This window comes from Amblyomma mixtum, chromosome 1 (assembly GCF_055824585.1).
Source record: "Amblyomma mixtum isolate Tamu chromosome 1, ASM5582458v1, whole genome shotgun sequence".
Taxonomy (NCBI): Eukaryota; Metazoa; Arthropoda; class Arachnida; order Ixodida; family Ixodidae; genus Amblyomma; species Amblyomma mixtum.
In genome coordinates this window covers 313,446,934-313,735,291 of record NC_143012.1, presented here as the reverse complement: position 1 = coordinate 313,735,291, position 288,358 = coordinate 313,446,934, and the positions used below count along the sequence as shown (strand labels likewise).

Here is a 288,358-nt window from a genome sequence, read left to right as displayed (position 1 = left end):
GTACGATGTTAGTGCATGTTAAAGAACCCCTGGTGGTCGAAATTATCTACAGTCCTCCAGTGCGGCGTCTCTGATAGCCTGAGTAGCTTTGGGACATCAATCCTATAAACCAAACATTTGACCCTTTCCTCAAAGTAGACCGGAGTGTCATGTACAGTTTTGATTATATTGTTTCTACTCCACCTGCTCTGTCACACTGTCGCATACTGGGCATACCCCGTCGAAATACCGCGTCATGACGCCACCGATTCAAGAATGATCTAGCTGGAAACAGCGTGTGTCACTGCACTTGAAGATTTCAGTGCTTTGCAAGTTGCTGGAGCCTATCCAGCCGCTCATGGCTGCGCAGCTGTTACACGGGCGTGCTGAAGCACGTCATGCATTTTACATCCGACTTTCCACTACGACGTTTACCGCACACAAAATTGCGACACGTGACTTGCCGCCACCCTGGCTGATCATTTGTGTGCGTTTTTCCCTCTCAGGCTCTTCAGGAAAAGCTGTGCACTGAAGCATAACATCAGAAGCTATAGGCAAGGAGTGCGGCAGTTATGATCGTCGAACATCGCCTCCTCAGCTCACAATTTGACAGGCGCAGTACAAGCTGTTAGAACTTCCTAAGTCGTCAAGACACCCATGCACTAGACAGCCCGTGTAGAGCAAAGCACCTTTTCTCCAAGCTGTCAACAACACTGCGATAAAACAGCAAGCGAAGTGACTGCCGCTGCTGTTCAGCTGAGCCTGAAAAAGGTCACGGTGACGACATCTGCACCCAGCAACACAAGTTCGTCAAGTTATCCCAGGCCACAGGGTCATTTCCAGTAGTTTATTATGCACTTCAAACACTAGTGAAGCGCCAGGATTCCCAGAGGTGAGAATAATACTTCTCCTATGCCCCTTACAACAATTTTCAAATTCGGGGCGTCTTAAATGCCACACTGTAGGGCTCAATAACAGGCTTTGTGGTCTGAGAACTTTTGACGCAGCCTGTACGTGCATCACCTCTCTAACCGCAAACAAATGCGTTCATTCATTTGTAGTGGGGCGTCCGTCAGAGCGACAGGCCTCAGCGTGCCGTACCAGGTCGTCGAAGAAAGGCGCCAAGGCCGAGCCGAGCCGGCCCAGGGTGTAGCAGAAGCCCATGGCGACCGAGCGCACGACGGTGGGGTACGTCTCGCTCAGCTGGACACGCAGCACGGCGCCGTTGACCGACGTGCCCACCTTGCCAAACATCAGCAGGCCGAGCCGCACCCATGAGTACTCTGCAAACCGGTGCGAATTCCTCTATATCCCTTGATGAAAGCAAACGAGCACCTCACCATTTTACAAAAAAGTGGTAAAACCGGAGCGGTGGATGAGCGGATAGAGCATCCACCTCGCATTTCAGATGTGCTTGGTTCGACCCCCAGTGCCGCCAGGCAGCCACAGGTTCTCTAATGGATACATTCGTTCACACACCGGTTTAGAGAGCTCGAATGACGCAGCGGAGAGTACACTTGTGTCATTTATGAGTGCCCCACAGCTCGAAAGAACACCTTATCATGCATGTACAGTCTTCGCCAAAAGTAACCGGGCACAGGTGGTTTGTTTCTTAGCCGCGTAGCGAAGCACTTCTGTGAATTATGGTGGGCCCTTTTCCTCACGTTTTGACACATTTTAGTCTTTAGGGATGCCGTAATGACTCCGTTATGCGGTTCAGAAGCGAAAACCTGTTGCTTGGTTACTTTTGGCAAAGGGGTTACATTCCCATGGATTGTGTTACACTCCTCATGTGTTTAAAAGTTATATTGGGTCAGACACGCAGACGCGAATGTCATAAATGCACAACTGAGTGCGCCGTTCGAGCGCTCTAGACAGGTGTGCGAACGACTGTACAATATTTCTCGGTTCTTCTGGAGTGTAATGCTAGGGATGAAGGTCTGTATATTTTACCCCGCAATACAACCTTTATTGTTGTTTTCTGCATTGAGGTAATGCAACTTGTGGGCGTGGGACAATGCCGAGCACTTATTATTTATCAGCATTGATAAATAATAATTATATATCAATTATTATTTATTCATTTTATTTATTTGGAACATACTGCAAGCATATTTCGAGGCTGTTGCAGGATTTGTTTATAGTATGGAGGTTTCAGACAAGTAAAAAAAAAGCCACGGTGAGCTCACGGGCTAGTTGGTTATTCATAATAATTTTTTCAACAGCGCATGCTACACAAGGACACAAGACGAGGAAAGACACACACGAGCGCTGAACTGCAACTTTATTTGAGAAAAGGCGCCAACCTCTACATATATACCCTCAAAGAACCGCCCACTAGGGTAAAACCTAAAATCACTGCACGTGTCAAGCCACAAGCAAGAAAAAATATTCAAGAGTTAAGCATACAATAGACAGGTGACCAAGACCGCAAAAAGAAGAAAGATTACAAGAAGCAGCGACAAGAAATTCTTTCACTTGCCCTTTTTTTCTGCGTAACAAACATTGGGCAGAAATCGTTTTTAAAAGGGGTAAAAGCACAAATCGCGGTAACTAAGCATGATGATGACCGAGGCGAAAAACATCTGAAGTGCATGAGAGCCAACAACTAACACGGCTAAAAAAGTGGTGGCAAATGAGATGTAAAAAGTGCTAACACAAAGAAAAAAAGAGATAAAACAGAGGTACAAAAAGGAGAGTAAAAGCAAAAGTAAAAATGAAGGAAGAACTACCGGAAAAAACCAGGTCAAAATCACATAAAACCAGACAGGAACGCTATCTCTTTGTTTGAAAGTGAAACAGAAGGTGTACTAACGCATTCACTCTTGAGGTTACAAATCTTGGCTGCTTCTATTATTTCGCGAGTCAGCTGGTAGGGGCATTTCTTCAGGATGGTTGTTCTTTTGAACATAGGGGTTCATTGTTCATTAGAACCTAGTTTGTTAAGTTTGCAATTTTTACAGTGCACTGGAAAGTTCCTGAGTGATGAACCAGATAGGTCCCTACGATGTTCCATTAATCTTTCATTAATACATCGGCCTGTTTGGCCGATGTACGCCTTCCTAGGGAAGCCGCCTTCCGCTAGGGAAGCTGACTCGAGCAATAGAGAATAACAAAATTACCTGTCTAGAAATGTTCTTTACGGTAAAAACGCATAAGGTTGGATACCCTCTGCGCGTTATAGTTTCAGAAAAAAAGACCTGGCAAAAAGACGTTGCAATATTCTTAAAAGATAAGCTGAACCTGCTTCCCTTAAATGACCCTTTTCAAGTGAAAAATGCAGAAGAAGTCGTTGATTTTCTGAACGAGAACCATAGCAAGGCCTTTCAAGGGTTCTCCATTGACGTCAAGGATTTATTTTATTCAATTCCTAAGGATAACCTTCTGAAATGTGTACGCGAGGCTATTGATTACTACGGCGCTGTACCTTTCCAAAATCAGTCTGGCGTATCTGTTGACGGTTTTTTGGAGCTACTTTCGGTGTACCTAAGTTCAACAATCGCAGAGTGGAACGGGTCTCGGTTCTTTCAAAAGAACGGGATCTGCATTGGATCTTGCATTGCTCCAGTTCTCAGTGACCTTTACCTTGCCATGCACGACCGAGCTCTGAGAGGCAACCTTCAACATACGTGCATTATTAAGGTTTTCCGATATGTAGACGACTTTTTAGTTCTTTTGGACTGCGACAGTGAATCTTTTCCACTTGAAGTGACTCATGTCCTCAGTGTGTTGCAAACGACATTGACCCCTCTCGAACTAACGCATGAAATACTGGACAACAGTACCATTAGATTCCTAGAAATAAGAATTTTTTTCACGCCGGTTCACGTATTCTAGGCCTTTGAGCCAAGGGGCAAAAAACCCATCCTGGCATATGATTCCGCCCACTCAAAGTTAGTGAAAAGAGATATTGTACAGTCTACTCTGAACAACGCCTTAACAAAAACATGCGAGCATAAGCTAGAAGAAAGCTTTTCAGCTCAGGTGTGCAGGCTGACGAACTCAGGTTATCCACAAGAAGTAATCACTTCTGTGGCGAAAAAGATGTTCCGAAGCATTCAGCGCACGAATACTGACGCTTCAGCCGACGTGCGGCAGCGAAATAAAAAGGTAGCCGTTGTTCCATATATGCACACAATATCGCATAACCTTAAAAAAATAGGAAAAAAGGCAGGTGTTGATGTCGTTTTTACGGCCCCCCAGCGCCTTTCCAGACTGTGCCGGAGAATCAATGCAAAGACAAAAATGAACTCCGGTTGTACCACGCGGCACAGAGATCCCTTGGTCCCGTGTGCTGAAGGTGTAATCTACTCGATCCCTCTTTCTTGTGGGAAGGCGTACATCGGCCAAACAGTATTCATGAAAGATTAATGGAAAATCGTAGGCATCTATCTGGTTAATCACTCAGGAACTTGCCAGTGCACTGTAAAAATTGCAAACTTAACAAACTAGGTTCTAATGAACAATGCACCCCTATGTTCAAAAGAACAACCATCCTGAAGAAATGCCCCTACCAGCTGACTCGCGAAATAATAGAAGCAGCCAAGATTTGTAACCTCAAGAGTGAATGCGTTAGTACACCTTCTGTTTCACTTTCAAACAAAGAGATAGCGTTCCTGTCTGGTTTTATGTGATTTTGACCTGGTTTTTTCCGGTAGTTCTTCCTTCGTTTTTACTTTTGCTTTTACTCTCCTTTTTGTACCTCTGTTTTATCTCTTTTAGTCTTCGTGTTAGCACTTTTTACATCTCGTTTGCCACCACTTTTTTAGCCGTGTTAGTTGTTGGCTCTCATGCACTTCAGATGTTTTTCGCCTCGGTCATCATCATGCTTAGTTACCGCGATTTGTGCTTTTACCCCTTTTAAAAACGATTTCTGCCCAATGTTTGTTACCGACGATTACGTTACTTCCTAATGCGAAATTTGAGCGCAGCAAATAAGCTGTTTCACCTTTTCGATAGATTGAGGCAAAGAAATCGAGCAACGCATGTATGCGCTATCACAGAATTTTTTTTTTTAGCAGACGGAGGACTTCCATCGGTCGTCTCGCTCATGGCTCAAAAAGAACTGGCAGATAATTTCACAGTGGCGAACGGCAGCGGCAATTTCGGCTCGGGCGGTGCACATATACAGATCCGCCGCCACCGATCTGGCTCTCTGATTGCCACCGCACAGGGCGAACGGCAGCGGCAATTTCGGCTCGGGCGGTGCACATATACAGATCCGCCGCCACCGATCTGGCTCTCTGATTGCCACCGCACAGGGGTTGCATTGGAGGAGGAGCGAAGAAAGGAATTAAGTTCGAGCCGGCGCTTTGACAACCGGAGACTCGCAGGAAGAGGGGGGAGGGGGGCGGCGTGTACACCCAGCGGCAAACGATGGGGGCAGAAGCGCGCGCAGCAAGCGGACAACACGATAAAGGGAGGAGGGAAGAGATAGCAGCGACTGACTGATGCCGCTGACGCCGATAGTGAGTCAACCCCAGCTGCGGATGAAAGGGGGGCGGAGCTGGTTACGAGGCCGACGACAACGCCGACGACGACGCGAAACCCAGGAACGGACGCCAAAGAGCTGCGCTCTAAAATCGCAAGTGAAAGAATTTCTTGTCGCTGCTTCTTGTAATCTTTCTTCTTTTTGCGGTCTTGGTCACCTGTCTACTGTATGCTTAACTCTTGAATATTTTTTCTTGCTTGTGGCTTGACACGTGCAGTGATTTTAGGTTTTACCGTAGTGGGCGGTTCTTTGAGGGTATATATGTAGAGGTTGGCGCCTTTTCTCAAATAAAGTTGCAGTTCAGCGCTCGTGTGTGTCTTTCCTCGTCTTGTGTCCTTGTGTAGCATGCGCTGTTGAAAAAATTATTATTAAAAAAAAAAGCCGTCCGCAAAAAGGAAGTTCACAGAACAAAATACGAGCACACAGGAAGATCAGCAGTCCCCTGCGGAAAAACACATGGTGTAACATTATATCGTACAATATGTGTTGTGGAATTATGGGGGACAGTCGTCCACCACCGCACTCCCACTCTGCGGAGAGGGGAAACAGGTTTTCCACAGTGTACAGTTAGGAAACTACGATTTCTTATCGAGTATGTGGTACATGCAGTGCCAGAATATAATGGTTCAAATAAACAGTCATGACAGGTTAGAAATGAAACGTACCTCCGCGTCATTTATGTTGGTGCAACGGTTAAAAAATCCATGAACAGAGCGCCAGCTATTCTTGCGATCACGTTCAGGTGAGCGGCATGTAGCACGCGCAAGTGCATGGGCCCACATGAACCCCAGTTGGGACTGGCAATCGCGTGCACAGTACCAATGCCGCCTCGGAAACGTACTTTCTGGTACTCGGATGCGGGAGCGATATAGCGATACAATCTGACGCATTTGCTTCAGCATTTCGTCAGGCTACTCCTCTGAATGCTAAATCCACTGGAACAACAGTAGCCTGATGAAGTATACAGAGCCAAATGGGCCTGACATCAAGGTGTAAGGTTGTTGCTTTTTTTTCTTGTGACGATGCTTTTGGCTGGAAGGGACAGCTGTTAGCGCATTGTGTGCTTACAGCACCGTAAGCGCTGATCTCTTACATTGCGAGCGACCAGCCACCAATGCAGTAGTGACTGAGTAGCACGAGGTTCACCTCTTACCTGGTGGCACGAGCCACAGGGCGACCATGACGAGTGCCGAGAAGCACATGGTGCCGCAGATGGTGCGGCGCCGGCGGCAGTACTTGATGAGTACCACGTTGATGAGCTTCACGGGGTACTCGGAAGAGGCGCCGATGGTGAAGTTCACGTAGGGGTCTCCGCCCACTCCGGCCGTGGACACGGTCATGTGGTACCACACCAGTCTGGAGACCACCCTGCCGCGAGACACGCTACAGTCACTACAAACCTGCAGCTGCCGCAGCGTTCGTTCCCTACGGGGTGTCGACTCGAAAGCGGCCCGGAAATTGCAGCCAGATTTTGCAACAGTCCCTTTGAGTGCAACGCCTCGCCGAAGCACGGCATCCGACCTAACAATCTCAAATCCGTACCATCCGACAAACTGAGCGTGCGCGGTAGGACTAAAAAAATTGCAGAACGATTATGAATTGATAATGCGAATGACTCAGCGTTAGCTGGCTTGTGATTCGAAGAAATGGAGACACATTAGAGTTGATGTATTAGAGTGGGTGCTCTAATCCCCAGGTCACCGCATAGGTTGCCTATTAGTAGATGTATCCGCCTCGTTTGCGGGAGGTGCTTGTTGGGAGGTACTGGACTCTTTATGCGGGAGAAGCATTCTTAACGGTGGGTGCCTGCCGGCGGTCTTGCGGACGCGGACGGCGCACAATGAACGTAAGAGCTGAGAGCAGCTAACCAATAGCTGCCTCGCATGTCAGGGGTGAATGCTGGGGTAATGGGGGCAGGGGTTGGGGGGGATACATTTTTTGTGGTGAGTACCAGACGGTGGGCTTGCGACATCTGCGCAGAACTGCGGAAAGAGCTGCTAACGCCGTAAAGAAAAAAAATTACCGACGATTACGTTACTTCCTAATGCGAAATTTGAGCGCAGCAAATAAGCTGTTTCACCTTTTCGATAGATTGAGGCAAAGAAATCGAGCAACACATGTATGCGCTATCACAGAATTTTTTTTTTATTTTTCACACGTATTCCTTTAATAACCAGGTCTAGCCGTGGGAAGGTGGTCACGTATTCGTCGACGTGCCGGGGCCTACGTGAAATAACCGGCGCGTCGTCAACTGAAGAGCACCCTATCCGCCACACAAGAACAGGGGGGGGGGGGGGACCCTTTCCTCCTCTTTCTGCATGGCGGCGACGGTGTTCTATGCAGTCACGTTATCTTGACTCTCTAGCGGCGTCAGCGGCATCCAGCGGTATCAGTCGGTCGCTGCTATCTTTCTGCATGGCGGCGACGGTGTTATCTTGACGTTATCTTGACTCTCTAGCGGCGTCAGCGGCATCCAGCGGTATCAGTCGGTCGCTGCTAGCGCTGGGGGGATGAAAGGGGGGCGGAGCTGGTTACGAGGCCGACGACGACGTGAAACCCAGGAACGGACGCCAAAGAGCTGCGCTCTAAAATAAGAGTAAAGGCTCCACAAACAAGAATGCGTTCACTTTCTCTCCTGCGGCCGCAGCGTTCTCTCTTGTTGTTTATCTGTGCTGCGTACATGACCTTGTGACTGCTCTCAGCAAGAAAAGATACGCTCTCGCTTCTTCTTTCACGCCGCCGACGCCGCGGCAAGTGTGATGGCTCTGCCGTGTTTGTCGCCGGAGAGCAAGGCACGTCACTTCGTCAGTTTTCGTCGAATACACCTGGTCCACGCAAGGTTCGCACGCCGCCCAGGGGCGTCCAGCGGCGAGCGGGAAGCGTTTTGAGCCGAACACGAGAAGTGACATGGCAACACGAGAACAAAGATGGACGCGGGACCCGAACTACCACTCACTGAATACAGCGCGTATCCGACTAACTCGTACATGGTGACCTCGAGTTCCGCGAGTTACACGGTTCATAAGGCGGCCCTCGTAATCACCGATTAATGCAAAACAATGCCTCAACAATTTCTGAGTGAAGCAGTTTTTATGGCAGCATCCTCCACAGTCACCTTTCAGTGCGATATCTCAAATTCTCCTCTGCAAACCACCTCTCAAAAAATTGGGGAGGGGGGGCACTCAAGTTCCGCCAAGGGTATGAAGCGACAGTTGGGGTTCTCTTTGCGTGGCGCTTTGCGGACACGGGCACTGTTCTTTCTTTCACCATCACAACCAACCCTTAAGAGTACACTGCGGTAGCATTTGAGATCCCTCCCGCACAAGAACTCCGCTGTGGCCGATAGGTTCTGCGTATATATGCTCATATATATGCGGAGTTGGTCATTCTCTACTTTAGATTCATATATCGCTAGGAATCCTTATACCTATCTTTCCGGTGCAGTGGTGCAGCGGTTAAGCGATGCGCCACTGCCTCAGCAGGTAGCTGTTTCAAACAGAGCCATCGGTGGGGCTTATGACACCCAAGTTGCTCTCCCCGAGCAACCTATCGCGATCAACGATTAATTTAAATACCACCTGCCACGGTGGGCAGTTTGCACACAATCTGATGGAAAGGTTGTCACCTATCACGTTGGGCATGCTCTGATGACGTCATAACGTCAAGTGACCTAGGTGGCACGTGGACCAACTGCTTTTCCACCCTCAACGTTGTCTACGAGGCCGTACTTTAAAGTGATAACTTCAAGGGTCCCTATTATGCAGGAAAGCAAGCGTCATTGCGCAAGCCGTGAGCGAAAAAGTTATCAAATCCCGAATTGGTCGGCTAGCGTGGCAGCTTAGCGTAGCTGATCGTTTTAATGCAGCCGTCATGCGGCGGCCGCCAGAACTTAGACGTACCGCGAAGCGCCGCTATAACAGCGCCGTCGCCGGCGGCAACGCAGTGGAAGACGAGGCAGAGCCGCTGCTCGGCGCTGTCCGTCGAGAGCGCGCTGCGACATTGACTGAACGAGTCAGTTTTCTCTCCTGGCAGCATCGCAGTCAGTCACGGCCTCTGTTCGCCTCGCACTCTTCTATAACTTCATGCTAGATCTGCGTTTTACTCGCGATCACGTAATCGTGATGCCCGCTACATCTACAAAGCTACGCGTCATACCCGCAAGGTGGAGCTTAAGTGCCCCCGGAATTTTTTGCAGAACGGGCGCCTAAGCACAACTAAATTGCTCCTGTCTATGTCAGACCATATGTCAGGGCGCAGCTGCCGCTGTCATTCGCAATACACTAAGCGTGATCGTCGCGTAAACTTTCTAATGCGACATCATTAGGACGGCCGCGAAGGCGAAAACTGTCCGGCGTAGGCGCGTGTGTGACGCCTACCCCCTGCCAACCGTGCCAGATGACAGGTGGTGTTTGAGGGATTTGCCTCTGTGCACCTGCCAACTGTTCCCCTCTTCCCTCCCTCTCACCGCTTGAAACGGAGAGAAGGAAAACGCCGAACTAAGAATGACGCAGCAAAATGGAGACTAAGAATGACTTGACACAGATGAATAAAAGAAGCGTTTGCAAATAGAAGTGATAAAAAGAATAGAATCAGGACAGAGTCAGAAATGGAATCGATTGGCGAGTAAAATAAAAAATGCTACCGCATTTCCTCCACATCAATCCATTAGATATCCCCTAATTTTGTTTCTTTCCTCCGAAGCTCTCACTGCATCAATGTGCTTCTTTTTATTTTTTGAGGGGCGGGGGGTTTGTGGCCTGTAGATACAAGTAGGTGGTTACATAAAATCCAAAATTTTCCCAAGAGGGGGAATCGGCACCGCAGGTGCAAAACGATCTTCACCACGACTGCTATTAGAGCTTTCCACATCACCCGACTATCTCCATGGGCGCTTTTGGGGGTAAAACCCGCTGTCGACATCCACTCTCTAAACAAGTCAAATTACTCTGATACCACATTTCTTCTCAGTTTTCTTTAGCGAATTTCCCACGCTACGTACCCTCGTGACATTTAAGAAAAACCTTGAAGGAAGACTTCTTGTCTGGCCACAGAGCACTTCTGTACGTCATCTTGACATCCCAAACTGCAAGAACGACGCGAACTGCTGGGAGATGTAAACGCAGTGGCTTCCCAACAAATATCCTTGTGCAAGTCGAAGTTTCTTGGGCATCACTTTTAATTGTGAAGCAACTGCAGATGATTGCAAGATACTGTTATGAACACACTGATTGGAATTTTCTACATCATCCGATGCGTGCCAGTATCTTGCTTTTAAAGTTTATCCTGCACTCGCACTACCATAGAAAGTCAAAGGCGTGTGTTTTTGACAAAAAATAACAGAAAACTACAAACGTTTCGAGGTGGGATCTGAAGATATATTGATCGTTCTGGTGCAATTTTGTGATATGCTAGAAGATTGAGTTAATATAAACTTCCCGTTAAAAAGTGCACTTGCACAGAATTTCTGGGTATGCGTGAAGGGCGAACTCACAGCTGGAAGCTGAACAGTGCCGTTGTTGTGGCCCAGACTTTCGTTGAGAACAGATCAGCGATACTTGCTCTTCCCACGTCGCGGGCCTGGGAAAGAGGGAGAAGCAAAGCACTGAAATTTCGCACTTAAATCTCTCCTTTTGCGCCCAACGAGTTTCATGAGGCTAGTTTGGGTTGTGGGGTTCAACACCCCAAAACGACTAGGGCTATGAGGGACGCCACAGTGGAGGGCTCCGGATAATTTCGACCAAATGGGCTTCTTTAACGTCTACTGACATCACACAGTATACGGGCCGCTAGCATTTCGCCTCCATCGAAATGTGACAACCGCGGCAAGGATCAAACTCGCGTCTTTCGGATCAGCAGCCCAGCACCATAACTACTGAGGCATTGCTGCGGCAGCAACCCGACTAAGTGCCACGCCAGAGCTCTAGCCACATGCCGTTCCTTCCTTTGGCCTTGCCTCCATAGATCGGTATGGGACCAGTGAGGCTGCCCTGGCTAATAAAATATGCTGCTTTTGTCCCACACTGAAAAAAAAAACGGAAGTGTTGCAAAGCCCAAGTGGTGTTCGAACCCACGGACGTGCTCTAGGGGCTTCACAGCAATAGACCTTTCCAACGTGGGCGTCGCAATATAGCTCGCTAGACTGCTTTTGCGCGTAGCAGCCTAGTGAACAATAAGGTGACGCCTAGGGAGCGATTAGTAGCACCAGGTGCAAAAAAGCAGTGCAGCGGCCATTATGACTGAGCCCAAGTTGAAAAGTTATACCCAATCCCCTTTTTCACTCAGCCGCTCCACGCATGCACGCCTGCGTTCCTCTGCCGTCTTCTGAGCTCCACTGGCTGAAAACAAACCAGCATGTTCTTTAGTCGGACACAATTCAAGAACGAAGCAACAAATACCGATCAGGCCCTCTAGCCAATGGCGTCAACCGACTGTAATGACATCCCGGTTAATCCGTGGTTAGTCCCCAAGTTCCAGTAGCTTATTTACTGTCACGCACAGGTACAACCATGCCACAATTGGCATATCTCGTAGTTTCAGAACGAGACACATCGAAATGGCATGAGCATTTTTTTCTTTTAAAATAAATCGATTTCACTGGAAGCTTCGCTACACAGCTGTCGCGGAGAATAGCGGTAGTTGCAGTCTTTAGCTGAGCTGGCTAGCAACCATTCATGAAAGAGGAATTTGTGGAGACCGCGGAAAGGCACAGTAGCACGCGCAGTTATACCCACGGTAGTCGTATACCCTTGAAGTTGCACGGCGCGACATGTTTCCGACCTTGGAAGCAGCGGGTCGATGAGGATAACAAGCATCCTGGCCTGCCCACAAGCTGCGCACATGTGCACTACTGAGCGTGGCGAGATACGCCTACATCAATTATTGACGTCAGCCTCATTATTGAGTGCACTCACCGCGGCCTTCTTGCGCTTGGCCTCCTCGATGATTTCGTCCACCAGGTGCGCCGGGGTCTCGCCGTGCTTGGCAAACTTGGCGACCACTTGCTTTGCCGCCGGAAACCGGCCGGTGGCCATCAGCCACCTGGGAGACTCTGGCAAAAAACTGGGCTGGAGGGTTAAAACCTACTGCCCGCCGCACTCGCTGTCTTCCCTACCTCGCACTGAGCGACTGCGAACTGCATCCACAGCGGTGCCACGACGCACGACTTTAGACAAAAAGCCGTGTTGTATCTGCTGCTTTGCGCAGTCTATAAACAGCCTGTAATATGCTATATATGATCTCTAACACAACCTAGGCGCAGGGTTTAAGAAAAAGACTGGTGGTCGTCTGCGGAATATAGTACCGGAGTAGTACTGTTGGCAGTCAAATAGAGCCAAAAATATTTTTTCCATGACGTGACACTAATTTCTTCAATAACCGGCTCTTCAACTGCCAAAAAAGCACAAAAAGACTGAGCTTAAAAATTGTAGACCACAACCAAGTACAGAAAATGGACCAAGTACCGAAAATGGACCAATTATCATACAACACAAAAATGGTTGCATATGGTTTCATGCAGTTCCGCATGTTTTTAAATAAACTTGCGAAACCTGAAACGAACGTCACATCGCAGACGCTAATAGTGACAGCACTATAGCATGGCTCCATAAATGTGTTAACAGTAATGTAGCGCTGCCAGGGCATCGTACCGCTTAGAACTGCAGAAGAAAGCGCGAGAAGTACCTCACTTCATTCTGCGCACCGCTTTCTCCTCCTAGCCCAGAAGTCTCTCCTTCGTCGAGATACAAGCGTCAACTCTAACCTCTGCCAACGGCGTGCTCCGCAACCTCTCTAAAAACCCTAGAAAACCTGAACCGGGCGGAGAACTGCTGCTAACCCTTTAACCATTTCGGAACATTCTCATCCCTCGGCTTCGGCGGATATTCGGCATTGCAGCGGCTGGGCCATATGCACTTGGTTGTGGTCTGCAAACTGTGCAAGTTAGATCTAAGGCAACCGCAACAGACAGGTCTTCTTTATCTCCAGGGTGGCTTACGGCAGATCAGTGAATCCTGCAATTCATCGCCTACATGATAAAAAGGTGAAAAATGCGAATTATTTTCATTTCTGCCCGCAGAGCTGCACGACATACTAACTTATATTAGCAAAAGCGACCTTTTCCCCACATTTATCAAAGCAAAGCCAAAGTGTAAGCTGCCAGAGATCCAGAGTGCCCGCCGAAGGATGAATTCACGCAAAAGCTAACCCTAACGGCAAAACAGCCTTAAATTTCTGTGGTCGTAATGCTCCTCTGACAGGTGATGACATAGTCCTGAATTTTTCTCTTGAATTACAGCATGCACTTCCGTATTTGCATGAAGCTTTTTCTTTCTTAGACATCCAGAAGTTATCAGAATCAGCTAAAAATATTCACCATACAATTGTGTTTTTTCTAATGAATCCTCATTTATCTACATTTCTGCTGTGACAGAACCATTAGCGATGAAACCCTAAATGCACTCTAAACAGAGAGGAGTGAAAAGGGAGTAAGCTCTCCCCCAGAGCCCACCCTCTTATCAAAGGGAGTGCTCTAGAGGACAGCTCCCTTTTTACTCCCATATAGGCGTATTCCTGTTTAGAGTGCGTTTATATTTATCCTACTTTTTCAGTGCCTGGGCAAAGGGTAACCTAGCAAAAGGTCTCCAGACAGCCACATGACAGGTGCTACGTGTCCTGTGGTACTTACTAGCTGAGCGCCAGCAACGGAACCAGTGGTAGCGCCGCGTAGAGCTGTGTCGCCCGCCACTGGCCGGACAGATAGTGAAGCCACGGCAGCAGCAGCATGCCCGTCGTCCAGCCGTTGCCCATCGTCATCGTCGGCATGTACCGGTACCGGGACGACACCGTCTCCATTACTGTGACCAGAGAGAACGCCATTCGCTCGTTTCCGTACCTTTGGCTTTTGTCTTCGACGGAGCTTTGGGAAGAGTCACGCGATAAGCGCATAAGGCGGCACGGCAGGCAACGCAAGTGCACCCGCGTGGCTTATGACTTACAAAACCGCCTGCTCTCGAATAGCGTTGGGGTTTCGCGAAGCTCCGCTTTGATGCGAGTACAAATTCAGTCAGCTGCTCTCACAAAGCCCTTGGCTAAAAGGCACTGATTTGTAAGACTATGTGACAAGTGTCGATGGTATCCAATGCACGTGGCGAGATACTTTTCCGACGGACGTAACAACTTTTTCATCTTCCTCGTTAAACTATAGCTGCGGAGGTATCCACGCAAGACGAAATGAAAGGCCCACCATGCAAGAAAATAGGGAGTGCTGTTCTCGGCCGATGTCTTGTAGCAATTTTCCCTTTCATTTGTTAAATCGCCCTGGCATTTCTCGCCTTTGGTACCGAAGCCTCTGAGCGACGCTGTTTACTAACGGTCGGTACTTATAAGTTGGCGGCTGAACGGCAGAGGAACAAAAGAATTAATAGGGAAAAGAAGCGCCTGAAAATACAATTCCTAGTCGCGCCGCCGCGTTCGTCGCAATACTGGACAGGCGAATTCAAACACTTCCTCCGCGCCCCGCTTTCTCTCTGGCATGCACTGCGTTCCTCGGAAGAACGACTGAGAGGCAGCAGACAAGGCAAAAGCCAGGAGACAGACAAGCACAAAACAGAGTTCGTGTGTGTCTCTCCTTTACTTTGTTATAATGCGTAAGCATATAGTCCTCTTCTGACCCTTAAACTCTTCTTGTGCCCTACGCATCCCCTCAGCCCTATTTTTCCTAAATCAGCCAGGTTTTTCAGGCTTTTCAGCAGCGGACATGGCCGCTTTCCTTCATCATCGTCCGCCTCAGCAAATGCTTTTTAATGCCATATACCGCACGAAGCCGCGAAAACGCGAGCGGTGGAGCGCTGGTTGCTCTCTTTCGCCCAGAGCAGTGTCTCGCTCTATTTGCGCATCTACTAAGTGAGTTCGGCCGGCGATATGCGCGGAGATCTACTCACTGAGTGTGTAGATGACGTCAGCGTATCCGGATATGCCGAGAGCCATGACGAACCGCGATGCGTAGTACATGGTGGCTGAGGTCGAGAAGGCGGTCATGGCACTCGCGCCGGCCGACAGCAGCAGGCCGCCAATGATCGTCCACTTGCGCCCAAACCTGCGCGCAAAAGAAACTCCAGCTGCTCGGGAAAGGGGCCCTCGGAATACGATGAGGCAAAATGCTGATTCCAGTCGGATTGTTTCAGTAACTCTACCCAGTAGAACATCAAACATTGTGCGGAAGTTAAGAGATTTTTCCACTGCACATTTGACATCACCAGCTATTGTCTTGTCTACCGAGAATGCACGTATCTACAAAACCAAAATTAACAACCAGTCCCTGTTCATAACATGCAGTGCAGATGTTCCAGCTGGACATGTACGATAATTATGGATATCGAGCACGGTGGTTACACAAGCAGTGTACGTGGTCTAGGCGTTTATGCTTTGAAATAAATGCGGCTGAATCTACATAATAGCAAAAGATCAAACCAAAATTCCATACAGTTGGATACTCTTCCCATTGTGCCTGTGAAAATTACGCACAAGTTCATGAAACCGAATAGTTTGGACGTATTCCCGGTTCATTTGCATTGGTGTTAGAATACAGAATCATCCATTAGCACACTATCATACAGTACACCGTAATACCATACAACAACCAGAACACGCATCTCTCCACTCACCTGATTCGAAAAGACTACCTTCGCTCATGCTTATACCGTTCAACAACGGTATCTAGGTTTGTAGAAAACTGCTGTTTAGCAAAGTCATTGATGTTGTGTCTTTTTATCCATCGTGTTTGCAGCATAGTGCAGCGGGCTCAGGTACGGTGTTCCTTTAGTTGACACCTGATTATAGCCAAAACACTGAATGAATTCTAAGTACCAGCTGTAAACTCGTTTGCATAGCCCTCTCACTCTAACATTTGCCGCTATGCTATGCATCCATGCGATTTACAGTGGTGACAAAAGTTTACGGGATGCCAGTTTGCTGAAAAAATATATTTCTGTGCGCTCAGGCGAAGCAGGTCAATGAAAAACATAGAAGCGCGAGGTAACTTGAGTGCTCCATCTTCTGCAAAAATACCATTGACTTGCTAGAGAGGCAGCACGGAAATCATTTTTCGCCGCGAATCCGTATCCCGCTTACTTTTGTCTTTGACTGTACCTTAGACTCAGTGGAGAAGAAACGGCCACTGTGTACAACCGGGAGCAGCATTCTAAAGCCAAGCGGAGCTTCAAAGCAACTGCGTCCAGCTGAAGAAATCTCAGTGGCGTCTAACAACCAATTGATACTATTCAATTTTGCTTGAGTTCCAACTCCAAATGGTTGTTTTTTTTCTCTGGCATGTTAGGCAAGATCGCACGAAAAAAGCTAAAAGCAGAGGCAAGTGTGATCGACACTTCGTTTCTTTAAGGGGGTTTAACGTACCAAAGCGACTCAGGCCACTATTTAGTTTATAAGTCATTTCCCATGCATAGCGTGTGGCCAAAAATATGATTGAAGAAAAATGCGTAGGTGCGCAGCAAGCCTCACTTTCCATACGTATGTAAGACTAATGTAGGTAAGCGTCGCAAGTATGTCTTTAGTTCTTTCCTCAAGAAGGGTTGACAAGTGGGATGCTTAAGAATGTTACTTGTGGATACAGACGTTTCAACTTGAATGGCGCGCCACAGAGATGCTCGTGATTTTTAGAGTAGGTACTGCTGTAGGATATCTGCTGCGTTTATGCCGCTGTACTGGCCTTAACTTCGCTTACCAGAGGTTTCACTTGTGCAGCGATACGCCCTCCAGTGAGTTTCACGTGCATGAAGATTATTTACGCTTCTATTTTTTATCGCGTTTGTACTTCAGACTCAGCGCGCGGCTCAAATTACGCTTACGTTCATATAATGAAAAACTGTTGCCTTTTGCAGCTGAAATTTTGTGGCAAGTTTGAATCCTATGGGACGCGCAGTAGGCCAACATGAGCTGGTGGCTCGTTGAGAATCGTTAAAAATGCTGGGCCAAATCACCAGTGCGTTTCAAACTGAAGAGCATACTTACTGCCCAGACCAAAGATGCGATGCGAGACCTTACTGACATGTAAAGCTTGTACATCCTCAGAAAGCCCGAAAGTTGCGAAATCCACCAAAGCAATGCTCTGAGACCCGACAGTGATTATAAACATTGGCACTAAATACTCACCAGTCCGAAATATGAGACGCGGCAACTGTTCCGACGACCATGCCAGCCAGATAGATGCTTTGAACGAAAGAAGTCATCCACCTATTGCTGCGTCCCACTGCGAAAAATAGAAACGGCAAACATTCGCTAGATTTTTTTTCAACTTCCTTCAAAAGGGAAGGTCATACGTTCTCCCCATTTCCAGCCCTATACCTATATACAACATGGTGTTTGGAACAAAGTTATGTCAGATACAGCGTCAAACAGGCTATGAAGAGGTAACCTTGAAGGTGCCGACGAGTGAGCCACCTTTCCAGCAGTGGTTGGAGCACTCCTCAAGTTATGTCGTAATGAGTGACAACAAGCTCATTTCCTTGCGTACTATAGCGGTCCAAACAATAAACGCATTTTCGACCCCGCGGACTCGCCCTGATTCGGTCGCCTCCCCGCGATGTCGCGTTCCTCTATTGTTACCCTATCAAGCGAGGACGTCTGCACCGCAGCAGAACTATCGGTATTTTCTAGGCTATGGATGGCAGCACGCGCCACGGACGGTGAGGGTAAAGTAGCGTGACGGTTGCGGCTGCTATAGGAGAATAGGCGTCTCCTTCTTCGGCCTATAGGGAACTCGCCGTCATTGGATATGGCGACTCAGTTATGCTCTCCGCCAACGAGGAGAAGACTACCTTAGCTTGGGCCTCGTAATCGTGTTGACGAGTAAGATATCCTTGATTCCTAAGCATATTTTGTTGCTAGCCGGACTTCCGGGTCAGCACGTGTTTTTGCACCTTGTTTTTGCGCTCGGTAGAGATCTCGATCACGGGGCTGGTTGTGCAGCTTGGACTGTGAGTCGCGACTAAGCTGAGAAAAAGTATTTATCCCCTTCGAAAAACCCAAAAATGTGACCGCGCGACGTCAGCTTCGTCGAAAACACGTCTTCAGCAGGCGGCATTCCAACAACTATAATACTCTGGGAAAATTTAGGTTGTGGTGACCTGCACGTAAATTTAAACCTGGCGCGTTCGTCAAACGAAAGAAATAGTCCGTCAAGGCAATAAAACATTTGAGAAAAAGCTATGAAATACGCGTCTATTCTAGGGATACGCTCTTCGAGCACCTCTATTTCCTCCTCCTGCAAAGAATATCTGTAGTTTCGAGGTCATTATGTCGTAAGAAGGTTAGGTGAGGCGAAGTGTCCGCATACACTAATTCTAAGACCTGACCTTCCACGAGAAAAACGCTTACCTCTTCGGTCACTGTTTTCCCGTACACGCTGCGGTCGTATACCCAAGACGTGCACGTTTCAGAATCGCCGACGCTTTCAGAAGGGCGCAAGCATTGCTCCGTGTCATTGCCAGCTGTGCTGAAGCTGGAGTTGGCCCACCAGAGTTGGCTGTTGGCAGGCACTGAAGTCCAGTTGGCAGCCGCTTCCGGATCTTCGGCGCAACGGAAGAGGACGGCCGACGGCGCCACAAACACCGGCATCATCAGATTCCAGGTGACGGGCAGGCCTCGCATGAAGGCGAACACAAAAATTACGGCGTGGGTGCGGGACAGCTTGTCCAGCACGGCGTCTACCGTGGCGGGAGCCATGTTGGGGCCAAAGCGAGAAGTTGCTGTGGCCTCACCTGCCGAGAGAAGAGGACTGTGCTTAACGCTGCAACGGGAAATGAACGTTCCCGCGGGTGCCACAGGTCGCCATAGTTTCAGAGTGGAGGCCAGTGTTCATTCTTGTTGTCAACAAGGCAATTCTTCGTCAAACCGTTCACAGTTCAACAGCGTAGCCATCCCGCTCTGTAGCCCTTGTTATAAACATTATCATTATTGTTGCGTTTGTAAGCTCAGAGTGTGGCCGAATTTCATGGGCCAACTTTATTCCCATTATCTCATTAACTTTGTCATTTTACCCCAAACCGAAAACTCCGAATCGTTAGTACACAGTTCTAGAATATATGGACTCTATAGGGTAGGGGAACAGCACCCCTTCAGTGCGCATGAGCAGAACAACGTATCTCGAGTTTTTGTTCTACGCATGCGCAATGCCGGGGCACTATTCCCTATCCTCTAACCGATAAGGTTCATCTATTCTAAACCTCCCTAGTGCCTTTTATCGCGACAGTGTTAAAGGCCCCGTTTAGTGGAGAACTTCGCGTATAGTCTGTCGGCGTTGCGTCGAGAGACTCTAAACCGGTCAAAAATTGTGGTTACGTCAAGCGTGGAGTGGCGGAATTGAAAATTGATTAAAACATTAGAAAGCTGTTGATTAGAAGGTCGCAACGTGACTAAACGTAATTAGGACATGAAACCGTCTAAAGTAAATGAATTTGGCTGAAAAGAAAATTGGGCTAATTAGTGGAGAGCCGAGCCCTTGATAATTGAGTTGTGAGTCAGACGCACTATCCCTAGGCCTCCAGGCACGTTCGAACGGCTGGATAAAAGCGGGGCTTTGTATGTATGTCGCGTGGTCGTTCACATAACGACTGTGATTATGAGAGGAAAAAGTGTGCTTGTCTGTTTGGGCAAGAGGAGCCGCTACCGCGTCATTCCCTTAAAGGCGGAGCTTCAACCTGCAAACGCAGTAAAGACACTGGATGCACGTTCACACGAAGCTTTCACCGTCTTGAAGCCTTTAACAGTGCTCTAATTTCTGTCTATTTATAAAATGACCTCTGTCCAGTGCTCTCTTTCTTTTTTTTTTTTGTACGTTATGCTTGCGTTTATAATTACCGCTTTGGCGATATCTGCTAGTGGTATCCAGGGAGCTGCGAGCTCTACGAGAAAACATGCAATGGAATCGGACTTTTAAAAGTGCGTACAGAGTCGGTTTCCTTTTCACGTGACGCGACGGTAGAAGGCAACGTAATGCTGTTTCATCCGCGGCTCGAGTTCGGTTGAAAAGTGGTAAAAGAAGCAAAAGGACGTCGCAATCTGTGTCACCAGCTGCGCCAGAATATGGCTCCGAGGCGCAAGAGAGCTGCGCGTTCCACAACGCTGGCGTAATCAGCGTCCGGGTAAGTCGAGCCATTTTATGCCCCCAATATCTCTTCAGACGCCACACAAGAGTTGCAACCCCCGAGCGACTTCCGTCAAATCCTGCGCTGTGAGATCCAGTCACAGAACTTTCCCTGAGATTTCTTTCAAGAAGTCATCTGTCTATATTCCTCGCTTTCCTCACGCCTCATCGAGCGGTTCTGTGCCCGTTTATGACGCTAATATCCAGCCGGCTAATTTTATCGCCGTAAGTGGGGTTCACTTTTTTCTGCGTAAAGAATGAAATGAGAAGGAAAGAAGGCGAAAATGGGGACACGCTTTAGATTAACTTAAAACCCGCGCTCTAAAGAAATATGGTCTATTCTAGTGCACGGTTCTACTTAATTCATACCAGAACAACAATCAGCGAAATAACGGCTAAACTGTGCGCTTCATTTTTAGACCTTGTTCGTGTGTGCGAACTTCAGCTTGCTCCTTCGTAGATTTATGGAAAATAAAAATACAGCTTTAGCTTCTGCTCACTTATTATTTTTCTCCGCACATCTGATACCTCTGAAAAGGACAGCACCTTAAATTCAAGGCAGCTGCTGAGCACACACGCAGAAATAGCACAGACAAAAAAGTGTCGTACGCCGACTATGAGAGTATGCAACCGAAGAGGTTGAATAAGAAATACTAATGCTCATGCTATAACCGCAAACAGCGCTCATGAATGTGTAACCTAACCTTGACCCACGATAGAAAGAGAGCATGGCATACGGAACTCTTCTGACAGCACAAAAAAAAAAGAGGGGGGGGGGGTCTGTCTATTGTCGAACGTTTCCAATAAGCGCACTGAGGTTTCCCTCCTCTTGTTGCTTGTTCATTTTGTGCCAAACTCCTACAGGGCGTGAAAAAAAAAATGGCCTGGCTTAGCTTATGGTTAAGCCTAGGATGCGAAGCATACCGCCGGCGGAGGCTGCGCGTCCGCAAGCGAGCGCACGAGTTGAGCCCCAGCTTTCACAACTGTTGTGACGTCATATCACGTGGTGCGCCGATGTAGGTCAAGTGGTAGCTACGCGGCCGCGCGCGGCGCAGCAAGGAAGAGCTCGGTTGTGCGGCTAGTATGCTTCGCATAAAAAATGCCTCTACTTTGAGCCTTCCAAACCGAAGGTTTAAGTCAGCGCGAAAATTCTCTCTAAATCAGCACAAGTATTGGTAACAAGGCTGTTTCCACTGCGTCAGAGCAGCGGCCCACTCACCGTGCGTGTCCCCTCTCGTCTCGAAGTGACGTTGGAACGGCCGAGCCTCACGAAGCTTTGTAAACCATGCAGCGGTGGAGCCGCGGGCGCTGATAGTCAGCCCACTTACGATTGCGCTTGTGTCAACATGGCAGGGGTCCTTGAACGAAGGAAGCCGCCTGCTCTCTCACTCGCCTACTCATTTGTTGCCACTTTCTCTGTCGCCTGCCTCTGCCTGCTGCGGCACTTAAGTGGACTCTGGGGACAACTTCAGATTTTTTTTAACTTTATTGACTCTTTGTGTCTATGTTGATGTTTGTTCGGCACACTGTTCGTCACCACAGCCAAAAGGTAAACATTCCGTATGGCTTTTAAGAGAATTTTATTGGACACGAAGATGCAGAGCGGCGGCTATTGTCGCTCGACACACAAAGAAACAGAGCCGCGTATTGCAACACCGTCAGCTATTCGTATACATTTTTTCACTGAATTAGCAAACATTGGAACAACTTGCCCGTTTCATTTACGAGCATAATTTGCGCCGATAACTTAAAAACTGCATGTCAGAATTTTATTTTATAACTTTTTGTTACGACTGACAGTATGTGTTCTGTGTGATAACTGTTTCCTTATGCATTGTACTTTTATTTTGTATTTGAAGACCAATCTGGCGCCTTCGGAATATTATTGTTTTACATGCATTAATTCTTGTGTGTCTGCCTTTGACCTTTGCTTGGAAAGTTATTGTTTATTTGTGTTCCACATTTTGTATCTGTAGTTGAAGTTTGTGCAATTTGCTTTTGTTTCTGCCCCTCTTCTCTACAGACAGAACTGAGGACATGAATAATAAATAAATAAATATATATATAAATAAATATGTCTGATTAATGGGAGATTTCTCTGTTGTTGTTTTTTCAATGCTTCAGCTGGCTGCCTTTGGCCAACAACTTCACTGTTTTGGCTCCCAAAGGCGTAGTGACAACAGCGAAGTTGGTTCAATTACACTGTGTACAAGTTTGACCCACTGAATTTAATGGGGGAAAATAAATAGAAAAAAAAGACTATTAAACGGCCTCAGGCAGGCGCGGATAAAAGAGGAAGGCGGATAGGGAGAGCGACGAGCCCCTCTCTTACTCAGCGGGAAATTTTTCAGGGGAGGCCCGTGAAAAACCCTAATTTTTCGACGAAAATGATTCAAGAAATGCTTTGGGTGGCGAATACGTTGCAGACGTACCCATTTCATTCTCCTTGCGTTGCACATCAATGCGCCTCTGCCTCAACGACACGTACTCTCAGACGAAGTGCACTTGAGCGTAGGCAATAAAAGTTAATTGCAGCCTCCTTGCAATAAACGTGTCCCGCATGCAAGAATTTTCTAGCGGAGCTGCCATTAATCTCTAAAATAGCTTTGTTTTATGTAAAGATAGCTCTTGCGACGTAACGGCAAACGCAAGAAAACGATTAAATCGATATATCTATATACAAGCCGCCGCGGTGGCTCAGCGGTTATGGTGCTCGGCTGCTGACCCGAAAGACGCGGGTTCGATCCCGGCCGCGGCGGCTGGAATTTCTTTGGAGGAGAAATTCTAGAGGCCAGTGTACTGTGCGATGTCAGTGAACGTTAAAGAACCCCAGGTGGTCGAAATTTCCGGAGCCCTCCACTACGGCGTCTCTCATAGCCTCAGTCGCTTTGGGACGTTAAACCCCATAAACCAAACCAAACCATATCTATATAGAACCTCGTCGGTACTGTGCAGCAGCCGGCGCGTTAATCGAAAACCGCGCGGCTGGGAAGTGCGCACAACCGCTCTCACAACAAATCCCAACCGAAAAAAAAAAAAAACGACAGAACAGTGGCCAGAATGCGACAGAATATTTTGCCTTTTTGTCTTAACGACAGATATTTCTGTAGTACTGTAATACCTTTCTGTAGAACTGCAGTATTTTTCAGCAGTAATTTTCAGTAGTTCTGTCGCTACGGTAAGGGACAGGATTCAGAAAACTGTGGTTTTACTACAAATTTTCGGTTGTTACGTATACGACGCGTAGCAAAAGCCAATGTTTTAGCTGTAATATCGAAACAGTAACTATTGTCATTAGCACCACAAGTGGCTGCTAAAGCCGCCGCGGTGGCTCAGTGGTTATTGCACTCGGCTTCTGACCAGAAAGACGCGGGTTCGATCCCGGCTGCGGCGGTCGAATTTCGATGGAGGCGAAATTCTAGAGGCCCGTGCGCTGTGCGATGTCAGTGCAAGAACCCCAGGGGGTCGAAATTTCCGGAGCCCTTGACTACGGCGTCCCTCATAGCCTGAGTCGCTTTGGGACGTTAAAACCCAATAAACCAATAAACCACAAGTGGCTGGTAGCTTATTCCAGGGTAATCATTGCTAGGTCATTGACGTGGAGTATAGCCCTGGTTCCCCGAGACAACACGGACCGCATGGCGTCCTTAGAGAACGCATCTTGTAATGTTCAGAGCTCAATTTCTTGCGCCTTTTAGGGTTTTGTTTACAAATACTGCTGTCTCATACAAGAGACATATAACAGAAGCGAGTACAGGCTGCAGTACAAAAGAACAAAAATAGGTGTAAGGAACCAGAAAATATTAACAGATCTACAAGCAACATTGGAGAGTGTGCTCTACAGAGAGAGTATGCAAGGGATGATGCACACAAGCTACAGTACGCTGTACTCAGACCACGGCAGCCGTCATTTTGGCGTATACATATATGTGTGGCTGGGACTGTGAACGAGGTCACACGGCCGAGCCAGGCTTGAAACGAGGACACAGATTTAATAAGATATATATACAAACGCAAGACACTTCACAGACGCCTCCCGCGGGCTACCGCGTGACGCCCACTGGAAAAAAAGCTTCTCTGCTTGTCAGCAGCTCTCGGATTGCAGGCTTTTTGGTGGGAAAAACCCTAAGGCGAGATGCACGAGAGTTGCCAGCTAATATGATGTTGGCAAAACCTACAAATGAGCGGCTGCGAGGTGCTGCTGTCTTTACCAGGACCCGTATCCCAACCGTTTCGTCACATTCGAAAACGTTCCTTTAGTCCAGTCAGGTGTTGCCAAAAGGGACGTTTTCGAATGGAACCCAAGTTAGGATACGGGTCCAAGAGAACAGGGAGGTGGGTCACACGTGGAGTACGGCCAAAGGCGCGGCATGTCTAGTCGGCACATCGCCGCCTGCTCCTGATTGCACGCTGAAGCTGCACGCCAAAATCGCGCCCATCATGTCACCCAAATACTCCTTCTATCACCCCACCACACATCAGCTCTCTACGGACCGTACGCGCACCCAGCCTTGGCCAGGCTGCGACACGTATGCGGGGACGCCAAATATGCCATTGTCCAAATATTGGTAGCACCGTTAGTCCGGCGCGCCCTCAACGTCAATGACATCTCGGACGACAGCGGATCGGTTCCGCACGCCCTCCTTCAATTACTGCCTCATGATAGTGCGCGAAACACGCCAACGTTACGCTTGCTGAACGTGAACAGCCCTTCGCTCGACCGCCAAACCAACTTCAGCTCGCTCTTAGCATAGATAGGCGCAAGTCCGCAGGATACAAGGCGTCATCGGCAATTTCAGCGCGCCGCACCCACGTGGAACTACGGTACCCAAAAGGCCGCAAGCTACTCGAATCCATAGCTGAGCAAGGATAATGCGCTGACTGGATACGGGCGACTCCCTGTGAGGCACCAGCTCAAGCGTCATGCGGGACACTACACCGGATCTAACCTTTATCGGGGGCCAATTCCGCGGATCATGGTGCAACACCTTAGACTTGGAGGAATTGGACAGCGAGCACTGCATCCTGCACACTGAACTGGAGCAAGGGCGCTACCGGCTACTGGAAAGGACTGGATCACCATGCGCAAAGATCTTGATGCTGCCGAACGGGAAGAGAACGAGCCTCTCGGCGACTGGACACGGATAGTGCAGCTAGAAACCACACACCACACTACAAAAACTCCACTCACAGCCAAGACCCCAAAATCTCCTAACACTATGGGAACGCCTCCGTGGACTCACCCGCTGGTGGAGACGCCAACGACTAAACGGGTGATCCGTAAACGAATTGTTGCCCTCACGACTGAAGCAAATCGCTACGCTGACCAGCTCATCCAGTCAAACTGGTATCGCATCTTTGACAAGCTAAGGTACCGCAAGGACATGGGCGCACCTCACCATGGGCCTAAATGATAACGCTCCTGTAACCTGCAGCCCACGCTCATGACATGTGCCCCCTTCCCCCTTCATTGATGGTATACGTGTTGATGCACTGGGGCGTCAATACACTCCCGCTCCTTAAAGGGAGCTTGTGAGAGGCTAAGGATGTCACGCAGAGAGCAGCTGCATGATAACGCTCCTGTAACCTGCAGCCCACGCTCATGACATGTGCCCCCTTCCCCCTTCATTGATGGTGTACGTGTTGATGCACTGGGGCGTCAATACACTCCCGCTCCTTAAAGGGAGCTTGTGAGAGGCTAAGGATGTCACGCAGAGAGCAGCTGCATGATAACGCTCCTGTAACCTGCAGCCCACGCTCATGACATGTGCCCCCTTCCCCCTTCATTGACGGTATACGTGTTGATACACTGGGGCGTCAATACACTCCCGCTCCGTAAAGGGAGCTTGTGAGAGGCTAAGGATGTCACGCAGAGAGCAGCTGCATTGTAAAAAAGTCACTTTGGCCCCAACTTTTTGTGCTTCCAACGTCACCTATTAGGGAGATGAAAACGTTCAAAAAATGACGGCAGCGTTTTGGGCGTAGACGCGCTGTTTTAATGCAGCAGCATTAGGAGGGCCATGAAGACAAAAACTATCCGACGCGGCGTCTCTGTGATGCCTCCATCTACCAACCATGGCAGATGACAGGTGGTGTTTGGGACTCTTCCCGTTACGGAACGAAGGAAGGTGGGAGTAAAGGAAGAAAGAGAGAAAAAGGTGCCGCAGTGAAGGGCGAAAACTGGTTTTTCAGGAATGGAAATGGCGCAGTACTTGTCTCGCATCTCGATGGACACACGAACCGCGCTGTAAGGGAAGGGAGGAAAGTGGGAGTGAAAGAAGAAAGAGAGAATCAGGTGTCGTAGTGGAGGGCTCCGGAATAATTTCGGCCACCTGGGGGTCTTTAACGTGCACTGACAACTCAAAAACCAATTTTCAATTTTCTGATTGGCTCATCGGTTGCAAAGACTTTTACAATTCAGAAACACTGCTGAGTGCACTTTTGTAAGTACTTATCACTGTATTTAGTATTGTTGTATTTTAATTTAATCCTTCGTTATATACTAGTTTTAGTAATAGTCGGACGTGCACGTTAAGACCGATCATCATCAGCCTGATTACGCCCACTGCAGGACAAAGGCCTCTCCCATGTCTCTCCAATTATAGTGAACTAGAATACATATATCTCCAATTAACCCTGTCCTATGCCAGCTTCGGCCACCGTAACCCCGCAAACTTCTTAATCTCATCCACCCGCCTAGCTTTCTGCCGCCCCCTGTTACGCTTGCCTTTTCTTGGAATCCACTCCGTTACACTGGAAATTGCATAGGTTTTAGAAATCAACGAGCTTAAGAGGGTCGAATGTGTTAAACTTGCAGGTAAAGCATGCGAACTCTTTTGGGCTAGCACTTGATAAAGTGAAGTGTTTGTCTTAGAGCTTTTTTTTCTATATACGATATGTGCTCGTTCCATCGAAGGTCTGAGGCTATCTGAATTCCTAAGTATTTAAAAGCGTCGACAACTAAGAGGGGCTCATTGGCTATAGGGTATGAAGTATTCTTTTTGCGTGTCACTGTCATTGCTAATGTCTTGTTGGAATTCAAAAGTCATTTGCCACGTGGAGCACCATTTTTCTACTGCAGAAAGTGAATCGCTTAAAAGGAGTTGATCTTCAGGGCTAGAAATTTCTTGATAAATTATGTTATTGAACGCTTTGCGGCGGGATTTATACCTGACAGGAAGAACATTCTCTGTCTCCTCAGAAGATCCAGATTTCGGTAATGGGCACCGCTTCGCAGCTACATCTTCACGGCGTTGCTCTTCATTTGGGCATTCGACGGGCTGGAGAACCCACCGCAGGCTTTCGGGCTTTTCCGTGATGCACCTACTCACGCCACCGTATTCCACTGCACAACACGGACTAGGCGATGTCGCAGCATGCCCAACTCAACTCCTGAGGAACTCAAGGGCCTTTTCAGCACTGACGCATGTAACGTAACCGACGTTTCCGCTGCTGGGGAATCCGCGGTAAGCGAGGCCACAGGAGGCAGATGCCCTTCTGGAGAAAGCTGAGATGCAGCAAGTACGTCTGCAGCAGGCGTACTTGCTGAAACTGGGTCTTCATCGTGCGTCGAGGCAATATTAACAGTTCCGATAGGTGCTGCTTAAGCCATAGCTCATACCCTCGTTCCGCCCATCAACTGAGATTTGGCTCTTGTTCGCTGTCGTCATCAGTAGCATTAGGTCATTTGCCTAGGCGTATGACATTACGGCCTTAGACTTAATATACGAAATTCATGTCGTGTGATCCCTAGCAGCGATCATCTTTGCGCCTTTTGACAGCCACAGCTTTAATAAACTCCATGGGTTATAGCCGCCGCTATAGCGCTGCCCTGTTTCAAATGAATATTCGTTTTGCAAGAATATTCGAACAAGCAGCGGATACTATTCCCACAAATATTTGATTAGTATTCGAGTCGGTTTCTAAAGTGCACTACTCGCAAACCCCTACTTAACGTAGATCTTGTACACGTCGTGTCAACGGTACCACAAAGTTTATAATTATCAGGTGTTCTGATCATGAGGACGAATCGACGTTTGACAATGCTCTATGTGTGGAGTTTTTGTGAACGTACGCCACAGCTGCTATGGTCTCGAACAGTGTTTTTCTATAATTCCGTAATAGCGTCGCACAGGAAGTGGCATTGCCCTCGTCGAGCAAATGTAACTCGAAATAGTGCTGCCGACGGAAGAAGGCCGTTTACAGTTATAGCACAGCATGGCAGCAAACAGCCCAGAGCGCGCAGAACATAGTCTGCGGTAATCTAATAAAAAGGTACTTCCTGCAGAACCGGACGTTTTCCGGCATCAAAGGCACATCACTGCCAAAGAGACATATAGCCTCTTATTTCTTATGTTGTGCCGAGAAGTTCATTACATGACGTGAAAGTCAGTGTTTGCAGCTTTCGAAATCGTTACAGGCGTTCAGGAATAAGTGTATTTTTTACAGCTTTAATTTTATACGCATAATTGACGTCACACCTTAAGGTCATTGTGGTCAGGACTCTGACGCTAAGCATAAATAGGTAGTCGTGTCTAAGCCTGAACAGAGCACGTCGACTGCCCGTCTCTTGAAGCAACAGTGCTCATCGCAGAGTGTTGGTGAGTATCTACAGGGAGAAAACTATTCTTGATCGTGAGCGGACTGGAATATCTTTTTTACCTGAGCTTTTAATTTTTAAATCTAGCGGTCATCATACCCTGTTACACTTTTATGATCTCTGCGTGCCTTTGCTCATTTTGTGAACGGAATCTGTGGCAGCTAGCCTGGCCCGCGAGCGGACCCTACAATGGAAATGTGGTCAAGTTTATGTGAACTATACGCGTGAGGCAGACCTAATTTGATGTAGCTGGATTGCAGCTTATTGCTGATATGCTATTCACCACTCCATCTAGCCACACCTATTGTTCACAAGAGCCATTTGCTCTCAATAAAAACGGTCGGTATGTATGCGATTTACCCATAGACAACTTTGGCTAAGAAAGCAAATCTTATCTTTGTATAGTCCTTATCACCAAAAATTATACACCTTTACCTCACATTGCACAATGTAGCACACCATTAAACACTCGAGCCGGTGTTGAGTGCTGTGTCCCATCTTCCCCAACTTGTTAACACCGTCATTCTTTGAAGCACAGTGTGTTGTATAAAAGGCGTCTGAGATAACTTCAACTAAAGGTTTAGCACAAAAACTGGCTCACTTCGTAAGTAGTCAGCCAAAGCATTATTACTACGCACGTTCTGAGTTACACGGAGTATTTTTATTCTTCCAAATACTAATAATACCACTTGCTTGTAAGGAAGTGAAGGAGGCCGTAACTTTCTGGCTGATGGTGGACAGCTGAATCGCGCTATGAATAAAACGATCAAAGAGCTCCGCGGGGGGCGCTCGTGAGGGAGTGTCACGTGCGGAAGCACCGGGAATGCGCAAATTATCAGTACGGTTACTTATCTCTTGCTATCTCCCGTGTATGCAGGTGGCGTCTTGCCTTGCCTGGACTATCTTCAAAAGTGAATATGGCCCGTGTCCGCACCACTGTAATGCTCCTGGCTCTGGTAGCTCTAGGTGAGACTGGAAACAATGCGTTTGTCTTACTCTTTATATACACTCTAAACACAAAAAAGCAAAAAAAATCATAAATTGTCCTGTAGCGCACTCCATTTTATAAAAGGCAGTGCGGTAGAGGACGGCATACTTCCTTTTTACTCCCATACAGGTGTATTCATGTTTCAGTGTAGGCGCGATGCTGCAGCACGGTTGACGCAGTGCGTGGCCGGAAGACATCGTAAGCGCCTGAAACATGGACGGCGCTCATTTAGACTTTAATTGCGCATTTGAAGAAAAATCGTAGAAACAGAGAATGACGTCGCTGGGTAGTATTACATTCTCCGCTTATAATCGGGTGTGCAGTCCTGTCTGTATCTGCGAGGGACAAGTGCTTCTTGCGTCAATGCTACGATAACTACAGGAAGGTCGAATCGATTTTTAGCTTACACGCGTATCATTCAACATTTGAATGGGGAATTTCTAGAAGAGCTGAGACTTACTGAAATGTCTGACCAGCTCGCAGCAGCTTTCGCCCGGCAGCATGCGCTTCGTATCAGCCTACAGTGGCGTCTGAAGCTGTTTATTGATGCTTGTTGCTAGGCTGGCTGATTTCATGGCTTCTAGCAACAGCAAAACGAGCAAACAAACAAAATAAAACTTATGCATAAGAGACGAGGCTAACGAGACGAGCGCAAAGTTTAGTCTGAATTAACTGACTTCGATGTAACAGATGTATAAGGAAGTGAGAAAAAAAATGCCCCGAAAGGAGGGGTAGCAAGTAAAGCCTCTGCGGATGAACCATATAAGGAGAACTCCAGATGCTTGTGGCTGTGAAATATGTTTCATTGTATAATCTGAAATTGAAATTAGATATGTATCGTTCGCATTGACATACGCCGAAGCTTGACTTGCAACCCCTCTTTTTGGGACGATTTTTTATCAGTGCCTGTATTAGCCTCCGCCGCGGTGGCTCAGTGCTTATGGCGCTCGGCTGCTGACCCGAAAGACGAGGGTTCGATCCCGGCCGCGATGGTCTAATTTCGATGGAGGCGAAATTCTAGAGGCCCGTGGTCTGTGCGATGTCAGTGCGCGTTAAAGAACCTCAGGTGGTCGAAATTTCTGGAGCCCTTCACTACGGCGTCCCTCATAGCCTGAGTCGCTTTCTGACGCTAAACCTCATAAACCATAAGCCAAACCTGTATAAGCTGTTACTCTGAACTCAATAAAATGAGCTGCGTATCAGCGCTCGTCCCGTCAATCTTGTGTCATGTGTATATATTTTGCTTGCGAATTTTGTTATTAGAAATTATGATGCTATAAAGAGACATTTACAAAGCCTCTTGATAATATAAGTTTTTTTCGTACGCTATGGCAGACAGACATTGTCGTGGCGTTGTGTGTTAAAAGGTATCTAGTGCAGCAGAATTTTCCAAAGTCGGGCATCAGAAGTGAGGGAATTCTTCTTGAACGAAAAATTCTTAGTAAATGCGTTGATTAAGTCCCTGCCTTTTGTACACACCGCACGTTGCTACTACTGAAGAAATGATTTAGTGAAGTCTACAGACCGATGTCCGGCGCAGCCTTTCGGTTGCACCGGTCTTTTGGACACACGACCAAACTTCATTATTTAGAGGAAACAAAAGTCGTAACAAGAGGGAGTTGATCACCGCCGAAAGTAGGTGTCACAGTGCCATGTAATCGCGTGATACAATAAGTTTCGTAGTTATTTGTTTTGATTTGTTTTCTTTTGCAATTCTCCGATTTCCCGCAGCCGCCCAGTACGCGGTTCCTGCCCTTTGCCAGCCAACTGCAGCTCGTGTGGCTGGTAAGTTGTTCGTCTGAGCAGTGCAGTGTATTCCATAATCGTCGCCGGGTTGGGAGTTACTTTCGGGTCGCAGGTTAGTGAACCAGATTTTTCGGTCACCTGGAAAATGATTCGTCCTTCTGAGAAAACAAAGCCAGGCACGATGCGCGTTCGTTTATTGTGTTATCAACAGCTTAATGTTTAGTATGAATTAACTGACTTCGATGTAACAGGTGTATATAGGAAGTGAGAAAAAGAAATTCCCCAAAAAGAGGGGTAGCAAGTCAAGCCTCTGCGGATGAACCATATAAGGCGGGCATTCTTCATGACGCCCAAGCAAACAAAGGAATGTTGGTAGTATATAGGGCCCCATGGCCTTCGAATTTGCATATATGATACTATATATAAGTTTCTATGGCTGGGCGTACCAAGTCATACACATATCTAGTTGCTGTCGCGCCACATTGCTAGGTTATTTTATAACAAGGAAGTAATTGCTTACTGAATCCTCCTAAGCGCAGCCGTACGGCTACAAAGGAAAGCTATAGAGCTTCAGCGGAAACTTCTTGCTTGAATAAAAATTTTTCCTAGCCCTGAATTCGAACCCGAGACCACCGCCTCAACGGAGCAGTCGTTCCACCTTACTACAAATCTGCTCCACCCTGTGGGGATGGTGTTTGTCCGATGTTAACATTGGACCAACACCGTTCCCACATCGAGTTGTTGATTCATTCGCTTTCGTCTTACCATATGCTAGTCTTCCTGCTTAGCTCAGTTGGTAGAGGGTCTGCTTCGGTGAGGCGCAGGTCCTGGGTTCGAACCCCTGCGCAAGGCGAATTTTTTTCAACTACGAAGTGTCTGTGGAAGCTGTATAATTTACATTTGCAGGCGTATAGCTGCGCTTGGCTGGATGTCAATTACTAATTACTCTCGTATTATAATTATAACCGTCCTGTGGGATTCCCGTAAACATTGGACTAACTACTAGGATTTATAGAAAGCAACTTGCCTTGAAATCATTTTTAAAGTTGGAATCGGCCACTGACTAGTTATATTTGCTTGCATAACTCGTGGAAGGGGGACACAATGCAGTGGAAGTGCAGCGGAAGGATATGCTTAGTTTCAGCGGGTGGTTAGCTCGGGCTTTCCGCTCTTACTGCATCCTTGAAAACGATACATCGGTGTCATAGAAACCTCTGATGCTGTGTCGGTTTCCTGCGCATGCTACAGGCTATCTTGCTTATTTCTGGTACCCCCGCTAGATATTCGCTATCACAACTCTCTCGAAAACAACGTCATGCGGCCAAACGCCAAGAGGTGTCAGAAACATATTCCCTACAAGTGAGCCCGTTTTCATCCGGATGCCCTGAATCTAACCCTCACAGTTTGGGACTTTCCGGGAACGGCACCTGGTCTCCACTGTAAAAAGAGCTGGCCTATCTATATGCTGTTAAGATTTCCCAGCACACAACCTAAGGCCCACTGCTACACATCTTAGAAAAGAAAAAAAGAAAGGAAACACCACTTGTACTCTAAAGATATAAGCCGCTGGCTGCAGCCAAGTCGCATTTCCAATACAAGGCTTTTCCCTGACCTCGTGAACAGGCATGTCATCCTTCACAGGCATCCATATGGCATCACTGCCGCGTGCAGTTCTACCTCGAGTCATGACTTTGTGTCTGCTTTCTCTGCAGATGCCGAACAGGCCCGGAGGGGTACTGTCGCTAAAGACATCGCAAATGGCCTCCGTAAGGTCCAAGCGGCCGGCAGATCCAATCCCACATCCTAGGACCGCCATGTAGGACTGCACGTTGATAAGCAATAAAAATTTTGATTTTCAGAGCTCGTAAAACGACTGTTCTTCGCTCTCTGGGTGTGTGTAAGTCACCTCCAATGTGGCGTTAAGGTTATCGGTGTCTCTGCAGCCGACCGTGACCAACAAATTTTCTTTAAGAAAGAGTTAAATGCTCAAAATAAAAAAAAAACAATTTGAAGGAAAAAGCAGGGCAAATAAATGCTCTTTCAAAAAGCATGCAGGCAGAGCAACGTTTCCAGTGCACGTAACTAATCAAACAAGCAAGAATTGGACTAGCCAGAGCGCCAAGGGTAATCACGTTTTCTAAATTTTAAAAACTGTTGCGGCTATTACTGACTATCGGTAACAAATCTCTACTTGAAACGCTAGGCGCCTAACTTTGATAGTTAAAAAGTTAATCATCAACAATTAGTTAACCAGCTTACTACTTTAATACTATGCTGAAAAAGCCATATTTTTAACTAAAAAAAAACTATTTCTGAGAATTACTTAAAGCCTCCCCTGAACCACCTGGTATAAGCTGTTACTTTGAAGGCAGTAAATTCAGTTGAAAGTTTGTGCTCGTCCCGTCAACCTTATCTCCTGTTTATGGCTTTTTTGTTTCCTCATTTTGATCTTATTAGAAGTCATGAAAGCAATTCGCCTACCAACAAGTACTGATAAACAGCTTCAGAAGCCACTGTAGACATTATATTGAGAGTATGCACCGGACGAAAGCTGCTGCGCGCTGGTCAGACATATCAGTATGTAGTTATAGAGCTTCTAGAAATTCTTTTCTCGTTAAATTTTTTTCAGCTCTCAAAAGCTGAATTATACACGGTTCAGTCAAAAATCGATTCGAGTTAACAGGAGATTTCTTAAATTGACTCGAAAAGCACTTGGTACTCGCCTAAACAGACCGTACGGCCCAGCTACGAGCGTTGAAGGTAACACTACTCAGTGGCGTCATTCTCAGTTAATACGATTTACTTTCAATGACACAAACTAATTGAGTGCCATCCATGTTTCTGTCGCGTACGGTTTCTTCCGGCCAAGCCCGGCGTCAACTTACCTGCAACTAACATGCTTATAGAAGCCGTAAGAAAAACCGAGAGCTACCAGAGACAATAGCATTACAGTGGTTGTTGCTACTGAAGGAAGGATGAAAAGGAAAGTGCACGAGCCTGCCCACTGGCTTGAGCTGAGCCCCAATCTCTGCCTCGTGCAGACAGAAGAGAGTTGAAAGATGTGAGAGGAAAGATTGAAAGAACAGACGCGCGTCGCAACCACCGCGTCCGCCGGAGCGACGATGCCGTTGTAACAGATACCCCAATCCCCTGCCTATATCCCTCTTTACAGTGGTGCGGACATTCGCTTTTAAGCATAGTCCAAGCTTGTAAAGAAGCCACCTGTATACAGGAAAAATAGGAATAGATAACAAATTGCGCTGATGGGGTTCGCATTCATGGAGCTCCCGCGCCTTGCAGTTCCCTCACGGATATCTTTCATCGCTTTCCTCACGGCGCAGTTCGGATGTCCACCATCACCGAGAGAGTTGCTGGGCCGTTCCTTTAACGGAGCAGTCTACAGACGCAAAACACGTCTTTTCAGCAGTGGGAGGGGTTGTAACTCAGCGATAACTTGGAGGACCAACGGGCCCTCATCCAACAGGCCTGCAGGGCAGTTCACGCCAGTGGAGCCCTGGAATGAGGACCCAATCCATAAGCTCGAATAACTCCCCTTCTGCTTAATAAATGTTTTCCTCCTCCTCCTCCTTCGCCTCATAAGCACGTAGTTTTGTTAGTATTCGGAAGAATTAAAAATACCTTGCGTAACTCAAAACGACCGTAGCAATGTTGCTTTGATTGGACACTTCCGAATCGAACTAGTTTTTTGCTAACCCATTAGCTGAAGATAGCTGAGACACCTAGTTTACGGCACATTCTACATGAAAAAAATGACAATGTTAACAAGACTGGGATGGACACTTGAAGAAAAATGCGCCGCAGTGCTTGCCACCAGCTTAAGTGTTTAATGGCGTGCAGTGTCGTGCAATTACATCATCATCACCAGCCCAACTACGCCCACTGCAGGGAAAAGGCCTCTCCCATGTCTCTCCAATTAACCCTGTCCTTTGAAAGCTGCGGCCACCGTACCCCCGCTAGCTTCTTAATCTCATCCGCCCACCTAACTTTCTGCCGCCCCCTGCTACGTTTGCCTTCTCCTGGAATCCACTCCATTACCCTTCGCATTACATGACCTGCCCAAGCCCATTTCTTCCTCTTGATTTCGACTAGGATTTCATTAACCCGCGTCTGTTCCCCTCACCAACTCTGCCCGCTTCCGGTCTTTTAAGGTTACACCTATCATTTTTCTTTCCATAGCTCGGTGCGTTGTCCTTACCTTAAGCTAAATATTGTGACGAAGACGAAGCTGGCAGTGGCGCGGGACGGAGCGCCCGCGCTAGGCCAGCGGCCATTAAATCATCTCGTCTCCATCGTTCACCTCGCCTCATTCTTCGGCTGGCCGCCACGTTACATTTGGTGTGAGGTGCTGGAGTCCCTTCATCGCCATCCTGGTCACGGAGCTTCGGCGTCCTGGGCCTGCCGTGGACGTCGGCCGTGAGTAATTGGTCAGCGCCGCACGGCCGTGCCCCAGCCCGCCGGACCTGAACCGATCTCGCCGCTCACCCCCGCCCCGTCCCCCGTCCGGACCACAAGACACGACGACACAAGACCCCACCGACCCGAGACCCGACCGCCCCAAGACCCAAGACCCACACGTGAAGACACCGCCCCCCTGCCCCTGCCGTCCGGTGCGTCCACGGACCTCGGCCGTCAGCTCCTGGCACCCTCCGGCCCGGATGCTTCGTGGACCGGGACTCATTCTCTCATCGTTCTCATCGTGGCGGCCAGCACTGCACCATCTTCTACATCCTGTTCAACCCCCCATTCAAGACCATCGCCATTTCGCCGTCTGTTCGTCACCGATCGGGACGATCGCTCGGAGGCCCCGGGTAGTGTGACGAAGACGAAGCTGGCAGTGGCGCGGGACGGAGCGCCCGCGCTAGGCCAGCGGCCATTAAATCATCTCGTCTCCATCGTTCACCTCGCCTCATTCTTCGGCTGGCCGCCACGTTACAATATTTTCGTTAGCCTCCACGTTTCTGCCCCATAGGTGAGTGCCGTTAAGATACAGCTGTTGAATTCTTTCTCTTGAATGATGTCGGCAAACTGCCATTCATGATCCGAGAGAACCTGCCGTATGCGCTCCACCCCGTTCTTATTCTTTTAGTTATTTCCCTCTCATGATCCGGATCAGCGGTCGATACCTGTATTATTTTTTGTCAAGGATCCTACAAAAGATATTTTTGATCTCTTCTCCAAATCCGTCGATGGGGCAATCGCCCACACGTCCACATTTTTCATTGCGAGCAAATGCTTACAGAATTTCTCGCACCGCTTTCGAATTATTCTTGTGAGCAATACGCGGGGCCCGATGGAGTGGTAAATGGCATATAAGGTATAAGCTCTAATTCAGCTAGATAAGATCAGACCTGTACTGCCTTACTGCATAAAGTCCATAGATACTTGGCCACTTTTACATGAAAGGGCTCCCGTCTGCAAAGTATAGAAAGGCATTCACAGATCCTTGAAGCGTTGAAAAGTAATAGGACAGCTAATGTTAAAAGAACAAAAGAACTTAAAACTTAAAAGGTCAGACAAGAAAAAAATCACAGTCCCCTCACGGCCAAGAATACTTTTCTCCCTGTGTACATATCAACAGGGTGCGATGCTCTTGCTTCAAGCCACGAGTAGTCGACGTGATTTTTACGGGCTGAGACACGATGACCTGTTTATGCTCAGCGGCCTGAACACCACGACGTTAAGGCGTGACGTCTATTCTAGCCGTAACATGGAACCCTGACAAAAGAACACCCATTCCTGGACGCCGGTTACGATTGTAGAAACAGTAAACGCTGAGTTCGTCGTCGTGCAAGTGCAACGAACTTCATGGCGCAACACAGAAAATAAGAAGTAATATGTATATTCTAGGCACTGTACTATATGTGTCGTTCACAGTGTTGTGGCTGTTATTCCGCAAGATGTCCGGTTCCGCCGGAAATGCCTTTGTATGGATTAACAACGGACTTTTCTCTTTGCGCCTGTAGTCTGTTTACAGGCACTGCTGTGCAATAATTGCCAATGACAATCTTTCGCTGGCCGCAGTATTTCGATTTATATCTGCCCTACGAGGGCAATGCCACGTTCTGTACGCTACTACGGAACCATAGTAAAGCATTGTTTTAGACCATGGTACGCGTGGCGTATGTTGACCCAACCTTTAAATAGAGAGCAGTATCAAACGTTGCTCTATTCCCAGGACGTGATACTGATGACCGGATAATCATAAGGTGCTTCCGATTATTAACATCGATAATCATAAACTTTGAGGTTCCGTTGACACGATGTCGACAAGGTTTATGTTTAGTAGGAGTGTGCGAATAGTACTTTTCGAAACTGAATCGAACACGAATAGTGTTGTAAAAGACCGAATCGAATACGAATCGAACAATGAAACAACTGAATCGCATAGAAGCCCAATATTTCTGTGGATTTTCGTTATTTGTGCGAATATTCGTATGAAACGAATATTCATGCGAAGCAGTGCAGCATTAGAGCGGTGGCATAACTCATGGAACTAAAGCTGTAGCTTTAAAAACACGCAACGCTGATCTCTACTTGGAAGGGGCAGGGGGCTGCACACGACACGAAGTTAGTATGCCAAGTCTGTGACCGTTATGTCATGCACACAAGAAAACGACGTTAATGACGACAGCGTCAAATCTCAGTTGGTGAGCGAGACGAGAGTTTGATCCACGGCCCCCGACATCAGAAATGGCTAAGCCCTGTAGCATCGCTCAATTTCGTAGGCCATATCTATCACGGCAGGACTGGAGCGTCGCAGCTCGAGTCAGGCTATGTATGTAGTAAGACTGGACACATTGCTTTACGAATCGACAGCGGCGCAGCGCTCAGCCGTCCTTGCCGCATAAAGTCACTGGAACGGGAAAAAGTTGAGAGACCGGCGGCAGGGCGCTGGAGTAGTGTGACGCTGATTTTAAAAGGAATAACGCGTATTGAACGTCAATGCTGTATGGCAGTAAATGAAGCATGCCGCTGCTGTATCAATAACTAGGTAACAGTGCGCTGCAGTTATTTTTTTAAGTTGCGGATTTGATCTCGGCAGTGGGTCGATGGGGGAGTAATGCAGAACTGTGCGTTTGTCGCAATTTAGAGGGCGCATTTTCGACTGTAAAAAATTTACTTTTTGTAACATGCATGTGGCATAAAAGATATAGACGTTGTATTTAAGCAGTGCTAAGACAGGGACCAGTTGGTTTTGTATTTCTGGTTAGTGTGCTACTAAGACACATACGACAAACGAGACAAAAGGCACTCGCAAGAAAAAAAAATGCGCTGTGTGTGCAGTTTTTGTTTTGCCTTGTGTGTCGTGTGAGTCCGAGTAGCGTGCAGTAATCAGAGCTGAAATCAAGGTACCTGTGAAGGAATGAATTTTAACCCTTTTTTTGCGAATGATTACCTCGAGAAAAATTCGTCTCACAGTTGATATGACAAAAGTGTCGGCAATTCGGGAAAGAAAGTGTGATCTTCGTGAGCTGTCCCTGGCTGTAACAGGTATAGCAATGCAGCGACAACTCTGCATTGTGAGGTTCTCTTCCCGCAGAGAACGCACACACGGCCACAACACCCGTCACGCCATGGATCGTCTCCTCGTCTACTTGGAGGTGACGGGACTGGACATCTACCTGTAGTCGTCCAGGCACCACCAGCACAAGGTCCTTCCCCTGGCCACCTTGCGCATGAGGCCCTCTTGTCCCCCAGACCATCATGGAGGGCAGGGGCACAGACTCTTCAGCCAATGGGCGTCGCGGCGGGGAAGAGAAAAAGAACACGCTCATTTTCATGCTCCAGTGGCTTTATTTGCCGCACAGACCGACGGCGCTAGCCTGCTGTGCGATTTGAGAGTGAGCTCTGTTTTTAAAGTAGTTGTCGAAAAATATGCGGTGTGCCTTATTCAAGCTTCGAGCGCCAATTAGTCGACATCTTGAGGAAAGAGACGATTCGTTTCGAATAATTTTAAAAATGCACTGTTTGATTCGTCCACTGAATCGTATAGCAGTATATTCGATTCGATATTTGAAAATTTCGGATATTCGCACAACCCTGATGTTCACAGCATGGACGATGCTGTAGCGCGAGAGCGAGGTGTCATTGTTCTCATCGAGGAAGTATTACTTGATGCGGTGCTTTCCGTGAGCACCCTAATAGTGCGAGGTAAAACTGTGCACCTGAACCATAAACAAGCACTTCCTGCACAACCGGACACTTTGTAAAATAATAGCGCATGACGCACGAGATACATACCAGCTTGTTTATTATGCTGCGCAATTAGGTTCACTGCTTGCCGATGAACTCATCGTTCACTCGTTAGCTGTTTTCTATCGTCTCCTGCGTTCGAGAAATGAGTATGATTTTATTTTTAAAGCTTCCTATGTGAGCGGCAACGATGACGTTGCTCATTCCGGTCACGATGGTGACCACTTCGACGCTGTGAATAAATACGGCGACGAGCCGGACTCCATCTCAGACCACGTCGAAGGCCCATCCTCGAACCGAGAGCATCACAGCCTGTTGGTGAGTACATGCCACTGATATTCTTGTTCGTGGGCGAGTTCTCATTTTGTTAATATATCCCTTTTATCTGCCCATATCCGCACGTAGCGATATGCCGTACTTTCTATGGCATCTCCGAGCTTCCGAGAAAGACGGAAGCCGTCATAGACAGGCGTTTCACATAAAAGTGTGGTTGCCCGAACTAAGCAGCATGGCGAGAAAGGAGCCATTTGAAGTAGTCAGCTCTCACCCAATAGGCCGACTGCGACCAGAGGGGTTGCTTCCAACATTACGCTTTTATGCGGCAGTTCCATTATTTGGGCCAGCCAAGGAGGAGGAGGATAAACTTTATTTCCGCCGACAAATGTATCAGACGGTGTAGGGTTGTAACCCCATCAAGTGGCCATGAGCCCGAGGCGTTCGGCGACTTCTAGGGCTCTTGTCACAACCCGGATCTGTGTGTCCTAGTCGGAACTGAGCAATGCGGCCTCCCACTGGTCTGGATTCCAGAGCTGCAAACCTCGAGGAGGGGAGTCCCGAGGGCAAGCCCAGAGTATGTGGGAGAGAGTGGCATGTTGGCCACATAGTTGACAGGAAGGGTAGTAGACCACAGGGTATATGCGGGCATATATCGCGGGGTTGGGGAAGGTTTTCGTTTGGAGTTGCCTCCACACAACCTCCTGGGGCTTTGTGAGAGAACTATGTGCAGGGGAGATATAAAAGTCTACCTAAGCGGTAGTGCAACGCAGAACCACAGTGCCCTAGAGCATGCAGCGTCATTAGAAGGTATACGCATTCCGGTTGCCTGCCATTTCTATAGAAACACTGCTGTTGTAGCCAACTCCTTGGCGCATTGACAACAATTTACAATAACTTTGACAAAACTTGACGAGGAATTCTAGAGACATTTGCAACTATATGAAAACTGTTATCATGAGTGTGAGTGCCATATCGATAATTGTGGCGAACAAAGTGTTAACTTCGCAGTTCCCTATTTGGACGAGAGAAACGAGGTGGAAAGGCGGGGTGGATAAGCAGGAGAAGAAACCGGTTTGCTTTCCTGGAATGGGAGAAAGGGATGGGGGAGATATAAACTGGAAAGCCTGAGTTAAATAGGAAAAGTGCATGACTAAGTCGTACAGTCTATCGAGCAGGCATGATGCATCCTCAACAACGAACCAGGGCCTTGCAGGCCTTCACAGCTGGCCATAGCGGCTGCTACTGATACTATATAGGATAAGAAAGGTTATGCCTTACACCTCTGTATTTTGTGTATCCATATTCATGTAATATGCACGAAATAAAAAATTTGCGGCTATAGTCCTCACTTCTTCGCTGGCTCCCGGTCTTGTTAACAGTTATTCTGGGGAGAAAATTGCGTCACATATATTTCTTTGAAATACACTGATAGAAGAAAATGCAATGAATTACTCTGCTATTTTTTGTAACCTAGATAGAACTCTATCTCATCCCGTAGAAACAAAGTGCCACCTTTCCACAAGAGCTTACAGGCTATTGCAGCAATGCCTGTTTTTCACTCATTGCCTGTGGACATGGGCATAGTTTCTTGAGCTAGCTGTGATCTTCAGAATGCTGCGCGTTGTAGAAACTTTTAGACTACTTTTCTTTTTTTCCATCGTTGTATTGCATTGCACCTGTCGATTAACGAATATCTTTGCCGAAAGAAGTACGACGTAGCGGGCAAATTTTCAGTGTTTGTGGAATCTTCGTGAATATTACCCTCTTTAATGTTATTGTAATCTATTTGATGTTACTGTTTCCGCGCAGGTGAAATCCGCTGCTTGTCGATCATTCTATACAGTGAAAATGAACTCCGTTCGATCCACTGCCATGTTTCTGCTCCTGGTTGCTCTTGGTGAGACTCTGAAAGCCTTGCATCTTTATTACTAGCCATGTAGACATGTGGGCGCGATATTTTAGAGCGTTGCCTCCAATAGTCGCGTTACTGAAAGTTGCGTTAATGTAAAACACAAGGTATCAAGTAGGACGAGTGGGTGGTACCACTGGTACTCAGATTGTGAACCACATAATTGGCGTATAATGTTCGGAGTGGTATCAAACATTTCAGCGCGTTACGGAGCTTAAGATAACTAGTCGAATAAAAGCGTAGCATAACATAGGGATTCGCACCGACTACCTTTGGCTACCCGACGCGTGACCTCTTGAAACTTCAAACGTCCATTACGGCCAAAGTAATTGACGTAGGGCATTCGAAGTGGTGTCGAACGATCTGTCTTCTTGTGCTGTATACGCTGGAAACAAAAAAGTAGATATCAGGATAAAACCAAAAACTTGTAACGGATATAAAGAAGATGGCTAATGACGCAATATTCGTTCGGTATTGCTAACGCTCAATACTCATACGCTGCCTAAGCGTTTTGCTCTCTCTTCTCTTTGCTAAATGTCAGGGCATGCCGCTGGAACGGAGCAGCAATATAAAACAAAGATCAAACAATGATCACAAGATATAAACGTAAGAAACGTGAATGGCTTCCACGCAGGCCTCCACTTCCTGAACTTCCAGAATCGTTGAACTGTGCGTCGCGTCCTCTTAACATTGGCGCGAAATTTTGCTAACTATTGCGTGACCGCGACAGAAAATCATGTAGCCTAAAAGGGCATGTTGAGAAAGTTGCCAGATGTTCATCGATCTTACTAAATTTCAGTCAAGCATTTAAACGCAGTCGTATGTAACCTCAGAAGCACGCTTGAAAAAATGGTTGTGATAGTTGCAAGGCCTTTTAGTTGGCTGATTCCCTGACTCGCGGTAATTTTATACATACCCGACAGTACGGCCTTAACGCTCGAGCAGGCCAGCAGTCACGTCGGCAATTGTAAAGAATAACGTTTAATGCACGTTGGTTCACCTTGAACTCTATGGTACGCTTCCATCTTTACAGCACTGAAAAACATCGCCCAGCACATAGGAAGTTGAACACTGGGCAACAGAAGAGATAATACATGAGCTAGCATGAAAACATCTGTCAGAACCGGTGAAAGCCACAATGAATGTTTCTGGTTAGCGCGTCATTCGCCAAAAGAACAGTTAATACAATCATTTGATTTCATTAATTTTTTTGTTTTAAGCTCAAGGCTTACAAAGGCATTATAGAGGGAACGGGCAAGAATACACAATGTACACTGAATTTTCATTTTAAAAAATGTCCTTTTGTACTTCACCTACTCACTGCAGTCACCATGGCCGCGGTTCCTGCCCTCTGCCGCCCAGACGCCGCGCGCCGGTTTGGTGAGTATCTCGTCTGAATGCCGCGCCGCGACTGAATAATGTTGTGGTGGCTGTACTCTAGGCGGCAGTGCAGCGAACGAGGCTTCTGGATCGCCTCGAGACCGAGCGTTGTTGTCCAGGAAAAATAAACGGAGCACAACATTCACTTAATCATTTGAGACAAGGCATGGCGTGCACAACGCAACAGTAGACGGAATCAACAGCGACGGAATCAAATGCTATGTGCAGGTGTGTGCGGAATAACTGGAAATTTCTGCGCTGACTGTGAGTGGTGAGCTCCAGTGAGTGCCACGGTACCGAGTTCAAGTGGGGTGAACCCATGCACTCGCTAGACGGCACGCGGTCTGCTCCTGCACTTCTTCCTCCCTTCCGTTTTCACCCTCTCTTCTCTTCCCTTCCCTCACAGAGCAGTTAGCTGCCCCCCCCCCCCCCCCCCCCCACAAGAATGGCGCTTATCGCACTCCTCCTTTCGTCAGTTTTCCCATATCCTCTCCTTGTTGTACGCTCAGTGCTCTACTCTCATGGACAGGTAGAATGGGCGTGGCGTACGCAGCATGCTTCCTTAACGTTACTCGCCGCGGTGGCTCAGTGGTTAGAGCGCTCGGCTACTGAGCCGGAGAACCCGGTTTCCTTCGGCCGCCATTGTATCGTTCTGTTTATTTTGGCCTCATCGGTCATGCCGTGTTAGCGCGAGTGTGCAAAATGCCGATTCTTCCTTGCACCACAACGTTTTTGTATAAATTACACACCAAAGCTCTACCTTTTAACACGAGGGTCCACAGGATATTTCTGCACCTTATATTAAATGTCGTCTGTGCAACGTGCACTTTTTTTTATTACATACGACACTAAGGTAAGACTTTGTTTTAAATTCCTACAGTGTACGTTACCTTGTGGCCATTCAACCTGATTACGAACCAAGTGACATGTTTTTTCCTCACTGGACTTCATAGCCTGTGGAAAATGCGCATGTTGGATCCAACTCAGGGACATTTATGATGAAAGAGACTTTCTACCGGACTGGTTTCCGTTGTTGACAGGGCGTATATCGTTGCCAAGCTAGGGCAGTGCAGCCACTAGGTGAACCTTTGTAAACGATCTGCCTATAGCCCTTTCTGTAAATACTATGTTGGAAAAAAAATTGCGGCCATAGCATAGTGCACTTGTACGGTGACCAGCGGCAGTCACGGAAATATTTATTTTATTTATGCAGGTACCTGAGAGGCTTCAGACAAATATAACCTTTTTCAGGACTGCTAGTGAAGTAGTTCTTTCTCACCAAAAACTGTCGATTACGATGGGTTCTCCTGGCATGCATGCCAACATACTTCTGAAGGAACCAGCGCACAAAACACAACGGACAAGAAAAAGGCGGTACACGACGGACAGGAGCACTATGTATTACCAACTAGCCCAACAACAAGTGTTGCGCATGCCAACAGTTGGTTCTTCGTACTAATCCATCTGGTACCGTCGCCGCAAGCAGCTCTACGTCGAGCCAAGATCCTGTGTTCATTTTATGCGCAGATTCCGAGCAAGCCCGGGCGGGCCCCTTCGCCAATACCGTAGGCAATGCCTTCGGAGACGCTGGAGCAGCAATCGACAAGTTCTTCCACGGCGCTTATTACAACCACTGTACATTGAGAAGGAATAAATGTCCTGATTTCCAGCGCTTAGCACGTCTACCGCCCCTTTTCTCTCTCTCGACGAGTACCACAGAAAGAACAAGCTTCCAGACAAGTGAAGAAAGTACTAAAAAAAATTCCCCCTGCATTGCACATCACCAGTGTAAACCACCAGCTTGTAAACCACCATGGACCCGTGCCAGAGGGCGCGCTAAAAGAACACGTCATCCTGTGTAAACGTGTCACACGCAAGCGCCAGTCCGTGCGTAGTATGTGCCGTCTTTGACAGAAGTAACCAGAACGCTTTTACCATTTGTAAGGCTGTAAACGTATCAACTAACCGTAATCCGCTATCCCGATGCGTTCCTGCAAGGAGCCATCACCACATGCGTGCTTGCGAACGCCTGCTACTGGGCAGGCACAGCTCAGTCCTCACGCAAGCGGATCATGGTGACGCTACACAGCACCATGCTCTGCTAAATCACGCTATTGCCATCCGGAGGAATATAGCGACATAGCAGGTCTAGGTCCCTCAGGTTACCCTCGCAGCCCTACAACGGCCGCCAGCCCAATTTTCTGCGGTTACAACTACATGGTTACATTTACTCGCACAGACGGTAGCTGCACTTCTCTTGCCTACCGCTCTGCAAACCTTTTTTTTTTAAGGCGAAAGCCTTTAATGGCTCATTCTCCCTTCCGTCCGTTCGGCGTTACACCCAGCGCCTGGGGTGACTCATCGACGAGAGCAGCTGCCAAAAGGTGACGTCATCTTCGTCGACAGGTGGAGCTGTCGATCGCTGCTAGTGGAGGGGGATGGCTCCCAAGCGGTGCAGTGATTCCGCGCCAGGTGGTAAGACTCAGCAGAGGAAGGGCGACGTCCCAGTCGTAACAAACATAGGCAGTCATTGGCAGTTGAAGTAGCGCGACAAAGGCTTTCGCCTAGAGCACTTTAGGCTGCCAAAGTGCCCCCATAGTTTTTCTAGAGCGAAAAGCTTTCCTCCTACCATGTTGAGTCTGTAGGTCATCTGGCTCTTAGATATGACCTCTAACGGGGGGTGCGGCGTCTGTGCAAGATCGCGCATGGCAGGAGCCTCGATCATCTCTTCACCTTCGTCGCCACAGCTGTGAGCTTGGCAGCCACGCCCGCTGCTGCGCTGGCTGCTGCTCGGCCACTCCTTCTCGCCAGTTAGAGCATGTGATGTGTGACGTGATTCGCTTTGATGAGCTAAGCCTCAGCAATTTTTTTTTTTTGTGCTCGCGTGTTTTCTTCGTTCAAAGGATGCGAAAGACATTATTATACATGTCACCCCATGGGATTCGCCTACAGGAAATAAATAATGTATGTTTGAATTTCTTCTTGACGCTCTTTCGGTTTCATCAACTAATGATGGCTGTGACGTTTAGTTGAATTTATTTCACGTGAGGCGCGAAAAAAACAGGAATATAACTGCTGATACGTAGTTCGTTGTAATTCTAGATCTTGATGGTTTGGTTTGTGGGGTTTAACGTCCCAAAGCGACTAAGGCTATGAGAGACGCCGTAGTGGAGGGCTCCGGAAATTTCGACCACCTGGGGTTCTTTAACGTGCACTGACATCGCACAGTACACGGGTCTCTAGAATTTCTCCTCCAAAGAAATTCCGGCCGCCGCGGCCGGGATCGAACCCGCGTCTTTTGGGTCAGCAGCCGAGCACCATAACCGCTGAGCCACCGCGGCGGCAATTCTAGATCTTGAAGCAGACTGATTTAAGTGCTATAATGAGTCAAAACAACTAATCACTGTTTGTATTACAGTTTTTCCGTGCCTCACGTCACCTAATGTTCAACTACACGTCACAACCTTCATCTGGTTGATGAAACCGAAGCAGCATGGGAGAAAAAATTATTTTCTAAATTATTTAGCCGCAGTACGCGAATACCACATGGTGAATCCATGTATTCTACTATCTAGGGCGATGACTATCCTTTCAGAAGGGAGAGAAAACATTGTCAGTCTTTCTTGGTTCAGTGCAACTCCGCAGAGGCAGCCCTAACGGGCGACAAGTGGGCAGTGCACAGGTCAGCGTTAACTCCTGAAAGCTCTTCAGATAAACAGCTGGTTTGGTTTGGTTTATGGGGTTTAACGTCCCAAAGCGACTGAGGCTATGAGAGACGCCGTAGTGAAGGGCTCCGGAAATTTCGACCACCCGGGGTTCTTTAACGTGCACTGACATCGCACAGTACACGGGCCTCTAGAATTTCTCCTCCAAAGAAATTCCAGCCGCCGCGGCCGGGATCGAACCCGCGTCTTTCGGGTCAGCAGCCGAGCACCATAACCGCTGAGCCACCGCGGCGGCTTGATAAACAGCTGGATCTAAGGCGAGCAACCCACGTTCAGGACATCTGCACAGTAATTTGCATTCGCCCATTTTTGAGACTGCTTCCTTCAAGCACCATTCACATAAGGCGGAGCTGGACCACTCCCCTTCCAGAGACAGGCTATGCTTAGCTGAACACAACCGCAGCATCTTACACACTCTCAGACACATCTTATCACATTTCTACAGATTCCTAGAGCCTTTCTGCAAAGTCAGGCCTTGGGCAGATTTAAGGATATAGGTTGGGGGGCCCCCATTTTTTTTTGACAAAGAAATATCAAGAAATGCCTTGTACCAAGGAGGCCCCCCACTGCCTCCATCTCACTCCCTCTAAGAGCTGCTGATAAAGCCACCCCTGTGTTAAGCTCAGTCTTGCTTTCCTTATGCTGCAGTTCAAACATGTTCATTCACCTTTACAAGCCAAGGCTCAGAACCAGTTCCAGACACTCCCTGAACTCAGACCTGAGCTTATCTAAAATTGCTTCAGCAGCAACTGGTGCAGCGAGAGATGACACGTACAGACAAGCACAGTCTTCTGCTATGTGCCGTTTCCCGTTGCACCAGCTGTCACTGCAGCATGTCTGAGCAAATTGCCCAAACGTTCACGCTTCTTAATCACGTCTAAGATTGGTTGGTTGGTTTATGGGGTTTAACGTCCCAAAGCGACTAAGGCTATGAGAGACGCCGTAGTGAAGGGCTCCGGAAATTTCGACCACCCGGGGTTCTTTAACGTGCACTGACATCGCACAGTACACGGGCCTCGAATTTCTCCTCCAAAGAAATTCAACCGCCGCGGCCGGGATCGAACCCGCGTCTTTCGGGACAGCAGCCGAGCACCATAGCCACTGAGCCACCGCGGCGGCCGTCTAAGATTGCTTTCCAAGCAAGATAACCTTTGAAGAAGCTCTGTGGAAAGGCTCTAGCTTGCGCAGTGCTCTAAATCATGCCTCTTAGAAGCCACACATAAATGAAATTGTGTGATGTTAAAGAATTAACACACAGGCTTTAAATCTAGCTCTTTAGAGAAAAAAGCTAGCCTGAACAGTTCTTTGGCTGGCATGAATATATAGGTCTTGAAAATGGAACCATAGGCACTTCAAAGTGCTTAAATTGCAGTAAACAAAAAGTAACAATGCTTCTAGAAAAACACTCACGGCAATAATTTATTTCACATTTTTGCACAACCGTGACATCAATCAACTTGGTCATGACAGTGAGTGGTTCGATGTTTGGTCAAAGAAGCATACATTTCGTCCAATAAACTTGCAATGCAATCCAAACCATTCTGTGCTGCATGTGAACAAACAAGAAAAAATAAAACCATGCCAACACACACAACCCACAAGTCTATTCAAAGTAAACCCAACAAAAAGCTATGATGTTAGAAGACATCAGCAGCAAGCCAGACAACCTTCATCGGCTTCCAAGGAATTAATTCGTTCCAAGAAAATCTTGTATGGCATTCCATAACAACTCAAGCATAGGCAAGGCATATATATATATATATTGCTTATTAATTCTTACATGAAGTAATTAGGGAAAATATGAAATGAGAACGTCAACTAGATGCTTTAGAGAAGAGTACAAAATAAACAGCTATAACGTGAAATTTTTTAACAAGATATGCTCTCGCTATGTACACCAGGCTCTGTGAGTGCGATTTTGGCAACCACACTTGCAAGTTGTGCACAGTTTAAAAAACGGTGAAATCTGTGCTGCGTTATGTACAGAAGAACAGCTGCTGTACAAACACAGGATGAGGGAAGGGAACGGCGGGGGTAAAACCTATCATTTGGCATGTTCGACGTCGAGACGAACTTCACAGAGTATCTATATATGCAGGGCACTCTAGATCAACGATAAAAACACTCTTCAACGACATAAAAAGCAAAGTGTGCCCTATTGCACTGGACATTCGGCATGCGCGTCGTCTTACCCCTGCAAATTGGCTAGCAGCAGAGAGCTCTTCTGGAGAAAAACAAAAACACTTTGAGATGAAGCAGAGTAACAAGCACTACTGGCACAACAAGCATTTGTACACATACAGTGGACACGGACACCATGCACAGCAAAAAATAATAATAAAAAAGACTTCCCTTCCAAAACTACATCACTGCCATTTGGGCTAAACTATGGAGCAAACAAGTGCACTTCCATTCAGGAAGAAAAAACAAAAATTCACGGTCACAAAGCCGCACTTCCATTTGCCACCGCTGTAGTCAACGTGCAGGCAAAGTTCTCAAGCAAGCATGGAGTCCAGTTATTGTTTTGAGCGTCTGAGCAACTTGGTGTCTTGGCATATGAAAGAGGAAGCACTGCTATCACTGTGCTTCAGGTCATGCAAAAGTCACTTCTTTTCTTCCTGGGTGATAAAACTATGCCACAGCTGAGTGAAGATGATGCGCTGAATCACTGTCAAGCACTGTCCTTCAGGTGAGCCAGACTCCTTGTATCACAACCAATGGACTCGGTTTTAACACAGCCTGGCTCGTTCATGGCAGGAATTCCACGTAGTTCTCGGGTACAAGACCGCACCGTCCATTCAGGTAACCTTCCAACCAGCCCCTTTCTCGAGACGGTCGAACTGCAAATGCAAAGGTACAAGTTTTAACCACTACTAAACTTTTCTACTTATGAGAGTCATCGAATTTGAGAAGGCAAAAGGAAATTAAAAATGTCTGCCAGAAACCTAGCTCTGTTCACGGCTTCATGCTAATGAACATTGCATGTTTAACACTCTGCTTCACTATCACCGTAATGCTCAATGTGCTGCTATGCATTAAAGTAGTACAAGTTTCACCTGAAGCTTTCTTTTTTGCTCTAAAAATTTGCCATGCAGCACAGTACACTAGCCAGGATATTAATAACAAGGTAATTCTGGGGATTTCATTAGCATTTTGAGCCATTATTCATATTAAATTCTTTGAAATCTACTTTCTTCACTACAAAAAAAAAAAATCATTCAAAATAAAATTTTTACCACCAAAAGCAGCAAGCCTAGATCAAAACTTGACTCTGTGGCCAGAGGAAGTTCTTTGCATGGTTCAAATTATAACTGCGAATAACAACTCTGTTTATGAAATGCCTGAAATGACCGAATACAAGCATAGCAATTTTCATTCACAGAGCAAGGGAGTGGTCACCAACATGCAGGCAACGGTTGTGATGTCACACACCCAACACTGTCTGTAAAAGTCAGCTGATCCAAGGCCACAAAAAGGCAAAATTTAGAAGTGATTTGTGCAGAAGCAAAACATTCCATGCCTGTGTAATTTGACAGAAACAATAAGGATGGAACATACAGTAGAAGTTTCGTTCGAATATGGTAACCCTGAAAAACGCCTTTGAAGCTTGAGTTAACAAGTACTCAAAAGAAAGAGAAAAGGAGGGTAGGCAGTCAAGTTCTCGAATATTGCGCTGAAAAGCAAAGGGGCTTACCATTATCAATTATCTGGTTGGGCTCAAATGAAAGTTCGGAGTTGTTTTCTCCAACGCACGCATACAAGGTTCTCACTTTCCTGCAGAGGCAAGACAACACCACAATAATTTCATACATTCTTAAAGGTGCACTGAAGAGGAATCTGAACTCGTCTTTTCGCCGCGGGAACTCGATCTACACGTTCTGAGCATTCTTAGAAACTTCGATTTATGGCCCTGTGTGGCCGATTTCCCTAATTAAATCGAATTAACGTCCGGCTCCCACCTTTTTTTTTTAATTCTCCCCCGTACGGTGGGCGGAGTCGACCAACGCGTGGAGTGCCTTTCAGCCAGCTCCGTGGAGGCTTTGCTTTCGCTTTATTTTGTTTTTTAGGTTTCCGTGAATAAATAGTTTCATTCACAGATAATATAGCCGCAAAATAAGCTCGCAGATATAAAAATACGCGCGGACTATTTGCTTCTACGGACTACTATGTATTACTCCGCCGATGGCAGAGCGGCAAGCCGCCACGGGACTGGGTGAAAGGCACTCCGCGCGTTGTTCGACTCCGCCCACCGTACGGGGGAGAATTAAAAAAAAAAGGCGGGAGCCGGACGTTAATTCGATTTAATTAGGGAAATCGGCCACACAGGGCAATAAATCGAAGTTTCTAAGAATGCTCGGAACGTGCAGATTGAGTTCCCGCGGCAAAAAGAAGAGTTCAGATTCCTCTTCACTGCACCTTTAAGGGAGACACGCAACACAAAATCAAGCAACTCTTAGAACAGGTCAAACTTACCTGCCGCCAACACTGGGATGAGTTGGAGTGGACAACTGACTAGACCTAGACAAAGAAAGAATGAATTCCTTTCATATAAACTGTGGCAGTAACTCAGTCTGAATGAAGGAACGGTACGCTCTTATCATCTCCCACATATTTAAATGCATTGAATTTGTAGGGGGCTCGTAATATTGTTCCCTCCTCAAGCCACTGCTAGATGAGCACTTAGATCCTGATTAAAGTCCGATTAAAGTTTTGAGCATGCTGGACATGCAACGCGGAATCTGACCCACAAATTGACCTGCTAAATGACAAGTGGTGCAGGCACCCAAACTTGTCCAAGTTTTAGCAGACAAATTTGTAGGCAAGAAAAAGTAAACAAAACCTTTTCTAACTGCATGACTTCTTCCTCATTTCCAAATTATACACAACCAAGCAATTTAGCTGCTTAGTGCAATTACTGGCTAGTGAAACATATTTTCTCCCCTAAAATGTATAAAAATTCTGGTGGTGCATTAATTATGCCGAGCGAAATAGGAGCAAATGTTTATGATTTACAAAAATAACGCATGCATCAATATGCGAGTGTTCCTAATATATGGGTAAACGCTATGCTAGCTTGCATTGCATTTGGACGTTTCCTGAGCACGAGGTCAGCAGCGGCAGCTTTTTCAATCCAGACTGATCAATCACATCTTTGGAACTGGCGTGATGCCGAGCACGAATGAACTCGGTCCCGACTGAAATTGCTTGTGTAGCAATGCCAACTCTCTCTTCAGATCTGCATTCAGTGACCCTTATTCACTGAAGCAGCGCTGAAAAGTGCCAGTGTGATCACTGTATCATTCACCACACTGTACTGCTCACTGGAGCCTGCGTGCACCTTTCGTGCGTAATTAACAGCTAATCGTTTCTGCTGCTCTTTCTGTAGCTTGACAGTGATTAGCTTTGTCGGACTAAACAGTGTTTCATTCCAAGCTCTTATTCCTCAGTGAGGGACTTATTTCTTCTTCGGCGGATCATCTGCGGCAACAACACAAAGCTCACAAACAAGATGAGCATGCGATAATTATGCTGTAGATACAAAGATACTGAAATTATAACATTTACACATATCATGAGCATTTTATTTATTCAGTGCAATTCCCATGAAATTCGCTCCCCGTTCGCCATGTCTCTTCACTTGAATTTTTTGAGTGGCTTTTCTCTCTTCAGCTCTTTGAAGTCATGCCTCTTCTGTTTTCTCCACTATGGCTTTTTGGCCCTTCTGCAAAGGCTTAATTCTTCTATCCTGCTGAGCTACACCCGAGAAGAATGCCAGAACAGTGCGGCTGGCTCGACAAATGTACATTTTAAAGCACTGTGCACGTGGAAACAATTTTACTTACTTTGAGGCATCTAGGATGCGAGATGATGAGTGATATTCTTTTGTAGCTGCAACAAGAATAAAAAAAAGTAAAAGGTGGAGGCTGAAACATACTTGATGATATCTGAATGGGACAACAAACTTCTGATACCGACTAGCAAAATGAGCCCCAGGCAATTACGCTTTGAACATGCATGGGATGATTACCCACCTCATAAAATGCAAAAACTGCATCGTACTCCAGCAGATGCAAATGCAAGCTGTACATTTATAACTAGAGTATACCTTCGTTAATTCGAACTTGCTAATTGGGAAATTTGAATAATTCGGCCTGCCACCGGAGTCCCACCAAACACCCATGTAAGTCTACGGCATTGGAAGCTCGTTTATTAAGACATTTAGCGGCTGGCTTCAGTTAATTCAGACGGGCTCCCCAAGTGGCGCAGTGTCGAGGTATGACAGGCACAGCAAGCGATCGTCTAGATATTGTCATGAGGCCTGATCTGCATATTACATTGTTTACCGTGCCAGCAGGCATGCTGACAACTGGCAGGCCACTGTTGATAGGCAGAGCCTGGTTGCACAGTTTTATTTTCAGGGCTTTGCCACCAGCCAGCTGAGCCTATTAGATGCATGCCGTTTAGAAAAATGACTGCCTTGTTGCTGATCTTTTGTTTTGTTTTTTGAAGGCATCTTGCCGCTCTGGCGCCGATGTGTGCTTCCCTCACTTCCATACATGTGGCATTTCTGTTCTGCAGCACGTTGAAACTCCGTGCTCATCACAAGCTGTTCGCCTTTGTGTGGTGAAGACTACTCAAGTGACATGAGCGATGTCATAAGTGACAAAGCTCCGGTGCTACTGCGTTGTGTCGCACACTGAAAGAAGCCGTGGAGACGCTTGCCGTTATGAAGCAGTTCTGCATCCGACAATCCTGACAGCATGCACCAATTAAAGCATCTGATGGGACTGTGAGAAATTGATGTTGTCAGGCAGTTTTAATTTCAGAAAGAGAAGATGATTACCCGGGCTTTCAGTAAATAAATTTTACTTTCACGTGAGCAGTTTTTTGGCAAATTTTCTTTTTTTTGGGGGGTGGGGGGGGGGGGGGGGGGGCATTACATAATTTGACATTCTAATAATATGGACATTTTCCCCACCCCCTTGAAGTTCAAACTAACAAGGTTTTGCTGCACTGGAGCAGCTGCTATAGTTCCACAAATAATCATAACACAGAGTAGCAACCTACTGTTTAATGAGCAGCTTAAAGGGCAAACTAATAGTAGCTGCAAAAGCAAATAAACACACACACACATACATGCACGCATGCACACACGCGCATGCAAGGCTAGACAAAAACTTTTGCCATATTTGTTGCTGCAGTAGGGAAACACACAAATATGTGCTTTATGGCTACGAAGCATTTTGCCATGCCATGCTGCACTGTATAGTAAATGCCAGCATATATGTATATATGGAAAAAAAAAAAAAGTGCGCTCTATCTTGTTGAAAGTACAAAATGGTTGGTAACTTGTCGCCAAGTGTTGCGCCACACCTGCTGCTGCTGTACTGCTTACAATTCAAGAATAGACCATTCATCACAAGTGACCTTTTACTTTACAGGCCACCAGCTTAAGCTTGGAACATTCTTCGGTGCGGTTCTGGTGATCCTAAAAGGGCACCAAGAATTTTTCTTTCACAGGACTTGCGAGAATTTCGAAAAACAGAGTGAGAAAACGAGGATGGTGTGATGAGAAAGGCACAAGCACATAGCGCAGACACGCAGTGTTCTCATCCATTTGTGCAGTTTTCTGAAATTACTGACATGCATCAACTAAGCCTGCCACATATTAGTACTATATTTCCGAGAACTGACTCTTGCTTTGTAAATGTGTTTCTCTGAAGCTCTGGAAAGTCAAGTCCGAGTTTCATGCTAAAAAGAAAAAAAAAGAAAAAGTCGAGCAAAGGAGGGGCTCCAAACGCAATGTGAGTGCGTGTTTGTTGTCTGTGTGTGGAACTCACCGGGCACTGGTGAGTGGTGGCTGAAGGAAGCATTTGAACGCGAGCTCAGGGACTCTGTGCTGCTGCTGTTGGAGTTCACGTTGTGACTATTGTCCCTGGGCCCATAGCCTCTGGTGGGAGCTGCAGCACAGCGGGGAGACGAACAGAGAGAGAGAGAGAAACAGAGAAAGACCCTCGACTCTCCGACAGAACAAGCTCCAACATCTAGCTCAACTCTGTAGCCAGCTTTATTCACGGTTCAAAAAGTGCTACTACCAAGTCATACCTCAAGTTTAAATTCCATGCGTTTTATGTTTGTGCAGATTTTGCGCTGCAAAACTAACAATTCGGAAATAGGATACCTGTCTAAAACAACAGTCTAAACTACATATTTCCCAAGAACAATATCAAAGATGTTCACTTTCATTCAAATTCATCTTTCTTTCCACTTGATATTAGGTAGTTCATAGTGCCATGTATAAATCCAGCCCCCAAACTCCTGGCTGAAAAGTCCATTTTAGTTATACAAGTTGAAGCACCCCACCCTCCCTGCAGCTCTAGCTAATTAAAAAAAAATGGATAGTACATTCTTAGTGTGTGCTCTTCGATATGTAGTTTCTCATGATTCGATCCTTGCTCACACTTTCTTCATGTACCGTATTTATTCGAATCTAGGCCAATAGTTTTTTCAGAAAAACGAGATGTAGAACTCTTATGTCGGCTTAGATTCGAGGATTTCGTTTCGAGGTTTCGTATTCGTAAAATACGAATAAATGTAGCACGCAGGTGGCACCCCCACAAAACGCCAACGAAAGACAGCACTGTAGCCGCTGCTATCCGTAGCCGATACTGATCAAAGCACACATGAGCACTGGCTGCCATTTTGGCCTTGTTCTGTTCTCGTGCGGTGGCGTGAGCACATTCGCAGCAGTGAAGTTTTCGTGCATGGTTTTTATCACCAACACCATGGCACCAAACAGGCAGTGCCATTATAGTGCCGCCTTCAAGCGGAAAGTTATACTCGCTGCAGAGCAGTCGTCAAATCTTCAAGCCGGGCGGGACTTCGGCGGCTGATCCCGGGCTGGCGTTGCATATGTCTCCTCGCCCAAACGCCAGCCCAGGATCAGCCTGAGCGGGTTCCTGGCAATAAATGTCGTTTGCGTGCTGTACCTCTTGTTCGCAGTTGTTTTTTCGGCCTGCCTACAATCGAGGTAAGTTTTTTTTTTTTTCTGTGGCCTTCAACTTTCGGGTCTCGGCTTAGAATCGTGGCCGGCCTAGATTCGAGTAAATACGGTACTTCTCGAACAGTCGCAAACTTTTCTCGAGTGCTTTGGCAGCTCAAAGCAATAGATCAGCAATGACACGGTTGCAAGGGCAGCAGTTGGAGGCAAGTGGAGATCACAGGCGACAGAATAGTGTGGCTTCCATGCCTTCCACACTCTCGTGCAGCCCAGATGACTAGCTTGTTAAGCAGCAAACCGAAAGCTGACAATAGTCATGTAGTTTCGGAGTTCAGTGTGACGCATGCTCTGAAAATTAGCGGAAGTTTGCTCATGTGCTACTTGCCCGTTTGTCAGGGAGAGTGACCACCAGGAGCCCAGTACATAGCACACAGCTCGAATTTTAATTTGTGGATTCGATTTGCATCATATGAATTGACAATCTTTTTTGTTTGCTACATGGAGCTCAATGCATTACGATGGCAACGGGCACTAGCATGGGGCGTGTGCTACCCAGCTTGGCTGAATCTACCTCAAACTCTGCAAACAGGTCAATTCTACATATAGGTCGATCCTACCAGTTTTGAATTGTCATTTCTGCGCAAAGAAAAAAAACATTGGAGCAGACACTTAAGCTCTGCCTTAAGGGTATGATGCGACAGCGCAATGGGTTGATTCCCATATACGCAGAAGGTCATTTTCTACTTTACATTCATAGATCCCAGGGAATCGTCATACCACTCCTGGTACAGTGGTTAAGCTATGTGCCACTGCCTTGCAATGGCAGGTGTTCCCAGCAGTGAGCCTTGTGTTGCCCAGGTCGTTCTTCCCGAGCGACCAATCATTAATTTAATTGCCACCTGCCACGGTGGGCAGTCTGCTCACAGTCCCGTGAACAGGTTGTTATGAGTGATATAAGATCGGCTATTCAGTGATATTCAATATGGGCGTGGATTATGGACATCCCAAAGTGCCGTTGCCCGCACTTCCATACAGCGTGGTATTTTCAACACTCTGGATGGTTTGCACAGCGACTACCCAGGGGCATAGCAATTGAAAAACGTCCCTTTCGAATAGAGCAGTGCTGATTACAGTGAACAAATGTGGATCGTAGTGCAAGTACAAATGCTTTCCTGCAGTTTTCCAAGTCACATTTTATGTTGATGCGGCGTTTGCTCGTTATGCTGTCACAAGATTGCACACTGCATTAAATTCAGGTCTGTGCATTACGTGGACTTTTACTGAGCGAAAAGCTTGGGTATGTAGACAGAAATGCATAAAACCATAAAATGCCTGCTGTAATCACCAATACTGCAGTTCTTCAACAAAAAAAAAAGTGAAAAAAGAAAGTGGTAACACGCAGTAGCTTTGAGATGTCTACAGCCAGCCATGCCCACAGTCAGCAATGCCTACAAGCCAATGAAAGCAAGCTAGCTGCAGAAAATAATGAAATGCCTAAAAAAAAAGTTGTATGCACAAAAGCAATGCTGCTGGAGCTCTAGCCAAGTAAACAAATCTCATTTTTGTGTTGCTTCATTCACTTCACGGACTGCAAGTTAGAGAAGGAAAAAAAAGACCCTACTAGAAGTTTTGGGCACATTACATAAACAAGGTAAGAGCGCACAAAGACCGGCACTGATCATATTACCTAGCCATATATTACATATATTACAGTTGAACCTCGATATAACGAAGTCCTACTTGCAGCCGAAAATTTCGTTACATCGCGAATTTCGTTACGTCGAGGTTCCCATGTTTCAGCTGTCAAAATAAAGTATAACTGGTTCAGGAACACTGCTTGTTGATGGGAACTTGTAAATCACTTATTGAGGAAATACACAAGAAAATCGAGTAATAGTATCGCTAACAAGGGCACCGGATGTTTTTTTCTACATCAGGAGCATAATGAGTGATAGCAAACACCGCGACAGCATCATTTTTCTCCGCGTGCGCATAGCAAAAGAACGAGCGCAGCGCCTAGTACTGAAAGCAGCCACAAGATGTCGCTACTGGTATCATCATCATCAGCATTGAACATTTGCAGCTGGGGACGCATCAGAGAAAAATAAAGAAAAATGTTCGCATCGCTCACGCCGGCGCGGTGGGATTGTGCTCGCGGCGCGGTTATACTCCGACGTAGCGCGAGCGCGCGTGCGCGCGCGGCACGGCGACGTCACGTTCGCGAAACAGCGGCGCCCGATCGCCAGCGTGTTCGGCGGCTACCGGCTGCATTTCGCGCGGGCCGCGCCGAGAGCGCGCCGAAGCCGCCCACCCAGAATGCACCGCGTGCGCCTCCCACGCCACGCCTCCCCTCTACCCCCTTCGCCTCTCGCCTCCTCTGCCAGGGCACGTTTTTTTTTTTTTCGCCGCTCACCCGTTTTAAAGGTACGACCACACTATACTCCGTTTCATACATAGCTGTCAACGCAGCCAAGGCTACGGCGCCTGTTCGCGCTCCTCGTCCGCATCGTAATGTAGTGCGTCAAAAGTGAAAAGAGTAAAGAACTCAAAATTAAAGTTATTATTGGTTAATATTGCAGTATAATGATAATGGTGTTTTATTTTGCAGAAAGATTGCTTTTTCTTTAATGTTCTTCAAAACAGAGTGCCTTAGTTTTCTGGGTTTTTTTCGGCTCCTCCTGTATCAGGTTTTCGCAGCTAGGCCGGCCGGCGATGTCGTCTGCTTTCGTCTTTCGGTTTCCGAGAATGCGAAAATGGCACCGCTATCTCCTACTCGCTTGTTTTCTTCGCCCACTGCGGCTTTAAAAACATCTCCTGCTCGCATATTCTCCAAGCTGAAGCCTCCGAAAATTTCGAAAGACTGCAAGCAGGTGATCGTCAACGTTTACTGTAGCGTAAGGAAGCGCTTCCCGGAGAAGACTGCGCGTGATGTTCTCGAAACTGTGGGCGAGGTGACCGGGGTGAGCCCTCGGACAGTTGCGAGGTTCAAGAAAGAAGGTCTCTCTGCTGGAATAAGATCACCTTGTGTGCCGCATGCTAAAAAGTCGCTCATTGCCCGAGAAAAGCACTTCGCAATCACGTCCGTCGCCAATACAATACAGTGCCTTTTCCCTTCGAAGCAAGTAAAGAGCGCTGTGTTTTTCAAGGTAGGCATTAGAGTTTGACAGTTTCGACTTTCTACCTAATGATTATTTTAATAAAAATAAAAAAAAAAAGTGAAAAAAAAACAGCAAAAGCCGGGAGTCGAACCTTGGCATCTTGTAAAATGAACACACAGGCGCGCGCTTCGTACCACTCAGCCCCGACGCGAGGCGGACGGATACATTTTGCTTCTTTTTTGCAGAGGACTACTTTCGTACCTTTGGCAGCGTTGACAGCTATGTATGAAACGGAGTATAGCTCCACGAGTTTGTCAACACTGAAGACTTTTTTTTGTTGTTGTCTACGAGGACATCGCACGCAAAAAAAAAAAAAAAAACGAACGGACGCTGCAAGAAAATTCCAGTTTGCGCTTTCACGTTCAGAGTCTACAGCTCGCCAGTGGCGTCATGGCGCGGCGCGTCTTGAAACTTCCATGCCGCGGGCTTTGTATGCGCACGACAGATGGCGCGGCGGTACGTTCTCGCACACTGCCGGCAAAATTGGCGCGTAAAAGGGCAAATACAAACTGCGTTTCGTCTCGGCTAAACTTTTAGCTCTCATTCGATTGTCAAGGTAGCTCCTGGCACATGCATGCGATGCGCAAGGACTTCGTTACATCGAAAGTGCGGAGCAAAATTACTTCGTTAAATCGCGAAAAAAAATACATGGTTTTCAATGGGGAAGTGATTGGGAAATGAAAAAAATGCGTTACATCGCGAATTTCGTTACATTGAGGTTCGTTACATCGAGGTTCGACTGTAGTAAGAACGATCACCCACACATCAACCTAATATACTCGAAGTTGGGCATAGTAGACTAGAAGACTTTTGAAGACATTACATGACAAAGAAATGGAAGCTGGACAAGCTGGTCTACTTTTGTTTTGTTGCAATATTTGCTCTTTACGCAACAGAGGTGTGACAGACGAAGCAGCACTCCAAGAAAGCAATCAAGCATCCTTGGCCAATTGCAGCTGCCTGTCCTTGCATATCACATCACAATGACCTGGCATCAAATTGCACAGTCATGTCGCTGCCTGTGTTTCATTTATCCATCACTTCCAACATTGCCGTTTTAGGTAAAAATGAGACATTGGTCCAAACACTAACCAAATGATCACCAGACTGATCATTTCTTCCCTTTCATGCCTAATAAAGAAAACACTGCCCACAGCTGCAAAAAAAAACCCAGTGGGAGCTGGTGATGCCGTGACGCACCTGGCCGGGAAGAGTTGTAACCAGTGACGGTGGCCGGATGGGACGGAAGAGTCGGCATCTGGCTGGCACGGATCGCTTGGCAGGCAGCGGCGACCGAACCATACCGCTTGGCCTCCACGTGCGACTGGGTGTAGGGCCTCCCCGTGTAAGCACGTTGCTGAAAGTGATAGCCCATTAGAGCAAGGTTGAAAGGGGGAAAATTATCAGACCATCTATAATTTAGCCTAGACAAAAAAGGGAAGGAATTCTGCATTTAGCGTGATATGGAATAACCCCCCCCCCCCCCCTTCACTTCCCAAAGAAGAAAATAAAAATGCACCTTTGAAAATGTCAACGACAAAACATTTACTTCAGCTAAAAAATAAAATAAAAGGAGGATGAATCAGAGAGTGCCTTCGAATTGGGGATGGTTTTCAAGCATGGCAGTTGAATGCAGATCAGTTACATTTGTGACCAAGACGGGCAATGCAGCCCGTTTGTGGGCATGCAATGGACACTGCTAATCTTTTATCCCAGAAACACACAAAGAGAGCAGCAAAATGCACAGACATGCAGTCTATAGCCAAGTAAATGTAGCAGTGATTAAAAACAAAGCTAAGAGCTTGCTATGAAATTCATTAATAATACATTAAATAACAACAAATGATAAAACATTTCTGATGGCCGCTCTTATTCTTGGCATTCTTGATGAAGTTTGCTGAGTGCAGCCTGCCTGGTGGCATGTTGGCACAGTTTCGTTAATTTGCTGCTGGCTGTTTCACATTTATGCAGGTATGCTACTTTACTGAGCCTGCAAACCATCTGAATTTATTTTTGCTTAAGGGTTTTAGCAAATTTAGCAAAAAGTCCGTGCTAGCAAGCAATCTTGTTTGAAATACGTGAAGCACATGTTGATCAGGGCAGAGGAACCAGTGTTCAAAGACGTGCAGTTGTGACTAGACTTGAGTACGGTTTGGTTTGGTTTTTGGGGGGTCTTAAAGAGACTCAGGCTATGAGGGACGCCATAGTGGAGGGCTCCAGAAATTTCGACCACCTGGAGTTCTTTAACTTGCACTGACATCACACAGTACACGGGCCTCTAGAATTTCGACCGCCGCGGCAGGGATCAGACATGAGTATCTTTGAAACAAAAGGCTAACAGGTATTGAACCTCCATGATACTCAAACTAAACTACACATAATGAAAAAAAATACCGGGTGCACACCAATTATGCAAAACAGCATTTAAGGTTTTTTTTTTTTTTGCATGACACATGAGCTATTACAGCTTCAACACAAGTCAGCAGTGAACCAATCTAAATCAACCCTGGGTTCTCAAACATCAGCTTTGTCTTTTAAAAAAAACAACAGAAGTAGTACACCCCATATAAGTAGAATTGAGAGGAGTGTGACGAACAGCAGTTTCCCTTTCCGTAATTCCTTTCCCCCCATAGCTAAAAACCACCCTAAATTGATTTCCTGGGGAGTCAGAAGTGTCATGAATAAAATTAAAATTTCAAGCCTCGTAGAAGTGAAACCCACTAACCCACAGCTGCTCAAAAACAGCAAGGATTAAAAGAATGCTTAACCCTCCTCCGCAATACTGCACATACTCCACTGGCCTTCGCTCCGACCACACAGCCAAAGCGATAAGGCCATTGAGCTTTTAACAGCCTCACCAGTTTACTCACCAGCTCAGAGACGGACGGGGTGTAGCCCGGACCATCTGCACTGAGCGCAGGTGAGAAAAGGTGCGTCACAGGCGGCCGCTCCCTCAGCGTCACCTCTGAAGACTGTGTTCCCTGCACGGCATCTAGTGACCGAGACCCTCCGGTTGCCGCTTTCACCTCTTCTTTTTGTGGGAAGGCTTTGAAAATCTGCACCATCGAACAATATTCCACGAGTAAACACAAAGGAGAGGAAAAGAAGGATTCTATCATGCTGTAGACAGGCACCAAGTACTAGCTAAAATGAATGCAAGCAGTAAATCCAATCAAGGAATGTCCCAGTATTCTGCACGCAAAAAATAATCGATCAAGCCATCCTGTTGCCCAGTATGGGTGCCACCAGATCTGAGGATAGTCAGCTAACAGCCATTCAATACGTACTGACAGACCCCTGTACATCAACGCTGCACAAAAGCTTTCAATACCCTCACTAATTTTGACTCAGTTATCGCACGCATCACATAAGTGCTGCTTCTACACAAAGTAACTCAAAGCTCACAGTGACAGTAACCCCTAATACTTGTGGTAGTACTTCATGTATCCAGAACAGTATGTCATAGTTTGCAAATGTGCCTCTGGCTAAAAGAAAAGCGATGTATAAAGCTTAAGTTGAGGAAAACGCAGCGAGCGATGGAAACAAAAATGGTAGGCGTAACGTAGGGAGATCGGAAGTGGGCAGAGTGGGTGAGGGAACAAACGCGGGTTAATGGCATCCTAGTCGAAATCAGGGAGAATGGGCTTGGGCAGGGCACGTAATGCGAAAGCAAGATAACCACTGGTCCTTAAATTTCACAAGTTTCTAGTGGTTAGCATATCATGCACGCAAGAAACACACAATGTTCTAGTGAACTGAATCTGAAGCTTTAGGTAAAATTTACACAGCTTTTTTTTTTGTAATATTTACCTTATCACAGTTCTCTATCAGGATCTCGACAACCACATTGCAGAATTTTATGTCCATGATGGCTGCCATGGTTTCCTCTTCTGGGCGAAGCAACGTCGGACCAAAGCAAACGCCCAAATTAGACACGGTCATCAGGTTCGATGATGCATAATTGGAGACCCTGAAAACACATTGGTGCATCAACGTTTGCACAACATGAAGGTAATAATGTCTGATATCATTTGTTTCCTACACAGTCATAGACAACATAAGAACAAGTTGTCTATGAATCGGCTTGAAAGTTACCATGCAGGGGCTCGCATTAATTACGCTGAACATAAGTTATGCCATTATCACCTTTCTGATGCATCAACGTGCAACCTACATCAAGCTCTCTTATTATTCTTACATTCTTGTGTTCTAATTGTGTCAGCCCCTAGTTTGTATTCCCAAGGTGGACAAAGTGTCAAAAGCAAAGTGGAAACTGAAAGAACCATTAAGGCTTACTTCTGCAAGTGCCGTATCAACAGGGCGGCCATACGCTGGTTATCAGTGGGAAGCTGACTGATGAGCTCTTCAATGGCTGCTGTCCGCTTGACCTTGTTCTCTTGCTCTGAAACCCCACGATTAAATGAATGACATGTCATGGGTGACACCTCCAAGCAGAACACGGTCTATATTATACCAGAGATCATTCAACAATGTACTCCGATTTATAATGCTCGTTGTTCCCATAACAGACACCAATGAATTCGTACACAGTGGTTCCTGCCCTTATGCTCATTATGTCAAACCACTAAATGTGTTATATACCGTATTTACCCAATTCCAACGCGCACCTTTTTTCGGGGAAAATACGTCTCAAAATCGCATGCGCGTTGGATTCGAGTGAAAACCGAAACTGCCCCATAGCTGCCCATCGTCATCGCCATTATACGATGTGGGAGCTCACTAACTGCTGGAAACATGGGAGCACGTTTGCTCGTCGTTTTCTGCGTCGCAGGAGCCGTTTTCAACCGGTGTGGCGCTTGTCATTGGTCGCGTGCTCAGCGACCACAGACCGCGTTCACGGCGACGGTATCCCGTGCACTGCCGCGGTATCCCGTGCACTGCCGCGGGCGGACGCCTCATCACTGCCGTTGCACGATCAAGATACGCGGATCGAAGAATATGTTGATGAAACAACGGTTATCGGAAACGCGTCATTTCGGCGGTAAAGTTCCAAAAACGATGAGACTCCTTTCTGTTTTGCGGCCGACTCTCTGACAGAGATTACATCGTCCGCAGGCGGGGCACGCCGCGCCGCTGACGAGGTCGTGCATCATGCCGATCTCACAGATAACAGCGCTCCCGCGCCCGTTTTTACAGTCGAAGATCTTTATCTTTCGCTCAGACGCACTGACGAAGTCATCGATGCTCCGCAAGAAGCATCGCCGTTGCCGCAGTTACGCCTAGCAGCAGACGAACCTCCCATAACCGGAGCTCTCCGCTTGCGCTTGGGGCGTCTTCCTTTATACTGATGCTTTGTCAGGAAATTGCGTGAGCGAAAATCTCGTTTCTCAGTCACATCCATAGCGGAGATAGGAGAAAAACCCGGGCAGAAGCGTTGGTTCACGTCTCGGTGGCGGCAGAACGAAGAAAGAGCGTCTGCGCCCGACCGTGCGGTGGAATGCTCGTAGCCAATGGAACGGCTCCGATCGTACCACGTGATTTGAAGGGCCAGTCGCGACGCTCGACTCGGGCGGGAAACGATCTTTTTTTTCGTATTTTTATCAAGAATGCGCCGCTGCCGAAGTGGCTTCTCGTAGACGATGGGTAGGCCTACTTCCCCGCGAATATTCAAGAGCGGGCGACGCCGTGGAGCGAAATGCCGCGTTCCCGAAATTCGGTCAAATTCGCACTTTCGCGAGCCACCGCGAGTGCTTTAATTGTATTTTTTACTAACTTCCCATTGATTATCGGCTTTGATTTTTTTACACATAAAAGAAGAGGCTTGGGGGAATACAAAACGCAAGAAAATACAAAATCGACTTTATCGAAAAAAATCGCGGTTTTTTCACCCGCATCTCCCCTTAAAATATAAAAACGGTTGCAAATTATTTTCATTCGTGGAAGTCACATGCACGTTAGAAGCGGGGCTTGTAGTTTTTTTTTTTTATTACCAATATTGGGCGCGCGTTAGAATCGGGGCTTGAAAAATTTTTTTTTTTTTTGGTGCCGTAAATTGGGTGCGCGTTGGAATCGGGGGCGCGTTGGAATTGGGTAAATACGGTACTTTCATAAGCTTGCAGCTATGATTGAAAAGGCCTTCTTTTAGCACAGCTAATCGGCTCCCTCATGCATGGGCACAAACTGTTTATAATGCAATCCCAAGACTTAATGTCTGCTGAACACATGCACCAACAAGGATGTGTTTGACAAAACCCAGAGCGCTGAAAGCACTGCTTTCAAAGCTACCCCACCCCCTAATTTTTGACAAAGGCTTTTCTTTCGAACAAGATGAGAAACAATGAAATCTTTCAGATGTAAAACAGTGCTAATCACATTACCATCATAATTAACTCACACCTGAAATCTCTGACACAGTATTAAGCTATCCTGCATATGTGATTACAGAGAATATATTGCCTTGTAATTCTGGAGGAGTGCCTTCATAGATACTCCCTGAGCTCCCTGTCTTCCTATTCACAATGTGCCTCCTAGTGATGCGACAGAAATAAAGAAGTTACTCCATAGGTTGTGTTCATGGGCCAGTCAGTGGTCTACTGAGTTCTCGATTAAGGTGCATGGGTTCGATCTCAGACACAACCATGTTTTTCTTAATGACATGCTATAAAGGGACTGTGGGTACAGCATATGTACGCTTGTTTAGCATTTTTTATGGTCCAGTGCGCTAGCATAAAATACTACTAATCACTATCTGACAATGCCCCTTCGGGCCATAGAATGAATTCTTCATGCACAAAGGTCAGAATGTTTACCTGCTGCTATATTTCATAGCAATTAAAGGCATCGGCAAACATTAATTTCTAAATGTTAAGTAATGGTCAGCAATACAATGAATTCTTCATGCACGAGAAGTCTTATTGTTTACTTTCTGGGATACTATTTTGATAACTAATTTCTAAATATTAGGTAACAGTAAGGAGCACCTGCTTCGTTCTTATTTTAAAATGCTATAAACACACCTACAACAGCGGTTATACCAATTATGTGCCTTAATTCCAAATAACCTTCCGCGACAATCTGTGCACAAATAGCCGGAACCAGAAATGCATGAATTCACGTCATCTACTGAAAATTCTCTCTTATAACCTTCAGTTGTTCTCTGCCCTCAAAATTTGCACAAAGGTTGTGTTTTGAGGACTGTTTCATATATCACTGCATTAGGTATTACTACACGCCCAGTTCATGTGGTAGAAATAGAAAGGTGTCATTAGCTGAGGACAGACAGGTGGACTGACACCTCCATCTGCCAGGAGGATAAAATAAGCAAACCTGACATTGGTTTCTGCGAGTTCTGTCCTATCCCAGCAGATGACAGCATCAGTCCACTTAGCTCACAGGCTCGGTAAAGCTTACTTTTGTGAGCACCAAGCTTGCCAACGATGGTGTTTTCCTCCCATTTCTAATGCACACCATAGGAAAATTTTGAAAACGAATGCATTAATAAACAAAGCAGTATTGTGACTGGTGTTTAGATGAGTGAGCAAGTTGCTGCAAATGACAGAAAATGTATCAGAACAAAATTAACTGTATATTTTGAATTATTGTCCAACAGCCAGTACTATAAGCAATTTCAAGCCGCCTGCAAACAGCATGCGAACCAGCCTTTACATAGCCAAGACTTACAGTTTGAAGCATTAACATGTGTCATGCAAAACAAACCAGATGTCAGCCCAGTGGTAAAAGCAGGAAAAGCTATACAAAATGCAACTGAGGCACTCTCAAAAAACACCTCCAATTGGGCACGATTGAATTCAAGGAGGGCAAAATCACAACTCAGAGGCTGCCAAGATCAGAGCTTCATTACAAAGGCCACATTCTCAAACAACCACATTTAACGCCCCTCTGTCTTTAGGTGCCTACTGACACGTGTAGGAAAACTGCCTATGTCAATTCAACGGCAGATAACTTCATATCAATAGCTAACATGCATTGCAAAATCGATCAGTTTATCACAAATTCCTCTGAAAACATGCCTTCTGGCCTAACAGCTCAGAGGTAAAACTTCTTACGCCTGTCACTAAGAATGAGTCTCAGGCCCCTGAAGTGAATTTGGAAAAGCTGGAGTGTGCTATTGCAGGTTTGGAGGCCAGATGTGGATTTGGCAGATGCATTCAAAGGTGCTGGGCACACTTGATGTCCCAACACAGATGTGGTAACACGTGCAGACTTTTACTGTGGCAAGGCACCATGCCAAATGCTGTGTCAGGCAAAAGCAAATGCACTGGCCATTCGAGAATGTGTACCCATAGCAACACATGAGTGTCGAGCTCCTTAAGAGGTTATGCTCCTTAGTGCAACAGCCCACTTCGTGGGACATTATGTGAGCCGCGCAGCCAATGGCAGGATTGTTAATGCAGGGCAGGGGAACTTACTCGCTGCACTAATAAAGGCAGTGTGCAAACGAAACGTCATCAGTGGTTCAGGCAGGTTTCTGAAAGGAGGCAGAGGAATTACTCGCTGCATGGGTATTCACACGATGCTTAAGTTGAGCACAATCGCAGCAATAAAAAATAATGCACTGCTTTGGGCTACAAATGCAATTTACGGGGAACAAAGAGAACAAGCCCACTAAGCAGTTGCTCACAGCAAGGCATTAAGCCAAAGGAAAGCATGACAAAATAGAGCAACGTACTGACAAGCGATGGTGAAAAAACAAACAAAACATTAGAATAAATATGTATTAGGCCATAGAAGCAGCTCACTAAGAGTTCTCCTGAAGTTGTAAAAATGTTTATGGCTGCCTTCAAATTGCGTGTCCGTGACGAATGTGGATACTGTAAAGTCTCCACAGCATATGATGGACACAGAAAGGGATGTCACCCTTAAGTTTGCTTTTCAGAAATGCAGCTCTAGTCTGTCTTGAAGTACATCATTATTGGAGTAAGCAATCACAGTGATGTGAAATTTAGCATGGTTCAATTAATTATCTGGACTTTGATAAGAGAGGATCTGGCACATTTGAAGAGTTTCTTTAATGGGGCAATCCATGTCGAGTGACAAAACCAGTGCATGTTGAACAGTTCTGACCTCAAGTAGAGTACTAGGAAGCTACTTTTAAGATCTCATGCAAACTATCTCAGTCAGTTATGCACACAACAGTAGTATAGAATCAGAGAGATGGTCTGAGCTAGCCTTGTAAATATTTCTTAGCATTAAGTGTCAAAAGATGGATACTTCTACTGGTGGAATAAGAAAATGAGACAGAAAATACCTGCAACAATAAAGCACCACTTTTGAAGGCATTGCATGCTAAGAATTACAATTATGTGAATGACAAATGAGCTGAAGCTTGCAAGTGGGAGCTGTTTTTTGGCAGCAACACTCAAATGAAAACTGTCATGACAGAATAAACAATGCTAGAGAGCACAGATCAGCAAAAACTTAAGCTACATGACCAAGAGATGACTAGTCAAGTGACCCACAATTTCGCAAAGCATGCTTTATACACTGGTAATAAATACTGTCACATATAGACACAGAGCACTCATCTGTTCTGGTCAGGCAATGCCTGTGAAGGTCACGAAAAAAACATACAAGTAGCCATGTGCACATCAAGAATGAAGAATGTGCACGACAGATGCTGCATGCTCTCCTACCTGAAATAGTTCTTCAGGGCACTTGTTATTGTCTTGACTTCCCACTCCTCACTCATAAAGTCAATGTTCTCTGTTCGTTTTGGGTCTGCGAAAGAATAAATTCACACAAACAAAAGATGACACTGGACGAGTCAAGTCACTGACAATTTTGGCACAAGTACCACGTTTCACAATCAACTTTAATATCAAAACAATTTTTGAAAGTTACCGAAAATGACATAGTATCAACCTGCAATCTTATGTCCCTCATCACCATCAAACCTCTATATGCCTTTTATTTTCCCACCACTCAGGTAATACTGTTTCCTTGGGCAAAGAAGAAATTTGTTAAATGCACATTATATGTCCAATAAAGTGACCTTCAAAAACTAATAAAATTCGGTAAAATCTGCACAATCTGTGAGCCCTCACCTTCTAAAAGCTGGTCAACTATTAACTGCGCAGGTCATGCGAGTGTACTAAGCAGCACATGGGCCAGCAACACAGGCTCCCTTATGACAAGCACTATCTCCACAGTCAAACTACTCAAATGTGTGTTGCAACACAGCATAACGTCAGGCTTGTTCACGACTTGACCATTTGCTATTGCAGAAGGTTCGGTTCCCGACTGTAGATGTCAAGTTGGTGCAGAGACAGAGCTACAGTGCTGACAGAATGGCAGCAGAGTATGTAATAAAGAAACGAAGAACTTACCAAATGCCACCTGAGTGAGTTTGGCAACCTTGGAACTGACACCCACAATTCTGTAGAGGCCCTGATCTTCCAAGCCCCTTTCTTCAATAGCTTCAATGCAGCTACGCACAAAGGCAAAGCCAGTTTCATCGAGCAAGCCTGCAAGCAACATCCAGAACAACGTTTGGCTTTCTCTACAGCCCAGGTGGGGCTGCCATGCAAGACAAATCCAGGAAAATAGGGGAGGAAAAAAACAACAATTACACGAACGGCAAAACTTTGACAGAATGACCATGCAGAGAGGATCATCATCCCCAGCCTAACTACGCCCACTAAAGGACAAAGGCCTCCCCCATATCCTTCCAATTAACCCTGTCCTGTGCCAGGCTGTGGCCACCTTAACCCCGCAAAGTTTCTAACCTCATCTCACCTGACTCTCTTACGCCCACCGAACTAAACAAAGAATCTGTGGTAAAAGAAAGGAAAAGTTACAACTACATAGAGCTTTTAGCCAGCTCAAGCCATGTGGATTTTTTTTCTTACATATTCACCATCACTTGGTTCAGATGCACACTTTAAATTTATTACTTCTGAAAGTGGTCGAGTTTGTAACCGTAAGGCTACACCTTGCGATTCTGCAACAAATAGCCATGTTGACCATATCATCACCTTGACTAAACACTGGGATATAATCTCATGGCCAATCCTATAATTCGCACCCAGAGGAATGTGCCAAATGAAGCTAAATACTGAGCTCATGACCTCTTAACACTTAGCTGCAAAATGCCTTACCCACTAAGCTAGAACTAGGGTAGAAAAAGGCCTTCAGAGTCAAGAACCTAATATGTGGGTTCATTAAGAACCAAGGTTGCGAAAAGCCTGTCATTTGTCTTGATCAGAACTGATAGCAAGTTCAATAAATAGATAATTCAGGGTCTTTATGGGGGTATAGGCTGCCAACTAAAACCCACCACCTTCAAAATGTTCTCATAGGCAACCGCAGCATTTTTGCCGCATTTTTCCCCCCACAAAACAAAGAAAAAAGCCTTACATCCTTCCTGCCTTGTGGCTCTTCCTGGTGGTGCTGTTGTCTGCAAGTATACAGAACCAGGTTTTCTCTATAGTCGGTGGACAACAAATGCAGTCGAGTGCAAAACACTTTGCCTAAAATTCAGTAACAGCCTTTAGAAGACGAATGTTTTGAAAATTATGCTCTGAAAGACGTCACCCACCCTCTCAAACCCAGTAAGCTCAGCCATGCTCGTAGAGTTCATGTGCAATGAAGCACATAACTGCGAAAAGAGTTACTTTGCCAAGATTTATATTCAAGCTTTAAGGCTTGAACACAACTTGAACACAAACTTGAACAACACATCTAGACAGGCAGGTGTATATACTGCATTTAAGAGCGTACATTCAGGGGCCAGTTGGTGCCACTTTAATAATTTCGGTACAGAACAAATATTTTTCAGCTTAAATAATAAACCAATTTATTAGTTTCCTACAAAAAAATACCAATTTTTTTACCCAAATGTACAAAATGTCTCACAAACTTCAATATAGTCAGAAACTGTAATATTAAAATTCCAGGATTTTTGAAATTAACACCTTAAGGATAATGGCATAATTTACTTTTTAGAGATGCACATGATGCCAGAAATTCAAAACTGATATTAGTACTGGTGTAAAAATCTATCTGCAAGGAAATAGCTGAGGATGAGCTTCCGTTGTGCGGACAATTCCCTTCAGTTGTGGCGAAGCTTGTGTTGGCCAGACTGGACGTTACCTAAACGATTATCTACACGAGTACGAGGCACCCATGATCTGTGCTTGTGGTTTGAGTCTGGCTGTACACAGCCTCAAGCACGGGTAGTACCCGCTGCTTGAAAGAACATGCACGCTTGGATGTGCCGAAGACAGCTAGAAAGACAGGCATCTGAAGCGGCGCAGACCGTAAGATTTTGTAGTGATGTGTGTTAGTGTGCCCTCGGTGCACTTTTACAAAAAGAGCAAAGGTTTCAACGGTGTAGCCCAATTTAGCGTTTGTTCTTGACTTTATTCTGTGCTCCGCGGCATAAAGTGTGTGCTTGTCATTGTTCATGAAAAAGTTGCTTTCAATAAAGGTCAGCTGCAAGTCTGCACTGGTCCTACCCTCACTCTTCCTCCGTCCTGTCCTGTAGCAGTTTCCTGTCACGAGGTATATACTGTGCCCTAATCTATACATGGGCGGGAGTTTAGCTTGCAGTTTTGTACAGTCGAGTGAAGCAAGGGGTAAGCAACTCACAGGTTCCCTGCCGTCCATGGCATTGAGCCACTGCCTACAGTCGTCTTCGCTCAGTGCCTGGAATGTGTACGTCGTAGTAGGACGGTCCAATGCTGACAGGTCAAAGCAGAACCGCTTGTCTATGCTGTCATTCGTTCGCCTAGGAAAGAAAAAAGATACAAAAGATAAGGGGACCACACCCAGCTTTGTGAATAACTGCCACAAGGTATTACCAACTCTTTTTGCAAAAGTTTATGCTCAGCTGTCTACATGCCAAGTGCATTATTAAAGGTGCACTGAAGAGGATTCTGAACTTGTCTTTTTGCCGCGGGAACTCGATCCACACGTTCGTAGCATTCTTAGAAACTGCAACTTATTGCCCTGTATGGCCGATTTCCCTAATTAAATCGAATTAACATCCGGCTCCCGCCCTTTTTTTTAAATTCTGCCTCGTACGATGGGCGGAGTCGACCAACGCGTGAAGTTCCTTTCAGCCAGCTCCGTGGAGGCTTTGCTTTCACTTTCGTTTGTTTTTTAGGTTTCCATGAATAAATAGTTTCATTCACAGATAATATAGCCGCAAAATAAGCCCGCATAAATAAAAATACGCGCGGACTATTTGCTACGACGGACTACTACGTATTACTCCGCCGATGACAGTGGCAAGCCGCCACCGGACTGGGTGAAAGGCACTCCACGCGTTGCTCGACTCCACCCACCGTACGAGGCAGAATTAAAAAAAAGGGCGGGAGCCGGCCGTTAATTCGATTTAATTTGGGAAATCGGCCATACAGGGCAATAAGTCGCAGTTTCTAAGAATGCTAGGAACGTGTAGATCGAGTTCCCGCGGCAAAAAGACAAGTTCAGATTCCTCTTCAGTGCACCTTTAAGTTATTAAGTTCTGTTGTGTGGCGTGTGCAAAATACTGGACTTTATGCTACATCCCTCATCACCAACTGCAAAAGGTCAGCTGTGAGCTTTCAAATGAAGGTGACTTCACTCAAGGTGGACAAAGCTGTAATACGCTGACAAGTATGTTTATTAAAGGGACACTGAGGAGAAATTGAAGTTGGCTTGTATCGACAGAATACCAGCTCCTGATTACAAAAACGCCACTCAAACTGACAACAAAGCTCTTGTAACGTAGAAAAGAGCAAGAACCAAAATACAGGTATCGCCGCCACAGGCCAAACTCGCAAGTACAAGCGTGATGAGATCATAGAACAAAACAGTGTTGCTAGAACGAATGGTTCTAGCAACACCAGGAACCGAGAAACCATGCATCACTGAGGCGCAGCCAATGCATGCGCAAATCTCCTTGATGTCGCCAGATGGCGCCACGTGCCCGGCTGCTACGTGCGCTCCTGAAGCATCGGGACAAATCAGCGCCTGTTTTCCGGCGGTAGGCGGGCTCCCGGTATTCCGCTAGCGGTAACAAGGTACACGGTATGCTAAAGGTGTCTATTTGCGAGAACTTCGTTGACGACTTCGAGAACGAGATCCATCGTAACGCTGGCAAAACGCCAGTGCAAACGTAATCGAAGCGACTGTAGCGACGGCTGCAATAGCCGATAGATGCCTTCAACGTGCGGCCGGCGGTAGCTTTCTTTTCGGCTGCTGCTAGGCCGCACTGCTGGCAGCCAGAAATCACGGAGTCTGCGTTACGTCATGTGCACGTCATGTTTCACGTCTCTTAGTCCTCTGTCGTCATAGACGAATCCCAAGTTTGAATCAGAGCGGCGGGAAAAACTTTTTCAACTTCGAATCCAAATTTCTTAGAAATAAATGCATCGTTCGCTGCCGGCCAAGTGGCAACAAAGCCATGACATGCCGAACTATCGGATTTTACTATAAAAAAAATATTAATAGTGCTCTCCTCAGTGTCCCTTTAAAACCAACCATATTTTGACCACTTTCATCAAGTTTCACTATTTTAAGCATGAATGAGGCTGCCGGCACGTTCTGGGATGACCGTCTCTGTGTGCAACCATGACGACAAAGCGGGTTGCTCATAAGGTTTTCGTACAAACTATGAAGAATATGCCGAAGAAAATTAGCAACCAAACAACAAAAACGAGCTGTCGACACTTAGTACAAGCTTGTCACGAGCAATTTTCTACATCACACTCCTGAAGCAACTGGTTAGCAGCAGAGCACGCAGTGCTGAACACTTGTCTGTATAAGCAACCTAAGATCCACAGTTACCGCTTCAGAATTAAACGATTTGCATTGCTGATACGTTTTATTCAACACAAACTTTTGTTAGACCTTTATTTTAATCTCAGAAGCTGACTTACTACGAAGTCTCAAATGAATTGGGTTTCTTATAGACGATGTCAGTTGTATGCCACTGATAGCCACGAAACAGCTTGCTTGCATAGAATTGAAGTGGGAGACCAAAGGTGCGTGGGAACATGCCTCTTTCCATATCCTTTAGAGTTTGTTTCCCCATGATGTCCTTTCTAGTTACTTTAACTAACAAGGAAGGGCGCCGGCGTTGCAGCGACATGAGCGGCATGCACCGCTGCACGTCACATGAGGGACAGCTCTCTCTCTCTTTAGCTGGGGAACCAGTCGTGTACAGATGTTTCGATGCGCTACTCCGCTCTCCGCCAGTGAGGCGAGGCCTAGTGAAAACATTTTCCCTCTAGCTAGTCTCATCCAGCCTTGGAGCTGCTCCCCTGCCCTAACGTGGGCGAACATTTGCTTGTAACCTTGCTGGTGAGTCAGACGACCTCGATTCCTTAGTGTATTTTGCTGCTAGATGGCGTTATTGTTGATGTTGCAGCAATAAATGCATTGTTTGTGTCAGCCAGAGTGTCGTTCCTTTGTTCCCCCTCACAGCAAGGCCTGCCATGGTTGGCGTGAGCTCAGTAGCAAGTGCGATCACGGGGGGAGAATGTATTTACCCCCTATTACAACCCCATAGATGAGAGCATGCGCCACATTGTCGTAGCAATTGAGATAAGAGAAACTCTGCTACAAATTAATGGCGCCTCACAAAAACTAGGTTAGGCATCCACACATACCAAGTGAAACGTAACAATGCTTGCAAAGAGGATTTAGCTAGATAGTCACTGGCCCCAATACAGTTTTCAACACAAAAACCGGTGAAGTCAATTTATGTGCTTTGTTTTCTTTACGGCTTGTTAGGCATGCTAGGCTTGTTTAAACTTATTGTGCACTTCCCCTGCTAGCGAAAGTAGGTACCTGTATAAATAAATAACTAAACAAACAAAAATGCCTCATGATGTTATAAATCAATCAATATTGGCATTGCTGACATTCTTCAAAAATGCGGTCATTAAATCATTATAAAAGTACTTGCAGCTGAATTTTTGATGTTCTTTAAGTTCCAATGACTTCTAACAATACTACATGATCCTATGCCAGCTACTATAGATACATGCTATACACCAAAAATGGTAAAAACAAGGCAAAATTGAATAAAATTATTACATGATTTTCTTTAAATAAAGTAGTGGACAATTATCATGGAAGAAGTAGGAATGAGCAATTCTGAAATTTCACCCTTCAACCTTTCATATAAGAAATGCTGCCATTACCTCGAATGGGGAAATTTAAAGACAACCATGATGAATACCGTATATAGTTGTGTAAGAGCCGCACTTGTTTCATGATTTTGACGGGGTGTGGCCTTTACAGCAGACTATCTTTTCGGTAAAATTTTCTGACTACAGCGGTGCCCCTATCATGCATCCATGCTTTATGCTGTGACATGCATTCTTATGACTAATTAGTGTAGCCCTGGTAAATCCTTCAGATATATAATGCATGGAAAGTATGGATGATATACATGAGCAGAGTACAACAGACTGCTAGATCACTTTACTGGCAAACGTCACGGGATTCTAAGTTATTAAGAACCTCCGACGTTCCAGCACTTGATGTTTTGGCCGAAGTTTCGGAGTGGCGCACGAGCGACCCGACCCGCATTTGTAAGCCTTTCAACACGCCTGTTTCTCCGCGCACTTCACTGTTGAATGCCTTGCAGAAATCAATTACACATTCATTTTAATGTGTTGGCTATGTGATGGTAAACTGGTAACAAGGTTAGCCTTTTTATGATGAACTGTGGCTATATTCAAAGCATTTTCGAAGCAGTTTCGACGTGAAGCATGCCAGGCCTAGAGATACAGGGCAGGGCGAATGAAGCGCTACTACAATGCACATTTCACCAGTGTTTGTTCTTTCTGCTGGGAACGGCTATCGCAAAAGACGATTTAGTAACGCTGCGGCACCATGTGTTCATGGTTTCAGGTGGAGTCTGGAACATGGGACAATGCGGGCAAAATAACATGTGCACGAAACAATTCTTTCGCTGAATTTTTGTTTTTCAAAATTACTGGCTGCCAAGTTGGAGGTGTGGCCCGTACATGGGAGCGGCTGTTACATGAGTGTATACGGTACGAATTTTTTGCAAAGAAAACTCAGCTGTGACGAGCTTGCTGCAACTGCAACTAAAGTAGAATTCATATTATAGAAGCCACGTTTGTGAAAGAGAATGCAATACGTTACCTGACACATTCTTTGAGGCTGAAGGTGTCTGTTGTACTCTGAAAAAGCACAAAAAAGTGATACAGTGCACCAAAAATACTGCCACACATCAACTCAAATTAGATGCTGTTATGTGGTCAACTGCCTTAGCGTAAAATGAACAAAAAAGAACAATGTGGCACATTGGCACAGAAATGAAAGCCAAATACGTATTACTCACAATTTTGCCCACCGTCTGCGAGTATGGGATCATGGTAAACTTGCGGTTTTCCTTTTGATACTGGCAGTAATGCTTGTTCCATATCGTTGTGAGGTGTTCTACAGTAAGAACATATCAAAGTGTGAAAGAAAAGTGAAAGCCCTTCAAGCTACAAGAAAGTGTTCACAAATGAAAAACAGGTTAATAATTACTTTACCATCATTTACCCTTGCTTTTCCATTGCTGTCTTATCAGCAACCATACGTTACTTTTCTGGGCCGTGCTCAACATTCTCAACAGCTGCAGCAAGCCTCATTGCAGAAAATACCAATTTCTTTTATATTATTCACACAAGCCTAGAGGCACGGGTACATAGAATGACATGTAAAATGTGCACCACAAGAAACCTGAAATTAGCAACCCTATAAGAGAGAGGGTCCTACAACAGACCAATTTGCTGCAGGCTTGAATAAAAAGCATACATTTGGAAAAAAAAAACGTTGTTTTAATGTGTTTCAGAGCATTAGCTGCTTAAGGGAATTTTTGTGCAGTAACCAACATCGCCACTGTAGTTGTTTGTAGTAACCAAAACTAACCACATTCACCTGATATGCTCACAGTCAACTAACCCTCCCACTTCACAGTGGGGAAGCACAAAAAGTTTGGGAGATTAAATTATTAATCATCCTCACATCATCATCACCATCTTCATCATCAGCCTGACTACATCCACTGCAGAGCAAAGGCCTCTCCCATGTCTCTCCAATTAATCCTGTCCTTTGCCAGCTGCGGCCACTCTATCCCCGCAAATTTCTTAATCTCATTCACCCACCTAACTTTCTGCCGCCCCCTGCTATGCTTGCCTTCTCTTGGAATCCACTCTGTTAGTATTAAGGACAAGCGGTTATCTTAGCTTCGTATTACATGCCCTGCCCAAGCCCATTTCTTCCTCTTGATTTCGGCTAGGATGTCATTAACCTGCGTTTGTTCCCTCACCCACTCCGCCGCTTACGATCTCTTAACGCTACACCTATCAATTCTGCACTGTCCTTAACTTAGGACAAACCCTTTTCGTTACCCTCCATGTTTCTGCCCCATATGTGAGTACTGGTAAGATACAGCAGTTATACACTAGTATACACTTTTCTCTTGAGGGTTACTGGTAAACTGCCATTCATGATGTGAGAGAACCCGCCACATGTGCTCCACCCCATTTTTATTCTTCTAGTTATTTCCCTCTCATGATCCGGATTGTAGACATATTCCCTTACCACTTCCAGCACCTGGCTACCAATTGCAAACTGCTGTTCTCTTGCGAGACTGTTGAACATTACTTTGGTTTTCTGCATGTTAATTTTAGGACCTACCGTTCTGCTTTGCCTGCAACTCACTGATCATGTTTTGTAGCTCATCTCCTGAGTGACTCAGCAAAACAATGCCATCAGCGAATCGCAAATTACTAAAGTATTCTCCAATAACTTATCCCAAACTGTTCCGAATCCAGGCCTCGGAACACCTGTTACCCACATAGTTCAATGTACATGTTTTTCCTCTTACAAATGCAGGGGGCACTGTACATGGCTTGTTCATCCCAACACCAGTCTACATGCAAGTCCTTGAAAGCACAGATCCTTTGTGTGACCAGAAGCGTCAACCAATAAAAACCTTCACATTCTTTAAGGTTTCCTTCTCGATAGCTATAGCAAAATACATGCCAAAAAGACGTAACACACAGCTGCTGACCGAAGCTTGTTAAGAATCCTCAGTGGCTTCCTAGGTATGAATGTCAAAGCCACATATTCTGCGTTCATCAAGCACTTGTGATTATTTACATTCGGCACCTTATTGCTGCAAAAGCAATTTCTACCCTCCACAGGCATTGTACAAGAAAGCATAAAGCATCAAATAAATGGGCAATACCACTCAAATCATGCAAACTTGAAACACACTAGATATTGCAAACAAGCAACAGTTTCGAAATATCAATATCACAAATTTCCCATGCCAGCCGCAGCCTGCCTATCAGGACGCCGAGGACAAACTGCAGTTAGCCTATAGTGATTGAGAACCATTTCCTAATTATACAAAGAAGCTGCCTTTGTAGAAAACAGCACTTTTATAAGCTAGGAAAAGTAAAAAACTGAGACACAAATATTGCCGTCTATACCTGCTTTCACAAGCAAACTGCGATGACATCAACTTTTCTTTTTATGCAAGCAGATCTCTGAAGCTAAAATACACTGCTATGCACTTCCTTCCAGTGATAATGGAGTCCACAATTCTTTCGACATCCTCATCACAGCCATGAGTTTGAATAGAATAGCAAGGAAGAAAGATAATCAATCCATTTTTTGCTAACCAAGAACATCAAGAGAGCTACAAAAGGACAAACTATCAAATTTCATTACATAAAAATAACCGGATGGAGTTGTTTTTTGAAGACGCACTGAGTACAACTCCATCCAGACATTGTTATCAGTAAAAAATGGTTCTCTGGCTCTTGACTCTCTGGCAGCATCAGTAAACTGATTATCATCAGTAAAACTGATTCTCTGGCAGAAAACAAAAGCATTTAGCAATGAGAATATTGGGTTTAAAAACTTCCCACCAGCCGATTCAAACTTTTGGTGTCCTTATCAAAATGGATTACCACCGTTCTGAAGTGAGTTGGTAGCATAACGGAGCTTCCTCGATCCATGCCCAAAAATAGGTGTTGACATATGCATTTTACTTGCGAAATCAGCCGGCAATGGCGCAACCTGTATTTCATTTTTTGGTCTTTCCTAGATTATAAAAGCTCCGTTTTTGGGGAGAGTGCTATATTTTTGAGCACAGCGTGGTATGCTATCCAAACAGGCCAACTTAAATTTGTCCCCAATGTCCCTCCAAGGTGCATTTTGAGCGACAAGGTGTACACACATGCTCTGCAATCTCTGTACAGGCACATCTGTGCGGCCAGTGGCCAGGCATTTTTTCACGAAGTATCAAAACGTGAAACCAACATATGTGACACGGCTGTACATATTGGTCATCGTCGCTTAACTTCATGTAGTTTGCCAGAGAGGATAACACACTCACTTTTCTCCATGAGGAAGAGGTAACCTTGTCTAGTGTACATTTTGTTTAAACAACCAGAGTCCTGCGGCTTCTGAGGTGGGGAGGCAGATGGGTTCCACACAGCAGGCCAAGCATGTGAGCCAAAAGAAAAATAAAAAGAGAACACATGCACACACATAAACACACGCCTAGGTACAAGCACACCGAACACCTCGAGCAAACACCACGGCGCATGCTCACAAGCATTCAGGTGGGGTGTTCACACAGGAGGTAGAAACACAACAGGGCTACTTGCACCACGGTTAAAACATACGTCCAGGATTTCAAAGAGCCAGAAGCGCCAAGTATATTTTAAGCTGATTACAACAATGGGGGAGCGGTGACAAATGCAGCCCTGATGCATGCGATGACTACTCGTGCCTGAAACGAGCAGGTGGGAATGCAAGAGCCACATAAAGCCAATTTTTGAACTGATATTGTGAATGCTGAAAGTAAGCCTACAAGTTTCCTTGCTGCCTTAACAGAGTGCGATGAAAAGCTTCGAACATGCTTCTTTGCAGTACCGATGAGAAGAAAAGAAAACTGGAAGTAAAGGGAGGTCTACGCTGATCCCTTTGCATGTTGCCTAGATATTGATATTTTTCTCCAGGTAAATTTCCTTCTACTTACGAACCCCCATGTGCAGCGGGCACTGACTTAGATTCCTGACACTGATAATAAATTCCACAAATTGTGTCCATAGTAGGAGCACTGTTTCTCGAGACAAAGAAATTTGTTAATTTAATTGACTTTTAAGTCCCCAATTTCTGAACTTGGGATGATGATGAATTTTAAAGGTGCAAGGGCCAGAGAGTTCCACGGCAAAAGGTGTTTTCGTTGCACAAGGCGGGGGGGCAAAGACCCGTTTGCAAGTTTATCACCCCCGGAGACGCCGAGTAGCAGTGCAGGGGAAAACTCGTATCCACTGGAAACCAGTGGGTACCCAGTGGCGCTGGGGATTGAACCCCACACCTCCCACATACGAGGCGGAATTTCCGTTGTGCTGCGAGCTTGTGCTTTTGCTGAATGTGAATTTTATCTGAGGAAATGCAAGCTAATGGTGAAAAGAAGTCTAGCAGATCATCAAAAAGAATGAGCACCATATGTCCCGGACACATTTTGTGATGAAGTTTTGATATTTGAGTAATGGCCATGCCATGAAAAAATTTTGACAACATAACAGTAAAAAATAAATACACATAAAGCCGTTAGTATCAGGAGTGTTCAAATTATCTGAACATTTACGTTCCCTGGGTTAAATGGACAAAAGAAGCATCTAAAAAGAAGTCAAATATTCAGCAATTCACATTAAGTGGAAAAAACACCAGTTTTGAGAAGAACCATGATCATTTTGTAAGTGAGCAGAGTGAACAGTGATAACCTAGAAATGTGGGGTGAGTTCTTTAATGCTTGCATAAAAACTGATGTTTATATTAAGTTGCATAATGTGTTAAACTCAGCAAGAACTGTGCTGCATGCGCATGACGTGTAGAGTTTCTTTGTGACTGACTTGTCTTCTTGCCTCACGTGTTGTTTATCAAACAGTATCTTTAACAAGCTACATACCACTTTTACAGAGTGATGTCATGAGGCCTACATATCACCTACTACTCATGCACAATTTTATACCATTAGTAAACAAGAAAAAAAAATGGCTATAGTTAGAGTACCCAGCAGACAGCTCCAAGGATCACAACGAAAATTAGTTTTCTGCCAATAATTCGACCATGAACAATACAAAACTCAGTCATGCGCAGTTTTTTTTTTCACACAAGCCATTGCTTCATTTTAGTGTAGCCATGCCATATTAGAAAGAGTTTTGTGAATACGTAATTAGGAGCACATTTCCAGGACATGTGACTGTTTCTTAACTAGTTCTCATCAGCAGTGATTCCTCTATCATCAGTCAACATGCCCTAAATTAACACCTGCAAATGAAGGTTAAGCAAGAAGCAAGAAATCTTGGATATTGCGCACTAAAAAAGCCGGACATGCTGTCAAATTGCAAATGAGCATGCAAAAGCAACCAAAATGTCAAGAAATGCAAACCGAACAAAGATTTGAACTATTCAACATGATCAGCTGCAAAAAAACCTAGCAGACACAATTCGATGAGGGAGAAGAGTTAAGAGTGTTTTGCCTTCAATTAAGCTGTAAATACACATACCTTTATGCATCCACAGAGCTAGACCTCTCAACGTTTCTTCCGTTATATTTCCAAAATCAATTTCTAGTCCTGATGAATATATCTGTTAGTGGAACAGCTCTAGATGCTCTGTCCAAACCTCCGAGATTGACGTTAAAAGCTTACACTGTACATAAGAATCTCGTAGCAAGAGGACGGTAAAGAATTTCTGCAAGTCCACAGTTTTCTTTTCTGAACATAAAAAGTGTTAAAACTCCCATTCAGTTTCAAAAATGAACAAGGTGTCTTACTGTCTTACCATAAAACAAAATCTGGAAAATGAGAACAGCCATTAGCTTTAAGTTCTCATTAAAAAACAAAACAAAAAAAATCAAGAAACTACTGCAATACAGTTCAGAGTTCAATGCTTGCTTCTGATTTTGCACACAAAGTACCCACAACCAGCCATGTGCTTGGGACTGTGAACAGAGTTAATGGCCAGAAAGTTGAGCATGCACAGCCAAGCAAAAAAATATAAACTTTGTTAAGAAAAAAGAGCAGCGATGATTCAGAACTCACGCTTGGTCAAGACAAACCCCACGGTTGCACACCTTAGTCATATGCATAAGATGGGATGAGGAAGCGGTGAGTATTACCGTTGTACGCACCTCCAACATTTTCTTCATCAAGTGTTCCGCCTCACTGTGTGTGGCTTCGAAGTTCTCCCTTGTCTGTGGTTACATGCAAGACAGAACCAGTCATGTCAATGCCACTGATCAGTACACGTTGATGCACAACACATAAGGACAAACAAATAACCAAGCACTAAGGTATTTGTTTGGGCTAGTCGGTACATTGTTAAAACTGAAGGCACAGCGCACGAAAGACAGGACACTAAGGTAGGGACGAACAAAAGGTGTTTGTCCCTACCTTAGTCCTGTCTTTCGTGCGCTGTGCCTTCAGTTTTAACAAATAAAAGGGCCTCAGGTTTTCTGGATGTCAACCACTAAAAAAAACAAGAAGATCTGCATTGCCAACAAAGGTGCCATAAGCACTTAATGCAAATGCCTTACAGTGTGCTGTGTGTTCATTTCCAGCATGTTTCATTACTTAACATCCGTCACAAGATCCATAAGTATGCTCTATAGCAAACCGATGAAAATATTCATGAGCAACAACAATGTGCATCCGTGATGACAAGCAGTCAACAGTTTCCAGCATTTCAACTGCTGCAGCGTAGTAAAATGAAGTTTGCCTGATGAACGTTCATGCTACTTACACAATGCTAAACTTCCACAAAGCTGCGACTTTTGGCATGAAAAATGAGCTTAACCCTTGACATCCCAGGAAGATGGGAAGAATAACGACTTTTCTTGGCGCTCACCTTCTGTAGCCGCACCTGCAGGTCTGTGTTGAAGCTGTTGAACTCTTTGGCTACCTCATGGCCTAGAGGGATAATTAAGCAACTGAATAAATACATTAGGCCTCTAGAAGACATTCATATACATCTAGCAGAATTTACAAACACTGTACTAGTACTAGGATAGTAGCAAAAGGAGTGGGATGACACTCATGCAAGATGTAGTTCGCACAGAAATAATGCCTTTTATTGTGAACTTTAAAGTGAGCTTCTGCAAGTCTTCCTGGATTATGAATATTTAATTCGTCCAGGTTATCTGCCACCTTTTAATCTCTGGACCCACAGGAAAAATCATAAAAAAAATGCTTACAGCTAACTACACAGTTTCACAAGCCTGCAAAAGCAAGCCTGACAGTGCTGTTTACGGTACAAAAAGAGTCGGGGAGTGACCGCCATGCTAAATAACGTCGACTTCGAAATCTGGCTTCAATATTCCTTTTCCTTTTTTTTTGCTAGGTCTACAATGACTCTCATATAGCAATTCTGGGAGTTTCCATACACACAGCTGTTAAGACAACACAATACAGACCTTGGTGATAGAATGTCAGCCAGCCATACATAAACCTCAGTATCTGCCAATTCAAGAAAAGAGAACGTCATCAGTCACTGCCTGAATGTTTACAAAGCCAAAATGCAAGCGGTGCACGTAAGAAGTGACGAACTGACCGTTTCAACAAACTCTGTCTTCTTGCGCTCTTGAACTTTTTGCAGGAGAAGTACATACTCTAGTGATGCCTTGAAGAAGTGAATCTTCTCCATTTCAAGCACAGCAAACGCCTGTAAGAATGGATAAACAATACTGAATGAGTTGCTAACAGAGGAACTGCGGTCAGGATAACATGTTACTGGTGCCACGATTGATTGCTAAATAATAAACGAGAGTTCGGTGCTAAAACACGCAGTGTTAGCGCCTTTTCTAAGTCTGAAACGTTCATACATGAAAAGACCACGGAATTATTCAGCAGACGCGGAGTCCGTAAAGCGCCAAGAATAGACACGCGGATGCGTTCGCACTTTACTGGCTTCAAAACGACCATGACCCGACCGCGGATCAAAGCGGCGACGTCAGGACGCGCGCTTAAAGCCGCGACCGACGACGTTTACGCAGAGATTTCGCGACAGCCAGGCACTAGAAGGTAGACTTCACTGCCGGAGCTCGACGTCAGTTAAAGCGTTCGAAAAAGAGAGAAAGCGAGTCGCCTTCGAACTCTAGATGTCAAGGCCACAGAAAAATGTGTGGGGGCGGGGGGAATTCCCTGGCCGACAAGTCGAATCCGCTATACTTTCTCACAACTAGCGCGAAGTGGAATGCGACGCCAGTCCACGCAACCTCGAGAAAAAAAAAAAAAAGGCCAAAGCACCGATGGAGAAGGGACGACACGCTTTCGCGCGGTCGCCCCTGCAAAGCGGAGCGAGGCGCGCTAAAGGGCGACGGTCCAAAAATGGAAGCTACGCAGGTCCTCAGCTCCGCTCATATCTGGAACGGCAGGCGAGCGCCGGTCGCTAACGCCGCTGACGTTGCTAAACACAGTGGCCGACCCACCTGCGTCGAGCAGTCGTCGAAGCCGACGCCGTGCGACGTCCGGACATCGTGGGGCGCCAAGCCATCGCGAGCAGGCAGCGCGTGGGGGAGGATTTTTTTTTTCTTTCCGCCCCGCCGAAGCTCACCTCCCCGCATGAACCGGGAGCGATGCGGGGAAGACGGCCTTCATCCTTCGATCCTCGCTCGACGCGCTTCGCTTATATTTTTTTTTCTTTCGTTCGCCGACGCCGCCGCCGCGCTACGATAAGCAGCCGCTACGCGGGGCAGCGGTCGACAGCGTTCCGACGCTACTCTCGAACGCCGAACGGCGGCGCCGGGCAAAATCGAAACTGCCGATCCGAAGAACGTCGGCGCCTCTGACGCCAGCTTCTTTTCCACTGTCTTCTACTGCTAAGTCAACGATACTCGAGCAAGGGATTGCTCAAAATTCGAATTCCACATTTCTGAATGAAAGAAAAAACAACAACAAATGTCTATTATATGTACGGCGGTCGCTAGCTGGTCGTCTCATGCGGAACTATTTTCAAGCCTTCGTTTGTCTACAAGGAAACGTGCAACAGTACGCCTCACAAGTGTGTTCCCCGCCTGCGCCTTTTATCGGAGGGCGGTAAGAAACGGGTTGGATCAAACACCTCTCGTTGGGGCAGCCGCGCGCACTCTACGCGGCGGCGTACGTCCGAAATAAAGCGGAGGCATATGCCGCGACCGATCGACCGGAAGCAAATCACTGCGCTTCTTACTTCCGTCTCCGAGCGAGTCGCACGTGGTGGGCTGCCCATGTTTACTACGACCGACAAAGGGATGCACAGCACCGACACTCGTCGAGGGAAACATCCTCTGCCGCTGGCTGGGCCACCTTTTCAAATGCACGGACATTGCAGCTGCGCGAGCAATGCGCGCCCCACTCGTCCAGTTGACGACCTTCGCGCTCCCCAAAAGCTGCGGGAAAATCTCTCCCGACAGCAGCCTTCTCTCCTGGCTGCGTTCAAGCAGTGGCTACGTCGTCAGTTACAAAAAGAAAAAAAAAAGAGAGAAGAGAACCTCTACCATTATGCTTTTTTATTAACGCGTTCGATCAGCGCAGCTACTTCGGCTTTTGCGATTAAGTGTGAAGAGAGCCACCAATTCGAAACAACTCTGGCTCAGTTTTATGTCCAAAGTTTTTAAATAAATAAACAGACTTAAGGGCTTCTTGACCCCATTCTTAAAGGATAAAATGCTACAGCATTTAGGTTACCTGATAGCAGAGGGATTTCAGCTTGGGGTATCTATCTGTTAAAGTCGGCGTCGTCGCTTCGGGGGTTGGTTGCGACGCGCGTCTTTTCTTTCAATCTTTCAACCCTCTTCTGTCTGCACGTGGCAGCGAGTGCGGTCCAGCCCCAGCCAGTGGGCAGGCCCGTGCACTTTCCCTCTCATCCTTCCTACAGTCGCAACAACAACCTGATGGGGTGTCTACAATGAGTGTCTAATGTTCTTGCGATTGAATTCCCGCCAAAACTATAACTGGAAACGGTTTCATAGCCTCTATATGTTATGCATGAGTCATGGCCTTCTAGAATGTCCCTGTACCTTCCACTGGATTATCATGTCAGATTATACTAATCCGACCAAAGACGCGTACACATAGCAGGGGGCACGCGTTCAGAATCTCCTCCGCACCGTGCAAAGCGATAGTACCCACTGCAACACCCTGCGAAATGCCCGGCGACGCACCCACAGCCGCGCAGCAATGGAGTAGTACTCACCTCTTTCTGCTGGGCGTCGCCCTTCTTGGTGGAGAGGCTCAGGTACCGGTCCAGCGACTGGCAGTAGCGGGCCGTCTCCTTGTCGAACTTCTTCTTGCGCTCCTGCGGGCGCCGTCACCACACACAGAGAAGAACGGTGGACGAACCTTCAGCACGTATATTGTGCGCAGCACGGGGCGTTTTTACGATTTCCGCCGCGGTAATTTTTACCGCAAATACCTTTTTTCTTTTTACAACATCGCTCATTTCCGCTTTCAAGTGCCGTAATAAAACACGCGATGAAACACGCTGACGGGCTAATTGGTGGCTGCATTGCTTATAGAATAGGAATTCAGCGCTACCTATTAATAAGTAGCGCTGAATTACTTTTATAAAAATAGTCAACCCCGTAATGACCAGGCAATAAAGATGAAAGATAAAATTTCCGAACTTCCAGTACTTCGCCATTACTGGCTTCAACATAGCAGAAACGCAAAAATGCACCGGTAGATTTACAGAGACGTACATTATCGCTGCTTAATAAAAGGCTAACTCTCGAGCGTGGAAAGTAATTTTTTAGACGATCAGAAATTTTTCTAAACAACATTTTGGACGCTCAGGACGTCAAAAAAAAAAAATGTTTGGCCCGTCGACTAGGGCCCACAAAATAAACCAACACCATCGTGCAGAACCCCCCCCCCCCCCCCCCCCCCCTTCCACTAAACATGGACGTAGTAAGGTGCCCCAAGATATTTTTTTTCTCCCCCTAAGAGGATCAGCTTTCCTAGTGTGTGACCTCAGAGCATGCATTCTGCACTTCTAGCATCTGATATTTTGCCTCCTCTTGAAGAAACACGTTGGAAATGCGGTTTTCGTAACACTGCGACGATCTGATGTTCTTTTAAGGGCACGAACGAGAACCATATATACGTGCAGTCTGCATCATTAGAGAGCCATAGGCATTTGCGAGGGAGGAATGTACAGAAAGGGCCCTTCATATTCTACGTGCGCTGCGAGAAATCTGAGGCGAGAAACACCTGGAAGGGTTTTAGCCACTTCGACAGCGGCGCCATACTGTCCAAGTCCCCGTCGATCGCATTTTCGTACGCACGCAGGCGTGCGCTGTTCGATGAGGTTTATACACCTCCTTCGGCGCGTGTTTATACTTTAGCAGTTTTTTCTTTGACAAGTCACGTGATTCTCTTACGGTCAGAAAAGCAGGGCCACGGTGGCGCGTCTCTGTCCTGGAACCGAGCCTTCGCGCCAGGCACTTCATATTGGAGGCTATGGAAAACCGTAACCTATATAGGCTATCAGGAGACCTCTCCAGTCGTCCCAGCTCTGAAGAGAGCGGCGTCATTGCCTCCCTTTCTTACTCTTTCTTTTCTCCAAGTCACATGCAAGCTTCCTCTACACAGCTGCTGCCGCTAGCCCCATGCAGTATTCCCACAGCCGGACTGCATTTCATAACAGAGAGCAGTTTTGTCTAAACGGCGATTTAATTTTGCGTTGCCTGTTTTATTTTTTGAAATGGCGCATATGGCAGTTCTAAACATGGACCAGCGTGAAATGCGCTTGCGAATGGTAAACTATACGGCACGGGGCACGGAGTCCTTAGGCATTGTGAGCGGCGGGAGAAGACGGCTGCGAAGGTCCAGGGCGTCAGACGACCGCAACCTCCACCAAATGAAAGGGGGTTCGCGTACTAGTGACCTCAGCTATACAGTTCACCAAACAGCTGAGCGGACGGCAGCAAAATCACAGTCAGTCTACACAGCCAGAGAGCTGGAGCCGCGCGCGCCGGCACACTTCGTCGTCAACTTCTTCGTCTGCCATCGAGGCAACCTGAGGCGCATTCATAATAGTTCAGGCGCGTTAATTGTAATTCACTACAATATAATCAAATATCTTCCTCAATGGAGAGTTTCCGCAGAAGAACGATAGCTATAACGTCACAAGTGAATTGCAGGTCACGTGAGCAAGAAAAACTACAATAGCCGTTTGCTCCCTCGCTGTCGTTCCGACCTCTGGGGGCGAATTTCAACGAAAGTAACGACTACTTTGTAGTTTTCGACGTCTCGCGTGATGATGACCCTACACTTGTGGTACCGCGGCCACCGTTCACCTGCTGAAACCGAAACTGCATGGATGGGGGTATTTATCTATTCAATGGTCGTAGGCAGATTCCAAGTGGCGATCTTTGTATACTAAAGCCTTGCGCATATCATTAAAGAAAAAAAAAATTGGCGTCTACACCACTTCAAACGTGTACAGGCATACCAAGCACGATTTCGAAGTCAAGTTATCCGCGTCGTTGAAACCTTGCCTGCACACATATGGTTTCACTGAAGCATTAACAGCCAGAGCAGCTTAAACTATTAAATTTAATTATCGAGATTGTGCTGGCGGCCAACTTGAGGAACCAGCACTTCGGCAACACAGATATACGTGACGAAACGCTCGAACATACGTCGACGTCAAAACGCGCTAAGCGCACTTCCCTTACAGACTTTTTTTTACACAGTCTATAGACTGACCAGAGACTTTCTATAGACAAATTGTAGAGAACAGTCTATAGGCAATACAAATGCTATAGATAGTCTATAGACAATCTACAGATGCATGACCATACACTTTTAGTAGACTTTTGTCTATAGACACTCTACAGACTATGAATAGACAGAAAGAAATATCTATGGGAAGGCAATAGAATAAAAAAAAAGTCTACAGACTGTAGATAGATGATTATTATAAGGGTTCACGGCTCAAACCGAAGCTGATCGCGACATTTGCATGCAGGGACGCGGAGCACGTTTCGACATCGACCGTTGCCTGCTAATGCCTGCCGAGGGCATCGACACAAGACAGCGCACAGTGCGGCGCCAAATTTCACACGACCATGAACCTGAGAAAGGCAAAGCAGCATAGGAGTTGTATAGGAGTCCCGATACTGGCGACAGGAATGCTTTCCCTCGCCCGTATAACGCGCACCCACCGTGACCGAGCCCTGAACCCAGCTGGATATTAATACGGCAGCAATGGCAACCACGGCAGTGCAACAGCGGATGTCCTGTGCCTGGTTCAGGGAGCGCGTATTGCGTAACGTGCTCGCGGCATGCACAGCTGGCGCGCTTGCACGCGACGGGCACCCACCTTGGCCTCGCCGATGTGTTCCTTTCGGAACCGCTCGATGGGCTCGATGAACGTCTTGTGGGCATTCTCCAGCTGCGAAGAGGAAAAAAGAGGGCAACACACGGGTGTGAGCTTCGCAGGTGGGCGACTCAGAATAGAGCCAACTATAATCAACTAATGAACCCCGAAACACCTTTCGTAACAGTTCCAAAATATGTTTTCTATGAAGGGCCACCATTGCAGGACTCCTTCAATGGCGACCAGACGCATGGACCGCGCCGTGAGGGAAGGAATGAAGGCGGGCACTAAAGGAGGCAGGGAGAGAGAGAGGCGCCGTGCTGGATGTTTCCGGATATAATTCGGCGTACTGCGATTCTTTAACACGAACTGACATCGCAAGGCATACATACTTTTCCGCATTTCGTCTATGCTGTCACCGCGATGCGATACCGCGATTACATTCTCAGCAGCCGAACGCCCAACTCCATACTCTAAACATGAATACGCCTTTACGGAAGTAAAGAGAAAGTAAGATGTCGTCTAGCGCACCCTCCTTTATAAAAGGGAGAGGACAGCTCACTCCGTGTTTACTCCTTTCTGTTTAAAGTGCAGAGAACCACAGTGATCAAGGATTGTACCTCCGCGCTTCAAAAGTTTTTTCCCCTCTACCCTTTGCTCCCACTGCGTTGAAAGGGAGGGGGGTCGTGCGACGCTCCGCCCAGTAAATGCGCCTGGTACGTTTCAAGACCGTTAGCTCTAATTCACGCATTAGTCAAGGTCGCGCTAGTATCAAATAAAAGGCCACTCAAGTGGGACCAAATGGTGGTACCATTGGTACACAGATAGTGGACCACCTTATTTGCACAGAATGTTCGGAGTGGTATCAAACGATTCAGTGCGTTAAGAAGCATAGGATTACTAGTCGAATCAAAGCGTAGCATATCATAGGGATTCGCATCGACCACTTATGGTTCCTCAAACCTTGACTTCTTGGAACTTGATAGTCCATTACGGTCAAACTAGTCGACGTAGGACATTCGAAGTGGAGTAAAACGATCTGTTTTCTTGCGCTGTATATACGTTGGCATCGAAAAGTAGATGTCCGGATATGATGAAAAATTTGTACCGGATATAGCAAAGATGGATAACGACGCTGTATTTATTGAATACTGCTAACGCTCGATACCCATACGCTGCCTCAGCGTTCTGATCTTTTTTTGTACACGGGCGTCGAATTCAATTAAAGCCTCGGCTAAGGCTCGCAACTAGCCGAATTCGCCGCGCTTGCTTTCTCTGCCACTCTGCTCCCATAGGAGGCAACGACTGCCGTTCATGACGTTGAAGGACATCGGCTAATTGCATCCACCAGTTCGCGCTAGCGTGATAGCAGAAGTGACATGGCAGCAAGACTCGAAAAAAAAAAAAAAGTGAGATTTTAAAAGCCGCAAGAAAAACGTACATGATTTTTGGAACAAGATCCTACGGTTTCTGCTGTGGGCACAACAGCTATTGAAAGTGAACTAAATGTTCTAGTTCACTTTTGCTGTATTCAGCTATATTTAGCTACGACGTCCATCAGCCCGTTATCTCACTGGGCGAGTTTATTCACCGTGTTCGAAACTTCCTTCAGGGTCCCTTTACAAGCGGAGGTTGGGCCAACGAAAGCTTCTTACGACATATCATTTCGAAACGCAGAGACGACAGAAAATTAAGAGGGCAGCGGCCAAGCGGACAAGTAGCACTTATTAAAAAGAAAAAAAAAAAACAGTTTTCTGGGGAAATAAAAGTAACAGTAATTGTCTCACAACTGTCTCACTTCTCGGTGGACGCACCAACCGCGCCGTCAGGGAAGGGAGGAAGGTGGGAGCGAACGAAGAAAGAGAAGACGGAGAGAGAGCGCGCAGATAATATAATGCAGAAGATCTCGTTGTTGGCGTTCACACTCGCCCTGAATCCACGCTCGCATGTTTATTTATGACCCTGCATGGGCGGAATGAGGCCATAAGAGCGCGCTGCACGCGGTTCGCGGTGAAATTGCCGGCAAAGAGCATCACCACCCGCGAGCGGTTTATGGAAACACGCGACACGGGGTTGGCTCCAGCTTAGCTGGCTGAGCTTAAGCCAACTCAGACGGAGATAGCCAGCGATCGCCGTCTACGTATCCGGCAATTCTTTAGCAACACTTCTTGCTGGCCGCGGTCGTGGCGAATATTGTCGCTCTTGAACGGAACTGGGCGCAGAAATTACACACACGTGAAAGAAGACTTTCGTGCCACAAAGGGGCCGGACAAGCAGCACCACCACCAAACACTACGACACGGCCGGAGAGAACCACGCCGTCTATTCAACTGCAGGCTCCAGATTCCCGCGTTGGCACCTACGGGCGCGCACGTATTCCTGGTGAAGTCGAACTCCGAATACACGCAGCTGTCGCTACCCCGAAATGGGGGTTCCATCCAGGGGACCAGTTACATCAACGATAACTGAATAAAGTTTATTACCACGACTCGCGCGTTGCAAGTTATGCTCAACGCGACCGTATACGTATATATATGTCACTGCACCGGGGAAACATCCCGCGGGCGAAACTGTCTCCGAAACGCCGAAAGCTGCAGCGCAGAGGTGATTTATTTTCAGAAGAACGCCACCACACACAGCTGCACGATGCGCGCAGCAACACACCCTTCCTTTCTGACTGAGCGTGGAACCGGATTCGCAACAGAGAGAGCGGCAGCAGAATAAAATGAGGCGTGAATAAGGGACTACGAAGCTTCGCGAGCTTTTCCAAGCCTACGCGCTGAAGAAGGCGGACGAAAGGAAAAGGCAAACAAAGCCACATGCATCTAACAATTTACTCCTCGTCTCCTTAATGTAGAAGCCGACGTTTCCGACACAAGATATCTCCCCCTGGAATCTTAGCTGGTCTGCACCACCTGCCTGCACCACCTAAGCCAACCATGCCAGAACGACGCCCACGCGGTTACAGTCAAGCGTGGGGCGTAGCCCGTCCTTCCACCTACGCACCCGTGTATGCAGCGTACTACATTCGTTGTCACGTATACGGTGTGCGCTTTAAAGACGTGGCTCACATTTAGTGCTATCCAGATGAGACTGGACTCTGCGGTGCGGACGCGAAAGTATTGCCCCGAAAATGTACTGTCGGGTGAGAAAAGTAACTGACCGTCCCCTCCAAGTTCCGAACCGTGCCGCACTGCACGCAACCTGACAATACAGTGCTGGTGTCGAGAACGGCACAGTGCGGGATGCATCGTCAAGTGGCGTGCAGTGCGGCACGGCACGGAACTTGGTGGTGGCGGTCAGTTACTTTTCTCACCTGATAATACTATGCAAGCAGGCATTAAACAACAACAAAAAAGGAAGGCTTGTACTCTGTAGCAGTCCAACTGTTTATCTATATGAATTCTGCTTATGCGCGCGCACGCATGCACGCACGACTTGGGCTCCAGCGGATGGCCTCGCCAAGTGCAAGACCGCGGCCAGGAAAAAGAAAGACACGTCAACTCGCTCGTCCCGACCGCGCGCTCGCCAACGGGTCCTTTGATCGCCCCTGTCAGTGGCCCGGCCGGGCGCTTAGCGCGCTCGTAAACGGACAATTTACTACTGCCGAGCCCGTGGCGACGCGATCCGCACACAACACAGGACATACACACGTGCCAAGGCGCGGCGGATTTGCACACGAGCTACACAACGGCTTTCGCCGTCCCTGTATACGCAGATGCGAGCGTGTGAAGGGCACGAGTATAGATAGATGCCTTTGCTACTTCTATACATACTATATAAGAAGGTACAGGAAAGCTAAGCGTCTTGTTTGTCTGCCTCCCTTCCAATATGCGGTTCATCTAAGCCAGGGGTGTCAAACACGCGGCCCGTTCAGCCTGCTGCTCACTATGTCATGCTTTTAAGTCAGGGGCTAGGCATACTTTGGGCGGAAATCGGGGCAATAATCGCTGCCTACCTTCGCACTTTCCAAACGGTCGTATACACGCAGGGTGTCGAACCGGCATTTTTTCGGGTTCGGTTCGGGTTCGGGTTCACGCCTTTCGGGTTCAGTTCCGGGTTCGGCTCCAAAGGGCCATTCCGTTTCGGTTCGAACCGGTTCGGACAGTTCCGAACCGGTTCAAACGGGTTCAAACGGGTTCAGGACAAAAAACATAGAACGCAGATGAGTTTCAGCCAACCCTGCTTGCGTTTTCATTTTTCTGGCACATCGGTATACAAAATAAAAAATGCAGATTTGTTTACGAGAACATAAAACTGATAGTTGGTAAGAGTTCATGCTTAAGCAGCGCAGTAAACAGGACAAAAGGAAGAGTGGAGGCGACGCAGACGCTGACTAACAACTGGTTATTACATTCTCGGAAAAGTGTATGAAGGCGCAGGACACAGTGAACAATCCAGAAAACAGAAGAATAAAGATTAAAACTAAAAACCGCACTGCGCATACACATCATAGTCGAGTCATGACATCTTTTTCAACGAAATATGAAGACTATATTCCATAGTAGACAGCACTCCGCTATCTCCTGGACCTCACGCAGTTGCCAGGAAAGCCTGACTCCTTCTCTACCAAATTGATGGATGGTGAAGCAGCACGCTCATCTGCTTTCTTCCTGATCATAAAGGCCTCCACCATCTCCCTACAAATTCGGTCTGGGTGAATAAACAGGAGACTTGTCTTTCTAAGTGGGGAAGCAATGAGCATTTGTTCGAACATCTCAGATGGGTGAAGAAAGTAGCGGTGTCGTACAACTTGGCTTAGCCCTGCAGCGAGTGCAACGATTGCTTCCCCCAGTAGATAAGACAAGTGTCGTGTTTCATAACCATTTTTGCATATGTAGGGAGTTGGTCGAGGCCTATGTGATCAGGAAGGAAGCAGATGAGTGTGTTGCTTTACCATCTATCAATTTGGCAGACAAGGAGTAAGGCTTTCTTGGCAGTTGTGTGAGGTCCAGGAGATAGGGGAGTGCCGTCTACTATGGAAGGTAGTCTTCGAATTTCGTTGAAAAAGACGTCATGACTCGACTGTGATGTGCATGCGTAGTATGGTTTTTAAATTTTAACCTTTGTTCTTCTGTTTTTGGGGCTGTTCCCTGAGTCCAGCGCCTTTATATACTTTTCCTAGAATAAAATAACCAGCTATTAGTCAGCGCTCCTGTCATCTGCCGTCTTCCTTTTGTCGTGTTTACTGCGTGACTTAAGCATGAAAAAATTGTTTAATGCGAGGTGTTCTCACTTTACCCATTTTACTTAATGTCCGCAGCAAAGACGAATTTGCGGCAAGAGCCGCAAAATGAAATGAACTCGAAATTAATGAAAATCAGCTATGTGTACGCTGTAATCCACCTTATGGGGTGTAAGGCGAAAAGCCGGTGGATTTTGCATCTACAAGACCCTCCTGACTGAGCAGTTCGGGAGACCCCGTCGCGCGATTAATAGGCCTCCCTTGAAGCTGGGATCAGTTCGGACTTTCTCGTACACAGTGTACTTACGGGGCCCCAAGACTGCCGCCGCACGCGCCCTCTACGTTCCCGCGCACCACTGAGAAACGAAACTGCCATGTATCGGTACCTACCTACAGACGGACACCTTTCCGTAGCCTCAAAGCCGACTTGCCAGTCCCCCCTCCTTTACTAAATGGTAAGAAAATGTGCGAGAATCCCTCCACCGCCCTTCTGCCGCCCAACGAGAGCCTCGTGGGGGCACAGGTTCTCCCTAACATCCAGAACTTACGAAACATATTTTATTTAAATCACCTATTCGACATCGCCTTTGTGACTCCCGTTATGTATCCCGGACCCCTATAGCTCATTATCTTCAAAAACACAGCTAATCGTGGCTTCTGACTACAGTACAGTAAGAAATTACGATATTGTCTTATTATGATGACGTCAACCTCCTCTCTTCTGATAAAAATAGTATCATAAAAAATACGCGCTTGGATGGGTTGAGAACGCTTCGTTTTTGCACGGACACGAATTGTCAACAGCCCCGACGCGGTGGCTCAGTGGTTACGGCGCTCGGCTGCTGACCCGAAAGACGTGGGTTCGATCCCAGCCGCGGCGAACGAATTTCGATGAAGGCGAAATTCTAGAGGCTTGTGTACTGTGCGATGTCAGTGCTCGTTAAAGGACCCCACGTGGTCGAAAATTCCGCAGCCCTTCACTACGGCGTCTCTCATCGCCTGAGTCGCTTTGGGACGTTAAAATCCAATAAACCATAACAAACATACCAAATTGGCAAATGCGACTTTTCCTGGGGCGCTATCAAGGGGAACCTTTGAGTTAACAAAATTTTTTGCGCCCTTGATAGAGTGGTAAAGTGTGGTTAATCTGGCGTGCGCGATTTGTCCACCAACTTGTTTCAGGCATTTATTTTCAAAACTACAAGCGGCCTCTTTCTGGCATCTATGCTTAATAGGCGGCTAAGTGCTCGCCTGTCTTTTCTGGACATGCTCGCGAGGAAAACCGCGTCGATGGCCTACGAGAGCAATCATTGCCTACGCGTTCGCCGGCTCGGCAAGGCATCCCGAATGGAAGAAGCGCGGTGCGCGTGAGACGGGGGCATCGTCGAGAGCGAAGCTACTGACCATGGTCGAAGATCAACTAACAGCAGCGATTTGATAATTTTGAAATCCTTGCTGACCATGCCGGTCACGTGGTATGCATAGCCTGCCCAGTCGTCTCCATCTTTTGCGCCGCTACCATATGCACGCATTGTCATACAGCGGACAGTGCAACGGATGCATTCTGCGCCACAAGTGCTGCGCTACTTCGTCGCTGCATCAGCCCAGGAACGACAGAAGAAGCTCGAAACACACGTATGCAGATTTCTGGCAACGCTTCGTTGATCCATAGCCGACCAGATGTTTCCTCGGATAACTACATTCCTGCGAACCACAAAATCGCAGAAGCGCCTGCTCTGACGGAGACGTTGAACACCAAGTGCGAGCTCTCCCTACTGCCAGGAATCATTCATGTGGCCGACCTGCCACCAGTTGCTATGCACACTTCATCCATGATTAGTTATACCCGTCCCTAAATTTGATAGTTGGCACCAAGGTCTCGACGACGATTAAATGACCGCCCTAGATAGCCTGGAAAGAGCAGCGACAGGCTCTGCTTTGCACTAGTAGGCACGCATAACGCAGTTTTATAATAAACAACACTTTTAGCGGCCTTAGTATTTTTGGCTGTTGTACGAAGAATCCACTTGCTACGAACATCAGATATAACGAACGGAAGCCGCGTGACCGTCAGGTTCGTTATAAGTGGGCTCGACTGTAGTTTCAATCGGTCACAAAAACCTTTTCTAAGCTTCAGACATGGACCCTGAATGTTAGGATGAACCTTCGCGCCAAAGGGAAGTTTGTGCCGTGGTCAGTGCATTTCTTCCTGTGCGAGCAACGAGAGATAATTTGAGAAATAAAATGATATTTTTGTCGCAATGCTATCTTGTTTTGGGACATACTTAAGCAGTCTCTTAAAAAACCCATTGACATCATACATTTCTTTAAAACATTTACATCTGCGATGAGAAACTCCGGAACTCCTTATGTAATGCCCTTATGTAATGCCTTCGGGCCTTTAAGGGACAAATAAATGAAATGAAATGAAATGAACTCCATGCGAACTCTTCGTGTTGATAGGACCGCTTAGCGTGTGGAAAACACGCATGATGGATGAACACGCAGAACCGCCGCGTTCAACGAGGTTCCTGTTCAGACAACAGTGCACTTTAGCGCAGGAGGAATACGCTGCGCAAGTTCGACCTCCTGACTGGTTCCCCTTTCTTGACGTGTGCACCGTCTGGAATTTTCATGTGCGGGCGGAGAAAGGGAGTTATAGTGGCATGAGGCCTTATGCCGAGATCGCTGAATTCGACGCTGTCAAGTAACGCATGAGGAGGATCAGAGAGGTTCCAAATATTCCATCCATGCAACAACCATAAAAATAAGCCCCGAAGACAGCCGAGTAGCCTAAGGCATCTGTAAAGAGAGTTTTCTGTTGCGCCGCCATGGGTACAAATCGCACTCGGAGTCAGAGAATAGAGTATGAGTACTCTTATAGTTGTTCTTTTTTACTGCGTTAATAGTATAGCTTGCTTTCCCAAAAATAACCGCACTATGTGTGTGTGTGCGGGGGGGGGGGGGGGGGGGGGGGAGTGCGTACGTGCAGCCTCCATCCTTGATGCACACTCCGGTGGGCGCACATCCGGGCATTCACTGGTAAAAATGCACCTTAAAAAACTTTCACCCATCTCCCCACCCCCCCATCACCCACCTGTACGCGATATAGCCGAGGCAGATTGTTGTCAAGGCTCAAAGTATTGAGTCGCCCAAGCGTTGTACGCGAAAAAAACGCCAAGAATCATAAGCCTGTCGTGTCAGACACTAAGAACCGGAAGTACGACAGCAAGAAGTAGATATGAGTCTCCAGACAGAGAACTCAAGGCCGAGCACTGCGATAACAGCGGATGGAGCCGCGCGCTGGCGACTGGCAGCAATTTTTTCTCAGAAGCAGAACGATTTCAGTGAATGGGCGTAATGAAATCACTTCATCGCCGTTACATTTCATCGCAGTAGCATCTTTATGGGCGTAATCACTATCGCATGCCAGCGAGCGCATATATTTCCTCATTACCCTTTTGATTATCCGGTATTTAATTTTTTGCTTATTAGATCATCTACACCATTGCCAAAAACCCGCCTTTCGTTCCTTATTTCCGTCACGTGCAATCAAGAATGTTCTAAAAAAAAAAGAAGCTGCACCAATGTATACATCCTTCCTTTGGTAATACTAGTAGTAATATCGCGGGTTTAACGTGTCGAGTAGACATTGAGGCTATAAGATATACGGTGTAGTGGAGGGCTCGAGATTAACTGAGATCAGCTGAGGATTTGGGGCATGCGACAGAGCACACTGGTTTTTGTATTTTTGAAATCAGCAGCAGAGCTTCACAACCATTGAGCTATTTTTTTCTTTGTTGCCCTACATCGTGAGGGGTTTTATTTAGAACCTGCTGTCTGAGGCAATGAGCGCCTACAAAAGTAAATGTTGCACTAAGTCTATGCGCTAGATCATCTGGTTGGTTGGTTTATGGGGTTTAACGTCCCAAAGCGACTCAGGCTATGAGAGACGCCGTAGTGCAGGGCTCCGGAAATTTCGACCACCTGGGGTTCTTTAACGTGCACTGACATCGCACAGTACACGGGCCTCGAATTTCTCCTCCAAAGAAATTCAACCGCCGCGGCCGGGATCGAACCCGCGTCTTTCGGGCCAGCAGCCGAGCACCATAGCCACTGAGCCACCGCGGCGGCGCTAGATCATCTCATTTTGTCCGGAAACAAGAAGTATGCCGAAATGCAAAAAAAAAAAAAAAAAGTGGGGCTGAACCGGCTCCCGAACCGGTTCGGAGCGGTTCCTTTGAATCGTTCCGGTTCGGGTTCAGTTCCAAGATGGCGAAAAAATTATGGGTTCGGTTCGGTTCCGGTTCCGGGCGAAAATTCGGGTTCGGTTCCGGTTTCGGGTTCGGTTCCGGTTCGACACCCTGTATACACGGCACGAAGGACGTGCTGCCCTCTACGCTTTCCCTTTTCTGGCTATTTATACATTTATTTATACAAAATACCTACAGCGCCCCCCCCCCCCCCCCAATTGGGGCATTGTTGTAGGGGGGGGGGGGGGCATCATAAAAGCAACAGATGAAATACAGTAATTGAGGCAAATGATGCAATGTACTGTGAGAAAACCCATGGACTATAGGAGGAGGAAAGGCAAAAATAAAAAGAAAGTCGCAGAAAGAAAAACGCCCGCGACAGACGCGGAGAAAATGACGTTCAAAATACAGCACTGCTTTAGCAACACAAAACTAGAACCCAATGCACCAGGATAAGAGCTATTGCTACAGTGATATTATCAGTGATACTAACAGTCATTCTAACTTAATACAATTATATTAACAGGTGATTTTGCAAAGCGATGTAAAAAGGTCTACTAGTATAGGTCCTACTAGTAGGTTCGTGAAAGATAAGGGTTTACCAACGCGGCACGCGCAGCGAGATGAGTTTGAGACCCTTGATTCTAAGGGGTTCTGATCTCCGCACTTTTGAAATATTGCTATTTACAAAAGAAGCTGCAGCCAAACGTAGGAAGCCAGCCAGCCTTACTTATCTAGGTTCCGTGCATCTTCCACTAGGCATTCACTGCCGTGTTAACACACGCATCGACGCCACACAGACAGGCTCAGCAGCCATGCCGGATCGGCTGCATCGCAGCGGCTTCATTTCGACGAAGACGATATGCAGGAAAGCCCGAGCATACAAGAACTACACTGTGCATTAAACCAGCCTAGGTCGAAATTAACGAGTAGCCCTCCATTAAACAGCACTGTTGATGGGCTGCCCAGAGCAATCGGCAGCAAGTAATCAACTGGTAATAATTAGCCATTAAACGCTGCAGGTACTCAAACGGCTTCAACTAGGAAGTTGCAGTGCAACAACGGAAGCGCAGAACTGAGAAACTTATGGGCAGACAGCTTCACTCTGAACGCGTTTTTACTTTTTCTTTTATACCCACTTCTGATGACAGCCCGCGAAAGAACGTGGTGTTTAACTTTTTAAAGCTGCAAGTGAGCCATGAGGCTGTGAAGAGCTCCGGATAATATCAAACTAACGCGCGCTGACATCGCATAGTACACTGCATGCCGTCTTTTGAATTTCGCCCTCACTGAAATGCAGCCGCCGAGACGGGGTGGTGGTGGTGGTGATGATGATGATGGGTGGAACAAAGGGACTCAGCGCGCAGCCCACTCTCGCGCACTGATGAACTGTGGGTGCTCGAAATCGGACGTGCCACGCCCACGGCCAGTAGGAGGGCGTTTCCATAGGCACGGGAACTTTACAACACGTGCTGCTGCCGCGACGCATGCGTTTCCGCTCTCGCACGACTCGTTACAGGCGCGAAAACACTTCCGCAGCGATTATTTCGCGGCCCGACAACGTGATCACTTAAATATTTCGCTGACCTCCAGCGGTATAAATGCTGATCAATGCATTTAAATGATCGAGTAAAAAAAGTGAGAGTCAAAAAAAAAAAAAAATCCTGCTCGCTCTGGGTGACGCCTGACAAAAAAAGTGTTTCTTTACGACAAGTTGTGCCGGACATTTTTTTTTTTTATTTTTCAACCAGGACTGACGTCGCCTATCCGGAACACCACCCCTCACGCATGCTCAGTATGCCGAAGTCAGAAAATGGCACGCGGCGGTCACAAGCAGGATGCTCGACTTACGAGAAATTGAAAAGCAAAATAATGTCCGGAAGAAAGAGAAAAGAAAGAAAGAAGAGCGAAAACAAAGAAGGAAAGGAAGAGGACGGCCAGGGTTGGATAATACGCAAGAACGTGCACGCGGCTCACTGTAATTCTCCTTCCCTTTGCCTGCTCCCAAATTCGGCCAACGAGGCATTGGGGGAAGGGGGGGGGGGGGGGGGGGGGAGCGGAAAAGCGACACAGCCTCAAGCTATAGGTGTCGCGTAAAAAAAATACCACTACCGTCGCCCGCGTGAGCACAGGCGCCGGAAAAGGTGCGTCGACGCGCAGGCCACGCCGATAAGCGATGTATACCACACACTGCCGTAGGGGCCGCCGCCGTCGCCTCGTCCGCTATTACCCGCTCCATCTTTGGATTTCCGCGTGGTCGCAGAACAGAGGGTCACGCCTTCAATTCGCGGGGAAGAAGAAAACGATGGAAAAGAAAACAACGGATGAGGGAGGTCCAATTCTGACAGCGCGCTCCAGTCGCCCGGTTTTACCTGGTTTCACCGCGCCTGCATTGACTGCGGTGCACCAGACGCAGTCACGGAAATATTCCTCAGAACGGACCTTGCCCAACACTACCAGGGGCGAATATCGGCGGGAATATGCAACGCAGCAACAAAATAGTGTTTTCGCGGTGCGCTACGCAAATCGAGTTTCACGACGCCGCGACGAAGGTGGCGGCGGCGCCGTCTAAATGCTGGACCACGCGTAAACGCGCCTCTGCGTGCCACTGCTGCTCCAGTTACGCACACCCACCATGAAGGCGCGAAGGACACACGACTCGCTGAAATCTCATTCCGGCGAATCGAAAGCGATGACTCCCCGTCGTCCACGACGCTCATTCCGATCCGAATCGGTCGTGTCTCGCGTTTCACGCGCGTGGGAGAGCCGGCCCGCGCGCGTTCTCGCGTCGGCGTACGGCCGTGTGCGGCTCGCAGCATTCGGCTGCGCGCGCGTTCGCCGTTGCATGCAACTCGCGCAGCCAGACACGAGGGGAAAGGGGGGGGGGGGGGGGGGGGCGACGAAGGGGAGGGTGAGGGACAGCCGACGGTGCCCTTGCCGTCGTCTCTCGGCGATCTTTTTCTTTTTTTCTCCACAACACCCAGCATCCGTCGCGGATGAAAAATAAAAGTGCAGGAAGCGGCGCGGCGTTATATGCAAAGAGAGAGAAGAGACAGACGCGGCCACGATTTCCAACACAAGAGTCGAAAACTCAGTCGCAGTTTGCCAGGGGGAGTCTGCGGTCTCGACAGGCTATATACCGTCGTTGTGCCGCGATTTCAACGGATCGCAGCAAAGACCACAGGTCCACAACCCACAGCCGCAGAGCCCCCTTGAAGAGCCTCCCGTGCGGCAACAGGGCCCTTCGGCAATGTTTTGTGTGCGTCATCGGCCGCCTACGCGAGCGAACAGCGGAGAAAACGGAGTCTCGGCGTCGAACACGCGGGACCTTTGTTTATATACTGCACCCGCGAAGTGCGCTCTTCTGTTTACTCCGCGCCGGGGCCAGAACCAGGACTCCGGGGTCCTTTCCCCAGCGACTCGGCTTGGGCCGCGGAGTTAATACAGCGTTCTTCTTCGACGAAGGAATGCGACCGGCGGAGCGGTCTGCCCTTTACTGTAGAGGCCTGGATGCCACCAACTCCAGCAAGCGCAACTCACACTGTCTGAGAAGCAACACCCGGCAAGGTTCCCTGGTACCCAGGGCGGGCGTATACGGAAAGATGCGACGAATCTGGGGAGAATTGAGGGTGCTTGGGGAACATATTCTCTATTTAAACACAGCATCCCGACGTGCAGAGGCTCGTGCGTCTGGTCCTGAATTTGCGAAATGGAAACTGAGCATAAAGCTTTTCCCCTTACGCGCAAATTCGCACCTGCGCTTTCCTCGAGCCCAAGCTCGAAACGTCGGTGGACACACTACACCCCACCCAGTACCAAATGCGTAATAAAAAAATCCCCCATTCCACGCCGGTTCTGATCCACACCACGGCGCAATACAGAAGGCGACCGCTGACGCCAGTTTCATCCCGGTCACCCGACATTTACTTACGCTAGATCGGTCCAAGGTTAGGCTAGAGTTTGGCTGAGAACTTATTTCTTGAAACGGGAGCTAAAAGTACGGTCGGTTGTGCGATTTTACTTCCTCTCAGAAAAATTTGACGAGGTCAAGAAGAAAATTAAGCACTCCCAAAGTTCTTCGCGGGCATGTAAACGTCGGGGGGTATATACGGAGTCAGTCTCCTACCTGTATAGTCGCGTCCTTGGCGTATCTGCCTCCGCCCACGGCCTCATCATATCGCCAATGACAAGTGTCGTACGTCGACCGCTCTTGACCGCCCGACAAACAAACCTTGGCGCTATTTCCGAGGGATCACCCTTCGCAATACGGTTGTACAAACATAGGGCAAAGACCAGGATGCCATAGCAAATGCTCTATCGTATTAAGTCGCGTTCAGGTCGGCTTCTTTTTAAAGCGTTAGTTCTAATACTCGCATCACTCAAGGCTGCGTTAATATGAACCACGAGGTCATTCAAGTGGGACTAGTGTGGGTGGTACCATTGGTACAGATTGCGGGCTATCTAATTGACGCACAATGTTCAGAGTGCTATCAAACGATTCAGCGCGTTATGGAGCAAAAGATTACAAGTCGAATCAAGCGTAGCGCATCACAGGGATTCGCCCCGACGTCCTTTGCTTCCCCAAACCGTGACTTACTGAAACTTCAAGTGTCCATACAGCCAAACTAATTGACGTAGGTCATTCGAAGTGGTGTCAAACGATTCGTCTTCTTGCACTGTATTCGTTGACATCAAAAAGTAGATATCCGGATATAACGAAACAAACATTTGTACCGGATATAGCGAAGATGACTTATGACAATATTTGTTCGGTACTGCTAACGCTCGAACTCATACGCTGCCTCAGCGCTTTCCTCTCTTTTTTTTTCACAATCGCGCTCTGCAAACTCCGGAAATAGGCAAAAACCACGGCCAGGGGGAGGCGCCAACCCGGCGACAAAAGCTGCAAAGGCAGGGAGAAAACGGACACCACGGTGTAAAGTCCTATGTTCTGGACGCTTTTGAGAATTCACAGCAAACTGATACCGCCGTAACAGCGCAAAGGCTTCACGCGCCCCTTCGTTTACACGAGTGCCGCGTAAACGGTTCTCAGACATGCTCCGAGATAGGGTCGATACGAAGATAATAACGAAGGTCACCGCACCGACCGAGCGCTTTAGAGGCCTCGCCGTGAAAACGAAACCTCCCGGTCCTCCCGAATGTTGGCCACCGTTCCGGACAGCATCTAAGCGAGTCCAGCGGTGCAAGAAAAAACATATTCTTACACCGTGGTGCGCCCTCTTACGCAGGGAGGCATCGAAAAATCGGGTGGCAGCACGCGAGTATTATGCCGCCTAAAAGTACGGCAAATACAGGGCAAAAGCAGCGAGAGCGCCCTTACGCGTGCAGTAATATAACGCCAAAGTATTTGCGCATCTGTGGATGATACTGCCATTAGACACCTCTAGCACACCGTATACCATATTACCATGAGGTTCCATAGCGCACAACAAGGAAGGGACAAAACACGAGCGCTAAACTTTCACTAAACGATTTTATTCAGTTTAATGGAAATTCAGCATTCGTGATATGTCCCATCCTTGTTGTGAGCTATGGAACATCATGTCGACTACCCACCAGCCCGAATCCTAACCCTTCTAAACCCTATCAAAGTTACCGGAGTATACGGGAAGCCCGCGCCCATCAATTCGCATGCGCAGAACATCTTGCGGGCGCCCGATGGAGCCATGTTACCGGCAGCTGCGCTCCCACCTGGGCCATCGGGACCAATCAGCGCGCGCGAACTGGCGATGGGCGGTAACGGGTACGTTAACACGGTATCCCAGAAGTGCCTATTAACGTAAGACATCCGTGAAGCTGCAGATGTTAAGGTTTTCTGCCCAACTTTAACGGAACGAATGCGTTTACGTCTTGCACCCCGTCTCGCGTGCTGTAAAGCGTCTTCACGCTTCGTTCCGGCGCAGAGCGCATGTCCCCGGTGATGAGTTTCTCACGGAACCGCCGTAGCCCCGACGTGTGGTGCGCCGTGCCGCTCGCCTCAATCGCATGTTGGCAGCTCAAGAGCTTCTGTGGGCCGACCTGTACGACATTCCAACCATTTTTTTTTTCTTTTATCTTCCCGAAGTCAGGGTGCCGACTTACATATACGTAGTATCGGCTAATAGTAGGCGAGTACACATACGACAATTCACCAGTGAAAAATCGTCCTTTCAGCCTACGGCCGGATTTAGGCGAAACCTAGGGGGGCTACAGAATGAAAACACGCGGCTTCATCAAAGCTTGCGGCCGCCGCCCATCTTCATAGGCCGAGGCGAGTTGTCCACCGCAAAAAGGGGGGAAGGCGACAAACTGGCGCAGCATTAAGAACCGGCCGGAAGGCACAAGACAGGAGTGAACGAGCGTGTCGAGACCACCTCGAACCTGTATCTGGCGGACAAAGAGGCCGCCATTCCTCAAGAGGCGATAAGCTGCAGCTTTTGCCGGCGCGGAAGCTATCCGAGTCTCTCGCAGAGTGACGGCCGTTAGAAGGTGGCGTCCAGACGTGCCCGAAGGCAGGAAGTTACAACCTCGCCCCTACCGCTCCCTCTCTCTCTCTACGGCACCGTTAATCGGCCCTGTTCGTACACCAAGGGTAAAGGCCGTTCGAAGTCCATTCAAGGAACGCGAGCACGAATTACAAGGGGCTCTGGAAACTTGGGCGCTGGCTGCGCCAAGATATGCAAAGCGCGTGCTCAAGATACAGGAAACGAGCGAAAACGTCGTGTCGTCTCCTCGAGAGAGACCGTCTCGCTGCAGTTTAGCTACCACGGGAAACTAAAGGGGAACTGCAGCGAACTCTATACAATTATTGTTATAAGCAAAATTTCATGACTCTTTCCGGGTATACGGTGACGTTTGTTTGGGACCGAAAAGACGCATTTAATGGAGAGAAAAGTAAACTTAGAAATTTTCCCGCCCCTAGATTCGAACTCGTGACGTCTACACAGAAAAGGACTCCGAGGCCACTGTTTTTTGAACAGAATGATAGCGTAGAAGAAAGGGGGGGGGGGGGGGGGGGGTACTGGGCCCTCTCAAGAGTGGCTGACTGATTTTCCATTAAAGTTTTTCCTCCTTCGCCTCAGGGAATCCGCGCCAAAAATTCTGTGTCAAAGCATCGCAGTTTACTAGCGAAATCATCCGCTGATGGCGCAGCGCACTGTATTTCGTTTTTTTTTTTAATTTCATAGCTTATATAACGGCTCCGCTTTCGGCGAGAGTGGTCCCTCTGTGAACAGAATGTGCCGATACAGGTGAACTTCAATTCGACCTCAGCGTCCCTCCAAAAGGCTGCCGCGCAGTAGGAGACGCAAAGTAAATTTAACGTGAACACGCGCAGGATGCGTCGTTTCGCCGCTGACTTCGTACGTACTCTCACGTGGGGCGCCTCAGTGCACGCGCGCATCGAGGTACAGCACGGTCCACTGTTAAAGGGAACATGCGACAGCGTGGCCACGACGCTTTGGGACGCGCTGCCGCCGGTGCAGGCGCGGAAAGAGCAGCCGCCGGTGCATACTGCGCATGCGCTGCCGGCTATCGCTGAAGCGCTAAGCGAAGTGCGGAAGCCCACACCATCTCGTGTTCCCTTTAACAGTGGACCACACTGTATGTACTACGTTATTGGTACGCAGCGTGGCCCCAGAGCGCATACCCAGTCGGCGAGCTGCGTTGAACGCCCAGATGCGCACAAACCTTTGCCCCACCCCATATTGACTCACGCTCACTTCACAACGCCGATTACGCAGAGATAGCCACAACCGCCTCTGTTACACACGTGTGCCCCGCCAATTTCCATCTGTGGTTTTCGTGTGCACTGCTCACAGCGTATTCCGGTTTTTAAGAACACTGCGCGGTTATAACAAGGCATGAGCGCCAGGACGCAAGAAAAAAAAAAGCAAAAAAACGAAGCAGGTATGACCATGAAAGCCGGCCGATCTCGTGCTATTGTAGCCTCCACAGTTTTGTTTCCGGGGTTCTTGGCGTGGCTAAGACTTCGGCTCTTGCATCGATGACAACGTGAAGTCGACTATCTGCATTAGCCTCAGTGCGGGTAAAGAAACAGCCGAAAGTAGCTCTCTGCGGTGTTCCTACTAGTCTACGGCCATGTCTGCCAGAGCTGTAACGCACCCTGAAGCACAGAGCAAGCATCAGGGGTCGCGCATTTTGTAACGATTACTTTGGCGATTCGTTCTTTTATTTCCTTGTCAATAGTCAACCCCGCCCTCGATACAAGTGTTGGCGAATGACGCTTGCCTAGACCTCAGACTCAAGACGTCACAAATTGCAACTACCTGTGACAGAAGGGCACAAAAAAAAAAATGAAAAGAATGAATCGAAAAAAAAAAAAGGATCGCTACAAAACGTGGCCCCTCAGGTCAGTGCCTTCGTTGCAGCGACCGCAGGCGAATCAATAGCCAGAAAATTCGGCTATCTCGCGTAATACTCCGCGCGGGAGTTTTTCCAAACGAGAACGCGAGGAGGTCTACATCTGTTCCTTTCACTTGCGCGGAAGTCGCAGCGCGCTGCTGGCCGCCAAGTTCCATCTCGTTTACTCTCTTTATTGGCGCTATTTCGCTACTGACATACGTACGCGGTCTTATCACTGTTTCGTCAAACGGGACGAGCTATCTAGAGTGCACATACACTCATGTCTGCGGTATGCAACGATTCTTTCGGCGAAAGATCCCGATCATGGAGTCAGAACACCACCAACAACGCAATCAGGTTATCTGAAAACTTCCCGCTCAAGTACTGCGCGGCCTGCAGTCACTGCATACGGTATTGAACCCCCCCCCCCCCCCCCCCCTTTTTTTTGTAAAGATGTGAGCAGGCTTGTCTAGTGCGGTGTGCTGTGAGACAAATGAAGTGAAATCTCAACGCAGCTGCTTTTTTTTTTTTTTTGCGGGTGCGGCGCTCGTGCCTTTGTCGTTCATGACGCTACGCTGCGGCGATTGGGGGCAAGCACTTTCTGCGGAAACCACTACCAACTTCGAAATTTCTCACCTTTCAATCGGCAGAGCACGGCTCGAGACAAACCTTCTCACCGAAGCTGTCTAAGTAATTAAACAGCTTGCTTTAGAAGTCGCCGTCCGCCTGGCTTCCTGGCGTGCCCGTCGTCGCTACCACTTGACACTATCAGCGTGTTTAGCCACAAATGTTAATTCCGCCCTCTTACTGTGTCCCCCAGCACTGATTTCGGTTCCCGTTTCCCGCGGTGGTCGTCAAGAAACATGCATTTTTTTTTCTGCGACCTTTTTCGACAACTTAAACGGCTGATGATTAATAAAAAAAAAGATGAAGAAATACGCACCATTCGGTCCCTCTCATCTTCGATGGCCCCCAGCAGCCGACCGAATTCCTTCAGCGAGCCGGCTGAAACACACAAGCAAAAAGAGCGCACGTGTCACACGCAATTACGTGCACTCGGTTCACCCGCGGACACGGGCTCCGACGACCAGCAGCAGTTTCTCACAGAACACTCGCCACAGGTGACGCCGGAAACACGACTGCGCGTCTCATCAGGCAGCGACAAAGGCAGGCAATAATTTCGCGCACCTTCAGTCACCGTCGCGAACGCTTGTCTCTCGCACGTGAGCTGGACCGCTGTCTGCTCGCCAGCTGTTTGCGAAAAGCAATGGCACGACCCCAGAATGGAAACACAGCCGCCAGGCAGACATCAAAGGAGAGAGACTCCGTAAATCTCGCGCTCCTTTCTGGCGCAGCTCACACGGAGCCTAAAGACCACGCGGTCCTCGCGAACGGTCCAGATGCTGACAGCGGAGCACGCACGTGGAATCGCAGACACAGCTCGTCGCTGCCGCAGTGACAGTCATGCAGCAGTCGGTTTCATTTGCAGGTTATTTGGTGCGATAAGTAATACTATGGCTTGGCCTATCGCTCGTTCATCACTGGAGAGAACATGGCTCAGCAAGAGACGATCGGGCATAGAAAGGCAACAGATACTGGCGCCACTCCCGAGTTCTCGACTGAGTGCGCAAGCGCCGCGAATACTGCTTTAAACTCACCGCGAAACCGTAGAAAACCCGCGGCTCTTACCTCAGTATTTTCGTGTGAACAGAGCTTCTTCCGCACAGCAGCTAAAAGCGACTAAGATCAAGCTTTTCGCTTTGCAGCGAAAACCTCGTTTTGTGGTATGCGATCACGAAAAAAATAAAAGCAAGCAAGCAAAAAAATCCCGAGAGCGGAGCGTAGCACGGGTTGCTAACGGGTTCAACGACTCGCTTCGACCGCTGTTCGGGGCCTGCCGTTCCGTCACTTCGCATGTGCGAGCTCCAGGTGTTCAACTGTCGCCGCGCCGCTGCGGTTCGAGAACGACACGGCACGCCCGCTACACAGCAGTGCGGAAGGCAACCGAAAAAAACAAGTGCGCCAAGACCCGTCGTGCACAGCCTGGCTTAGCTGCGACCAGGCAGCTGAACTTCGCACCGAATCGCTTAATTTTTTAATTCCCTGTACCTGTCTGCCACGCCAAAGGATGAATCTAGCCACGTTGCCGGGTCCTGCGCACTTTGGACACGAATCGCTCGGTCAGTGCGCAGCCGATCACCGAGCGGAACGGTGCCGGCCGACCCGCTAAAAAATGAAAAGAAAAAAAAAAAGTCTGGACACACCTATCGGGACAAGACCATTTTTCTAAATGTGCCTGCGACTTATTAAACTTTAATGCGCCCAAACTTCTCAATTACAAGTAAGGCGCATGCTAAGCTTATTTTACCAACACAGCCCGCGTTCTGGGCCAGACGTTCATCTCCTCAATGGCACACGTCGCAAGACTAGACAAATTCTCCTCCGAGACTCAACTACCAGTGGCATCACGAAGACATAGAGGGCTAAAAAAAGTCTTGCATCGATTAAATGTAGGGTGAAAAGATACATTACGGACTCTTCATGCTTCGTTACTATCACTGCCTCCTTTCGACCACCAATCTCTCAAAATGCATTGTCTCAAGGCGTTTTGTCAGCCTGTGGGTGGGAGGAGACTGGCCCTGGAGACAGTAGGCATGTTCCTTGTAACCAGCTATTGTGGCGAGTAACTCACTGCACCGTTGCGAAAATTGAAAGTGCGGGCGAAAATCAGCGGGAAATGCGTGACAAAGTGCTAATGAAGTACTATAAGCAGCACCAAAAGGTTTTCTAGCCAACAATGGCCTCTGTACACTTGGGGCCTGTTTTGGAAGTTTAATGTGTCAATAGGAGCCACAACTCACATTTGCTCCCCTTGCTGCAGAGTGATTGCACTGCACTTAAAGTGGGATGTGGTTACTGCCTGACATATTACTGCAGTAACACATGGACTGCAATGCTTTCCATGCAGTTATAAAAATTACTGCACGTGCTAGCAAAACAAAACGTGATGAAAAAGCAACAGCCAGCAGCTACTCTTCAAGAAAAAGAATTATACCCTAATGCACATGTGACAAGTGTCATATTCACAACCTCGGTGGACATCGTACCATGCTGCCATTAGATTTGGTGAAGTGTATCCCTACTGCACTGCTTAAATTAATAGTTATTTCTTGACACAACAAACACTAAATTCTAACAAGCCAATGCCTCACAGCAGCTTTGGTTTGTCATGCACAGACCTTTAACACGAAAGTGGTGTTAAGTGTCTCAGATGAACCAGTGCAAAAAGGACAACAGACAAGAATGAAGGACAATGGCACCAACAGAAGCGCAAGAAACAGAGACATTGCTTGGTGATAGATAGTAAATGTACTATGGGATTTCTTTGTCTATGGACACTCGCTGCAGATTGGTACTTGCAATAAAAAAAAATGCCCTACACTGCCCTTAAAACAAAAACCATCTTTGCAAGAAGGCTCTGGACAGAGTTTTTTTATATAACACCAGGAAACAACGAGAATGTTCCAGGTGTGCACCACAATGTTGCAGTTTAACGTTCTCAAGCAACACAAGGGCTATGGTGGACGCTGTAGTGGATGGCTCCGGATTCATTTTGACCCCCTGAGGATCTTCAATGTGCACCGACATCGCACAGCACATGGGCGCCAATTGCAGGTGTATAGAGATGCAGCAAGAGAGGCATAAAAGAATAAAAATGCTTACCAATCACGATTTCATCATCAGTCTGGCTGTTTCCAATGCATTCCAGTCTAAAATTCGAGAAACTGGTGGCAAGATTTCGTTGTGCTCTTGAGAGGTCTGCAAAAAAATAGGTATCATGCAGTTAATATACGCCTGAAGAAGTGCATTGTTCCTGTTCTTAAAAGAGGGAATATGGAGGCAAGAACCACAGGAGCATTCATTTTAGGTTTCGTGCTCTGAAAAGTTAAAACCGATTCGTTTACTCAATGCAACAGTTTGTAAGACATCAGATTCTGTCCAAAAAAAAAGTGCTGCAACATAATCTAAGTAATGCAATTTACCCTCTGTGCTGACAGGTCCCTGCCAACTACAAGAAGAAAGACAACTAAAACCAGAGAAACACGAAGCACTGTTACTGATGAGACATTCAAAACTTTTGCCAGTCATATGAGATTTCAAGTGAGCGCTACAATGAAGGTGCAGGGTAGTTCCAGAAATGTTATGTCAGTGTTCCAGGGCAGCTCACAAAAGTGTTTCAGTTTCATGGATGCATGTCAGAAGGTCAGATGTCATCACCAGCTAGTTTCAGTTCACGGTGGAACTAAAGCTCCTCGCGTTAGTCTCCTATCAACTTTGTACTCTGTGAACAGAAGCCATCTAATCCTACCAAATCTGGTAATTCTGCCTTCCTGCTTGATTCTCTGCTGCCTATGCTGCACTTTCCTACATTAGGTATCTGCTCCATTACCGTAACAGACTACCGGTCATATGTCCCACAGATTCTCAGTCCTGTCAAGTCCATATCTTCCACCTAAGGTTAGGCTAAGACATCACTATTTACATGATTATCTCTAATCCATGCTGTTGTTTTACATCTTTTAAGTTGCTCCTATTTTTCTTTTTCTTTAGCCTCCAAGATATGGCGCAAAGGTGAGTACTCGTAGGATACCACATAAGAATGGCAGAGTACAACATAAACAGATGTTGAATAAAGTTATCTTTATTAGTAGCATCAAATGAAATGCAAACAAGACAACTGAAATTCAAGACAGCAAAATGGGAACACCTAAGTGGAGGGAGACAGAATTCTAGCATCCTTGAATTTCAGTTCGAAGATGTGAAGGACACTCTAAGGAAGTGCTGTTAGACTCTGCTAGTATCCACACTCAAGAAGCTAATATTTTCGTGCTTTTGTGTTTGCATTTCACTCAACACTGACAGTACACTGCTGCATGCATTCGTTTCGAAGGATACTGGTAAGTTGCTTTTTACTTCTTGAGAGTGCCTGCCAAATGCATTTCAACCAATGCTTTTTATTCTCCTGCTAATTCTTTCCTTAAGATCTCAATCTGCTGCTGCCGCTTGGCCTCGACGTATTCTGTTTTACTAATTACAATACCTCACAGCCTATTGTACACACTGCTGCCCTTATGCCAGGCTGCTGGACATTAATCAAGTCTTCGAACCCCAAATTTTCATGACTATGATAGTATTGAACCAGTTTAGGTCCCCACAATCATGTACGATAATTCATCCCCTTGGTTACCTAAACTGAAATGTAATCTGCAAATAAAAAGTTGTGGAGGTGTTCTCTATTAACACATCTACCTATATATCAATACAATGGTATGAATATTTCTCGTAGACATGTGGTGAATAACAGGTGGAGAGGCTGTCTCCCTACCCAACACTGTCCTTGAAAAGCATATTTTTCACTGTCTGTATGCAGGACTGTGGTCCCTGCAAACTTCAGCCATTTACAGAATTACACCTCAGTTCCCATTTGCGCTTGTGACAGCAGCATTGTTCGAAAAATATCGGCCCGACAAAATAATGACAGGATTACGGACTTCCACGTGAACGCTTGCGGTGATAACATTTACCAATCTTTCGTTGTCAACCGTGTCCTAAGGCGCCACGACGAACAAATCAAGATAACGCGAGCCGAAATCGTACCGGCCGTTATGCCACGATTAAGCCACAAAAGAATGTGGGTTCGCCGTTCCAAATCATAGAGTTTCTTACTATTACCTAGAGGGAAAGCTGGCAAGCCGTCTATGGGAGTTTGCATGGAGACCCCACGTGACCACCTCAGCCACCATGGGCGCTCAAAGCATCATGGGGCGGTGAGCTACTTGTTGCGGAACTGTAACTTTTGGCCAAAAAATAATAAAAAAATAAAGCTGTTTGATAGCTACAAACGTCCTAACATTCAATATCTTGTCTAATGATTGCAACAAACGAGCAGAAAAGCATTTAAGTGCAAAGTTTGCCTAAAATAAGACATGACTAGCTTTCCTATTGGCCAAGTGATGAACACTAAAAAAACTAATATTTCGTAATTAACAGGCGCACTTTTAAAAGTAAATATGTTTTCAGAAAAAATGTTGTTGTTTAGATACTTTAAGAGGTTTTTTTAATGGCATTTCGGAAGAGTAAAACCTTTTATTGGCGTCGTGTGTCGCCGCGTCTTCACTACTATGGCTTTTGCACACTGCGTTCGCGCGAAAGTCGTCTGCGCACAGACGAACTACGTTTTCGGAATGAAACGCCTTAGTACTGCCACTCTGTGTTCCCGAAAAACTACGACTGTGCCGCAACAAGTAGCTCACCGCCCCATGATGCTTTGAGCGTCCATGTTGGCTGAAGTGCAGCGCCGCCAGCTTTCCCTCTAGGTAGTAGTAAGAAACTCTATGTTCCAAATCATTTGCAATGCGCGGCTTTCGTTAATGGGAACAAACTCCCGCGCGCGCGCACGCTCGACTTTTCCGGCTTGCCGAAAGGCGCACACCAGTATCCTCAGCGCCGCTCGTACCGACGCTGCTTGACGCGCCTGCCGTAAATGGTATTTGTTTATTACATTAGGAGAGGACGTGCCACCACACCGTACAGAAACCCGATCCAAGAGCGACACGCACCTGAAGCGACGCTACGTGCGAGCATCGGCACCAACAAGCGTTAGGTGTCGATGTGGGTGGGACTCCCGACGCGGCTTCAAGAAGTTCATCGACACACACTCATCGCTCGCACTGTCTAAAGACGGCCAACACAAAATTACAAACAATTCTTGCATTGCATTGCGCGCTCTTCAGACATGCAGCAGAAGGGAAGGGCGGCGCAAAACTTCCGAGAAAAACTCACTTCTAGCAGCGTTCAGCAGATCCTTGACCTCCTTGATGATTCCTTTGATTGCCTGGCTCGTCCGGTCCAGCTCGTTTTCGTGCGCATGGAGATTCTCGCGGAAATACGGGCTGTCAGTGAGGCAGTCTGTGAACTCGAGCGGTAACAGACCCATGGTCGTGGTTAACGGTGTCGTGATGCTAACATAGCACAGCTCCTGTTTACTGCTCCATCGCAATCCACACGAACGAAGTTCGCACTTGCATTGTTGCTAAACGAGCAACGTCTGTGACCTGTTAAAGCTCAGGAATGCGACACCTAGACTCAATTATAAAAAGTTAAAAATTGTTAGGTATTTATAGTACTTTTTTTTTACATATAAACGCTATTGTGAGAAGTTATGAAAAAAATGTTTTCATGCGCGAGCTATACTAAAAAACTTGCGCAACTATCAGCATCATCAGCAGCAATGGCGGCGCACTGACCGGTCGCAGTTTCCAAGTGTGGTTGAGGTGGCTGCGGCCACCGTTCGGTGGTACTCACAATACTTAAGGCTGTATTTTAATTTCCCTTGCGTCATTTACTGACTCAGTTGACCTGTGACTGCGGAAAAAGGGTGAGTTATCTTTGGTGATCGCGACGCAAAATGCCAACACCGTTGTCGCAGTGTGCGACCTCCGATCTTGCTGCACACCCTACGCACTGGAACACTGGTGTTTGAAACTGCATCACTTGGAATTTTTCTGTCCAGATCATGCCGAAGAAGAAAACGGGCCAAAGGAAAAAGGCGGAGAAGCAGAAGCTTCGGCAGAAAGCCATTCGGGGAAATGCGGCCCGGGTTAACCTGGGTGAACATCCGTGTAACGCCGTAATGGTATGCGTGCAGTGTTTCACGTCTGTTTTTTAGGTGTATCTGTGTGACGAGAAATAATGAGCATGTTTTTTATACATTTTTACAGGAATGTGACAAGTGCGCCAGGTAACCAGCCTTTTTTTTTTTTATTTTGATGTGATGCTGCTTCAGAACTCTCGAAAGGACGTTGACGAGTGCAGCCGGCTATCTTGTTTATGTATCCGAATGATTGGTCAGGATACTGTGCATTTGACAGCACAGCAGAATAGCTGATGTGTTATCAGTTGAAAGTGCCTGTGCTTAATTGTCGATGTGGGGAACAGTCAGCCTTCTTGGGTTGTGGATGTGTCAAGGCAAGCGTTAATGTATCTGCTGTAAAGCTGCCTGCTACAGTTGATACTAAAGGTAGAACAAAGACATCTGGTACGTATTGCAAGTACCAAATATGGTGTTGCCGATTTGTATGGAAATCAGTATCCCAGTGCCATAAATGGCAGGCCTCAGTTATGTTGAAGGATGGAAGTAACATGAGTCTGGTGTTATCCCCCAGCCTCTTTCAAAGGAGGTGGTCAGAACATTTGTTTTTCCACTCGCAGGAAACAGAAAAACCGGGCTTTCTGCTACTTCTGTTCTGCTGTTCAACGGCTGCCAGTGTGTGCTAAATGTGGTGAGGTTATTTACATTGTTTGGCATTTTCATTGTGGATTACTGATGAAATCAGTGTGCAGTTTATTGGCACTGCACACTGTGCCCTGCAGTGACAATTTATTTCACTTATGTGAAACTTGGTAGGAGCTGGTATTGCATGGCTGAAGAGGTCCTTTTGTTCTTTTTTGTTCTAGGAAAAATGAAGTGCATGATGAAGACTGGCGACTGTGTTGTGAAACATTCAGGCCAATTCACAACAGGACTTGGCATGGTTGTAAGTTGCAATCTCTCATGGAATTAAGTCTTAAACATTAACTTAACAGTGTTTATTGTGATCCATGTAAGTTATGATATTCTACTTTTTTTCGTATGTCTGTGGTCAGAATATGGGTACAAGGTCAGTCCTATTAGTTAAGACTCCATTATTGCATGCACTTTGCATGTCATCCTCTGAGTAATTATCTCAAAGAGCGCAGCTTTCAAAAATTTGCTGATGTGAGGGGTGCCTTTACATGGTTTTAGAGAATGAAACCAAGGTTAGAATGTATAGTCTACTTCTGTTTTTTTTTTTTTTTGATAAAACATTCTTGTTCTGTGTACCCCATTTTGTCTCCCTTAATTCTTAGTATAGCATACTAATTCCATCAAAAATGTACAACCAGCTAGCCCCCGTTACTGCCTTGCTTCTCCTAGGTGTAATATGGAGATTTGTGCATTGCTTACTTTTCTTGAAGGGCACGGAAACAAACATTGGGGTGACTTTATCCTCACTGATATCATTCTCTTTTGCCTTCTGCTCCGCCGCCGCGGTGGCTCAGTGGTTATGGTGCTCGGCTGCTGACCCGAAAGACGCGGGTTCGATCCCGGCCGCGGCGGTTGAATTTCTTTGGACGAGAAATTCTAGAGGCCCGTGTACTGTGCGATGTCAGTGCGCGTTAAAGAACCCCAGGTGGTCGAAATTTCCGGAGCCCTCCACTACGGCATCTCTCATAGCCTTAGTCGCTTTGGGACGTTAAACCCCATAAACCATAAACCAAACCTTCTGCTCCGTAATCATTATCATCAGTGGCCATTAGTGTAGAATAGCATTTGGTGCTTTAAGTGGGTGATTTATATTGTGCGGTCAAGCTTGTTGGTAGCTTTTGGTTGGTCTAGACATGCACATATGCTGCTAACAGTGGCTCTACTGTGGCTACACTTTCAGTAAACATCAAACAAAACCTGTCTCCATTCACAGCACACCTTTTTATCATAAAGGTGGGTTTTTGCCAGTTATATAAGCCCCTAGAGATATTTCTAGATGTGACCATCGCCACTTGTGGTCCATCTCTTTATCATGAAGATATCTGAGAAGGAGTCGGGAAACATATCTGTAGAGCACCGAGTTCTCTTGCGGTAAAACAATGTCTTCTGTAAAGACGTGCCTCCACTATCTTCCTCAGAGGTATGAACAGGGCTTACCTCTATGTGTTTTGGAAGCATACAATATATAATGGGTAGATTGCCGTAAAGTCCTCACGAAGAATAGAGCGATTGCAATGCCAGGTCTGTTTTTACCATCCATGCTGATAAAAAATCTTTTTTTGATAAAGCTCCCCTCTTGGTAGGAGTTACCTTCCCACTGTGTACAGTTGCGGGTAAAAAAGATTAGCACACATGACGGAACACCAGAGCGCCGGAATGACAATGCGTGGCGCTGCGGGTGGCGAAGAGGCTGATAACGAGAGTGCGGGGCCGTTCCCATTCTACAGTATTAGGGGGGTTCAGCGGATTGCCACGGATAGCAAAATTACTGGCTAAAAGCAGCGCTATCATCTATTGTTCCCGCGAGTTCCTTTTGATAGACCATCGCGGACATAAAAAAAGACAGTAATAAAAAAGAAGCCATCTTTGCTCATGATGACCGAGCCAAAATAAATGCCGCAGCACAGTCACGTAGGGTCGGCACTTCAACGCTCGGGCGTTGCACGCTTGATAAAGCTTACTTCCTGCCGTCCCCCCCTAGGCTGCAAACATGGAAACGGCCCGTTAGGCAGGTCTGCGTACTGCAGCGCCGCTTGGTGAGATATAAGAATTCTGATCGCCAGTGATCTGTGCTAATATTTTTTGCTCGCGACTGTACACCTGTGTGTATCTCATTGCTTTCTGCCCTTTGAGTGCTGTGCCTGAGGCCACAGGTAGGAGATACGATTAATTAACTTGTATTTCTTGCAAAGTAAATGCAAAAGTGCTTAACTTCAGTCCACAATGTACAGCTTCATGTCTCCCATTTTGGTGCCTCAGAATTCACAACTTTCTTAATATAAATCATGCACATATGTGGACACACTTTATGGGGTTTTAACGTCCCAACGCGACTCAGGCTATGAGGAATGCCATAGTGAAGGGCTCCAAAAATTTCAACCGACCGGGATTCTTTAACGTGCACTGATATCGCACAATACACAGTCCTCTAGAATTTTGCCGCCATCGAAATTCGGCCGTGGCGTCCGGGATCGAACCATGCGTGAGAGTGTTGGTTTAATGAGAATTTGTATTTTCATTTGTGGCTTCAGCTGTGAATTGGGATTGAACCCACACGAAAGTGTTGGTTTAATGAGAATTTGCACTTTTGGCTTGAGCTGTAAATTATTTTTCAGGGAGCCATATGCGACTACTGTGAAGCCTGGGTTTGTCATGGAAGGCAGTGTCTGACCAGCCACGCTTGCACATGTCCTCTGCAGGATGCTACCTGCATAGAGTGTGAACGTTATGTATGGGAACATGGTAAGGGCACAAGAGGCTAGATGACTCTGGGCAAATAACTGCAGATGCTCTGCCGTCTCCTGCTACCATCTCCTTACGCCGTGGTCCTTCTTTCCCAGGTGGACGCATCTTTAAGTGTTCTTTCTGCAACAGCTTTCTCTGTGAGGACGACCAGTTTGAACACCAGGCCAGTTGTCAAATCTTGGAGGCTGAGACGCTCAAATGTGAGTCATATTACTGTGGTTCTGTGTTGCTGTGAAAAATCACCATTTCATTTCTTCATTGGTGTTCAGTGTGTACCGGATAGACTTTCGCAATGAGGGCTCCCTGTGCATTGCAGTCTTTTTCACTGGGCTGTCATGTGCGCCTCGTGCTAGCACGGTGAAAGCGGCAGTGGAACTGGTTTCCGGCAGCTTAGAGAGGAGCCATTTCAACAACTCCCTTGCCCAGTCAAAAGGTCTCTATACTCCGTCTCACAAGATGTTTGCAGCACTACGAAAGGTACGAGCTCTCAAAGTCCAATCAGGATGGCGCGCACTACATTAGTGTGTTCCTACGTGCCTCTCGCACTGCCAGTCATTGACAGGTGGCTCCATCATGGTGAAAGAAGGCGTACTAGTAGTTAGCTTCTTTTTACCTCCAGCAGGTGGCGCTTGATGTCTTTTTATTCTTTCATCTGTTTGTTTTTGGACAGGCGGACGCTCGTTCCAATGGGACTGGCCCCACTTTTTCTTTTTTGTCGCCACTTGTTCGTATCAGTTCCTCTGTAGTGACGTTACAGTTATTTTCAGTCTTCCTGTCATGTGTATATGAATTTATTTATTCCAACATGGTGACTACACTATTAAGCTGGGTCGAATGCAGGCCGGGGCAGCCAAATGTCGATGGTGGAGAAATGCAAAACAACCACATGCGCTGCGCGAAAGTCAACGCACACGCGGTCAATATTAATCCGGAGCCGTCCACAACAGCCATTGCCATATCTCATGAGAGACGATTTACTTTCACTGCGACAGTACTGAATGGTGCCGACTTTTGCGCGCACGTTAGCAGGTTAATGGGGCTCATCTCATCGTCATCATAACTCCATCCAGCTCTGCTGGTTGTGTCAGAGCTGGTTGTGTCGTCCTCCAGGTTGACAACAATAGCCGGTCCTTGGTAAACAACATCGTCGATGAAGTGGTCCAGTTTCCTCATCACATCTTCCTCACTAATAACATGTTGCACGTAATTCTTCCATTTCTCAGCAGTCACTTGCATGATGCTTTGCCAAACCAGAGGCTCCACGTCTTGGAGATTAAACGTCTTGGTTCGACTGGGAACGAAACCCTTGACATCGCTCCAAACAAGCTCTATCGGGTTCACTTGGCAGTGGTAGGGTGGCAAGCGCGCAACGAGACGGCCAGCAGCTTCGGTGATGCAGTCCACACGGTATCGGTCCACACCTGTGTTCACGTTGTTGACAAGCTTCATGAGCTTGGCCTTCACCATGTCGCTACTCCACGCGACACCTTTTCTGGACGGCCAAGTCTCTATGTCCTTTTTTGAGGCCATCCGCCGCACTTTATCCTGCTTCACAGAACGATATGGAGCGTTCTCCATCACTGTAACGCTGCCGGCTTCTTCGGGGACAACATTCGGCCCGCCTTCAACGTCTGCGTTGTCCACTGGTAAAGTGTTCGCTCGCTCACCTGGGTGAGTTTTGCCGTCCTCTTGATGAGCGCATTTGTACTTGAACTGCCCCCGTTCTCGACGCGAAGCACTTCAAGAAGCCAACTGCGATCGCCTGCTTGGAAAAACGGCGCACTGTCGGTGTAGGGCACACAAACGACACAACCGACTCGGCCGGCGCCATGTTGGAAAATGGCAACGCATCACTACCTCGCAGCAAGCCTCCGCAGAGCTGTGTTCGTACGGGCTTTGTCTGTAAATTTCACAAGTGATTGATGCAATCTATACCATCTAAATCTACCAGTCCAAAGTATGTTTTCAATTGCTGTGCTTATTGTTTGATTAATAGTCCTACACTGCTCAAATATTCGAGGGACTATTTTTTGTGTTCCTGCAGCCCTGATTGGACGAGAGAGCTCTGCCTTCCGTAGTGCTGCAAACATCTTGTGAGACGAAGTATAGACCATGTCATGCTTATATTTCGACCAGGCTAAGCTTTTCATCTGCCTGCCTTTTTATTCTTTGCAAGCTGAGAAAATGGTTCAAGAGCATTTGGGAGTAAAAAAGAGTGCTAGCTGCAAAATATGTGCTGTTCATACATTGCGGGAGAGTTAACAAAAATTTAGGTTTATGGAGGTTTAACGTCCCAATGCGACTCAGGACATGAAGGACGCGGCAGTGAAGGGCTCCGGAAATTTCGACCACCTGGGGTCTTTAACGTGCGCTGGCATCGCACAGTACACGGGCCTCTAGAATTTCGCCTCCATCAAAATTCGACCGCTGCGGCCAGGATTAAATCTGCGTCTTTTGAGTCAGCAGCCGAGTGGTGCCATAACCACTGTGCCACCGCTGCAGGCTAGTTAGCAAAAATTGTCACGTGGCTCAGGATCATGCTGCAATAAATTACTTTATCTTTTTTTTTTTCCAGGTATGTCCTGCAACCGGCTTGGCAATCACTCTTGTTTGCGCTGCAAGGTAAGAAGCGTTCCAGTTTTGTAACAAAGTAACTTCTATGAAGTAAAACACGCTCTGAAGCAATTTGGTGCATAGCCAGTATAGACGAAGCCCAAAAGACAGCTCATATTGACCTGCGATTCACCAATATACTGGATTTTGTCTTTTCTTGCTTTGTCTACACTGGCTTGTATGAAGCTTCTCTCTCCAGTCTCACAAATGAAAATGTTCACCGTGAAGTGCTCTTGTGTGTCGCATCCGTAATGCAGTCTGTGTAAACCTTACCGAGCATTGACCCTATTACCATCTATGCGGCTAGATGTCATAAAAAAAAAAATGGTGCGGTGGGCCATTATTGTCATGCAACAATATTCCTTAAAGTAGAAGTTGTGCTTAATTTTCTTGGCCTCCTTTTTTATCTTTTGTGCAGACGTGCTATTGTGATGAACATGTCAAGCGGAAAGGATTCAAGTATGAGCGAAACCAGCCCATGCCTTGTCCCAAGTGTGGCTTTGAGACTCAGCAGACAAAGGACCTCAGCATGTCAAGTAAGCCTTGAGAAGCCTTAATTAACATGACCTCACAGACCTTTTGTTGTCGGTTCATTCTCTGAAACTTGTTGCTGAAAAGAATGTTCTGACATTGGTGACAAATGTTTGTATGTGCTCTGTGAGAGTGGTCTTATCTCATTTTTGAAGAAAAGTTCTATATGGCCCAGATACTGTACGTGAGCTATGCTCAGGTGTATATTAACTGTTACTGTGTCTCTGCTAGGGGAATAAGAACCCATTCAGCCATCAAGATTTTGTTTAAATATTCTGGACAAACTACCCACCTTCTTTGATTTGTTGATTGCTTCGGCATCACGGAGACGTCTGCCAACTATTCTTGTCAGATCAGCTGGTAAAACAACTGTTATAGTTTGGCAGTGGTCCTTGATTTGATCCGCAAACCGAGGTGGATTTTTTAGCTGAAAACCTTTTGTGTTGGTTGTTTTTCTATTTTAGCTGTACTGCTTCATTTCTGAAGCAGTACAGCTTCGCACAGTTCCAGAGGCTTGCTTCTAAGTCGTGTTTTGCTTTTTAGCTCGCCACCACAGTTATGGAAGACAGCAAGCAGGACGGGATGACGATGATGACGAAGGATATGGTGCTGGCAGCAGCTATGGGGAGTGTGGCTACAGCTATTATGGTTCAGGTAAGTAACACCGTTGTCAAGTTTTTTGCAATGTTGGTATCCGCAAGTTACACCTCTATTATGGAGACTAGTTTGCAATACAGCTTCCATGGCATGACATGAAATCAGTGCAGATTTTTTACATGGGGAGTAAACCTGTGCTTTCTGTCTTGTATGTCAGTAGTCAGTGATGTTATTAAACAAACGAAGGAGTTGTTAGTTTGTTTATTCTTTCCCTACCGCTTTTCTGGTGTTTAAATTTTCATAAATTAGAAATGTTTGATAGAGTGATCATAGTACTGTACGATAGGTGAACGGTTTTTAATAGCACTGTTGATTGTTAATTGTGTCTTTGTGTTACTAGTCAGGCTATCAATGTTGGATCAACTTGTCACCTTTCTACAAATTTGTAATTCCATGGGCTTCCAGAATGATGAACTTTCATTGTAGTGGTGATGGTCGCTCATTTTTTTACTTTTTACCTGCATTTGTTTTGACTTTTTGACTGAATTCCAAGCACTGCATAATGCAGCAAGATTTTTTTGTTGCCAAAATATCTGGTGTAGGTGGTGGAGCAGGTGATGTGGATGATGATGATGAAGATGACGAAGATGAGGATGATGATGAAGATGACTCTGAGGAAGAAGAGAGTGAGGAAGAGGATGAAAAAGAAGACACCACAGGGGCTAAGGAATAAAACATTTTTTTTCTTCAGCATGAAACAGGATTTTCACTATTTGAAGACGTGTTATTTGATTACAGCAGGATTTGTCAACAACATAAGAATGAGAGAGAAGCCTTAGTCTTGGGAAACAGTATTCGAACTGATTACAATTTAAAAGTCGTGAAGACAATGTTGACTCTCTTGAGAGAGTTGTCACCACTGGAGTTACCTACAGTTGTTGTTCTTTATTTTCCAGCTTGTGCTGGAAGTTAAGTGCTATTCTTCGCTGGTAGCTCATGTAGTAACAATGGCTGGGAAATAGGCACTTGTTTCAAGCACTGTATACCTCGTGCAGCAGGTACCCTTTGAGACCTGCTGCAGCAAGCAATGCATTAGCCCCCATAGAGAGTACTGCAATGAAAAACTGCTCATGAACTGAACAGTAGCTTTCAACGTGCGCTGGAATCATGTTTGGGTATTGTTACATTTATACTTGCCTGTAAGTGACTGCCACTGCCATGAGATAATGTGAAGTAGCAGGGTGCCTGTACCTCTACAAATGAGATGTCATGTGATGATGAAGCAAACAGGGTGTCCTTGCATCATGAAGTTCATACCTAGCCTTTCATTGAATACTTTGGCATTTCATTTTCCTGACGTTGAGGCTTACTCTCCCAGTAATTGGTAAGATTAAAAGTTGCAGTTTGTGTCCGCTACTAAACTGGAAGCTTCAGTACATTCCAAAGAGATAACGTACCCTAACTTATCTACATTCTTGTACAAACAGTAAACCTCTGTGTAGACAATGAGCAGTGTGTACATGCTGACCAAATATATGTGGTATCGGTAAATATGGTATATATATACAGAGCTCCACGTGTAAAGAGTCGAATTCACTTCGACTGTTGACTTGCGTATGATACATAGCTCATGAGTGAGAACAGTTGTTCAACTGCTGCTGGGTGCAGCAAAAATGTAACAAAATATCGAACAAACTTTTACACGCTGCTTGTAACAACGTGCAAGAGACACTGAATTGAGTGTGCACCTTGCATGAGAGAAACTTGGAAATTTTAAGTGGTACCAAGCCAGAAGCAAATGCTTTTTTCTAGAATTGTACATCATGTACAGAACAATGGTCTACAAGCTGGCCAACGCTGCTATTTCTGTTGTCAGTTTTTAATAGTGTGCAAAATTGAAACAGGACAATTATTAATATGCAAGATCTCACTGTGCAAAATTACTTGCCATTTGTAACATTTGGCGTGCTTCATCTTCAGAGAAAAACTTAGACTTTGAGATTGTACACTGTGCCACCGCACGCTTTCCGAACTCGATCAGTCTGACTGCAGGTAACAGGCACAACATGTATCGTGGGATGCCTTTAGGCAAATTGCCAAACACACTTGTCTGCCAGCAAGTTCTTGTGCTACGGACTCTGAGGCCAGAAAATGTGTGTCACCCTGCATTTCGGGGTTGAGACTAGCACCGCAGGTTTGATGGCCTGCCTTCATTGGCTTTCCCAAACCTCCTTACTCCTTTTTGTTGCTGGATGACTTCTGCAGTGTCTCCACAACAGATAGCGAGGCCCTGCGCACCTCAAAGTTTTCCAGGTACTTGTTCGATATGGACGGCCAGTCAACGACGTTTGTCAGTTTGTTCATTCCTTGCATCATCTCCTCTGAAAAATGGATGGCAGAGAAGGTTATGGATGTGAGAATTTAAAGCTTTACTTGATTTAACACGTGCATTCTAAGCACGAATGCTTATACTTGCAAGAAGTACATCGTGGAGGTGTGTACACACAAGTGATATAGCATTGTGCATGACATCTCTGTATTTATCACAAAAGATTTAAGGGTGGGCGCAGCTTTGAAATCTCATGAAATGATAAAATTTTTTTTTTTTTTAAGTTGTATCCACTTGTATGGTTCGTCTTTTTATGCTGTTCCAATGTTTTTTGCTGAAAGTTACCAGGAAGTGCTCTAAAAGAACTGTTTCGTGAACCGTGGTGGCTCTGCAACTGCAGAGAAACGCTTGAACAGTCTCCGTTACAGTTTTCTGCCTAGATACCCGCCTTGCGGAGCAGATTCTTTATTACTGCTTTATCTGTATTAATCTCATTTGCTTTTTGCGCTCTAAGGATCATATTGCGGGCCTAGACATTATTTTTCGAATGTCTTAATTTTAAATTTCGTGTATGAAATTTTCTTCTCACTCTAGGTATGTCAACAGATACTGCATCGCAAATAATTCAAAACCAAAATTTCTGCCTTGTGAAAAAGAAGTTCTAAGAGTATCTTGACCTGTAGCACTCCAATAGGAACGCAATGAATGCTGAACCAGCTATCTGCCACATTTACTTAACTCTGCAGCCTTTTCACACAATTCGGAGGAAAAATATGTATTAGAAAATAATTTTCTGGATATGTAACAGTGAAATTTTGTGAGAGTAGTCATAAAATTACTTCAAATATGCTCAAAAAATTTTATGCAAATGCATCAAGAAATGAAAAAAGTTGCTGAAAGCTGCATCCCCCCTAAAAGGTGTTTGGGACACTAAAGAGAAATTTTGTTGAAAAGCACGAATGAATGACTTGTTTCTTGAGCTCTATGTGCTATAAATCTTGTACTATCCCTTATTCCACTTGCGTTCTAAGAGAATTGGCATATGAATGGGGTGAAACAAAACAAGGTTTGTGTCAGCTACATTTCTTTCTGTCGCGGAAGCTCTAGCTGTGGCAGCACCACAGTTCATGCCCTTGGCATCTTTTGTCTATCTTCTCGTGTGCGATGCACAGGCAGGGAAAGTGAAAGAGTTAGAAAATGCAGTTTACAGTACAGATTTTCTCGTGTCGATTTTGCCCTTGGTGACAGAAATGGTTGATTACTTACGAGTGGTGATTACGGCCAGTTGATGATTTCTATGTTTAACCATACAATGTCATCTCACCTAATGGCATAATCCTCCTGTTGCCACGTGGTCCAGTGGCAGAGTTGGCCCTGCTTTGTGTCTGTCCAGAGCCCATGTCCTTTAGCATGGAGAGCGTGCTGCCTCCTTTTACTGCGTGGCAGAGGAAGAGAGAAACGCAAGGAATGAACAAATGAGAAAAATGCGCTGTGTCAAAAAAACCAGCAATAAAAATTAGTTTTTGACTGTGTCTCAGCGGAATGGTGAGAAATCCGATTCCCACTCGAGGTGCTGAGCTGGTTATGAAGCATGAAGTCGTTTCGTTTTGCGGCGCTTGCATCCTCTGCAGAATCCGTGGCGTTTGTGTCAACGCTCCGGCATAATCAGTTACCACCAGTCTGTACTTGAATACAGGCGGTCAAGGACTTGTGCACACTATTAGTCAGATACAAGTCAAGTCTGCAGTGAAGGCCCGTCGACATTCAGGGCCGCTACACAGATTCATCCGTGACAAAAAGTAGTGCATTGCTAAAGGTTTTCTTCTCACTTAAACAAGAAGCAAATCACTGGCCAAAATTACAAGGTCATGAATTTTGATGCCTGTGGCTTGTTAGATGTCAAACACAAGTGAGCCGATTTCGTTTACTGTTGCAGTTGGTCAGCGGAGCAATGCAGGACTCAGTGGGCGATGGCTCATTGTTACCAGCTGCTGCTGCCAACTGTGATTCAATTGTGAAATAGTTCGATACATCGAACTGACCTAACAGAATAGTCTCATTAAAATTAAGGTACAGTTGGTATTGCGCCAATCCTTCGGTGGTGGTGGTGGAAAACATTTATTTACACATGCACTACTGGAGGTATTGCATGAGATGACCCAGAGGGGGCCAGCCCTTACAAGTACTAGGTGGAGGTCCCTAGTTCGGGACCCCAGTGGCGTCGGCCGCCGCCCGGGCTCGCGCGACCAAGGCCCGTTGGGCCTGCAGGTCAGAGCAGCCGAGCAGGGTCGCCTCCCAGTCCTCCCGGGTTGGGTTGGGGTGAGGGGGGATAGCAGGGTTGGAGGGGCAGGCCCACACCATGTGGTAAATGTCCGAAGACTTCTCCGCACAGTGCGGACAGCTGCCCGAGAAAGAAGGGTCGAAGTGTTTGAGAGCTGCCGGGCACAGCAAAGTATTGGTATACAGGCGAAGCAAAAGCCGCTCCTCCGCCTTTGAGAGACCTTTACACGGGCGGGGATAAAGACCATGGCCAGATTGATAATGTAAAACAATGTCTTTAAAGGAGTAAGCGGGAGTGAATTCGAGTTCCTGATCGTCGGGGTCGGAGGGGAATGTCCGGTGAGAGAGAGCGCGGGCGGCGGCGTCAGCTGCCTCATTTCCCTCAAGGCCCATGTGAGCAGGAGCCCAAACGATACGCCGGTGCGCGGGGTCCCCGGTGTAGACGCTGTTTTGGAGAATGCGGTAGGCTAGATATGGTACCCAGCCCTGCTCGACGTTCCGACATGCCCCTCGCGGTCGGAAATAATTGTCTTTGAATTGGAATCAGATGCAGCCAACGCAATGGCGACCTCCTCCGCGTGTGTTATGTCACGGGCTCGGAAAGTAAGGCCGTTCACTGTTTTGGATTGGTGGATGACTGCGGCCGTGTACCATCCCCCGTGGTGGGGGCCGGAGGCATCCACGTAGAATACGCCGGGTTTCGATCCATAGTGGCGGGCCAGGGCTTCCGCCCGCGCCAGGCGCCGGCCATTATGGTCTTCACGGTTCATGTTCGCGGGAAGAGGGCGCACGTGGAGGGCGCATCTCCACTGGGATGGAATACGTACGCGCTCTTCCATAAGAGTGGTGTGTTGGATGTGCAGTCGGGCAAGCAGGCGGCGACCCGACGATGTCTTTGAGAGACGTGTGTATTGGTTGGTCAAGTGGGCTTCCCGGAGCTCCCGAAATGTGTTCACCATGCCCAGCCCCAGGAGGCGCTTGTTGGAGGTGTTCACGGGGAGGCCAAGAGCTCGCTTAATAATTTTGCGGAGGATGACTTCGAGTGAATCCTCGTCTTGCTTCCGCAGGTGGAGGTATGGAGTCGAATATAGAATTCGACTGGTTACAAATGCATGCGCCAGCCGCAAGGCGTCCTTACATCGTAACCCCCCGCGCTTGTTAGAAACCCGGCGGACCAAGCGGCCCACCTGGTCCCCCACCTGACGGAGTTTGGCCAATGTTGTTTCTGACCGTCTGTTTTGATGTATGAAGAGCCCCAGTACCCGGACTTCGATATTTTCAGGAATTGGACCTGTCTCAAGAGACAATGAAATTTTGGCTGTGCACTTTGGTGAGGGGCGTATGTGCACAAATTCAGACTTTTGGGTGGAGCATTGGAGGCCGCAGCGGCGAGCATAACGGTCCACTATGGTCGCCGCCTCCTGCAGGTTGGCCTCAATGTCTCCAAGGGAACCCTGTGTAGCCCACAGGGTGATGTCATCGGCGTACAGCGCATGCTGCACACCGGCGACAGCGCCCAGCTGGGCCGGTAGGCGCATCATAGCCAAATTGAACAACAGGGGAGACAGCACCGCGCCCTGGGGTGTACCCCTGGTTCCTAAATGAAAAGGGCCATGTTCTTTATCCTGGACTCGAATGTAAGATTGTCTGTCGGTTAAAAATTGCCGAATGTATTGAAAGGCGTTTTTGCCGCAGTTAGTTTGAGAGAGGTGGGTGAGAATGATCTCGTGGGTAACGTTGTCGAATGCACCCTTCAAATCCAAGGCGAGTACGACCTTGTCATTGTGAGGGCATTCGACGGGGTCGAGGACATCCCGATTTAGTTGTAGCAGGACATCCTGTGCAGATCTTTGTGGGCGAAACCCGAACATGGTGTCTGCGAAAAGGTGTTTGGATTCCATGAACTCGGACAACCTGTCACGTACCATCGTCTCCATGAGTTTGCCCACACAGGAAGTCAGAGAGATGGGGCGGAGGTTGTCCGTGTTGATGGCCTTGCCAGCTTTAGGAATGAAGGTGACCAGGGCGGTCTTCCACTCGATGGGGAGTGGCACTTCCCCAAGCCAGATTGAGTTAATGTAATTCAATAAAGACAGGTATGCCAGGTCGGGGAGGTTGGCTAACAATTTGACTGTAATTTTGTCCCGACCCGGAGCGGTGCCGCGTTTCATTTTTGCCAGGGCCGCCCTCAGGTCGTGGAGCTGGAACGGTTGATCCAGCTCAACGTTCTCAGAACCTGCATAAGAGTACGCCGGCCCGTGGGGGTCCTGTGTGGTGCACAAGTACTGGTCCCGGAGCTTGTGCGCCAATTGAGTTGTGTTGCCCTGAAAGCTGTGTATTGCTCTTTGGAGGTGTTTTTGAGTTTCCATGCGTGTTTGCGTTGGGTCAATTAGGGCGCGAAAGAGCCGCCACGTGTTCCGGCTGGACATTTGCCGCGCGGCCGTATTGCATCGGGCCACCCAGTTGGAGTCGGCGAGTTGGGCCGCATACTCAGCCGCTCGTTGAGTGAGCTCGGCGATGCGAGCTTTAAGTTTTCGGTTGTGCTTTTGCCGGCGCCACCGACGGACGAGGCAATGCCGGGCCTCCCAGAGGTGGAGCAGGTGGTTGTCCACATCCGAGACCGCCTCTGAGAGTTGAATTTGAGTTTCGGAGGAGCGAAGGCAAGAGACCAAATGTTGTGACCAAGACTGGTAGCCTTGCTCATGTATGGGTGTGGTAGTGTTATAATTTTGCCTGAACTTGGTCCAATCTGGGAGTCGGGCTTGCGTTGTTGGTCGTGCGAAAGGATGGGTCCTAATCATTGTGTTCAGGAGGCAGTGGTCGCTGCCGAGGGTTTCCTCGGTGTTGACCCAGTCTGCATACTGAATGTTGCGGGTGAAGGTCAAGTCCGGACAGGTATCCCTAGTCACGGAGTTGCCGATACGAGTTGGGTGGACTGGGTCAGTGTGAAGAGTGAGGCCCAGCGTTGACGCAAGCTCCGCCAACTTGCGTCCCCGCTTCTCTTCACGACAGTAACCCCACATCCGAGCGGGAGCGTTGAAATCGCCCACAATCAGGAGGGGGTTCCGACCCGCAACTCTCAGCGCGCGGCTAAAGAGGTCCGCGAATGATACATTCGGCAATTTCGGATTGCAGTATACATTGAGTATGTGTAGCGGTGCATCCTGCTTGCGCAGTGGGAGGAGGGTCACCATTACATAGGAGTATTCAAGTTGTATATCTAAGTCGACCTGGTTGGCTGTATAATTTTCGGCAGCGCAGCGAGTGAAGCAGGCCAGGCGAGAGCCACTGGTAGGCTTCAGCTAGGCCGGCTTCACCGCATGACAAGTGGCGTACTGAGCGCTGGCTTCCCGCACAACGGCGGCGTCGCGTGGTATATGGGTACGCCAGACCGAAGACTACTCCGAATGACTCTTCACGTTCGCCTCCTCAGGCGCTTTTTCGGCGTCTTCGCGTGGCTAGCGCTGCCAGCGGGTGTCCAAGGCCATGCAGCTGGCCTGGATCCACGCGCGAAAACATTGCGGGAGCGCCGTTGGAATAGGGAGTTTTGGGTGACCCTGTCGATCATGGGGATAGGGGAATAGGGGATATTCAAAAATCCGCAAGTGTGCTTTCCCGCATAACAATGTTGCCCCCAACAAGATGGCGGACCATGCGTTTCCAGCTGAAACAAAGCAAGAAAGACTGGTTTCTTGTTTGATTCTTCCAAAATACGTTTCTTACATTCTATCCACACCTTTAGCGCCTGTCCTGAAGCCCATGTAGTTCCTTTATAGCGAAGTCGGCCATCTTGTTAGGGGCAACATTGTTATGCGGGAAAGCGCTGGACAGTAGCGATAGGGTAGAGGGACCCTAACCGAAAGAGCCTCTCTATTCTAAAGCTTCCTAATATGTCTAGGGCCCTTCGTTTCCGAGTTTCCTTTTTTTTCCGGAATTCTAGGGGCAGTAATCGGACGATATTTCTTGGGCTCTAATTCGAGTACAAGTAGGGTTATTCAGCAAAAAAAAAAGAAAAAAACTCCACAGTTGGCGGTTCTTCGAGTGATTTATTATTTTTTTTTCAGCAAAAGACAGTTCACCCGTTTTTGTGCGCGACATAAAATGCAATATTTTTCTCATTATTTTTTCATGATAAATATGCAAGTGAGGGGTTGCACTAAAGTAATTTTTAATTAAGAATTTTTAAAATTTATTGCAATTATTTCGGCACGAGTATTACCATCTCCTGCGCAACACCTCCATCCGTGAAAGACCTGCTCGCCTTTCCACACCGTGAGAACATTCATTAAACATGATAGCGACCATTTTAAATGCACAGAAGTCTTAGAGTAGGTACCGCATGTGCAACAATGCCGCTAAGTCAAATGCCGCTAAGTCATCCGGCCAGCATCCATGTTTTGGCCTCTTCCTTATAAAACGCACATTAATAACAAGAGTTAAAAAGTGATTTAAAATATTTAGATAGCTGAAACCACCTCTTGTGAAATATGCTCAAGATATCCACTAATTTTCGTACGGTGTCGTAAGCTTTGTGCAGAGGAAAATGCTGTTCTCTAGAAGGCGCATTTTCGTGCAGAAGTCGGGTTTAACACGACGGCACGTTGCACTTACAGCATACACTTGCAGTGCCCGCTTGCAAAGGTCGCATGCAGGGCAGGAAAGCTTTCAGCACTAATTCCTGGGTTTCTCTATGTACAGGGTGTTTCACCTAAAATTTTACACAGTTTTTAAAAATAGGATTTTTTAGTTAGAAGAGCGCTTTTTTCAGCATAGCATTGTCAGCGGTGTAGTACTTCAGAGTGTAGCTAAGACATGCTAACTGTTAGACTGGTTAACTAATATTGCATCGTTAAATTTTTAACTATTACTGTTAGGCTCCTGAATTATTAAAAGGCGTGTAGCCCACCGTTATTAATATCCATGTCAGTTCTTAGAATTTTGAAAATGCTGTTTCCCTCTGCGCTGTGGCCCACGAAGTTTTGGCTACATGCGCTTTCGGGAAACTTGCAGGAAAAGCAACCTCTCCAGTGCACGTAACTCATCGAAATAGCCAAAATTTGTAGGGCCATAGAGCCTAGCGTAAACGCATTTTCACAATTCTAAGAACTGATATGGGTATTAATTACGGTGGGCGACACGCTTGTCAGTAATTAAGGAACCTAACGGTAATAGTTAAAAATTTGACTATGCAGTATTAGTTAACCAGTCTGATAGTTAGCACGTCTTAGCCGTATTCTGATGTAGTACACCGCTGACATGCTACGCCGAAAAAAGCGCTCTGCTAACTCAAAAAGGCGATTTATAAACATTGTGTAAAGTCTTATAGGTAAAACACCCTGGATGTGTCAAGTACCTGGAAATGAAAACTATAGGAGGCAATTAAGCTCCGCCTGAAGGGAAATAGACTATAAACGTTAATGGGTCCCTTCAGCGGCATGTAGCCTCTTTGCCTGTCACTTCGCAGACACAGATACTGGTCTTTCTTTACACGTCTTTAAGAGTACAGAGCAGACAAGGTAAGGGAATAGAGGGGCTCTTCTTGACATACATGACGGAAGTCAACAGTCACCGAAGCCAAATACTAATAGGGGATGCGTTCTTCTTGTTTTTAATTTGTGCTGTTTATCAGTAGGAGAATAATAGTGTAATTATTTTTAAACAGTTGATTAGAAAGCAGAAAAAACAACCGCCAGTGGGATCCGAACCCACGACCTTCGAATTTCCCGTCCGGTGCAATGCGATAGAGATCCCTCCCGTGCAAGTACTCCTTCTCTGTCACCGACATTCTGCCTACACTCCCATATGCCGAGTGTTCAGCAAACAGTTTCAAAAATTTTCAAAGATAGGCTTTTTGGGATAAAAATATGGCTTTTGCGGCATAGTATAAACAGTGTTGGCAGACATTAGAAAAAAACCGGCGAATCGTCTTAAATAGTAAGCTGGTTAACTAATTTTTAATAATTAACTTTTTAACTAGTTCAGTTAGGCACCTAGTTGCAATTAGAGATTTGTAGCGGGTCGTTGGTAATAGGCATATCAGTTTTTAGAATTTCGAAAGCGCGATTACCCTTGGCGCTGTGGCTCGACAAAATTTGGCTTTTTCGACTAGTTACGTGCACTGGAGGGGTTGCTTTGCCTGCATGTTTTCGAAAGTGCGTATATATTTCCGCACAATGCTCCCAAATTTATTATAGCACTATTAACGCTGTTGCGTTAATAGAGCTATACTTTTGCATGTGATTTTCTAGGGGATGTTTAAACTGTTCGATGTAAACAATATTTCGGCATATCCGGGACAGTGTAATGCGATGCCTATTTCGCGCTAACCAATGTAGCCGTCTACTTTTGCATGCCTAAATAATATATCAAGCGATTTTCGAGTTTAGGATAGATTACTTGGAACTACTTTGACTATATACTTCGAGACTAGCTTGGTATTAGTTGCAGCAAGGACAAACAACGCAAATAAGACAGTCCACGAAAAAAAAAAAAAAAACCCCGCTCTGAATTTCGTTGTTATACGCATGTTTGCGTGCGTATTTATAACAAAAAGGAACAACACCACATGGGTGTTCAGCAGCACTGAAATATGTCAGTTCAGGCTGGAGGGCCGTGCTATGCAACCACAAGCTTTGCTGGCATCTTTCGCACACTGTGGTATAATGCATAATCGTGGAATAAATGCGCTACGCGTAATATGCTATGGTCTCCTACGGGCTCAATGAAGGAGCCCAAGATGTAGCTTCCATAGTGCACGTCAGAGCAGATGGCGGCGAGTGTTTTAGAAAAAAGCGCAGGTTTCCGCCGTGCTTCTGGTGTCAAACATGGCTCACTTAAAGGTGTACTGAAGAGGAATCTGAACTCGTCTTTTTGCCGCGGGAACTCAATCTGCACGTTCCGAGCATTCTTAGAAACTGCGATTTATTGTCCTGTGTGGCTGATTTTTCTAATTAAATCGAATTAACGTCCGGCTCCCGCCTTTTTTTTTTTTTAATTCTCCCTAGTACGGTAGGCGGAGTCGACCAACGCGTGGAGTGCCTTTCAGCCAGTCCCGCGGCGGCTTGCCGCTCTGCCATCGGCGGAGTAATACGTAGTAGTCCGTAGAAGAAAATAGTCCGCACGTATTTTTATTTCTGCGGGCTTATTTTGCGGCTATATTATCTGCGAATGAAACTATTTATTCACGGAAACCTAAAAAACAAAATAAAGCGAAAGCAAAGCCTACACGGAGCTGGCTGCAAGGCACTCCACGCGTTGGTCGACTCCGCCTACCGTACGAGGGAGAATTCAAAAAAAAAAAAAGGCGGGAGCCGGACGTTAATTCGATTTAATTAGGAAAATCAGCCACACAGGGCAATAAATCAGAAGTTTCTAAGAATGCTCAGAACGTGCAGATCGAGTTCCCGCGGCAAAAAGACGAGTTAAGATTCCTCTTCAGTGCACCTTTAAGTTTCCTTCGCTTTTAGAAACGATTAGAATCGGACGAAGTTTTGCGATCGTTCCAACCAAACACGTATACGTAGCATAGACAGACTTCGATTTCAGCATAGGCTGCCCGTTGTCGCCTGAAAGTTTCCTCACCGCACCGCTTTTCGTTCTGATTCAGCCAACTTACAGCCTGCACGACTCACCGTTGGATGTTGGTTGTTTCCCTGAGATGAAAGTAAAAAAGCGCGCTGAAAGGCATGCGCTTCGTGACCGACAAAAAGGTCACCAATGTGGTTCGCCTTTCACGTCAACAGGCGCGCTCATTACGACGGCATTCACATACTGTTGAACCGGTGGGGGAGATGTTTCGAAATTGATGCGCTTTTGGGAACGAGGACGGTCCGAACACTCATTCGAATGTAACATGTATATCGACTGCATCACTCGATAAAAAAATCATGGCTCAGGAAGCGGAACTAACTGAATATCCCTCGTAATGCCACGAGCAGAAAGTGACAAAAGCTGGCCGCAGAAGGGGCCAATTGAGAGTCACCTTGGTTGTAACGGCGGGCGAGGGAGGGACGTGAACTTTTCTCTTCCACCCGTTCTGCCCTTAGCGATACTTGCGGCCTGCCATTAGCGCCGGCCTTACGTCGCATGCGACGCATGCGACATACTTTCTTTGCTCCGGGACAGAGATGACTATAAGCAAGAGTGGGGTTACCTTTCTTAAAAGAGCACTTGTTCATGATCAGCTCCGGAATGAAGGTGAGGCAGTTGAGGGGCGCTGGAGCGGGCGAGGCGCGCTTCATGTTGCGAATGAGCTTTGCGCGGCCAAACTTCCACTCGGTGTCCGACTGGGCCTGGATGCGCTGGTAGGTGTCCGACATCATAGCGATGAGCAGGTTGATGAGCACCACCACGGTCACCATCATGTACACGCCGAAGACCACCTTGACGATGATCTTGGCGAACGGCGGGCTCAGGTGCAGCGGCGGCATGTAGTCCGGCTCGACGAGCCCGAAGAGCGAGAAAAAGAGCATCTCGAACGTGTTGATCGGCGACTGGAACTCCTGGCCGAAAATGGGCAGGGTTATGTTGTCCCCGCGCGGAGGCACGAACACGGGCTGGTACACGGCGCACATGTTCAGCGAGAATCCCACCAGAAAGATGAGCAGTATCGCCAAGAACCGCATCAGGTCCTTGATGAGGTCCCTGATGATGACGGCCCACGGGCCGAACAGGTGGTGGAACGTTAGGAAGTTGAGGAACTCGAGGAAACCCAAGAGCAGCGCGACGGCGAACAACTGGTTCCGGATGTAGAGGCATATGAGCCGGTAGTACTCCTCGCGGAAGAACAGCGCCACGAGGTGAGTCGTAATGGCGAACGCGCTGACGAACAGCACCACTGTCTTGATGTAGCCCAGCCCTTCCCGGTCCGACGGGTTCGTGATCTCGGTGATGAACATGCCCAGGAGCCAGAACAGGAGCAGCCACTCGTTCCAGTGAGGCACCAGGTGAGTGGACGTGTACAGCGGCTGCCACGGGTTGATTATGGTTATGCTGAGGACGATCACGAAGAAGATGTGCGAGACCAGGTAGGACATGAACTTGACGATGGGGATGTTGGAAAAGCGATTCCCGCATAGAATCGCCGAGGCGACCCACAGTATGGGGCAGAGGAGGAAGCCGAGGAACAGCATGACGATCTTGAAGGTGGTCCAGTGGTAGCTACCCATCCAGAGCTCGGTGAGGTACTTCTGCGCCGCCGGGTGAGCGACGACCGTCTTGCGCTGCAGCTCTATCAGTACGTCCAGGAAGGGCGTGTTCCGGGCGTCCAGCGCCCGGAGCAGCGCGGCTGTGTTGTTGTTGGAGGCGGCGATGGAGAGGAGTTCGTTGGCTAGGTTGTCGCAGAAACCCGCCATCTCCTCGAGTTCCATGGCACGCTCTTTTTCCTTGAGCGACAGCAGCTCGTAGCTGCGGGCCATTTTGACGGCTGTGTCGATGGGTGCCTTCGAGGCGAGGATAAAGTCCACCATGGGCCGGTTTTGATGCACTTTTCCGGACACCATCAGGTCGATCAGGAACTGCGAGGGAAAATGAACTATTCAATATCGATCTCAGGCATAATTTGTCTGAATTATTATTTTTTAAATGGCGGCTACAGGTACTGCCTAATGGCACAGAAGGAAAAAGGTTAGAGTAAAGCCTCAGTGTAAAAAACTGAGCGAGTCCGGACAGTGATACTTTTGGTGTTCCTTTATAGCTGCTTTATACACATGCATGCACGGAACCGAAAGTTCCAAAAGGCTGCTATAAGGGGCTTCACGTATACAGGGCGTCCCAGCTAAAGGCGACGAAGGTTTTAAAATAGGCCTGTCTTAGGCGAGTAAAACCAACTGAGTGCTGTTGAGAGTCCCGTGGCCTAGTGTGCGGTATTTTACTGTTCTCCAAAGTTAACGAATAAGTAAAGACTAATCAGCTAATTTTCAAACACTGGCTTCTGCAATGAAGTGTCTGTACTGAAGCTGTAGATCTTGAAAAACAGCAGGCTAAAATGTTTGCACCAAGTTATCATTTACGTAACTTTATTTTCCGGCCTCAAAAGAAAGCCTGTGAAATAAAAAGCCACCACGTGACAGCTGCTGTCCATTATCTTGCACGCTGTGCACACGCAAAACCCCATCAGGGACAGTGCTGTGGAGAAAAGCGGATTTTTTTTCTGGGAGACGCGCCTTGGGCCGCTGAAGTAGCAAAGTAGCATCACTGTAACGTGGTAGGGTTTGTATTTTGCGGACTTTCGAAAAGCTACATAAATGGTACCTTTGTGCAAACGTTTTAGCCGGCTGTTTTTCAAGGCTATCTACAACTTCTGCATTGACGCTTTGGTCCTGATACCAATATTTTAAAGGTTAGCTAATTAGTCGTTACTAATGAAGTTTCTACAGCTAAAAAATACTGCTGAATAGGCCATGCGACTCTCAACTCAGTTGGTTCACTCCACTAGGACACCTAGATTTTTAAAAAATATCGGTTACTTTTAGCGGAGATTCCTGGTACATATATCTGTTCTGCGGACCCGGCTCGTTTTGCTTAGGCACGAGATTTTGCTTTATCATTGAGTTCACTATGCTGGACATGTCTCCAGCGGTACTCACATGCTTGTCGTCCATAAGGTCGGTTGTATCGTGGTCCTTCTTTAGCAGGTAGCTGATGATATCGTAGTGACCTTCTGCCGCTGCCAGACATAGCGGTACTTTCCCGTCCTGCATGGTTGTGAGCCCGTTTCACGCACACGTTAGGAGACATGGGCAATGCAAGTCAGATCGAATAAATAATAAGTAAATAATTAGAGAGCGTGATTCTTCTAACAGCTGTGTCCCTTGTGTACGTACCTTGGTCACTGCTTTTGCATACGCGCCGTTCTCCACCAGTATCTTCACGACGCCGAGGTATCCATTACGCGCCGCGAAGTGCAGAGCAGTCCACCCCATCTACAAAAGGAAAAGAAAAGTCACAAACGAACAATAAGATTCATGTGACCGAGTTTGCATTTTAATCGACACCTTAAGCATTACCATTACCGGAGTATATGGGAGCCCGCCCACTACCAGTGCGCACGCGCTGATTGGCCCCGACGAGGCAGGTGTCCGCGCAGCTGCCTAGGGTGCCTCGATGCCAGCGCCGCCGTACAGGGTGGAGACAACATCGCGGGCGCCGCCATATTGAATCACACGGGATCAGCTGCGCTAGCGTGTGTAACGGCGCCACTCTTACTTTCTTCGGGCGTGAGAGTGCTTTTGACTGGAACTGTCTTTTTCATCAACATTGCACTGCGTATATTTTCACTCATAATAGCCATTTTAACATCCGAGGGTCGAAGACGTAATTGCATGACTTAATTTTACAGCCCCAAGTGGTCGAGGTTGAACATTTACTGTTCCGTCTGTTGGTTTGAGAAACGCGCTAATATTTTAAAGATCTGTTTCCGGGCAGGTGCTGCTGCTCCATGCGGATAGAAGAAATTGCTGCCTCTTTTTTTTTCACGATATTTTGGATTTTAATTCCCACGTTCTGTTAACGCCCGCGTGTCGTCAGCCGCTCGATCGCTGCGGCTAGTTTCGCTATCGTCGCGCGGGCTGTTTCCGCTTCTTCTGCTAGCAAAAACTGGTGTCTGTTTGCTTTCTAATCTTTCAAAGGGTAACTGGGAGTTGTTCGCCCGTTTATTGCTCACAAGGGCGCAATTACATCTGCTTATGGGGCGGGCGCTGGTATATACAAATGATGCCGCCGTACACCGACGTTGCCACTGCTCCTGCGTTTTCTTTCTCGGGGCCAAAGAAAACGAATCGCCCCTCGTTGGCGATAGCATAAAGGATTACTGGAAGTTTCTCACTCGTTTCATTTTTATGAGGGGCGCACAACCACCGAATGTTCTTGCGTGCGCACGCATGCACACTTCGCTTGCGCCCTGGACATACACACCGGTTGCTCTCCTGCGATTCCTTAGTTTGTGAAACACAATTCTACATATATTTTTTAATATTTATTTTATTCAAGCCAATCGGTATTCATTAATAAACCATGCATGTAAACCTGCCCAAAAAAGATTCGATTTTAGTCATCAAAAAACTGCAGTAATTCTGAAAATTTTAAATTCGAAATCGAGTTAATCGACATTGAAAAGTCACGCTTTTCGAAAAAGATTGACCATAGAGGGTTTTGTTAAAAAAAAAAAACGCGGTTTTTAACGTTGGCTATCCGTGTATTTCCTATTCTGTCTACAAAATTGTGTGCTGATGGGTTAGGCTGTTCGAAAAATAACTCCTACCTAAAAGTTTATCTTTATTACTGAGGAAGACAAATATTTAACATAGCTTTTCAGCCTACCCTCTTACAGAGAGTACAGAGTACAAAACAAAAGATAATGCAAATTATTCATTTAATGCCTACTGTAATTGAAGGTGATGAAAAAAACACGAACTACAATATAAGCAAGCAAGACATTGGGACAGAAAAGTGGGGCATGTACCGTGGGGTGTAACCTTAAAGGAAAACATAAAAGCAAAGCATGAAAAAAAGGTTCAAACCACGAAATAAGTCAACAAGATTTAGGGGGAAAATGTTGTAATGCACAGTGCGGTGCAACCTTCGCCGCAAACATGAAAACAAAGTATGAAAAAAAAAGATGCAAACCACGAAATAGCAGAACGAGACAGAGTGGTAAAAAAGCACAGTGAGGTGTAACATTTAAAGTAATATACTCTAGAGCTGATCCCGCTTTACTTGAGCTTCCCATTTTTTCCTTCGCTCAGAGTCTCGGGGGAAGCGAAAACAGCGTAGGCCTTAACGCGTTGACCCGGCGCACATTGGCACACAACAACCCGTCATGCTGCCTCGGCGGACTTGACAAGCTCCTCAGTCATGCGGTAGAGCACTGTCAAACAAATAAAGCCACCAGCGATCGGCCGCAGCCACTGGGCCTCGGAAAACGGAAGCTCAGCTGCTTGCGCCAAGCAACTGAGACCAGCCCGACCATGAGCCCGACCGACCGCTGTGATTCAAAATGGCGCCGCAGGGAGAGAGAGGCGGCGTTGGAGCGGTCAAAGGATGGCACCACCCTGAACGGCGGCGCTGGCATCGAGGCACCCTACAGCTGCCGGGTACCTCGCGCCATCTGGCGCCCTCAAAGCGATCTGCGCATGCGCACCGATCGGCCAGGCGCTTCCGGCACTTCGGTAACGGTAACACGTACTATGCTAAATGTGTCTAGTGTTTCTCTTTGACGGTAGTGGGTGGCGTGGCCGAATCCATCAATGCGTCCCTTCTCTATTCGCCCGATGCAATCCAGCAATCAGTGTGTCGCATTGTACCCGTCGCCATTTTCCCCACCCTTCGATTCTGAATTGCGACCGCGGTTTCCTTCTCGCCACCTGTTGCCTCCCACCGGCTCTACCTCTCTGCCTTTTCCTGCGTCCTCTCCTTTCTTTCTACCCTCTCTCTCTTTCACTCTGTCCATTTTGCCTCCTATCCCCAGAGGCTTCACAGGCCGTCGCCAACGCCGGACACTTTTTGTGCTACGGGGGCGCTAACGCGTTGAAAAACAACTGCAGTTTGGCATGATAGCGACGACGTTTGCAATGTTTTTGCGAGAGACGCAAAAAAATCATAAGACGACCACATTTAGCCGCAGAATAGAACTAAAACGGCGCGAAATCAAAGGTAATCTTGGAGTTTCTTCGCGGTTCAATGATGCACGGCTGTTATCACTCTCAATCAAGAGGTCTTGTTCTGCTTACGTTTTGAACCCGCTGCCAATAGCTAGATGAAGATAATATACTTAGATGACAGGCCGCTGACAATGATCGCTGTGGATGGTCGCAGTACAAACCGCAGTTTTAGGTGCAGGCGGGGTTAACCTTGCATTTTAGTGATTCCGCAACTGCTCCGCCTGTGCCTCATAGTCTCAAAGATATTCACCACCTACCCAAAAAAGTTCAAAAGTGCACTTACTGCCGTGCACCTCTCAGTTCGTGGACCGACAAGGAATGCAACACGGCCGACGTCGCATACTACGCAGCGATTATTCAGGATTCCTCGATGTTCAGCTCACCGTACATAGGGTGATGAATTACATCATTTTCTGCCACTGAGGCTCCCTACGATGGTATGCCATGCGTCGCCGTGCCCAAACCTGGAGCGGAGCTCGTCGTTTCTCATTTTCCTTTGATTCATGTTGAACTCTTTTTTCTCATCACACCGTAACATTGTGGTCGATCTCCAGAGATGCCGTGAGCGAGTGAAGTATAGAAATGAACCAATGTTAAGTCCCGATCGTAAAAAGCGAACTTGGCAGCTTTTGGAGAGAACAATATTTAGTTCAATGCTAATTTATTTTCCTTTTAAGGAAAAGAAAAAGGGGGGACAGAAGGGCACTGCTAAACGCGGGTCCAGGTCGTGACGACGAAGTGCACGCCACTGAGCGCGTCCTCACGTTGTCGGCGGCGTTGATCTCGGCCCCCTGGCTGTGCAGCAGGCCGACCATCTCCCGCTTGCCGGCGGCGGCAGCCACGTGCAGCGGCGTGCGGCCCAGCTTGTCGACGCACTGCAGCTGCGACTCGGCGCGGCTCAGCAGGATGCTGGCCACGGCCAGGTGGCCGCCTTGGGCGGCGAAGTGCAGAGGGTACATGCCCTGCGGGGAGGGGAAGGTGGTTGCAGTGGAGGGCGAACTTATACGGTGCCTAGTGCGCCTCACGGTATTTCATTGCGTCCTCCAAGTTTAACCAAGTAGACGGGTAGGGACTTCATGCTGAGACAGAGCGCGAGAAACGAGGGCAGAATGGATAGACCGGGAAAGGTAGTGGTACTCTGTCTCTGAGTGATGTGTCGTGTCATAAAGTAGCCAAGAGGCTACTACTTTGTCTCTTTACTAAGTTCTCTCCACACTGTGCCTGTCTCCTGCAATGGACTCGCTGTTTTTGGCAGCCGCGTGAAGCAAGGGCTTCTTTGAGACGAATCAGGAGGGATTACTACCTCACACGCGTCAATATGAACCACTCATAAAATTTATTGCCTTTATCTGGTCTTCTGCAACAAGACCGACGTAGCCGTGGGCTGGGCGAACTTTCATTCTTCAAGGATGATTGGGTTATTGAACATTTCGTACACTGCACTTCGACGTAGTGTTGTGAAAGAGTAAAAGAAAGCACGTATATATCGGTGTTTTTTTAACTGTTTACAGATAGCCATTTTAAACCCTGTACAGCAGGGCGAACATTATGTACGTAACAGAACTCAGTGATTCAACGACTAACTAAAATTAACTAAACAACTTTCTTACTTTTAATTTTAGGGGCCAACATTATATTAAGAAATTGAAGGCTGTCAATATAGAAGCTGAGTTCAGTTTTTTTTTTAAATTTTCTTTGCCGGTAATGCATTTCGAAATATTTAAAGCCAAAAACATGCATGTTTAGGTCATAAAGTTGGCTTCCCGCAATGCACATTTTTAAAATGGCGTCGCTCGTATTTATAATACAGCAAATACGAAAGCCGTTTGTCTGTTTTATGCTGTAGAAGCAGTTGACGTGATTTTGACGACAATACTACGCCCAGCAATGCCATTTAAAAATTGTGCATTGCGGGAAGCCAACTTTACGAGCTAAAAATGCGTATTTTCGACGTTAAATATTTCGAAACGCATTGCCGATAAAGAAAATTTATAAACTGTAGTCAGCATCTATGTCCACAGCCTTTAATTTCTTAATATGACGCTGACCCCTGAAACCAAAAGTAGAAAAAGTTGACTTAACTTTAGTTAACTATTTCATCATTGAGCTCTATCACGTACATAACGCCCGCCTTGCTGTACAATTCACCTGTACAGACCGCCCCGATGTATCTCTCGCTGGGTTTAAAATAACGATCTGTGAACAGTTAAAAAGAAACCCAGTATATACATACGCTTGGATGTTCAGGGCTACGTGCTTGATTGTCGTCACCAAATGCAGCTGGTGCGTGCGCCACGCAGAGAAGGAGCGACTCACCTCTTGAAAGGTCGGCGCATCGGCTTGAATTCCGGAGCTGTTGAGCAGCATCCGCACGACACCCTCGTGGCCCGCAGCCGCCGCCATATGCAAAGCTGTCATTCCGTACTGAAACGAGCAGAGAGGCAGGACTATAGAATGCGCACCATAGGTTGAGCCACGATGTGGACCATGTAGTGGTCCACACAGCAAAAACAAGCACAAAAAATCTACTCATCAGCGACTAGACCGCGCGGTAGAAGTGCGCGTATGCCACACACTGATGTATATATTCACTGCTGACCAATGGTATAAACTTACTGCTTTGCATGTATGGTTATTTGAAAAAGTCGTCATGTGAGCCACTCTACACGCTAAGCGCAGTGAAATTCAGGAAAACCATTTGTTTTGAGAGAGCTTAGGGAGACCGTGAGTTACTGAATTAACATGCACTGCGTGACAAGCGAGCATGATGGTGATTGACAGATAATTCCTGTCTTGAACAGTGCTTACTCTACCGCCTGCGTCGGTTATTAAATGAGCGTGCATGTAAACCTGCGAGTGCAAATAAACGGGTGAGCCCGATGGTTCCTTACGTCTCCTCCGTCCGGAAGTGGTTCGCTGGCAAGAGCCGCTTGAACCTCCGTCAGCATCTCCCTAACGAAGTCCATCTGACCGTTCTTGGCTGCCACGTGCAACGCTGTCAGCCCCGTCTGTGTGTGGGGGTAAGAAGAAGAAAGGAGCGTGACACGTGAGCATATAAGACGTAACCTTCGAGAAGTTGCGATGATCGTAAAAGGGTGAGTAATCTCATGCCCACCTTCTTGCTCGTTGTTGACCAGGGCACGATGGTGCTCAGTACCCTGGCAACGGCCACGTGACCATTCTTAGCGGCCAAGTGCAGCGCAGTGTCCCCGTCCTGGAGGGCCATGGAGGGAGTGAAGCAGGGACACGCGAGAGAATCATTGCATTAGTCATGCGATTAGGTACGGATCATGAATAGGTGCGAGACACAGAAAAAATTCTCACGTATTTGGAGGCAAAGAACAAAAAAAAAGAAAAAGGATGATGAGTTTGCATAGCCATTACTTACAGACGGTGGACACAATGTTTCCGTATAAACCGTGATGTTGACGCTTCGCTTATGCTTTCGTTCTACACTTATATTTAGTGAGGACAACGCAGCGAGCTATCGAAAGAAAAATGATAGGTATAACGTTAGGAGACCGGAAGCGGGCTGAGTGGGTGAGGGAACGAACGCGGGTAATGACATCCTAGTCAATTAAGTGAAGAAATGGGCACGGGCAGGGCGTGTAAGGCGAAGACAATATAATCGATGGTCTTGACGGTAACGGAGTATATTACAAGAGAAGGCACGCGTAGCAGGGGGTGGCAGAAAGTTAGGTGGGCGGAGGAGATTAAGAATTTAGCGGGGATACGGTGGCCACAACTGGCACAGGACAGGGTCAGTGGAGAGACATGGGAGAGGCCTTTGCTCTGCAGTGGGCGTAGTCGGGCTGCTGCTGATGATGGATCACAGTTTTGAATGTATGATGTCCAGAGCCAGTTGAAACAGGGTCATCATGTAGAAATTCCATAAACTGAACAGAAATAAAGGAAGCTGTATAGCAGCATAAGGTAAAGTAGTAAAAGTGGTTATTACTGGGCAACGCAAACACCTATTACAGTAGCTGCTGACCAGACAGCAAATAAAAAAAATCACTCATTGAAAAAAGAGAGACACAAGCAAGACATCACTCACAGCATTCTCTTCTTTGGCATCGGCTCCTGCTTGGAGTAACATTTTGACTACGTTCGCGTACCCTCCGGCGGAGGCCAAGTGAAGTGGTGTGGAGTCGGTCGTCTGCGAAAGCCATGGACACGTGTCACCTTTTTAGAGGCCCTTGATGCCACTTACACACCGACGAAGTGCGCGTCCAAGACTCACCCGGTTTCTGGAACTGGTCACAATGGATTTATTGAACTTCATCAGTTCTTTGATGACTGCCGTGCTGCCTTTCATTGCGGCAATGTGGGCGCACGTGAACCCTTTCTGGATACAAAAAATAAAATAAAAAAAAAGACGTTGGAAAGTGCAGAGTGAAACGATACTGTTCAGTTACTTTGAACAGCTGTGAAAGCATGGACTCACAGCGTTCGACATCATGGCCAGGTCCGGCTTGACTCTGAGGAATAGTTTTACGACCTCGGAGTGGTCATTCTCGATGGCCAGCATCATAGGAGTCTGTCCTTGCTGTTATTAGGGGGATAAAAATTATGCGTAAACAAATTGGGAAGTGCCACTCTCACTCACTCACTCACTCACTCACTCACTCACTCACTCACTCACTCACTCACTCACTCACTCACTCACTCACTCACTCACTCACTCACTCACTCACTCACTCACTCACTCACTCACTCACTCACTCACTCACTCACTCACTCACTCACTCACTCACTCACTCACTCACTCACTCACTCACTCACTCACTCTCACTCTCTCACTCACTCTCTCTCTACCTCACTCTCACTCACTCTCACTCACTCACACTCACTCACACTCACTCACTCACTCACTCACTCACTCACTCACTCACTCACTCACTCACTCACTCACTCACTCACTCACTCACTCACTCACTCACTCACTCACTCACTCACTCACTCACTCACTCACTCACTCACTCACTCACTCACTCACTCACTCACTCACTCACTCACTCACAATTAGGTCTATTTAAAAATGTCGCACGAAAGTCTACACTTACATCGTCCAGAGCGTTTGTATCTGCCTTGAGCTCTAGCAATATTTTGCACACGTCGAGTCTTCCCTCTGCTGCCGCCAGATGGAGCGGGGTCTTCTTATTCTGCGGAACGCAAAGAAAGGCGCATGTCAGCAAAACAGCGCTGTAGTAAAGTACTAACCAATGATCAGGAGTGAAATGCGTGCTACATTCTCTACGCCTGTACCACGGTATAAGAATATTCTTACGTCGCGGCCTGTGTACATAGCATCAAAAGGAGCAACTGCGCGAAACAACGGGGCGCGGACTCATCAGAACGCTTCTGCAGTCGTGTCTGCCGCTCTCAGCACCAGCAATAAAAAAAAAAAACACGTTAGATGGAAAACAGACTTGAGGTAGGGTGTCACGTAAATTGGATTACTTATTGAGAAAATAATCAGGGTTACGGGATAGCAAGGAAAAGTTTAGGATAACCGCGGCAACTGAGGGTAGATTCTTACTACGCGCCAACCCCGAAAGATAGTCAGTACATCCATTTTTGCATCAATAGTCAGCGCGCCTTTGATGTGCGATGGAGCTCGACACTTTCATTTGTGTATTCACCGCGCATTATTCTTAAAAATCAGAAATTGCACTGGGAAAGAAAAAGTTATTCTTTCCAATAATGTTTCAGGAAATGCTCCTGGAACCTGGCTTCGGTGATTATGACGTTTTAGGAAAATGTTCGACATAGAAATGTTGTAGTGGTCTTGTAGCATTAGGCTATGTTCCCGCACAGTTCCCAGCTGCACAGGTGCTCGTACGCCACCGTCTGTCTGCGTACGCACGCGTTCGTGGACTCACCAGGCTGAGTGCGTCCAGAATGGCCCCGTGCTCGGCGACCAGCTTTCGGACCAGCCCCGCGTAGCCCTTCTCTGCGGCCAGGTGCAGCGGCGTGAGGCCCCGCTGGGAGCGCACGTTGACGAACGCCTTGGCGCTCAGCAGGATGTCGGCGAGCTCCTCGTGGCCCTTCTCGGCGGCGAGATGCAACGCCGCCTTGCCCGTCTGCGAATGCCACGCGCACGCTACGCCTTTCCGCCGCCATTTCGATACCAAGAACATCTGCCCTACTGGCTCCAATAAATCGGGTTTAAGGAACAGCGTCAGATTGGTCATAGTAAACACAACATATTTAGAAAGAAGTCCTGTTGCTACAGCACGACGTGGTGTCTCGCCATCATTAGTGCGTTGGACTCACTTTACCCAGTGTTCTGTACGAAGCTGCATTTGAACGCTTCACAAGCAGCTAATCCGACCTGGTTACATTTAAAGCCGCCGCGGTGGCTTAGTGGTTATGGTGCTCGGCTGCTGACCCGAAAGACGCGGGTTCGATCCCGGCCGCGGCGGTTGCATTTCTTTGGAGGAGAAATTCTTGAGACCCGTGTACTGTGCGATGTCAGTGCACGTTAAAGAACCCCAGGTGGTCGAAATTTCCGGAGCCCTCCACTACGGCATCGCTCATAGCCTGAGTTGCTTTGGGACGTTAAACCCCATTAACCAACCAACCAACCTGATTATATTTACAGAGTCGGTCTCAAAGAAGTCTATTTTTAAGCACTTTAGTACTGATACCGAAGCTGTTTGTGTCCGATATCACATGATTCTAGCGAAGCACTATCATGATTCTTATGTCATTTGCGATAATGGCCCTGCCGACTGGTTTGCTCGCCGACGGCATTTATTTATTTATTTATTTATTTACCCTAAAGACCCAGAAGAGGGCATTACATAGAGGGGGAATGATTAAAAGAAAGCACACATAACAAATCAACTCATAACAAATGATGGTAAATATACAGAAGGCAGAGTTTGGGTAACATTTGGTTAAGTGCAGTATAACACATTGAAACCGCAAAATTCAACACGTTCAAACAAGTGAGTAATAATTAGGGCAAAATAAGTAACTAAAGATACAATGGCACACAAAAGAGGCTCCGGAGCTGTTCAGCACACAAGAAATGGCAAAGCAAACAAAGGACCGCCAAAAAGTCACGGACACGGTAAATCATCTAGCACTCTATGACGCATTTTCCGTGTTCAAAAAAGTTAGTAAAGCTGTTTGAAAAGATGATAATTCAGTATGGCCAACAATGCTGGATGGCAATGAGTTCCATTCATTTACTGACAAAACCAGCGGTGAATTCTGATATTTTAGTGTGCGAGCGAAAATCGGACGTACCTTATGCGCATGATCCAGGCGAGCTGAACAATGAGGTGCAGGAAAGATATGATTTCGGGAGAATGGCGTTTCGCTATAGTATAAGGTGTGAAATAATGACAACCGGGCGAACTTTCTACGTGTAGCAAGAGGTTGAAGATTCATGGCTTGCTTCATTGCTGATACGCTTTGATGACGTGAGTAGGATGACAGTATGAATCTGACGGCTTTATTTTGTACTGCTTCTAAAGCATATGTAAGAATCGCGTGGGAGGGGTTCTGGAACTTGCGATTCGGGGAGAACAGATGGTTGATAGCTTCAGGTTTTGTTTTATTTCGTTCATTAAAAGCGCTGAAGGAGTAATATGAGCTTTCTGACTCAACCTCACATGCAAGTTCGTTTTCAGTGGCCTGCGTCTTTGTGGTGCCCGGAATGACAAAAGTTTAGAAAGAAACGATGACTGTGGGCCGTGTTACGGCCATATAAAGGCATTTGATTCCAAGGGCTCAGAAAACAAAAAAGAGTAGGCGTCACTTTCACACGGCGCTCGCACATTGCGAGCGACGGGTGAAAGTGATATCCATGCACTGCAGTATGTTTCGGTACTTTTTTGATGTCTCTGTGTGCTTTCCGCGAAGTATACGAGGGGGTACCCAAAAGAAACCGGACTAAATTTTTTGGTCGGCAAAGCTTCTGTGGTACCGCAATTTGCCACTAGGAGCGCATAGAACGAACATTCCAGAGTCAGTAAGCCGAGTGCCGTCGTTGAAGGAGGTCAGACTAGTTTAGGCAGAGTTTTAGAGTGACGACTGTTTTGTGTGAATGTCGTTTTTGCAAAGGCTGATTTTCGTGAACAGCGTGCGCCGGTGAAATTCTGATTTTTGCTCGGAAAAAGTTGAATGGAAACTCTTGAAATATTAAGAAAGACGTACAAGGACGATGCTATGGGGACAACTCAAGTGTTCCTGAATCGAATCCTGAATCAAAGCAAGAATCATGCCAATGGAAAACTTCAAATTCACCTCGCCTGCAAGAAAGCTCGTCAGGTGAAACCAAACCTCAAAACAACGCTGATTTGTTTTTTCGACGTGAGAGGAGCCGTCCATTGAGAATTTGTTCCGCAGGGTCAGACAGTTAGCCAGGCTTTCTACTTGGATGTTTTGAAAAGATTGTGCAACAGTGTGCGGTGGAAGCGGCCAGATTTGTGGCGGTCGGGTGACTGGGTTTTCCATCATGGCAGCGCCCCTGCTCACACAGCGCTGTCTCACCGACAATTTTGGACCAAAAATGACATGACCCTATTCCTCAACCCTCATACTCTCCCAACCTTGCCCCGTGCTACTTTATTTGTTTCCTAGAATGAAAAAATAGGCGAATGGAAAGCGTTTCGCTGATGTTGCTGAGGTGAAGAAAAAAACGACGGAGGCACTGTCAAGCATCACAAAAGATGAATTTAAACAATGTTTTGAAAAATTGGAATGAAAGATTCGACAAGCGTATCATTGCAAGTGGGGAATACTTTGAAGGAGATTGAAGGTCTGTGCTTAAAATGTGAACAAATAAGTTCAAACAACAATAAGTGCGGTTTCTTTTGGGTACCCCCTCGTATATGCCACACAGACCAAATGGCGACGTTGAAGACCATCTGGTGCCACGATATTAAATATTGATGCTAAATATTGAACGCCAAACATAAACACATGTGACGCACTTCGGAAGATAGGTAACACAATGTTGGGATCCGTTTTCCCACAATTCTATCGAAAAAAAAAAATGGATATGGAGTTTGCAACTGAACATGGACAGTATCATACATACACGGCGACAAATGCCTCACTAGCTCTCTTTTAGTGTCGTCTCACCTGAGTTATTTTTTACCGTAGCTTAACAAACGAGGTGGAGGTCAATGTGTAGTATTAATCAAAACTTCTTTTGGGGCTGCTAGATGCATTTCGAACCTAAATAATAGCAGCTCTAAAGCATGCAACAGCGCTTGTGTCCTGTTCTTCTGTGGTTGAATGCTTTAGCGCTGCTATTTTCTTTGGTTTAGTATTAAGTGCCGTCAGATTTATCTTGTGTGAGTCGCAAAACGTCAATACGTACGCTCGCAGTTCGAAAGATAAAGATCTAGGCTGCTTCCAATAGACCACGAGCGAAAATGTTCAATGAACTCTTCTAACTGGTGACAACAAAAAAAGGTAGAGAGTGTAAGAGGGAAGGCAGGGAGGTTAATCGGAAGGGTGTTCCGGCTGGCTATTCTGCATGGGGGAAAGGAAAGGGGGCATTATAAGAGTGGCCGCATAATTTACTGATAAGAGTAAATATAGTGGCGAGATAAGTTAATTAAGCAAATGAATCCAAATACTCACAGTTCAATTAAAACAAGTACTCGAGTTCATTAACTGAACTGTGGTTTCCACGCCGACTCTTCAGGCGGCTGCAGTGATAGCTGCTTTCCCGCTTTTGGGGAAAAACAGTCACCGTCGAGAGTTAAAGCCTCGCGTGGCGATGATCTGTGCGCCCTTTCAAGCGATCTGGTATGGGTTCCCAGGGCAAGGCGGCGGGCGTGCCTACCTCGTCGAACGTGTCCACCCTGGCCCCGTTCTGGATGAGCAGGCTGGCTGCCCTCGGATGACCGGCGTCGCAGGCATACAGCAACGGGGCCCAGCCGTTCTGCGCGGCAGAAGCAAAGTTCACGCCATTTAAAAGCAGCTCGCAAAAAATCGACAAGTTCAGTTCATACGTATGGCTGCTTTTATCAAATGCACCCCCTTCTCCGCTCAGCACAAGCTTGTTTCGAGCATGCAGGTTCAGAATGAATAAAAAAAAACCAACGTACATCACTCCCCACCCTCCTCCCCCTTACTACTTGGTTCAAGGTTAAAACTGACTAGAAAGAAGCAAGATTGAATTACATCAGAGCAGGTTTGCTATCACAATGCAGAACGGACGCTGTGGACGTTGTTCATCCCAATCTCTGCTTGCCTTTTCCTTTTGTATTTTTGTTTTTCTTCGTCGCTCCTATACCATCCACAGTGGACGCGAAGGATCCACATTGATGGCTCACTAAAGACATCAGTCATGGTACTTAATTAGCTGATTGATTGAATTTGTTCCGAATTCCGCTTTGTCGGTTATGTGAACGTCCATTTTTTCACTCTTTCCTGCGGTCTAGGTACCGCCACATTGGGACAATCGTCTGTTAAAGATATCCGCGAATTCGTCCTCAGAGTATCTCTACATTTCGGTTGTTTAACCTTCGTTGAAGCATAGTCCTTCGATGGAAGGACTCGTGTTGAAGGTTTGTCGAAAACATACCCTGGCTTGTTGGTTGCACGAAATCATGACGGCAGCCGGAGGCATGGTGTCGATGATCTCCTGAAGTATTGCCACGTTTCCCGTTCTCGAACAGTGGTGAATGGGTGTCTCCATCGTCTGGTTTGGGAGGGAGACCGAGACAAAACAGCATTCAAGGATACAATACCATTTACCTGTCAGGGCGCTCCGGTTCCCTGGATTTTTACGCATTTGTAGCAAAATCGTTTCTCTTTTACTCTAGCTCAGTTGTGCTTCTCATTTTAGCCCGTCTTCCTTTATTGGAAGGCCGTGCTATACTTTCTTCATCATCATCATCAGTCTGACTACGCCCACTGCAGGGCAAAGGCCTCTCCCCTGTCTCTCCAATTAACCCTGTCCTTCTCCAGTTGCGACCACCGTATTCCCGCATATTTCTTAATCTCATCCGCCCACCTAACTTTCTGCCGCCCCCTGCTACGTTTGCCTTCTCTTAGAATCCTCTCCGTTGCCCTTAAGACCACCGGTTATCTTGCCTTTGCATTATATGCCCTGCCAAGCCCATTTCTTCCTCTTGATTTCGGCTAAGATGCCATTAACCTGCGTTTGTTCCTTCACCCACTCTGCCCTCTGCCCGCTTCCGATCTCTTAACGTTACACCTATCATTTTTCTTTCCATAGCTCACTGCGTTGTCCTTAACTTAAGCTGAACCCTCTTTGTTAGCCTCCACGTTTAGAGCTGTGCACGGGCCGCAAATTTCAGCCCGCGTCCGGCCCGAGCCCTACATTACTGACGGAGGCCCAGCCCGGCCCGACACTGAAGAAACCTAAGCCCGCCCGGGCTCGGCCCGAGTTAAGGCCCGGCCCGGGCCCGGCCCGACCTGCAAAACTGAAATTGAAGTGACGATGAAAGAGAACGAGGTAATTTAAGGAAAATAAGTTTATTTCAATGTTTTTAAAATGCTCGGCTCTCATGGCCTAGATGAAAATTAGTATATGCAAACACGGCGCATGTAGAGAGTTATCACTCCAAGTTATTATGTAAAAACAACAAATCGTCCATTGATGACGGCTTGAGGCAAGTGCGGTGCTCCTGCAGATTAGTTTCGAACCTTGCAACAGTAGGGCAGCTGGAGCCACGCAGGAGCAATCGCGATCGCGAAGCCCGGCCGGCCCGTCCGAGACAAATATACCGTGGCCCGAGCCCGGCCCGGGCCCGGGTGAATAGACTTCCGAAAGGCCCGAGCCCGGCCCGCGGGCCGGGCCGGGTACGGGCTATCGGGCCGACCCGAGCCCGTGCACAGCTCTACTCCACGTTTCTGTCCCATAGGTGAGTACCGGTAAGATACAGCTGTTGTATACTTTTCTCTTGAGGGATATTGGTAAACTGCCACTCATGATCTGAGAGAACCTGCCATATTCGCTCCAACCACTTCTTATTCTAGTTATTTCCCTCTCATGATCCGGATCAGCTGTCACTACGTGCCCTAAATAGACATATTCTCTTACTACTTCCAGCACCTCGCCACCAATTGCGAACGGCTGTTCCCTTGCTAGACTGTTGAGTGAGTGAGTGAGTGAAAAACATTTATTGTCCAACAGAATGAGACTACCTCACCCAGACCTCCCCTGTCCCATACCCTCAGTTGAGGGAGGAGGATCAGGAGAGATCCGGCCGCATGGGGTAGTCGCGTCAGATGCTGGCCGGGATCTCTTGTATCCCGGCGGCCTCTTCAGCCAGTCGGACGGCGGTGAGCTGGAGCTCAGGGTCCGAGCTCCGGAGCAAGGTCTCCCAGGCGTCTCTACTATTAATGTTCTTCGCCCTGCCTGGGGATTGGCTACACTCCCATATTATGTGGTCGAGGGACCCTCTCGCTCCGCACTTCTTGCACTTATCGTCTTCTATTTGAGGAATTATATGTTTGCATAGAATTGGGTGTGGGTAGACATCTGTTTGTAGACGCCTCCACGCCACCGCCTGTTGATTGTTGAGTGTTATGCTAGGCGGGGGAAAGTACCTGCGATGTTGTCTATAATATTCTGTAACTTCCTGACAGGAAATTAGTCGCCCTTCTCTCCCGTGATCTACGAGCGGTGGACCGTCGTGTGCAGCTCGGTGGTAGAGATCTCGAGCCACCTCGTGGGCCGCCTCGTTGCCACGGACAGATTCGTGCGCGGGGGTCCAGATTATATTGATTGTTCTATTCAATGTCGCTTGTCTTAAAATTTTGGCAGCGAGGGGAGAGACTCTCCCTCTACTAAAATTTTGGACTGCAGCTTTGCTGTCGCTTATGACGTATTTAGCTTTGGAACCGACGCAAGCTAGTGCTATTGCGACCTCCTCCGCCGTCTCAGTGTTTGTCCCTAAGACGGTTGCGGCCGTAATGAGGCTACCCGCTCCGTTCACTACCGCGACGGTCGTGTACTGACTATGTATATCACCCGCTGCGTCTACGTAGGCGACCTCCTCCTCAGGCTTGTCACCGTAGATGCGGTCTATCACCTGTGCCCGTTTTTGTCTTCTTTCCTTGTTTATTTCTGGGTGCATGTTCTTGGGTAAGGGGGGAATCCTGAGATTGCTCCTAATCTCCATGTCGATATCCTCGGGCCTGTTGAACATTATTTTGGTTTTCTGCATGTTAATTTATATGGTCGAGTCATTGTAGTCAAGGTTACAGAAGGTCTGCAGCCCGCGTGAACGCAGACTTATCTTCATTAACTTAAATGAAAACTGAGAAGACTACTAAGGTGCCTGAGGCGCAGTGCAGGTGGTTCTGCCTGAGTTGAGCACTGGGTCTACCCTCTATGACACTCTCGAAGACGGCAAAAAATGCGGTGCATCAGTGTCCTCACCGTCCTTGTCTCAGCGTTCACGTCGCCTCCATGCTTGAGCAGGATGCGCATGATGTCGCGGTCTTCTGTAGCATAGTGCTTCTGCTTCTCGGTTATCGTGGCAGCGTAGTGTAGCGAGTTTTCGCCTTCCTGCAAACGCCGTTGCCCACCGCCAGTCATGTGAGTGCCGCCGTCAAATACAGCAAAAAAAAAAAAAAAAAAATAAGCGCGTGCACAGCAATCCGAGCTAGGTCGTCGAACCTGCGGCCGTAGCTTACCAGGTTCTTCTGATTGGCCAGCTTCTTCTTCTCTTCGGGATCTGTGTTCTTTTTCTCCCAGTCTTCGAGGAGGGCTTGCACCACTTCGAAGTGGCAGTTCTTGACAGCCACATGGAGAGGACTCTCGCCATCCTGACACATAAGCGAAAGATAGAGAGTGAATGAATTAATGAATCACCAAGTTTAAATATAAAGCCAGAGGGTGTGCGCCCGAAGTTAGCTATGGGAAGCCACATCGGGTAGTTTCGTTTTGGTCGAATACTTTTTCAGTGTTCTATAAAACTGTAACCATTTGAAAGAAAAAGGGGGGGGGGGGGAAGGGAGGTATGCTGCAGGAGGAAGAGGAGAAGAGAAAGGAAGTTGAGATGCTTAAATGTGTAGAATTCTGCTGGCGCCTTGCACTGCCAGGAGAGTTTGACATGCACAAACGTTGTAGTTCGATAACGCAACGAAATCGATCAAATGTAAGATGTCTCTATAAGATATAGGCGTTTAGGCAAATATGAGATAAGAACATTAGAAGACTCGTGTAAAACCGCTGTACTTCGCATCATTCCCATGATGGCCGATTGCAGGAAAGTCAGAAAATTCACCTTGTTGAGCAGATCGGATATGCTGTTGTCTTCAAGGAGTAGCTTGGTGGTCCTTAGATGACCTTCTCTCGCTGCAAAATGCAGAGGTATCTCTCCGTTCTGAAGAAAAAAAACAGAAAGAAAATATACGACAGCTTTCGCAAGCTGGCGTTTAGCGGAGAGCGCAGTAAGCTTATGCAAGGTGGTTAGGAGGATGAGATAGCAAAGACGTAATGCTATAGGCCCGAACTGAACAGCGCTGGCTCCATTTTAAAATGGTGCCAGTAAAACCTGGCGGTGGCGAAATAACTGCCTGATAATTGCACAGATGCAACGAATGGCTAATCATTATGATAAGACTGTCAACATTTACGCGGCTACGAAAAATAAAAAAACAAACAACAAACAAAGGAACAAACAAACAAAAAAGATGAAGACGGACCGCTGTAGCGAAATAATAGACCCTATATGTTTTTTTGTTAGATTCAGGAATGGCTTGCAGCTGGGAACCTCATGGGGTGGAACAACTAAGGAATAGTGGAACATCAGCGGAGAGTAGTACAGACAGTTTGAATAGGTGAAAGGAACAGAAGGAAAGTAATAACGTAAAATTAACATAGATAGCTTCCTTTCCCACAAAGTGCACCAGTTGGCGACTGCACAAACAGCCCCTTCTCATGAGAGCGCTGTGGAGGGAGCAGCGGTCAGCATATAAACTTTCGTGATGCAAACGAGGACCCCCGGGAAGTATGTGTCTAATGAGGTATTTGAGGTACACAGTATAAACATCGTAACTGACTCCTTGCTGTCTGTTCCGATTTGTGGCAGGAATAGATACTAAATTCCAATGTGCTCAGGATACTTTCCTGACTGTGCGCAATAAGTACCCAGCTCATTTGAGAGAGAGAAGTAGAAAATAAATAAAAAAAAACAAATATGCGCGTCAGAAGGAAGAGACGGTACCAAGTAGCCGTGCCAAAGAAAGCACAAATGGAACAGTGCTAAAAACACAGCGCCCGTAATTGTCGCAACTGGCTGGCTGAAAACGCACGTACTCGCGTAAGCACCCACGTGGACAAATAGTAGCGATCGTAACTGTGTCATATACCGATAAAAAACAGTTCATGGGAACTTCCACGAGCGACATGGGGCATAGTAAGATGCAAGTTGGAAGCAGCATCGCCTGGCCAATATGGGTCTTGACCAGCATTGCTCTGGGTTAATCCGGAAGCGAAATACTGAAGTTAAGAAAAATAAAAATAGAGGCATTGTTTCCGCACTTTCAACTAGTCTGGTAACTTACAACATCGCAAAAGCTACATTTATGGCATACGCATGTATTCTTAAGTTGTAACTCAGTATAGCTTTGAGATAAGAACCCATTTCTAAAGGTAGTCGTCATTGAGGCCAGCTCAGAGGTGCATTGCTCACTAAAGCGAGACGTTGCCTCCAGGAGCATCGAGTTACCCTCTACCAGCTCGCCAGTTGGTGGCGGCAAGTGCAACTCACCGCATCCTTCTCGTTCACGTCGGCTCCGCTCTTGATGAGCAGCTCGGCGCAGTCGTCGGCGTTCTTCACGCGGGCGGCTATGTGTAGCGGCGTCTCGTTGTTCTGCAACGACACGAGAGATAACACAAACGCACTTAAGCGCAGCTTAACCGCGAAAGTTTGCCACAGTAAACAGACATGCAACGAGCTGTTAAACTTGTCGGAAGCATTGCAGCTTTCCACGAACTCTCTACTGGCGTAAGTGCGTAGACTGGGGCAGAATGCTTCTGAGGACACCAGCGGCCTCAGAACAACTATATGTTGTACGGTACCTAGACGGTAGCCCCTTTACAAATAAGTGGGCACGAAGGCTGTATATTGCAAAACGGCGGCCATTCAATCTTCTTTCATTTGCTGCTTTCTCTCTTTACAAAATCTACGCAAACCACCTCACTCAGCAATGGCATAGCTCCATGATCTTCGCTGAGTGTGCTGAACGTTCACTGCAATAAAAAAAAAAAATCTTGTTCCTTTGTGGAAATGCGTGGTATATGGAAGTCAAGAGGAATCACTGGACCTGGGGGATCTTACACCTTAAAGTAACGGAGTATGTTTCAAGGAAAGGATGACGTAGCCGAATATGGCAGAGAATGAAGTGGAGAGCTGAGATCAGGAAGTTTGCCGGGATCGGGTGAACGCGGATAACGCAAGACACTGGTAATGACGTAGCCGAATATGGCAGAGAATGAAGTGGAGAGCTGAGATCAGGAAGTTTGCCGGGATCGGGTGAACGCGGCGGATAACGCAAGACACTGGTAATCGGAGAGCATTAGGAGCGGTGTCTGTCCTCTAGGGGACGTAATCCAGTTGTTGATGATGATGCCGGTAACGACAACTGGACAAACTGCCCTCCCACACCCCATCATCAAAATAAGCAGGAGCAGCTGCTACTCACAGGTCCGGCCTTGAACTGCACCTGGGCGCCGTGTCCCAGCAGCGTCTCGACGACCAGCGCCTGACCTGCGGACACGGCCACGTGCAGGGCCGTGTGGCCATCCTGCGTAGCAAACGTCACTCGGTTCGTCGCTTGAGTATATCAGTGTCGACATTATTGGTTTGTGCGTGCTGTTTTCTGTCAGTACTGTTCACGACCTCATTGTTGATAGTCTGTGCTTTAATTTTTAAGAATGCCTCGCAAAAGGCTTAATCGAGGACGAACTGTTTCTTCTAGCGTTTACGAATCCGCAGTTACTGCAGCGCAAAGTGCAGTTGAACTGCAGCACTGAAGCCCGCTGCGATACACGCAAGGCCCGGTGGCGTTTCAGGGCATGGAGTGGTGCCGACTTGAGTTCTTTCATGTACGTATATGGTTATTTCAGACATAGGCGGCTAAAGCTCTAGTTTCGTGCAAAAATCTTGGTTCACGGTACGTTTTGACCCAAATATTTGCTCAGCTGTAGCCATTGGGAGGAAAGAATCGTGCCAGCTGCCGCCCAATGGACAGAGGATTTGAAGATGGAGAGCGAGAAATGTGGTTGCGAGCACATGCCAGAAAGAAGAGGCGAAGAATGAACACACGCTTTCGCACGTTTACTCGGTTTAACTACGTTGAAACTCCTACCTCTTTTTTCGCTTGCGAGGCATCTACTACGAGCGCATTAAAAAGAAACTTTTGCTGCCAGGTACTCAACTTACATTCGTCTTGACGTCCACGTGCTCTCCCTTTTGCAGAAGGGTTCTGACGATGTCCACGTAGCCCTTCTGCGCTGCCGTGTGGATGCATTTGGCACCCGCCTGCACAGAGAGTGATTCGAGTGTGTACACCATCGCGTTGAGCGAGAAACGCGGAGCTGAAATATCGTCTTTTGAGGGATCGACTGGAAGCCAACCTTGTTCGACATGTGTAAGGGGACGCCTTTCTTCATGAAGACCATTGCTGTCTCCGGCCTTCCAGCTTCAGCCGCAATGTGCATCAAGGTGCTCCCATCCTGGAAAGAAAAAGTAATGCGACAATTTTGACGAGCTTTGTTTTTCTTCCGGTTCGCATCATAACTCGCCTTACAAACGAAATACAGCCGGATGTACTGATACGTCGTGGTAAAATTAGTCTTCCCGCCGATGGTACACGACTTGCCTTTTCGTGAACATAGACATGTATGGACAAGTTGATGTATCATCATGCCGGTATTTTACTTATGTAAATATTGATATATATGAACATGTCCACATGCAAAAAAAAAATTGGTGCCTCTCTGACTACGTCACATGAAACCGTACTGGCCTAAGTACTAATGTAAGCTCAAGGAACACTGGCCAGCAAAACTAGCCCTAGAAGAAGTTCTATGGGCAGCAGAAGCAGAACGGAAGGTTTCGGGCTTCCTGTCTGCTTTGGTTGCCCGACAAGTCGCTGCGTGAAAACGAGACCGCGTCAGTGCCAAGAAGGCAGACAGACGGTGGTGCGCTCACTGACCTTCGTGCGGTGGTGCACGGATGCCTTGTACTTGTCTATGAGCAGCTCGACCACGCCCACATGGCCCAACTGCGTGGCGATGTGCAGCGGCGTGCGGTCCTCGTTGTCGATGAGGTTTGGGTTGGCGCCGGCGTGGTGGAACAGTTTAACCGCCTGCTCGTCCCCTTCGCGGGCTGCCACGTGGAGCGGCGTCGCGCCCTCGGCGTTCTGGTGGTTGATGGGGCTCTGGCACTCCACCAGGAAGCGCATGATGTCCAGGTCGCGGCGCCGCGCAGCCATGTGCAGCGCCGTGTTGCCCGTGGTCGGGTGCACGTAGCAGACCTGCTCACGCGTCATGGCGCCCAGCAGGTCCCGGCACACACCGTGGTTTCCCGCCTCTACGGCCAGGAAGAGCGGGATGTTGCCATCCTGCGCGGCCGATGGCCGTAATACGAGTGAGTGCAGGATTGGCGCGTATGTTCTGTAGTAGTCGTGGAAGAGCTGCTAAGTTTCCAGAAGACGGCGCGACTTGTGAACTGCATGTAGGAGCAATTGGGTTATGAAGGGTTTTGTGCTTGACAATGACTCAGGAGAACAGTGGTTCGGGATGCACTGTATGACCCTGGACAATGTTGTTCTCGATGCAGTCACAGACCGCTGCAATTGCAAGCGAGGTAGCAGTAAGGAGAATGGGCTAATGCTCTGATTGAATGCCGAAAATTTAATCTCAGGAGCTCCTCCATTCAAGCGATGAAGATTACTTTAGTTTAGTTTAGTTTTGGGATGCAGATAATAAAGATGAAGGTTGGATGACAGAAGAAAAAACAGGGCCAGGAGAAACTGGCGAGTAATCAATGGGGATGATTACAGTGTCGAGGAGGTCAAAAAACTTGAGCGCAGCCGCACAGAACAAAGCGAAAACAAAATTATTCAGATAAATTTATGAGATTAGGTACACACTTATGAGAGGATTATGAAGTTACTGAGGGCTTTTGCCAGAAATGAATTTCGGAACCACTGCATAACGCAGCTAATGCATGTCGGCCTGATAACTTCTAGTAATTGCGTGCAACATTCGGCGGCTGAGCGATACATGAGGAATGAGGCTCATTTCAGTGAACCCCTGGCGAGAACATCAAAAGACAGAAAGCTTTGATACTTTACATTTTAGCTACGAAAAAAAGCTCAACCCTTTAGACGCAGTTTATAGGGGTGCGCGAATATTGGAAAATTCGTATAGTGAACCGGCTTACTTGGATTTTTCGAACGAATCAAATACTGCATGTTTAAAATTATTCGAAACGGATCAAATAGCTACTCAAATTTCCGACTACTTTTTGAATAACTGACCCGAAATTGGAACCGTATTCTTCAGCCGCGAGTATTCCAAAAACTGGAACCACACACGCCGACTACTACCACGATAGGTATACGCGCGAGATGAAGCGTTCAGTGCCGGGATGAGGTCCATTCGCGTGGCACCATTCATTATACTCATACATACCCTCAGAGACTGGAGGCCGCGGCAGGGCCCAGAGAGGTTCAGTAAACCCGGCCTTGATGCCTGATCTCGGAGACCATGGCTCATACGCAGCTATCGCTCGTTAAGTGCACTGAGGAGTGGCGCTAGTTTATTCTCTTTCGTCAACAGCAAACGATTCTTTTCCTATTCGCTTAACCTGACAATGACAATGATAAAGTTAATGTACTGACTATGTGTTGCGAATCCCTGATGGAGATCACTGTTGCATCTTTTAACAGCTATAGCTATGAATGAATGAATGAATGAATGAATGAATGAATGAATGAATGAATGAATGAATGAATGAATGAATGAATGAAAAATGTTTATTGAGAAGCCTTCTCTGGCGTTTAATTGCAGTCAATTGTCCAGGGCCCCTATGGAGACTGCAGCAGCTCTTGCCCAGTCCACCAGCCGTCGCTGGTCTTCCATGGTTGACGTGAACAAAGCTTCCTCCCATTGCTCCTGTGATGGGTTTTGTATATCGGGGACTGAAGTGTTGCGTTGGCAGCCACACGAGGTGAGATACAGCAGCGCCGACGCTAACGCTTTGCGGTTTCGCACGATTGCGTGTTGAATATTCGCGCAAGTTGCGAACATTCGTAAAAATATTTAATTCGTATTCGATTAGGTTCTCTCAATATTCGATTCTAATTCAATTCGATTTTTAGCTAAATTATTCACTTTCGATTGAAAAGCAAAGCTACACTGTTATTAATTGATTCGGTGTGAAAAAAGTATTGTTTTGCACACCCTTAAAAGTTCCTTGAGTTGAAACATCATATTTGAATAAGAATGAATGCACGAAGAATTTTAATTGAATTAGCTTTTGTCGGTAAAAAAAATGCGTCCTTCGGATCCGCATAGTTGACAGCAAGTTGCCCGAAAAAAAAACGACAAATGCCAGAGTCCTCTGCAGCAGCGGTGGTGCAACTCATTGTGGAATAGTTTCCAAAGTAAGTAACTGCAATAACTGTTTTGGACGAATTCCCGCAGCATGCCTGCATAGACATCTGCACTGTACAGGCGCATGCGGCGAGTTGTGACACCGCGATCTAGGCTTAGGGAGCCTAGCATTACATGCGGCGTCCCTGCCTGTACCCAACCACGCACGGTATGTACCTCTAGTTCTTTCCCTCTCTCTCCTCGCCTCCTTTTCCATCTCCCTCTATACTTTCCCTCGACGCGCGGTTCAGGTGTCTGCACAGATTTCTTTTCCTATCTTCGTGACTTCCTCCGCGTGTAGATGCGCAGCGCGTGCATAAAACCCGGCATCTAGACAATGCACCGAGGATCGGCGACGAGGACGACGAAGTGTGGCGTGTGCAAGACGTGCTGCCTCGTAGTCTGCTGAATTCGAGCACCGCCCGTGGTTCTTCGCGGTGATCGCCTCTTCGGTACTCAGTAAGTATAGCTCTTTTTGTGCCACTTCTGGCGTGTAAGATCAACGACGAATTTGGGGGTGCTCTCTTCAACTGTGTTGCTTAGCACTTTTTCTGTGATGCTGTAGATGTGCACATAGCGTGTAGGCTTGGGTGTCTGATATGTAAACGCGAGGACATTGAAGCCGACATTCACCACTTACTGTGGGACTACCCTTCTCTCAATTCCACAAGGATCCGGCACCTGAAGGTAGCGGGTCTTCCACCGCGCAACCCTGCTTCATATATTGCCTGGACGCAGGGACAATTCCATAGCTCACTGCTGGGCTTCATAAAATCAGCTAACCTATTCCCATTGCTTTAATCATTACTACATTCTTCATCACAGTTTCGCCCATTGATGCCCTGAGGCAATGAATCTCGTTAGAAAAAGTACGTAACATTATATATTCACTTATTTTTTCACAGTACTCTTAAGGGCCCTCGAAGGAGGATACTAGGTAGGGAGGTGGTGTAGGGGCGGGGGGGGGGGGGGGGGGGGGGGGTTGCAGGTTGCAAAACAGTTTAGTTTATAAGGTTTAACGTCCCAAAGCAACTAAGGCTTTGAGAGACGCCGTAGTGGAGGGCTCCGGAAATTTCGACCACCTGGGGTTCTTTAACGTGCACTGACATCGCACAGTACACGGGCCTTTAGAATTTCTCCTCCAAAGAAATTCTAGCCGCCGCGGCCGGGATCGAACCCGCGTCTTTTGGGTCAGCAGCCGAGCACCATAACCGCTGAGCCACCGCGGCGGCAGGTTGCAAAACAGTATACAGAGAAACAGGAACAAGAAAAGGAAGGCACAAAGTATTATCAAGGAAAATTTGAGCCACAGTTGAGCACTAATGAAGATTAAGCTGTTATAATCAGTGCAAACAAATATAACACATGTGCTGTTGATAATGAACAAGAAAGCAACAAGTGCTGTGCATGCGTGTGACGGACCTCGTCGCAGAATGTTGTTATGGCGTCTATTTTCATATCATGCGCTATACCCGTATAAGCACGAGGCTTATATATAGGAGCTCGATTTTTCCCTCCCTCGCAACGGACTTCTTGAACGCTCGCCCGCAGTTCTCCACATACAAGGGACTGCTGAGAGAACAGCGAGCGACCTCCTATCCGAACTACTATGGGTTCCTCGTCTTCTTCGGTGGCGGCGGTTCGCCGTCAGCTCCTGTTCGTCCTTCCGCTGCTGCTGTTGGCGGCGTTCGCTGTGGGGCCAACTGAGGGCTACACAGAGGCCGCCTGCATGCAGCAATGCGGAGGCTTCATGCAAGTCGAGTGCGAGGAAAGGTGCAACTGTGTCTTCTACCCTCGCGCCGACTACGGCTACTGCCTGCCACCTGGATTCAACCACACACAACTGCCCGAACCGTAGCCATGGGACTCAACCCAGCCTTTTGAGATCAGTTACTACGTTTATCGAAACATGTATTTTTTTTTCTTCACAAAAGTGAGAACCATCTCAAACACTGGCCGCTGGATAAACTCACTTGATGTCACCGTTCTCACGCAGTGATTCTTTTCTGATGGCAGCTATTTACCTGGATGCTATCATTCTGTAACTTTTGACTACGAAATACAGGATTTTCCTGCTAACTGTGCTCGCCAAAGAAGAGTGAGTACCGACTCTATGGAGTCTACTGCACCATGCTGCCTACACTTACACATAAAAATTTTCTCCCCTTTATGTCCCTACATGCGAATTCGCTTTGTCTTTCGTCTACGATAGAAAAAGTCTTCATTCTTGCTTTCTTACGAGACACGGAGGTAGAAATTTTGTATAAAACAAAGCCCACCTATGCAAGTGCTACAGATAAAACGGCTTACAGATCTTAACCTCGGATGGGCTTGAGGTTTTAAGACCTCGACCAGGCGATCTGAGTACGGAAGCTAAGAAGTACACAAGGTTTCCAATCGCTTCCGCATGCATGCACTGTCGCAGCCTTGCTGAATGGCTCCTGTCTGTCATTTATTTATCGCTTACGAAGCGTTATGTTCGCTGCCACCAACCTGTTACCAGGCAACATAACGTTAAAAGGGTCTACCTATGATGCTAGAGCGCGAACAGGGCTGTGAATTAGGCAGAACACTTCATCTGTCAAAGACAAATTCGGGAACTTTCTCGGTCGCTTCGCTCCGCGCGTGGTGCAGATCTACTCACGGGGTGAGACAGTTACTTCGCCTTTCCTTTCCTAATGAGCTGGATGGTTAAGGCGCTCGGCTGCTGACTCGAAAGACGCGGGTTCGATCCCGGCCTCTGCGGTCGCATTTCTGTGGAGGAGAGAAGCTAGAGGCCCGTGTTGCATGCGATGTCAGTGCACGTTAAAGAACCCCAGGTGGTCGAAATCTCCGGAGCCCTTCACTACGGTGACCGTCATAGCCTGTGTCGCTTTGGGACGTTAAACCCACTTAAATCAAACCAAACCTCTTTTAGTATCCTCCCTCCTCTTTCTACCATAGTAGAAATGCGGCCAGCGCGAGAAATAAAATTTTCTAGGCAGTACGCCAAGAATAGATGACAAGGAAGACGAAGTGTTTTGCGATTACGACACAGCCCGAGGACATCATCATCATCATCATCACCACTCTCATTCAGTCTGATTTCCCTTCATCGCGGCTGATCCTTGAGGACGCTCACACCTTCGGGCCGCAGTGAGTAGGCATTTCTGTGCCGTGCATGGCGCGCAAGAACGACACCAAATCCACGGGGGCTCTTCTAAGCGGTGTTTTTTGCGGCGCGGTATACCCAGCATGTAAGCCAAAACATGACGTTATATTAAGCACGAAATGCTTTTCGGGCCCATTCTCGGCAAACTCAGGCGAACATTGTCCAAAAATTTTGAGGAAGCTGACGCCAAAACCAACGGCCTCCAAAGCCGAATTTTCCGTCACAGTGTTGTCGACTCGAAAAAACAAAACAAAAAAACTCTACGGTCCAGACGGGATTCGGCAAACTCCCGCACAAATCGAGCAGCTTCTGATGACTTTTCGGCATTTTTATTGGTTTATATCACAAAGGGCACTCGCTAGCGGCTAAATGAACATGCATATAGTAACTTAATTTGCGGTGTACAGTCCGCACCTGGTGTATAGTCCGCAGGGTTCAATTTTAGCTCTTTTTTTTCTAGATTGTTCTATGCCCGCTACATAGTGGGCAGGAGCAAGGTGTTCACCCCTCAGATCAAAATGTATGCGCACGCGCAGCGCAAGTATCACAAAACACCGTAATAGAACAAAGGTTGGTAATCCCATGCCATTTTCGGTGGTACTGAAGAAAAGTTAGCGTATAATCCGCGTTCACAGATAGCTCACAAAACAGAAAATTTAGCGTTTAAACATATATAGTCCGCGGACTGCATATTGGGAATTACGGTAGATGTCGTTACTTTGAATGTGCTGGTAGATTTACTATACATGCTGTGACAGGCTCCCAAAGCAGCCAGATGCAGAGTTGCGCTTACGTCCACTATACTGCTCTGCCAAACATTTAAGCAATGAGGAAAAGCCAGAACTCTTGCATGCGGGAGGCATGCTTGGTGGTGTAGTTAAAAAGGGTGCAGGCTCAATCCGGTTATTTCTGGCTTCCGAACTTGCTTTACCTTCGTTAAAAATGACACAGCTTGGCAGTAAATACTTACCGTGTGGATGGGTGGCGTCATCTGTTGTAAACTCCTCAAGTCACAAGCGCTTCCGTTTTAACAGTTTGAGAAGACCTGTCATAAAACTGCGTGTTTTTGATACAAAACGTCTTTACAATGAATTTCCGCACTGGGAGAAAATCAAATGCCGCAAAGCCCGAGAAGAGAAGGTGTTTTAAAGAGAAGGTGTTTTAATGGACTTAATCACAACAGCACTTTAGTGCCCAACGATGCGGAAGTGATGGCTTCTCCATAATGCATGGAAGCTTCTGAACCATGTACTCGTGTTTGACCAATAGAGGAGCGAGCTGCGAAAAAAAAAGACAAAATGCAAAACTCTGGCTCCCTCAGGGAGCCTATACAGTAACTCTATGCGCCGGTAGTTACTGCGTGAAAGCACTGCACTAACACTGAGTGGAACGACATTAATGGACAAGGTCGTCACAATCTCTTCGTTCAGCACTCTCAAATGCTCGGCGGTGTAGTGCTGCAGCGACAAAATGGAGCCGGATGAGCAAAGCGACAAATGCGGCAGCTTTATGTGGCAGCACAAGAAGGTGAGAAGGCGATCGAACGCGTCGCTGAGAGAAGCGGGTGAATGCCACGGCGCGTGAAAACATTGATGCAGTGAATGCGCGCTGGTCAGCTCTAAATACAGAGAGGGGTGAGAAAGGAGGCACGTCAACGAGACCCTTAGCCGAGACCCTTTCAAACAATGCGGCCAGCCCGACCTATCAGACCGCCTTGAGTGCTGTACGTCGCGGTTATGAAATGCAATTCGGGCTCATGCCTATTCTCTCCGTTGATGTCTCTCAGCGGGTCCGAGGCTAACCGGGCCCACAATGGGGGGGAGACAAGTACGGACAATGGGGGGTTTTAATGGTAGTTAGGCAGGAGAAGAGGGAGTGCTCCAGATAAGAGTTCTTATCTTGTCTTATGAACAACAAATAAAACTTTATTCGCTTCATCCTTTCACTTCATTACGCTATCGCAAGTAATAACAGTCACAAATTGAACTGTAACTTCTATAGCGTCATACTAGATTGCTCAATTATTTCATTTTGCGACCATTTTGTCAGTCTCACTGCACCGACCGCATTTATATTGCTCCACAGGCTAGCACAAGGGGTCTTTAAAACTAAAACAAGCTTAATTTCCTTATGTGCTCACAATGCTTGAGTGAAACGACGTTCCAGCGGAAGTTCAGGCTTTCGGAAATTGCTACCGAATAAAATTCACTCGGACAGCTAATTTCATAGTGTTGGCAATGCATTCAGCACCTTTGCGCACTTTACCAGAAGTGACGTCACTTCCGGTCTGTTGGATTCACTTCCCTCCAGCCAATGGGCGAATTTGTTGACCGAAGACGCACTCTGGCCCCATAGGGGATCTAATGATATCACAATAATATTGTTCCCTGACAGACTTCAGGTATTTACTCGTCGCCACTGTATTTCGTGTTGAATTATTCCGGATCCTAACCCGCTCCGTTGCTTAATGTGAGTGTCGCTGTATGACCGAGAAAACTGCAGAAGGGAGACAATCGAACAGTGACAACTTGATACGTTGACAATAACAAGCCCTGCGCACGCGTCACTTCGTGACGCATGCACTCAAACCACTTGGCAACTAGGCATGTTTACGTAATGTCGCGCTGTATACATAAGGCAGTATTCACGTGAAGGTGGAGGAGGAGGAAAAAAATTGGCTATGGCTTAGCTAAGGTTAAGCCTGGATAAAGCGAAAAGCTCTCGCTGCTTTTCAGCCAACTCCCAAGCTACCACTTCTGGATCGGTGTGTCTGCGCCGTCCGACTGTTGCTTCTTCTTCTCCTTCAGTATAAAAGGCAAGCGCGCCTTTTATACTTCTCCTTTCAAATACGCACTGCGCACGGCTACGGCGAAAGGTCAAGCGCTGAACAGAGCGTCTTTCTCTTTGACTAAAAATGCCCTACATAAGGCACACACCCTACCCACAGTTTCACTGAACTGAACAAATGCTAAACTCAATGTCTGCCGCATGGCATCACTTACCAGCTTAAGGTCCTGCAAATGCCATACTTTCACAAACGTCACACACGTAGCCTAACGGATTGTTTACAAAGTCTGCCGTGCAGACCTTGGTCGCACTGGCACTTCTGCCTGTTTCTGCGCCGTCCGACTGTTGCTTCTTCTCCTTCCATGGCGAGTGTCTGCGCCGTGCGTGACGTCACTTGGTTTCGCGCATGCGCAGAAGTGTCAAATTTATAGTGTGGCTTACGTGAAGCGCGGTGTTGAATAGCCTAGTGAAGCTTTTCGCTTCAGCATTTAATCAGAACTATGGCAGCTTTGGAATATCTAGGGAAAGGGTCGAGGTAAAAGGGTCAAGAAAATGCAGGTTGCATACTGTCGAGCAGGCTCGCTTTGGGGGCGGAGTCCCACAGGGAGCCTAGCAAGCTACGCTCTTCATCCCCCCGGCGGCGGCGTCGTCCACCCTTTGTGCGAAGCTTGTCGTTTTTACACTTTTGATTGTATAGGAACGCCAGTGTTGCGCGAAGTATGCAAACTATGTAGAAACTACACACATATATGCGTGACGTTCTCTTTGCACCGTCCAGGCCGGGAACCTTATCCGCGTGTGCCGAGCATCTAGCCGATCCAGCGGTTGTCACCACACAAAAATGGAGGGCGCTGTGACGCAGCCAAGCACACTCCCCAAAGCCGCCGTTGTTTCGCTCGCTCGCAACGGACTTCACGAAGCCTGGCGCACAGTTCTTCGCAGGGAAGGACCCCGACGCGAATATCGAGCGGCCTCCTCGCCGGCTATGGGCTCCTCGTCTTCCTCGGCGGCAGCGATTCGCCGCCTAGTCGTGCTTCCGCTACTGCTGTTGACGGCGTTCGTTGTGACGCCCTCGGAATGCCGGCAAAGAGGGGCCGTCTGCGGCCAGGTCTGCGGCGGCTTCATGCAAGTCGACTGCGTGGACGAGTGCCGCTGCGTCTTCTACCGAGCCAGCGACTTCGGCCTCTGCGTGTCGCCCATATTCAACGGCACCTATCTGCCCGACGAGGAGAAGATGCGCGTGTTTTGAAAGCCTTCCCCATGCAAGCCCCTTTGGAAACTTCGCGTATTTTTTTTTTCGCTCCTTTGCTACTCTCCTCGGAGCTTTATTGTTTTCTTGTAAAAGAGAGGTGGGTCTTTGAGGCCGGCAACTTGGTGAACGCAGTGTCATGTTTTTCTATATGCCACCGTCTTATCGCAGTTTATTTTTTAAAGGGACACCGAGGAGAAACTGCATTTGACTTTTATCGATCGATTACCACGTTCTTGTGACAAAGATGCTACTTTAACTCAAAACAGAGCTTTTGTTATCCAGAAAAGATAAAGAATGAAATACAGATGTCGCCACCACCGGCCATTTTAGCAAGCTAACCGCACTACGTCGAGCCATATATTTATTCGCGGATCACTGAGGCTAGGCTACACAGCGATTCACTTCAAAACGTTGATTACTGAGTCCCTTTCGGTCTTGGCGTTACGAGTTTGGTTCAAGCGCCGGGAAAATTTTTAAATCCAGTTTTTCTTGACAATAACTACGTCTTCCGCTGCTGAACAAGCATCATCCCAGCCAAAGAGAGCCAGAGAATTGATTTTTGACAAGAATGAAAATTGGATGGAGTTGTCGTCAGTGTTTAAAGAGCATGAACTCTTGTGGAGCGTTTTGCACTGCTCTTCCTGTAGCTGCGAATTTTTCTTTCCCTCCATTTTGTTTCTGTATGCTATTACGCTGAACTTTTTGAAAACGGGCTATTCTCACGCACTTGTCAAAGAAATATTCAAGAAAACTTTGCGCAGATTAACACAAGACGGAGGGAGAAGCACGCACACATACACGAGCGTTAATCTTAAGTTTTCTTGAATATGTCGCTGCCCCAACTGGCCCAACGTTCTGCTCTACTAAATTGTCAAAGAAGTCGTACTTTAAATACCTGACTCCAAGCAGGAAGACGAGGTGATCGCGAGAGTTAGGCAACAGCGCGAGGATATCATTGCTTCTACTGCATAATGAAGCTCGAAGCCATACCATTCATTCATAGCGTGACCCATTTCGAAGGGTATGACTGCGAGCTGAACTATGCTGAATTACCCGCCTACCCGCCACCTTGCAACATTAGATGGAATTCCCACTTCTTAGAAAGAAGGAGCACAAGGGAAGAAAATACAAAGAGGTCGAAAAGTGTGCAAGCAGTCACAACTGACGCTTTTGACAACGACTTGAGTACGCTAGCCGTTCTGACCCGTAGTGAAACTTCGTAAGGCACAAAGCTGCTGCAGAGCAGTTTCTCGATCAAGCCGTGGCGTTTCAAAGCCTTCTGGAAGCTGGCTTGTCGGTGGTGAAGGATGCAGCGTGGCACATCAATGTCCAGTTGCTGCCCGACGTGCACACTGACCAGCTGATCGGCTTCCTGGGCGGGTTGAGCGGAATACTGGCCGTCTGGAGTTAACCGGTCCCCACTTGTGCACGTGAGCTTAGAAATGAGCGTGCTCTGGACTTCACGTCTGCATACAGGATGAAACAGCGTGAACCGTGCTGTTTTCTGCAGGGGCGTGTTAAGCGCAAATGTGATATACGTAGCAGCTCGCGCGGAGTATTGTGCTGAATGTCTACGTGCATTTACAGCGCGTTCTCAGCGCTTTTGTTCAATATTTCGGCCCGTTCATTAAATGCCTGCGGGTGGTAAGGAAGACAAGCGCTCCGCATGGAAGACGCACTTACACGATCCCTGATTTCCGATCACCTCGCTTGTGTTAATTGTTCGGCGCTAGTGTTTTCGGTTCACAGTGAGTAGCTCCCTTCGTGTTGTATCCAGTGCTCAGGACCAAGAGCGAAAGATTATTATGTGTTCTGAGCTGCGTTCTGTCGCAATGGATTATTTGGCCGTACGCATCCATGACGTGTCAAGTAATGACGTTATATGCAATGCTAAGCTATCATCACAATTAAGGCAAATGGAGACAAAAATAAGGCGTTGCAAAGAGTTCCTTTTCAATCCATAACCGTATAGCAGGCGATAACAGCTAAGAAATCAAGCATTCCGCATGCATGTTCCGGTTAGCCCATGACATGAAAAGAAGCAGTCTAGGGTCACCCCACAAGTTAAAGCACCATCGGAGCTGGTGGAATGATTTAATTCTGAAATCTTCTTGTTTTTGCTTGCTTCTTTGCAGTATTCGCATTTACATAGTTGCCCTGGCTAACGCAAAAGCTTTTTTTGTTGCAAAGAATTTTTCGTTGTCACAATATTTCTCTGACCAGGTTCAGCAGTAGTTAAATCGCAGCTAATTTTTTGCTTAGCTTTGTTTTGCATTGTCTTGCATTATAACACGCGTTCTCCTTTGCAACCTGAGTATCAGAGGGAATCGAGAAATGTGGATTGGGAGAGGCGGCCGAGGTACGGGACCTAATATACTTCAAAAAAGAAGCCTCGCGAACGAGTCTCTTTGCGACGTGTATGTATTTCCACGGCGTAGCAGCGAACCATATTACGCATTACCGGGCTTGCTTGCTACGTTATGCTTAGATCTTACACACACACACACAGACACACACAAAAAAAATCCTACGGAGGAATTCCGAATGTCTATGTTCACAATTATATGTACTGGGCCAGCTCTTTTTTTGGCCAAATTTTATCCGCAAAATTTCCTGAAGAAAGAGAAAATTCCCGAATAGAACGGCAGTGTGATATGCCCCTTATATATACTGGTTGTTTATTGCCATTGCGTGTCTGTGCGCACAGGTTCGCACCTTACCAGTTGCGAAAACCGATAAATAGTTTTTCAGTTAGTATTTTACCGCCACTGATGGTTTATAAGAGGCTGATCTGGCAAGTCTGACACGCGACAGTATCAGCCTTTGCCAGCATAAGAATGCCTGTCTGCATCTTAGGAACACCTCACACATTCCAGCTAAAGATAAGCGCTATCTCGCGCGTGGCCTGGTGTCATGAGGTGCGTGCGGGCCCCCTGCATCAGACAACTGTCTCAATGTTCCCTCCTCCCCTTCTCCCTAAAAAAATGGGAACGACCCGGCCAGTCTCGCGTTCAGTGTATTCGCTACAGCTTTAGTAATTGTGACAACGCAGAGCCACGGCCTGTCGCAATTTCGCAGCTCCGACAGTTAGTCACTTGTGCAAATACCTTAGCGCGCACTGTGAATCAGGATTCTGTCATTGTTACATGTTATGTATAAGGACAGGGCTCTATGCGGCATTTTCAGTGCTTTACTCGTTCGTAACGGACTTTGCGAACGCTTGCCGCGCAGTTCTTCACAAGCAAAAAGACCTGACCAGGAACAGCTAGTGACCTCCTCGTCTACTATGGGTTCCTCGTCTTCGTCACTGGTGGTGCTTCAGTTCCTGTGGCTGTTCGTCTTTGCCTTGTTGCTGCTGGTGGCTTGCGCTTCCGTGCCAGCGGAGTTCCGTGAAAGGGAGGCCCAGTGCAAGCAGTTATGCGGCGGTTTCGCGCAACGCCAGTGCGTGGAAGAGTGCAAGTGCGTGTTTTACACGGGCAGCGACTTCGGCGTCTGCCTGCCACCCGAATTCAACCAGACCTCCCTGCGAAATCTGTACTTTTTCTGAGGGAGAACCACCCGCGCGCAACACCTTTGGAGAACTATTCTACTCTCGTCGAAACTTGTCTCCTTTTACAAAATAGACCGGCTACTGAAGTCGAAGGCTGGATGAACTCTGCATCATCTTTGCCGATGTGCTGCCATCATACCACAGGTTCTTTTTTTTATTTTATATCAATGCCTGTCCTCTTTTAGTAACCTTTGACCATGAAATGCAGTTTTGGGGCCAATGCGCTTGCCAAGAAAGACTGAATACAGACATTTTTTGGAATATGCTGCACCATGTTGCCCTCTTTTCCTCAAGATGTTTGTTTTTGCTGCTACACGCTATCACGCCTTGACTTTTGAAACGATACAATACTTTGTCAGCCTTACTTTCTTACGGGACTGCCTCCTACAAATTTTCCTTAGACCAAACCAAAGTATCGAAAAGATATTGAGATAACATTCACAGTGTAGTTACTGTAACTGAAGTATAGTAACTCGAATTCCAGCTACAGCAGGTGGTTGTTTCGACAAGACAGTTGAAATTTACTGAAGGTCATTGCGTTATTTTTGGTTGACGTTTGATTTCTTGAGGTTGTCAAATATTGTCTTTAATGGCTTTAAGCTGAACATGATTATTCTAGACATTTGAGAGTTACTAGTACGACTTTATGGTCGCTGTAATCTGAGCTGATGCCGTCTTTTCTGTGAACTGAGAATTTCTTGGTGTGTATATTGCTCCTGTATCTGTTGTCAGTCATAACATTAAATATTCTTGGAAATAAGTTGTGGAGTCTGCTGATGTTATGTCTATGCTAGTCGTCGACTAGAAGCTTTCAAAACAGCATATATACTCCAAGGGTGAGGTATGACACGACTCGTGGGATGGCTGCAGTTGAGACGCAGTACGAGGCAACGACAAAGTCCACTCGGTGGTTTCATTGCAGACACTTCCCCTCAGTGTCGTCGAGGCCAGCAGAGAGATCCCGTGGCGTAGTGCTTATTTCGTGGCGTAACTAAATTTCTACGCCAGCAGGACGGTTGCTAACTCGTTTAGCTCTGCAACTTACACAGTCAAGCCCGTTTGAAATGGCCGCAGCCATAACGAGCGAGGAGGATACTACCGTCAGAATATGCATTAGCTCTCAGCGGCACGGCGTCTATGATTGTGCACGGAACTTTTTTTTTTTGTGCACGTGAAGCGTCTGCAGCTATTTTCACGAAGCCACTGATGTCGGCGACATTAGAAATCCCTGCTGGACAGAACAATAGGCGCATCTCGTGTGCGAAAAAAAAAAAGATCGCTTTCCAAAAACAAGAAATAAAACAAGAATAAAAGCCTCAGGATCTGAGGTTCTGCTTTAGAGCAGTACAGTCGGGCCTTTACCGTACGTGTGAAGCTCTCAAGATACCCCGGGGCGAGGATGAGGCTCCTCCTCACCCAGCAGAGACTAACTTCGGTGGTGTTGTAACTGTCCCACTATAAGGCTCGAAAGGAGTCCATATGTGGCCTGGAGACTTGTGACCAACCGTGTATGTCTCCTGTAAAAGCGCTCAGCGACATCGTGTTGACTGTTGCGACTGACAGGACCATGTGATTCTTCAGCATCTGATAATAGTGTGTGGTTATGGTGCCGAGGCAATGTAATTGCAGCCTTCGCAATTTATCAGCCACGTACCCATTTACGCTCTCCTTTTATGGTAGAAGTGGAAGGCAAACACTGCTGGGTCTTCCCCGTCTGTCACTTTTCCTCGATGCAGGGGGCACATTAATTTGCATTTTGTCTTCCAACTTTTTCATCCTGCTTCGGCCGCACGAGAAGCTGGCTCATCGCGTAATGTGTGCTTCAGCTCGCGATTTAGTGCCTTCCCCAGAAGGTTTTACATGCACAGGGCCGGGCTTCAACATGTTTTCTGAGGCATGTCATTAATGGGCTCAAACTTCTTATTGGACCCAACGAATGCTTTAAATCACCATCATCATCGTCATCGCCATCGTCCGCACGACACTGCGGAAGCTCGCACTAGGTTCTGAGTTCCTTTGCTGCAATGGTTGTGTAGGATCTTTGAGCCTTTTCGTCGGCCCGGAATAAACCGGCGGTTCGTCCCTTACTTGTGATGCGCTATTTGGGGGACTGTGAACCGCGGGCTCCTTTAGTTAGAAGGCGTTAGTATAGTAATATTGCAAAAAGTATTCAAGCAATGCCGCACGCAGTGTCACAGCATGTTGACGGACTCTGTTCATCTCCTTTATTTTTTTGCTTTCGTACGAAGCGATACCAACCAAAATGCCACTTAAACAAATAGATGTCCGTGTGAGGTTGCAGTGCTCCACACAGAGAAGTTTCACAATCGCAATCAAAAGTGTTCTGAAAAAAAAAAAAAAAGATAATTTTGTAGACCGCTTCTCTCGGAGCGCTGTGCATCTATCCACCCAGGATGACATAGCTGACGCGTCTTACTAACCCCTCCTACTCATTCTGCGGAGATGCGCCACGCAGTAAGAACGCATCTCTCGAGGCAGCTGTGCACCAGGAATCGATGACAAGGAAGGCGAAGTGTTCGGCGAGGGTGACACACTGCCACGCGGTCTGATTTCTGACCACCGCTGCTGGTTTTTTGCGGCCCTTGCATTTTCGGGTCACAGTGAGTAGCTTTTTCCTGTGACATGTCTGGCGCGCAAGACTAACCGCGAATGTTCGCGCAGCGTTCCAGTCTGTGCTCTGTCGCCATGACTCCTGCAGCGGCGCCGTAGGTCTATAAGGTGTCAGCCTAAGACGCAGTCCGCAATGTGAATCATGACTATTACGAACGAAAGATGCCTCTTGGAAAGTGAACAGACTAAAACTAACTCCATTAGCTGTGTCCTTTCGATGTATAACCGTATCGCGTGTTATAACGCACGTAAAACGGAGGCTAGTCCACAACCATAATCCGGTTAGCATTTCACGTGAAAAACAAGCTGTCCAACATCTCCGTACAAATTGAAGCACCATGCTAGCATGCACAATGATTTAAAATTTCGCCTGAATTGTGTGTCTTATCGCATTGACCTCATTTACGTGGTTCTACGGGCAAGACGAACCTTCTTGTTAGTAAAACGCAATGTTCAATTTTTTTGTGCCTCTCACTTTGCTTCAGTGAAATAATCTCGAGCAGAAATTCACCCTTTCGGGATACAATTGATATAGACTGAAAGACTTCAGCCGTTGCTAATTGCTTACTGGCTGTCTTTCGCTTTTCATTGCGGTGCATTGTAACCTACTGCATTGTGTAATGTGAGTATTGCGGCTAGCCGAAGATGCGCAAGAGGGGAGCCAACACAAAGTAGCCAGGTGATACGCTGACGAAAAGTTGAGCGCACGAGTCACTTCCTGACCTAAGTAGTCGTACAATGTTGCAACGAGGCGTATTTATATTACCGAGCTTGCTTGCTATGCACTCTTTGAAACTGCCAAGAAAAAAAAGAGACGTACGCAGACAATGCCCATTGTCTGTGTTCGTGCTGTTGTTTTGTTTCAGTTCTAAGCAACGCCTAGCAAGCAAGCATATACAAGGGAAATCACACATAGCGAGAACACTTGAATGCGTGGTTACGCGGCTCTCGCAGCGCCATCTGCGGCCGCCTAGCAAAGGCAGCTTGACCATGGAGTGTGTCAGGGCCTAGACACTCTCGGGGCCAGCTGTGCTGTCCTCCAGAATGTGGCGCTGCTCAAGCCGCACAACTCCAGTGACTCTACGCAAAACGACGCCCTTAGGTGTTCCCGCTAAGTGTGTCTAATCTTGTACAACTATCTACAAGTCGCACGGGCCGGGATGCTATATATTTAATTCTTTTTAATAAGTCCCATTGTAGTAAAAAGAATTAGTCTCACTCATAGCACCCCTGTTGCCGGTCGCTACAGATAAGTACCAGACCAATCCGGTGTCTCCCACGTTTGCAGCACAATTTTCAAATGCTGGCTTGCAGTTCTTCGCAGGCCAGGACCTGACCGCGAACAGCTAGCGGCCTCCTTGCTGGACTATGGGCTCCTCATCTTCCCCACCGCTTCGCTGCCTGCGGCTGGTTATGCTGCTGTTGTTGCTGCTTGCGGCGTTCGCTGTCGTGCCGTCGGGGTGCAACGAAAACCAGGCCGAGTGTGGCCATATATGCGGGGGCTTCGTGCAGCTGATGTGCGTGTCCGAATGCCACTGCGTCTTTTACCCGGCCAGCGACTTCGGCGTATGCCTGCCTCCCGGATTCAACGTGACCCACCTACCCGAACAGAGGTTCTTCTGAGATGGCACTGCAGCCCTCGCTGGGAACTTGATGCATTTCCTTTTTTTTTGCCTATTGGACACGCTCATCGAAACTTTTTTTCTTTTTCCCAAATGAGATCGGTCATTGAGGCCAGCGACTGAATGAACTATGAGCGTCGTTGTCTATGTGCGACCGCCATACTGCAGCATTTTTTCATTATTTTCATTTCCGCGCATGTCACCCTGTAACTTTTGACTACAATAACAGTGTTATCCTGGCAATGACGTTCACCGAATGAGTCACTGTGGATTTTGGGCATTACGCTCTACCCCGCTGTCTACACTTCTGTGCATTTTTTTTTATTTTTTCTTCTTACATTACGCTCTGCTTTTCGACAACGCGGAATAGTGCGTTGTCACTCCTACTTGCTAATGAAAACCGCACGTATAGATTTGGCATGGAACTAGGCCAACTGTAAAATGCTAGAGAGATAAAGGCCTGCAGTCCTCAACCTCAGATAGACCTCAGGGGAGGTATGTAACCCGAAGATCCAAGTGCGAAGCTCCAGTACTACAATAGGTATGAACGCCATGCTTCACGCAATGTCACAGGCCTCACCAAATGATTGCTCTACCTCACTTCGTTTACTGGTATGAAGTGTTACATTTTGTGCGAAGAATATGTTGCCAGGCAAAATGCCGCAGAAAAGAGCGACACTTAATTTTTGGGTCAGACATAGCGCTTAAAGGAGAATACAACACGGTGGCCGTGGCAGTTCTGAAAAAAACTGATAACTGTCTCGAATCGCACTCAAGCGTGACTCAGGTGCCTACTCAGGGGGAGTCAGTTACCGTGCCTTTCCTTCCTAAACCCCCTCCTGCCTCTGCACAGATGGCGTGTTGGGCTAAAGCGCCAGATATAGTCACTGGAAATGATCCTGAGTACCCGGGTTCGAACCTGGCCGCGGTGGCCGCGCTTCGATGGAGGCAAAATGCTAAAAGGGCGCCCGTGTGCTGTGCGATATCAGTGCACGTTCCGACCATGTGGTCGAAATTATTTCAGAGCTCTGCACTACATTCAGCACCTCTTTCTCTCTTTCTTCTGTGGTTGAGGTGTCCACCGAAAAAGTGAGACAGTTACTGCGCCTTTCATTTCCTAAAAAAAACCATTTTGCTTTCTCGGTACAGTGCACTAAGAATAGATAACAAAGAAGACGACGTGTTCAGTTTGGAAGACTCATTCCCACGCAGTTTGAAAATAATCACCGCTGGTGATTGCTTGAGGCGCTCACATCTTCGTGTCACGGTAAGTAACTCTTCCTCTGGCATCTGTGACACGCTATGCCAACAGTGAGTCTATGTGCACAGCTCTGAGCTATGTTCTGTCGCCTGCGGCGCGGTAGAACCATAAGGTATCATCCCAATACTTTATAACTAGTGTTATGCTATCGTAATTTGTAAAAAGGGAAAAGAAATATGCTGTTGGAAAGTGAGGAGGCAGAAAAGAAACGGTACTCGCTTCATTCTTTTGCATTACAAACGTATCGTGAGCAATAACAGCCATAAAATCGAGCCACGAAATAGTGCGTGAGCATCTCGCATAAAAACGAACTATGCGACGTTATGTCACAAATTATGGCAACATCCTAGACTTAACAATTATTGTCATTCTTCCACCCTGTACAGTGGCTCACTGCACTGATGGCGTTAACAGTTACACCGATTACACAGAAAGCTTTTTTTTTACAGCTAACAAAATCTTCTAACGTCACTTGAGAGAAACAAGTTTTCAGAGGAAATTCACGCTTTGTGGACGCACTAGCTGATATGCACATACTGACAGAAATTTGATCATAACTTATCATCGCTGAGTGTATTTTGTTTCGCAGTGTTGTGCATTATAACCCACTTTCTCGTGTAAAAATATTGTGGCACACTCAGGGGTATGTAAGGCGAGAGGGAACCGAAGAGCGGCAACTTGATACGCTGACGAAAACGAGCACTGCGCACGCGTCACTTCATGACGTGCGTAGTTAAACTATGTGGCAACGAGACGTATTTACGTATCACCGCGCGCTGTACATAAAACGGTATTAAAGTGATGTCATCCGTTTCGCGTGACCGCCATACTGTGGTGCTGGGTGTGGCACAGTCTGCGTCGTCATCGCAGTAACAACCAACGAATTTCTCTTCGCATGCGTGCCCATTCAAGCGCTCCTTCAAATACGTTTAGTACGGTCGTGTACTTTTAAATTTTGCTTCTTCGATGTTAGAGGAGGACATACAATTTATGGAAACCGCGCATGTCGTCCCGTTCCCGCCAATCAGGTCGGGAATCTTGACCGCTTATACTGAGGGCTCTATAGATTTACAAAAGTTCTAGCACAACAAAATGACACACACTATAATGTAAGTGAATACTGCAAACAATCTTTGTTGTTGCCTTTGTTCGCAAGCAACGGATTTACAAACGCTGGCGCACAATTCTTCCCAGGCGAGGGATTCACCGCGAAGTGCGAGCAACTTTTTCGCCGACTATGGGTTACTCGTCTTCTACCGTGGAGTCCTTTCGGGGCCTGCGGCCGTTCGTGCTGCCGCTCTTGCTCCTGGTGGCGTTTGCTGTGCCGTCAGCGGAGTGCAGCGATAACCAGGCCGAGTGCGGCCAGATATGCGGAGGCTTCGTGGAGCTGATGTGTGTGTCCGAGTGTCACTGCGTCTTTTACCCACTCAGTGACTTCGGCGTCTGCCTGGCACCTACGCAAAACGAGACTGACCTGCCCGAGATGAAGTTCTTTTGAGAGGTTCACGCAAGGTCTGATTTTCTAACTTGACGTCTTCTCTTTTTTTTTCATGGCACATCTGCTTCCGTGGACACTTTTTTGTTTCAAGTGCCATTGGCCACTGGCCGAACTCAGCGACGTCTCTGTCGATTCGCAGCTGTCGTAACGTAGCATCTTTTATGGTCGTTTATTTAATGTATGTCGCCCTTCTGCAATTCCACCCACGATATGTAGTTTTGTACTGGTAATGGTGCTCGCCAAGAAAGGCTCATCGCGGGCCCTTGGTCGAGCATTGAGCACTACACTGCCTGCTTTTACGCGCAAATTTCGTCGTTTTTGTTTTTGCATGCCATTACGCTTTGTTTTTATCTCCAAGGGATAGTTTTGTTGAGCTTACTTTCTTACGAGAACCATAGGTACAAATATGGTTGAGAATAAAGTTCAGTTATGCAAGTGCAACAGGTAAAAGAAAAAAAAAAACCTCCAGACTCCAACTTCAGACAAAAAATCGGTAAGGTCCGGAGATTGTGCCACTGGAGTGCGGGAGGATTGCAATAGGCCTGCAAGCGATGCCAAACGTCATGTCAAAGCCCCAGCCTAATGGTTCCCCCCTCCCCCTTTTCTTTCCCGATGATTCCCTCTCCTGCGTTGCCAACACCATTCTGCCCCTTGTTTGCGCTTCTGCGAGGAGTCAGGCTTTGCGCTTTGACTACGAGAGATAGTGCGTTGTCATGTTCGCTTACTTGCCAGATTCGAAGAAACAAATCCTGTGTAGAACTGAGGCAACTTAAATTCTACAGACAAAAATTACCAGGTGACCTTCAAAGGCGCTGCTAGTTTTGCCTCTAGCTGGTCTTCTAACCTCGCCTCCCTTTCAGCCATTTTTTTACGCGGGACGTGCTCTGGATAGACTGAAGTACATCCTTCGGACTTGCACAGACCTCTACGGACGTCCCACCGATGTCCAAATATTCGTTGCACGGCATCCGTTGGACGTTTGACGGACATCTGTGTTCCTGTGGATTAATGATGCATGATAGGTGTTAAGCACGCGTCTACCACTGATATGCGTAGTATCCTGGAGAGTCTGTCACTGACCGAACACGCAAGGTTGAGCTAGTTAGCGTAGAACTTACGCTCAAGCACCGAAGTGGCACCATCGAGGTGAGTCTGTCTCTTGCGCTCTTCCTCATCTTGGCCGCCGCTCCACATGCATCAGCGTCGCCAGTTTTCATACGAGGATTCTCTCGCCGTTTGCGCTGCCGATCCTCTCGAAGTATGTGCGACTCGGGCCTTCTCGTAGCCGTTGCTTGCGCTCGCGTTCGCGGCGACGTTTGCGATGTGCTTCTGAATAATTCTTCTAGGCACCGGCTTTCTCTGCGGTGATAGCGAGTCAGGGAACTCTGCTCTCTCACGTGCCACCAGCTGCATGATGTTCATGTGATCGCGGATGGACGAATATTACTTAAAACCAAGAAATCAGCGGCAAGCGGCTAGCGGTATGAAAGATACACTGCCTTCATCGTCAGATGGACCTCAGGTGAGGGACATGGGCCTCCTACAACACGACCACAGACTTGTATTACAGAAAATAGCATGTTCTGTTAGAGTATTTGATTTAGGAACTTCTGTAAGGGTGCTGCAAAAGTCTGCAAACGAGGCCGCACAGAGATTCCTCGGGCCTTGCGGAATGACTCCTCTTCCTCCTCTGTTTCTCTCGTAGTGAACATTACATTTATTTTGAATAACGTGTTACCAGCCAAAATACCGCCAAAAATATCTGCGTGTGAGGTGGCACAAGCCTATCGTTTTGCGGACGAAACTTCACCGTGACCGGAGGAGATCTGCAAAAGTGGACAACTAACCTTCTCCATCCCTTCTCTCGTGGCAATTTTCTGCTGCTTACACGAGGTGACACATTCCCTTTCGCCTCCATCGGAATTCAACCATCGCGGCCGGGGTCGCGGCAGTTGAATTTCGATGGAGGCGAAATTATAGGGGCCCGCGTACTGTGCGATGTCAGTGCACGTTAAAGAACCCCAGGTGGTCGAAATTTCCGGAGCCCTCCACTACGGCGTCTCTCATAGCCTTAGTCGCTTTGGGACGTTAGACCCCCATAAACCAAACCAAACCAAACCAAACCAAACCAAACCAAACCAAACCAAACATTCCCTTTCCCGCACCTCTCTTTCTCTACTAACTTTATCCTCTTCCTCCAATTCCTGCAGCGATGATGCGAGGCGCCCATGTGCTGTGCGAAATCAGTGCCTGTTAAATATCCCCAGGTGGTCGAAATTAATCCGGAGCCCTCCACTACGAAACCTGTTTTTCTTCTTTCACTCCCGCCTTCCTCCTTTCCCTCGTGACGCTACCGAGGTGTCCGCCGAGAAGTGAGGCAGTTACTGCGCTCTTTTCTTTCCTCGAAACAATTCTTCATTTTCATGTCACTGAAACGCGGACGGGACCAAATGCCGGCCGTAGCATCAGCGTTTCGATGCAGGAAAAGACGCCCGTGTGCTGTGTGATGTTAGTGCTCATTAATTATGGGTGATAATAACATTAAACATTGCCGGAATTGATCCTGAGCGCTTCACTCCGGCGCCGTTTCCTCTCTTCCTCCTTTCACTCGCTCTCATGGCCGAGAGTAGTTGTCCACAGAGGGTTAATGCGGTTTTCTTTTCACCTAGTCCATAATTTACTTTAAACTTGCGTCACTGAGCTAAGTATGGATGACAAGGAAGACGACGTGTTCAGCTTGGAAGACTTGCTGCCCAGCAGTATGAATTTCGGACACCGCTGCTGAATCTTCGCGGCGCTCACATTTCCGAGTCCCAGTGAGTATCTCTTCCTGTGCCGTGCCTGGTATGTGGTATGCACTAGCTTGTCAGCCCGTGGCATTATATACAGAGGCAACGCTGCACAGCACAAGCGACAAGAACCTGAAAGAGTAGTTATGACCCTCTAGTTTTTTTCATCAGTGGTCCCTGCATGGCAGAATTCTAAAAAAGTGGTAGATTAATTAAGAAATAAAATGAGTAGAGCAGGGGTCTGCCTAGCGCATGAATCAGCGAAATTTGCTGTAGCTTTGGCTCAGTCATAGAGCCTTGCATTCTGTTGTGGAACCACGCTCAGGTTGCGAATTTCGCCCCCCGCGTGATAAGCTTCTACTTCCACGGTAGCACCTCTCTGGATTCTTCCCGTGATAGCCACCTCCCTTTTGCGCATTTCTCCGCTGTCGCCAAAAATCTCCAGAACCAATGGTGCAGCCGTCGCCTCCCATCCTCGCTATCTCCACTCGAATTTTCTCTCTTCCCCCTCTCCCTTATACGTAGAGAGCAATATTCTTTTTCTCTCCGCTCTTTCTCGTGCCAACCGTGGCTGGTGCCAATTAAATAATTCATTATGTAATTAAGGTATTACGAATAACGCTGCAGATTCCATGGTAGAATTGTGAGCTATGTGGTTCAGCCAATCCCATTACAACTTGCACATTCCATTGCACATTCTTAAAGAAGAGAATGGGGTAGCATTTAGAATTTTGGCGCACCCCCAAATTTTTGAAGTAGGCCGGAAGTGGGTTGATCCAAGTTAACCCAGAAAATGGTTTGAGGCGGATTAGGGGTGGATTATGGTGGATCAGTAGGAATTGGTTGGCGGATTAATCTGAATTTGAGGGCGAATTAATGTGTATGAGTGGGTCTGGATAGCACAGTGTAATATGAAAATCCTATGGAAGATACCTGAACATTCTAGTCTTCAGAGTGTCAAGTATGGCTGTACTGATCACGTCACAATCCTCTAGACCAATCAGGAATTTTCGTTACGGAGAAACACGGTGGCTTTTACGAGACGGCAACCTAAATGATGCCGCGTGGCAGCGAGGTGTATTTGCCAATTACTGCGCTTGCTTGCTACGCGCTGCTTGGAACTGATATAAAACAGAGGGGAAGATATACAGACACTGCGCAGCGCATACATTTCGTCCTGTTCTGTTTTGCGTCACTTCTAAGCAATACGTAGCAAGGAGGCATTTCGACTATAGATTGCACCGCGTGCTGCACACAAGAACTAGGTAACACGTGACTTATTCGTTCACGGCGTACTTTAAACTTCTCGGGTGCAGGCTCTTCACAGTCTTTGACCTGACAGCGGGCGGCGAGCTATCTCAGCGCCGAACTATGGGTTCCCCGTCTTCGTCAGTGGTGGCGGTTCGCTGCCTGTGGCTGCTTGTTTTCCCGCTGTTGGTGTTGGCCGCATTCGCTGTCGTGCCAGCAGCCAGCCAGAGAGAGGCTGCCTGCGGGCAGCAGTGCGGCGGCTTCATGCAAGTCGAGTGCGAGGAAAGGTGCCACTGCGTCTTCTACAAGCTCAGCGACTTCGGCTACTGCTTGCCGCCTGGGTTTAACGAGAGCCACCTACCCGAAGATATTAATTTGTTCTGAGATACCACCAAGTTTCGGAACTTTGCGTCTTCCTTTTGGCTTTTTTTTTTCACACAGGTACCAGTCTCCTTGTGTTTTCTTTTTAATAAAGTGGGATTGGTCTCTTAAGACTGGCCACTTCATGACCACTGCGCCTTATTTTTTGATGTCCCGTCGTTATTACGCACGACTTATTTCTTCTTTTTATGACCTTTATTTCAGCGCATATTATCCTCCTGTAATTCTGACCACGAAATGGGCAAGTCCGGCAAGACCTTCATCAGACAAAAACTCAGAGAGAATCTTTTGTGTATAACTGCACTGCCTGCATTTCTATGTATTTTTTTCTTTAGCCTGCTGCAGGAGGAGCGCCTGTAACAGGATGCATTCACATCCTGGTGCAGTTTAACAGGTGTATCGTGGGTCTCGGTGCTGTCGTCAATGTTGTGGCAGCTCACGACGCAGCCCGCTTCTGCCATAGTGAAAATGCCGCTTAGCTATACACAATGCGGGGTAATCCAGCGTTACGTTCGTAGCATTTCGGAGTGTGTCGCTGACCGAACCAGCAATTTTAGACAGGTTGCCGCTGAAGTGACGGTCAAACGCACGAATGACCTCTCGCTGTTGACTCTCTCTCTCCTGTTAACAGCCATGCAACTCAGCGTCTTCACGTAGTCGTCGCTTGCCTTCGTGCTCACGGAGGCGTGTGCGAAGTTCTTCTCCCGGGTAGCATTTCGTCGAGGGACCCGGATTCTCTGCCATGGTAGCTGGAACTTCAGTGAAGGTGGCCTCATGAGCCATGCAGCACTAGCGACGTGGTGGTGGCTAAAATAATGAATTCATGCGATGACTTATCAGTAACTCTACACGTACTGCTGCCGGGCGCTGGCACACTTTACATTTGTCAAACAAAGAATTTGATCACGCGTGATGGCCCGCAACAACCTCATTAGGCGTCTGTTATGAAATTTGCACGTTGCTCAGGAGTTCAATTTTGTGGTTGCGATAAAAAAATCTTTAGACTATTGACGAAACGACGTCAAGCAAAAGCCTTACGGAAAGGAGGCTCAGCAATGGAAACCAGGACGCGTCGCGCCATGCGCACAGCCACCCACCATGTCTGGTACCATGCGGACGTTCTTGTCGCCCGCCCGTAGCAGCAGCTGCAGTGGTACGATGGCTGCGCCCGTCGGCCGAGCGCTGAGCACGTGGATGGGCAGCTGGCCCTTGGGCTGCAAGACCGGAGGGGAACAGAAGGATTTCAGTTCACTTCAATTCAGTATATAACTGTGTAGGTGTTACAGACGGGTAAGCAGAACAGCTGGTCTCGCTGCCGCCTTTGGCTGTACTCAATGAGCACATGCAATGTGGCTAAGGTAATATGCAGGTGACAGAGTACTATACAGAATCAGGCTGGCATTATTACAACACTAACTGTTAATTTGGGCATCTGTGAAAGACGCGCCATGTGGACATGCGAGAACGAAGCGGCAGTTTTAGCACCAGCAGATCAGCAGATGTGTAAAGCCACATTATTAGTCACAATGAACGTATAAAATATATGATCCGTGCTGAAATCACAAAAAAATAAATGTTCCAGTCGAAGCAGAAAATATATACAAACACTAACATTGCCATGAAGAGAAATTTGATTTATGATTTTAAAATGATGCGGGGATCGGTTATGTGCGGGGGGAAAAGCGCGGCGCCCACGTGCTCCAGCGTTTGTTTTGGTTGATGGGGTTTAACGTCCCAAAGCGACTAAGGCTATGAGAGACACCGTAGTGGAGGGCTCCGGAAATTTCGACCACCTGGGGTTCTCTAACGTGCACTGACATCGCACAGTACACGGGCCTCTAGAATTTCTCCTCCAAAGAAATTCCAGCCGCCGCGGCTGGGATCGAACCCGCGTCTTTCGGGTCAGCAGCCGAGCACCATAACCGCTGAGCCACCGCGGCGGCCAGCGTTTGCATTTATTTCTATCGCGATAGTATACGGTGGTCTAAGGTTCCAAGTGCTTTCATTAGCCGCGACAAACACCTGCCGCGCCAGTGTCTGGATATGTTCGTTCAGACTTGAAAAGTGACGCGCTAGCAAAAACTGCTTTGCATGTTTTTTTAAGGTAAGAAAAATGAGAAAACGTCAATAAACTGAAGCGCTGGTCATAGAATAAAGTTTTATGGGAAAATTATAGCGCATCAGAACATAAGAATTGCGCCATGCAGCATAAATTCGAAGTTTTATGCTGTCCAAGCAGCCCTTCGCATTGTGTCAACGACCCTTACGCCATGTGTACTGTGCGCCTATGCCGTATCCGCTGTGTTCTGATGCCACTTAATGAACGTGAGAGGGCCTAAAAAAAAAGAGGCTAACTAAAGAACTTTCACTTGTGCCATACATGATGGGAAGACTTCACGTGCCGCGTACTCATTTGCACTGAACAGTCTATATGACGTCGAAACGAAACGGTTCCCGATTAAGTAAGGTCATTTTAAGTCCCTGTCTCACAAACATTTCGAAGGCCTTCAAGCCGATAGTCTATCCTTTCAATGGTCAGCTGAACGCTGCTACACAGGCAGCTCCAATGGCTATCAAGTCAATAGTCTATTGTCTATTGATCGGCGGAGCAGCGATCTAGATCTCGAGGGGCTTCGAACGGCGGTAGCGTGCACTCTCGAACGCAGAAAAAAATCGGCCCTGTCTACGAAATATCGCAGCAACTATAATACCATTCTTGTAAGTGATAAAAAACAACTGACACCAGCTTCCCAGGAAAAAAAAGCGAAATTAATTTGAAGAGTGCTTAATATTACTGCAACGATTAGCAGAAATAAATGAAGGTTTGTTTTTAACCTTTTCAATTTAAGCTTGTGGGCTGATGGCTACCATGCGCGCAAAATTATTGGCGGCGACGGTGGCGCCACATTACGGTTGGTTGAGGTGAAGGAACCTCTTGATGGCGATCGAGTTTGCAGTGTAGCAGTCATAGAGTTTCTTACTACTACCTAGAGGGAAAGCTGGCGGCGCTGCACTTCAGCCAACATGGACGCTCAAAGCATCATGGGGCGGTGAGCTACTTGTTGCGGCACAGTCGTAGTTTTTCGGGAACACAGAGTGGCAGTACTAAGGCGTTTCATTCCGAAAACGTAGTTCGTGTGTGCGCAGACGACTTTCGCGCGAACGCAGTGTGCAAAAGCCATAGTAGTGAAGACGCGACGACACACGACGCCAATAAAAGGTTTTACTCTTCCGAAATGCCATTAAAAAACCTCTTAAAGTATCTAAACAACATTTGTTTTGAAAACATATTTACTTTTAAAAGTGCGCCTGTTAATTACGAAATATTAGTTTTTTTAGTGTTCATCACTTGGCCAATAGGAAAGCTAGTCATGTCTTATTTTAGGCAAACTTTGCACTTAAATGCTTTTCTGCTCGTTTGTTGCAATCATTAGACAAGATATTGAATGTTAGGACGTTTGTAGCTATCAAACAGCTTTATTTTTTTATTATTTTTTGGCCAAAAGTTACAGTTCCGCAACAAGTAGCTCACCGCCCCATGATGCTTTGAGCGCCCATGGTGGCTGAGGTGGTCACGTGGGGTCTCCATGCAAACTCCCATAGACGGCTTGCCAGCTTTCCCTCTAGGTAATAGTAAGAAACTCTATGGTAGCAGTGGCACAACACCTCCGGGTTCAATAGCAATTAAGAATCTCGAAGGCTCTCGACTCAGTAGCCATTTGAAAATGTTTGTGTGGCAGGGGTATTGCACTGCCTCTGCTTTGTTTACAGTAGCAGTAGCAATTCTAATTTACTCGCTATTTAGTTCATGGCTCAAATGATACGCAATGCGCAGACAAGACGCGTTCTAATGAAGCGGCGACACAGACAGAAAACTGCACCTCGTCATACAGATTGACGACTCTGAAGCGGAAAGTTCAGCTAGCGCTAGCAAATGAGAGGTCAAGCTCTTAAACTGCGTCCTTTGCCCGGAACGCTTACCTTCACCTGACAAGCCAGCCGGCTTGTCAAGAAGAGTTACAATGATTTATTTTCTTTCTCACTATTCCTTGATTACTTTTGGTTGTCACTTCTCGTTTCCGCAGTGAAGCTTTCGTAATTACAACTCAAAATACCGCAATAACTATACTTACCCACTAAGGGCGCAGAGAGGCACCAAAGAGACATTGAGCCTGACAAAGCAGGAAGTTACTCCAAGCCCCATGATCCCAGTAGTGAAAAATTATAGACGATCTTCGTTTTTCGCGTCCCATTTTTCCCTCTTCCTCCTCTCCCCTGAGTGTGGAGAGAGGGTTTAACCGCTTTCTACTTCACCACCCGCCAACCGCGACTTCTACCACGACTTCTTAACAAACTCGCACAAAACGGTATTGATCTCCAAAATACTACACGCCACAAACTGTTCGAGTATTTTTTACACTACACCTAACCTTTTTTTTTTTCTGTGATTTGTTTACCTAATTCTTCTTTCTTTCACCATCATTGTAAGCTTTCTTTCCAGCCAGCACAATGCTGTTCATTTTATGCTGACCACTGTAACCTGATAAGAGCTTTGTTATATGTATTTTGCTATATGTTTTGCTATATGTTTTTTTTGCGTGTGTGTGAAAACGCCAACCCACTGCATTGCTGTCAAAGTGGGGGCCCGTGGCCTTGTCAAGCTGTCAAACGGCAGCTTTTACTATGGGTCCCCGCCATCATCTGTACCATGGTGGCAAAATAAAATTTGAATTTGAATTTGAACCGTCGCCTCCAGCCTTCTTTCTCTCTCTCTCTCTCTCTCTCTCGTTCTCTCCTGTGAGAGCGGAGGAGGGATTTCTCTCTCTTCACATTGCCAACTGCCAACCGAGGCTTTAGACGGACGGGCGGGCGGACGGACAGATTTTTCCAACGTGGGGGTTTTAAAGCTAACGCATTAAAAGAAGAACGGGTGGGCAAAGAGAGAGCACTTACCCCGCCTGTGACGGTCGGATCGGCGCGGCGGTTGAGCAGCAGTCGCACCATGTCTTCCCTCACGTGGACGGCGGCCAGGTGCAGGGCTGTCTGGCCGTCCTGGGCGGAAATAAGTAGAAAGGAAGTAAGATAACATCGCTTATTAAGCGAAATGTATGCAGTTGCGTGTAGCTGAACTACGTCGCCAAACACAACTTGGCGTTTGACAGCTCTCCTCTTTTGACAGTGTTGTCAGCGCAGAGCATTTCGATGACTACTCAAATCACGCAGGTTATATGACTGGAATACCGGCAAAGGATATGCACTATTCGCGATGTGTTTCGTTCATCATCCTTCGAAACAGCTCGCGATTTCGCAGTAGTAGTACTGTAGTTGTAGTACTAGTAGTAGTAGCACGACAATGGTATTCCAGATCATATTGTCACGTGGTGGTGGCTGCAGTCCGGCGAACAGGAAAACAGCAAGAATGACTTCCAAACGAAACTCTTTATTTGCGCTGAATTGCACCCGTAATGAACTGTATCACTCAGCGGCGGTGTAGCAACAAGCGTGCTCGGCGGTCGTCGAACAGAATGCCCGCCGCTCACGGCCGTGCTGTCTTTAAAGCTGATAGCTAACTTTCGAGATAAAGCTTGGAAAGTTACTAGAACATTCTGGAACAATGTAGAATCGGCTCCGCCTGGATGTGATCAATCGAGATAAATCTAGGAGCGTCTTGCGTCACAAACGAAGCCATAAAGCGGCGTGTCGGTGGCCTTGGAGAATGAACAAACAAACACTACAAAGATTCGCGGCAATATCATATATCCCATATCCATATCAGTTTTTAGAATTTTGAAAACGCAGTTACCCTCGGCGCTGTGGTCCAACAAGTGTTGGCTATTTGGACGAGTTACCTGCACTGGAGAGGTTTCTTTGCCTGCAAGCTTCCCGAAAGCGCTTGCATTTTGGTGCGATGAAGCCAGAATTTGTTGGGCCGCAGCACCGAGGGTAGCCGCGTTCTCTAAATTCTAAAAACTAATATGGATGTTACTTACGATGGGCTACACGCCTCTCAGTAATTAAGAAGCCTAACAGTGATAGATAAAAAGTTATCTGTTCAGTATTAGTTAACCATGCTGCTAATTAGCCCGTCTTATCTTCATTTTGATGCACTACACCACTGACAATGCTATGCCAAAAAGCGTTCTGCTAACCCAAAAAGCCTTTTTTTTTAAATTGTGTTAAGTCTTAGGTGAAACACCCTGTATATCACCCAGACACGATCACTCTCTCGTAAAGTTATCCCACACCGCAGGTGAAATGCTTCCTTTCAGTCTTTGGTACCGCGCGCATCTAACGAGTGGAAGCGCCTTCCTCTCTGGACGGCCACCATTAGAGATCACCAACCATACAAGAACGTGATATCTAATATAACTAAAAGCCAATTTTCAAGTTGTTCTGTTTTTGTGTACGCCAAAGCAAACATTGTGTACTTAGAGCCATTTTTTCACATTGTTCTACCTGTTAACTCCGCGAGAAATTTTACATAGGAAAACCACAATGAACCGTATTTTTTAACGAAAATTCGTCGAAGAAATACATGGTTCAAATGAGACCGCCCATGCACAAGTCGCATGAATCCGCCATTGGCCATGCAGTGGGGCACTTGTAGCATCCGTGGAAGTTATCAGAATAAAACTTTTTGGGCTCAAAACTTTTGACAAAGGTGTACGCGATCAATCGGACAACCAAAATGAGGATACAGCGCCCATTGCAGTTGCGAGCGCACGAGTGATTTACGGAAAGCATGGCGGGAATCTCGGAAAGGTATCCCCGCGAATGTCAAGACGCAGGGAACGTAAGGTTTGTGCAATCATTTGGGCGCTATCGAGCATAGAAAAAATAAAACAACAACAACAACAAAAAAACAAGAGCCACTGGCGGCATCAACTACACGTATGCACAGAACGCACAAAGCCATGTGCGTACACGGCGAGCATCTTTGCGAACTTATTGCGCGAGAGTACGAAGTTATGGCCTGTCTACAGAGCGCAGGCGTCAGTCTAGGCCTGATGGCCATCACGCTTCGGGCGGTGTGTCGTGTCTGTCGCGGTGCTCAGCGCTGAACCGTCAGTGTTAGCGAAAGCGGAGAGGAGGGGGGTCGATACGGGCTGCCCGTCGAGGACGATAAAAAAGAGAAAGGTGTAAAGAGGAAGAGTACATAGAGAAATAAAGGTGTGTGTCGAGGAACTAGGGAAGGGAATCGGTGGCTCGAGCGGGCACGTGTCCACGCTGGCGCACGGATCGATGTTGGCGCAATCTACAAACGCAGCTCCTGCTGCTTTATTCTCGTTTTGCTTTGAGCCTCTGCTTTGTTTTGTTTTTTGACAGACACGTGGGTTAACTCCAGTGCGGTCAGTGTACAGAGTAGGCCAGTGCCACTACATCGTTCCTTTTTGAAAGAACAGATTGAAACCCTCGACATCGCGTTTTAGCCTGAACGAGTGAACCTGCGATGCAAAATATAAAAAGGACAAAAAAATAGTAGCAGTCTTGGTTTGGTTTAAGGTTAACGGGTGTTTTAACGTCCCAAAGCGGCTCAGGCTGTGAGGGGTGCCATAGTGGAGGGCTACAGAAATTTCGCCCCCATGGCGTTATTTAACATGCACTGACATCGCACAGCACACGGGCCTCTAGTATTTCGCCACCATCGAATTGCGACCGCCACGGTCGGGATCGAACCTGCGCCTTTCGGGTCAGCAGCCGAGTACCATGACTACTGAGCCATCGCGGCGGCAGTAGTAGCCTCGGCTGGTTCCACTCGTTCAAATATGTCCCTATACATCCACTTATCAGCACTGCCGTTTCTAATTCTACACTTTAGGTTCCTGCACGAAAATTTCATGACAAAAAGGAGTAAGCGACTCGAAAAAATATTACGGAAGTAGACTGCCGTTCATTTTAAAGAAATTTAGAGCTGAAATGTTTTGTTGTTTCCATAATTATTAAGAGTTTCTGGTTGTGGTTGCTCTACCTCTGTGAATCGGTTAAACCAGAGGTTTAGTACTAACCTTGACTGTGGGGTTTTCGTTTGAATTCGATGTTCTTATTTATGGAAATTCATTGCACTGATGTCAGTTCTGACACTGAGATGTAAACAGCGTACGTCAACAAGGGATAATGTACAAGAGATGAACTGCGAGATTTCACAAATAAACGTAAACAGTTTTGAGCTAGTGCTTATTAGAAATGAATCAATGAACAAAATTATCTAAAACAAAGGCCTCACGCCTGAGACAGGGGAAGCAGAAACAAAGTTAAGGCAATAGTTCGGTTGTAGTGTCATTTGCGGCAGCGCACGGTGTCACTGAGTTGGCGCTGCCTGTTGTACACATTATTACACATCACTAAACTTTACGTGCAGACACAACACTTAGGTGAACAGGCGGGGCATGCATTCGGTTGCTAAACTCGAGTTTAGTCGGCCATGGCCGACTAAACTCGTCGGCCATGGTTTTGGTTAAACCACAAAGTTTTTTAAGATATTGAAACATAAGCCGAAAACAAACTCGACCGAGAGAGCACGAGCCGATTTCAAGAATTGTTAGCTAGCCATGTGATTTCGACAATAAGAAATGGAAGGTTAGTGTGAAAGTGTGAAACTCTCTTAAGTGGTTCTCCTACTTGTTAACGAACGCAGATGGTTAAAAACAGGTACAGGAAATATTCGAGGACACGCTTTATTTCTCCGAGAACAATAGTGTGCCTTTCATCTGCCGCATTTAACCAGTTATGCTGGGTGGCAATGTTCCGCTAACTGAAATTACTCTCGCGATGAAATTGAAACACAAGCATCAAAGGCTGTGGACTTCACCGATAAACAGGACGCGGTTGTTCGTCCTGTCTCTAATGTAGTATAGGAACGGGCGATTCACCACGAACTCCACAGGGTACAAAGCGTCGATCGCAGATGAACCAGGCATTATCAACAAATCAGTCAGGGCAGTCCTCCTTCGTTCACCTCCAGAGCCGCTTTGTGGACAGCATCCGAAATGCGGAGCAGCGTACGCTCACTGATGCGTGTGAAATTCGCACCACCTCTGAAAACAATGTTCAACCCGAGGGCTCGCATTGCGCGTACCAGGGCATAGCGGAGGCTCATTTCAAACTTAGGCAGCGTGAGCGCGACCCGTCTGGGAGTCAACTTTCTGCCGACATCTTCCAGAACGGCGAGGGACAGATCATCCCTGAGAGCTGCCAGCTCCGTCGGAGAATCGGTAAGCAGGACCACCATGCTGAACCTGCCTCCTGAGTACGGTATCTCCACGGCAGCCGCGTGGAGCATGTCGAGGTGGGTGTACGGGAACCGCTTAAAGAGATGCATTGCCGGCTTGCTGACTTCTGTGGTGTCCAGGTTGAGGAAGGGCTTGTTTTCGGTGTCCGCCGGATTGAACATGGTCTCCCAGCTTCCCTTGAAGTACACGGCGCTCAGAATCAAGAGAATGATATCCTGCTGCTGACCTTCCTCCAAGATGCCGTCGATGCCTCCAAGATGCCTCCAAGATGCCGCTCCCCCTTGTCTTATCGCGTACCCAAGCATTGACCTCTGCGGCCACTTTGGGATATTCGTTGGCGAAGTCTGTGGACCTCAGCTCTGCGTTGAAGACATTGTGCACCTGCTGCCTGTAGCTCTGGGATACTTGAAAGTTGTTCTGTGCCAGGACCATGTTGGCCACTTCCAGCGTGACGTTCGGTGAGGACGCAAGTTCGAGCAGGTTCTGTACGCCGCGAGGACCCTCGACTTATGGGTAAGGCCGACCTGGGTGTGCCCGAGCACCGATGGCAGCTCGGCTTCCGAGCTTCCTCCCTCGCCGCCATAAGCCATGCCGAAGGCTGCGGCGATGCTCGTTGGCGAGAAGAAGACATTGGATGAGGGATTATCTGCCGCCAACTGCTTTAGCAGCTTCACGGCGAAATGGTTGTGAGCTCTGGCGAGTTGTGCATCGTCGGCCTCTGAAGAGACCAGAGCGAGCACAGCCAAAAGAGCAAAACTTGGCGATCATCGCAGATGCTTTCTGAACGCACTTAGCTCCAGACGGCTCTTTTTAAGCCTAATCGCAGCGGTCTTCTTTTTTTTCAGCGTGCATTTTTTGCGGCTTCGCAACGGCCACAGGAAAAAATTTCTCGGATTTCACCGCTGAAGATGCACAGCGCTGCCCGCAGAGTGTCGGCGACTATCCTTTGCTTCAGTTTCGTGCTTATCTTCGTCTGCAAGATAAAGTATTAGATTTCTTCTGGTCTGAGAAACAACCCGAAGATAATAAGAAGGAAGAACGCGCTTAAGAACTGCATCCAGATTATCACTTTTATCACTCCATCGTCGAATTGCCAGCCTATCTTATGTGTAAGACTGAAATCGCAGACTGCAGTAAAATTGTACCATGGGGACAGTGGATCCCGTCTTTGGGCAATGTCAAGTAATGCGTTCAGTATGCTGTGATTTTCGCACGTATCTTTAAATCACAAGGCCATAGCTTTTACAAAATCTTTTTTGGACAGTCTATAGACTGTCCTTAGACCTCTGTCTATATTGTCACGTTGTAGTGACGGCAGTCCAGCGTTCAGGAAGACAGCAACAAAGACTTTCAAACGAAGCTCTTTATTTGGGCTGACTTGCGCCCTCAAAAGAACTGAATCACTCGGCGGCGGCGTAAGCAACAGGCGTGCTCGGCGGTCGTCGAACTACGAATGTCCGCCGCTCGCGGCATCGCTCAATTTAAAGCCGGCAAGGAAACTTCCAGATAACAGGTCAAGATCATCTGCGGTAATCTGGAAAAACGTAGATGCAGCCTTTCATGGCTGCGAACAATCGAGATTAGTCTGGTCGCTTCTCGCGCCACGAACAAAAGTGATAACGACCCTTTCCTGCTGCCTTGAGCGTGAACGAACAAACACTGCAATGATACGTGGCAATATAGTCTATAGACTCTCTATAGACCAATCCTAGAGAACAGTCTATAGGCAATACAACTGCTATAGACAGTGTACAGACGATCAATAGATTTATGGCCATACACTTTTAGTGGACTTTTGTCTATGGATAGCCTATAGACTATGAATAGACAGAATTATATAGGAAGGCAATAGAGTCTATAAGAAGTCCATGACTGTCTACGAACCATTTTTATAAGGAAGCCATGATAGCTTGAAGTTTGTTGTTGAATATAATTATAAGTCAATTATTATATACAACAATTTATAGATTTATGGCCATACAATTTTAGTAGACTTTTGTCTATAGATAGCCTATAGACTATGAACAGAAAAAATATATAGGAAGGCAACAGCTATAAGAATTCTATAGACTGTCTATAAACCATTTTTATGAGGGAGCCATGATAGCTTGAGGTTTGTAGTTGGATATAATTCTAGAAGCACACTTCGTTACAACTGGATAGCAGATGTGCTTTGGTAGAGATCGCACTTTAAGCATATATTTACAAGTTAGAGCGGTAATTTTAAATTCAAGCGGGGGTTTATGTTTCTGCTCAGAGGGTGACTATGGGAGATCTTCTGTATGCACCGCACGAGAGGCGCAGGCCTGAGTTATGCACTTGACCTAATTTAAGGTGTGACCGTGTTGCTGATCCGTACACAGTGCAGCCATAATCTAACGACGAATTTACCAAACAGCGATAAATGTGGAGAAGGCGTTTTCTATCAAACCCCCAATGCTTCCTTGAGAACACTTTTAGTATGTTTAGAAATTTGGAGGCGCACTTTTGTAGTGTGTTTATGTGCGGTAGGAATGCAGGATTTTAATAAATATAGTTATGCCCAAGATTTAAACGAAAAAAGAACGGCTGCTGTTTTTTGTGAGGAGAGGTTAAATCCAAATTCGTTTGCCCAGACGGAAAGTTTGTTTATAGTGAGTTGTATATCTCTCTCACATGTTGATTAGGCTGGACGATGTGCATGCAGTTTGAAGGCCATTTACATACGCGGAATACGTGATAGACTTTGGAATTATTTTGGTTATAGAATTTATTTCGTTATGACAAAGAGTGTAGGGCATAAAATGCCCCCCTGAGGTACCCCATTTTCCTGAATAAAGTTCCGAGAGGGAATTGAAGCCAGGCGTACATGAAACGAACAGTTGGGCAAGAAATCTTTCATCCTCCCGCGGATACCTAGGTCTGTTAGGCCGCAGCGAATCCCAAATCTCCATGTAGTTCTGTAGGCCTTTTCGATACACACACACACAAAAAAAAAAACTGCCAGACAGTATTTTTGTGTGTGAACACCTTCCGGACTTTGTTTTGAAGTCGGAGGAGATGGTCAGTTGTTGAACATGTTTTTCTTTAAATCCAAATTGGTGGATGTAAAGAAGTTCATGGGATTCGTCAATAAATATTAACCTTGCATTCAACACACTTTCAAAAAATTTGGCGAGGCAACTCGTGAGTTCTATTCCTCTATAACTACCAGGAGAGGTTGGTGGCTTTCCCGGCTTCAGGAAATTCTCAACAACTGCTTTTTTCCAAGCTTGCGATATTTTTACTAATGTCCATATTTTGTTAAACAGCTGCAAAAGTGAGTCTGCGGGAGCTTCGGAGAGGTGCCCCCTGTGTAATTAAGTTATTCTAAGGTTCATTTGAACTGCCGCTTGTCGGCTTTGGTCAGGGAACTAATTCGCGTTTATTTTCTGACCCACTCCGCTCTTCACTTATCTTAATTTTACACCTCATCACCATAATCATCATTAACAGCCTGACCATTCCCATTACAGGACAAAGGCCTCTTCCAATTTATCCTGCCCTGTGCCATCTGCGGCCTCCCTAACCTCGCAAACTTCTTTATCTCATCCGCCCACCTAACTTTTTCTCCTGCTACGTTTACCTTCTCTTGTATTCCACTCTATTACCCTTAAGGACCAGCAGTTATCTTGCCTTCGCACAACATGCCCTGACCAAGCCCATTTCTCCTTCCTGATTTCGAATAGGGTGTCATTAACTAGTGTTTCATCCCTGACCCACTTTGCCCTCTTCCTGTCTGTTATTACAACTATCATTTTTCTTTTCATAGCTCGCTGCGCTGTGCCTAACTTAAGTTAAACCATTTTCTTTAGCCGACACGTTTCTGCCCCATAGGTGAGTACCTGTAAGATACAGCGGTTGTACACTTTTCTCTTGAGGCATATTGGTAAACTACCATTCATTGTCTGAGACAACCTGCTAAATGTGCTCTACCCCATTCTTATTCTCCTAGATATTTCCCTCTGATGATCTGGATCAATGGTCACTACCTGCCCTAAGTAGACGTATTACCTTACCACTTCCAGCCCCTCGCCACGAATTCTAAACTGTTGTTAACTTCCGAGACTGTTAACATTACTTTGGTTTTGTGCATATTAATTTTTGGACCTACAGCACTTCTCTGCGTTACTAACTTATTGATCCTGTTTTTAACAATGCAATGCCATCAGCGAATCGAAGATTACTGAGGTATTCTCTATTCACTCTTATCCCCAACTGTTTCCAGTCCAGGCCTCCGAATACCTCGTGTAAACAAGTGTTGGATAGGATTGGCCAGATCGTGTCTCCTTGACTGGCACCCTTTCTTATTGGAATTTTATTGCTGACTTTATGGAGAACTATGGTAGTTGTGCACCCGCTATAGATTCTTCCACTATTTGTACATATTGTACATAAGACTCTTTCGACACCCTTATTCCGCACTGCCTGCATGACTGCTGAAGTTCCGACTCACCCTTATTTCGCACTGCCTGCATGACTGCTGAAATTTCGACTTAGTCAAATGCTTTCTAGCTAAGTATAAAAATTATAAAGGCTATACATAGGGGTTGGCTGCACTCTGCTTATTTCTATGTCACCTTATTGATAGTGTAAATTGTCGAGTACCCAATACGAAAGCCTCCCTGATCATTTGTTGTTCGGAGTCTATTGCGATTACTTTAGTTATTACCTTGTAGGCAACGGACAGTAAGCTGATCGGTGTGTAATTTTTCATGTCCTTGACATGTCCTTTCTTAGGAATTAAGATGATGTCAGCGTTCTTCCGCGCTGCTGGAACGTTCGAGGTCATAAGGCGTTGCGTATAGAGGGTGGCTAGTTTTCATAGCCCTATCTCCCCTCTGTCCTTCAACATGTCTGATGTTATCTGATCTTCAGCAGTTGCTTTCGCTCTTTTAAATGCTTTTAAAGCTTTCTTTACTTTCTTCTTCGTTACTGGAAGGGTGTCCCAGTGCTGTGCGTTACTGCGCCTCTCATTGACGCCCAGATTACATTGGTTACTGTATAGATTTGCGCAGAACTCTTCGGCTAACTTAACTATCTTTTCCATATTACTAATGACATTGCCTCCTTTTGTCTATCAACGAATGCATTTGTTTTTTTTACTCTGCTCAGTTTCCTCTAGATCGCTTTTAGGCTAGCTCCGTTCTTTAGAGCATGCTCGATTCTCTCCCTATTAAACCTTCTTATGTCGGCTACCTTGTGCTTATTGATTGATTTATTAGCTCCACCAGTTCCATTGTGTCAGTGGGGTTAAGCCCTTTCATGCTTTGGCGTTCCTTAATCACGCCTTTCGTGTCCTGAGATAGCTTGCCCGTATCCTGTCGAACCAACCTACCGCCTACTTCTACAGCGCCATCCCTAATGATAGCTGTGAGGTTATCGTTCATTGCTCGAACATTACGGTCATCATCCTCAGTTAAAGCCGAATATCTGTTTTGCAACGATATTCTCAATTCCTCCACTTTCCCTCTGCCCGCTAGCTCTTTAATGAGCTTCCGCTTCATTTCTTTGTTCTGTGTTTTCATGATATTCTAGGCTATTTCAAGACCTTGCCATCCTATTGTCGCTACAACGCACCTTTCCGAGGACCTCCACATCATGCACGATATCAGGGTGAGCGCATAGTATGAAGCCTGTTTTATTTTTAGTCTCACCATTGGGGCTCTTCCACATCCATTTTATGTTTTCTCGTTTGCACCAAGATTTTGTGGAGGTTGAAAGAACTCATGCTGCCAGAACTGATCCGAAGGCAATCTATACATGAAATTTTGAGATGGAAGGTGTGTCTCTGTCGCGCTAAATTTAATGAACTGAGTTTGACTGTTTGCACCGTATATTTTGAGAAAGTCCGGGCAGATTATTAATAATTTATTTCTTTTGTCTGAGGTCGAAATAATTTGGAACAAATTGTTTAAATCTTATTTCTTAATGCTGAGGTCCAAAGAGTAATCTACTGCTACTTCTCAATTTATTCATTTCATTTGTGATGACAGTCTGAGCCTTCAGGTTCTCAGTTTAATACATGGTGCTGAAAGCAGCGCGCCTGCCGAGAGCAGCTGTGTACACAGAATGGGTGGCCTCAACGGGGAACAAAACATTCTCTCTTGTGCAGGCTGTCCATTGCAGATGACCCAAAGGTTAAGGAATTTTACGCTAACAAGCCTCAACGAGCGGCGAGCGACCGGCAACGACGTGCCTGAAGACTCATTTGCGTACGATGCCCCGACAACGCGTGGACCCGCTTACATGCGACGGTGTGCATAAGTGATGATATCCCAAAATATACTGGAAATTAATCTGCGCTCGTGGCATGGCAGACTCATTTTCTCACGTCTACTCATATGTTATGCATGTATTTAAGCTAATCTAATCTGTTCTTTTTTCTTTTTTTTTAACGCAACTAGGCTCGTCGTGCTGATGGGACAGTTCGGAGCGTCCAGGGGAGAAGCGGTATACTAATAGTTTCCGCGCTCAAAACTAATTAGTTTATCGCTCCGGCGCGCTCGGCGGGCGGCTATTAACATTCAGCGTGGCGGGAAGGGGGCGCTTGCCCAATGCGAACGCATGCTTCTGCAGGCCTCGTGCATTTCGCAGTTGACGTCCCTTCGCCGGACGCGCTCTGGCGGAGCTTAACGCGCCGGCGAACAGCGCGCTTCTCTGCGACGGTGGCGGCTCTGGTGGCGCCGCCTGGCGGTGCGAGTACACACAGCCGCTGTTGCGAGACCACTTCGTGTGAAAAAGACAGGCTGTGCACAAAGGCGCTAACTTATCTGGAGTCAGCCGTGCGCGCATGTAAGTAAGCAGTACAACGGTGGCTCGTTTACAAAAGCAGGTTAAGAATAGCAACTTGAATGCGCCTAACTGTGCCTGAAGAACAAGGATGAACGTGAACACACTTAGGGCTGCAGCCCTGTTGTGTCTTCACGCTCGTCCATTCTCTTAAAGTTGCTACTATAAGCTAAATTCAAGCTCATCCGATTTCATTTCGAGAGGCAAGAGAACCGTTGGTCCTTAAGGGCAACGGAGTAGATTCTAAGAGAAGGCAAACGTAGCAGGGGGCAGTAGAAAGTTAGGTGGGCGGATGAGATTAAGAAGTTTGCGGGGATACGGTGGCCGCAACTGGCAAAGGACAGGGTTAATTGGAGAGGCATGGGAGAGGCCTTTGCCCCGCAGTGGGCGTAGTCAGGTTGATCATGATGATGATGGTGACGACGACGCTACATCATGACACCGTTTGCAAAGAGCGAGAGGTCGTCGCTTTCCACTTTAATTCTGAAGCGTTTCTGAAATATTTATATTGTTAGGACTGCGACAGCTTCGGGCTGCTACCTCAGTTTTTTCGCGCTTTCGCGTCTGCACTCCGGAAGTTCTAGCCAGGCGGAAGTGAGAGAGAACAGATATTTCCAACAAAGTTTCGAAAAGCGACCGTCGTTGCTGTGCTACTCAAGGCAGGGTGGCTCAAGGTGGCGATGTTTAAGTCGCGCCACTGTAGGCGTAGTTGTTCACGACCATGACAGTAACGAAGCCGCGCCATTGAGCCGAACATACGTTATTGCGCTGCCGGTAAGCCAGATTCCTCGTTCGCTGGAAAAGTCACAAAAAGGATGCTGGGAAATTCTGTAAGTTTCTGCGCACTCTGCTACACACCAGAGAGCCTGTTTGCTCTTTTTTTTATTTTCTTTTGCTTCTCATTAGCTCCGAGTCCCAACCAAAGAAGATTTCTGCCTACGCCCCTGTTCGGCGTAGGCTGTCATACTTGGAACATGTCTTAATTCTCCGTTCACCTGTCTCTCCCTTGACGGGATACTGAAGACAAATTCGTGCTATTACTGTTGCCAGTAAAAATTGACTCCCTGGCTCTTCCTGGCTATGTTGGCGTTTTTCCAGCAGCAAATGATGCATTTACCGCCGAGAGGACCGGATTTAAGTATCTTCCCGTCAGTCGATCCAAATTCGTGATGTCCTTACCGAAAAGGACGGGTTTCCACTGTTTTGAAGTTAAAGACGTAGATCGCCATTCACCTCAAATGGCGTAGCGAGTGGGATACGCGCCCCTTAATCGGTGTCGGCACATGCATTTTACTTGCGAAACTCGCAGCTGATGGCGATACCTGTACTTTTTTTTTCGCATTTTCTAGCGCAAAAAAGCACCGTTTTCAGTGCGAATGGTCTCTTTACTACTAGAACGCGATATCCTCCCGGTATAGGCTAACTTCAATTTAACCTCAGTGTGCCTTTTATGACTGCGGTTGTACGCAAGCGTTCATTGCCTTGAAACGCAGTGGGAGTTGGATTGGCGTCCTCCGTTTCTGGGAGCAGGAACAGCTGACGTCGGTTCCGCCGAACATTTCCTTCTTTCATTCAAACGCAATAGGACCGTTACTGTATGTTTGCCTGTGCGCACGCGCACTTGCGAAGGAGGCAGGGGTGTTTCTGCGGCCTTTCTTCCCTTACGACATATTGTGTTGCTTACATAGTGGGGATCCTGGCAACATGGCGCTTGTCAAAGTACGCCTCTTGCTTCATATCTCTGGCACCACGTCAGACAGGGGCAAGGGTGAGGTTTACGTGGCAGCAAAATCGGTTTGTTTAGAACTCCAAAGTGTATATAATGTCTTGTAACCTGACCCTCGGTGATCTTATACGCCCGTGAAAGTACAGCCAAGAGTCTTCCGTTGATCCGTTAGAACAGTCCTGAGAAATGAGCCTCTTAATTGCTGGCGCCAACTTTAACAGCTTTCTCAACTCCACCACATTTCAGGGAAACAGACACACGTACATTAACGGTTCTCTTTGAACCGATCGTGCTTTTCGACAAAATATAAAAAAAAAAGTGGTAATGACTCACACACCATAATCGAAGGACGAACGGAGTGACTAATAAGACAGCTACACAGCACCGGTGAAGAGAGAGAGATTCACCAATACAAAGCTGTTACGCCCACAATTCCGGAGAAAGAGCATTTAAAATTCTGCGACGGACCTCCCGAACACAGCCAATCCGGCGCAATGGTGGGGTGAAAGAATTAAAAAGAAAGGATGGCCGGGCCTGGTCCTCCTGGGTGAGCGGCTACCGCGCAACCAGCGAAGCGTGATCCAAGCGCTGTACATTTTTCCGCCGCCGTGGCGTCGTAATGGTTTCGGGCACAGCTCGAAGCCGCGAGCCAAACTGGGTGCTCCTCCGCTGTGCGCGCACCTACACCGTCGGGTAACAGCGCGACACGCCCTGCGCTTGGAACGGAGCCGGACTCGAGCTGCGAACGGGCGATTGGTCGCGGATTGCTTTGGCCAACGTGGCCTCCGTTTTCGGTCTGCCGGTTTGGAAAGGGGAAATACAAAATGTAGCCCCGTGAAAGGTGTTACTAGATGAACGAGAGCAGATTCCATAGGTCACTATTTTGAACTGCTGCGCAAGGGAGCAATAAAACTGATGGGAAGGTCAACAGGAGCATCAAGTTTGCCTCACATTTGACATTTCAGCTGTCGTACGTAGCATGCTCTGGTGTCAGGTAAACGAGGAAGGGTGAGCTCGACGCATCGTTTCGAGTTATCTGGGTAGTATTCCTGTTCGTCGTGTTCAAAAGTCTTCGGCAGGGTGCCCATTTCCAGCCTTCGTCGCCCCAGCCCATTCGCCTACAGTGAAAGCACCGCACATGGTCTGAAATAATCCGCAGGCTTCTACTACGGCGCCTCTCAAAGCGCATATGATGCTTCGGACGTTGAACCCCGTATACCATACCATACCATACCATACCATACCATACCATACCATACCATACCATACCATACCATACCATACCACACCACGCACACCATACCATACCATACCATACCATACCATACCATACCATACCATACCATACCATACCATACCATACCATACCATACCATACCATACCATACCATACCATACCATACCATACCGTACTATACCGCACCGCACCGCGCCGTACCGTACCGTACCGTACCATACCATACCATACCATACCATACCATACCATACCATACCGTACCGTACCGTACCGTACCGTACCGTACCGTACCATACCATACCATACCATACAAAAGTTAATGTCTCTCAACACGTGCAGGAACTTGGTAAAGCAATGTCACGTTGCTCTCACTGGAGCGTAAATGATGTGTGTTCAAACCTTTTCTCTTTCTCCTAAGCTACTGTCGAAAGCTGAAGCTCGCATACTATCCTTAACAGAAACTAAGGCACATCACCACTTTCCAATGAGAAACTTACAGTGCCTTATAAAAGGTATTCGAAAAGTTACTTGCCGTTTTTGTTGTCCCATAGGAAAAATGAATACTTATACGAAAAAACTGCCTCCGATGCTGGGAAAACGCTTGGGGTATGCATATGAACATTTACAAGGACTAAAACACATGTTACCCCTCCACAACTGCGGCGAAGAGAAACGAAGCGCTTGCGTGAGAGTAGAGATGATCTCCCGATGAGAGGCACAGAATTCCGTGCTGTCAGCTGATGAGCTCTCGATCACTCGTCACTGATGAGCACTCTATCGAATGTGGATACACTGCAGATATGACAGACTCCAGACAGCAGCACTCAAAAGTGCATAGCTAGAGTGCCCACTTGCAGGGCCTTCTCAATGCGATGCAGGTGAAGTCTGACGGTTTCTTCAAAAACCTGGGAGTGCATGGCAAGCTCACCACATATTTATTTAGGTTCTGGTATATGGCTTCCATAGAAACCTCTTCATCCAACACGTGTGTCCTGCGACTGTAGGTGCACAACAGAGAGGCACACCTCTCAGGCTGTACTTTTAGGACAAATTGCTGGCTGTGCGTTGAATCATAGTAATATTCCCAAAGGCTTGGCTGATTTCGCAGCTTTAATCGGTTGCTGACAAGCCCGAATAAGCTGTTTAGATCCCTTGAAGCTTTGAAGACTCCTTGTTTAGACCCCTTGAGTGCTGTGAAGGTGCAACGTGTGTGTATCCGCCACCATCAGTGTTCCTTCTTTTAACTTGAACGCTGTTTTCACTCTTATAAATGCGATATCTTCATATCAGTGCCGTGTTTACAATACGGCGTCAGAAAAAGCAAGAACACTTTTGGTTACCTTCCCTTACACGGTTTACAGCAAGAAAGCATGCACAAGTTTTCACCGACGGCGTGTGGCCTAGCCTTGGTTAATATTATTACATGACAGATGGCTTACACAAGGCAAGGCATACAAGAGAACGAACAATAAAACCCAAGGCACACAGTCTACGTCAGACCGTGTCACTATGTTCATGCGGTCATTGTTCGCTCTATCCGAGGCATTATTACCCAGATCTCCTTAGGCTCGTTACTGCCGTCTGCGAAGTAAGGTTCGGTAACGAAAAGTAAGAATAAGTTAACAAAAGCTATACAGGGGCGCGCGCCACCTACTCTCAGCAGCTTACACCTGCCCACGTCAAATGAAGGAGAGAGGAGAGAGTAAGCGCGCAGCCGGGCTGCGCCTTCTATTTATACTTCTAATTTCCGACCCGTCCTCTTCGTCAGGCGCCCATGTGCATGCCGGTCACGTCCATTCGCTAAGAAACACAAGTCCACACTATCTAGTACATAAAAACACACACAGAGGCTCGCCAAATGAATTCTGCGAAGTCTTCGCGCCGCGGAGTGCGGGACACACTCCACGCTCCAATAAAATCGCCCCTGACCCCCGACCCACTGCTGCAACGTCACCAGGCGCAGGCACACAAAACAACGAAGCGTCAAAGAACAGGCAGCCCTCTTCCCCACCTGCATGGACGTTTCCCACAAATTGCGATCCGGGGTCAGAGGTGCCGGCGAACAAACGGTACTAAGCTAAGATTCAACCGCGCGATCCTACACTGAACGCGTGTCAGAAGGGACGGAGCTAATCTGGTATTCCACAAACGGACGTCGTGCCTGACAGTTGGCCTCACCTTACGCGAGAGCAGCGACACCACTACGAGGCTTGTTTTCGCGCTCGCGGCCGCAGAAAATAAGAAAAAAGTCGGCGTACTGTCATCGCGCCATGCTAGATGCTGCTCAGTGTTCATCGCGCTCACTCGGCGCTCACATACGCTCACCGAGCGTATGTGTACACATTCCCCACCCAAAAAAATAACTGGACGTCAGCAGGAAGACCCAAAAGGAATGCAGAATTTTGAGAGACTGCGCATTTTGCGCTGTTTTCTGCTTAATGAAGTTTGCATTCTCTGGCTTGCAGGCTAGATTTTCGAGGCACATATCTTTAGGACCGCACTGTAGGGCTCACCTGTACAACAGTTTCGGTCAAATTTCACCTGAGTTAGAATAAAGGTTAACCATATCTATCAATAAATTAGTTGTCAGTTGCGCGCTTTTCACCCGGTCGCTGTTTTGTCCCTTGTAGATTTCTAGAGGGAGCGCGTGGAGTACATCAAAATGTTCGGAGCCCTTTACTACGACGCCTCTTTTCCTCCTTCTTTCAAACCCCTCTTCCTGGCTTCCATCCCGACGATGTTGTGGTGTCCACCGAACGGTCGATGCTGACATCCCCGACTACTACACATAGGCCGGAAACCTTCGCCTTAAGAGCTAGCGCTCTGAAAAATATAGAGCAATTTTCGTTTAAGTCGCCTATCTATACGTATTCGTTTTGTATCCATAAGTAGAAAGCTTGAGTAAATTGTTAGGCCTGAGATAACATCCTCACTCGGCACGACCTGCAAAGCTCCGGCGACGGCTCTAGTAGGGCTTGCGCTTTACAATAATAGAATGTGCTGTTAGCAGTTAGAAAAGTTTTCTCACCACCGGATGTCCACTACTTCTTGATAAAACTTTGATGCCATCTTGAGTACTGTAGGTCCCTCTAAACGCGACTGTATCATGACTGTGATGTACATCGTACTTCCTGCTTCTGTATTTACTTCACTTTGCGTTGCTGGCTTAGCATCGGCTGTCGAGAACAACACTGTGGCAACATGGCTAGTGTTTGATATTTGTTCGCCATTATGGTAGCGCACAGCTCATCGTGAGCGAAAATCATCTGCTGCATGTGCATGCGAATTCAGTATCGCAGGCCATTCTTTATTCTTCAGCAGACCAGTCTGACACAGCAGGGCATCACTGGAAATAGGATATCGAAAGAGGAAGTCCTGCGTAGCCTCTGTGCAACGCTGGTTGCATGCTATGGTGAAGCACGTTATCTAACCGCCCCAGACGTCTGCAGAGGCGAGATACCATGAAGATAAAGAAGGAAATCTTTCATACACGAAGAATTCCTCTTCCGACACTTCAGATCGTGTGCAAAAAGACACGGATAGGTTTTTCTTGGAAGGTTGCAAGTCTTGTGCTTTTGAAGCTGATGGGAGTCGCTTGGCGAAAATTTTCCAGCGCCGCTTATACGCTTGCAGATTGCCTATGTGGCACTTGCGTAGCTCTTTGTGGCATGCACATTTGAAGCATGTCGCTTTTGTTGAAGGAGTAAAGCTTTATTGTTAGTAACAGGATTTGAGGTTGTCTATTCAGCAAGATGTATTGATTCGTGGATACTGGCATGTATTAAATGGACACTGCGGATGAATTGAAGTTGACTTTTAGTAATAAACTACCACGTTAAAAAAAAAAGAAGCTAGCTTTCAATGGAAATGAAGTTTTTTCGAGCTAGAAAAGGCCAACAAATTACAGATAGGTGTCGCCACCCCAGGCCTTTTTCGCAAACAAACTGCGTTCGTAATAACCGCGGATTTCTGAGGCAACGCGACAGAGCCACTTATTTCCCGACGGTGATCACTGAGTCCTTCTCGATCTTGATGTCACTGGTTCGAGTTCAGTGGCGGAAAAGTTGAAATTGTAAATTCTGGGGCGAAAAATGAGTCTTTCGCTGACGGACAAAGATCAGCATAGGTAGAAAGAGAAACAGAATAAAGTTTTACCAAAACAGAAGCCGAATGGAGTTGCCTCTAGAAAATGTTTCTGGAAGATACTGTAGCCATTATAGTTGCAATTCGCCCTAAATAAGCAGGTACTGACGTACGCAAAAAAGAAATGCAAGGAGTTACCTTTCCGCGCGTTGTTAATGAACTGCCTCAATTTGCATCAATGCGCTTCCCTATCTGTCTGAATTAGCGTGGAGATTTTGTAAAGATATGTTAAAGTCGTTTAGCAACTTAATGGGACAATTTCTATCAGTCAAAGTGATTAGGAAACAGCAATGCAGATCTAAGAATATCTAACGCGTAGGTGCTTTAACAATAGCTTACGAATTGACGGAAAAGCTTCGCTTAACGTTCGGTTAGACTCTGTGAGACGCAGGAAGGCCGTTCTCGTTTAGAAAGGAGCCGGAAGAAAGGGAGAGAGAAAAGTGTGCCAGCACGAGTAACAAGAACATCTATTTCTGTTAGCTCTAAAAATTAGATAATATTAGTGAGCTTCTTATCTGCCAAGTATTTTAACAGTAGATAAATAACGCTGTTGCAAGCAAGATGATATATATTAAAGGTAGAAACATTAAGTTAGAAGTATAGCGACCACGAGGAGTGAGAGTCTGCAGAACAGTATAAAGAGGCTGAAGACGGAGAGTAGGTAACTATGTGTTAGTTTTGAAGGCAAAATGCGGCTAGCAACATAATGAAACAAATAGAAGCCTGCAATGAAGCACTGATAACGCAAGTTGCTCAGCCACAGTTGCTGAAGATTCACTATTTGTTACATCAAGCCCTGAGATCTCATAATCTCCTTATTTAACTGAACGCGTTCGTTATTTAACTGAACACGTTCGGGAGACCAAACCACCTTTGCTTTTGAGCGAGTATCGTTCCGTATTAAGGTAGAAACTACGACGTTTTAAGAAACAGCTGTCGCCATAGCATAACTAAAGATTGGCCTTTCTGCAGCAGGTATACCTACCTCACGCCTTTTATAAACAAAATTTGACTTTCTGCTGAGCACCCGGATGGCCGGGCTATAAAAACGACAAAGTGTGCTCGGATTACTCAGCCTATATACCCTCAGAAGAATAACGATAGGTCCTCCACTTGATGTATTGAAATGCTCGATGGATGACGATACAAATAAAAAAAGACAAACTTATCTGTTGCAGGTGTTCGAATAAGTCGTAAGTGATCAGAACATATCGGTGCCGTCTCCGCCTACCCTCGTAATTGAGACTGAGATGCCGAGCAGTCAAATCATTCTTGGACATCACTTTTTATCGTCCGGCAACTTTGGAATATTGTAAGATACTCTTATGAACATTGTTATTACAATGGCTTAACCTTTTAATGCATAGCAAAATCTTGCTTTTAAAGACTGTCCTTCGCTAGCACTGAGTACTTAAGACTGCCACAGAAAACCAATGAGGTGTGCTTTTGACAATAAAGAGTGCAAAACTAGAAACTTGCCATGGCAGAATCTGCGGATATGTTGATTGCTACGGTGAAACCTTACGCTACGAAAAAAATAGCTTTCATAAAGTACTTACAACTGAAAAAAATGGTGGTTAGAGCTAGTTAGTACATTTTCACAACTTCACCAGCGCTGCGCCGAGGAACAAAGACAGAGAACAAACAGGGAACAAAGACAGGGAACAAAGCGCTTGTCCTTGTCCTTCCTTCTCTGTCTTTGTTCCTCGGCGCAGCGCTGGTGAAGTTGTTACAACTGAAAATTTTGCGTGTTTCTGGAACTTCTGGGTATGGTGAATGTTTCTGGATCGTAAGTGAAAAGGTGCAAATGATATATAAGTAGGGATCAGAAGATGACTATGGATAAAAAACTTGATGAAGTGCCGTGCGTAATTGGAAGCTGTTACCCTGCATAATGTCTGAAAAAAAATTAAATTGACACTAACTCATTTGCAAAACCAAACCTTTCACTTGTCAAAGCGAACATTATGCCCGAGAACAAGGCATCCCAATCTGCGGCTAGGCTGTCCGAGTTGGAACGTCGCAGGTTTGGCCGAGCTGATCAGGATTTGGATACCCCTTAGGTTACGACAAACCTTCTATTCATAACCGCAGAGTACTAGGCAAACGGGAGGGTAAGTACAACCAGCATCAAACTGACGTCAGCTGCAAATGCTTCCTTGCTTAAAACATACTCCACCTTGGACGACTGCCATTAGCACTTCAGGCGAACAGCGACACCAGTTAACAACATCTAGTACCTGGAAAGATGCCTGTCGGTAAAAGGCAGACATAGCTGGCGCCCTTCCATGCACGGGTTAATGCTACGAGTGCAAGGACGGCCACCTAAGCGGGCGTCCTTGAAAAGAAAAAGAAGGGAGAAAGAAGCTCATCATTAATGACTGTAAGGGCTCTGTACTTAGGCTCATTGGTTCAGGTAATGAGCCGGACTCTAGTCGTTAGTTGAAGCGGTCAGGTAAGTGCGAAACTAATGTAGTAGTCGAGATCGTGCGCAGCACTGAAACCGGCGGCAGTCATGAAGAATGAAGCTTTTCCGAGCTGAGCTTTGACTTCCTTGTACTGGACTTGAGAAGAACTATGGTCAGCTGCAGTGAACTCATACAACCCCTATACACGAAGGACATCTATGACGGACAGTTCTGAAATCGAAACGCACATATTTGTTGTGAAAAAGAAACTGAAGCTTCCTTTCTTGGCGAAAAGTGCGTGAAAAAGTACCGATGTGTCAAACTTTCAGAAAGGCAAAAGAAAGAAAGAAACGACATTGTGGTATAAAGAGTAATCTCGACATACTTCAATATCGCCTTTTAGGATAATTATCACAGCTTCGAAAACAGGTCGTACAAAAGCACTTTCTCTGCGACAAAGAGGCCACTGCGAACCTGTCCAATATGCAGAGTCCAAGCTGCTCTTTTGAGGACATTGTTCGCTTAACCAGGGATGCCCGGTTGCCTGCTTGCTGTCATTCATTTGAAAGATTCTTGTTTTTCACCAATAGCTCTCTTCTAGTTGACTTCTCTGTCGTGACTGCCCTACAATCTCGTTTTTCTTACTGCTTAACCTTTTTCTATGGAGTGTATATTTTTGTGTGCCCCCAAGATATGCACAGTGCTTTAACCCTTTCATCCCGAGATTTATTTGTTTGATTTATTTATTTATTCGAATAATCTAAGTTCCCACTCGGGTATTACATAAGAGGGGAGTGGGGCATACACCAGAACAAGATTGTAAGGCTCCTGAAGACGACACAGAAGATATTCCTGAAGATGACATGGCAGTGAAGACAAATAAGTGTGCGTGACGGGGACTGACGAGAAAGAAAGGGAGAAAGGAAGGGAGAAAGGAAGAAGAAAATGGAATGGAGGTTCTGGGGTGTGGTGCGTGATGTGGAAGAGAGTCGTGAGGGCAGGTCATGACGAGTTCCGACTGAAGTGTCGTGGTCGCACAGCGGTGAAGTAATACTCGCTACGGCCGGACGTTGCTGAGGACGACACTGTGAGGGTTGGCGTGGAGGACCGCTACAGACAACTCGGGTTCCAGCGCGGAGTAATGAGCACGATGGAGAGCTCTCGGCTGGACGATCCCTACAACCACAGCGGCAAGGCTACCTCAGCGAGTCGATGTGAGTGAATGCGAGGAACTTGGCGCGAGTGTACCTTGCGCGAGCGCGTTACGAGACAATTTCGCCATGTTACATTGGGGCAAGTGTCTAACGTGTCGCTTGGGTCTTTACGTTAACTGTTGGAGTTTTCCACCTTGCCTTGTCTTCTGTATTAATTATCCTGCCCTTGTTGTCGCCTGTGATTACAATATAACCACGGCAAGGAGGGTCCACCCATCAGCTACAGGACGGCGGCAACGTCACACGATTATTTGATGAACAAAAAAGCGATACTAAGTGTAAGTGAAAGTAGGGAAAGACTGTTTGGTGTATAAAAACTGACGCCTAAAAGTAGTATGTTTAGGAAGAAGATAATCAAAAAGAAAATATCACATAAGCCTTTGATTATCAACTTATTGCGTGATTTCAAATGGAGTCAGTGGGACTTGTTTTGTGCGAAATGCATACTGACATGACTAGCATTTAATTGTCTAAGGAGATAGATAGTGATGTCCATGTACTCTGTCCAACAAGTGTACCAATAATGCGACTGAACTGACTTAATTTTGTTAAAATGTTATTTTTCTTGATAAGCTTTCAAGCAGTTCTTGTTATGCTTGAGTTCGTGGTGTGTGCGATATTGCTGGCATGAAGTACGAGGCTATGAAATTTCACACAGCTCGCAATTATCTTTTATATCATATTTGTAGAGGGCAGTGAGCGGTCCTTTCCATGCCCAAACCTTGAATTGGCTGGAGGCACGCATTAGTTATATCGGGAGGCAGCGTGTAAAAGCAAGGAAAACCGCGCACCTTTGTTTTAATAGCCGTGCATTTAGGAGGGCCTATAAGATTTTCATTTAGAGCTCAGTGTCCAGCTTTTTGGCCAGAGTAAAAGCTTGCAAAGCTATGTGCTCATAGATTAAGTCATCAAACAACTTGTTGAAGTAGTTGTGTGGTAAAGTTCCTTTGTTTTTTTACAGAGGTTCGTATTTTTCTGTTATTTTTTTCAGTTTTCGGCAGTTTACTACTCTGCACCCACACAAGCGTTTGTTCTGTGAGAGTAGACTCTAGGATGGCTTTCAGCTTTCGGTGCTGTCACATTACCGCTTGGTTCTTCATCATTGTCGCAATTTTCAGTCTTGATGTCAAGGCCTAGAAGATGTGCAGGTTTACTACTTTAGCATTCAGCTGTCTTTCTGCCCGCTCGTGCGACGACTACTAATACTTCGTCGGCGAATGAATCTATATCAGCGTCTTGCACGTCACCGCATGGGCTGAGCAACTCTTGGCCCTTCTTTCTTTTCCCCCAAAATTGCCTGCTCTGAAGGTATATCGAGTGCGGAATGTTTCTTATAATCATATAAACAAGCAATCGCAAGTAACTCAAACACAATCACGGCGAACATTTTACGACAGAGCCTCCAGCTTCCATTTATTCTATTTAGAATCATGCGTTTTAATCGATATCCTCAAATGCACTAAAGTACTTTTCTCTAAAGGAATTTATTCTCTAGGAATAATCTGAGGCATATTAGTGCTCTTGCACTTATTAGATGAAAATTTAAACTGTTTCCTTTCCTGTAAGCTTTGAAAACGAGGCAGTGCCAACTGACATTAGCGACAGCAGAGCGTGTAGATTTTTTAGACCCCTATTGTGAATAAGAACCTTTGTCCGAGAAGTGAAAAGTAGATACCCCATGGAAATACGTGTTTATATTTTGAATGTATTGCAACACCAGTAGACATGTTTTCCACTGTGACGCCTATTGGTCTCTATATCACTGGGCCTAAAAGGGCTAAATGCTAGAGGTGAGGTCGGTAAAAAATTTCGTGAAACGAAATTGTGGGGCCGTGAGCCAGGTTTGTGTGCAAGGTACGTCGTTAAGTGAATAAAAAACTTGTTTGGTAGTGCTGTGCCCATGAACGGAAACGAAGCGTAGAGAAAGAACTATGGCTTTTGTGAGCTATCGTCGTATGAAACATAGGCAAGGCTTGTTGTTTAAACCGAACAAAAGGAATAAAATTGATAAATTATTTAAACATGACTGTGCGCCAATGGTATAGTTTGGAATACACACCACGAAAGAAAAAGGTGTAACTTCTACCATAATTATAGACACTTTATGCTTAGCGGTGTGCACAGAGCTGCTTATACAGGCAAAACAGTGTTTCCGACGAGGACGAACTAGCGTGAAAATATACAGACCGTCAACGCTATATATATAGAGAAAGAGATAAACCGGTATATATTAACTAAGAAAACCTATACACAAGCCGGACACAAAGTGCACAATCTGTCGAAACTGTACGTAACCATAAAATCAGCTACCAGGCAGCTGTTATATGTATCTAAAATGAAATAGCGCATTTATGATTTTGGAGCACCAGGATCATTTCATCGCGTAAGAACGTTGGCGCATAGCGTTGGTTTAAATCCCGTGCTATCTTTAAGCTGAGAGCACATTCCAGCTTAGCAACGGTATTGAGAGACTCTGCTTCGCAAGCAGCCCACTTACCTTTGCTTTGGCGTTCACATTGGCACCGAGGTCAATAAATTTGTCGGCCAAGCCCACACGGCTGTCTTTGACGGCGTACATAAGTGGAGTAAATCCCGTGGCCTGCATTGTCAAAGCAGATGTAGAAAAACAAGATTTAGTAGAAAGCTCTGATTCCCCTTTTCCTGGCGGCGCCAAATAACCTAAGAACGCTATAAAACAAAAGCAAAATCTTGAGATAAGGGAAATAACTACCGGTGTTTTATATCCGGGATAATTAACGACCAACTCTGTTTTCAGGCTAGAACGGTTTCCCGGCTTCGCAAGAATTTAAGTTCCTCAAGAAGTTGAGAGACTCAGAAATTGCAAAATTGTGTGCTTAGACCGCGTCTGATCATATCGTATCTTATTTTAACTTTAGTTCCTCGTCTACAGTTCGCGCAAGTAATGTATTATTTCTAAACAAGCACAGTGCTGAGACTGACCAGCGTGAATCCGCTTATATGAGTCCTAATGGAGAAGAGAATCTTCGATAATTGTTTTTTAGTCAGTTATTAAGAACTTTATTTCATATAAGCATCAGGTTTCCAATCAGAAAGGTCAGCTTTAGTCCACGACTATTAGCGATGCATCACTGAGCTCTTGTGTGGAAAGTCCAGAAGCGCGTGAGCTCACCAGTGAAAACTCCCGAAAAACAAGTACACTTCCTCCTTCACGAGAAAATACTTAAAAGAGGGAGGGCCTGTATCTTTTATTCATACCTGCTCAGAGTAACCGAAGACGAGGACACCGCGCCTTCCTGATCCAGTTGGGAAATTAGACATTAAACGCCGTTAGGTCAACTTCTGGTTTCTTTAATTCATACTCCTTAAAGATTTGCGGGCTGAAAAATTAAATCATACTTACCTCGTCAGCGAGGTCCGCAGGAAGGTCTCCTTTCTCAACGTGCTTGAGCAGAGCATCGACACCGAGCCAGTCTCCCCTACGAGACATGTTCAAGATCTTCAGCGCGAGCTCGGCGTTCGCCGTCGTTCCCGTCCACGTGGCTCCTTTGGGCCGCTCTTGTTCAGGAGGCTTCGAGGCCGCCGCATCCTCAGCGGTGCCCTCCTTTTTTTCACCCGCGTCCGTGGAAGCCTCTTCTTCGGCCATGGAATCCGGAGAATCGGCGAACAGCAAGTCCATGGCAGCTGCCGCAGCGGAGGATTCTTGCTGAGGTTGGCCACTACCAGACTCTGCTAGCGACGGATCTGAAGAATCCTGATGGGAGTTTGGCTTGGACAGAGAAAGCCTGTTGTGAAGAAGCTTGGCGTTCATCACAGTCTGCTGGAGTTTACTCGGTGCCACGTTGATCTTCTTGGCGGCGTCCCTCATCCTGGAGAGGACGCTCGTCTTCTCCTTGGGCTTCGGCTCCACGGAGGAGACCACTTCGGGAATCGGCACGACGGGCATCGTCGTCGCATTCTTTGAGCCACCCTCCTGGACAAGCAGGTCGGGTTGCTCGCGAATCTTGAACTCGAGCTGAGCCGGCACATCTTGCTTGTTTTGTTCTTCGGGAACGGGGGTGAGCGCCTTTTTATCCTCGAAGCTCACCTTGGGGATGCTGTTCTCCACCGGCTTGACAGTTGACTTGCTGGATTTGTTCGACGTCTTGGGATGTTTGTTGACTGGCAGCGTGGATCCGCCTCGACCCCCTCCACCGACTCCCGTTTTTTCTTTGACGCTGGGGGGCTTCTTCCGCGCGGGGAGCGATTTTTTCTGTCCTTTCCGCCGACCGGTTCCGGTAGGACCGTTGAGGGTTGAGGTTTCTTTAAGCAACGGCGTCTTGTCATTGGACGCCGCCATGTCGTCCAGGAGCAATAAAGGACCGTTGGCGATTTTGTTCGGGGCGCCCGAAGCGTCCGCAGCGTTTGCAGCGGCGCGAGTGCCGCGCCGCTTCTCGTTCGCCTCCCGCTCGAGCTCCTGGAGCAGACGAATTGGATCCATGATGGCCTCCTCTGAGTTCCATCGGTTTCCAAGGCGACGGCCGCCATCTTGCGAGGGACTGTTGTCAGACGCCATCGCTCAGGGCGCCTTTTTTTTTTCCCCTCGCTATTTCAAGTTCCCGAATGTACGAGCGTCATACTAATGCACCGCTTCGGTCGAAAGGCGGCTTTCATTTCATTTTTTTGTCGGTCATTTTTTCTTTGAGTGCTCAAGCAAGCGAGACTGGCAGGTTATAGTAGCAAGGTCGGCGAGGCTTTCGGTGAACTGCGCAAGTAACGCTTAGAATTTTTTTTATTCGGTCCTCACGGCGGATGTCACCACAAGCACAGCGGTTAGGTTTTATTAAAGAACCAAGAAAAGCAAGAAAGAGAACTAACACAGAACGCGTGAAATGGAAGCTTGCTTTGAGAGACGCACATCCGTCAGGGAAGTCTACTGCAAAGCTATGGAATTAAAGTCCTTGAGCGTACCAGCTCTCTTTATGCTTTGTTTCGCTTAAGCCACCGATGCTTCGCGACCGAAGTTGGAGCTTGCACTGAGATTACATTGTCGCCCGTCCGACCAGAGCTACGTTGGCACTGCTCAAATTATGATGAGGCCTTGTTCATTCTCGCCTTTTCGAGGCTCATGTCTGGGTGTCGAAGCGTAACCAGAGCCCTTACAACATCACACCCACAGCACTTCTCTGGTATCCGCTTTTTCCTTGACCGATGGTCGAACTCATTGCTTCCTTTGTGCAAAGGAGCACTCGCGCGCACCACCTCACTTACGGCAAACGAAGAGAATGATCACCGTGCGACGGAAGATCTCTACTTGACACACATACACACGCGAGAACACTTTGCGCTGCGCACTACCACAACGACGACGCACTGGACGACGACCGAACTTAACAAGTGACTTCAACGATCCACAGTGGAAAAGCCAACAAGGTGCAGCAAGCCTGCGGTCCGACGCAAGAGCCCCTGACTTTAGGACTTTAACTTCGACGACACGTTCTGCTGGACATCCCAGGACAACAGTGAGTCACCGCTGCGAGGGAGCCTCCTCAGCAGCGAAGCGTCGATGACTTCCAAGAATTACTGGTCTTCACCCAGGACGCGCGCTTCCAATGAGCCCACGACGCAACGGCCTTTCCGTTGCCCCGAAACGAGGCGTTTTGACCAGCAGTTCGGTTCCTATCGGCCACGGCCCGCTACAGGCAAGGATAAAGCGGGCCCACCCATGACGTCACGAACGCCGCCACGAGCAGTGTGGGAGAGCGCGTGGCGTTTAGGCAAGGCAAAAAAGGGGTGGAGGGCGGAAAATGAGCGGCTGGAAAGACCGGCAGAGAAGAGAGAGAGAGAAAAGTGGGCCCTTGGAGCGTATTTCTTTTTTTTCGCCGACAAGCCGTCCACGCGGTCGCCGCTAAGCGCCCCTCCCTGGACACCTCCTGCCTTCCCTCCTTCGTCCCCCTCCACTCACCTGGCTCGATGTGCGTTTTATGCGTAATTTGGCGAAGGGGCACAGCGGTGGCTCTATGCTTACGACCCCGTTTCCGAAGCCCCCGAGCGCTAGCCGCCGTCGCCGAAAGCGGTGGTCACGTCCCGTCGTCGGTCACGTAGCTTGGGCTCGCGCGCCGAGTTTGTCAGAAATGAGGAGAAACAAAAGAAACGAGAAATGAACGAATGCTGTTACCACAGGGGAGGAGAATGCCGCAACGAACGAGTGGATAGTAGGAGAGAGAAAGAGAGGCATTAAGGACGTCCGAACGTAAAGAGCAGCGCACAAAAATATAGAAGCGCCCGGTCAATAGAAAAATTAACTGCTCGGCGTCTCCACCCTTTTCAGGTATCTCGGTTTCGTCGAGCTGTAGTAACAGAGCGTTGTTTTGTCCCCTAGAGGAGGTGTGTTCTTGTCCACCGGCCGCGCCACAACAAACGAGACCTCTTTGGGCATGCCGAACGGACGGCGACGCCAAAGTGAACGCGTGAGGTTCGATTAGGTGTCGCATCTTCACCCCTGGTAGCTGTGTCATTTTGCGAGAATCATGGTTCACAGGAAAAAGAAGGGCAGACATGGGTGAGCTTTCAATCTTGTGCAATGGCCCAAAGAGCGCGTGTCTCCAATACGTCCAATGATGATTATGCAGATGAGAGCGTCAAGGCAACGGCGTGGCAGGGAAGGGGAGTGGGGGGTGGAATAGGTAGTGCAGTGGGGCTCGGGGCTACAGGGGTGCACAGGAAGGAGCAATACGAAACGAAAAACTTGTTTCGCACACAGAATCAAATTTACTTCTTACTTTTACATAGAACCCGAAAGAGCATTAAGGGGATCATGTGTCTAGAAAAAAAAAAGAGTTCGAAGAGAAACAAAAAGTTGCCTTCTCCGTTTCAGATTAATAGTAAACGTTCACGGCACGCACATATTTTCACCCCTTTAGTTCTTTTACGGCCTATACTTGACTGCTGAAATGCTTACCCTGGAGATCCTTGTTGTCAATCTTATTTACTTCACTGTTCTCGTATGCCTGCACTACAAAGACTAATACATACTCTTGATTACTGCCAGTATGCCGCCGCGGGGCTCAGTGGTTATGGTGCTCGGCTGCTGACACTAAAGACGCGGGTTCGATCTCGGTAGCAGTGGTCGAATTTCGATGGAGGCGAAATTCTAGAGGCCCATGTACTGTGCGATCTAAATGCACATTAAAGAACCCCGGGTGGTCGAAATTATCGGGAGCCCTTCACTTCGGCGTCCTTCATAGCCTGAGTGCCTTTCTCTTGCATAAGGTGTGTTGCTGGGCGAGTTGGTTCAGGTTCATCTTGAGAAAAAACGGCGCTTGCAGACAAAGAACAAGAACGAGGAGGACGCACAACTGCGCTGACAAACAACTTCATTTCGGAAGGCAGCCGATCTGCACTTTTTATACAGAGCCGGACGCATTGATGCGCGCACAAAAAAACCAGAGAAGTGCAAGCACGGAGAGCCAACAGATATGCAAACTATTCTTATCGTCACTCATAACCAATAACGCAGCCAAAACAAGCGAGAGAAAAAAGGTTGCTATTTTGTGATTGTCCAGTTACTTTCTGGGGATCGTAACTGACCACTGAAATTTGTTGCATTTCAGATGAAGAAACTGTAATTGTAATCGGTCACTTCTTTTCTGTAACATGTACTAGACTGGTTAAGATGAACAAGAATGTTTGCAGTACTCCCAGTTTGTTTGAATTCAACGTGTGGATAAGGTTGCGTCGAATTTTCACGTGTTTGGCCCCGTGTGACGCTCTCATAAGCCACTTAATACCCAAACTGTGGACACACCCAAACATGGAAACATGAGAAACGCTGACTCTTTATCAAGGGTTATAGTTGCCACCGGGCACGAACGGGAGCTAGCTGCAACTAGAGATGTGACTGCCTGAAAAAGCCTAGAAGAAGTAGTGAAAAAAAAGTTGTTTTTTTCACGGGTTAGAAGAAGGATAAAAAAAGTCTCACGTCCCTACGCTCTGTACAAGTTGGTTTCAGCTGTTAGGAGTGTGCCAAGCAATATGTGCTGTCCACAAGGTGGCAAAGTCTTTGTATCAATCAACCACTGATGTCAGCCGCATGCCGGCAACTCCGATTTCCCTGTCATATGCGTCGAGTGAAAGAAACTGGTCGCAGTTCGGAAACGTACATACGGAGCTGCGCAACAGACTTGCAGGAGAGCGCGTGCAAAATCTTGAGTACGCAGGTACTCACGTGAATCTGAACGTGGGAAAAGGCTTGCAAGGAAGCATTTCCCTACCAAGCAGTAACGAGCCACACTGATGGAATGCTTCGTGTCGATTGCAGTCTATGAATTATGTGACCATTTTTTCCTGAGAACGCTTTGCAGCATATTAGATTTGGTTCCAATATATAATTCTTCACTTATTCCTTAGTTACAAGGTAAATGTGCTTAATAGGTTGCGTTAAAAGAAAAGAACCTCGAAATTAACAGGTTTATTTCTTCCAAGGCTCAAAATTTCTTTAAATATTACATCTCTAATTTGCAAGCAGTCGTCATCGATGGCGCATACGGCCATCAATTGCGTCATCATTGGCCAACAGTTGCGCCATTGCAACATTCAAATTCGTACAACGCGTTGATAAACTTGGCCGAACTTCCGTTTCGTGCCACCAGCGTGGCGGCCAGTTACGACAGAGGTTTTAACGCGTCAAACCGACGGTCATTCTTTTACTTAAGTGCAACGAGCAACGTGAATCTGTTGAATAACTCTTAACCACCCTTCGAGCTGGAAAGATCTGACACCTTTGGTAGCGGAGAAGCCGTGACGTATCGCGTGTTCACGACTGCTGTCGTCAGCAGCTCTGCGCAGCGAGGCAAAGCGCTGTCATCCGCACAGGCCCAGCGCGCTGCTGCTCTACATCGGCGTCGACAAACGAGTGGCCAGCCAACGCGGCGTCATGAATAGCGATCAGGCGTCAGCGTCGGGGCCAGACACACGAACGCACTCGTCGCTGCATGTCGGGTCACACCTGGCCGAGAGAAGAGGAACGTCGCGGGATGCTTGCTTTGCCGTTTTCACGCAGGAGCCGGAGGGCCGGAGGCCATGAGGTTAGAGCGGGGCTGGTTTCTTGCATTGGCCCCGAAGAGTCTTTCTTTCTTTGTGTCTCCTTATACATTGTCCAGTGGCGTCCACATAACGGCTGCATTGCATCATGTTTGGTAAGTTATTCTTTTGTGTGCTGTGCCACTTTCACACTGACATCTATAGAAGCTTTGCCCATCCATCTTGTCAAGTTAAACATGATGAACCTCTGGCTTCTGCCTTTGCTCAGTCTCAGAAAAGATGAAGGTGCCAAGAAATAAAGTTAAGAAAGCGATTGAGTTAGCACCGAAAGGGCATTCGGGTGGCCACTCGAAAAGGAAAGGTACATGCGAAAGTGGTGCAGAAATATCCGGTAACGAAAGAGAAGAAGACGCAAGGCTATGTCTTCCTTTTTATTTGGGCTGTAGGGATGGCTGTCCCTCGATGGCTACTCAGACACAGAGGGAGTGGCTGTGTCTGTCACACTTCCAGGTCCCTTCCGCATGTAAGCACCACAAACAAGAGCCGACGAAACACTAACAAAAAGGAATGAAACAAATGCCACTAGCGGCCCGTACTCTTGCTTCGCTGCGGCGAAGTATAAGACACAGCTTTAGCCAAGGAGAAAGCTGCTTTTGCACAGCTCATTAATAGTCGAGAACGGGAGCAGGTTGTTTGAGCAAATAATACGATCACGCAGAAAAAAATTGGACGACGCTTAATGAACCCTTAAGAGCCAAACACGACAGCAATAGAGATCCGTACCGCGAAAGTACTCCTTCTCTTTCATGCAATGCTCAATAACGTTCCACCTGCTCATAAAGTACTTGAGGAAACAACTAATCTCCGCCTTAAGGACATGACGCTATAGCGTTAATGAGTCCCTTCAGCGGCCTGGGGTCCTCTTTGCGTATCACTTTTCAGGCACGGTCATTGTCTACTTTTCATTCATAGATCGCGCGGATTCTTCTTACCACTTTTGGCGCAGTGGTGCAGCGGTTAAGCGATACGCCACAGCCCGGCAGGTGATTGTTTCAAACACAGCCACCGGTAGGGCTTGTGAGACACAGGTTGCTCTTCCCGAGCTACCTTAAGGCTAACTTTTGCCCAGATATATTTCTTCGGGAGGCTGCCTATCTCTCGAAGATGCGCAGTGCCACGTCATGCAGGTGGCAATTGCATTCACTTTATTCCAATTAATTTCATTGCCACCTGCCATAATGGGCAGGTTGCCACCTGCTTTTTCGCGACACGGACGGACGAACGCCGGCTTTTCTCGAGAACGACAGCTCTAATGCTAACGCATTAAATGCGTTTATCTCTTCGCACATCTTATAGAGCGCTTGTATGAGGCTCACGCTCTTTGCACTAAGAGCAGTTATGCAGGGCTGCACATGACTTGGCGAAGACTATTCACATGAGGAAAAAGGTAGGCTTTGCCGAAGTGAAGAGCCCGTGCCTTTTCAAAGTAAACGAGATATTCTCGACGTCCGGACTCAGTATTTCTGCAATCTTTGGCCGCCTTGACATGTAACGTGCTGTGCGGGGTGGCTCGAACGACAGCCTTTATTACGAAAACAGTCTTATAGGCTCAGCCTGTTCATTTTGCCTGGAATGCAGTGCCGCTACAAGTGCTTCGACAGCCGCGGCTGCTAAACTCACCGTTCGAGCAGAGTCTAGCGCCGCCGGCGCCAGGATCCAGTGGTCCGTTTCGTCTTCTTCGGAACTCCTCCGACTCCTGTGACTACCTTCCTAAACACATGCATAGACCTCGTCTTTAAAAAACAGACCTTGTTCTAACACCTCGAACAAGTTTCATGTCACTGCTCAGATCACATGGTTTCTTTCATGACAAGGAATAGCACCGCAACACTGTTCAAGTATACACACGAGAGCAGTGCTCGTTTGTCAACTTTTCTCTCCGGTGATGCGCCGCAATTCTTCGTCGTGGATCACCAACAACTAACTAGACCACACCCTTGCCCCGTAAATTTAAAATCCTGACTAACAAGGTCTGGGAGAGAATCGTTATTGGATGAGCAAGCATGTTAAAAAAAAGGATGGTCTGTAACTGTACTTAATTGCATGTCTGTCTCAAAGCATTTAACTCAATACATTGCAGATGAAAACACGTCAACAGCTGCCCCTGAATTTCGCATTACCGAACGTAGTAAGCGTCCAGTGACATTTTCATGGAACGGGTGCTTTCAAGCCGCAGCTGTACAGCGCTTGAGCGATTCTTAGAATTTCCCTAAACACGTGCTCTTTCTCACGGCAAAAGAATTCGCCGAACGATATACGATCCGTACGCTGTACCTCTACTCCTTTCTCGACGATGGTACAGGAAAAAATAGATAAGGTGAGTTGAACAGTAAGCACGTTAACAAACATCGTCTAGCTAGTTGTTGTAAGTATTCTATTCTGGAGGCTGATTTCAATCAGACAACCGTGAGTACATGAAGTGTCAGTATTACATTTCTAAAACATGCTTTTGCGCCCCGCGCTGCAGCGACTGTAGAGCTTACCTCGAAGGAATGCTCCGTATTCCGATAATATAATATGATAATAATATAGTGCTGATAATATATTACGCACTGACGGCTACCCGTGGCTTCCGGAGTACAACTAGCCGCTTTGAAACAAATAGTAAAAAGTTGAAAATTTTCTTCGGACTAGATTTTTCATTTCAATTTTTCGCCCCTCAAATGTTCTATGACGACGTCAACCACAGAAAACAAACCTGAAAAAGCAATTTCTGCCTCGATATAAAGATTTTTAAACAATGCAGGTGGTAGACTATTCACAGAAGAAACAGAAACTACAAGAGTGCTTGTACTACTCGAATGTTCTTGACTGTCTCTCGAAGCACGTACGCTTCAGCACGGCAAAATTTCGCCGAATGACATGTGCTTGCAGGTTGCACTTTTTCCAATGACGACTGTACGTCAGAAAACAGCTGAGAAAGTTAGCACGTCTAGGTATTGCATTTTGGAGGCTGATTGTAACTAGGCACCCACCGACGGCCGTAAATGCATGTCATGTCATGCTTTAAGTTTCTAAGTAAGCTGGCTCACTCCTGGCTAAGGGAAGCTTGCTCATTCTGTTCGACTTAGGGAAGACAAAAAAAAAAGCCCTTCTTGAACCTGGGCACCACGGAGGTCATCAAGCCTTCGATGCACCTCGTTGACGAATTTTTGTATACTCGTCTGGACTCGCTCCACGCGGCCGCCGTGGAGATCCCGTACTCTGGAGACAGGTTCAGCATGGTGGTCCTACTTCCGGACTCCCCGACGGGGCTCGCCGCGCTCAGGGACGGTTTGTCGCTCGCTGTTCTCGAAGGCGTCGGCAGGAAGCTAAGCTCCACGCTAATGGCGCTCTGGCTGCCCAAGTTCGATATGGTTTTGTTTGGTTTACGGGGTTTAACGTCCAAAAGCGACTCAGGCTATGAGAGACGCCGTAGTGAGGGGCTCCGGAAATTTCGACCAGCTGGGGTTCTTTTACGTGCCCATACATCGCACAGTACACAGGCCTCTAGAATTTCGCCTCCATATAAATTCAACCGCTGCGGCCGGGATCGAATCCGTGTCTTTCGGGTCAGCAGCCGAGCGCTGTAACCACTGAGCCACCGCGGCGGCTGGCCATTTTTCTATATGCGCAACCTGAGAGTACAACATTAGTAAAATGTAGAAAGGATGAAAAATTTCTTCATAATCCTTGGCTGACAAAAAGTTTTATGAACAGCATGCGCTGAAAATAAAATTTATACAAAAAACCAAGATATAACATTGTGGTGTTGCTTTAGCTTCGGGCCACAAAAAGTAAAGTACTCTATTGTCCTAAATAAGCTACTAAAATATGCGAAAAAGACATCAGCAAGAACTCTATTAAGTGCTAATAATACCAAAACACAAAAGAAACTTTTAAGCGAGTGCCTCTGCTTATCCCCCGCAATTAGTCCCCTTAGAAAAATATTGCAATGGTACAATGTTTCTAGATCACACGAATATTGTGAATACTGTTACTTCTTTTCCGCATCTCAAAATAGTTGCCCACATATTTCGGAAATTCATTTAAAAGGCGGAAATCGCTCGTTTTTCCTTTTTTTTCTGTTCCCCCCCCGAATTAGAATCGTCAAACACTAGCCTTAAAGGAATTAGTCCTGGACTTGAGAAATACCCTCTCTCCTTTGGCTCACCATGCTTCTGATCATGTTCATATTAATGTGATCTTATCTTTAAGAATTAAGTTTTTCTTGCTTGTATTAAAATACCGAAGGTTATTGTGGTCATCCAATGGGGACACAAACGTTTAATTTCTAATTACCGACCCATACCAGTTTTATCAATTCGCTGCAAAGTCATCAAGAAAGAGGTAGTCAATTGTTAAGATAAATATCTAAATAAATTGAATATAATTAATTTCTGTCAGTTTGGTTTCAGATCCGGCCAGCTGTCTAACTTGGCTTTTATCTGATTGTCTTATTTCATTAAACAGTATTGATAATGGTGGTTTTGTTGGTTCTGTGTTCTTAGATTTTTATATAGGTTTTGACACGACTCATAATTCCATTTGCTTAAAAAACTCGAACTTTACGGTATTACAGGCCGTCTGCTACGCCTTCTCAAAAGCTGTTTGCATGATTGTAAACAAATAATAATTATCAGTGGAACTGTGTGACAGACTAAAACTATTGCTGAAGATCTTCCTCAGGGCTCCCTATTGCGACCTGTACTGTTCATATTATATATTTACGATCTTCCGACTGTATTAGTGCAACTCACTGTGTTTTATACACTGATGATACACTATATCGTTATCCAACATGTTCATTGACGATCTAATATTGAATTGAATGCCGCATTGCATGAAACAACAAAGCTTTGTTTCGATACTCAATTGGGCATAAATTCCTCTAAAACTAAATTTTTAGTATTCAAAACTAGTTTTAACGTCCTTTGTTGCACATTTATTTTAACCATTTGTTCTAGTATTACTCCGACATTTGATTACACCAGCTTTGTCGCCAACATTCTGTATTCAACGCCTCAAATTTCAAACCACATCATCATCTGCAAAAAGATCTTCGTTCGGCATTACAGCACTCATTTAAGCTCTTCCATATTTTCCTCATAACATACTCTTATCCTTGTATAATTTATTCGTTAAGAACCCTGTCACTTACGGCATTGTTTCACAAGGAAATATCTTTGCCATTTTTCGACTGTACAACATTTACAAAACCAGGCCATCCGCATTAACACACGCCGTTCCTTCTCTACTAATGTTCGTTCCATGTTACATGGTCACAACGTCCTATCAGTAATGCACCTTTTACAGTATCAACTCAAGATCACGTTCTTCTGACCTCCTAATACACCTTTATCCCCCCCCGCCCCAAACCTCGCTAATCTACATGAATCAATTTGCTAGGGTACACCAAGTTCGAAAACTTTTGGAGTCCTTTTGAATTTTTTCTGCAGGCCAAATTCGTGATATCGCATTTTCTTTAAGATATTGGCTAAGAAGGCCCCAAAGTTTTAATCATGTCACTTTCTCAGTAGACTATAGGTATACAGGTACTAGATATACGTTTCTGTGGGACCAACGCGACTTGAATAAAAATTAAGGTCTTTATATGAGCCAAAGAACGATCTTCACAAAATAGACACAAGTGGTGTTCGTTTACTGCTCTAGGAAGAATATTCTGCCCCTTAAAAATGTGAATTGATTTGAATCGAAAAAAAAAGAATCAGAAATGTAACAAAGCTATACATACTTTATTCCAACAAGATATTTACGATGCGTTTTTTTTCTGACGCTTTTAACCGTGTGACTGTTCTGATAACGCCCTTCCAGGTGGTTTTCCTCCCGTGCAGAAACCGGAAGATGACGTCTCGCACCTCAAAGACTGTTAACTTCACCAACGAAGAGAATGCGGTTGTTGCTCCTGTCTCTGATGTAGTAGAGGAATGGACGATCCACTGTGAACTCGATGGGTGGCGGAGGTGCGTTGAACGAAGCAAGAGCAACGAACGAGATACCGGTCACGGCGGTCGCGACAGTTCCTTCTTCGTTCACCTCCACAGCCGCCTTGTGGACAGCGTCCGAGATGCGAATCAGCGTACTCTCACTGATGCCGGTGAAGTTGGCACCCCCTCCGAAAACGAGGTTCAGTCCGACAGCTCGCATCGCAGGCACCAGGTCGTAGCGAAGGCTCATTTCAAACTTGGGTAGCCTGAGCACGATCATCGTGGAGCTAAGCCTGCTGCCGACGTCATCGAGAACAGTGAGCGACAGACCGTCCCTGAGCGTGGCGAGCCCCGTCGGGGAGTCCGGAAGTAGGACCACCATGCTGAACCTGTCTCCAGAGTACGGGATCTCCACGGCAGCGGCGTGGAGCTCGCCGAGGCGGGTGTACGGGAAGCGCCTAGTGAGGTGCATCGCCGGCTTACTGACCTCCGTAGTGCCCAGGTTAAGGAACGGCTTGTTTTGGGTTCTCGCCTTGTCGAATTTGGTCACCCAGTTCCCCTTGAAGTAGACGGCGTTGACGATGAATAGAATCATGTCCAATGGCTGACCCTCGGGTAGGATGCTGTCGATCTTTCCCCGTGTCTTTCCACGTACCCAGGCGTTGACTTCAGCGGCGACTCTAGGACCATCAGTGGCGAAGTCCACGGACCTCAGCTCCGCGTCGAAGATGTCGTGCAGCTGCTGCCTGTAGCTCTCGGCGATTTGGAAGTTGTTCTGGGCCAGGACCATGTTGGCCACTTCCAGCGTGACGTTCGGCGACGACGTAAGCTCGAGCAGGTGCTTGTACGCCGCGAGGACTCTGGATTTGTCCGTGAGGCCGACCCGGGTGTGTCCTAGCACCGATGCCAGCTCGGCTTCCGAGCTTCCTCTGGCGCCGGCGTAAGCCATGCCGAATGCAGCGGCGATGCTCGTTGGCGAGAAGAAGACATTGAACGAGGGTTTCTGCGCCGCCAGCTGCTTGAGAAGCTTCACGGCGAAATGGTTGTGAGCTCTGGCGAGCAGTGCATCGTCGGTTTCTGATGACACCAGCGCGATTACTGCGAAAACAACGTACTTGGCGAGCATCGCGGATGTTTCCAGAAGGTTGCAGGCCTCACGCGGACGCCTCTTTTTAAGCGTACTTATGGCGGTGTTTTTTGCGTGTTTTTTGCCGCTTATTTGCGGCAGCCAATGAAAAAGGGCACCTCTCGCCATACCTCTGCACCTCTCGCCACACGCGGCGCTAGGCACTTGAGTGTACACGACAAGTTCTATCTTTAGCTGCGCAAGGTATTGCCGCCTGAAACGACACCTGTTTTTTTCTTCCGGGAAGGAAACCCCGCTGGGAGGCGTGCCTGGGAAGCACGTGTGCCAGGTGCTGAATACCGTGGTGAATACCGTCTCGCAGCAAGAAATGTCATTCCTTTGTGCACAGAATGGGTCGTCTCCTCGCCATTGGGAAGTCACTCAGCTGCACGTGCTCATTGAGCTCATTGCTCGTGCTCATTGAAGTGAGCCTTTAGTGGTAGCCTTAACGGGAGTATTAAGTGGCGGATATTTCACGTTCATGGTGTCTGAGATATATATTTAGTGCTAACAACACCTGGATGGGGCTTAATTCTAGTAGTGCGGAAGCTCTCATACGCTGAACAACCAGGAATATTGTCCGATATTGTTTTGTGTCTATGACAGGCAACAACGATGACATGTTAAGTTGAAAAAAAAAAAAAAACATATCACATAGATACCTCGAAAGTTTGCTCGGCCAACCCCGAAATCGACCATGCCCAACAACATGGTGACCTCCGATGTTGGCCCTGGCCCTTTCTGAAACTGGGCCCGGGCCACCGTCAAAATTTAAGCTTGGCCGATTTGGACAAAAATTGATGTGCAGCCATAATTTACTGTGCCCAACACGATGGCGGCCTGCAAATTTGGCCCTGACCATTCCCCAAATTTGGCCTGGGCCACCCCTGAAATTTTATTTCGCCGATTTTCACAAATATCGGCACCCAATCATAATTCACCGTGGCTAACACGATCGTGACCTACAAATTCGGCCCAGTCTATTTCTAAAATTTGGCCCTTGCCAACGCCGAAATTTGACCTTGGCCGATTTCTACCAAAGTAGACACCCATACATTAAATCGACCATGCCCAACACGATGCGGACATCCAAATTTGGCCCGGGTCATTTCCGAAAATTGGCCCTGAGCACCCCTGAAATTTGACCTTGGAATTTTGTGTTGTTTATGTGTTTTTCATCATTATATACTTCGATGCCTAGATGCTGCATAGTATTTTTTAAATATTACTCTGTTGAACTGCAGCAAGCTTCTAATATGTTTTCCTCAGGTTTTTCCTTTATTGTCCTCGTAATTGATTTAATATACTTAGCATTACTCTGCAGTCTGCTGAACTGGTCATATTGATTCCCATCCTTGGTTTTTGTTTTTGCCTTTTTGTCTTTGCGCTTATCAGAAGCTTGTTGTGAAATCCTGTCCATCCCAATCCTCTCCTCCAAGGATCACTTGAAACCAACTGTGAAGTCTCCTGAAATAGTCTCCTTCATGGACGCGTTAAATATATCTTTATGAAGCCCGCAGTGCAGTCCGATTCATCGCAGTAGTACTTGCATACGTGTACACATGTTCTAGCCGTAACAGAAGTAACATTTTGCTTTGAATTCTATCAAGTATTCTCTAAAGTAGTGTGTACAACCTTACAGCAGTGTTTAAGATATGAATGCAGCATTAAACCAAAATTAATACCATACATATAATAGATGAACCCGCGAAAATGCTCACAAATATGCCCGTAGTTGCACACAAGTTAAACGTTTCGACATTGATGGGTTTCCTGAAAGAATCACACGTGCACAGGCGACAGCATACTGAGGCTTAATCTCTGTAACCCAGCCTTACGCGTCCCAAAGAGGTAAGTGTTGCATTGGGTAAATTGGGAAATGCCTACATATGTTTGAAGGGCACTGATTCCTTATGCTGGTAATGGCAGCGAATACAGTGTGTAGTTTGCAGCCCAAGGGCGAATCAAATGCGTAAAAATACCAATGTCGCGATATACAGCTAATCATAACTACCTCAGAGCACTTACATACACGCCCTGCTTTATATGCATGTCCACGTATGATGGGCTCCAGCTAGGGTCTGTGTAAATTACCTGTAGCTGCCAACGAACTTGCACATCATTGCAGCACGTCCAGATTGAACGGCTGATTAACTTTAAGACGCTAGAACGGTTTGTTGGCTATCGCTGCTAAGTGCGGGCGCAATTGAAAAGCCGTCGCCTTGAGAATAATGGGAAAATGCACACCTTTATGCACGCCAGTTATGAGTGTTCCAACGGTTTCTGTCACCGCACTTCAAGATGCACGTGAAAATTCACCAATGTTCTTCAGTGTATGAGCCGAATTTGTGCAGCAGCGGACTCGAAATTAGTTTTTTTGTTTTTTTGTTTTTTCTCTCCACACACAAAATCCAGAGTATATAAACATTTTTTTCCATTGCACCGCAACCGACATTTCTCCGTGGCATATGCGTGAGATCGGTTTAACCCTCGCACAGTAATGTAACGCCGTAGCCGCAGAGCTAACTTTGTGGTGTTAGCGCACTGATAACCCAAGAGAATCGTTCAAGACCGGAACGCATTTCTTATTCCGCTTGTGCTGCAACGCTTTTGGGAATTTCGAGATCTTTTTCTGCTACAAGAACCCTGATAATCACAACGGAGACTGGGCGTTAGCTAGTGCTGTAGCGACAGCCTGAATACGGCACTAGAAGTGTTGTAAAGCGCGAGTCCTTGGTGAAATCGCTTTTTGAAAGAAGTCCTCAATCCACAAGAATTGTTCCGAAACGCACAAGGTCTAAAAATTATACCATGAAAAGCGGTCGCACACCGCGACGTCTCACGGCACATGTGCTATTAGCATCGCAGTTTTACTTCCATCCCAATAGTATTTGCTTCAGCAGTTTTACTAAATAGAGCATGTCAGTTCTCTTGACTATCGCAGTGTGCTTGACTTGGTCTTGGCTTGGCTCTTGCAGTGGCAGACATCAATTTTTCGTAATACGAAAACTTCACTGCTGAAACCAAAGCACCGCTGTTACCAAAAAGCATACAGCAAACGTAAACAGCTATTATTTATTCGCACATAAATTAGACAGGCGTACCATTCTCTGGCAAGTCCACTTACCACCACCGGGTGGCGCAACGAGGCGCCTCGCTTGAGCGGACGGGGAAGATCGAGAGGAGAGGCCGCGCTAAAACTGTACTCTTGCGCGACGCTCCGCTGTGGCTCCCTTGGGAACTGCCAGCGGAGCGGACAGTAAACCCGCTCTACTAAAACTCTCTAATAATAGAATCGTTGGCTTAGTTTGTGCTGCACGCGATCTAGAGACAATTGTCCTCGCCTTTACACAATGTCCATGTTCTCCAAAAATTTGCCTTCACAGACCGCACGGATATTGCTGTCGTGGTTTTTAAAATAAAAACTTTTTTAAAGTTAAAAAGTCACCCAGCTCACCCAGCATGTTCTCTGTCATTCGCGACACAAAATAAAAGAAAGGAAAACGAAGAGAAACTAACTTTAATTGGCATAGCTTTTGGTGTAAAGAGAAACTAAGTGTTTAGAGAGGCTGAAGACCTAGCAGGAAGCAAGTTCGACAAAAAGGAATAGGCCAATTTTAAGTTTCATTAATTGGCCAGTGACAGGGATGATAAAAAGTGCAAAGTGAAATTCTAACCAGAGGTTATAAATAAGAGGCTATAAGACCAGAGGTTATAAAATGATTCTCGTATTTGCTATCCAACCCATACGGGTAAAAAAGGAGGTGAAAAGAATGTTTGAAAAGTACACACTTTATTCGACGAGAACCTCCGTGCGATTTTCATTTCCGGCTTGTCAGAGAATATTTCGGGAGGTACCGTTTTTCTGAATGAAGTTATTCTCAGCAGAAAATTGGCTCCCTGCCTTAGAGGGTCTCGACTTGACCAATGAAGAGGACGCGGTTGTTGCGCCTGTCTCTGATGTAGTAGAGGAACGGATGATACACGATGAACTCCACGGGCGGCTGCGTGTCGATCACAGCTGAAGCAAGCGAGATCGACAAACCCGTCACGGCAGTCGCGACTGTTCCTTCTTCGTTCACCTCCAAAGCTGCCTTGTGGACAGCGTCCGAAATGCTCAGCGACGCACTCTCACTGATGCCTGTGAAGTTCGCTCCACCTCCAAAAACGACTTTCAGTCCGAGAGCTTCCATGGCGGGCACCAGGCTGTAACGAAGGCTTACGTCGAACTTGGGCAGCCTGAGCCCCACCCGCCTGTAACTCAGGTTGCTGCCGACTTCTTCGAGAACTGCGAGCGACAGATTGTCCCTGAGCGCTGCGAGCCCCCTGGTGGAATCCGGAAGCAAGATGACCATGCTGAACCTGTCTCCCGAATACGGGATCTCCACGGCGGCCGCTTCGAGCCTGTCGAGGCGAGTGTGCGGGTAAGGATTAAAGATGTGCATCGCGGGCTTGCTCACCTCTGTGGTGCCCAGATTGAGAAAGGGCCTGTCCTCGGTATTCGTCGGGTCGAACGGTGTCACCCACTTCCCCTTGAAGTACACGGCGTTCAGAATGAAGAGAATGATATCCAGCGGTTGACCTTCAGGCAGGATGCCCTCAATCTTCCCCCTTGTCTTTTCGCGTACCCAAGCATTGACCTCAGCGGCGACTCTGGGACCTTCGTTGGCGAAGTCTGCGGACCTCAACTCTGCGTCGAAAACGTCGCGCAGGTGTTGCCTGTAGCTCTCGGCGATTTGGAAGTTGTTCTGTGCCAGGACCATGTTGGCCACTTCCAGGGTGACGTTCGGTGAGGACGCAAGTTCGAGCAGGTGCTTGTAGGCATCGAGGACTCTGGATTTGCCGGTGAAGCCGACCTCGGTGTGACCGAGCACCGATGCCAGCTCGGCTTCCGAGCTTCCTCCGGCGCCGGCGTAAGCCATGGCGAATGCAGCGGCGATGCTCGTTGGCGAGAAGAAGACATTGGACGACGGGTTCTCTGCAGCCAGCTGCTTGAGTAGCTTCAAGGCGAAGTGGTTATGAGCTTTGGCGAGCAGTGCATCGTCGGTCTCTGAGGAGACCAGCGCGAGCAGCGCGAGGACGACTAACTTGGCGAGCATCGTAGACATATTCCGAGGGCTTGAGGCCGCAGACGCCTCCTTTTAAACCTGCTAGCTAGCAGAAGCCTTTCTTTTTTAGCGTTTTCTTGCGGAATCGCTGCGGCTGCCGTTGAAGCAGTTCTCGGATTGCAGGTCTCCCCATATACAGCGTTGTTTTCGAAGCGTAGGCGACTATCTTTTGCCCGCGTTTCATATATATCTTTGTCGGCCAGAAAATTCATTTGACTTTTTTTTGCATGGTCTAAAAAGAGAAGTTGGTAGTTGTTAACGGCGACGGCTGCTCCTTTTGGCATTGGGGAAGAAAATTTACGAACTGAAACTGGCGACATAAAGCACTTTAAAAGATAACTACATCACACACACGATTGATAGGGGAGATAATGCTATGTTCACGACAGAAATAGAAAAAAACACAACGAATGGTATAAGCTATGGTAAGACCTATTCACACTGAATGTGATATAATAAAAAATACAATACCTGGAAGAGAAACAATTAGCGACAACATTAAAAAACAGGGCACAATATATCAGAGACATAGTAGTAATATATAAGATTGATTTTCAGGGAACTCATGCTAATGCAATATACAAGCAAACACTACAGAGCATGACGCGGGACAAACAAGTACGGAATCTACTCGTGTAACATGACTAGTAACTCCTAGGGTTTCGCTTGCCCTTGAGAAAAGATTTGAACGCTACGATTGCGCGTTTCTGTACAGCACGTGTCGGCCATGAACCTTATATCTTTTGGAGTCTGAAAGGGCTTTTGTCAAGGGTAGTCAAATTGCTGTCCTGTGGCGTCCAGAATCTGCTATGTTTTTGTGCAGTACAATAACAGATTAGTTACATCCTCGTCCTCGAGACCACATGAACATATTGAGTTGTCTGCACGCTTCTATGTCAAAAGGGCTTCGTGTGGGCTGTTCCAAATCGTAAGCGCTGATGAGAGTTTCCAGCCTTCTGTTTAGGAATAGTGTGACTGTGAAGCGTGACAGAGGGTCGATTCGATAAAAGGTTAGAAGTTGTATAGTTTCGGTCGAATCACATTTTTTTTTTCACTCATACCAATTGGCATGGATCTTAAAAGACGGCAAATTTCACTTCCTGGGAATGGTAGGTTAGAAGTTGTATCGGCATGAGCTTGCCTGGGCGCTGCATCTACCTTAATGTTTCCTGGAATAAGGCAATCACCGTCTATCTATTCGAAAATTTGTATGCCATGGAGGAGTCGTTAAGTCTTCGTAAACCAAACAAGACTTCCAAGGTACTGAGCTGGCGCTGCCAACGGATTTTAATGCTACCTGTGACTCTCTGTATATTAGCCGCATACGCAGGCCTCCTACTCATAGTATGAACTGTAGTGTGAAATGAAAGGCGTAAATCTTAGCTGTATTTGATGCTGATGTGTGAGCCAGCTAAAATGCTTATCGTTCATTCAGCAGTGGAATTACAAATGAAGATGCTGAAGAATTTTCAGGACATGAGCAATTGTTATTTACGTGATTATCACCAGAATACCGCATACATATTGGGTGCACGGCTAACTGGTGAGCAGCAGGTACCATTATGTCGCGTTCTCTAATCATCCCTTCTACAGAAACTCGATGTTACGGGTGAATGGGAGCCGTTTGGGATACAGTGTAATTGGCTTAGAATATTCTTAACAATGATGATGGTGATGATACTAGAGGCACTATATGAATTTGGCTTCCATCAAGTATCTGGTTTGGTTTGGTTTGGTTTATGGGGTTTAACGTCCCAAAGCGACTAAGGCTATGAGAGACGCCGTAGTGGAGGGCTCCGGAAATTTCGACCACCTGGGGTTCTTTAACGTGCACTGACATCGTACAGTACACGGGCCTCTAGAATTTTTCCTCCAAAGAAATTCTAGCCGCCGCGGCCGGTATCGAACCCGCGTCTTTCGGGACAGCAGCCGAGCACCATAACCGCTGAGCCACCGCGGCGGCTCCATCAAGTATTTGTAGCGCGGAAACTGACGAGCGTCTTTGGTGACATTATACGAAAAAGGGTGCCGTCTAGTCTCAGTCTTTCGCAAGAATTGAAATGGAGGCGCCTGCGCCTCTGCAGTAAACAGTGAGCTAGTAGTCGCCCTCGGTACACCCAGACATACGCGAAGTCTTCTAGCTTACAGCCTCGGTAAGCGATTTTCCGTGCTATGTGAAAACCTGTGCAGTATCAGTGCAGAGTGGGCTATTTTTTACATGTGAGAACATTGAGCACTTAGAGCAGAGATGACGTCGAAGTGCCCCAAGAGGAACTAACAAGTCCGTGATGCACATTCACAACTGTTCAAGAGTTTTTAGGTCTGAATCCCAATACATTTGACAGTCGAGTACTGAAGCCAGGAAACGGTGCTACTTAATAGTCACCAACGGTTGTCCTTCTAGAGAGAGGTGAAAATCGTTTGGCTGTTTTCATGTTTTCAGGTGACAGAAATCACTGCTGTCTCTGCTTTGGGCGGTGAGACTGGTAAGTCAATTTAAAAGTAAGGTGGCTAACTGAATTCTATTTATATGGTTCATTGCAATCAGGCATTTGCCAAAAGCAGCCGGTGCATGCCGTGTCAGTTTTTAGGTTCTGAAAAATCTGAACATACTGCAAGCTACGGCGCCGGCGATTGTGGCTCCGTAGGCGCATGGAACCTAATCTCCACATGAGAAGATTGAGGGTAGCCATGATTCGGTCGATGAGTTGATTGGGAAATTCCTACTTTATCAATAATTATCACCTTAAGTTTTTCCCACATCTAAAACCAAGAAAAAACACCATCCTGAGAACGCAATTTCAAAGCAATAGGTCATTTGGTGAAAATCAGTGTTATGATATGTGAACGTAAATTTTATGTTTGCCTTATAATTTTTACCAGTGCGCTATCTTTATGCGTTACGCTTCGTCCTTCCCTGTATACGCTGAGGTATGCCCGGTGCTGCGCTGGCAAAATTAATAGAAATGCAAACTGTATATTTCAAATTTTGCAAAAAAAATTGACACATCAGCAGAAAAGAAACTCGACAGACATAGCAGCCACTGATTTCAAGATTGGTTTTTTTAATAATATCATATCGACAATAACGACCGTTGACATGTGAAATTAATAAGAATTGAACAAAAAACGTAATGGACTCATCTGCAAACCTTCAGCTCATTTAGTTGTTCCCGCATTCGGCTACGTACGCAGGTGGTTGAAAACAGGTCCAGGAAATATTCAAAAAGTGCGCATTTTATTTCCCTGAGAACTTTCCTGTGCTTTTCAACTGCCGCCTTTAACCAAATATGTTGGGTGACGATGTTCCGCTAAGTGAAATTCTTTTCGCACTGAATTTGAAACAAAGGATTTCGTACCTCAAGGGCTGTGGACTTCACCGATAAAGAAGACGCGGTTGTAGCTCCTGTCTCCGACGTAGTATAGGAACGGATTATTCACCCCGAATTCCACAGGGGAATGCGTTTCGATCACGGCGGAAAGAGGCACGATCAACAAACCCATCACGGTGGTCGCGATAGTTCTTTCTTGTTCACCTCCAGAGCTGCCTTGTGGACAGCGTCCGAAATTCTCAGCAAAGTGCTCTCATTGATACCAGTGAAATTCGCCCCACCTCCGAAAAACGCGTTGAACCCGAGGGCTCGCATTGCGGGTACAAGGCTATAGTGAAGGCTCATATCGAACTTAGGCAGCGTGAGCGCGACCAGTCTGGGGGTCAACTTTCTTGAGCCCCTCCTTAAGGGAATGACGGGATAGCATTAACGAATTAATGCCCATATATGCGGAGTTGATCATTCTGCACTATGTCCCTGGGAGTCCTTATACCACTCCCTGGGCCCTGGTGCAGCGGTTAAGGGATGCGCCAATGCACTGCGATTGTAGGTGTTGCCACCGTCGTGTCTCGTGCGAGCCAAATTGCTAATGCCAAGAAACCTCCCGCCAGCAAGCTTTGATTTAACTGCCGCCTGCCAGCATGGTTAGTTTTCTCAAAGTGCTGTCGCTAAGTTGTGATGACCACACAAGGTCACGTGACCTGGGTTGCCCACCTAGGCTGCTTCTAGGGAGATTTACTGCTCACAACGCCGACGATGACAACGCCGGAATTTCGTGAGAACGGAAGCCTTATCGCTGTCGCGTTAAAGTGTCCATCTGAAACAGTCACTGGGCACAACTTCTTCAAAAAAGAATGACATTTTGAGACGAGCAGAAAGTGAACTCGAAAGAGTGAGCAGCTGCCGATTTTCCCCCTCCTTTGCTCAGCAGCGAAGTGAAAAATGAAAGTTGGAAAGTGATAATATACAGTGGGAAACCTTAGAATATAAAATGGATCTCGTTTTTCCTAACAAACGAAAGGGACGTCACCACTGTTCAAATAAATACTTTCTTTTTTGTCGTTTTACCCTGAAAGCTGCACGAGACAAGAGCGGGCGTGCAGTGTATTTTCTGTGTGCTGTTGTGCAAATTATTTGACGTAAGCAAATATCGATAAATCAAGGTGGTAATCAATTAATAAACAAAAATTTTACACGACGTGTGACAGTGAACGTGCTTGATGCCTTTTAGCGCTAAATATGGGATGAAACGTAAACATGGCGCTTACAAGTTCACCAATTCGGGCTGTTGTCACTCCTTATTACTGACCAAGTTTTGTTCTTACTGCCCCTAAAACCAGCGGTTTAACCCAATACTAGCGATACCTTTCAACCAAACAAAGGCAGCGTGATTGACAATGAGTTTGCTACAAGGCAAGTAACGCATTTATAAAATAGCCTCAAGTCATGTTAGCATGTTGCACTATACGGATGAATTTTTTTTATTGAGAATTATTTTGCCAGGAATAAACCCGAACCTTGGAAATGCAGCAAAAGTATGCATACTTTATTACATGACATCTACAGTACCTGTGTTTTCAGAAACGTTTAGCCGAATGTGAGGTGTGGTGATGCTGCTTCAGTTCAGGTTTGTCTTGTGTCGAGAGCGGATGACGATGGCTGGCACCTCAAAGACTGTTGACTTCACCGATGAAGAGAATGCGGTTGTTCCTTCTGTCTCTGATGTAGTAGAGGAACGGTCGATCCACAGTGAACTGGATTGGCGGTGGCGGGTGGTAGAGAGCTGAGAGAGGCGTGAACGAGAGACCAGTCACGGCGGTCGCGATCGTTCCTTCTTCATTCACCTCCACAGCCGCCTTGTGGACGGCGTCTGATATTTTCAGCAACGTACTCTCACTGATGCCAGTGAAGTTGGCGCCGCCTCCGAAAACAACGTTCAGTCCGAGGGCACGCATGGCGGGCACGAGGCCGTAGCGAAGACTCATTTCGAACTTGGGTATTCTCAGCACGACCTCATCAGAAACCAGCTTGCTGCCGACATCTTCCAGAACATCGAGCGACAGACCATCCCTGAGCGCGGCGAGCCCCGTCAGGGAGTCCGGAAGCAGGACCACCATGCTGAACCTGTCTCCGGAGTACGGGATCTCCACAGCGCCAGCATGGAGCGCTTCGAGGCGGGTGTACGGGAAGCGCGTTGTGAGGTGCATCGCCGGCTTACTGACCTCCGTGGTGCCCAGGTTAAAGAACGGCTTGTTTTTGGTGTCCGCCGGGTCGAACTTGTTCACCCAGGTCCCCTTGAAGTAAACGGCGTTGACGATGAATAGAACAATGTCCAACGGCTCACCTTCGGGTAGGATGTCATCGATCTTTCCCCTTGTCTTTCTGCGTACCCAGTCGTTGACCTCAGAGGCGACTCTGGGACCTTCGTTGGCGAAATCTACAGACCTCAACTCCGCGTCGAAGATGTCGTGTAGCTGCTGTTTGAAGCTCTCGGCGATTTGGAAGTTGCTCTGTGCCAGAACCATGTTGGCCACTTCCAGAGTGACGTTCGATGAGGAGGCTAGCTGAAGCAGGTGCTTGTATGCTCCGAGCACCCTGGATTTGTCCTTGAGGCCAACCCGGGTGTGTCCTAGCACCGATGCAAGCTCGGCTTCCGAGCTTCCTCTGGCGCCGGCATAAGCCATCCCGAAGGCAGCGGCAATGCTAGTTGGTGAGAAGAAGACATTGGAAGAAGGGTTCTCTGCAGACAGTTGCTTGAGGAGTTTCACGGCGAAGTGGTTGTGAGCTCTAGCGAGCAGTGCATCGTCGGTGTCTGACGAGACCAACGCAAGCACCGCCAGAAAGACCAACTTGGTGAGCATCGTAGATGTTTTCCTCGGTCTGGAGGTCGCAGACGCCCCCTTTTTAAACCTACTCGTGGCGGGCAGCTTTTTTTCCGTGTCTTTTTATCTCAGCTTCGGCACGCGGCTACCAACGAAGAAGCTGTCGGATTGCACCTCTCTGCGGACACAGCGCTGGGTGACAGAAGTGCAGACGATTGATTCTATCTTTGGCTGCGCTTCAGGTTTATCTACATCCGGCAGTGACCGCATTTTATATTACTCTGCCGTGAAATATGTTCCATGGTTATGTTTTGCTGCCGAAGGCAGGAGAAATACTGGAGGGCTGCCCTGAGGCGGCTTTCACTCTCGGGTGACAGCCACTATCGCCACTTGCTGCGGCAGCATAACGTGGACATTTTGTATTCAGCCGCGCACTCAAGGACCGCGAGAACGACAGTAACAAGAAGAGATCGCGGGATCCGGTTCTGGAAAGCAAGCATGACTGACCACTTTCATTTATCTAAATATTTCCTTTTGCAGACGTAGATTATGGTCGCTGTGCCTTAAGGTTTGTTTTTCTATTTCGTGTCGGAAGTGCTGCCTCTCAGAAAAGCTCAATTGCAATAACGATAAAAAGATGCAATGAAATAGCCTTGAATGACGAGGCTTCGAACAGTAATTTATGAGGAAATTGGTTGCATTGGTGTTATGAAATAACGTCGCCTGCTCGGCTCTTTTTGTGCTAGCTGTAAGGAAGGATGCGTCGCTTCCGGAACGCTTGACGTTTACACATTTCATAGAAATGACTCAGAGGCGCTGTTCTTCTGTGTGCAGTACTGTGCGGTAAGTTGCGGGAAACCAGAGCTGCCGTGCTCAATCGGAGTCAGAGGTGGTCCGTTCTGCTGCGTGTTTTCAGTGAAGTATTGTCAGCCAGAAACATAAGATTGGCGATCTAATTGAGTACGAACTGCTCTTAGAAACAAATCCCAATACTAGCCCACGAACACTAGCTTACAGCTAGAACTGGAATGCGCGGCACCGATGATAGAAACCTCGTAGCTCTAAATATGTGATGAAGGTTTCTATCTTTTGCTGGAAGGGCGTCATCTCGCGTTACTCTCGCAATTGCTTAAGTAGTCTTCAATCACGCGGATTGTTTTGCTCGCTTGCTATTTTATTTGTCGAAAATTATTTATCACTAAAGGCGGGTCACAAGCGTGCAGTAAATATTCCATAAAATCATGCGTGGTTACGGTATTCCAGAACTGAAACCTGAACAGTACTTCTGTAGCTATGGTGCTGCGCTTCGAAAAAGCGAAAAATGTCTCATCGCCATCGTCAGCAAGGTGTATGCTACGCCTCGAGGATTGCTGGTACTGTTGAATTTCTTCGGGTGCTAAGTGGCATACATTTACACTAGGGCACCGCCAAAGAAGTGGAAGACGTAGAAAAGCCAATGAGAGGAACACTGGTTTGAGAGCAGAAAATAAAAGGTAGACGGCAGCAGACGTGCCCGACTATCGGCAGGTGGGTCGTATGGGCGCATGGTATGTTCTTGTCCGCCAGTGCTCTTTCCTCTACTTTCATCGACACAGTCAACCTTGTTATTGTGATCTGCATTTGCCAGGCTTATGGAGTGTTGCAGTATAATGAGGGGGCTTATGATAATTTCTACAAAAAGGTGCAAGGAGTGAAATTTTTCTTCTGGTTTATAGAGACGTAAAGGCGATGCTGAGTTTAATCCTCGAAATGCCTCAGTAAAGTGATTAGCCTGAGTAAAGTGATTAGTCTAAATCGTGAAGCCTTGTTCTGCAATCTTTCCAACTCCCTATCAAAAAGGACTGACACGGGTTCAGATCTACGAGGCTTATCCGAGCTCCGAAAGCATGATGAAAACAATACTAAGTATTGTGTTCCGGCTAGACGGTTGTTCAATACTGAGTAAATTGCAGGCGCTGCATAGTTTTACAAGAAAACAAAAGAAGCAGGGAAGACTCTTAACCCGGTTAGGCATACAGTTGTGCTCCTAACAGTATTGAGCGTCTTTCCTGGCTTCTCTTCTTTTCTTGTAAAACTATGCAGCGCCTGCCATTCACTCCAGTACGGCGGAAGTGCAGGCAAGAAACTAAGCATCTTATTTAGCATGAAGCAGTTTGCGACAAATCAAGCCGAGGGTATTTTCGTGTGAGCCAAAATATGATTGAAATAAGCGTGCCATGAAAGGTTAAGCGAAAGAAAATTGCCATGATATTTAAATAAATCTGTCCACATGTGCTATAAATTAGACACTTAAAATCTAATTCAATAACAGCAAGTTAGACCAAGCGGTGCATCGCATCAGATTGGACTTATAAGTGTTGATGAACATCTGCCATTCGTAGCACCATTTTTTAAAATTATATATGGGTGGTTTTAAAGAAGCGCGCAGTCTGTAATACTGTTTACTGGGCGATAATTTCCTCTCAGGAAATTATCTTTCAAGCTGCACCAACGCAGCTTTTTGCCTTGCGTCCTCTCTGCTCTGTTACTAATGTAACCTTGTGAGAGTTAATAAAGATGTATGTATGTGTATGTATAATTTGCGCTGCCTTCTGCGAAAAGTTTTGATTGTCGACGTTATGGAAACGTGTATGTCATTTATGTAAACGAAGAATAATGTAGGTCCCAAAATGATACTTTGAAGGACCCCTTGTTTCTCACGTTAGTAGGAGAAGCGAACATATTATCGACTACAACACTAGACATCAACTGTGAAGGAACTACTCATAAACGAAACTGGTCATTGATCTTTTGTATTTTTATTTCCTTTTGAAAGCCAAATGCTTATGTGCAACGTGGTCAAATGCATATTATCAAAATTTATGAATATGGGGCCAGCTTCTTGAAGTGACGCGGTGAATATCAGTCGTTACCTTTGAAAGATGCGATGAGGAAGATTTTAAACAATGAAAACCAGGCTAATTATGAAGCAATGTGTATTAGAAGGAATGTAAGGCATAGTTTGTACATGTTCGAGAATTTTTCAAGCAACACATGTCAGGGATATTGGTCTGTAAGCGGTCATTTCATTTTTGTTGCCAGCTTTCGAAATGGGCACATCAGAAAGCTTTCAATAGTAAGGAATTTGCCAAATATATAGATACTGCTTGTAAGTAAGTCTGAGGATTAAGGCCAGCGTCTTCTTTATAATTTTAATAATTGAGTGTTTATGGCGTGTGGCCCTAGAGCGGAATATGTTATTAACCGGCCTATGGCTTTTAGTACGCCTTCGAAATTTTTCACAGTGCTAGACACTGTGTGCAATCTCTGTGAAGAATGTTACACTCACATAGAAGGTTTTCGTTTTCAAAGACGCTCCAACAGAAGGAAGTGCCTTGATTTTCAGAGTCAGTGGCACCACGAACAGCGCCAGACTTAGATACAAAGGTGGTTTCTTTGCAGGCACAGGATAAGTTATCTTCCAAAATTTTTCGGGACATTTTTTGGTATTGAGACATGTCCAAGTTAAGAGTTATCTTTAGCAGCTTTAGTTTTCCGCTTGAATTTACTAGAAAGCGGTAAGTGCTGGAACCAGCCACGCAACACGTTACTACGTTTCGCTTTGCATATAAGCGCTTTTTTCTTGTTTAAAGATCGTTTCGCACCACGCGTAAACAGTTGTTTATCCTTGGTCTCACAGGTTAATTTCTAACACATTTTTTTTTGTAGCTTTTCCGCTTGTCATAGGATTAGACGGGTGCGAGCGCATGAGAGATGCACACGCTTATCTGTTTCACTCATCTGGGTCATTGTTCGGCGCGAGAGCTCATATTTAAATTTAATATGAAGTTGTTGATTTGTGGCGTAGAGGCAAGAATGCTCGGTTCATGCCGGGTAGTCTCCTGTTCAGATCTTAATGCCGGGGTTCTCTGATGGGCTTGTTTGTGATGATATTGTGAAAAGCGTGTGCGCGCATTGTGTGCGTATACGAGATACGTAGCTGCGGAAGACTCTAGAAGTACAAAAAATCTGGTTTTTTTGTTTCATCAGAAGATTCTGCGATGGGCCACATAAATGTCGTGCCGGTCACCTTTCTTGCAGTGTAATTTCGACCTTTAGTGCCGCTTAAAAATGCCCTACTTGATTACGAGGCCTCTGAGACTCTCGGCTGCATGGCAACTGCACCGTGTTAAAAAAGGCCGCATACGCTGTGGGTCGCACACGTGATCTGCTTGGACGCGTCGAGAATTTGTCCCCGAATGCGACATCGAGGGAGCGCGTTATATGCGGTGCTGGACTAACAGTTTAAGATGGTTAACGTAGTTGTATTGCCTTTCTTGACAGTTCTAGTTAGGTAGTTGATTCGAATTAGGCATTCGATAAGTCTCGGTGCACGCCGTTTGAGCATTTATGTTCTGAAAAAATGTCACCATTTTGTACGCTGCGACGCAGGTGATTGCGGCTGCATGGGGCGTGGGACCAAAGAAAGAAGAACGCAGAAAGCGACGGTGTCGTCGGCGAATTGAGGGTAAGTTAACACCTCTTAGCAGTCTATCCGATGTCAGCAAACATGAAAAATAGTCCCGAGGAAGCGGTATTTTTCATCCCGGAAAACTCATTTCAAAGTATTCAGGTGTTCGCCGAAACACACGCAGTAATCGCAATATGAGCGCTAATTCACTCTTTATCTTGTAGTTTGTACGAACACGCTTTGTTTATGCCCACTGTTTGTCTTTCCCCGTGGCAACCTAATATGTCCACTCTTAACCGCGGTAGTAAAATTATAAAGAATGTGAACTATATAGTGTGGTTTTCAAAAACTTAATAGATTTTTTTTTTAAATAGCAAGAGATACGGCGGTGTGGCCTGTGCATATGGATTATACATGGTGGACATTATGTGCATCATACATCTTAATTAACAGACAATTAACGTCATTAACGAATAAACGTTATAAATATTAATCTTAGGACGCAAAACTACGAAAACCTGAATTCGGTCAACATCGAAGGTGAGCCCAGATTTAAAATTTCTGAAGCAGCATTACGGTTTGAAATATATTAAGTGAAAAATGCGCCTTTGAAAGCACGTTAACGTAGCTGTCCTGCGTTGACTGGCGATGAAATAGCGCCTCTAGAATATCAATGCGGCAAACAGACAGGCAGTCTGTTAATTTTATCAAGTAGACGAAGTTGACGTAATTTCGGACCACGTGCTCAGCAAACGAAACCGATAGCTCTATTATTAGCTCACGGTTAGATACCACACTTCTGCAGATGAAAAAACATAATATTGTTACGTGCTTAGCACGCACGGGGGTTTATTCACAGAGGTGGTGGTGAAAACTTTTTAATAAACAACAGGAGAGTTTGCAGACCAAAAATGGCCCTTTACATAGGTGGAGTCCTTAGTCCGGGACCCCGCTGGACGAGGCCGCTACTCGCGCCCGTTGGACTAGAGCCCTTTGAGACTCCAGCCCCGAGCAGTTGAGCAGGGCTGCCTCCCATGCCTCTCGGGAAGGGGAAGGATTGGGGGGAAGGGAAGGATTCTTTTGACAGGCCCAAACCATGTGGAAGGTATCGGAAACTTCCCCACAGTGAGGGCAGCGCCCATCAATTTTGGGGTCGAAATGTTTCACTATTGCAGGACACAACAGAGTGTTGGTCTGCAAGCGCCTCAGAGTTCGCTCATCAGCTTTACTCAGGCCCTTAGCAGGGACCGGGAAAAGACGATGGCGTTCGCAATAGTCGTCCAGAATTTCTCTGAACCGCAGAAGCGGTTGCACAATCTCCGAGCCGGAAGAGCCTGGGTGAGGTGCCCGGTAGGTAAGCGCTCGGGCAGCCGCGTCCGCAGCCTCATTACCTCTAACGCCCTGATGGCCTGGAGTCCAAACTATGCGTTTGGGCGAAGGGTCCGATTCCCTCACTGCGCGCTTTAATATACTCCAGGCTAAAGGTGAAATCTCGCCAGCCAGGTAGTGTTGACAGGCTCGACGCGAATCTGTCACGATTACCTTCGAATTCAAGTCCGAGGCGGCAAGCGCAATGGCTACTTCCTCAGCCTGTGCTGAATTTCGAGCTCGAAAGGAGAGCCCGTTAACGCATTGATCCTGGTGAACTACTGCGGCCGTGTAGAATCCATTGGGCGACGGCCCTGCCACGTCAACGTAGTATACACCCTGTTTGGATCCGTGTTGGTGTTCGAGGGCCCGAGCGCGCGCCTCTCGTCTGCCTTCGTGTGTATGTGTGTCCATGTTGCGCGGGAGTGGAGGGACCCAGAGCTTGTGACGCCATAGCTCCGGAATCCGACACGTCTCCTCTGGAGTGCACTCGTGTTGGATGTGCAAGCGGTCTAGCAGGCGGCGCCCGGATGCCGTCTGCGAGAGTCGCGTATATTGGTTCACGAGGTGGGCCTCTCGTAACTCCTGGTAGGAGTTGATCACCCCCAACGCCGACAACTTAGCATTGGAGGTGGCCACTGGGAGGCCCAGTGCTCGCTTTGTAGCCTTTCTAACGATGGTGTCGATTCTTATTTCTTGTTGTTTCGTAGTGCGAAGGTAGGGAGCGGAGTAGAGGATCCTGCTGGTCACGAAGGCATGGGCGAGCCGAAGCGCGTCCCTGCCTCGCAACCCGCCGCGCTTGTTAGAAACGCGATGGATCATGCGTCCGACCTGTTCGCCTACGCGCTTGAGTTTGGCAATAGTGGATTCCGGGCTGAGCCTGTTATGGATGAACAGACCTAGTATGCGGAGCTCCCCGACCTCTTTGATGGGGCCTCCCGTCAGAGAGATTTGCAAACTCGTGTTGTCCTTAGGATCGGATCTGATGTGCAGAAGTTCCGATTTTGCGGGAGCACATTGGAGACCACAGCCGATAGCGTACCTATCGGTTATGGTGGCGGCCCGCTGAAGGCGGTCCTCCATTTCCCCAAGGCTCCCTTCGGTAGTCCAAATTGTTATGTCGTCCGCGTATAGTGCGTGATGAATGCCTTCCACCCGGGCCAATTGGTGGGGAAGCTGCATCATGGCAATGTTGAAAAGAAGTGGCGACAAGACCGCCCCTTGGGGTGTACCCCGTGTACCCATCGTGTATGGTCCGTATTCGTCATCCTCAATCTTGAGGAAGGCCTGACGCTTGGAGAGAAAGTCTCTTACATATGTGAATGCCTTGCGCCCACAATCAGTGGTACTCAAGTTAGCCAAGATGCTGCTATGACGAACGTTGTCAAAGGCCCCCTTAAGATCAAGGGCAAGGATGGCCTTGTCGTTGTGGCGCATGGCAGTGGGTCGTATTATGTAGCGGTGTAACTGGAGGAGGACGTCCTGCGCAGACATATGCGGTCGGAACCCGAACATAGTGTCTGCAAAGAGGCCCTTGGTCTCTATGTGTGGAGAGAGGCGATCCCTAACCATCGTCTCCATAAGCTTGCCCACACAAGAGGTTAGTGAGATGGGCCTCAGGTTGTCGGTATTCACTGGCTTGCCTGGCTTAGGGATGAAAGTGACCAAGGAGGTCTTCCATTCGGGAGGGAGTGGACGCCCGTCCCAAATCTGGTTAATGTACCCTAGCAGGTGAAGGTAGGCCGAATCTGGGAGGTTGGCCAACAGATTGACTGTTATGCGATCCCGACCCGGAGCCGTACCTCGCCGCATTTTAGCTAAAGCCGCCTTAAGGTCGTGTAACTCAAAAGGGGCATCAATGTCGGGATTCGGCTTTCCCGCGTACTCGTACTCGGGCCCAACTGGGTCCTCTATGCGGCAGAGATATCTGTCGCACAGGGTGTCCGCGAGTTGAGCCGTCGTACCTTGGTACCCGTGCAAAGCCCGCCGGAGCTGTCTTTGCGTCTCCCCTCTCGTTTGAGTGGGGTCGATGAGACTGCGAAAGAAGCGCCATGTTCCTCTCGAGCTCATCTGACGCGCTGCCGAATTACACTTCTCTATCCAGTTTGAATCGGTGAGCTGGGCAGCATACGCCGCAGCCTGCTCCGTGAGGTCGACAATGCGAGCTTTAAGTTTGCGATTCAGCTTTTGCTTCTTCCACCGTTTGGTAAGACTCCGGCGAGCCTCCCACAAGTGCAGGAGGTGATTGTCCACTGCAGGGATCTCTTCAGTGGTCTGAAGTGTCGTGACGTGTTGTCTTTGTATTGTGTCTAATTGCTTTGCCCACTCCGCATATCCGCCGGATAAGAGCACGGGAGGTATCTCTTTTGTTCGAAACTTATGCCAATCGGTCAATTTAGTGTGGCCCCACTTTTTGCGAGCCGCCTTCGCCAGAAGAGTGACCCGGAGAAGGCAGTGATCGCTACCAAGAGTCTCTCCCAGGTTCTCCCAGGTAGCGTCTCTGGTGTTCGTAACGAGAGTCAGGTCAGGGCATGTGTCTCGCGTAACCGAGTTGCCCACACGTGTGGGACAACACGGATCCGTGAGGAGTGTAAGACGAAGTGTGGAGATGAGCTCCGCCAGCTTGCGTCCTCTGGCCTTCTCAAAGTGGTAGCCCCAATGTAGGCTTGGAGCATTGAAGTCCCCAACGATCACTAGAGGTTCCTTGTCAGCCGCTTTGAGCGCGCGGTAGAAGATTTCGTTGAAGGTCACGCGCGGCTTATGCGGGGGGCAGTAAATGTTAAGGACATGTATTGATGGGTCGCGGCGCTTGAGCGGCAGGACCTTGACCATACTGTATTCCTGTTCAGTCTCCAGTTCGAGGTCTACTGGGACTGCGGTGTACGCTTTGTTCACCAGGATGCACGTTGTAGGACCGCCTTGAAACGAGCTATACCCTGTGAATTTAGCATCTGCGCCGGGTTCCTGAAGAGCTAGGAGCGCCGGTGCGGTACCGAGAGACTGCAGGTAGAGCTGGAGGTGTGACCGTTTTTTCCAGCTCCGTAGACCCCTGCAGTTCCACTGTATGATCTCGAATTGCTCCGAATTGTTGTTGGCTTTCCGCTGGGGTCGGCTAGCCATCGTGAACGTGATTATTTAATTTTGGGGGCCAGGTCCCACCCCCGAAGGTGATGGGGCCTCAGGCAGAGGCACCAGCACGTCCGGAGAGAGAGCGGCCGGAATGTTTTCTAGTGAGCCTGTGGCCTGGCGAAGGACCACCTTCCGCCTGCGGAGGTCTGGTCGCGGAGACCGCGAGCGGGAGCGGCTTTGACTGAGTTGAGCTTCAATTTGGTCCTGAACGACAGAGAGAGCTGTCTCAGTAACCTGTGCCACTATAGCAGGCATGATTTTTGCCAATTCGGCCTGAAGAAGTTGCTGAATGGAGCCCCGGACCGCTTCCATGATTTTACCTGGCAGAGCATCAATTTCGCTCTCCAGGTTGTACAGGCGGCTCTCCACCATTGGCAGCCTACCAACCACTGTGCTGGCCGACTGCTGCGACACGCTTGTCAGCCCAGATGCGACCGAGGCATTCTCATCTCGGTCCTCCGGCTCGGCTAGTTCTATAGGCTCGGAAGGACCAGCTTGAGGTTCTTTACGTCCCTCTAACTTAGCCTCCAGCTCCTGAATTTTCCGCACTAGGAATTCTGTTTGGCGCCTAAGTTCAACATTTTGCCTCTGTAGGGCGGCTTCCGTAGGGGAGAGGGAGGGAGAAAGAGGCCCGGAGGCAGCCCTAGCCCAATCGCTCACCTTGTTTTGGGCGGTCGCTAGAGGCGGGAAATCCCCAGCGCTGAAGTTCGGCGACCTCGCCTGGGTCCCGGACTTCACAGCCGTCTTGACATGACCGGACTTGCCCGGCGCAGAAGTGGACTTGCTGTCCTTGGCATTGGTGGGCGGAGCTTGCTTCTGAGCCGACTTCCGCTTGCTTTGACTCCGTGATGGTCCCGGCTTGATCGGTTTCCGGTACTTGCCGACGCAGCCGGCAGCACCGGTGAAGTGGGCACCCGCGCACAGCAGACATCGGGGGGTGCACTCATGTTGTGGTATGCCCTCGGGTGTGGTGGCCACCTGAGAGCCGCAGAGGCCGCAGCGTCCCGACTGCGGCCGCGGGCAGATGTCAGCCCGGTGCCCCACCGTGCCGCATCGATGACAGGCGGGGATCGTCTTCTTGTACAGTCTCACAGGAATGCCCTGGTCGCTGCAGAAGATTTGGCGGGGTACCTTCTTCCCTTGAAAGGTGACCACTGCGATGGCGGTGCCGCCCAGCTTGCGCACAGAAAGTATTTCTCCGTGTCTCCACTCCAGCTTCTGCTTGAGGGAGGCCGACGTTTCGCCGGGGTGAACGTTGATCACTCCCTTGCAGACCTCGCCAGAAGCCTTGGCGTGCCCGCGAAACAGAAGCTGGCGGTCGCCGACCGTCAGCGTGACATCGCCGAGGAGCTTCTCAGCGGCTGGCACAGAGTTCACGCCACACACCAGCACATTTTGGTCCCACACGGGCCATACAGAGAGTTGCACCTCTCCACAGTCCCGTATGATGTTGCGCACGGCAACTCCGGCTTGACCTGGAGCGAAGGTGGCCTTCAGATCCAGCGTCTCGCGTGGCTTGAGCACCACGATGAGGTCGTCGCGTCCAATGCGCGGCGTCTGCTGCGGCCGCCACTGGGGTTTGCAAGTTGCACCCTTCAAGGCCGCGCCACCGACACTTCCTTGCGAAGCGTGCGGGGACCGAACTGCCGCCTGGTGCTGGGCGGCGGCTCCAGTTGGCTTGGGAGCGTTCGTCTTCTGCCGGCGTCTCCAGATTTTGACCATATCTGCCAAATAGTCATCTTCCGATGTTGGAAGGTCCTCGGGTTGAACGGTTTCCATGCGTACGACTTGCATGGACAGCGGATCATATCCGGTAACCGTATTTGGAGCCGCCATCGCCGGGGAATCCCCAGCCGGGGCTGGCGAACGCCGGCGAACGCCCCGCCGCCGTTAGGCTTAGCGCCGCGGCGGTGGGCGAAAGCTTCAAAATCTCTAATATCGTCAAAAATGGGCCCACCTTGATGGAAGTGGGGCCCACTTGTGCCGCTGATCTTCGCGGAGACGATGGTGCCAAGATTCGTGGGGTCCGAGTTGACAGACCGCAATAAGGAGCGATCAGAATAGGAGCCGATGTGCGCCCGTCTTCTCCCTTCGCGCGCCCTCAGCGTCTCTCTTCACAGAGGGGATCGGTCGGAGCAGGATGGAAGCAGGCAGCCTACCAGCGTCCCTCAGCTCTTTCTCTTCCTTTCTCCCTGCCGGTCAGTCCTTCATCTTCTACTTCTTCCGTCGAGATTCTGTGGAAGCACGTGACATTTCCCTCCTCGCAGACGGAGCCCGTCGGGCGAGTTACGTAGACCGTCTGGGATGGAATCGCTTGAGGCGGGCTACATGCACCACCTGAGACTGGCGTGACCGTCGACCACTAGCAGTTAGTCGTGATATAACGTAATTAACGTCACTTATGCACTCCAACACAACAAACGGTCCAGTGTAGTGGGATAGCAGTTTCTGACACAGACCACGCTTGCGTAGAGGGGTCCACAACCACACAATGTCACCAGGAACATAAGAAACTTCTTGGTGTTGGACGTCGTAGCGGTTCTTGGAACGCTCTTGAGAAGATAAAATTCGAACGCGGGCAAGCTGGCCAGCTTCTTCAGCTCTGCAGAGTGTGGTCGCAAGAGAAGGTTCGTCGTGGATGAAAAATGGTAGAATGGTGTCAAGGCCGCAGCGAGGTGAGCGAGCATAGAGCAGGTAAAAGGGGCTGTAGCCAGTTGTCTCATGTTGCGCTGTGTTGTATGCATGAGTAATGAACGGGAGGACGCCATCCCAGTCCTTATGATCTGCAGCGACGTACATAGCGAGCATGGTGGTGAGCGTCCGATTAGTGCGTTCTACCACACCGTTCGTTTGGGGATGATATGGCGTGGAGTGGCGAAAACTGCAGCTGCTGAGGCGGAGAAGTTCTTCAACAACGTCCGCTGTAAATTGGCGTCCACGGTCACTAATGAGAACTGCAGGAGGGCCGTGCCGAAGAATGACGAATCGAAGTAAGAAGTTAGATACTTCAGACGCAGTAGCAGCTGGTATCGCGGCTGTCTCACAATAACGGGTTAAGTGGTCTACGCACACAAGAATCCATCGATTTCCTTTCGAGGACCGTGGGAAAGGTCCAAGGAGGTCAATGCCAACTTGCTCAAACGGGGCTGTTGGAGGTGTGATTGGCCGCAGTTTGCCCGGTGGACTCGAAGTCGGCAGCTTAAAGCGCTGGCATTGCACACAGCTGGCTACATAGTGCTGGATGGTTGAACGCATGTTAGGCCAGTAAAATCGTTGTTGTGTGCGGTGGAGTGTGCGTGTCACTCCCAAGTGCCCAGACGTGGCGTCGTCGTGCATCATTTCAAGAACTGTGATGCGTAGGTTTTCGGGTACGACAAGAAGCATGCGTGCTCCTCCAGAAGCGAAATTCTTCTTATAAAGCAAACCGTCGCGAATGCAAAAAGTATTCTTTACAGAATCTTGAGCGGCATCAAACAAAGAGGTTAATGTTTGGTCTTTGCGTTGCTCAGTTCGGAAAACTTCAAGATCGGGGAAGGCTTGTGAAAGTGACGCCAAGTATTCATCAAAGTTGTCTGCGTCGTCATCAGTCGTTTGAAGCGGCAAGCGGGAAAGACAATCGGCATCTGAGTGTTTACGGCCGCTTTTATGCACCACAGTGAAATTAAATTCTTGTAGGCGCAAAGCCCATCGAGCAAGCCGGCCACAGGGGTCACGAAGACTCACTAGCCAGCAAAGCGAGTGGTGGTCGGTCACGACGGTGAAAGCATTCCCGTACAGATAGGAGCGGAAGCGCTGGACAGCGAAAACAACGGCGAGACATTCTTGCTCAGTAACCGTGTAATTTCTTTCGCTCTTACTCAATGAACGGCTGGCATATGCTACCACGTGCTGATCGTGACCATGGCGTTGTATAAGTACAGCGCCGATACCGATACCACTTGCATCAGTGTGCACTTCAATTGGTGCAGATGGGCAGAAGTGGCGTAGGATGGGGCCCGAGGTCAAAAGAAATTTCAGATGTCGGAAAGCTGCGTCACATTCGCTGGTCCAATGGAACGGTGCATCTTTATGCAGCAAACACGTGAGTGGGTAAGCGATGTCCGCAAACCTAGCTATAAAGCGTCGAAAGTACGAGCAGAGCCCTAAAAAACTCTGCAGCTCTTTCACTGATTGAGGCACCGTAAAACTTTTGACAGCTTCAATTTTCTTTGGATCTGGTCGAACACCTTCTTTATCAACTAAATGACCAAGAACAATTGTTTCACGGTTCCCAAAATGACATTTCTTGGAATTGAGGATAAGGCCAGCTCGTTCCATGCAATCAAGCACAATATCCAGGCGGCTGTTGTGCTCACTAAACGTTTTGCCAAAAATTACAACGTCGTCCAAATAACATAAACAAATTTGCCACTTGAGGCCACGCAGGATTGTATCCATGAACCGCTCGAATGTTGCAGGTGCATTACATAACCCGAAAGGCATGACGTTAAACTCGTAAAGTCCGTCTGGTGTTATGAATGCCGTTTTTTCCCTATCTGCAGCGTGCATGGGGATTTGCCAGTAGCCGGATCTCAAATCAATAGAAGAAAAGTACGAAGCGGAGTGCAGACAATCAATTGCGTCATCTACCGGGTGTCCCAGCTAACTTGAACCAAGGGTTTAAAAATGAAATATTGGGGTCAGGAGAGTGAAACTACCTGCATATTGGTGACAGGCATTTGGCGCACCACAGGAAATTTTTTGTATTGCAATTACTTAACTAGTAATTAAAATAATTTTTTTTAAATTTTTAATATTGACTTTAGACACTAAGTGTGATTCGCAAAGTTGGAGAGCACTTTCAGAAACCCCCATTCCATTATTCGCCATAAAGAAAACCTTACGTGTACCTCTTTTTTCGAGCTCGAAAGAAAGCCCGCGAAATACAAAAAAAAACCACGTGACGAGCGCATTCGCGCGCCGCGATCGTGCTGCTCTCAACCGTGCTTTCAGTGAACGAAATCAGCTCCGGTATTCATTCGGCGGCCCCGTTTCAGAGGCAGGCCGATATCTTGGTGGTGGTTTCTTCGGCCGTGTCAGCCAGTTCGCGCGTGACGGTGTAAATTGCAGCGAGTGCGCTGCGCTTTGCAGTCGCGATAAAGACTGCCAAGCTCGAAGTTTTCAAATGAGAGGAGTTTTATTTGCCAGTTGCAAAGAAAATAAAAGTGGCGGTTTATGGCTTGGCTGTGCGGCGATGACAGCCGTGGCATGCGGTTGTCCTGACTCCATTTCATTTCGGTTTCTTACCAATTATAAAAAGTGCTCGAATAGGTCACCTTGTGCGACGATACAGCTATGGCATCTTGTAACCAAATCAGCCGTTGCATTTCGTATGACAGCCTCAGGCATGTTTAAACAGACTTCCGTTATTTTGTCTTTAAGGTCTTGCGGTGTGGAAGTTGGTGTGCTGTACACCTTGTCCTTGATATGACCCCACAAAAAGTAGTCCAGAGGTGTCATATCAGGAGACCTGGCTGGCCAGTTCACGGGACCTAGTCGTCCTATCCATTTCTGCGGGAACGCTGCGTCGAGCCAGGTCCGAGCCTTGGCGCTGCTGTGCGCGGGGGCGCCATCGTGTTGAAACCACACATTTGTGGCCCTGGCGAGCGGTAGATCCGAAAGGAAGTCGTCAACGGGTCCTCTGAGGATATCATTGGTGTAGCGATCTGCTGTCAGCGTCTGGTCGAAAAACACAGGCCCGATCAAACTACCGTCGAAAAGTCCACACCAAACACTAAATGACCACTGGTACTGGTGCTGCGTCTGTAAAACCCAGTAGGGATTTGAATCGCTCCAGTAATGAGCATTGTGCAGGTTCACCTGTGAATTGCGCGAAAAACTAGCTTCGTCACTCCATATCACTTTGTTCAAAAAATCCGGGTCGTCCTGCATCTTTATCAGAATCCAATTAGCAAAATCGGTCCTGTTTTGGAAGTCCCGTGGCAACAGATTTTGATGAAGCTGTACGTGGTACGGATGCAGGCGGTGTTTGCGCAGTATTCGCCAAACTGATGACCTGGAGACTCCGGTATCCTCGCTCACGCTGCGCACGCTTGCTTGGGGTTCCAGAGCGAACAGCGATAAAATATGCGTCTCGAAGTCCTCGTCAAAAACAGGTGCTCTGTGTCGTGTGGACGTAAAACTGCCCATCCGTCGCAGCGTCTCGAAGGCACGCAGGATCGTTACTGAACTTGGCCGCCTGCCTGGGTGCCATTGTTGCATAAGGTCTGCAGCGCGCCTTCTGTTCCCATGACATGCACCTAGAGCCAGAACCATGTCTGCTTTCTCTTCATTTGTAAACGGCATGTCTGCAGTGCTAGTAATCACTACACCAAAGATTCAGTCTCGCATGAGAGTGGCATAAGAAGAGCACACGACAAACTGTGCTTCACCGCTGCTTCCAGCTTTCAAAATCCTCATTAGGAAACTGCAACACACAGCCGCCAACACCTCGCGGCGAAACATTATTCCCTGTATTTCTCTTTTGCTTCTGAGTGACAAAGCAGACTCGCCATCTCAGTATCTTATCAGATTGGGACTAAGTCGTCGTCGCCGGGTGCCAACTAGCTGACGCGGACGAAAAACCCCCGCCAAGATATCGGCCTGCCGCTGCAACGGGGCCGTCGAATAAAGGCCGGAGCTGATTTCGTTCACTGAAAGCACGGTTGAGAGCAGCACGATCGCGACGCGCAAATGTGCTCGTCACGTGATTTTTTTTGTATTTCGCGGGCTTTCTTTCGAGCTCGGAAAAAGAGGTACACGTAAGGTTTTCTTTATGGCGAATAATGGAATGCGGGTTTCTGAAAGTGCTCTCCAACTTTGCGAATCACATTTAGTGTCTAAAGTCAATATTAAAAAATTTAAAAAAATTATCTTAATTACTAGTTAAGTAATTGCGATACAAAAAATTTCCCGTGGTGCGCCAAATGCCTATCACCAATATGCAGGTAGTTTCACTCTCCTGACTCCAATATTTCATTTTTAAACCCTTGGTTCAAGTTAGCTGGGACACCCGGTATACGTGGAAGCGGGTAGACGTCCTTCTTCGTGGCCGTATTTAAGCGACGGTAGTCAACACAGAACCTCCATGTGCCATCTTTTTTCTTAACAAGGATAACTGGAGCTGCCCAAGGACTGGAAGACTCTCGAATTATGCCTCACTTTAGCATCTCTTGAACTTGGTCATCTATTAACTTACGTTCAGTGGCTGAGACTCGATAGGGTTTCTGGCGTATAGGAGGTGCGGAGCCGGTGTTGATCGTGTGATGAATACGACTGGTAGGCGGTGGTGTAGAATCGTCTTTGGCAAAGTCGAACACGAACACGTGCTTCAGAAGGAGTTCCACTAGAGTGCGACGCTCGGTTGTGGGAAGAGCCTGATTAATCATAGTCTTAACTTGGGTCTCCATATCTCTTTTCACGTGCTGCTCACTGACAGAGTTGGTTAACGTCGCGACGGAACCTGACACACCTTCCTCGAAACGGGCGAGTTTGAGGCCCCGGGGCAACACAGCTGGCTCTTCAGAGTGGTTCACTGTCCACAGCTCGGTACGGCCTCCCACCACGGGAACGACGCAACGAGGCACGACGATACTCTTCTTAGAGCAGGCGAGTGTCGTAGGCTCTGCCACAGCTTCAAAAGATTCGCACTGATTGTGAACAGAGGAAACCCGCACGAATGCTGCGGAGAAAGCTGGTACAATAGTGTCTTCTTCCACCGCAAATGCTCCAAAATCCGGTGTCGAGTTATCCACAAGAGCTGAAAGTAGTGAAGAATTCAAAGAAATTTCTCCCGTACGACAGTCTAAAGTTGCACCACACTCTTGCAGAAAATCAATCCCAAGAATCACATCATGCGTTGACCGTGGTAGCACTGCGAATTCTGTTCTAAACGTTAGACCACCAATAACAACATCCGAAGCACACACACCAAGTGGAACCAAAGGTTCACCACCGACACCACGGAATAACGCTGCACGGTCACCACTAAACATCACTTTCCTACCTAAACGGTTCTTAAACCTCAAACTCATAACGGATACGGTAGCACCAGTGTCCACAAGAGCCATTGTTTTCACACCATCAATAAACACTTCCAGTTTGTTCTTCAACATAAACACGGGCAGAGGTATATTGGACGTCATCGACTCGCCGGCGGCCTCACCTCCATCGGCCGCGCCTCCTAGTTTCCCTGAGGCGGAGGGGATGCACGACGTCGAGGAGAAGGTGACCGCCGTAGGCGCTGAGGTGGCGGCGTCACACTGCGGTCAGATGCAGGTGATGAACTCCGCAAAGTGCTCGGACGGTACGGGTCCCAAGCGGACGTTGGGGGTCGCTGCTGCGCGGTGTGCAGTTGTCCGTAAGTAGGCGCCGGGGGTTGGCAGTCTTGAGAAGTCGGGAAACGACGGCGGCAATATCTAGCGATATGCCCTGCAATACCACACCGGTAGCACAAAGGTTGAGAGCGCCAGCGACCGCCATAAAAGTCCTGGCGAACAAAGTCGCGACGTTGGCTGGAGCCAGGATCTCGCTGCTGACGAACCACGTCTTCTGGGTAAGTGGGCCTCCTTGCCGTCGGCTGGTGGCCATAACGTTGGGCAATGTTCCGATCGTCCATGGGCAAAGTGCCGTTAGGTTGAGCCCACGGAGTCGACAGGGCGGCAACATCGTCCTCCGGTGCAGAACTGTGCCGCGGATATTCTGTGCGGCAGAAGGTGTCCCGGGATCTTGACAATTCCTCGCGCACAATCTCTCGAATCATATCAGCCATAGAATTTGGAGGACAGGCTTCAACACTGGCTATAGAGGTGACATTGGCCAATCTTCCGAATTTAGGGGTGATTCGACGCAGCTTAAGAGCTTCAAATGTTCTGCAATGTTTTATAACGTCAGCGGTTGTGCTCAGGCTCTCTTTACTAATCAGGAAATTGTAAACATCTTCCGCAATTCCTTTTAGAAGGTGGCCGACTTTATCTTCTTCAAGCATACTGGAGTTAACTAGCTTGCATAACTTTAAGATGGCTTCGATGTATGCCGTGCAAGTTTCTCCGGGTACTTGCGCGCGGTGAAGCAATGTCTGTTCCGCACGCTTCTTCTTAGCCGATTCATCCCCAAAATTTTTCTTGACCTCGGTCGTAAATGTAGCCCATGAACTCAGTGTATCCTCATGATTGTCGAACCAGTCAAGGGCAGTGGCGGCAAGGAAAAACACTACGTTAGCCAGTTTAGTAGCAGCGTTCCAGCGATTGTATTTGCTCACCCGCTCGTAGTGTTTCAGCCACTCGTCAACGTCCTCTTCAGGTTTACCAAAAAATGTGCGGGGCTCTCGATAATGTGGCCAGTTATTCGCTGTGGATATCCCGGGTTGCTCGGCATTGTCGTCTCCAGGCATGTCCGATGGCAGCGGTGGGAAGCCTGCGAGTCTACGGCTCCTTCGGTAGATGGAATGCTCCGTGGTCGATACCCGGCACCTCTCACCAAAACCCCCGTGCGTGCTAAGCACGTAACAATATTAACTTTCACCTCGACAGGTGTGGCCTCCAACTGCTGGCTAATAATAGAGCCGTTAGCTTAGTTTGTGGTGCTCGTGATCTAGAAGCCATTGTCCTCGCCTTTACACAATATACACTTGTAAAATCTACCTTGACAGACCGCACGGATGTTGGTGCCGTGGTTTTTAAAATAAAACATTGTAAAGTTAAAAAGTCACCCAGCATATTTTCAGTCATCCGCGACTCAAGTTAAAAAAAAAAAAAAGAAATACGTAGAGACACTAACTTTAATTACCTTAGCTTCTTGTATAAACAGAAACCAAGTGTTTAGGGAGATTCGAAACCTGGTAGGAAACAAGCTCGACAAAATAGAATACGCCAATTTCAAGTTTCATTTATAGGCCAAAGACATGAATGATAGAAAATGCGAAGTGAAATTGTAACCAGAGGTTATAAAGAAGAGATTATTAGACCAGAGGTCATAAAATGATTCTCGTATTTGCTGTGCAATCCACGTGGCGAAAAAAGAGGCGAAAAGAATGGTCGAAAAGTACACACTTTATTCGACAAGAACTTCCTTGCAGATTTCATCTGCTGCTAGTACAAGAATCTTTCGAATGATACCGTTCTTCTGCATGAAATTCTTTTCGAGCAGAAAATTGGTTTGCTGCCTTAAAGTCTCTCGACTTGACCGATGAAGAGGACACGGTTGTTGGTCCTGTCTCTGATGTAGTAGAGGAACGGATAATACACGTTGAACTCCACGGGCGGCAGCCTATCGTACACAGCTGAAGCACGCGTGGCCGACAAACCCGTCACGGCAGTCGCGACTGTTCCTTCTTCGTTCCCCTCCACAGCGGCCTTGTGGACAGCGTCCGAAATGCTGAGCGACGCACCCTCACTGATGCCTGTGAAGTTAGCGCCACCTCCGAAAACGAAGTTCAATCCGAGGGCTTGCATGGCGGGCACCAGGTTATAACGAAGGCTTATGTCGAACTTGGGCAGCGTGAGCGCAACCCGCCTGTACCTCAGTCTGCTGCCGACTTCTTCGAGAAGGGCGAGCGACAGACTGTCCCTAATCACTGCGAGCCCCCTGAAGTAGTCCGGAAGCAAAATAATCATGCTGAACCTGTCTCCCAAGTACGGGATCTCCACGGCGGCCGCTTCGAGCGGGTCGAGGCGAGTGTACGGGTAAGGATTAAAGATGTGCATCGCCGGCTTGCTGACTTCTGTGGAGCCCAGATTGAAAAAGGGCTTGTGCTCGGTCTTCGTTGGGTCGAACGCGGTCGCCCAGCTCCCCTTGAAGTACACGGCGTTCAGAATGAAGAGAATGATATCCAGCGGCTGACCTTCAGGCAGGATGCCCTTGTTGAGAATTTTGCGGGGTCGCAGCGGAGCACCAGAGAGAGACGACCAGCGTGGCAGGCTTCTAGTTCCGAACTGCCCGTGCCGGGCGTGCGCCCCGATCACGCGCGGTCCATCTTTATTCTCTTTCTAGCGCACGCTGTAACGCCGATCTTAGCGCCGGCGCTTTATAGCGTCGCCGGGCGCTATAGGGCCCCCCGCCTAGACGGAACGGCGAAATGTACGCGCCGACGGGGCAGAGATGGAGTAGCCACGGCGGCAAGCAGGTCTTCAGGTGGGTCTGCAGTGTAGGTCGGTAGTCCGGGAAGGCAGGCAGGCTGGAGAACCAAGCTCAGGCGGTCGAGCCTGGCTGCTTCGCAACGGGCGAGGGATGCAGAAAGGGGATGGTGATGACAGCGGCAGCCGACATGAAAAGTCACCCAGGAAACGTCGACGGGATGGCCGGAAACAAGTATTGACGGCAACTGGTAGGGCTGACAGTGCGCTCGAGGATAGCCTGAAGATACACCGGCGGCCAGTCTTGCGAGCGTTTGCAGTGCGTTGCCCCAGAGGGTGTGGCAGATGGTGCTCGAGGCGGCGAAGCAACTTCAAGGCAGGCGTAGGCGGAGTGAGCAACGGGCGGCTGCCATCTGGCGGGAAAGCCATGGCCGACTCGATACTGGTAGCACTAGTTGGAGAAGTAGGGCAGAAGTCCGGCACATGAGCATCGAAAGGAACGGGATGCGCTGGTGCTCCGACCACAGGCAGTGCTGGATGGGGCCCGCCCAAACGCGTCCATGCCGCAAGCAGGCCACCACCTTCGGTGGCTGTGTCGTCTGTCGCGGAGGCAGAGTCACTTGCGAAGCTGGCAGATGCCCAGAGAGCCATGGTAAGCGGTGCGGGTTGCGCATTGTGAGCGACAGGGCTCTGATGGGGCTTGCAGGCGCGTCTCGCGATAGGAAGGACAGATGGGCTCACCGGGAATGGGCATGAGGTGGCGGCCCAGCTAGCGGTGTCAAGCTGCTTTGAAGATGCAAACACTGGCGGGGAGCAAGAAGGGCCAACATCAGTGGACTGGTCGGGCTTGAGAGAAAGCGCTGACACCGGGTCAGGAACCTTTTCAGGCAAAGTGGGGCTGGTGGCAACCGCCATGCCTGTTACTGCTGTCACCGGGTTGGCCTTCTCACCCTGCTCCTGATGACGATTAGTGCTCTGCGGACCTTCTGAGGGGCTGGGAGTGTGACAAGCAGGCTTGGTCGTGGTCGAGGGCTCTTTAGCATCAGCGGGCGGCGGCTTCAACCGCACAGCAGAGGCCTGCAGAGCTGTTGGCGGTAGTGACGAGGTAGATGGAGATTCCGGAAGCCTCGGCACGGCTGCTGCCGCAGAGTCGTCCTTGGCTGCAGGAGGCTCTGGCGACAACGCCACTGAAGCGCCAGGAGACAGCGCCAGAGACGCGGGTCGGATAGTAGTGGGAGCAGGACGCGAGGCGGAGCTCGTGCGGATCCCACCTGGTATGGCGTCGAGAGAGACAGCCAGGCTGGAGACGCTGGACGGGAGTGGCGGCGATGCGGCGAGGGGCTGCTGAGGCGGGCCGGGTTCTGATGAAGGCTGCGTGGGCGCGGGCGAGGCCGGTGCAGGGGCAGAGGCTGGCGGCGGCGAAAACGGGTGCGCTGCGTCGTAGAGCGGCGGCGGAACGTAGTAGGCGCCGAAGTCCGCCAAGACGGCCGCACGCAGCTCATCGTATGGCCGGCCGCCGAAGGCAGAGTAGGTGAGCCGACGCAGGAGGTCGGCCGGGAGGATGTCACAAAGGACTTCGTGTTTGAACGGCTGGATGGTGATGCCGTTCAGGTACATCGCAGCCTCCAGTTGGGCGAACCACCCGCCGACGCCTGCAGGCCGGAACGCCGGGAGCGGCGGGTCGAAACTTGGGTGCTGCCAGTACGCCATGCTGGAACGCCGCTGAGATAGAAGGCACGGTTCGCCAGGTCACCACTGTTGAGAATTTTGCGGGGTCGCAGCGGAGCACCAGAGAGAGACGACCAGCGTGGCAGGCTTCTAGTTCCGAACTGCCCGTGCCGGGCGTGCGCCCCGATCACGCGCGGTCCATCTTTATTCTCTTTCTAGCGCGCGCTGTAACGCCGATCTTAGCGCCGGCGCTTTATAGCGTCGCCGGGCGCTATAGGGCCCCCCGCCTACCCACGTCGAAACCCACGTCGAAACGAAGGCTCTGGCAACTGTTTCCGCAGTAATGTCCGGAATGGGCACGGCCTCGGGCCAACGGGTGAAGCGGTCGACCATCGTGAGAATATACTTGTAGCCCTGAGAGGGGGGAAGCGGTCCAACCAGGTCGAGATGAATATGGTCAAAGCGTGATCCAGGCGGCAGGAAAGACTGAGGGGGAGTCTTGGTATGGCGTGTCACTTTGGTGGACTGGCAAGCAAGGCACGAGCGGGCCCACTGGCGAACGTCGGTGTTAATGTTCGGCCAGACGTACCGCTGGGTAACGAGGCGCTGCGTGGCCCGAATGCTAGGATGGCAGATGTCATGAAGGGAATGGAAAATGGCACGACGAAAGGCCTCCGGGATGAACGGTCGCGGTAGAGGCGATGATATGTCGCACCAGAGTGATCCGGGCACAAACGGATGAGGCACGAGCTGCAGACGGAGTGCTCGAGGGTGGTCACGCAGGGCGTGCAGCTCAGGGTCTTCAAGCTGTGCCCGCGCCAGGGAGGGCCAGTCCACAGCAGGTGGAGACACGCCGATGGTGGAAATGCGTGAAAGTGCATCAGCTGCCTCGTTGTCGGTGCCTTTGATATGTCGAATATCGGTTGTGAACTCCGATATGTAGGCCAGCTGACGAAGTTCACGGGAGACGTACTTCGAAGAGTTCGTACGGAACACATACACCAGAGGCTTATGGTCCGTGAGAACGTAAAAAGGCTGGCCCTCCAAGAAGTGGCGATAGTGCTGGATGGTGGAGTAGATAGCAAGCAGCTCACGGCCAAATAAGCTGTAGCGAGTCTCAGCAGGCTGGAGCTTCCGAGAGAAGAAACCCAGTGGGTGCCACTCGGAGTCAATCTTCTGCTGGAGCACCGCGCCAATGGCCACGCTGGAAGCATCCACCATGATGCGAGTGGGCGCGGAAGTCCTAGGGTGGAAGAGGACGACTGAATTGGCGAGGGCTTGTTTGGCAGCCGTGAAAGCGGCCTGAGCTTCGGGAGACCAGGAAATCGCAGAGGATGAGGACTTCGTGGTGCGGAGAAGGTCAGTCAAGGGGTGAAGAAGCTCGGCGCAGTGTGGGATAAAGCGCCGTGAAAAATTCACTAGGCCCAGGAACTCACGGAGCTTGCGTAGGGTAGTTGGTGCTGGGAAGTCCTTAACAGCCTGCACGTGAGAAGGCAATGGACGAATTCCCAGCGCCGAGATGTGGTGGCCCAAGAACTCGAGCTCAGAAGAGCCGAAGACACATTTCTGGGCATTGACGACCAAGCCAAACTCTTGGAGGCGTTGAAAGAGTTCCCGGAGGTGACGCTCGTGGTCCTGTGGAGTACGACTCGCGACGAGGATGTCATCGATGTAGGCGAATACCGCCGGGAGACCACGCGTCACTTCAGCGATGAATCTTTGGAAAGTTTGAGCTGCGTTGCGTAGCCCAAAAGGCATGCGCACGTACTCAAACAGTCCGAAGGGTGTAGTGATGGCCGTCTTCGGAATATCGGCCGGCTCAACAGGGATTTGATGGTACGCCTTGACAAGGTCCACTTTACTAAAGATCTTGCAGCCATCCAGATGTCCAGTGAAGTCTTGGATGTGTGGAAGGGGATAGCTGTCGTGGACCGTGTGAGCGTTGAGAGCCCGGTAGTCGCCACACGGACGCCAGTCACCCGGTTCTTTCTTGGGCACCAGATGGAGTGGTGAGGCCCAACTACTGGATGAAGGGCGAATAATACCCAACTGGAGCATGTGGTCGAATTCCCGTTTTGCAATAGCCAGACGCTCACCGAAGAGGCGGCGCGGGCGAGCTGCGACAGGTGGACCACGCGTGACAATGTGGTGGGTGATACCGTGCTTGGGTGGCTGATGTAGATTACAAGGCTTCGTGACCTCGGGAAAGTCTGCGAGGACTTGAGCATACGGGCATGACGGAAGCAGAGTTCGGATTCCAGTCGAAGCGACAGCTGATATAACGCCAGTGATGGAAAGGCGCGTCTTGCTGTCGATGAGACGATGGTGACGCATGCTGACGTCCAGATCAAAATGCGTCAGGAAGTCTGAACCGAGGATAGGTTGATGCACATCGGCGACGATGAAGACCCATCGAAACGTGCGCCGTAGGCCAATGTCCAGAGTGAGGGATCGGAGACCATACGTTGCGATGGAGGTTGAGTTGGCCGCACGAAGAGTAGGTCCATGTGACTTGGAAGCACGGTCTGCTTTGGAGGCCGGCAGTACGCTGACTTCGGCACCAGTGTCGATGAGGAAGCGCAGGCCAGAAATGCGATCCATGACGACGAAAAGGCGGCCAGGTTGAAGAGCGAGGTCACACGCCGCCGTCAGTGATCTCGCTGCGCGTTTCCCGACCAGTTGCATGGTGGAGTGCAGCGGCGAGCGTTGTGCTGGAAAGTTCGGTGATACCAGCAGAGACGCGGACGGCGAGGACTGGACGAGTGCGGACCACTCGGGGAAGACGAACGGCGGCGAGGTGTTCAGGATAAACCGTGCGAGGCATGAGAGGACGTCCGAAGGGCATCGATAGAAGCGGCCAGCTGATCGATCCGGGCCTCTAACCGTGAAATGACGGCGGTCTCCGGTGGAGAAGAGAGGGCGGCGACGGAAGGAGAAGTCGCGTCGTGGACTCGATCAGCGAGCTGGGCGAGGCGGTCAAGGGTCAAGTCGCCCGCAGCAGCCAAGACGATGCGGGACGACTGCGGCAAGCGTTGTAGGAAGAGCTGCCGCAACAGTGCGTCATTCGGGTCTGCATTGGTTTCGCCCAGGAGCTGCCGCATACTATTGAGTAACTGGGAGGGGCGGCGGTCTCCAAGCTCTTCGTAGGTGAGCAGCTGCTGGAGGTGCGCACTCTCGGACGCCGTGGTGCGGTCCAGGATGCCCTGCTTTAGTCGCTGGTACGGGGTATCGCCCAAGGGTGCAGCGATGATGTCCGCTACCTCTTGAGCCACCTCCGAAGGCAGGTTGGAAAGCAAATGACGAAACCGAGATGCCTCCGAGGTGACGTGGTGCAGATGGAAGACGGCTTCCACTTGGGCGAACCAGGTCTGCGGACACTTGGGCCAGAATGTTGGTAGGCGGAGCTGGAGAGCTGCGACGTCCCGTGGGCGCAAGGTAGCGTCAGGCGGAAGGCCGCCTGAGGGCGGTAGGTTGCTGGGGTCGGTCATATCACGTCCGGGTCACCACTGTTGAGAATTTTGCGGGGTCGCAGCGGAGCACCAGAGAGAGAGGACCAGCGTGGCAGGCTTCTAGTTCCGAACTGCCCGTGCCGGGCGTGCGCCCCGATCACGCGCGGTCCATCTTTATTCTCTTTCTAGCGCGCGCTGTAACGCCGATCTTAGCGCCGGCGCTTTATAGCGTCGCCGGGCGCTATACTCTCAATCTTCCCCTTTGTCTTTTCGCGTACCCAGGCATTGACATCAGCGGCGACTCTGGGACCTTCGTTGGCGAAGTCTGCGGACCTGAGCTCTGCCTCGAAAACGTCGTGCAGCTGTTGCCTGTAGCTCTCGGTGATTGGGAAGTTGTTCTGTGCCAGGACCATGTTGGCCACTTCCAGGGTGACGTTCGGTGAGGACGCAAGTTCGAGCAGGTGCTTGTAGGCATCGAGGACTCTGGCTTTCTCCGTGAAGCCGACCTCGGTGTGACCAAGCATCGATGCCAGCTCGGCTTCCGAGCTTCCTCCGGCGCCGGCATAAGCCATGCCGAAGGCTGCGGCGATGCTCGTTGGCGAGAAGAAGACATTGGACGAAGGGTTCTCTGCAGCCAGCTGCTTGAGTAGCTTCAGAGCGAACTGGTTGTGAGCTTTGGCGAGCAGTGCATCGTCGGTCTCTGAGGAGACCAGCGCGAGCAGCGCGAGAAAGACTAACTTGGCGAGCATCGTAGACACAATCCGAAGCCTCGAGGCCGCAGACGCCTTTATTTAAGCCTGCTAGATACCACAAGCGTTTGTTTTTTAGCGTTTTCTTGCGGCATCGCTGCGGCTGCCACTGAAGAAGTTCTCGTGTTGCAGCTCTCATACACAGCGTTGTTTTCGCAGTGAAGGCGACTATCATTTTCCCGCGTTTCATACTTATCTTTGTCGGCCAGATAATTCATTGGATTTTTTTTAGGCATGGACTAAAAAGAGAAGTTGGTGCTTGATAACGGCGACGGCTACTCCTTGTGGCATTGGGGAAGAAAACACACTGAAACTGGCGACATAAGCACAAAAGATAGCTACAACACAAATCCCAGCACAGCTAATGCAATGTACACGACAGAAATGTAAAAAGAAACAGAAAAAACGGTATAATCAATGATAAGTCCTATTCACACTAAATGTATTTCAATAAAGGTAGAGTAGGTGGAAGAGAAACCATAAGCAAGCGCAATAAAATTCGGGTACAGTTTGTGAGGCACATGGCATGCAAGCAAAAACTGGAGAGCGTGAGGCGGGACAAACAACTATAGAATCTAATCAAGCAACAGCCTAGTAACTCCTAGGGTGCCGCTCGCGCTTGAGTAAAGATTTCAACGCTGTGATTGCCCGTTTCTCTAGAGCGCGTGCCGGCCGTGGACCTATTTTTTTTTTGTATTCTGAAAGGCCTTTTATCAAGAGTGGTCAAGGTGCTCTTCTCTCGTATCCTAAAAGTGTCATGTTTTGTGCAGTGCATTAACAGATGAGTTATATCCTCCTCCTCGAGACCACATGAACTTGTGCTGTCTGCACGCCCAATTCTATGCAAAAAGTGCTTCGTGTAGGCTGTTCCTAATCGTAAGCGGTGATGAGTTTCCAGCCTTCTATTTAGGAATAGTGTGATTGTAAACCGTGACACAGGGTCGATTCGACAAAGGTTAGAAGTTGTACAATTGGAGTCGAAACACAGTTTTCACTCATACCAATTCACATGAATTTTAAAGACGGCGAATTTCACTTCCTGGGAATGACAGGATAGTAACGCATGAGCTTGCCTGGGCACTACATCTACCTCAGCGTTTCCTGGAATAAGGCAATGACAGTCCATATATTGGAAACGTACAAAATGCTTCGTCTTAGATGCATGGAGAAGTCATTAAGACTTCGTAAACCAAAATAGTCTTTTAGAGTACTGATCTGGTGCTTTCGACGATTTTAATGCTGCCTGTGAGTTGTTGTTCATTAGCCACGTGCACGGGCCTTCTACTGATACTATAAACTGTAGTGTAAAATAAATGGCGTAAAGCTCAGCAGTCATCGACGCTGCTGCGGGAACAAGTTCAAATGCTTGTGGTGGATTCAGTCGTAGAAGTACAAATAAACATGTTGAATAAATCTCAAGACTTGAGCCATTATAATTTACATGAATATCACCAGAATACCGTGTATATATTTGGTGCACGGCTAACTGGTGAGCAGGAGGTGCCATCATGTCCCGTTTTCTAATTACCCCTTCTACAGAAACTCGATCTTAGGGGTCAACGAGAGCCGTTTGGGATACACTAAATGGTTTTCAGTATTCTCGATATAGAAGATGGTGTCTGTGTACTGAAGGCACTTTATGAATTTCGCCTCCACCACGTTTCTGTAGCGTGGTAACTAGATTGCACTATTTTTTCTATGAGGGCATTGAACACTTAGTACAGAGATGACGTCGAACTGCCCCAAGTCGAACTAACAAGTCTGCGAAGCACATTTACTACTGTTCCAGATTTTTTATGTCTGCAGCCCAAGACAGTCAGTAGTCAAGCCCAGGAAACGGTGCTGCTTAAGAGTCATTAACGGTAGTCCTTCTAGACACGCGAAAATCGTTTCGCTGTTTTCGGGCGACAGAGCGTAGCCGGGCTCTAGACGACTCCTCGGGGAAGTGGTCTTAGACCGACCGCTGGGCCGTGAAAGTCGTTGCGGGACGCCGAGGAGGAGGGTTGTAGTATGACCGGACGCAAAAACGATATTGTGGAGTAACCGGCGGTGTATAGGCCCAGATCATCTCACCCAGAGCCCAGTTCTTGGTATGTGGCCCGCTGTCTTGAACACTCCTTCCTTTGCAGGTGCGCTGCAAGCTAGAGGAGTAAATGAGAAATGCTTGGTTGGTTGATTGGAAGCATGGGTGGGTCTCCTTTAGGCGTTAAGTCATGGTGCCGTGAGCCGGAGGGCCGATAGGCTGGCGATCTAAGCCTCTACTGGCTTGATAACAGCGAACATACTTCCGGTGTCTGAAAAACCGCGAAAAGCACTCGACGGCTAGTAGCTAGGAGGGTGGAAACGCCCCTTGAGTCGTGGAGGGGCCCCCCAGGTACCTGAACTTATGTTAGGTTCTCCTGCTTCCGGCGGTCGGAGTCCGTTGCGTTCGTGGGTGGTCGGGCATCCCGTGAGTGCAGGCCGCACCACTGGGCAATCTTGACGCCCTTCCTGTCCTGTCCAGGCAGGCCAGTAATGGAGTCAAGACAGATTGAAGGATCAGAGCAAATAACTTGCTGTCCCCATTCCCGTCCAAATTTTCATAACCCGTTTCCTGGGAACCTTACATCCCATCCTCTGAGCCCATCCTTACCGCTGCTACCGAAGGGAGATCAGGGGAGTCTCCCCGGGTCCGCACCCCCGGCTGTAGGTCGCTGCAGTAGCTCCCCCCTCCCTGTAATTTATTTAGCATTGTCCTAGTGCTTCCTGTTTTATCTTATAATTGGATTAAGCCTGTTGTACGTAAGTAGTGCAGGCAGGGGCTATTATTTTTCATTTTTTTTGGTTGCCCCAACCAACTGAATGCAAATGACGCCTGGATCATCTTGTTAGAATGTTTGGACAAAACTCACAGTTGGGCCAGAAGCAAAAATCAAGACATCACTAGCGTACAGAGATCGCGGCAAATTGGGTGGGAGCCTTACACGCAAATTCGCCATGACACAATTAAAATGAAAGGGTTCAGTACGCTACCCTGCGGAACCGCGTGCATGAGGCTATGTTCTGTAGTTTTTCCTTCACCTATCTCAATGAATAATTTCCTATCACTCAGAAAGTGAGAAATCTGTTGTGGTGGGCTTCCGCTCACACCGGTGTGTAGTAAACTGAGCAGTACCTGGACCTTACAGAGTGACATTCGTTACTCTCAGCCATATCCATGTACATGTATGTAAAATGCTGCAGTGGTGACACTACCATGGTTTCGCTCTTGCTCAGCGGATGTCACAATGTTCGCAATCGCATCAGTTGTACATCAACGCCCGTGAAAGCCAGTCTTCAACGCTGACAATACTCCAGACTCATCACACCACCAGTGAAGCCTAGCGGCAATCATCATCATAGATTTCTATCTCGTCATTTTCACGGGTGAAACGAGTGAAGTAGAGATGATTTAACAGGGACGACACGAGCAACCTTCCTTAGTCTTCTTGAACCATAGGTATTTAAATATCTGTTGGAGTACAGCTGTACCCTTGGGCCTAAGGGCTTGAAGCATGCTGTACGTAATGCCGTCAGAGCGAGCAGCAGTCTTTGGGCAACACGATGCAAGTGCACGTTTAAAGGAATATAGATACCTCCCTTTAGTTGCATGTTTTATTCTATACTGCGAAGCATTAGACATTATAACACAAGATTAATCACCCCTTAGCGAAAAAGAGGGTGTGCTAAAAATGCATTTCAAACGCATTGTATTAATTTCATATTTATTTCGCATTTTTTTGTCCCTATGCTTAAACTGCAATACGAATGCTTTCTAAGTATACTAGGAATAATATTTTAAACGTTCTTAAAAATACGTGAAAAGTACATTTTTGCCCGCTTAGCATATTTATAATGCATTAAAAATATAATAAAAATATACATTATAAATATACTAAAAATATACATTTAATACATTAAAAATGTGTTTACTCGGGCTTAAAAAAAGTCTACTGGGCGGCTCCATGGAATGACACGGGTTAATTCATCAACTGGAGAACAAATCGTACACGGGTATTTATCATTAATCAACAGGAGTCTGATATTATAAGGTCACGTGATTGAATGGGAACGGCAGATACCTACATACAGCATACCAAGACGACAGCGACACAGCAAACAACAAATCCTACGACAAGCGCTATACTTGGCTTGCCGTATATATACCAAGCGAAAGCGACGCACTATTTTGCACGGTGATGCCTTTTTTTGCGCAAATACTGTGGGCTTCCACATTATCGAAGAAGTACCCTACTGATCGCGTTCGAATCTGGGATTAATTGAGAACGGAATTGCTAGTTGAAACTTGCGTCAGGCACAGGTCAGGAGTCGAACTGTCAACCAACAGATACATGGGCATGTAAGGGAGCCGGTCTGCCCTGCCACACGGGGTCCTTTCCGCTGCCTTATTCCGACCCAGAAGTACCCAAGGCGCTTTTGCTGGTATAATGCTATCACGTTCTCACACGGAAATGTTCGAATGACATTGAGTGGAATGGCATTCGAGAATAGGAATGACATTCGGACTCGATGGACTGCCGCGGTGCTGCACGACACTTTCGAAACGCATTCGAAAGCCTCAGCTCGTTTTCAGTGTACAGCGACGACGACGACGGCGGTCACACTAGTCCGACAACGACAGTATATATCACGCTGAACAACAGCATGTAATTATAGTGAAATATCTAGTTTACTATAATATGATTCTAGAGGGACACATTTTTCAGGCCAACGACACCGACGAATCCGGTCGGCGGACGGTCAGCCTTGTCGGCGGCTGAGCGAGAGCACGGTGATGAGGCGGCGGTGTGTGTATGCTCGCGCTTCTAAATGAGCGAAACGAACGGCTATATTTAACGTGTGCATACCTGAACACTCACCAGCGATAAGCGCTTGCCAAATCAGTTTCAATCGACGACGGCTCTGTTCCCTTCCGCGACGACTAGGCCCAGCGAGTTCGCAGGGTTGGATCTGTGATTTCGGCGGTTGTGAAGAGCGAATCACAAGCTTTAGCGAATGCAAATGGTCACCAGGTGTAGTTTTGGCAACAGTGACCTGAAATCAACTATTGCTTACATCGCAGGGCACGCGTACGATGAACGGGAATCGCGGGTGTGACCCAGACTGCCGAGCCGTGCTTTACGGCCAGCAGCAGTCGTCGCCGTCGCTAGCTTGTGGATAACAAGTTAGGCCGTTTCAGTTAAAGCGAACAGTCGCCATACATACTTCTGGATAAAGTAGTTTAAAAAAAAGTACTGGTCACGTCGGAGAAAGCCGGGACAAGAAGCGAGAAGCGCCAGTCCTGCGCGATGCCAACAACCCGGCTTTCTCAGGCGTGCGATCGCATCATCGCTTCCCACACATTGTAGCACTGCGTAAACAATCACGAGTACAACCAGTAAAAAAGAAAACAGATTGTTTATTAGAACCAAAGCGCAGATTGCGTTCTATGTTATGTAAACAAGCGATGTACACAACAGTATGAGTGCAGTCGTCCTCATCGGCGCACTCCTGGGGAAATTTCATGCTGACCCGGTTAATATTCATTGGCGTAATATTATCTTCAAGCACTCCCTTAGACAGAACACGTGTAGCATCGTTAGATGACATTCGGCTGGAAGGCATTCGAAGCGCCCGTGTAGCAGGGGTATAAGTGGTGATCACCTTCCTGCTAGAAGTTACCATAAACGAAAGGATGACAAGAAAGGGAAAGTTTTCACTCTTCGCTGAAACGTCATTTCGAGCCCTAGATTGTTCCACGGTAGCTTGAAGTGTAATGCAAATATGTTTACGCGGACAACCCATTTGTTAGAATTTAAATATACTTCAGACGGATTAATTGCGTATTTACGAAAGTACACTTTAAATTGATGGCCAGCACCAAAATGCGATGTCCCGAAACTCGATTTTGAGCATTAGATTGTTCAACGACAGCTTGTAGTGCGCTGCCAATATGCTAATGCGGACTGCCAATTTGCTAGAATTTCAGTGTTCTTTGGACGAATTAATTACGTATTTACGGAAGTACACTTCAAATACATTGACGACACGCAAATGCCATTTCCCGAAACACGATTTCGAGCACTCGACTATTCATGGCAGCTAGAAGTGTGCAAAGACGTTTAAAAGGACTGCCCGTTTGTTAGGATTGAAATATATTTCGGATGAATTAATTTCATATTTACGAAAGTTCACTTTTAATACATTGACAAGATGCTAGAACTGCATACATATACGTTTACAAGGGCTGCCCGTTTTCTAGAATTGAAGTATACTTTCGATGAAGTAATTTCATATTTCCGAAAATACACTTTTAATACACTGACAAGATGCTAAAACTGCATGCATATTTTTTCATGTATTTGAAAAGTGCTCGAAGTATGCTTTAAGTGAGGTATTTTTGGCACATTTTAAAAATATATTTCGAATACCAAGCATGAAATTTCAGAAACGTATTTCCTACATATTTTTAGTGCATTCATGAATACAAAATATGTTTAAAATACATTTTAAATAGACCTCCGTATATTCCAAACGTATTAGTTTTTGCTAAGGGGTGGTATTCGCCTACAAATGCTAAAATTTGTTTTCGTTCACAGTCTGTTTTGGTTTCAGTTTCATCGGCTGAGCGGTGGCTTTGACATGTAAGAATTTGTTTAGGCGACGTTAGGCCTAAAAAAAAACTGCAATATAACCGCTGATCTGTCGTTTGTTGTCATTACAACTCTTGAAGCACGCTGGTTTAAGCGTTGTACTGAATTACAACTACGCATAAGTGATAAGTGAAAACTGCAGCCCCGAGCGGGATTCGAACCAGCAGATGTTCATACGGAGCGGCTGCATTTCCCGATGCTTGAGTTCACTCGTCCATCGCGCCTCTCTTTTTTTCTTCCTTAGCGGCCAGTCATCGTCGCCGAAGCCTATCGGGTTATGCGTCGAATATGGTCGTCTTCATCATTCCGCATCTGTTTGTTCTGCGCCCCCAGTGTTTGCGCGGAACCGTTCAAGCAGTAAAAGGGAGCTATACGAATGGAGGGAGAGACTTCGAACGCACTGCCTAGCACGCAAAGAGAAGCGACCGAACGCGACTCCACTTAAAACAAGCGCAGTGACCTGCGTGACCAGCGCCTTTGATGTGCCAGCAGGCGCTGCAAGTCGCGGTCAACTGCACGACCTCGACCTCATTTGTTGCATTTGCTTCAGCACGGAGATCAGAGGCCATGCAGAAGCTAAGAGTTCAGGTTTGGTTCGACAGAATGAAGAAATTTAAAATAATGAGATGCATGTACAGCAAGCAAACTTTAGCGCTGAGAAGTTGGTGCTGATGTCGTCAGGGAGGTATCCCTAGTCCAGTGCTTGGATAACATCAGGAAAAATAGTAATAATAAAAATCCGCCTCTTCCAGTGAGCCTCACTGTTTTTCATAATAGAGTCAAGAACACAATGATATTTCAGATCTGCGAAGTCTGCTTTTTTTTTTTTACTGTACTGAAATTTGTGCACGAGCTTTATGGGAAGATAACACCCGAATTTTTCCATAATAGCGACCATTTTTTATCTTTGAATATTTTGTTCTTACACGAAATTTATTGAACTGATTTACGCAATGCCTGGAAGTAGCGGCGAAAATTCCAGTTTTTGTTCAAAATGACCCACCAATTTCAAAAATGCCTTTTCACAATGACCTACTGGCACATCATTACTTCACATACAACTAGGCTTTTCTATCGATAACTGTTTGACGCGGCCGAGGCGTGCAGTCCAGAAAGATGTTGCACCACTGCGTCAGAAGGGGTATGAGGACTCCATGAATGTAAAGTAGACAATGATCTTCTGTACACACAAGGATTAATCCATTATATTATAGCGTCATACCCTTAAGGTGGAACTTAAGTGTCCCCCAAAACTTTTTTAATGCTTTTTCTATTTCCTACCAACGCCCGATCAATTGTGAGTGGTACCGTGAGCGCTGACGGAGGCGGTCGACAGAGTAACCCGTCGTATAGTACCAATACGCCTTTGATCTGCATTTCTTAGGATTTGAAACGGTCAAGAATGGAGGTGGAGTTAGTTGAAGCAATGCATTCATTCATATGTGGATGTAGCACTTGAGACTGACCTGGCCGTAACACTAAAAAAATGATACAACTGAGGGTATGTTACAGATACCACAGGTTTTAAAGAAGATGTTTTTAAATGCGGGCATTGCATGGTGAGACAGCCGAGACACTTTAAAAGTAAGATGGCCAACTATATACAATTTGTATGGTTCATTGCAATTAAGCATTTGCAAAAAGCAGCCGCTTCATGCCATGCCAGTTTTCAGGTTTGAAAAAATGTGACCATACTGCAAGCTACGCCGCCGGCGACTGTGGCTCCGTGCGCGCGTGGAACTTAATCTGCACAGGTGATGATTGCAAGTAGTCATGATGTCGTTGATGAGTTTATTAGGAAATTTCTGCTTCCTGAGTAATTAGCATCTTAAGCAAGTTTTTCTCACACCTGCGTCCAAGAAAAGCAAACCGATGAAGTGGCCCTTTTAATACTGAAAACACAATTTCAAAGCAATAGGCGATTCGGTGAAAAATGGTTTATGGTTTATGGGGGTTTAACGCGCCAAAGCAACTGAGGCTATGAGAGACGCCTTGCTGAAGGGCTCCGGAAATTTAGACCATCTGGGGTTCTTTAACGTGCGCTGACATCGCACAGTACACGGGCCCCTAGAATTTCGCCTCCATCGAAATTGGACCGCCGCGGCCGGGATCGAACCCACGTCCTTCGGGCCGTCAGCCGAGCCTCGTAACCACTCAGCCATCGCGGCGGTTATTTGGTGAAAAATAAGCATTAGGATATGAACGCAAGTTTTACGTTTGTCTTATAATTCTCACCAGTGCGCTTCCTTTACGTCTTATGTTTCGCCCTTCCGTGTGTACTGCTGAGGTGTGCACTATTATATGTGCTGGTAAAATTATCATAAATGCAAACTATAGATTTCAAGTTTTGCAAAGACATTGACGCATGAGCAGAAAAGAAACTTGATATGCAGAGGAGCACCCGCTTTCAATATTGGTTTGTTAATCAAGTCATTCCGACAACAAGAATTGAAAAGTGAGATTAAAGTGTTAAAAAAAACTTAATGAGCTCAAGTGTAAATCTTGAGCTTATTAACTTGTTTCAGTGTTCTCTAACGTACGCAGGTGTTTAAAAACAGGTATAGAACGCATTCGATAAGTACATACTTTATTGCTCCGAGAACTTTTCTGTGATTTTCATCCTCCGCTTTTAACCACATATGTTCGACATCAACGTTCCACTAAATGATATTACTCTAGCGGTGAAATGGAAACACGATGTTTCGCGCATCAAAGACTATGGACTTCACCGATGAAGAGGATGCGGTTGGTCGTCCTGTCTCTGATGTAGTATAGGAATGGACGATCCACCACGAACTCCACAGTGGAATGCGGGTCGATCACAGCTGAAAGAGGCACGATCGACAAACCTGTCACGGCAGTCGCGACAGTTCCTTCTTCGTTCACCTCCACAGCCGCCTTGTGAACAGCGTCTGAAATGCTCAGCAAGGCACTCTCACTGATGCCTGTGAAGTTCGCCCCAGCTCCGAAAACAACGTTCAATCCGAGGGCTCGCATGGCGGGGACAAGGCCATAGCGGAGGCTCATTTCGAACTTAGGCAGCGTGAGTGCGACCCGTCTGGAGGTCAACTTGCTGCTGACGTCTTCCAGAATGGCGAGAGACATATCATCCCTGAGAGCTGCCAACCCTGTCGGGGAATCGGGAAGCAGGATAACCATGCTGAACCGCCCTCCTGAGTACGGAATCTCCACTGCAGCCGCGTGGAGCGTGTCGAGGCGGGTGTACGGGAAGCGCTTAAAGAGCTGCATTGCCGGCTTGCTGACCTGTGTGGTGCCCATGTTGAGGAAGGGCTTGCTTTTGGTTTTAGCCGGGTCAAAAGCTGTCGCCCAGCTCCCCTTAAAATACACGGCGTTCAGAATGAAGAGAATGATATCCCGCGTCTGACCTTCCTCCAGGACGCCGTCGATCTTCCCCCTTGTCTTTTCGAGTACCCAAGCATTGACCTCTGCGGTCACATTGGGATACTCATTGGCGAAGTCCACAGACTTCAGCTCTGCGTCGAAGACGTCGTGCAGCTGCTGACTGTAGCTCTGGGATACTTGAAAGTTGTTCTGTGCCAGGACCAAGTTGGCCACTTCGAGCGTGACGTTCGGTGATGACTCAAGTTCGAGCAGGTTCTTGTACGCCGCGAGGACCCTAGACTTCTCCGTGAGGCCAACCTTGGTGTGTCCTAGCACCGATGCCAGCTCAGCTTCCGAGCTTCCTCTGGCGCCGGCATAAGCCATGCCGAAGGCAGCGGCGATGCTGGTTGGCGAGAATAATACATTGGACGAGGGATTCTCTGTCGCCAGGATCTTGAGGAGCTTCAAGGCGAAGTGGTTGTGAGCTCTGGCGAGTTGTGCATCGTCGGTCTGTGAGGAGACCAGGGCGATAACAGAGAAAAGAGCAAACTTGGCGAGCATCACAGGTGTTTTCTGAACGTCCTATGCCCCAAACTGCTCTTTTTAGACCTGCTCGTAGCGGTCTTTTTTTTTTTTTTCAGCGCGTGTTTTGAGGCTTTGCAGCCGCCGCCGGAGAAAGGCCTCGGCTCCGCTGACCATGCACAACGCTCCTCGCAGAGTGTTTACGACTATCCTTTGCCTGACTTTCATATTTGTGTTGAGTTGTGTGGGGTTGGGTTTTATGGCACCTAAGCAAGTGAGGCTATCGTGCACCAAACACGGGGCTAAAAAGTCTACTTGTTTATTTTAATATAATTTTGGTAATCTATATTTTGTTTAAGACTTTTCCTTCCTTTAAAATCTAAAAGTGGAGGCCAAATCAACAAGGCTATTTTCTCCGAAGAGCAATGTTGGTTGAAACGGTATGCGTTCAATGTAAAACATAGCAAAACGTTTCATCCTTAGCGTTTCCAGTTTGCGCGAAAATGAAACGGAATTTGCTGTTAGCTCGTCTTCTAATGGTTCACGGCATGGCTTGTCTTGTTTTGTCAGCATGAAGTTATGTATAAGGTGTGAGTGCCCTCTACGTAGACGGCAGAGAATCGCTTCCTTGATACGTTCGTGACCTGTTGAAAACTTCCATTTACTTACAACCGGATGTATGCCAACTGTAGCTTGTTATCCACTTCATTGTTCAAAGCGGACTGCCATTTATTTCATAATTTACGACGAAATAAGTTTAGGCAATCTTTTTACTGCATTCATTAGTTCACTGAAAATGCTTTATATTGTGAGTAATGCAGAAGACTCCTACTTAAAGATACAGTGAGTTTTAGACATCTTTAAATATAGGCTTTGCGTGGTGACACTGGTTAGTCCATTTAAAAGTATGATGGCTATCTAAATTGTGTTTATGTGATTCATTTCAAGTAGGCGTTCGCCGAAAACCACCGGTGCATGCCGTGTCAGTTTTGAGGTTCCGAAAAGTGTTACCATTCTGCAAGCTGCGGCACGGCAATTGTGACTGCGTGGAAGAATGGAACCTAATTTCCACAGGGGAAGATTGGAAGTAGCCACGGTGCCGTCCACAAGCTGATTAGGAAATTCCTACTTCCTGAATAATTAGCACATCTCACAAGCTTCTCCGACATCTGCAATCAATAAAAGCGCACCGAGGAAACCGCCTTTTAAATCCTGAAAACACAGTTTCAAAGCAATAGGTCTTTGGCTGAAACTTCAGCATTCTATTTTTCACTGGCGTTCTTTGCTAACTTCAAAGAATTAAAATATATAATATGAGTGCAAATTTTATGTTTGATAATTTTACTAGTGGCCTTTGTTTATGTGTTATGTTTCATCGTTCGCTGTGTAACTCTGGAGAGTGCACTAATTAATCGGCTAGTGAAATCCATGCGATTTCGACAACAAGAATTGGGAGGTTAAGGTGCAAAGTGTGAAACGAGTTCATTAAGTGGTTCTCGTATTTACTAATGAACACTAGCGGTTAAAAATATGGGCAGAAAGTATTCGATAAGTAGAAACTTCATTTCGCCGAGAACATTTTTGTGCTCATCTGCCGATTTTAATACAACATGTTGGGCGGCACCGGTACTCTAAGTAAAATTACTCCGGTGCTGGAAATGAAAGACAAGGTTTCGTGCATCAAAGACTGTGGACTTCACCGATGAAGAGGACGCGGTTCTTCGTCCTGTCTCTGATGTAGTAGAGGAACGGTCGATTAACCAAGTACTCGACAGGGGGCAGAAGGTCGATCTCAGGGGCTGAAGCAGGAACGATCGGCAAACCCATCACGGCGGTCGCCACAGTTCCTTCATTGTTCACCTCCACAGCAGCCTTGTGGACAGCGTCCGAAATGCTCAGCAAAGTACTCTCACTGATGCCTCTGAAGTTCGCCCCTCCACCGTAAACAGCGTTAAACCCGAGGGCTTGCATGGCCGGTACCAGGAAATAGCGGAGACTCATGTCGAACTTCAGCAGCCTGAGCACGACCTGTCTGGGGGTCAACTTGCTGCTGACGTCTTCCAGAATGGCGAGATAGAGACCATCTCTGAGAGCTGCCAGCCCCGTCGGGGTGTCCGGAAGCAGGACCACCATGCTGAACCTGTCTCCTGAGTACGGAATCTCCCTGCAGCCGCGTGGAGCGTGTGAAGACAGGTGTACGGGAAACTTTTAAGGAGTTGCATCGCCGGCTTGCTGACCTCTGTAGTGCCCAAATTGAGGAAGGGCTTGTTTTCGGTGTCCGCCGGGTCGAACTTGGTCTCCCAGCTTCCCTTGAAGTACACGGCATTCAGAATGATGAGAATGATATCCAGCGGCTGACGTTCAGGCAGGATGCCGTCGATCTTCCCTTGTCTTTTCGCGTACCCAAGCATTGACCACAGCGGCTACTCTGAGACCTTCGTTGGCGAAGTCTACGAACCTCAGCTCTGCGTCGAAGATATCGTGTAGCTGCTGCCTATAGACCTCCTGCTTGTGTGCAAACAAGTGCAGCCGCTAGCGGGCTCGCGGTATTCAAGAAGCCAGGAAGCGGGCATCACGGGGAGGTTGTGAGCGCAAGGCTTGTAGACGTCTTTTCCGTTTCTTTGGCTCGCAAGAGTGATTCATGCATTAAATTTAGTAATATAGCTCAAAGTACGCTGGCTCGCGTTGACCGTGTGCGTTGTGTTTACCGAAAGAGCTCTACACTGAGCATCGTCACTGCCATGCGTTCAAAAAAACCAAGACAAAATAACACTGCAACTCGGACAGTTCCCGCCCGCTGCTGTTTTTTTTTTTTTGCAAGCAGTATACCTGGCGATGACGCAAAACCTCATTAACCAGATTACCACAAATCATGCAATGAAAAGCGCTAAGCGAGCTTACGTGGCTTTTCGCGCACGTTAATGTGCCCTGTTCTAATCATACCAACGTGACCGTGCACGAGCGGTGCAAATTTAGCAGACCTCTCTGCAGGAATCAAATTGATTATGTCGTCCCTATTAAGAAATAATGCCACGTGCATATTCATTGCAATGAACGCTCCCTTATATGCTCGTATAACTTCCACACTCGTTAAAATAGGATGTGCTACGAACAAGAACGCAGTCCTTAGTCGCGAGTGGGCCGGCCTTCGGCCCGTGCACACCAAGACAATTCCGGGTGTTAATTATTCTCGCAGCTGAATCTGCGCTGGTTTTTTTCGTTACGCTGTTTTAAGCGTACTATGCTGATGTATAGGCGAGTGAGCGTAACACCGTCCTCGCTACGAACTCTTTGCCGCATACACTGACAGGCTGCAGCGTCAAGAGAGACCCACACTAAGCTTTATACCGCGGTCTATTGCGGTATTAATATGCGAGAAAACTACCAAGGCTAATTTAATTTTTCTTTTTATTCTTCTACGCGGATACCACAGCGACGCAGCTGGTCAATACTTGCTGCTTCTGCAGCGCGCACGTGACGCAGCCGTGACGTCCTGCCTGTAGCTGCGGCAGCTAAGGTAAGCACGGGTGGGCGGAACCTGTTTTGCCGACCATGCGAAAGTCTCTACTGACATCAGCGCCACCGCATCTTCGTGACGTTGCGGCGTGAAGGAGGTGTATAGCTCTGAGCGATTTGGAAGCTTCTCTGTGTTCTTGTTCGCCGCGAGGACCCTCGGCTTCTCCGTAAGGCCAATCTGAGTATGTCCGAGCACCGATGCCAGCTCTGCTTCCGACCTTCCTTTGACACTGGCATTGTTCATGGCAAAAGCAGCGGCGATGCTCGCGGGCGAGAAGAAGACATTGGATGAGGGATTCTGGCTCGCCAGCTGCTTGAGGAGTTTGACGGCGAAGCGCTTGTAGCTTTGGCGAGTTGTGGATCGTCGGTCTGTGAGGAGACCAGAGCGAGCGCAGCGAAAAGAACAAACTTGGCGAACATCGCAGATGTTTTCTGAACGGCCTTTCCCTTAGAGGGCTCTTTTTGAACTTGTTCGTAAGTGTGTTCTTTTTTCAGCGTGTATTTTTGCAGCTGCGCCGCTGACCATGCACAGCGTTGCTCGCAGAGTGTTGACGACTATCCTTTGCGTTTCATGTATATCTATGTCTGCTAGAGAACGTATTTGACTTCTTCTACTGGGGATAAAGAGCCGAAGAATAAGAAGAAAGAACGCGCACGTTTGCTTGCAATTTTTCGCGCGCTATGTGAACCTCAGAGTTATGCGGTAAAAGCAAATATGTAGGGCTTTGCACGAGCTAAAAGAGTGCATTTGAATTACGAAAAAGCTTTACCCCGCCTGTGCAATTCACCTGTGCCAGTTTTGAAAAGTTGACAAGGTGTCTGCAGCGCTTCGTTGCAAACCTGCGTCCATACGAGAAAGTGGAAATTAAACAAGAAATGCAGATGTTATGTAAGGATATGTTAGCCATTTTGGGAGGCGGCTCTTCAGCATCTCATGATGCGATGAATGCGCAGTGAAAAATGAATGTCGAAAATATTCGGTATTTTGCAGCTCTGGGCCTGTTATCAAATCATATGGTTGTATTTCCCGTTTGTGGTTTGTGCATGCGTGTCTTCTGCTTCGATATTATGCTTCGAGTACCTTCTTCGCAGCCCAGTCGAAGGAGCTTTCTGCCGTGACCAATTTTGCCGTGAGCCAGCGCTGGTTAGGTTTCGGCTTTTAAAACAGTAAACACAGAAATCTCCTTGAACCACATGGCAAAAGTGGTCTTTTTGCGCACCATTAGTTTTTCGGTTTCTGTCTCTTTTTCTTTGCCGTTCCTGCTCAGTCGTGAGCGATGCCGCATGCTGTAAATAAATGGCCTGACTATGTCGGAGGTGGTGTCGTCGGCAGTACAGTGCCAGTACTCCTCCGCTTCTCAGTGGTTCCACCACCAACTCTCTGTGGCCCAGAGTCGAGGTGTAATTAGCGGAAATAATTCAGCCTTACCTGTAGGTATGGGGACGCGGACACCGTCCTGGTGGTAACGAAAAACAAACTGCCGAAAAGGATGGCACAGACGGTGGCTGTTTTAGCCCGGACATTTTTTTTACGCGTGCCACACCATACTGATTTAGAATTCTGCATCTCCCGCACTACATGGTCCGCCCTATCATCTGTCGGGCTTATCATCAGTAGAGGGGACTGCTTTCTGCTACTAGATGGCAGCTCCAGTTGCCTCCAGCTGTGGTGGTTAGCGCACTTTCTTTCTCTGAATGTCAGCATAGCCGAGTGGACATCATGGAAAGTGATCGCAAGGGGAGCGCTGGATGACATGGTCTCTGTGGACTAAGGGTGTCAGCTTTTTGGGGATTCACGGGCAACTTGTGGCTCTGTGTCGCAATCCAATGAACCATCTTCTACTAGGGGGAAGGCGGGAACGCAGGCCGCACGTGAACAGCGAAGGGCACCAGCCGCAGACTGATAATTCCCCACAACATCGCGCGGGTGGAAGCCATGGAGAACAGGCGCATCACATTCTCAGACACAGAGGCGCCCATGCGACTTGCCCGTGTGACACGGCAGCATATTGTGCGTGCATCTTAAAATGGGATAAGTTCTTGCCAAAGAGGTCCCCGAAATGTTCTTTGCCGGTCACTATACATGCTGCCAGCTCGGCTACTGATTTGCACAACGACGAAAGTCCGCAAGCAAGCACTAAATGGATTTTTTTGGCAAAATAGCACGCGGGCAAACCGGACACAGGCAAGATGACACAGAGCTGTCTTCTTCTCTGTGTCCTGTTACCCTGCGCTGTTTTGCAAAGAATCATGAACCAACTGGCCCGGTTACTTTCCGTGAAAAAAATGGAGGGGACACTCAAGCTCCGCCTTGAGCGTATGGCGTGATAGCGTTCGTTGGGACATCGTTCCCGACAAACCCGATGCCACGAACGCCAGCATAGCTTCAGCACCGAACGAACGGGCAGCAAGCCGCAAGCTTCATGGTTAACGAGCCTTGGATGTGCGCTGCATCGTACGCAGCTCACCGCGTGATTCCTATGTCCCCGCACGGCCCCACTGCGCCAGAACGAGACGAGCGGGAGGCGCTGGCGCCGCGCGCTATCTGTTGGAGCAGTGGCGTACATTTCGAGGAAGAGGAGGAGAAAATGATTTTAGTGGGCGTCGCCTGATGGCGGTACGTGCGCGCCAAGCGAAGAAGATGGTTTGGTTTATTGGGGTTTAACGTCCCAAAGTGACTGAGGCTATGAGGGACGCCGTAGTGAAGGGCTCCGGGCATTTCGACCACCTGGGGTTCTTTAACGTGCACTGACATCGCACAGTACACGGGCCTCTAGAATTTCGCCTTGATCGAAATTCGGCTGCCGCGGCCGGGATCGAACCCGCGTCTTTCGGGTCAGCAGCCGAGCGCCGTAACCACTGAGCCACCGCGGCGGGGTCCAAGCGAAGAAGAAAAGTAGAGGAAACGTACTTTGCTACTCGCTTACCTGCGACTTCTGTAATTTCCATGCTCATAATTACTATTATACACCACAGTACATGTCTCTAGAGCACCCTTCTAAGACAACACCGTATTCACCAGACACGCCTTTGTTCATTCCAAACCATCGCGCTTTCGCGGCGGTCTCAAAAACAACTGGTCCTGAAGGAATTTCAGGCGAATTTTACAAGGCTTTTAAACCTATTCTCATTCCTGTCCTGCTGCGGATCTTCACGATGGGGTTCGATATAGGAGCCCTTCCTCAGCCTTTTACAAAAAGCCACACTGTGCTAATTCCGAAAACTACTGATGCAGGATAGGCCCATTACATTTGAAAACATGGATTACAAAATTTTTGCTAATGTCTTATCAAATCGACTGCAATTCGCAATGTCGATACTCATTGGATGCAGGTAACGGACATTTAGAAAGTACTGGACTTTTTACTGCATTGGTTTCTTCTCCTGATGCGCTGTATATCATTGCCGGCCTTTTAGTTCTGTTATGTTTTCTATCATGTTTCTGCCACGTAGGGCCTACCTGGGCGCTCTGTAAATAGCTTTTTTTATGTGTATCCACACACATATCTATGTAAATATATCCTTGCTGTACATAACCATGTAGAATAAATACCATAAAAAAAAGCTGGCGCGGCAGAGAGGTTAGTGTGCGCGTCTCAAACTCCGGAGGCCCTGGTTCGATTCCTCAACTCGACCAATTTCCTACTCGCTTTTATTTCTTAATGCTTCTGGGATTTTTCGCTCACGGCCAACGCCGCCAACGCCGACAACGACACCGGCTTTTCTGCGGCACGGGGTCCTGCACGCTATGGCGTTAAAACTAAATGGACACCTTCGGCTAATGCTGTGCTCTAGTGGCGGAACACAGTCCGCACTTCTAATGACAAGCGCAAGAAACGACATGGCCGACCATCCGGAACGGAAGATACAGAAGTGGAAATGAGTATTGTACGGTCCTTGTATTTAGAGGCTTTCAGAGGTCAAAAGATGCCTTTCTAGGTTTTTAAGCGTCCAATGCTTTTCGCGCCCCTTGTCGGCTCGCCGCGGGTGAATCCGGTGCCAGAACGGAGAACACAAATTCGAACCTAAAGGGCCATTGGCGAAACTTTCACTTCACCCGCCCCTGGTGCCTACGTTCTGCGCTGCCGCCGGAGCAGCGCATGCGTCAACAACAGAGTCTTCATAGTTTCATGCTGGTAAAAGCCAGCGCGCGCTGCGGAGAAGCCTAATAAGTTCTGCACTGCAGCCCGAGAGGCGCGCGCGCAGCCCTGGTGGCACTTGATGAGCGAGGAGACAGCGCCGCACGAGTTGCCTTCATTACGCTGCCGCCATGACGTCATTACGTGGCGCCATCCATCAGCACTGCCAGTAACCAGCTCTCGGCACGCAGGTCGCCATAAAGCGGCACAAAAGGCCGAGTGCGCCGTCGCTCACGAAGAAAAGCTTAGCAAAGAAATGCAGTTGATGAGAGACTCTCCACAAGACTCTAGTGCGGTTATCAGTATCTATGAGCCGACTGAGAAACAAGACTCAGAAATCTTCGTAAAGTAGACAGTTTATTTTGGCAAGAACTTTCTTGCGCTTTCCATTTAACATTCCGGTTTGAGAAATTTCTCTCATGCTGGAAATACAAGTGGAGGTTTCGGGCTTCAAAGACTGTGGACTTCCCCGATAAAAAGGATCCGGTTGTTACTTCTGTCTCTGATGTAGTACAGGAAAGGGCGATCCACGATAAACTGGATGGGTGGTGGTGGGGTGTGTAGAGCAGAGAGAGGCACTAGCGAGATACCTGTCGTGGCGCTAGCGACCGTCCCTTCCTCGTTCACTTCAACAGCCGCCTTGTGGACGGCGTCCGAGATGCGAATCAGTGTGCTCTCGCTGATACCAGAGAAGTTGGCACCGCCTCCGAAAACGAGGTCCAGTCCAAGGGCTCGCATAGCAGGCACCAGGTTGTAGCGAAGGGACATGTCGAACTTGGGAAACCTGAGCACGACATCTCTGAAGTTCAGCTTGCTGTCGACGTCTTCGAGAACAGCTAACGACAGACCGTCCCTGAGCGTGGCGAGTCCCGTTGGGGAGTCCGGAAGCAAGACGACCATGCTGAACCTGTCTCCAGAGTACGGTAACTCCACAGCACCTGCTTGGAGTGCTTCTACATGAGTGTACGGGAAGCGCCTCCTGAGGTGCATCGCTGGCTTGCTGACCTCTGTGGTGCCCAGATTGAGGAAGGGCTTGTCTTTGGTTTGCGCTGAGTCGAACTGGGTCAACCAGCTCCCCTTGAAATAGACGGCGTTGACGATAAATAGAATCATATCCAATGGCTGACCTTCGGGCAGGATACTGGCAATCTTTCCTTGCGTCTTTCTCCGCACCCAAGCGTTGACGTCAGCGGCGACTCTGGGACCTTCGTTGGCGAAGTCTACGGACCTCAGCTCTGCGTCGAAGATGTCGTGCAGCTGCTGCCTGTAGCTCTCGGAGATTTCGAAGGTATTCTGGGCCAGGACAAGGTTGGCCAACTCCAGCGTGACGTTCGGTGAGGATGTAAGCCCGAGCAGTTCCTTGTACGCAGCAAGCACCCTGGATCTTTCCGTGAGGCCGACCTCGTTGTGACCGAGCACCGATGCCAATTCAGCTTCCGAGCTTCCTCTGGCGCCGGCGTAAGCCATGCCGAAAGCGGTGGCGATGCTCGTCGGCGAGAAGAAGACATTGGACGAGGGATTCTGGCTGGCCAGCTGCTTGAGCAGTTTCACGGCGAAGTGGTTGTGAGCTTTGGCGAGCAATTCATCGTCGGTCTCTGAGGAGACCAGTGCAAGCAACGCAAGCAGGACAAACTTGGCAAGCATCGTAGATGTTTTGGACGGCTGGAGGCCGCAACGCCCTCTTTTAACCCCCAGCCATGTCAATCTTGTTTTTTCCTAGCGTGCTTTTTTTTTTTGTTCGTTGCTGGCTCCGACGGAGGTCTCTGATTGCACCACTCGCCAGACATAGCGATAGGCGCCTGGAGGGTACACGAGTAGGTCTATCTTTGCCTGGGCTTCATATTTCTCTGCGTCAACCAGAGACGGCCTTCGATTTGCGGTGCAGTGAAAAACGGGCAGTTCCAAGAACGCCGAGGATGATCACCATAATAATAACCATAAAAAATGCGAATATTTGCCTGCATTTTATCGCGCGCTTGTGTGAGCCTCTGTGTTTGGCAGTGAATGTAAGTATATAATTTCATTTTTTAATAACGTCAGAGCCATTTGGCATTAATGTAGCATGTGAGCTAATGTGTCACTTGGATTAGGAAAAAGGTCCTGCCTAAGTAATACACCTGCGTTGCTTTTCAAAAGTGGACAGGATGTCGTCAACGTTTAGTTGTAGTCCAGCATCCTTAAGGAGATGCACCAAAAATCATCTTTGGGAAGTCAACGAGTAAACCATTGACGAGTGGCATTTTGCTTTTAGTCAACCAATACACCATTTACGAGTGGTATTTTCCTTTTACTTTGTTTATTTTTCGTATTTGTCCGTAACTGCGCCAATAAGCTTCCTACAAATTCTGTGCAGCTCATCGATGCACTGTTGGTTTTAGAGTCGTTTACTCATATCGCAGCGCTCGTTACTGCTTTGCTTTTAAACCAACAAGTCTGGTAACATTGACATAGGACAAAGCCAACGCCGTCATAGTCGAAGCACTGGTTTAGTCATTTTTTCTTTTTCCTTTCCGTACTCGTTCGGTCGCATGTGAAGCCGTCTAGGCTTAAAAATTGGAGGGGACACTTCAGCTCCGTTAAGGATAGGACACGATAGAGTTAATGAGTTAATGCCCAATATGCGAAGCTCATCATTATCCGCTTTACATTTGGGAGTCTTCATACCCACGGCATCAAGCGGCCGTGTCATACCACTCCTTGAGAAATGGCGCAGCGGTTAATGAATGCTTCACTGCCCTCCGATGGCAGGTGCTGCCGCCAGTGTGTCACGTCACGTGAGACTCAAATTTCATCTTCCCGAGCGACCTCTCGCGATCAGTTATTCATTTTACTGCCACATGCCAGTGCGGTTAAGTTTCTTAAAATGCAGTCTGTAGCAAGATGGTGGTTTGAGCTAGTTGGTACATCTTCAAAATTTCACCAGCGCTGCGACTAGGAACAAGAAGCGCTTGTCCTTGTCTTCTTTCTCTGTTCTTGTTCCTAGTCGCAGCGCTGGTGAAATTTTGAAGCAGTCTGTAGGTTGCGTTCACCCCACAAGTTCGTGTGACCTAGATAGCCCACCTAGGTTCCTTATCGAGGAGTGGCTGCCTGCGCCACGCTATTCATCGCCCACAACGCCAACGCCACCGCCGGATCTTCTGCATAACGGGGTCTTTTACGCTATCGCGTTTCTACAAAGAAGCTTTCTGACGACATCGGCGGTGCTACCGGTACGCAGACGTCTGATGAGGTCCTTGGTATGGTCCACAGGGTGCTATCGGATTGAGGTTATGCGAACTAATGCAGTCCTTCCTAAGTGGATGCAAAAATCGAGTCTGTGCATGCAATAACGTAAAAACTAATGGAGGTTATATTGCAGACGCGGGACATATAAGTGATGACATGCTTTTTTAAGAATAGTTCTGGTTAACTAGCATTCGTCAGCAGTTCTGGCATCTACGGCGGCAGAAAAGGATACGAAGAACGCGATGTTTTTTAATCTGCGAAAAGGAGCCTCGCAGGGTGGTCTTTCATTAGGGTGGTCTTTGAAAAACTAGCTGTGTTTACGAACTGGGTGCAAACTTTATATCGGTCAATTACTTTGCTAAACATGCAATTTATTTCTGTTTATGTGTGTGCATTACATACTACGCGAGTAAAATTGGAAAGGCAGCAGGTTATTCTTTCTCAATAATTATATTTTAGAAATTGGAGGAGACAGTTAAGTTCCGCCTTAAGGTATGATGCAATAGCGTTAATTGGTTAAAGCCCAGATATGCCGAATCGGTCATTGTCGGCTTTACGTTCGTAGATCCCTGGGTGTCCTCAGACCACTCCTGGCGCAGTGGGGCACAGTTAAGCGAAGCGCATTGCTCTCCGATGACAGGTGCCGCTACCTGAGTTTGCTCACAATACGGTGGGCAGGTTGTGATGACGCCACAAGGTCACGTGACCTAGGTGGCCCACCTAGGTTGCTTCGCCGGAGACTTTTCGCTCGTAACGCCAACGACGACAACGACAACGCCGGATTTTCGGTAGAACGAGAGCCTTAACGCTTATACCCATAACCCTTATACACATAACAAGAAACCTTAAGCGAGTAATACACATAACAATTTATGCAGACAATATCTGCATCTGGAGCGCGTCACGTTCAATCTGCTATCCAGTAACGTCTTCAGAGAGCGTTATTGCACATCTCAATGCACCTAGCTCAACGAGGCCTTCGTCTCTCCCCCGAAAAAGAGTGTTGCCATGGCTTTCACAAGAAAAACGATGACTCGATATCGGCTCCTCCTAGCTGGACGGCCACTACCTTATGTACGAACTCAGCGATTCCTAGGTGTTGTGATAGACAGTAATCTCTCGGGGTCACCTCAGATAAAAAAAAAAAACTGCAGGAGAGGACTACTGCAGCATCGCAAGTCTTCAGGTTAATGGCGGGAACACGGTGGGGCAGCAACTGCCGATGAAAGGTTCTGCTTGAAAATCCCTACGTTGAAGAAACCTTGCGGTGCTGTCTACCAGTGCTTCAAATATTATCTCCAACATGCAAGAAGATCCTCGAGGTGGTGAGGAACAACGGCCTGCGGATATGCCTTGGCCTCCCAAAGGGTTCTTCTGCATCAGGAACAGTAGAGGAAGCAGGCTGTCTCCCGCTAGATGGGACTGCCGCCCAGGAAACTGTACGTATACATCTCCGCCCTGTTCTCCAATGGAAGAAGTACTTCCTACACAGCGTCCACCTCGCCAACTCTAACTCTAGCTTTGGCCAAGCTGTGCAGCTCCTGCCCTCCCTCTATTAATCAACCACACCTACTGCATCTGACCTTTCTCCCCTGGACACTCTCGCCTCTAAAGGTGAAGCAGTTTGTTCCAGGCGTGAATGCAAAGAGACGCATGCCAGAGGCAGCGCTTCTGCAAGCTACTCTCGCGTACTCAACCGAGGAATACATGTGGCATACACACATCTTCACCCATGGTTCAACTACATAAGCAACCTCTTGTGGCCTTTATGTGCCCTCAACAAGCCATGTTCCTTCTTACAGGCTGCAGCCGAAGACATCCTCTACGACAGCTGAGCTTCACGGCATTAAAGAAGCTGTTTCCTACATCCTGCAACAAGCTCCCAGCAGCTGGGTTATGTTACCGACTCCAAAGCATCTCTACATAGGATCTCTACATAGCGCCTGTCTTGTGTGCGTCTTTCTCTCTCTCTTGTCCCGTTTTGCGCTACCTCACATACCATGAATCACAGTACCGACTCGCCCAAGTTTCTACTCTTGCTTCTCTACTAATACTGTCTAACCTGCTGAAGAAAACCAACCATCAGCCTGTTTCCCTTGACATGGGTATCTGCATCATTTAACTATTGCCACAGGCCACTGCATAACATTTAAATGGATACCAGCCCACTGTGCCATTCTGGCCAACGAAAAAACAGATGAAGCGGCCCGTAATGTCCACCAACATCGTAGATACATTCGGACTTTCTTTGCGAGATGTGATGCACCTCAGATGGCTAAAAGATTTGCTTCCGAAGAAATGTGTCGGCTCTGGAGCTCTCCGACACATCACTACTAATTTCCTTAGTCCATCTACCCACATCTCGGATCAACACTTCCAGCCAAAATTCCTCGGCATCTGGAAACACTTTACCACCGACTTCGCCTGAACGCAACATTTACAAACGGCTTGCAATACCATTTCCGTCAGATGAACACTCCGCTCCGATACTGTGGAGCATATCCTGCCTGAGTGTCCTGCGTATGCTGACGAGCGTGCGCACTATGAACATTGCATAGAGGAGCTCTCCCCAGTGCCTCTAGCAATGAACAAGGTTTAGGTCCCATAGCATGCCTCAGGCAACAAAGACATGCAATGAACTTTTTGTTTTCATATCTAAATGGAATTGGGCATCTCGAAAAGCTCTAATTTCACCTGGAATGTTGCCCTCACTCATTCTCCACGCAGTGTACTTTGTTAGCCCATTTTACGGGCCATGAATTTCATCATTACATACGCACATCATAGTCACCGATGCACCATAATGCGCTTTTAATGGCCACATTTAATCTTCTCCTCCCCTTCATTTTTCTTTATTTAACCTTTTTCTGCACTGCTCTCCTTCCGTCTTTGTCTTCCGAATTCCCTTTCCCATGCAGAGTACCATGCCAGCGATTTTTAAACTCCGGCTAAGTTTTCTGCTTTTCATAAAAGGGTTTGTTCCTCTCTCTCTTAAGATGAACCAGGAACTCGGCATAACTTTTATAAGAAAAGAAAGACATTGTGAGACGTGCAGAAAGTGAACTGAAAAGAGTGAGCAGCCGCAGATTTTTAGCCTCCTTTGTTCAGCAGTGAAGCGGAGGATATAGGTTGGGAAACCTTTACCTATAAAAGGGTTCTCGTACTTGCTAGCAAACGAAAAGGACGTCGCCACTGTTCACATCAATACTTTGTTTCTGGCCGTTTTACCCTGAAAAC

General features: G+C 47.6%; 5 protein-coding genes and 7 pseudogenes across 11 annotated transcripts in view; 1 reads left to right on the top strand and 11 right to left on the bottom strand.

Moving 5' to 3' along the window:
* LOC149372507 (organic cation transporter protein-like) overlaps nucleotides 1-21,930 on the bottom strand; it is a 26,368-nt gene extending 4,438 nt beyond the window's left edge. Inside the window, exons 1-9 of one of the 2 annotated variants that reach the window (XM_089566995.1) lie at nucleotides 21,847-21,930; nucleotides 18,817-19,242; nucleotides 17,636-17,726; nucleotides 15,409-15,563; nucleotides 14,154-14,322; nucleotides 12,382-12,529; nucleotides 10,962-11,047; nucleotides 6,624-6,838; nucleotides 1,081-1,262 (exon numbers count right to left, since the gene is read on the bottom strand). In XM_089566995.1, coding sequence (XP_089423121.1) covers nucleotides 1,081-1,262; nucleotides 6,624-6,838; nucleotides 10,962-11,047; nucleotides 12,382-12,529; nucleotides 14,154-14,322; nucleotides 15,409-15,563; nucleotides 17,636-17,726; nucleotides 18,817-19,207 — 1,437 coding nt within the window. In that variant the 5' untranslated portion in view covers nucleotides 19,208-19,242; nucleotides 21,847-21,930. Of the gene's footprint in view, nucleotides 1-1,080; nucleotides 1,263-6,623; nucleotides 6,839-10,961; nucleotides 11,048-12,381; nucleotides 12,530-14,153; nucleotides 14,323-15,408; nucleotides 15,564-17,635; nucleotides 17,727-18,816; nucleotides 19,243-21,846 lie in introns of those variants that run through there. The other variant, XM_089566994.1, reaches the window with a different exon arrangement.
* A 26,926-nt stretch (nucleotides 21,931-48,856) lies between these two features.
* Graf (GTPase regulator associated with FAK) lies at nucleotides 48,857-114,860 on the bottom strand. 6 transcript variants are annotated; one of them, XM_089566988.1, is made up of 26 exons: nucleotides 114,593-114,860; nucleotides 111,473-111,568; nucleotides 108,693-108,754; nucleotides 89,951-90,022; nucleotides 86,819-86,920; nucleotides 84,197-84,307; nucleotides 84,060-84,102; nucleotides 83,495-83,556; nucleotides 82,767-82,841; nucleotides 79,968-80,037; nucleotides 76,911-77,008; nucleotides 76,712-76,749; nucleotides 72,194-72,332; nucleotides 70,961-71,000; nucleotides 69,931-70,068; nucleotides 69,238-69,322; nucleotides 68,014-68,072; nucleotides 63,920-64,025; nucleotides 63,434-63,593; nucleotides 62,482-62,679; nucleotides 60,824-60,980; nucleotides 55,306-55,425; nucleotides 53,308-53,353; nucleotides 51,938-51,982; nucleotides 51,159-51,238; nucleotides 48,857-50,304 (listed from the first exon to the last, which is right to left on the bottom strand). In XM_089566988.1, the coding sequence occupies exons 1-26, from the start codon at nucleotides 114,744-114,746 to the stop codon at nucleotides 50,213-50,215; spliced, it is 2,448 nt and encodes an 815-aa protein (XP_089423114.1). In that variant the 5' UTR covers nucleotides 114,747-114,860; the 3' UTR covers nucleotides 48,857-50,212. The 6 variants fall into 6 exon arrangements, with proteins under 6 accessions (XP_089423114.1, XP_089423116.1, XP_089423115.1 ...); XM_089566990.1 differs by having other exon boundaries at nucleotides 62,494-62,679; XM_089566989.1 differs by having other exon boundaries at nucleotides 82,779-82,841.
* A 180-nt stretch (nucleotides 114,861-115,040) lies between these two features.
* Nucleotides 115,041-123,340, top strand: Noa36 (zinc finger protein 330 homolog Noa36). The gene is made up of 11 exons (XM_089566986.1): nucleotides 115,041-115,187; nucleotides 115,323-115,445; nucleotides 115,531-115,550; nucleotides 116,021-116,091; nucleotides 116,267-116,346; nucleotides 118,712-118,838; nucleotides 118,937-119,041; nucleotides 121,417-121,463; nucleotides 121,873-121,990; nucleotides 122,529-122,639; nucleotides 123,185-123,340. Exons 2-11 carry the CDS (start codon nucleotides 115,326-115,328, stop codon nucleotides 123,313-123,315), a joined length of 930 nt encoding a protein of 309 aa, XP_089423112.1. The 5' UTR covers nucleotides 115,041-115,187; nucleotides 115,323-115,325; the 3' UTR covers nucleotides 123,316-123,340.
* nompC (no mechanoreceptor potential C) lies at nucleotides 123,076-216,224 on the bottom strand. The gene is made up of 28 exons (XM_089566987.1): nucleotides 213,790-216,224; nucleotides 212,905-213,006; nucleotides 188,593-188,691; nucleotides 184,737-184,853; nucleotides 159,024-159,431; nucleotides 158,443-158,541; nucleotides 158,249-158,347; nucleotides 157,509-157,610; nucleotides 156,575-156,676; nucleotides 155,087-155,185; nucleotides 154,494-154,625; nucleotides 154,237-154,365; nucleotides 151,408-151,524; nucleotides 150,664-150,762; nucleotides 146,735-146,935; nucleotides 145,916-146,014; nucleotides 145,297-145,398; nucleotides 145,093-145,197; nucleotides 144,907-145,008; nucleotides 143,965-144,063; nucleotides 143,741-143,857; nucleotides 143,166-143,273; nucleotides 141,614-141,811; nucleotides 138,015-138,113; nucleotides 137,778-137,885; nucleotides 135,344-136,706; nucleotides 126,236-126,346; nucleotides 123,076-124,963 (listed from the first exon to the last, which is right to left on the bottom strand). Exons 1-28 carry the CDS (start codon nucleotides 214,939-214,941, stop codon nucleotides 124,815-124,817), a joined length of 5,817 nt encoding a protein of 1,938 aa, XP_089423113.1. The 5' UTR covers nucleotides 214,942-216,224; the 3' UTR covers nucleotides 123,076-124,814.
* LOC149372504 (iripin-2-like) lies at nucleotides 192,429-193,612 on the bottom strand (annotated as a pseudogene).
* Nucleotides 216,225-225,282: 9,058 nt separating the features above from the next.
* LOC149372502 (iripin-2 pseudogene) lies at nucleotides 225,283-226,537 on the bottom strand (annotated as a pseudogene).
* Nucleotides 226,538-230,409: 3,872 nt separating this feature from the next.
* Nucleotides 230,410-231,628, bottom strand: LOC149372501 (iripin-2 pseudogene; annotated as a pseudogene).
* Nucleotides 231,629-236,485: 4,857 nt separating this feature from the next.
* LOC149372500 (iripin-2 pseudogene) lies at nucleotides 236,486-237,821 on the bottom strand (annotated as a pseudogene).
* Nucleotides 237,822-256,931: 19,110 nt separating this feature from the next.
* LOC149372499 (iripin-2-like) lies at nucleotides 256,932-263,709 on the bottom strand. The gene is made up of 2 exons (XM_089586557.1): nucleotides 263,200-263,709; nucleotides 256,932-257,624 (listed from the first exon to the last, which is right to left on the bottom strand). The coding sequence occupies exons 1-2, from the start codon at nucleotides 263,704-263,706 to the stop codon at nucleotides 256,932-256,934; spliced, it is 1,200 nt and encodes a 399-aa protein (XP_089442683.1). The 5' UTR covers nucleotides 263,707-263,709.
* Nucleotides 263,710-273,086: 9,377 nt separating this feature from the next.
* Nucleotides 273,087-274,280, bottom strand: LOC149372498 (iripin-2 pseudogene; annotated as a pseudogene).
* A 1,641-nt stretch (nucleotides 274,281-275,921) lies between these two features.
* Nucleotides 275,922-278,177, bottom strand: LOC149372497 (iripin-2-like; annotated as a pseudogene).
* A 4,059-nt stretch (nucleotides 278,178-282,236) lies between these two features.
* Nucleotides 282,237-283,569, bottom strand: LOC149372496 (iripin-2 pseudogene; annotated as a pseudogene).
* Nucleotides 283,570-288,358: the final 4,789 nt, after the last annotated feature.

Bases quoted from the DNA above. Each gene is read 5' to 3' on its own strand.
- Graf (XM_089566988.1), bottom strand. From the start codon at position 114,746: ATGGGTCTGTTACCGCTCGAGTTCACAGACTGCCTCACTGACAGCCCG. The intron at 64,026-68,013 runs GTAAGTTCCCCT...GTGGGGTTTCAG, and splicing joins TGCCTTTATTAGTGCAGCGA to AGCAAGAGAACAAGGTCAAG. The intron at 55,426-60,823 runs GTGCGTCACGGC...GCTGTGCTGCAG, and splicing joins TTACAACTCTTCCCGGCCAG to CTCCCACCAGAGGCTATGGG.
- Noa36 (XM_089566986.1), top strand. From the start codon at position 115,326: ATGCCGAAGAAGAAAACGGGCCAAAGGAAAAAGGCGGAGAAGCAGAAG. The intron at 115,446-115,530 runs GTATGCGTGCAG...ACATTTTTACAG, and splicing joins ATCCGTGTAACGCCGTAATG to GAATGTGACAAGTGCGCCAG. The intron at 122,640-123,184 runs GTAAGTAACACC...TATCTGGTGTAG, and splicing joins CTACAGCTATTATGGTTCAG to GTGGTGGAGCAGGTGATGTG.
- nompC (XM_089566987.1), bottom strand. From the start codon at position 214,941: ATGGCGTCTGACAACAGTCCCTCGCAAGATGGCGGCCGTCGCCTTGGA. The intron at 138,114-141,613 runs GTGAGGACGCGC...TTCCTTTTGTAG, and splicing joins AGATCAACGCCGCCGACAAC to ATGGGGTGGACTGCTCTGCA. The intron at 137,886-138,014 runs GTACGTACACAA...ACAACCATGCAG, and splicing joins ATGCAAAAGCAGTGACCAAG to GACGGGAAAGTACCGCTATG.
- LOC149372499 (XM_089586557.1), bottom strand. From the start codon at position 263,706: ATGCTCGCCAAGTTAGTCTTTCTCGCGCTGCTCGCGCTGGTCTCCTCA. The intron at 257,625-263,199 runs GCGCCCGGCGAC...ATTCTCAACAAG, and splicing joins AGGGGAAGATTGAGAGTATA to GGCATCCTGCCTGAAGGTCA.